At 51.4% G+C, this 234,125-nt stretch overlaps 10 protein-coding genes, 3 long non-coding RNA genes and 1 other non-coding gene across 34 annotated transcripts; 6 read left to right on the top strand and 8 right to left on the bottom strand.

Annotated features, from left to right (window-relative positions):
• Positions 1–239: 239 nt before the first annotated feature.
• Positions 240–27,632, bottom strand: LRRC8A (leucine rich repeat containing 8 VRAC subunit A). 4 transcript variants are annotated; one of them, XM_024998390.2, is made up of 4 exons: positions 27,522–27,632; positions 24,211–24,313; positions 7,006–9,170; positions 240–2,128 (listed from the first exon to the last, which is right to left on the bottom strand). In XM_024998390.2, exons 3-4 carry the CDS (start codon positions 9,160–9,162, stop codon positions 1,853–1,855), a joined length of 2,433 nt encoding a protein of 810 aa, XP_024854158.1. In that variant the 5' UTR covers positions 9,163–9,170; positions 24,211–24,313; positions 27,522–27,632; the 3' UTR covers positions 240–1,852. The 4 variants fall into 4 exon arrangements, with proteins under 4 accessions (XP_024854158.1, XP_005213260.1, XP_024854159.1 ...); XM_005213203.5 differs by lacking the exon at positions 27,522–27,632 and adding an exon at positions 26,864–27,194 and having other exon boundaries at positions 24,211–24,317; NM_001076807.1 differs by having other exon boundaries at positions 1,158–2,128; positions 24,211–24,317; positions 27,522–27,617.
• A 14,485-nt stretch (positions 27,633–42,117) lies between these two features.
• Positions 42,118–71,011, top strand: LOC104968656 (kynurenine--oxoglutarate transaminase 1). The gene is given in 17 exon segments (XM_015473681.3): positions 42,118–42,160; positions 43,192–43,237; positions 43,562–43,687; positions 56,768–56,918; positions 59,276–59,334; positions 61,466–61,616; positions 66,247–66,396; positions 66,477–66,492; positions 66,495–66,562; positions 66,801–66,929; positions 68,519–68,639; positions 68,980–69,056; positions 69,185–69,274; positions 69,410–69,596; positions 69,676–69,755; positions 70,288–70,374; positions 70,463–71,011. Coding segments are annotated over 14 exon segments (1,377 nt in total). The 5' UTR covers positions 42,118–42,160; positions 43,192–43,237; positions 43,562–43,687; positions 56,768–56,822; the 3' UTR covers positions 70,529–71,011.
• A 5,486-nt stretch (positions 71,012–76,497) lies between these two features.
• On the top strand, positions 76,498–109,044 carry KYAT1 (kynurenine aminotransferase 1). 8 transcript variants are annotated; one of them, NM_001077978.2, is made up of 15 exons: positions 76,498–76,559; positions 77,590–77,635; positions 77,960–78,085; positions 89,982–90,040; positions 92,172–92,322; positions 104,281–104,430; positions 104,511–104,597; positions 104,836–104,964; positions 106,554–106,674; positions 107,015–107,091; positions 107,220–107,309; positions 107,445–107,631; positions 107,711–107,790; positions 108,321–108,407; positions 108,496–109,044. In NM_001077978.2, the coding sequence occupies exons 4-15, from the start codon at positions 89,988–89,990 to the stop codon at positions 108,559–108,561; spliced, it is 1,278 nt and encodes a 425-aa protein (NP_001071446.2). In that variant the 5' UTR covers positions 76,498–76,559; positions 77,590–77,635; positions 77,960–78,085; positions 89,982–89,987; the 3' UTR covers positions 108,562–109,044. The 8 variants fall into 8 exon arrangements, 7 of the variants coding, with proteins under 7 accessions (NP_001071446.2, XP_024854573.1, XP_059747298.1 ...); XM_024998805.2 differs by lacking the exons at positions 77,590–77,635; positions 77,960–78,085 and having other exon boundaries at positions 76,531–76,559; XM_059891315.1 differs by lacking the exons at positions 76,498–76,559; positions 77,590–77,635; positions 89,982–90,040 and having other exon boundaries at positions 78,003–78,085.
• Positions 109,045–110,577: 1,533 nt separating this feature from the next.
• Positions 110,578–115,942, bottom strand: LOC132346505 (uncharacterized). Its single transcript, XR_009496329.1, has 2 exons — positions 110,938–115,942; positions 110,578–110,613 (listed from the first exon to the last, which is right to left on the bottom strand). It is a non-coding gene; the product is annotated as an uncharacterized lncRNA (long non-coding RNA).
• A 103-nt stretch (positions 115,943–116,045) lies between these two features.
• Positions 116,046–125,614, top strand: SPOUT1 (SPOUT domain containing methyltransferase 1). 2 transcript variants are annotated; one of them, XM_002691638.7, is made up of 12 exons: positions 116,046–116,223; positions 117,201–117,246; positions 117,571–117,696; positions 120,626–120,785; positions 121,022–121,111; positions 121,215–121,264; positions 121,490–121,620; positions 122,706–122,778; positions 122,886–122,984; positions 123,456–123,558; positions 123,705–123,852; positions 124,839–125,614. In XM_002691638.7, exons 1-12 carry the CDS (start codon positions 116,188–116,190, stop codon positions 124,905–124,907), a joined length of 1,131 nt encoding a protein of 376 aa, XP_002691684.1. In that variant the 5' UTR covers positions 116,046–116,187; the 3' UTR covers positions 124,908–125,614. The 2 variants fall into 2 exon arrangements, with proteins under 2 accessions (XP_002691684.1, XP_005213493.1); XM_005213436.5 differs by lacking the exon at positions 116,046–116,223 and adding an exon at positions 116,250–116,427.
• Positions 124,996–128,722, bottom strand: ENDOG (endonuclease G). The gene is given in 3 exon segments (NM_175823.3): positions 124,996–125,343; positions 126,735–126,844; positions 128,000–128,722. Coding segments are annotated over 3 exon segments (900 nt in total). The 5' UTR covers positions 128,507–128,722; the 3' UTR covers positions 124,996–125,060.
• An 801-nt stretch (positions 128,723–129,523) lies between these two features.
• On the bottom strand, positions 129,524–145,390 carry TBC1D13 (TBC1 domain family member 13). 3 transcript variants are annotated; one of them, XM_059891154.1, is made up of 12 exons: positions 145,279–145,390; positions 144,051–144,175; positions 142,444–142,484; positions 141,778–141,839; positions 141,550–141,649; positions 140,590–140,672; positions 138,709–138,868; positions 135,492–135,699; positions 134,432–134,595; positions 133,171–133,331; positions 132,922–132,979; positions 129,524–132,036 (listed from the first exon to the last, which is right to left on the bottom strand). In XM_059891154.1, the coding sequence occupies exons 1-12, from the start codon at positions 145,299–145,301 to the stop codon at positions 131,971–131,973; spliced, it is 1,251 nt and encodes a 416-aa protein (XP_059747137.1). In that variant the 5' UTR covers positions 145,302–145,390; the 3' UTR covers positions 129,524–131,970. The 3 variants fall into 3 exon arrangements, with proteins under 3 accessions (XP_059747137.1, XP_024854248.1, NP_001193644.1); NM_001206715.1 differs by lacking the exon at positions 144,051–144,175 and adding an exon at positions 144,201–144,274 and having other exon boundaries at positions 130,828–132,036; positions 145,279–145,310; XM_024998480.2 differs by lacking the exons at positions 142,444–142,484; positions 144,051–144,175 and adding an exon at positions 144,201–144,274.
• A 47-nt stretch (positions 145,391–145,437) lies between these two features.
• Positions 145,438–146,453, top strand: LOC104973489 (uncharacterized). The gene is made up of 2 exons (XR_810014.4): positions 145,438–145,669; positions 146,209–146,453. It is a non-coding gene; the product is annotated as an uncharacterized lncRNA (long non-coding RNA).
• A 4,359-nt stretch (positions 146,454–150,812) lies between these two features.
• On the bottom strand, positions 150,813–150,916 carry LOC112448965 (U6 spliceosomal RNA). Its single transcript, XR_003037414.1, has one exon. It is a non-coding gene; the product is annotated as a U6 spliceosomal RNA (small nuclear RNA).
• Positions 150,917–159,017: 8,101 nt separating this feature from the next.
• Positions 159,018–189,149, top strand: ZER1 (zyg-11 related cell cycle regulator). Of its 4 annotated transcripts, none has more exons than XM_005213354.5 (16): positions 159,018–159,161; positions 170,174–170,424; positions 171,707–171,857; positions 172,281–172,717; positions 172,982–173,158; positions 174,419–174,533; positions 174,679–174,825; positions 175,166–175,333; positions 178,557–178,772; positions 179,692–179,733; positions 179,893–180,012; positions 180,885–181,000; positions 181,623–181,811; positions 182,855–182,952; positions 185,572–185,674; positions 187,457–189,149. In XM_005213354.5, the coding sequence occupies exons 2-16, from the start codon at positions 170,267–170,269 to the stop codon at positions 187,512–187,514; spliced, it is 2,295 nt and encodes a 764-aa protein (XP_005213411.1). In that variant the 5' UTR covers positions 159,018–159,161; positions 170,174–170,266; the 3' UTR covers positions 187,515–189,149. The 4 variants fall into 4 exon arrangements, with proteins under 4 accessions (XP_005213411.1, NP_001192737.1, XP_059747419.1 ...); NM_001205808.1 differs by having other exon boundaries at positions 159,040–159,161; positions 175,166–175,339; positions 187,457–187,724; XM_059891436.1 differs by having other exon boundaries at positions 159,065–159,492; positions 175,166–175,339.
• Positions 189,087–193,682, bottom strand: LOC101908339 (uncharacterized). The gene is made up of 2 exons (XR_810015.4): positions 193,256–193,682; positions 189,087–189,788 (listed from the first exon to the last, which is right to left on the bottom strand). It is a non-coding gene; the product is annotated as an uncharacterized lncRNA (long non-coding RNA).
• A 69-nt stretch (positions 193,683–193,751) lies between these two features.
• Positions 193,752–197,246, top strand: ZDHHC12 (zinc finger DHHC-type palmitoyltransferase 12). Its single transcript, XM_002691635.7, has 5 exons — positions 193,752–193,886; positions 195,542–195,678; positions 196,034–196,111; positions 196,280–196,446; positions 196,587–197,246. The coding sequence occupies exons 1-5, from the start codon at positions 193,787–193,789 to the stop codon at positions 196,909–196,911; spliced, it is 807 nt and encodes a 268-aa protein (XP_002691681.1). The 5' UTR covers positions 193,752–193,786; the 3' UTR covers positions 196,912–197,246.
• Positions 197,185–210,443, bottom strand: PKN3 (protein kinase N3). Of its 5 annotated transcripts, none has more exons than XM_015473610.3 (22): positions 210,365–210,443; positions 207,816–208,056; positions 207,465–207,610; positions 206,209–206,320; positions 206,008–206,135; positions 204,804–204,987; positions 203,011–203,157; positions 202,815–202,924; positions 202,560–202,703; positions 202,058–202,133; positions 201,813–201,981; positions 201,514–201,616; positions 201,338–201,405; positions 200,956–201,019; positions 200,719–200,810; positions 200,113–200,289; positions 199,025–199,087; positions 198,806–198,882; positions 198,224–198,366; positions 198,028–198,135; positions 197,859–197,895; positions 197,185–197,709 (listed from the first exon to the last, which is right to left on the bottom strand). In XM_015473610.3, exons 1-22 carry the CDS (start codon positions 210,386–210,388, stop codon positions 197,579–197,581), a joined length of 2,544 nt encoding a protein of 847 aa, XP_015329096.1. In that variant the 5' UTR covers positions 210,389–210,443; the 3' UTR covers positions 197,185–197,578. The 5 variants fall into 5 exon arrangements, with proteins under 5 accessions (XP_015329096.1, XP_010808696.1, NP_001192495.1 ...); XM_010810394.4 differs by having other exon boundaries at positions 197,815–197,895; positions 206,020–206,135; NM_001205566.1 differs by having other exon boundaries at positions 197,815–197,895; positions 210,365–210,388.
• A 4,854-nt stretch (positions 210,444–215,297) lies between these two features.
• SET (SET nuclear proto-oncogene) lies at positions 215,298–221,025 on the bottom strand. Its single transcript, NM_001038564.1, has 8 exons — positions 220,936–221,025; positions 219,445–219,502; positions 218,669–218,811; positions 218,240–218,343; positions 218,026–218,139; positions 217,286–217,456; positions 217,044–217,190; positions 215,298–215,802 (listed from the first exon to the last, which is right to left on the bottom strand). The coding sequence occupies exons 1-8, from the start codon at positions 221,006–221,008 to the stop codon at positions 215,779–215,781; spliced, it is 834 nt and encodes a 277-aa protein (NP_001033653.1). The 5' UTR covers positions 221,009–221,025; the 3' UTR covers positions 215,298–215,778.
• Between the last annotated feature and the right edge of the window lie 13,100 nt (positions 221,026–234,125).

The following is a 234,125-nucleotide window of genomic DNA, read 5'->3' as shown; positions in this document are numbered from 1 at the left end:
CCCTCCCACCAAAGCTCACGAGGGCCGGAACCCTAGGCTCTGGCCGGCAGAGGACACCTGGCTGCAGGATCCACTCCTGACAGGCAACGGGACTGTGTCAGTGAGTGTCTGCTGGTAGCTGCCTCTGAGGGGCTTCTGGCTTCATGGGGCAGGTAGGGAAGCAGAGTTCCTTATCTTCTCAGAGACCATGGGGCTGAGGGGACCTCAGAGACCCGAGAGACATGGAGACCTCCAAAGGCCACTTTGTTATAGGTTTATTTGCTATTTGAACCGAGTCCACAAGTTCAGACCCATGTGTAACGGATTGCTTCATGGTTGTCAGAGGCTAGTGTGCATTATTTCTGAGGATTACATCTGATGACACGGCGCGGAAAACACAAATGGACAAATGGACATAATCGTGAAGACGAGAGACGCGAGAACGTGCCTTAGTGTCCAAGTGATCGATCGAAGGTGGCGGGGACCCTGGAGACTGATCTCAATGAAGTGAGCTGGCTTTCCCACCACCAGGCGCTGCGTGGGCTGGGCGCCTGGGACAGAAACCTATCCAGAACCTGGAGGGCCTGTCTACCCCGGTGGCGACCCTGCCTCCAGGTGTCCCGTGCTGAAGGACGGGGTGGCACGTCACCAGGTGGGGACAGGGCTGACGTCAGCCGCTGAGGCTAGTGGTGGCACTGGGCTAACTCATGACACACAAGGTGCGAAAGCAGAGTCCGGGTGAGGCGGCTCCTCTGGGCTCCTAACACTGCCACAAAGTCAGGGCAGGGAGGACGGAGGGTGCAGCGGGGAGGGGGCGGGGGCGGAGCACCGTTCATCTGGGGATGAGCCAACCCGAGTCCCCTCCCTTCTTGGCAGCTCCGGAACATTCCCTTTGGCCAACAGCCACAGAAACGAGAGCCTGCCAAGATACATGGAGGAGAAAGAAAACAAGACACCAAAAAAACAGAACAAAATAGTCCCCGCTCTAGGAGGGGAGAGGAACAGACAGACTCCTGGACCGAGGTCACCGCGGACTGGAGGCATCCTGCAGCCTGCTCCCCGGGGGAAGGAAGCTAATTCAGTGTCCTGCTGCTCTGCTCAGGGAGGACACTTGTCCTGCCCCGAGACTCCGACTCACTGGCCTTTAGTGTCCTTTTTTTTTTTAAGTTATTTTTTTCTTTTTGATACCCAAACCATCAATTTCAAAAAATTTCTTTCTCCTTAAAAAAATCTCAACTGTGGCAGCAAACCCCAGGCCTGGCTTCTCTGCTGGCGGCCTGCTTTCCCATGGGCCATACCCCCAGAGCCCAGCCTGGCACCTCCGGGGTGACCGTCCCACAGCTGGTTCACCCTGGACCGCTCTGCTCACGTCTGGGTGGGCGCTAGATGCTGGCGGCACCACCAAGAAAAGGAAAACGGAAACATGGCTACCCTTCCTCTAACACCCCCCCACATCTGAGCTGACCTTTCTTGGGAATGTATAAGTTATCTGGAGGGAGAGGGCGGGAGGTGGAGAAAATAAATACCAAGAACTAAGAAGGTGTCCCTGGACCTCTGGCGTCAGCTTGGCCTCTGGGGCAGCGATGGCCTCCAGGGAGCAGGCCCTGATTGTCCAAATACTGCGCTCACTGGGAGACGGACTGCAGGTCTCTGATCTCCCCCTCAGGCGCCCGCCCTGGGGGGCATGAGTCTCGAGGAGAAAAGGGGCCAGCCCCTCAGGTGCGGTCCTGTCGCCCGGCCCAGCTCCAGCGCCCCTGCTGACAGGCTGGGCTGGTGGTCCGTCGGGCTCCTGGGTTCCTGGGCCCGAGGCCTGCCTGGAGGTCCGGCTGCAGGCCGCCCACTCAGGGCCACCCGTGCTCCATGCCATGGGAGCTCAGGCCTGCTCCTTGTCAGCCCTCCAGAGCCGCTCCTTCACCTCAGGGGGCAGGGTGTTGAACAGGTCCTCCTCCACCACCAGGCCACTGCGCTTGAGCAGCGGGCACTCGCCCAGCTCCACAGGCAGGCACTCCAGTCGGTTGCCACGCAGCTCGATCTGGGTCAGGCTGGTCAGCTCGCCCACCCGCGAGGGCAGCGACTGCAGCACGTTGTTGCCCAGGTGCAGGGCCCGCAGCTTCCGGCACTGGAAGAGCTCGGGTGGCAGCGCCTCGATCTAGAGGTAAGGAGAAGAGGGCACAGTGAGGCGGGCGCAGCCGGGACCCGGGCCTCGGGGCCCCGGCTTCCCTGCCCCAGGCGTTGGCACCTTCTCTGATGCCCATTTCAGCTACCCCAGACCTCAGGGACCAGCACAAGCTGGCCTGAGTCTGGCTAACTCCCCCGTGTTCTGCAGGTCTTGGCTTTGTTGTCACTTCCTCCAGGAAGCCTTCCCTGACCTCCTGGTAACCTAAGGTGCCCATGTTCCCCCAACAGCACTGATCCCTCCGCGTGGTAAAACTGCTTGATCTCCTGTCACTGGCAGACCAGGGACTCTGAGAGGGCAGGGCTGGGTGTGCCATGCTCCCTGCTGTCTCCCAGCAGCTGTCACCCCCCACCCCCCCCCCGCCAAAGCAAATCACAGGAGCCAGCTGCTACCAGCTCCATCCCCTCCTCCACCACCCAGGACTCACCAGGAGCCAGGCCTGGGGGCCTGCCAGGTTTAAGAACAGTTTATGAAAGCACAGCAGCCTGCTGAGAAAACTCTATACCCTCAGCTGTTGCTGAGAACGAGGGAGAGCTCACCAACACGGTCAGAATCCCAGCTGTGTCACTTCCCCTTCCTGGGCCTCAGTTTCCTTATCTGTCAAGTCACAGGCTGAGGGTGGGTGTGGGGAGCCCAGTCTTGGCCATTCGGGGCCCTCTCCTGATTCTGCAAAGTTTGAATTAGAGACAACACCCACTTGCCGCTTACTACAGGACAGGTTCACTCTGAGCACTGATGCTACTAACAGGTGAACTCTCACAACTACCTCTAAGTACTGTGGAAACACTTGTTCCACTTTACAGATGGAAAAACTGAGGCCCTGAAGGATCCAGCCTCCTGAGAAGTTCACAGCTGGAAAGCGGTAGAGCCAAGACATGAATCTGGCTCAAGAGTCCGTGCTCTAACTGTCCACTCTGTTGGTGGAGCAAGGAGCAAACGGTGCAGTTGGGTGGGGACACACGGGAAGAGCCCCATAAAGGCTGGCTTCCTCCCTGCCCTCCTGTGAGCAATCAGCTACAGACATGAGCACTTCCTCAGCCTGTTCTCCTACAACCAGCTCCTTCAGATACGGCGGACAGGAGGGACCCCTCCAGCAGAGCAGGAGCCAGGGGATGGGCCCCGAGCCTACAGAAGGGTGACGGGCAGCTTGCTCTGTCACCATCCGCATGTTTCTGCCGAGGATGCTGAGGCCAGGCAGAGGCCATGCCAAGAGGGGCACTGTAGATGTTTTAAAAAGGACTCCTGACCTGGGTCTGCAAACCCGCCACTGCTGTGCCCAATGGTCAGGAATCGGGCAGGCGTGGCTTCCAGGTGGGCAGGGACTCCAGGAAGGCCAGAGGACAGAGAAGTGGGTTCCTGCAGGACCAGACCCTCCCAGAGACCCCACTGTGCCCAAAACTGGCCTCCTCTGGTGACACAGACAGTGGCCGGGGAGCAGGAAGGACTGGAACAGTGGGTGGCAGAACTGGGGTTCACGTCGGGGCTCTCCCCCGACACACCCCCTCCCTGGGGCACCCACGGCTCCGCGGCCAGCTCTCTGCAGGCCCCATGGAAGGAGGGGAAGGTGGCTCTGATGGCTCGGTCCCCCACCCTGGCCGCTCCTGTCCTTCATCCTGAGGTGTGCTGGTGCACTGAAGGCATGAAGTCGACTCCCATCATCCCAATCCCACCCTCGCCCACCTCCTCAGGGACCTCAGGCCACCCCATCAGCACTGGCTACCCCTCGAGTCCACCTGGTCCTTGGAAAAAACAAGACAACCCTCCCAGGGGCCTCTGCGACCTTCCCAACAAACCGCCTGGAAAGATGCCGTCTCTCTTGGCCTGGCAGGAGCCGGCTTCTACCCCTGCCCGCCCTGAGCCACCTGCGGCCACTCCTCATCCACTGGACCTGCCCGTGTTCTCCTGTCATCACCCGACTCCCGCACAGGCTGTGCACCCACCTGCCTGGCCCTGCTCTCCACTGCCCCTCCCAAAGGCTCGAGCCACACTCCCCTGGCCCCTACCCTCTAGCCCACCCCCCACCCCTCCCAGACTCAGGAAGGACAGATCTTCACCCAGGAGCCTGGGGGATGACTCCCTGAGCTTCAGGTTCAGGCTGACTTAACCTGGTCCCCTGGACGTCCCAACATGGGACCTACCCCCTCCTCTCTGAAAACCTGTGCCTCGTCCTGCCTCAAGGACCCTCCAGCCACCCAGGCAGCCACGTGAGAACAGGCCTCACCCACTCCTGACAGCTGCATGCAGGGTTTTTTTTAAGATATTTTTTGGATCTGGACCCTTTGTAAAGTCTTTGCTGAGTTCATTACAACATTGTTTCTGTTTTAAGTTTGGGTTCTTTTGGCTCTAGGGCATGTGGGACCTTAGCTCTCCAACCAGGGATGGAACCTGTACCCTCTGCACTGGAAGGTGAAGTCTTAGCACTGGACTGCCGGGGAAGGCCCTGCACACGGGTTTCTACAGCTCTGGACCTCTGTCCTGCCCCGCCCCCACCTCCCTGGAGCTTCAGGGAGAGCCAGCTCTCTGCATTCCAAGGCAGACCTTCCTCCCTCAATCAGTCAGCGGGAATTTGGTGGACAGTTTGCCCCAAGTCAGGCACTGGACTGAAGAGCCAAGATCCAGGTCGTCAGAGCGAAGAGGGAAGGAAAGGACGCAAGGCAGGTAATCTGCAACCAAGTGGGAAAAACAAGATGCCTTCAGCCCTGGCCTCGACGACGACGGGGGCAGGGGCGGTGGGGGGGGCGGGGAGGGGCGGGCGGGGTAGTCCAAATTCCAGAGGTTCAGTTCACAGCTCCACCCCTAGCTTTCAGTTCCCTGTGGACAAAACCTTTGAGAAGTTCCTTCATTGCCTGGCTAACTCCTCCTCATCCCTCAGGGCCAGGTGAGACATCCCCTCCTCCAGGAGACCTGCCTGCCCAGGGCTAAGCCCAGCCCCCGGCACAGTCAAGGGTGCTAACTTGAGTTACCCATCTGTCCCTGCAAGCAGTGAGGTCAGGAAGGACCGGGGTCGGGGTGGGGGGTCCTAGCTCCCCACTAGGAGTGCACAGAGAACATCTGCCAAATCCATGAATGAATATTTGAATAACCATACAAAGAATATGTCCCCTTAACAAGGTATTGGTCAGCAAGACTTGAAACCTGAGAAAACCCGCGGTGAGGGCCTGAGTTGACCCACATTCAGTTGCCCTGTCCACTTCACAGGTAGTAGCCCAGGGGTGGGGGGTGGGGGTGACTCGCGAGGAACCAAGGAACCGCAAGCCCAGAGGGAGGCAGGAAGGTGGGGGGGGCTCCCGCTGGGAAGGAGGAGGAGCCGGACCAAGTCTGGCTGGAAGAACTTGCTTTCCCTACAAAGGCCTCTGGGATTCCAGGGGGTGGGGACAGGACGTGATGAAGCATCGTGCTGAACTGGGGGCCAAAGGGTCTCCTTCCTGAGGGACTGCGTGCCTTGCCGCCAGCGCTTCCTGAAGGGTGACCTCAGTCAACGCGTGACCCCGACAGCTGTGCCTGGAGCAAAGAGCTGGAGAGGGCAGGACCGGGCACCCAGCGGGGGCCTGGCCACACCCTCCTCCACCCTCCTCCACTGGGTATCTGGCGAGGAGCCGCCTGGTCCCCCTCCACGTGCTGAAGGAAGGGTTGTGCTTGTCCCCTCCTCCCCAAATGGGGCTGCTCCCAGGAGTCCAATTTTCCTGACTGGTGGGCCGTGGGCCTGTCCTGGTTCCCCGGGGGCGGATTCTCTAGAGTGAAGCAGCCTGGGATCCGACCTTCACTCCTGTATGCTCTCATATGTGCACACGCGTATCATATGGCGGGGGAAAGGAAGGATTTGTCACAATCTCTGGTTTCCAGGGAGAGAGGCTTGGGGAAGAGCGGAGGGGTTCTAGCGGTCAGAGGTCTGGGGTGCCTGATCCTCCTACGTGAGTGATGCTGGACAGGGCGTGTCCTTCCCTGGAATGGGGTCATTTCAGGGGCTGCTGCCTCCCAACTGCTGGAGCAAGCCCCTGCTGTCCTTCCTGAAACCATCCGCCTCCCTTTGAGAGGGTTTCCACCCACAGTAGGAACTAGGAAGACTTCCTTCCAGCATCAGGTCCCCACCAGGAGAGGGCAGGGCAAAAGGAAGGCACCCCAGCAGCTGCGGCAGAGGCCAGGCCACAAAGCCACAGGACCACCTGCCCTCAACCTCTACCCGCCTGCTTCCACAGAGGGTCCCTTGGGTGGGGGGGTTTCCCCGGACAGGCAAGGGGTGGGTGCAGAGGAACCGAAAAAGGTCTCGATCGCTACCAGGGTGTGGCCTTCGGCTCTGCAGGCCCACGACAGTTTGCACAATTTCCTCTCCAGAAAGACAGGTGGTGACAAGCCAGCCCCAGCGGAGCCCAACTCTGCCCTTCGCCACCCTCGACAGGCAGAGAGGGGAGAGGGTGTGAGTGGCTCTGGGAGGTGCACCAGCCACCCACGCAGTTTCCGTCCTGGGTGGGCCCATCCTGGGCTCCAAGTCTGGTCTAGGACAAGTCCTAGGCCGAGTCCCGCGTCCCATGACCGAGCCCTGACAGAGAAGACTCCTGCCTGTGGACATCCCCATCTCCAAGGAACCCGCCCAAAGCCACCTTGGGGACCAGCACACCATCCCTCCTAGCAGAACCTGGCCGCGTCCTGCAGTCGAGACAGGCTCCCCAGCCCACAGATCCTGATTCGGCGGGTCTGGGCTAAGTTGTGGGGGGGTGCAGGGGAAGCCGCCTGGGAATCTGGGTTTTCATCCAGCTCCTCCCCCAGGGGCTTCTGGGAACCACAGCTGCAGACCCCAGACCAGGGGTGCCAGACGTCCAGAGACACCCCCCACCCTGCCTCGGGCCACTCACCCGGTTGGCCGTGACGGCCAAGTTCTGGAGGCTCTGCAGGAGGCCGATGTCAGCGGGGAGGAAGGTCAGGTTGTTGTGGCTGAGGTCCAGGTAGCGCAGCTTGCGGCAGTAGAAGAGCTGGGTGGGGATCTTCTCGATCTTGTTGCGGTTCAGGTAGAGGCGCTCGAGGTTGGTGAGGTTGCCGATCTGGATGGGGATGTAGGCGATATGGTTGTACCACAGCTTAAGGCAGGTGAGGCGGTGCAGGTGCTGGAAGCTGATGATCTCCTCAATGGTCTTGAGGTTGTTGTCCTTGAGGTCGATCTCCTGCAGGTTGTGGAGGCTGAAGATGGAGTGGGGGATGCGCTCCAGGTCGCAGCGGATGAGCTCCAGCTCTGTCAGGTTGGCCATCTTCTTGAGGCTGTTGAGCACAATGAGCTTCGTGCCCTCATTGTTGATGGACAGTTTCTGCAGGTGCACGCCCACGTCCGTGACCACCTGCGGCAGCTTGCTCAGATTGCTCTTCAGCCTCAGCACCTTGAGCCGCTTGAGCTCACGGAGCCCGTCGATGACGATGAAGCGGTTGTTCTCGGCGCTCAGGTTGCCCGTCAGGTGCAGCTCCTCCAGCGTCTTCAGGCTGTAGATCCACAGCGGGATCTCCTTGATGTCCGTGAACTTGATGTGCAGCGCCCGCAGGTTCTCGCGCAGGAAGGCCAGGGCGGGCGCCTCGATCTTGGCGGCCGTGTGGTACAGCCACAGCTCCTTGAGGCCCGTGAGCTGTGCGATGCTGGGCGGGATGGTCACGTCGGGGATCAGCTCCAGCTTCAGCACCTCCAGCTCCACCAGGTCGAACACCGTGTCAGGGATGCCGCTGAGCATGAACAGGTGCAGCTCCAGCTTGTCCTGCGCATTCTTGGTGAGCCGCTGGCGCAGCTTGTCCAACGTCCACTCGTTGTTGAGGTTTAGCTGCCGCAGCTTGTTCTCACTCACCTCCGACAGGAAGACAGCGAAGCGTTTTGAGTACAGCGGGTCGTACTGGTCGATGAGGTGCAGCATGAAGGCGAAGTCGTTCTTGACGTCGGGGATGTCGCTGTAGCTGCTCTCCTCGCGGATGGACTCGAACGAGTACTTCTTCAGGGAGCGCCGCAGCATCCACCAGAGCGTGTACATGCAGATGAGGCCGTAGAAGATGACCAGGCTGATGTAGAAGGATGCCAGGATCTTGAAGAGCGTGGCCAGCGGGTGGGCGCACCGGTATGTGCGGTAGCCCGTCAGGCTCTCGATGTCCACCGTGCAGTCCACGTCGAACTTGATGTTGTGCACGTAGTAGACGGTGTAGCAGATGATGAGGATGAACTTGATCACCTTGATGATGGTCTGCCGCATGTACAGCCGGTACACGATGTCCCCCTCCTCCACGTGGGTCCGGAACTTCTTCACCTTCTCGAACAGCGCCTTGGCCTGCTCGCCCTCCTTCTTGTCCAGCACGCCCGTCTCCGAGCGGTCCACGATGCCCTGCTCGATCCGAGACTTGGTCCGCTGCAGCATGGGCACGGTGGCCTCCACGTCCTCGCTGACCGTCGATGACTTCTTGTCCATGGAGCCGTTCATCTTGCTGAAGGCCGGCTTGGGGTCGCTCTCCTCCACCACCGTCTCCGACAGGGCCCGCGTGGTCCAGGGCGAGTCGAAGCACTTGAGCAGGATGGACACGAAGTGCTCCAGCTTGGAGCTGGTGCGCGGGAACTTGAACCAGAAGTTGCTGCAGGCCAGGAAGATGAGCGTGTGCAGAAGCACCAGGTAGGGGAAGTACTTGGCAAACCAGTGCAGGCGGTTCTCATAGCACACGGCGTCCACATAGTTGTACTGGTGCCGGTCCAGGTCGTACTTGATGCCGGTGGGGCCGGAGTCGGGGGTCGGCCCGATGGTGGAGTTGGGGTAGGGGGGCTCTGGGCCAGGGGCCGCCCAGCCCCGGAACGAGTCGTTGCAGGAGTCCTTGGTGACCCACTTACAGGGCAGGCAGATCATCTTGTCCTGGGTAACCTGCAGCGTGCCCCCGAAGACAGCAATCATCAGCATGACGATGGAGATGTAGTCGGTGAACACGTCCCACCACGGCTTCAGGATCCGGTACGCTGGCTGCGTGTCCGCAAAGTAGCGGAGCTCTGTCACCGGAATCATGGTTCAATCTGAAAGGGACCATGGGAAGGGGTTACTGAGGGGTAGCTGGGCTTTCTGAGACCGGGGTGGGGGGGGGCGGCAGGGGCAGGAGACTATGGACCCATTGTCCAAAATTCCACCTCGAGGCTAGCTGTGAGTCACAATAGCTGGGCAACACTCACAGGGCAGCCCACGGAGTGGCCTTGGTCCAGAAACCAGACGGCACTGGGTGGCTGGAGGGAAACCACCGCAGGGGAGGTGGCAGCCTCCCCATTCCACAGAAGGGAAGGCTGAGGCGTGAAGTCCGGGCCATGCTGACAGATCACTAAAGAGCCTCACAGGGACCCCCGCCTTCCAGCAGGAACAGTCCAGAAGTCCTGTCTAGACCCCATCCTGTTAATCGTAAGACCAACCAGAGGGGCCAGCTGGAAACTTACAGTTCCTTCAGAACCATGTGCCATGAAGCCACGCCAGTGATCTTAAGAGTGGTCATGCAGCTTGTGGGATCTTAATTCCCCCACCAGGGATTGAACCCAGGCCGTCTGCAGTAGAGGTCAGAGTTGTCCTAACTGCTGGACCACCAGGAGATTAATTCAAAGTCCCTGAAGAGATTTATTCAAAGTGTGAGAAAAGCCAACTGTAGAAGAGGGAGTGGACTATGAACTAGCTTCTATAGAACAAATAAGGAAGCTTAAAACATTCCACGTGTGTGTGTGTAAATATATGGCCACACAGGACTCTGGGTGTGTGGAGAGACTGGCAGGAAGGACAAACAGACAGCAGGTTGTAATGACGGGTGCCTGGAGGAGGGGCTGGGCAGCGAGGACTAGAAAGCAGGATGACAGGGTCACGCGCTTAGGGCATTTACATCAGATTGTTTCCGGCTATGTGCATCCACGTGTGTTTGTAAAGAAATTTAGAACAGCAGCAGATTCTCCCCCTGCAGAGTCCCACTTGGCAGGTCCTGGGTAGAGCCTGGGAGTCTGGTTTTTTTTAACGCTTGACTTCGAGGCCACATTCAGGAAGTGCAGCCGGGGGCGGGGAAGGTGTGCAACAAAATGAACCTGCGAAGAAACCCTGAATGCCTGGGCCAGCAGGGAGCACCCTGCCGGGACACGTCACTCTTACAATGCTGCTCGGGCCATGAGGCTGTACCAGACCAGAAAGGGACTAGGTGTTCACTGGGGAACAGTTAGGAAAATGTATAAAGCATTATGGACAGAAAAAAAAAAACAACCCTGTAAGAACACCGCCCAGAGTCGCCCACCCCTGTTAACTTTTCACTGAGTGATAACCTTCCAGTCCTTTCGCAAATAAAATTATGATTTTAGGGACTTCCCTGATGGTCCAGTGGCTAAGACTGTACTCCCAACACAGGGGGCCCGGGTTCAATCCCTGGTCAGGGAAAATAGATCCCACAGGCCACAACTGATACCTGGTGCAGCCAAATGAATAAATAAAAATTTTAAAAAAGAACATTCCCTGAAAAAAAAATTGTGATTTTTACATTTTACTGTTTTCTAATCCAGAGTCTAGATTTTTAAACCAAGATTTAAATACCCGTGTTTAGACAAATGGGTCTGTGGGGAGAGGCACAAAGGTCCCAGGTTATGGGACTGGGGCCCTTATTTTGATTACTGATAGTATTAATAGTGACAAACACTTCATAGGACAGGGCCTCCCTGCAAACACCAGATGCTCATATCATCTTGGGCATGCCAGGATGGGTAAGGATAGGAGGAAGCAAACCTAGACCCCTTGAGGGAATCGGGGTGCTCAACAGATGGACATGTGCCAGGCACCAGGCTAAGCCCTTACCGTGGGGTCCACCTCGTGGAGTCGCGTTGACACCCAGGTGCAGGGCCCTATCTTTGGCCCTATTTCACAGATGGGGACAACTGAGGCTCAGCGGCATCACCTGCCCAATGTCACTCTACAATCAGGGCAGAGCTGAGACCAAACTGAAGCCTCCCGACTCAAGTCTTCACCAGGGCTCAGGCTCGCTGTCCTGCCACTGCTCAAGGCCCCACACAGGGCAGTGCCAAGAGGTGGAGCCCAGGAGTCGAGCTTCCTGCCCCCCTCCTGCCAGGATTCCCAGAGCTCAGGTCACCGTGGGGCCAGCAGACACCACTACCCGCCCTGGGCTGGCGGCTCCAGCCCAGGGGGTCGGCCCTCCTGGTAAGTGCCCACCCTACAGGAAGGCCCTCTAATGACCAGCTGGCTCCTCGCACCACCCACACTGCTGGGCGAGTGGGCATCCAGGGAAGGGCCTGCTGAATCACGCAGCCGGGCCCCCCACCCCAGCTGAATGACACCCTGACAACTCCTTCCTCCCTTCCTGGCTCGCCAAGTCCACGTCCAGGCAGGCGCCCAAAGACTGGGAACCGGAAGGGAGGAGGGGACAGGACCGAGGGCCCGAGGGCGTGCGAGAGCCTGCCCCTGGAAAGTCCGGGGCTGGGACCGCCGAGGCAGGATGCCAGGCGCTGGGGGCGGGGGCAGTCTGTGACCAGGCAGGATGTGGTTGCAGCCTCGCAGCTTCGGGGGAGTGGGTGTGTCACGCAACGGAGAACAGCCTGCCTCTCGCACCAGGAGGACTGGGCCCTGCTGTCCTGGGGCTTGGCTTACGTTGTTTTGGGTCTGAGGTGGGAGGTCCACTCTCCATCACAGGTGAGGGACCCGGAGGCTCGGAGGGGGTGACTGTCCCGTCCACCAGTGTGTCTGGCTCCTCCTGCCCCCCCAACACTTCTGTTCTGAACTCTCTGTAAACCATCCTGCTGAGAAGGGCTTCGTGGAGGGGACAGTCCTGTGATGGTCCTGGGGGGCTCCTGGCACCTCCTCAGCCCAGGGAGAAGACACAGGGGTTGAGAGGGGTCAGGCCAGGGGCCCAGGCCACACAGCTGAGAAAAGCAGGCCTGGCCTCATTGTGGGGGGACCTGGGGAGGTGGGGGGTTGCCCTTTAGCTGCACCACGTTTCGGACTCGGCCAACTCACTGTGGGATTCTGGACAAGTCCCCGCCCCTCTCTGATGGCGTTTCAGGGGAAATCTGCAAAGTCACAGGTGCCAAAGCCCAGGCTTTTGTCCCCAGGGGGCCAGGGATGCGGCGCCTTCCCCCATGGGTCCCCAAGAAGAGACGGCCGGGTGATCAGGGCAGGTTGCTTGCAGGGCTTTGGGAAGGGCCCAGAGAATCCCAAGCTTCTAAAGCACTTTGTGCAGAGAGGGAAGCAGGCAGCCTGGGCTGGTGTCATCCATCCTCAACCTCCGCCCAGATGCTGCTGGAGGGCAAGGGTCTGCCGCACACAGCAGGCGCTCAATAAAGGTATCAAGAGAGGGCCTGAGAAGGCAAGGGGAAGAAGTGGGGTGGGGAAGGGCATGGCCTGGGGGTGATGGGCTGGCCTGGCAGAGCAGGGGAGGGGGCCAGGGAGGAAGCTAAGGCGACTGTGGGCACCCCTCCCTCCCGGTTCCTGCCCAGCCCTCCCCAGGGGAAGGAGCGGAGCCCCCTCAGGCAGGGAGGGCCAGCACAGGGACCTGCCCCAGGAGCTGGTGACTCAAGGTGAAGAGACACCCACAGCTGGAGCCACTCCCTGTTCTGAGAATGAGGGCCCAGCCCAGAACCCTCGGAGCCCAGGAGTGCGCTCTGCTGGCGCCCTCCCTTATTTTCTCAAAATTGTTTTATTGCTGTAAAATACACGTAACATATTTGAATGAAGGACATTCGTTCTGCTGCGCGGCCATCACCGACCACCCATCTCCAGGACTCTTCTCGTCTTGTAAAACTGAAACTGTCTCCACCAAGCACTGACTCCCCCCTCCCCCCACCCCAGCCAGAGCACCTCTATTCTTTCTGGCAGTATGACTCTGACTACTCCAGGGACCTCACATAAGTAGATCGTATGCTATTTGTCCTTCTGGGACTGGTTTCATCCACCTAACATAACGTCCTCCAGGTGCATCCATGTTGTAAAAGTGGAAATCACTGTCTTGTCCGACTCCTTGAGACCCCATGGACTGTAGCCTGCCAGGCTCCTCTGTCTATGGGGTTTCTCCAGGCAAGAATAATGGAGTGGGTTGCTATGCCCTCCTCTAGGGGATCTTCCTGACCCAGGGATCGAAACTGGGTCTCTCGCATTATAGGCAGATTCTTTACCATCTGAGTAGCAGGTGCCAGGAAAAGGAAGCAATTTCCTTCCTTTTCCAGGCTGACTAATATTCCACACACCCATTTTACAGATAGGGAAACTGAGACTCGGGGAGAGAGGTCATGTGCCCAGCATCACACTGCCTGTCACCTTCAACCCAGATCTGGGGTGGAGCCCCGACAAGCAGCACTTCCAGGGAGCAGCTCCCACCCAACAGCTACCCCGGGCCTACCTGGGGATGGTCAGGAAAGCACTAAAAGGTGAAGGGGGCAGATTCAAGGGAGTGGGGACCTTTTCTCCCAGTTACAGAAAACGTCCTTTTCAGGAAGTTTCCTGCAGGCAGTGCGTTCATCCCCTTCCTGCGCTGAGGCCTCTGCAGCCAGGACTGCCCCCAGCAGAGGTGTGCAACAGCTTCTCTCTGGGGCCTGTTTCCCCATCAGGAGAGGAATACGGAATCTGTCATGGGGGTGCCCACATTTTGCATAAGGCAGTCAAGGATCACGGGGCGTGTGATCCAGGCTTTGGCTCACTGCAACACCTCCCTGCCCACTGGCATCACCCAGACACTCACTCACTGTCCTGGCCACCCCTGCCTAAAGCCAACAGGGAGGGGGAGGCGCCTCCAGCAGCCCGGACTTGGTCTCTCTGTAATAAAATGCCCGTGGTAGCAGATGCTATGCCAAACTCTCAGGACTATCAGGGAGTCACAGGAGTGAGGTTTCCCAGACAACCTGTGTGCGGGGACCTCAGGCAGGTGGAGAGCAAGGAGTACAGTGATGGGGGCTTAGAGGGAGGGGCAGGTGGGCTCTGCCACTCAGCAGTGGAGTGACACTGGGCAGGCGACTTCACCCCTCTGAGCCTTGGTCCCCCCCATCTGTGGAATGAGGCTGAGACAGGCACAGACCTGGCTCCCGACGGCAATCTGACTTTAGCAGACAGCTGATGGGCGGATGAAAAGAGCACAGACCCGGAGCATGATGGAAGAAAACAGAAGGAAAAGCGCCCCCGACGCTGGCCCTGACACCTGGCACGGGGACACAGTTAGATGAGGCTGGGCACACAAGAGGCGGGCGGTGAGCAGATCCTGGTCCCTTCAAGAGGCCGCCAGAATGCAACCGGGCCTTTTCAGCAGAATAAAGGAGCTCTGTATGTAATGCCATTTTGAAAATAAAGTGAGATTCAGAACAATAAATAAATACATTGCCATGTTGATAAAGCCTGACCCAGCTGGGGAATGGCTCCCTGTTAAGAGTGGGAACAGGAGGCAGGATGAAAGGAGACTGTAATGTTTTTACCAGCAGGCATTACCTTTGTGACTGAAAAGTAGCATAGAATTTAAAATAAATAGAGCCTAGAAGAAAAGAAATAAAAACTGAGCCCTCAGGTGGAGAGTTCAGGTGTTCTTTTGTGGCTCTCAGAGAGCAATCTCGGGAGGGTGATGGGAGTCTGGCTGGGTCAGGTCTCAGCCCCAAGAGATGGAGAATTTGGAGAGGATCCTGAATAGAAGACAAAGATTAAAGGGCTGAAATCCAGGCAGCTGAGAAAGACAAAAAGGCCGTGTGCCCTGCTGTCCTCTGCTCTAACCCTTCTTCCAGAACAGAGGCATCTCTTAAAGCTACTGACCGTGCCCTCCTGGAGGTCAGCGAGCTGGGATTCACCCCAGCTGCACCACGTAAAGCTCATTGGCAAGAGATTGCCCATAGAGAGGTCAGCAAGGTAGGCTGGGAGCCCCGCAGGACACGGACCCCTCCAGATTCATCCCAGGCCCCATGCAGAGTCCGGAACACAGAAAGCGGAGTAAAGGTTTGCTCAACTGGGCTGAGCTGGGAGGGGGAGGCGACAGGAAGGAGGTGGGCAATCGTCAGGCAAGATTCTAGGACAAAGGTTTAGTTACAGGAACATTCATGGTGGTTGTCTTTATACCCCAGGAGAATTGGAAACCATCCAGATGCCTGTTACTGGGTGATCAATTAAATACCTATTTAATGACCTGATGATGGAATACTATAAAACAATGAAAACACGTGAGAGCAAAGCACTTGATGACCTGATGACATGACTAAATACCTTCAATGCAAAAAGGAGGTAACGAGACTATGACAGAGGAATAAGCAAGCCTTCTGCAATAACTTAGACGTATATTTTAAAAATACTGACAGTGACATTAGGCTGATGTTTACAATCTTTTTTTAACCCCAAACTTCCCTCTGTTTTCTGTTATAAGAATACGTTACTCAGGGAATTAAGAAAAAAAGATTTTTAAAAATCAAGATTCCCAAGGACCAAGAGTAGCTACGACACTGGGGAAGAATAATGTGGGAGGAGACCCAGTATAAAGGTCTTGGAATTCCACCAATTCGGCGGGGATGTGGGGATGGATGGCTGGACCAAGGAACTAGAAGAGCAAGCCTAAAAGAGACCCTGAAATTTCTGGAAACGTAGACGTGACAGCGTCGACTCTGCAGGCTGGGGAGAAAGAATGGGTGTCCACAAACGGAGCTGGCCTAGTTACCCACAGAAGAAAAGCACAGCCCCATCTATCGACTTGCAGGAAAATAAATTCCAATGAATTCAAGACCTAAGGCAAAACTTGCAAATATTTAAAGAAAAATCTAACTGACCACCTTAATGTCTTTAAGACAGGGAAAGATCTCTTATCCCAAATGAGCACAAATCCTCAGAGGAAGAGGCGCATCTACCGATCACATTACAGTTAAAATGGACGCACATCAAAGGACCTAGTAAGTGAAATGCACCCACAGGCCTGGAGAGACACTTGCAGTGGGTTTACCTGCCAAAGGATTAATGCCCAGAACAAAGACAGAACTCCAGATACACAGAAAAGACAAACCAATAGGGAAGAAAAACGGCAAAACGTGAATAGACAATTCACAGGGAAAAAAAACACAAATGGAAATTCACGAATGAAATAATTCTTAATCTCATTGTTAACCAAGGAATGCAAATTAAGACAATCACCAGCCATTTCACTCCCCTGCGATTGGCCAGAAATGTTGAATTCTTAGATGAGAAGATAGAGTGCATTCATCCTCCGACCCAGCAATTTCGCTCCTAAGGCTCTGAGGGTTGCTTCACACGTCTGTGTGAAGCCACAGACAAAAATGATCACTCCAGAGTTGTTCCTGATAGCAAAAGGTCAAAAACCTAGATATCCAACAACAGGAGAAAGGATGAATTACTCTGAGAATACAGTGAAATGCTGAAGCAATGAAAGTACCAACCTGTATCAACATGAAAAAAAAATTAAAGTGAAGTGCTTAGTCGAGGCCAATTCTCTGTGACTCTATGGACTGTGTAGCTCACAAGTCTCCTCCGTTCATGGGATTTTCCAGGCAAGAATACTGGAGTGGGTTGTCATTTCCTTCCCAAAATAATGCTGAACCCCAAAACAAGCTATAGAACACACACATCATCTGAGGTTTTCTGCAGTGTGTATACCCAGGTGTGGCAAAGGTATTAGAAACACGCGTGTCGTTGTTTAGTCAGTAAGTCATGCCCAATTCTTTGCAACCCCATGGACTGCAGCCCTCTAAGGCTCCTCTGGCCGTGGGATTTCCCAGGCAAGACTCCTGGAGTGAGTTGCCATTTCCTCCTCCAGAGGATCTTCCTGACCCAGGGGTCAAACCTGAAGCTCCTGCATTGCAGACAGATTCTTTCCCAAGCGCAAGGAGAGCCCCAAAATCAAGCTGATAATTTCATCTAAAGAGGGAAGAAAATGGGATTGGGGAAGAGGCTTCAACTGCACCTGAAATGATTTGAGAGAGAGAGCGTGTGTGTGTGTGTGTGTGTGTATCTCTATGTGTTTATGTGTGTGTATGTGTATCTATATCTCTATGTGTATGTGTGTGCATCTGTGTGTCTGTGTGTGTATCTGAAGCAATTACAAAACATTAAGATCTGGCAAAGCTAAGTCCTGGGTACAAAGATATCTGTTCTAGTTTCATAACTTTTGCAGGTGCTTAAACTGTCTCATACAGAATTTACCACGATAACCATCTGTTTCTCCCACTCCGGACTGGTCTGCTCTCTGGTCTTTGCACCTGCAGGGCTCAGCCGGAGGCAGCAGCTACTAGGCCATCGCCAGGGCAGCAGACTCCACTCTTTCCACCTGGCCTGCCCCTGGCTGGCGCAGCGGCAGCTGTGGCCTCTGAAGATACTGCAGAACACAGCCTCACCCCCGCCTGGTCCTCCCCGCCCCAGGGAGACGGGGAAGGATGCAGCCAGACCCTTTCCACTGGGCAGCACCCACAGGTGGACAGAAGTGAGACCGGGTTCCTGAGGTAGGGCTGGAGCACCCCTGTCCCCAGGCACTCAGAAAGGCAACCCAGAGGGCCCCTCTCCTCCCCATGGCGGCAGACAGATCCCAGGGAGTGTGAAGAGCAATAGCTCTGGAGTTGGGGAGACGCGGGTTCAAATCCAGCTGTAGCATGAAACAATTCATGACTCCAGGCGAATCAGTGAATCTCTGGAGGGTCAGTGGTAAAGAATCTGCTGCCAATACAGAAGATGTGGGTTCCATCCCCAGGTGGGGAAGAGCCCCTGGAGAAGGGACATGGCAGTCCAACATTCTTGCCTGGGAAATCCCACGGACAGAGGAGCCTGGGGGCTCCAGTCCATGGGGCTGCACAAGAGTTGGACACAGCTCAGCAACTAAACGACAACACACCAGGCAAATTATTTAGCCCAAGGCTTGGTTTTTGCAACTTTAAAATAAAAACAATGCTACCTACCTCATATCTGTGTAGAGTGACCCAAAAGATGTCCAAGAGATATTAAGTAAAATAAAAGATGCTGGGTGTTCCCTGGTGGCCTAGTGGTTAGGATTCCAAGCTTTCACTGTGGTGACCCGGGTTCAATCCCTGGTCGGGGAAACAGTCTTTAAGATATATGATGTATCATGTATTATTAAGTGATATAAAATGTCACAAAATGGACAAATACTTTATGATTTACATGTTTGGTACTCAAATCTGGTATTTTTGTGAGTAGAAAAAAAAAAATTGGGAAAAGAAACTAAAGACCTTCCTCATTGTGTGGTTTCTGAAGAGTGTAAAAGAGTTTAGGAGAAATAGTACCGGCCATCCGTCAAGTATGAAAAAGGTTTGCCTACCTGCCTGCCCTACCCAGGTGTGCCCTAACACGCGCACGTAGGGCGCAGGGAAGCCAGGCCTCAGCGTGGGTGGGCTCAGAGCCCGGGGCCAATGAGTGCTCTTCTCTGAGCCTCAGTTTCCTCAACTATAAAATGGGAATGTTATAGTACCAGTCTCAGAGACTTAGTGTGAGAATTAAAAAGAGCACAATGCACGTCTTATGGGACAACCCAAGGCTGGTACACAGGGAGGCGCACTGTGCTGATCTCATCCACCTGCCTTTGCAGAGACCCTCCCAGAATTTACTGGGGGACAGACACCCGAGAGAGGGCTGAGCCCCAAGCACAAACCCCTCCAAGCATAGACCAGGCATCCCCGAGCCCCCAGGACCTCCCAGGACTCAAGACGCCACACTCCAGGGCCTTGTACTCCCGCAGCCCCAGCTCAGAACTCCAGGACCGGACAGAGAGCTGGTGAGCCACCCGCAAGACCACCCTGAGGGGTCAAGCCCGCTCCACGTTGTTGATGTCCTCGCAGGGCCTCTCGCAGATGGGGAAGGAAGTCGAAGAAATGACATGCCGCCCCACTGTCCAGAGGGTGGCCAAGCAGGCAGGCTCCAATCACCCCCACGCTAGCCCGCAGCACTTGGCTTTTACACCTGAGCCGTGGCAGGCCGGCCAGGCTGTGGGTAAACAGGGCACAGAGAGCCCTTTGTTAAAACCCAAATTGAGAGGCTGGGAATACTTCCCAGGCGGGAGGGAGGGGAGGCCGAGGCTGGCCCCCCTCGCCCCTTCTTGTACCACGCTTGGGGAGGCTGACCCTCCAAGGTGCTCCCAGGGAAGGGGGAAGGGCCTTTCCCAAGAGTTCCGAGGAAGACACTGGGTCACTGGCCCTGCCCTGGGAGCATTCTGGGCTTATGAATCTGCTCCTCGGTCAGCACCCTGGGGCCTCCTCTGCTCCAGAGCAGGGGCTGGAGGTTGGGGGGATGGCGGGGGGTGGGGGGAGGAGAGGGCCGACCCATCATCTGGGACACCCAGCCCCCACCCACCCCAGAGCCAGCACTGCCCTTGAGGCCCCCACACCCGCCGGGGTGAGTCAGCAGCTGTGGGCTGGGGGTGCTGCCTGGCTCCATGCATCCTGCGTTGAAGGGCACACCCTCACTTTCGGGGAAAGAAGAGGGGAGGCAGTCCGGAGCAGGGAGGGAACAAGTTTCAGTTCCAAACTGCTCTCCATGTGGGCCGGGCCTCCCAAACAGGTTGGTCCTCAAGCACTCTTGCAAGGGTGCGGTGGCCTCCTGGGGGAAGGGTGATCAGTGAAGGACACCCACCTTGGTTCCCCGAGCCAAGCACACAGAGGCCACAGGCCGGGTCTGAGGCTCAGGACGGCCCCCTCGCCCCATCAGGCGGGCGTGTTACTGCCACGGGCTCCGGGTCACTGATGCGGCCCGCACGTCAGCACCAGGCCTGGCATGTCCGGAACCTCGGCTCCCAATCTCCAGGAGCCTGGTACAGCTCCCCGCCTCACCAGCGCGTGACCCTGGGAGTCACTTCCCTCCCGGGTCCCTGGTTTCCTCATCTAGGAAATGGTATTCCTGGTCAGGGCGGCGGTGAGGACTGACGAGGCGGTCCATAGAAAGCTTTTGGCTCAGAGCCTGCCTCATAGAAAGACTGTAATGTTAGCTGCTGTTTTTTTTTTACGGGAGGTTTCATCAGTCCATTTAGGGGTGTGAAGTCAGGCCCAGAAAGGTTAACTGACCTGCCCAAGGCCACACAGCTAGAAGATGGCGGAAAGACCGCCACCCATCTGGTCTGCCTTTCCCTTGCATGCCTGCCTGTCTTGAAGGCCAGCAGGTCTCCTGGACCTACCTGGGCACCCAGAACCCTGCAAATGCTTCCTGGGACAAGATCCCTGTTTCCAGAGGGGTACCTGGAATTAAGGTCTCTGCAGGGAACTCCAAAAGGCCATCCTCAGATATCTCTGGTCTCTTAGGTACAGCTTTAAGGAAACTCTGGGAGGGAGCCCAGCTCTGGGCCTGGCTCCACGCGGGGCAGAAGGGCCTTGAAGACAGGTCTTGATCTGCTTTGAACACCAGCACTGCCTTCCCAGACGGGGTACGAAAAGTGGGCAGGAGCCCCAAAGAGAGGTCACAGACCCATCTGCCGAGGTCCCAGGGGACTGCGAATGAGGGGGGGCCTGGCCAAGGGTAAGCCGCCTGTTGCCCAGCTCTCCAGACTGGAAAGGTCTGCCCCCAGGTATCCAGCCAGGAGACATGACAGCAGGACTTCTGCGCGGCCCTACCTGGGTGGCACGTCCGTCCACAGGCCAACTCTGCCAGGGGTATGAAGTTAGCGGAGGTGACTCTGGGGTGCCCAGGTGGCATGTGAGAGCCGTGGAATTTTACAGCTGCTTCTCTGGTGGAACATGGCTCCAGACCTGAGGCTGTATCTCAGTGTCCATTTAATTTGGATGTTTTAAGTCCTCAAGAGACGGTTAAACATAGAACTTCCTACGAGATGTGAAATGCAATAGAAACGCATCGGGGAAGAGAGCAGGGAGAGGTTTGTGGCTGGGAGGAAAAGTCATTCTAGAAACCTCAGCCTTCCCACCCTACACACGCTAGGAAGTCACTAAGATCCGGGACCCAAGGGAGCCCAGCCCTGATTCCACGCCAAGGGCACCTGGCAGCAGATAGAGGTTGAGACCAGGGCCGATGGAGAAGCCCTGGTCAGTGTTCACCAGCATGGTCAGCAGGTCCTCAGCCCCACAACGGCCTGGGGAGCTTCTTCAAAATGCAGATTCCTGGGCTCACCCCCTACTCAGTCGCTGCAGGCCTGTGGTGATGGGTCCAGAGGAATCAGCATTTTGAACAAGCTCCCAAACAACTCTGAAGTACCCGTAAGCCTGAGAACCTAGAGAAAAAGACAAATGAGAGGTGGGCTAGAAAGAGCACAGGCTGGACTGCCCTGGTGGTTCAGTAGCTGAGACTCTGTGCTCCCAGAGCAGGGGACCCGGGTTCGATCCCTGGTCAGGGAACTAGATCTTACATGCTGCAATTAAAGACCCCACATACTGCAACTAAGACCTGGTGCAGCCAAATAAAAAAATAATGGAAAGGAAAAGAAAAAAAACAGGTATCGATCAGAAAAAAAAAGCACAGCTGCCCAGACACACAGACCCAGGTCCACATCCTGGCTCTACCACCGGAACTGTACAACTTCCAGCAAGAACCTTCACGCCTCCAGCCCTGGTCTGCTCACCTGGAGACTGTGGCGCGTCAGATGGTAAACTTCATGGTGACCAGCCCACCACCTGGGCTCGGACCACAGCCACCGTGGACATGAAGGCTCTGCTGCTGGAAGGAAGGCGAGCAGAGCGTTGTCCACCGAGAGGCCAGGCCTGGGGCCCCCGCCAGAGGTGGCCCAAAGAGGCCCGTGCCAGAAGGAAAAAGACTCCAGGAAAGACTGGGAGGAAGAATCGGGAGAGGCAGATGGTCTGGATGGAAAGCTGAGCTCCGCCAGCGGAGGGACGCATCTCTGCACAGACCTGACTCCCAGGGTGGTCCTGCCCACCAGGCTACGCAGGGGTCCCTCCTGCCGGGGAAAAAAAAAAAAAACCCAGCCAGAGGTATCTACGCCCCAGCAGGGCATCCTGAGATCCTGACCCCAGGGCAGTGCCCGACCTTCGCTTAGCCTGTCCACTCTCAAGGCTAAAACCTAAGAGGAGTGCTCGGGGGACCGAAACCGAACCATCCACCAGGACGGCCTGGCGAACCGAGTCGGGGCCAGGCTCAGGCCAACGCCACACTGTGGCCCTGCCTCAGGCAGACAGAGGAGGGCCAAGACCTGGAGGCCAAAACCTCTCGGGCTGGCCCAGGCCATTCCTTGCTGGCACGGAGGAGGAGTTCTGATCTCAGATAAGTAGGATGTGCTGCTTCCTGCTCGTCGCTGGCCAGAGACCTCAGCTCAGGCCTCCGATACTGGGGAAGGGGGGCTGGCAGAGTTCCTCAAAACCAACAGGAAACTCCTACGGGGCAGGCCTGGGGTTTGCTGACCTTGTCCCAATAAACAGGACGGTCAACAGAATCACACGCCAGGCATTTCCCACCGCCCTCTGCTGCTGTAAATGTCCCGACAAACAGCTCAGAAACCCTGGATGGGGAGGCGGGGGAGCACTGCGGGTGGGAGGAACGGGAGTGGGTAGGGACCTTCTGACGGGACTCACCCACAGCTCGACCTCATCAAGAAAGAGGTCCAGGGAGGACTGTGAAATGAGACAAGAACAAGCGGCAAACCAGCGGCTCTATCAGGACTGACTTGATTTTAGGAAAAAAAGGCAAATGCTAACAATGCATGTGGGCAAATCCAGCCCTCCTCACTCACGTCTCTGGAGACGGGGATCACAGGAGACTCTAGCTTCCACAAGGCATTAAAATCAAAACAAAACAAACAAAAAAACACGTAACGGGCATGCAACTTGGCTGGTAGTTACAAAAACAAAACAAAGCAAAACAAACAAACAAAAAACATCGGAGATACCATTTCCTCTAAAATCCAGGCTGGGAAAGGCAAGGCCTACCTTAACAAAAGCCACGGTGGGAGGTGAAGGCACGGAGAATAAAGGACCCCAGCCTGGGATTCCAGGACCTGGCTCCAGCCCCACACCCCTGCCTTCCGACCCGATGAGTTGCTTCCTTCCTCTGAGCCCCAGTTTCCATGTCTATAAACAGCAAGGGTGGGGAGGTGGGTGGGGGTGGATCAAGGCCACTGCCTGAGCTTCCACAAATGACCAAAGAAATCATTGATTAGGTTTGTTTTACAAATTATTAAGCAGCTTATACCCACACCCACTATGCTTAGAGAACACGTTTGAGGACACCCTGAGCCACCTTCCCTGTATCGACATATTTAATCTTCAAGATACTCTCAAGGGAGGCAAGGAGCTAATATTACCCTCTTTTCACAGATGAGGAAACTGAGGCTCTGAGAGGCACAGCAACTGGCCCACAGTCACTTATCGAGCATGTGGCAGCTGGGACTCACACCCAGGTCTGACCACAACATCTGGGATCTAACCGGTGCATGCTCCTGCCTTTGAGAACTGTTCTCCAAAGCAGAGGCCAAGACACCTCCCATCTTCAAAGATGTCCATGTGATAGTGTGGGGGAAAAACAGCTCGCTGGCTCCTTCTCAGAGACTCATGTTCTCAGTCAGCTCTGAGACACCCGTCAAGGCTCCGAGAGGTCCTGCAGCCCGGACCATGACAGGTTACTGTTCCTGGAGTCACCTGACCACTGTGCCCAGAGAAACTGGTGTCCCACCGAACACACCTTGGGAAATATGGTCACGAGACAGCATGAACCACCTCCCAAGACTGACAAAAACCAGGGGTTCATCGTGCAGGTTCACACCTGCTGGGTATGGCGTGCATATATGTGCTAAGTCGTTTCAGTTGTGTCTGACTCTTTGTGACTCTGTGGACGGTAGCCTGCCAGATGCCTCTGTTCATGGGATTCTCCAGGCAAGAATACTGGAGTGGGTTGATATGCCCTCCTCCAGGGGACCTTCCTAACCCAGGGATCAAACCCACATCTCCTGCACTGGCAGGCAGGTTCTTTACCACTAGCGCCACCTGGGAAGCCCCAGTGCTACTCAGCTGACCACTGAGTTGGGAGAAGGAAGAAGAGTTTTGTCTTCTGCACCCTTGTCCTAGAAGCCCTGGCCTTACAGCAAGAAGAGCAAAGGGCTGTGGGGACAGGGACACTGCCCTCTGCCCCCTGTCTAGGGGCCGAGGGTGGCCTGGAGGGAGGGGGCCCAGTCCTTACCCTGAGGACGGCTCTGCTATCTGAGAGCTGGCTGATGGTGCTGAGGCTGGCCCACGTCTGTCTGGGCAGGGTCTTGGCATTCCTTTCGCTCCATGGAAGCCGCCTGCCTACGAGGAAGCAAGAGCTACTGTGAGCAGGGAGGTGTGTGGGAATCAGCATTACCTGCTGGGCTGCCGACAGTTTCGGAGCCCCTACTCACTGCCCGGCCTGGACCAGGGTGACGCCAGAGAATCGGACAGTCTACCGGGGAGATGCCAAGGCAAAAGTTATCACCGGCTCTTGAGTGCCTGGGGCTCTGCTGGGGGAACCCAGGCCCTCTGGGAACGGGGGAAGAAGCACTAGACCCAGACAAGTTGGGTCAGGGAAGGCTCCCTGAAGAGGGTGTTGCCTAAGCTGACTTCCTGGGAAAGAGTGGGAGTTGGAAAGAGCATTCCAGGCAGAAGAGACAGCACATGTTTGCCTGGAAGGAAGACAACATGACTTCTAGAGCACGCTGAGCGGTTCAGCCTGGCTGGATCCAGGGCTGGAGGCGGAAAGTGGCAAGAGGTGAGCTGCAGCAGGGTGAGCTGGATCCAGGCAGAGACACGCCCTCAGCCCAGACACAATTTCAAGGAGCGTTTAGTGAGCATCTACTCCATGCCAGGCACTCTGCTCAGAACTGTTCACAGGTCAGGAGGGTGGGGAGAGTAGTGTGATCAGACCACGATAGGGTTGTTGTTGCTGTTCAGTCGCTCAGTTGTGTCCGACTCTTTGCGACCCCCGTGGACTGCAGCACGCAGGGCTTCCCTGTCCTTGGCTATCTCCCAGAGTCCATTTAGATCCATGTTCATTGAGTCAGTGATGCCCTCCAACCATCTCATTCTCTGCCAGGTAGGGGGGAGTGTTTAAACCAGCCAGGCACTGGGAGTGTGGCCCAGCCATTAGTGAAGGGGGAAACGACAAGCAATCAGCAGGAAGGGGAAAGGGGTGGGGGTGGGGGGGAGATGGTTACACAGACAAAGGGATCGTGGCGCCTTTTAGCTGCTTATGCCATGGAACATTTCTCACAGCCGCTCAATGCCCAGGCGCTGTGCTGAGAGGAAAGAAGCAAGAAATGGTTTCCAGCCTCTCAGAGAACCCCACGCAGAGTGATGGAGGCTGGGCAGAGAAGCACCTGGGTCCATGAAGGCACGGAAGCCACGGAAGCCAGGCTCTACCCTCACCCCTGTCCTCCTTGGCAAGGAGAGGGATTTACTGAGGCTGGGAAAGCCAGTCACTTGCCCGTGGCAGAGGCCGGCCCAGAACTCAGGCCACAGGACTCACTGGCACTGATTGTCCTTACCCTTCCTCTTCCAGGAAACACACACAGACCACCCCCTGCACACTCAGCCACAGCTAATGCCTCTTTCCTCTGGGCTGCCTCTGAGACATTTCTAGCATTATGCTGGCCTCTGTGTCAATGTTGTCCTGTCTGCCTCTCTTCCCAGACTATTAGCCAGGGACCGTGTTCTCCTAGTACCATTCCTGGCCCAGGCCAGGCACTTACCAAAGGATGGTTGAATGAATGAATGAGTCAAGGCAGGGAGAGGAGGTGTGCTGGGCTCTAGAGCCCCACATCTAACCCACCTGACTCCCCATGAGGTCTTACACCATCATCGTGTGAAAACCCAAAATCATCTCCACTCTCAGGAGAGTAAGGAAAACAGGATGATCCCTTCCCTTCAATACTACAAGTGAGGTCCAGGCCAAGCCAGCTCCCTGAGTTCTGACCCACTGGGACAATCCTCACGAGCGCCCACTGTCCAGAAGGACCACTTGAAGTCTGCAGAGGAAACAGCTTCCTAGTGGGTGTGCCCAAGAGATGGAGGATCTGGGTGAGTTACAGGGAGAAGTCACAAGCGTTCCTCAGGCCCTTGCTGTGTGCCCCACAGCCCCTGGAAGGCCTGGGGGGCATGGGAGGTAACCCCAAAAAATCTCTAAAACTGGGAAGACAGGGCAACAGGGGCCAGTCATTCACACCACAGCACCTCTCCAAAACCCAGTCCTCCAGCACAAGTCATCTGTCCTTGCCTCCCCCTCCCCCCCAGAGCCAAACTTGACCTTCACAAAGGCATTGCCCAGTTCCTCTGAACAAACTCTCACTCCCCCATCCCCTCCACCAGAAGAGTAACCAACATCAGACCTCCTCCTCCTGCCTCTAGTCTGTCTGTCTGCCCGTCTGTCTATGCAGCCGGCAGGATACACGGTTAGTCAGGGGAATAAGGTAACTCCTAATGGAAAAGGTAGGAGAGGCCCCTGGGAGCTTTTAAGCTCCACCAAATCCTTCCTCTACAATTTAGGCCCAAATTCCCTTTCCCTCACACCTCATTCCAGAAAGGCTTCAGGGGGGTAAGGCAGAGAAAGAGCCCTTAGGGGAAGAGACGGCCCCACCCTTCCAGCCAAGTCCCCATCAGGAGGAGACTGCTGCCAGAAACACCCCCAACCATCTCTCTTCCTTCCCAAAAAAGGCAGCACTGGCACCGGCAGAGAACCAGCCCAATCCCGGTTTCACTCCAGTCCAGACCAGGGGAAAGAAGCGGTCGACGCAAGGAGCAGAATCATCAGGGAGCCTCAAGAACCCACGGCTATGCTGCTTCAGCTCGGCAGCCAACTTTGCGAGGTCTCCAGCCCGCACCTCATCAGACCTGGCTCTCAGGCCCATCTGGATGCACAAGACACCGGCAGGGTTCAGAACCTCAGACCCCTGGACTGGGCTTCCCAGGAACCCCAGCCCAGACAGGCCCCCAAGAGCCTCGCCAGGGAATCTGCCCTCCCCCCACCCAAGTCAGGGCACAGTTCCCGCCCGATCCAAAGGAGGGAGGGTTCCAAGGGAAGAGGAACGGGCAAGGAGCCCAGGAGAACCTTTGAAAAAGGGGGGAAAAAAAGGTCCCAAGGAGAGGGCCCAGAGGTGGAACCTCCAGTAAGTGGGGGAGTGTGTGTGTGTGTGTGGAGGGTGGGGATCTGGGGGAACCCACGGGATGACAAGGGGACCTCGGGGAGCCGAGGCGGAAACTCCCGGTATGTAGAGCGCAGGGAGGCACTAGGGTGCCTGGGAGGGGGCTCGCGCGCCGCGGCGCCGGGGAGAGGAGGGGAGGGACCTCTGTGACCCGGGGCGCGGGGAACCCGGAGGCAGGCAGAACCGAGCTGCCGCGGGAGGCCCCCTGTGAGCCAGCCCCGGCGGGCAGAGCCCGATCTGCCCAAGGCGCCTGGGGCCGGGCAGCTGGCCGGGGACGTCCAGGAGTTGATTTCAAGAGATGACAGCTCGCGCCCCCTTCCCCTCCCCACCCGCTCACCTGGGCCCGCCGCACCCGGCCGCCCAGCCGGCAGCCCCGAGCCCCTGCCGCTCTGTCCCACTGCCGGCCACTGCGCCCCTCCGGCGCCTCCTTTTGTTTGTCCCTCACTGCACCACTCAGCCTCCTCCGCCCCGGAAGTGACGTCACCGTCGGGCGCGAACGCGGCGCCCCGGGCGTAGCCATCTTTTTGAGGGGCGCTCTTCTCCTCGCCTTCACCCGCTCTGCTCCCGGTTGGCGCCATGTTGCTTTGGGGCGGAAGTAGCGGAGCCCGGGCTCCGCCCCCTTAAAGGGACAGGGACACCTGTAACCTTCCAGGCGTGGGGACGAAGGGTGAAGCGGCGGAGGCGGGGGTGAGTAGCCGGTGCCGGAGCGTTGTTGCCCCGAGCTCAGGTGCCGAGGCGGGAGGGCCTGACAGCCCGTTCCGAGCTTGATTGTGCCAGACTACTCGCTGCTTTTGGTGCTGCTGGTATAGCGTAGTGGCTACGCTCGAAAGGTTGACTTCAGTCCCTAGCTGTTGCGCGCGCTTCTCGCTGATCCGCACTCGGACACTGGGATCCTCCAGGCTGGTCCTCTCTACATCCCCATCCCCCGCCCCACCCCGACTCGCGCGATCGTACCGTACGGGTGGGGAAGAGGGAGCCCAGGGAGACTGGGTGAATTCTGGGCGGAGCCGGGGCTGGAACCGGGTGCTGGACTCCAACTCGACAGCTCTAAGTATCCCAAGTCCTCGGAGATCCCAGATTGATAATAGTAACGGCAACCGCGTTAAAAGAGAATCCGTACAATGGAATACTGTGCCACCGCTAAAAAAGAAAAATGTTCACCATGCACTAATAGGGGACCGCTTCCAGGATACCATAGATGGAAAACTGAAGGGACGAAAAGAACAGCGTTGATCGCTGCTACCGTTTGTGTGAAAGAACGTGAGTGGGGGAGTGGGTGTCTGCTGGTGTGTGTTCATTCAGTTCAGTTCAGTGGCTCAGTCGTGTCCGACTCTTTGCGACCCCATGGACTGCAGCACGCCAAGCTTCCCTGTCCATCACCAACTCCCGGAGCTTACTCCAAATCATGTCCATTGAGTCGGTGATGCCGTCCAACCATCTCGTCTTCTGCCGTCCCCTACTCCTCCCGCCTTCAATCTTTCCCAGCATCAGGGTCTTTTCCAGTGAGTCAACTCTTCGCATGAGGTGGCCAAAGAATTGGAGTTTCAGCTTCAGCATCAGTCCTTCCAATGAATATTCAGGACTGATTTCCTTTAGGATGGACTGGTTGGATCTCCTTGCTGTCCAAGGGACTCTCAAGAGTCTTCTCCAACACCACAGTTCAAAAGTATCAATTCTTCGGTGCTCAGTTTTCTTTATAGCCCAACTCTCACATCCATACATGACTACTGGAAAAACCATAGCTTTGACTAGATGGACCTTTGCTTTTCATATGCTGTCTAGGTTGGTCATAACTTTTTTCCAAGGAGCAAGTGTCTTTTAATATTGGCTGCAGTCACCATCTGCAGTGATTTTGGAGCCCCAAAAATAAAGTCTGTCACTGTTTCTACTGTTTCCCCATCTATTTGCCATGAAGTTATGGGATCAGATGCCATGATCTGTTTTCTGAATGTTGAGTTTTAAGCCAACTTTTTCACTATCCTCTTTCCCTTTCTTCAAGAGGCTCTTTAGTTCTTTGCTTTCTGCCATAAGGGTGGTGTCATCGGCATATCTGAGGTTATTGACATTTCCCCCGTCATCTTGATTCCAGCTTGTGCTTCATCCAGTCCAATGTTTCTCATGATGTACTCTGCATATAAGTTAAATAAGCAGGGTGACAATACACAACCTTGACATATTCCTTTCCTGATTTGGAACCAGTCTGTTGTTCCACGTCCAGTTGTATGCAGGTCAGGTGGTCTGGTATTCCCATCTCTTTAAGAATTTTCCACAGTTTGTTGTGATCCACACAGTCAAAGGCTTTGGCATAGTCAATAAAGCAGAAGTAGATGCTTTTCTGAAACTCTTTTGCATCTTCAATGATCCAACGGACGTTGGCAATTTGATTTCTGGTTCCTCTGGTGTGTGAATCAGCCGGCTAGTGAGATGCACGAGTAATTAACTGTGGTGGCCTGGGACAGAGAACCAGGTCCTGGGTGCCCGGACAAGGGGGAAGAATTAACTACGACGCGCACAGGTTGGTTAAAAATAAAATGGGATGATGAGGGTATTAATAATAACTGGCTTCCATTTATATCCAGTGCTGCCCAGTGCCAGGTTGCAGCTCTCCTGCTGGGAAGTCTTGTATTTCCCCATTATTAAAGGAAAAAACAGGCTCAGAGATCAGGGACCTTCGTAATATCTTATAGCCAGGATGTGGAAAAGCTGGAATTTGAGCCCGGGAGCATTTTACACTAATACCATTCTTGCTCATCCCACTGCCTCCTGAAAAACATCTTTTGTTGTCAGCCTTGCAGCTCTCAGCTTGGGACCTGGCACCCAGCAGGCATCCAGTAGCTGTTTATTGGCTGTCTATTGACTGAGGAAGTGAAACAGACAGGCAACAACCAGCAGTGTAGAATGAAGAGAGGCACAGATTGGAGGCCAGAACCCAGACCAGAGTCCAAGGCTTGCCTTTTCTAGCCTAGAGTCTGGACCTGGCACATACCTCCCTGAGCTTCCATGTCCACTCCTGCAGAACTATGATTGCTGACACTGAATGCTCCCTCATTTCCTACTTTATGCCTTACACACAGATCAGTAAGTGAAATACATTTTACAGATTAGTAAGTGAAATACAGAGAAGTTAAGAAAGTTGCCCATTGCAGCGTTGTAAATCAAGTATACTTAAAAAAAAAAAAAAGTTGCCCAAAGAGGGTCCTCACTTCTCGACTTCTAGAAAGGTTGTTGAGCTTCTCAGTCTCTCCTCAGCCTCCTGGGACCATCAGCACTAATTCTTTGAGACACCTCAGGTCAGTTAGTTGAGCTGCCAGAGGCTGAGGAGCTGATGGAGAACAGGACAGACACAGTTCCTGTCCTTAGAGTCTGGTGAGGGCAACAGACAACCCAGCTGTTGGCATCTATGATGACTGCTGTGGTGGGTGGGCAAGCTCAGGCCTTGGGAGCACAGAGAAGGTGGCATCTGGTTCAGCCCCAGGGGAGTCACAGAAGGCTTCTCAAAGGAGGTGACATTTAACGGGACTGAAAGATGCATAAGCGACTTCCCTGGTGGTACAGTGGTTGGGAATCCACTTTCTAATGCAGAGGACACGAGTTGCATCCCTGGCCAGAGAACTAAGATCCCATATACCTAACGGCAACTAAGCCCATGCTCCGCAACTAGAGAAAAAAAAAACCCATGCCTTGCGTCACAGACCCAGCATAGCCAAAAAAAGAGAGAGAGCGAAAGGTGCATAAGGTATCTAGGAGGAGAAATGATGAAGCTGGGGCCTGGAGCAGAGACACATTCATACGTGAAAATACTTGACATGATCAGAGACAGTGCAGGTTAGAAATGATCTGTCTGGTTTCTGCCTGAATCGGCTTTTTCCTCCCACATAGTGCCTCCTCATGGCAGCGTGAGGGCCTCCAACATGGCATCCCGCTCTCCACGCCGCACTTGACCTTCCACATCTCTAAAGCGGAGGACTCCCTAATGTCATGATACAGACAAAGGGGCAACAAAGGAATACAGGAAGGTTAGCAGTGAGATCTGGAGGAGGGCATGGCAACCCACTCCAGTATTCTTGTCTGGAGAATCCCCATAGATAGAGGAGCCTGGTGGGCTACAGTCCATGGTATCGCAAAGAGTCGGACATGACTGAGCAATTAAGCACAGCAATGAGAAAGTCCTTCATACTGATGCCCACCCCCCCCATTCATTCAGTCCCCGGGGTGGCAGCCAACTTGCTGACGTAGAAACTCTGCCCATGTGAACAAAGCTGTCAGCACAGAAATGTTCCTCCTGTCTTCCTAGCCATTAGTGCTCACCTGGGTTGTCAGGTCTCCTACATGCTGGGACATTTAGCTGGGCACACCTCGCTCCCAGCCTTCTGTAGCTAGCAAGCTAAAGTTACTCCAGCTTTAGCAAGAGATGAATCACCGTTACTCCTGCCCTAATAGACGTGGGGCCACTTCCCACTCTCAGATGGCTCTGCCCGCTCCCTGAAATATTTTCCGAACACTCATCTCACTTCCTCATTCTTGTACAGAGATACAAGCTTTGGATTCATAGCTGAGGTCCTTCTGTGCTTTCCCAGGACTTTCACTTTGGGTAAGTCATTTCCCCACTCTGACAGTTTCTCCGTCTGTACCACTGATATGACTCTCTTTAGTCTTTCTGCCAGCACTAAATATATACACATATATTGTTTTCTCCTCCATGTGTAAAACTGCCCCAAAGAGTGAGATTTCAATTTTTGGATCTGGATCCTGTGCCAGGAGGGAAAAGGAGTGGCCTTCCTACTGTGTAACTCACTCAGGCTCCCCACCCACCAGCCCCTCTGGCCTGGGAGCCTACAGTCTCCGAAACCATTTCTGTCTCTTTTGCCAATTCCAAAGCCAAGGGGCGAGCGTGCGTGCTAAGTTGCTTCAGTCATGTCCAACTCTTTGCAGCCCTATGGACTGTAGCCCACCAGGCTCCTCTGTCCATGGGATTCTCTAGGCAAAAATACTAGAGTGGGTTGCTATGCCTTCCTCCAGGGTATCTTCCCAACCCAGGAATCAATCCTGCATCTCTTATGTCTCCTACTTTGGCGGGCAGATTATTTACCACTGGCGCCACCTGGGAAACCCAAAGCTAAGGGGGAACTGTGTCTGAGTCAGTGTACTTAGAGCTCCCCAGACACATGTAACCTCCCTTGGGGCAGAACCGTTGACTCAACAAGTTTTCATCAGACAGTTGTCTTGGAGGGACTCTGTACATCCAAGACAAACAAGAAGATAAATAATTTAGTATCTGCAAGAGATTTTATTGTCCTACTTGGTTAACTAATTTTTACGGAAAGTCTTAGAGGTTTAAATGTTAACAGTTTATTGTCATTGACAGGTTAAGTGGACCAGGAACCTGTGCTAAATGCTTTCTGGGGTGATTGCATTAATATTTATTATTGTCCCCATTGCACAGATGAGGAAGCTGAGTCTGGTTGTGGTAGGACTAAGGTCCTATAGCTTGTTCAGAGTGGAGCCGGGACCATTTTATCCAAGTTCAAGTTCTAAATCCAAGCTTTCATCTTCTGTGGTAGTTGGTATAGCAGGCTGGTCTTGCCTGGGCATGGTACCCAGGCCTCTCCTCCAGAGGTGCCATGGTTTGTGTTTTCTCAGTAACTGGACAGGGGAGGGGAGGAGGGGGATCTTCTGACATATTTAGGCCAAGGATGGTAAACATCCTTCTAGCCACCGTGGGAAGATGTAGATCTTCCTGGTAAAGAACTGACTCAGCCCAAACACCAAGTGTGCCACTATTGAGAAACACTAAAACCTGACATCCTTACTACACACAGTTGCCGTAGGTGATGTACAGCCAGGCTGTAAAGCCGAAGCCACCTTGCCTGTCCTTGCAAGCTGCCATGCAGGGTGGAAGCTGGATAAGGCATGGCTCGTGTCCCCAGGGGCTGATGGTCTCCTAGATGCAGGGGAGCTGATAGAGGCGGCAGCACCTACCTCCCAAAAGGATTTTGGGGGGGGACAGGTTTTGACTTTGGAAACAGGTAAACCAGGGGTTGAATCCCACCCAGCTCAGGCTGTCTCAGCTCACTGAGCTTTGTTCATTCTCCTCTTCAGCAAAACAGGGACAATGACGCCTTTCTGAAGGCTGTTGTGAGGATGAGCATTTAGCACAGGAGTCAGGCACATCATAGGTGATCTGAGTTCTGGGGAGGGCCCAGACTGACCCAGGAGACTTCAGAGCTGGGATTCAGCCCTGCTAGGGGGTCAGATTAAAAGGCCTGTCAGACAGGATATAGCTTGAGCAAAAGTGGGCAACATCTATTCCGAAGCAAAGGATTTATGTATTTGGGAGTGGAGAGAATACAGAAGCTGCAGAGTCTGGACTTAGGCCTGCTCCAGAGGCCAAGTTAGGAGGCTTTGGACTTTATCCGGTCTCCCTCCAGGCTGCATCCAGCAGGAGGTGTAGCTGACATCAGCAGCCAGAGGATTGGTCACTGAGGCCTGTCCCGAGGGGTCATCCACCCGCTGTTCACAAGTCCTGGTGACTTCTGGCCGAGAAGGTGGCCAATAGCTGCTTAGACTGATGGAGGCGTGTATTGGGGGAGGCACTGACTGCTGGGCACCAGCCCCTTGCCTGGCAGCCAGGAAGTCTGAGATCTTAGATGCCTTGGAAGCTGCCCAGAAAGGTGCTCTGAAGGTCACCTGGCGCATTTAAGCTCCCTTCTCCAGGCAGGGTTGGCCTCCCTAGAGCTGCCTGCACTGCAGCACTTCTCAGACTAAATTTTAATAATAACAATGATACATTTTTGAAACACTGACTCCTTGCCTGACACCAGACTTATGTGGTTTTCATGTGTTAACTCATTGACTTCTCACTACCACCCATGGACCAGGAGCTATCATTATTTTCATTTCAGAAATGATACTCAGAAAGGTTTAGTAATTTGCCAGAAGTCACACAGCTAGTAAATGGCTTCAGTCCAAGGTGTGATTCCAGAATTTCATTGCCTCAAAAATAAATAAATTAATTAATTAAAAACACTGCCTAAAAAAAAAAAAACAAAACAGTTTTTTCCCCAGGTAGTGCCATGGTAAGGAGAAGGCAATGGCACCCCACTCCAGTACTCTTGCCTGGAAAATCCCATGGACGGAGGAGCCTGGTAGGCTGCAGTCCATGGGGTTGCGAAGAGTCGGACACGACTGAGCGAGTTCACTTTCCCTTTTCACTTTCCTGCATTGGAGAAGGAAATGGCAACCCACTCCGGTGTTCTTGCCTGGAGAATCCCAGGGACGGGGGAGCCTGGTGGGCTGCCGTCTATGGGGTTGCACAGAGTCCGACACGACTGAGGTGACTTAGCACTGCCATGGTAAAGAAATCTGCCTGCCAATGCAGGAGACACAGCTTCAATCCCTGGGTCAGGAAGATCCCATGCAGTTGGAAATGGCTATCCACTTCAGTATTCTACCTGGAAAATTCCATGGACAAAGGATCCTGACGGGCTACAGTCCATGGAGTCACAAACAGTTGGACTGAGGACGCCTGCCTGCACACACACGTGTACACAGGGAAGTTTATAAGACCCTCCCCAATCAATCCCAGGGAAATAATCACTGTTAATAATTTACACACAAGCCAATACAGTACATAATGCGGCAGTCCTTGCTTTCCAGTATAGTTAAATAACACCAGTCCCTCAATGAAAGTATTAGTCACTCAGTCGTGTCCAACTCTTTGCGACCCCATGGACTGTAGCCTTCTTGGCTTTCCAGGCAAGAATACTAGAGTGGGTTGCCATTTCCTTCTCCAGGGGATCTTCAGGACCTAGGGATCAAACCGAGGTCTCCCGCACTGCAGGCAGACTGTTTACCGTCTGAGCCACCAGGGAAGTCCTCAATAACACAGTTCAAATTTCATGTGCCATATTATGTTACCTATGAATAATTGCACCACACAGGAACTTTGCTACTACTTCTTCCATCCACAAATAACTGCGGAAATGACAGATGCACAACGGTGAGTGACCAATCACATCACTTCTTTCAAAGCCTGTTGTTGATTGGTCAGTTCAGTTCGGTTCAGCCCTTCAGTCGGGTACGACTCTTTACGACCCCATGGACTGCAGCACAGCCAGGCCTCCCTGTCCATCACCAGCTCCCAAAGTGTACTCAAATTCATGTCCATCGAGTCGCTGATGCCATCCAACCATCTCATCCTCTGTCGTCCCCTTCTCCTCCCGCCATCAATCTTTCCCAGCCTCAGGGTCTTTTCCAATGAGTCAGCTCTTCGCATCAGGTGGCCAAAGTACTGGAGTTTCAGCTTCAGCATCAGTCCTTGCAGTGAATATTCAGGAGTGATTTCCTTCAGGATTGGTCACCATGCGTGTTATTCAGTTCCTACACAGACAGCAAAGCATGTGGTTTGTGTTGCCTCCTGTCTCCTAGTGATAAACCCATGTGACATTTTACAAAAATGTGTGAGCAAAAGAATAGGAAGTAGCTACCCAAAAGAGGGACTTTGGCAACTCACATGAAAGCGCAGCACAGAAATGCGGAGTGGTAAGACTGAACATATATGTGAAGTCAGGTGGGCCTTAGAAAGCATCACTACGAACAAAGCTAGTGGAGGTGATAGAATTCCAGTTGAGCTATTTCAAATCCTGAAAGATGATGCTGTGAAAGTGCTGCACTCAATATGCCACCAAATTTGGAAAACTCAGCAGTGACCACAGGACTGGAAAGTTCAGTTTTCATTCCAATCCCAAAGAAAGGCAATGCCAAAGAATGTTCAAACTACCGCACAATTGCATTCATTCATCTCACATGCTAGTAAAGTAATGCTCAAAATTCTCCAAGCCAGGCTTCAGCAATATGTGAACCGTGAACTTCCTTATGTTCAAACTGGTTTTAGAAAAGGCAGAGGAACCAGAGAGCAAATTGCCAACATCCGCTGGATCACTGAAAAAGCAAGAGAGTTCCAGAAAAACATCTATTTCTGCTTTATTGACTATGCCAAAGCCTTTGAACTCACCTGTCCACGTGCTCAACTCACACACCTAGGCCACGCCCACGCGCCCTCGAGTCTCCGAATTGGCCGGCTCGAAGTAGGGGTGTTGCCGAAGGGTGAGTCGATTGGCCGGGGCGGGGCCAGTGGAACGGCGTTGGCGAAACATGGCGGAGCGCCGAGGAACGGCCCTTGGTTCGTAGGTGAGGGATATGTAGCCGAGACCATGCGCATGAGGCAGCTGTGTAAAGAATTAGCTGCTTGTAGCACGATGGCGGGCCCGAGTCGCTCTACTCACACTCCAGGCTCGTTCGCCTGCTTCCGCGGCCCCGGAGTCCCTGAGCTTGTTGCCTGCCCTTTAGTCTTAGCCACTCCAGACAACCCCCTCGTAGCCTTACCCAGGCAGCGGAGGTGGTGAAGCCGGGGCTAAGTAGGAATCGCGATGCGCGTGACGTACTCGTTGATTTCATAACTCTTCACGCGGAAGTGAAAGGGAAGTCGCTCAGTCGTGTCCGACTCTTCGCACCCCATGGACTGCAGCCTACAGGCTCCTCCGTCCATGGATTTTCCAGGCAAGAGTACTGGATTGGTTTGCCTCGTTCCTTATGGCAATGGCAACCTTGCGGCAGTCTTATAGTGGCAACTCTGCCTCGGGGTTCCGTTCGGAAGGCGGAGACGCCGACTCCTATCCCCAGGCCTCAGGCGATATCTCTTCTGATAACCAGTGTCGATGTGGCAAGTCCTGTCCCCCTGAAACCTCTTTCTCTGCTTTCTCTCCGTAGGAACTCTGACTATTAACACAATTTACTGGAAATGCTACTAAGTGCCAGCTATGGTCTCAGCGCACTGGAAGGAGTACATGTCCATGCCCCCCTGACATGCTCTCTACTTGGGCCAGTATGCGTGGTGTGTAGATTGCTGGGGGGGCGCTGCCCCTCGCTTTCCTCAACTACCCTCATTAAAGGGTTCCTAGTGGCTCAGCAGTAAGGAACTGCTGCCATGCATGGATCCCTGGTAGAAAGGCAGAATGGCAGGAATTCTTGAAGGAAGTAACAGAGAAAAGAAGAATATACTACAGGTTATCTTTGCCTGGAAGAATCCACAACAAGACGAGAGCTGGTGTGGGCTGCAGATCCATGGGGCCGCAAAACAGTGGACAAAACGACTGAAGACTAACCAACAAAGCTCATTTAAACAGAGGAGACAAGCTGAATGGAGACAGCAAGTGGACACCTCCCCCGCCCCAGCTCAGGTTGTGACCAATTATCGCCCTCCAAACTCCTGTATCTCCACACCAAACTCCGCGTTCTCCAGGTAACGTGCAAAGTAGCAGTGCGAAGGAGAAACAATTAAGAGGCGGCAGTGAGGATCAGTAAGTAAAAGATCGGGATACTTGGTGGACGCCCAGTAGCGACGGGAGTGTCCCTGGCCCACATGGTGAGCAATCTCAAATGGAGTCTGGATATCTCTTCACCCGCCCACTGTACCACACAGTGCACAAGTAATACTATGTGGGAAAACCACACAGGTTTGTTCCCCTCCAGGTCTACTAGTTATCCCAAGAATGGAGGACTGTGAGGGGCCAAGGAAGCCCTGGAAGCTTCTCTGGCTGCTCTAGCTAGGCTAGATTTGTGTCCCACAGGCTGACCTACGTAGAGAGGACACCACCTCCGTGGCTGTTCCAAGTACTTTCGCCACGTCCAAGACTCTTCCCGTCCACCAATTGTACCTCTTATCCCAGAAAAAGAGAGAGAAAAAAATGGAAGGATCTCAAGTGAACAAAGAAAACCTGACGACTGTGCACGCGAGCGCAGGAGAACAGGCAAAGCGCCAAACAGAGGAAGGGCAGGCTGGCGCCAGAGCGAGGAATCGGGCTGTGAGCGAGCGCGGGTCCCTGGACAGGCAGAAAGGGCGAAGGCCGCTTAGGGCTACTGGACCCTCAGCATCTGTCGAGAGACTGGAGTGCTTGAAAAATGGGAGGACCCAAAAGCTGTAGTCCTAACCTGCCTACTTAGCGTGATTTCCAGTCCTGTTGGGTATAGTGTCATATATACATATACTCTGTAGAACCTCATCATTGAATGGCTGAATATCTTTTTTTTGAAGCCCCTTTACCCAGACATTGCATGGTTTGCAATTCTAACTGCTATCATACAAATTTTTAACTTTCTTTACAAACACTGTATAGTTCCAATATTCTCTAGCGACTTCACTCTCCACTTTTTATGCCAGGTTTCCATGCCAATCTATTCCCATCCCACATCTGTGCGCTGTTGGTTGCTTCGTCATTTAGTTGCTGAGCTGTCGTGTCTGACTCTTGCGACCCCATGGCTGTAGCTAACCAGGGCTCCTCTGTCCATGGGATTCTCCAGCAAGAATACTGGAGTGGGTTGCCATTTCCTTCTCCGAGATCCAGTGAACCCTGGGTCTCTTGCATTACAGCAGATTCTTTACCACCTGAGCCCACCCAGAGAGAAGCCCCAGCTGTTTAACCCACCCACTCAGTCCAGGGAAAAGAAATATGATACCATCATTTACGAGAAGTAGTGCTGCTTACAACTCCTGGACCTGGTTTTCTAATCCACATTGTGTCCTTCTGCATCTGGCATCTACCTAACAATGTACTTCCCCTGGCAGCCGCAGATATTCTGCGGAGTATTCAGCTCAAGTGCTCGTCGTGTCAACTCTTTGCACCCCTGCACGCAGCACGCCAGGCTCCCTGTCATCACCAACTCCTCTTGATCACCAGTGTCCATTCAGTTGGTGTCCATCCAGCCATCTCATCCCTGTCGTCCCTTCCCTGCCGCCAATTACTTCTGGTGTGAATAGCATGTGCGGTAGTTGAGCATTCTTGGCATGCCTTTCTTGGGGATTGGAATGAATAATATAAGTCACTAATATTAAGTTCCCTCCGAAGATATACCAGTGACTTTTAGGCATCATAGTATTGACTTGGTGTATCTCAATCTTATTATTCTCTGCCTGAGACACAGAAATCGGTTTCATTGTAGTTTGCACTTTGTCAGTTATGACAAGGTTCAGCATCTCTCCAGTTTACATGCTGTTTTCTTTTTGTGTGTGAATGTATATCTTTTGCCACTTTTTTTTTCTATTGACATATTGGTCTTTTGTAATGATTGATAAGAATTCTTTGCATATAAGGCTCACATGTATTAGAATGGTCTGATTACTCATTTGTCCCCTTCATTCTGTGTCACACCTAAGGAAAGGAAGGTATCCTGTCTCTGTGTGCCTGGTGACTAGGCTAGGGCATAAGCATAATGGGGTTCAATAAATACTTCCTGAAGTAATACACTCCACTCTGTCCCTTTCCAAACAATGATTTTGCACTACTATCACTGTTCCAAAGTCAAGATTGTGAAACAATACAATTCACAGGCGCAGGCTTGGAGCCCCTTTGCCGTAGTACACATAGACTGGTGCTAAGAAGGTCCTCCAGAGCCAGAGGAGAAATTATGCTAATAGTTTTCAGTACTAAGGTGTTTTTTTTTTTTTTCATAAACTTCTCTCTCTAGTCATGATCCAGCTAATCATCATTATAGATGAATAAAGATGCACATTTAAAAGAAAGAAAGGAAGCCAGACAGGCAGGAAGAAAGAAAGACAGAAAAAAAGGATTTCTTGGATGGAACTGAGGCAGAAGGCAGATGGGTCCCAGCCTAGGTATTTGCAATAAGGCTCCTGTTTACATTTCTTGGGGCAGGAAAAAAGTGGACTTCAAGCTGGACATATACACGTATACCCCTTGTTTGCATTTTCAGAAACAGGAGACAGATGGGCTCCAGGTTAGATGCTTACAACCAGTCCTTCTGCTTGCTCTCCAAAATGGGAGTAACAACTGAACAGGGTATATAGCCAGGCTTTCTCTCCTGAGGACACCTTAAGATAACAGTCATGGCAGGAACAGAGAGCACTAAACCTTGTTTGAGTAACGAATCAAGAGGCCAGGTATTTCCCATCCTTGGGGCAAGGGAGACATTGCACACGGGCAGAAAGGCTCCCAGGGGGTCAAAAGTCAGGGGATGCCAGGCCATAATAAGTAATGCTTCTTTACTCCCAAAAGCCTCTGCATTGAAATCCATCTTGGAAAAAAGTCGTGCACACATGTTGCCTAGGGCAGGTCAGGTGTGGACAAATAAATCAGATTGCTGGCCAAAGGTAAACAAAGACCCAGAAGAGCTGTCCTATATAAGTTTTTTAACCACCTTTTTTCTGGTTCCTCCTCATTAGGGGAGATTCCCACACGCTTTCTCTCCAGGTGCCCCTGTCTTGCTTCTTTCTTAACTAAGCAAACGGTTTCTCTGTGTGTTCTCCCGCTTGTTGTGCTGTGTCTCTAATAATAAACTTTGTACCCATTTTTACAGTTTTTGCCTCCAGTGAAATATTTCAGCAATCAGACGTCCAGCTGTTTATCCAAATGAGCTGAAAAGGCAGGTCCACACAAAAACCTGCACATGAATATTTATAGCAGCTTTATTTATAATTGCCAAATACTGGAAACAACCAAATGTCCTTTGAAAGGTGAATGGATAGACATGCTGGCATATCCATACAATGACTAGTATCCAGCACTAAAAAGAAATGAGGTATCAGGCCAATGAGTAGTATCCAGCAGTAAAAAGAAATGAGATATCGAGCCACTAGAAGCTAGGGAGGAACTTTAAATATGTATTACTTAATAAAAGAAGGGAGTCTGAAAAGGCTGCATATTGTTTGATTCCAACTATATGACATTCTGGAAAAGGCTAAACTATAAGAACAGTTAGAAAAAAAAGATCAGTGGTTATCAGGGGCTTGAGGAGTGGGGAAAATAGGTGGAGCACAGATTTTTAGGGCAGTGAATCAATTTTGCATGATACTGTAATGACGGGGGCTTCCTTGGTGGCTCAGACACTAAAGAATCTGCCTGCAATGCAGGAGACCCAGGTTTGATCCCTGGGTCAAGAAGATGCCCTGGAGAAGGAAACAGCAACCCACTCCAGTATTCTTGCCTGGAGAATTCCATGGCAGGGATAGATATATGCCATTAGGTATTTTACCAAAACCCACAGTATGTACAACACAAAGAGAGAACCCTATCCTATACTATGAACAAAGCATCAATACTGGTTCATGGACTATAACAAATGTACACCTTAAGGCAACATGTTAATTCCAAAAACTGAGGGGAAAGTCTGTGGGAACTATCTGTTCAATTTTTGGTAAACCCAAGTCTTCTCTTTGGCCACCTGATGCAAAGAACTGAGTCATCTGAAAAGACCCTGATGCTGGGAAAGATTGAAGGCGGGAGGAGAAAGGGACGACAGAGGATGAGATGGCTGGATGGCATCACCGACTCGATGGACCTGAGTTTGAGTAAACTCCGGGAGTTGGTGATGGACAGGGAGGCCTGGCGTGCTGCATGCAGTCCATGGGGTTGCAAAGAGTCGGATACGACTGAGCGACTGAACTGAACTGTTCTCTAATAAAGTGTAATAATTAAAAGAGAGAGTAAATGAGCGAATCTATAACTGGATTTAATTATTGCCAGCTCTGAATCACACTCCAGCTTCGGGCCCCAAGACTCCATGTACAAAACCAAGCTGATGTTTGACTTCCGTGCTCGACCCGAGCCGGAGGGCAGCGCTCTGGTAGTCCAAAGTTTCTGCGCACTGGGACACTCAGGCCTGAGATGAGCTAAACATCACCCCCCCCCCCCCGCCCCCCGGTCCCTACACCAGCGCCAGGTCCAGCTCACCGGATGCCGACACCCCATCAGCCCCTAGGCAGCCCATCCAGCACCTCCAGCCCTCCCCTGTCCACGTGCTCTAACCTCACAGCACCTAGGCCACGCCCACGCGCGCCTCTGGGTCTCCGATTGGACGGCTCGAAGTAGGTGTTGCCGGAAGGGGTGAGTCTGATTGGCCGGGCGGGGCCTACGGCGTTCGGCGAACATGGCGGAGCGCGCGAGGAAGCGGCCCTGTGGTTCGGTAGGTGGAGGGATGTGCGAGCCCTGCGGCAGGGCACGGGGCTGGTGTTAAGAAATAGAGCCGCGTGGGGCCCCGTGGCGGGGCCGAGTCGCCTCTCCAGCTCCAGGCTCGTCGCTGCTCCGCGGCCGGAGTCCCCGAGCTTGTTGCCTGCTTGTGGCCTCAGCAACCCCTGTGCCGATGAGCAGCGGAGGTGGGAACCGGGGTTTGAATCGGAGCCGGGACAGCGTTGGTAACTCATTACCTTACCGGAGTGAAAGTGAAGTCGCTCAGTCGTGTCCGACTCTTCGCGACCCCATGGACTGTACACCACCAGGCTCCTCCGCCCATGAGATTTTCCAGGCAAGAGTACTGGATTGGGTTGCCGTTGCCTTATGGCCAATGGCAACCTTGCCGGAGTCCTTAGTGGCAACTCTGCCCGGGGTTCGGATTCGGAAGGCGGGACCCGGCTCCTTCCCGAGCCCTTTCATGGCGTATCTCTTCTGATAACCAGGGCGGCAGTGGGCAAGTCCTGTCCCCCTGAACCTCTTTCCTCTTCTCTCCAGTAGGAACTCATTTAACAATTTACTGAATGCTTACTATGTTCCAGCTATGGTCTCAGGCACTGGGGGTACATGTCCCTGCCCTCCTGACGCTCTCTCTTGGGCAGTATTGTGTGTGTGTGTGGGGGGGGGTGCCCCTCGTTTCCTCACTACCCTCATTTAAAGGGGCTTCCCTAGTGGCTCAGACAGTAAGGAATCTGCCTGCCAATGCAGGATCCCCTGGAGAAGGAAATGGCAGGAATTCTTGAAGGAAGAAAGGAAAGAAGGAAATACTCAGGTATTCTTGCCTGGAGAATCCCACAAACAGAGGAGCCTGGTGGGCTGCAGTCCATGGGGCCGCAAAACAGTTGGACACGACTGAGCACTAACCAACAAGAGCTCATTTAAACAGAGGAGACAGCTGGGGAGCAGCAAGTGGGAACACCTCCCCCGCCCCAGCTCAGGTGTGACCATTCAGCCTCACTCCTGTATCTCCCCCAACTCCTTCTCCAGGGTGAACATGGCCAAAGAGTAGAGTGGCGGAAGTGGAAGCAACAGAGTAAGTCAGGGACTAGGGGGTGGAGGTGGGCCCTGGCGGGGGTGGGCCCAATGGAGAGCTAAGTGTCTGTGCTTACCTCCCCACTGCCCATCAGTGCACAGCTGAATCTTGGGGAAAAGCCACCAGGTTTGTCCCCTCTAGGTCTTACTAGTACCCAAAATGGGGACGAGGAGGCCAGAAGCCCTGGAAGGCTTCTCTGGCTGCTCTCTAGGCAGCATTGGAGTCCCCAGGCTGACCTACTGAGAGGACACCACCTCCTGGGCTGTTCCAAGTCTTTCCCACCTCCAAGTCACTCTTCCCTCCACCAATTGTCCTCTTATCCAGAAAAAGAGGAGAAAAAGAAGTGGAAGGATCTCAAGATGACAAAGAAACTGGAGCGGCAGCGAGCGCAGGAGGAACAGGCAAAGCGCCAACAGGAGGAAGAGGCAGCTGCCCAGAGCGAGGATCGGGGTGAGCGAGCCGGGTCCTGGGCAGGGCAGAGAAGGGCGGAAGGGCCCTTAGGGGCCACTGGGCCCAGACATCTTGTCCTGATGGAGAAACTGAGGCTTGGAAAATGGGAGGGACCCAAAAAGCTGAGCCCTAACCTCCTACTTAGGTGGATTTCAGTTCTCTGGAGGGTAAGTGTCATATATCATAACTTGTAGAACCTCATCATTGTAATGGCTGATTATACTTTTTTTTAAGCTCCTTTAGCCAGACTTTATTGTTTGAATATTTGCAACTGCTATTCTATACACAAATTTTAATTTCTTACAAAACTGTATATTCCATATTGCTAGGTCACTTCACTCTCCATTTTTATGCCACGTTTCCATCCAGATCTATTTCCCCAAATCACAATCTGCCTGTTGGTGTGTTGTCTTATTTAGTTGCTGAGTTGTGTCTGACTCTTTGCGACCCCATGGCCTGTAGTCTACCAGGCTCCTCTGTCCATGGGATTCTCCAGACAAGAATACTGGAGTGGGTTGCCATTTCCTTCTCCAGGGGATCCAGGTTTTGAACCTGGGTCTCTTGCATTACAGGCAGATTCTTTACCACCTGAGCCACGAGGGAAGCCCCCAGCTGTTAACACCCACTTCTATCCAGGGAAAGAAGTATATAGATACAGTTTTACAGAAGTGAGGCTGCTTAATCCATGCACTTCTGGACCTGGTTTTTCTAATCCCACATTGTGTCCTTCTGTACATCTGCATCTACCCTAACAAATTGTATCTTTCCTCCTTGGTCAGCCCCAGAATTCTGGAGTATTCAGTTCAGTTGCTCAGTCGTGTCCAACTCTTTGCAACCCCATCAACCGCAGCACGCCAGGCCTCCCTATCCATCACCAACTCTTGGAGTCTACCCAAACCCGTGTCCATCAAGTTGGTGGTGCCATCCAGCCATCTCATCCTCTGTCGTCCCCTTCTCCTCCTGCCCTCAATCTTTCCCAGCATTGTGCGGTAGTTTGAGCATTCTTTGGCATTGCCTTTCTTTGGGATTGGAAGGAATAATATAAGTCACTAATATTAAGTTTCCCTCCAGAAGATATACCAGTGACTTTTAGGGCATCATAGTATTGACTTGGTGTATCTCAATCTTATTATTCTCTGCCTGAGACACAGAAAATTGTGTTTCATTGTAGTTTGCACTTTGTCAGTTATGACAAGGTTCAGCATCTCTTCCAGTTTACATGCTGTTTTCTTTTTGTGTGTGAATGTATATCTTTTGCACACTTTTTTTTTTCTATTGACATATTGGTCTTTTGTAACTGATTGATAAGAATTCTTTGCATATTAAGGCTCACACTGTATTAGAATGGTCTGATTACTCATTTGTCCCCTTCATTCTGTGTACACACCTTAAGGGAAAGGAAGGTATCCTGTTCTCTGTGTGCCTGGTGGCTAGGCTAGGGCATAATGCATAATGGGAGTTCAATAAATACTTGCTGAAGTAATAAATATGCCAGCAAATTTGGAAAACTCAGCAGTGGCCACAGGACTGGAAAAGGTCAGTTTTCATTCCAATCCCAAAGAAAGGCAATGCCAAAGAATGCTCAAACTACCGCACAATTGCACTCATCTCACACGCTAGTAAAGTAATGCTGAAAATTCTCCAAGCCAGGCTTCAGCAATATGTGAACCGTGAACTTCCTGATGTGCAAGCTGGTTTTAGAAAAGGCAGAGGAACCAGAGATGAAATTGCCAACATCCGCTGGATCACCGCAAAAGCAAGAGAATTCCAGAAAAACATCTATTTCTGCTTTATTGACTATGCCAAAGCCTTTGACTCTGTGGATCACAATCAACTGTGGAAAATTCTGAAAGAGATGGGAATACCAGACCACCTGACCTGCCTCTTGAGAAATTTGTATGCAGGTCAGGAAGCAACAGTTATAAATGGACATGAAACAACAGACTGGTTCCAAATAAGAAAAGGAGTACGTCAAGGCTGTATATTGTCACCCTGCTTATTTAACTTATATGCAGAGTACATCATGAGAAACGCTGGACTGGAAGAAACACAAGCTGGAATCAAGATTGCCGGGAGAAATGTCAATAACCTCAGATATGCAGATGACACCACCCTTATGGCAGAAAGTGAAGAAGAACTCAAAAGCCTCTTGATGAAGGTGAAAGTGGAGAGTGAAAAAGTTGGCTTAAAGCTCAGCAATCAGAAAATGAAGATCATGGCATCCGGTCCCATCACTTCATGGCAAATAGATGGGGAAACAGTGGAAACAGTGTCAGACTTTATTTTTCTGGGCTCCAAAATCACTGCAGATGGTGACTGCAGCCATGAAATTAAAAGATGCTTACTCCTTGGAAGGAAAGTTATGACCAACCTAGATAGCATATTCAAAAGCAGAGACATTCCTTTGCTAACAAAGGTCCATCTAGTCAAGGCTATGGTTTTTCTTCTGGTCATGTATGGATGTAAGAGTTGGACTGTGAAGAAGGCTGAGCGCCGAAGAATTGATGCTTTTGAACTGTGGTGTTGGAGAAGACTCTTGAGAGTCCCTTGGACTGCAAGGAGACCCAACCAGTCCATTCTGAAGGAGATCAGCCCTGGGATTTCTTTGGAGGGAATGATGCTAAAGCTGAAACTCCAGTACTTTGGCCACCTCATGCGAAGAGTTGACTCATTGGAAAAGACTCTAATGCTGGGAGGGATTGGGGGCAAGAGGAGAAGGGGACGACAGAGGATGAGATGGCTGGATGGCATCACTGACTCGATGGACATGAGTCTGAGTGAACTCCGGGAGTTGGTGACGGACAGGGAGGCCTGGCGTGCTGCGATTCATGGGGTGGCAAAGAGACACGACTGAGCGACTGATCTGATCTGATCTGAAGTAATAAAAGGTGTGTATCTAAGTTCCTGCACCAGTTGTTGATAGTAAAAAGATGAACAAAGAAGAGTCCTAGTTCTAACGGAGCTCACAGTCTGGTTGGAGAGATAACATTCATTCTCTCACTCAGTGAAAGTTTATTGAGCATCTTCCTCTGAGACACAGCCATAATGATGTCCCAGGCAGCTGCTAGGATGAGAAAAATGCCAGGATTATGCCCCAGGTGATCTGGTCCCCCTGGAATCTGGGCTGGTCGGTGCCCCTCCCTGCTCATCACTATCCCCATCCATAAAATGTAAGCAACTAGATCAAATTCTCTCCTTTCCCATTGAGCATCTCTCAGTCTGTGCTTCATCGATTCTTTCTGGAAATAGTGAGTCAATAGCCCAAGGGGCCGTGGTGTCACTGCTCAGCCTTCCCTTGCTCCACAGTGGCAGTGAGTACAGGCTTTGAAGTCTGTGTCCTGAGTTCAAATTCCAGCTCTGCTACCTGCTAGCTGTGGCCTTGGGTCTGTTACTTGGCCTCTTGATGGCACCTCTCTCATGGGATTCAAAGTGATGGGCCGTGGAAAGTGCTGGGCGGGCAGCCTGGCACAGAGAAAGTGTGCAGTAAATAAAAGGCTATGGTCATTACCCTTAAGCTCGTCATCAGGGCTGTAGAGGAGTTATCCAGGGAAGTTATCTTGCTTTCTGGAAGATGAGAGATGAGGCACATGGGGAGTTGGAGGTGGGTGTGGCTTGGGAAAGGCTGCCCCAGAGCCTTCCTGGTGTCTCTGAATGAGGCAATGGTGAGAGCTCCCAGGTGTCTGTGAATGAGCCCCTGTAGAGATACCTAGGTCAGCCCAGTCAGTGCAAGAACCCTGGTCTGGGAGGCCAGCAGTCACACCTCGGGGTGGGCCTGGACCAGCACACTCCCCACCGACGGTCTCGTCTATGAAGTGAGGCCACACTCCCCTCTGAGACACAAAGTTGTCCTCTGTCCTAATGTATCGTATGGCTTAATGTCTAGGGCCAGCTAGCCAGAAGTCTAGACAGGACTGGCTCTGCGTGTCCCCTTTTGGTGGCCTCAGGGACAACAAGCACCCATTTCCCCACAGGGCAGTGGCTTGCAGGGATTCCCAGGTGGCTCAGTGGTCAAGAATCCGCCTACCAGTGCAGGAGATGCAAGAGACCTGGGTTCCATCCCTGGGTCGGGAAGATCCCCTGCAGGAGGAAATGGCAACCGACTCCAGTATTCTCACCGGGAAAATTCCATGGACAGAGGAGCCTTGCAGGCTTCAGTTCAGGGGTTGCAAAGAGCTGGACATGCAACATGCAAGCAGCATGCAACGCCTTGACACCTGGCAGTGTTGCTGGTGAGGGCAGCCCAAGTGGCCACCTGTGCCCTTCCCACCCTCGGCTCAGACGCCCAGTGGCTTTCCCTCCCCTTCAAGTTCCTGGAAACTGTCCCCATGACACCCACGGGCTCAAAGGAAAGAGACATGTGCAAGTACTCAAGGGCAAACACTCTTATTTGCACAAGTAGTCACAACCGCACACAGATTTACCCACGTTCAAGGTCACATTAAAACTTTCAAGGACCCTATTCACTTCTACTTCATGGGCCCCTTTCTCCATTAAAAAAATATATATATATCAAAGGAGAATTCCCTGGTGGTCCAGTGGTTCAGACTTCATGCTCTCACTGCCAAGAGCCCTGGTTCAGTCCCTGGTCAGGGAACTAAGATCCCGCAAGCCACACAGCTTGGCCAAAAATATATATATATATACTTTATAACTATGTTGGTATAAAGAACAAATATCGTCCAGGCTAGATTCATTATTATATTACATTCCCTTGTGCATGCATGCTAAGTCGCCTCAGTCGTGTCTGACTCTTTTCCACCCCATGGACTGTAGCCCCTCGGGGCTCCTCTGTCTGTGGGATTCTCCAGGCAAGAATACTGGAGTGGGTTGCCATGCCCTCCTCCAGGGGATCTTCCGACCCAGGGATTGAATGCATGTCTCATGTCTCCTGCATTGGCAGGCAGGCTCTTTAACACTAGCCCCACTTGTGTTCTTATTTTAAAATAAATTAAAATGAAAACATTTTCATAGGCCCTTCAAACTATCGCAGGCCCTCAGCACTAAGCCTCCTGAGATCTGATGAAGTCAGTCCCGCTGAAATGGGTCATATTGTACGAATGTCATGGGTATTCATAAAGTGCCCACTCTATTGTTAACATTTGCCATTTACAGTCACCTTTTATGTGCCAGGAATTCACTTAACGGCTTTCACAGACAGGGAAACTGACATTGAGAGAGGTAAAGTGACTTGCCCTGAGTCACACAGCCAAGGTGTGCATGACCCCAAAGCCTGTGTCCTAACCTTCTCCGCTGGTGTCTGCTTGGTGCCCAATCCCAGGTGGGCATCAAAGGTTTGGCAGGACAGACCTGCTCCACAAAGGGTGCAGTATGATACTCACTCCTGTGCCCACAGACTCACCCGGACACACACACCAGTCGCTGCCCTGGCAGTCCCCTGCAGTGGAAGCCGGATCCTGGTTTCCAGCCCCAGGTAGCATGAGTGGTTAAGCGTGGCCTCATCCTGCACAGGCTCTCCCCCGCTCCACGGAGCCAGACGGCCCAGGCCACCCCCAGCCCCAAGGTACCACCTTTCCTGAGAGCTGGCAGTGAGAGTGAAGGGCCAAGACTGGCAGAGGAGAGGAAAGGGCCACACGCTGGGCTCTTAAACTGTGGGCATCCCGTGATTTGAACCCTCCCCTGACCTGCCGGAGCCCCATTTGAGTGTTTGTTGTTGTTCAGTCGCTCAGTTGTGTCCCACTCTTTGCAACCCCACGGACTGCAGCACACCAGGCTCCCCTGTCCTTCAGTATCTCCCGAGTCTGCTCAAATTCACGTCCATCGAGTCGGTGATGCCATCCAACCATCTTGTCCTCTGTTGCCCCCTTCTCCTCCTGCCTTCAGTCTTTCCCAGCATCAGGGTCTTTTCTAACGAGTCAGTTCTTCGCATCAGGTGGCCAAAGGATTGGAGCTTCAGCTTCAGCATCAGTCCTTCCAGAGAATATTCAGGGTTGATTTCCTTTAGGATGGACTGGTTTTTATTGTTATGTTATCGTTGTTGCAAACTTCCTTGCCTTTTTTCGTTTTGCTTTTAGATTTTATTTATTTTTGGCTGCACCAGGTCTTTGCTGCTGTACTCAGGCTTTCTCTAGCTGCAGCAACTGGGGGTTACTCACTGTGGTGTGAGGGCTTCTCACCGTGGTGGCGTCTCATTGCGGAGCACTGGCTTTAGGCACAGGCTTCAGTAGTTGTGGTACATGAGTTGTTTTACCCCGAGGCATGTGAAATCTTCCCAGATCAGGGATCGAACCCCTGTGCTCTGTATTGGCACCCAGATTCTTATCTGCTGGGCCACCCGGGAAGTTCCTTCCCTGCCTATTAAGGTTGGGGGGAGTTTGAGGGTAGCGCCTGCTTCCCAGGGCTGTTGAAAGGGTCTGATGACATCAGTATAGTCCTTACTGCAGCGCCTGGTGCTGAGTGAGCAAATCAGAACTGATCGCATTAGTGTTATTCCTACCTCTGTGATCCGGTGAGATGGTGGCAGGTGTGATGTGGGGCGGAGGAGGCGTAGCCACCTTAGGAGAAAGGCCAGAATTGATAGACATCAAGGGCTGTGAGCTACCACGTCAGAGAGAGGATCAGCCTACCAGGCACCCGCAGATTTTGAACCGAGTGGTCAGGAGGTGGTCGAGGAGGGGGGTTCCCCTGAGATTAAGTCCATCTGGGGAGTCAGCAGGGTTTCAGGCACAGGACGGGAGCAGGCACCCCTGCACTCGGCCCGTCTAAGGGGACCACCCATCCCCGTTCTCTCAGGATGGTGCTACTTTTAGCTCTGGAAGTCCGGTGTCCTGAGAAATCCCTCAATGCCTGTCAAGCGGGATGGTGGGTCCCCCCAGAACAGGCACGGCTGTGCCCTCCAAGGCCAGCACTGGGCTCACACCAGGCCCTGTGCCTCCCATCCTCTGCTGAGGGGACTTGAAGCAGGCGGGCACTTTCCCCCAGACACAGGGTGGAATGCCCCTCCTCAGATAATAATCGCACTGCCCTTTTTCGGTTCTTAGCCACAGGGAGTAAATCGGAGGGTGAACTCTGACTGACTGCCCAGCCCCTGGATTCTCCCAGCTCGCCCCCATGGGCCTTTGCACAGCCTGGCATCCTTTCCCTTCCTCTGGGACTGGGCTTGAAGGCCGCGCCCTCCACGGAGCCCGCCAGAACTCCTGCCCTCAGGGGCCGTGCCCCCAGCGCCCTCTAGTGTCCGGTTGGGTTAGTCTCCTGGCCGTCTGTATCGAAGTACCACACAGCGGGTGGTTCTGAAGGCTGCAAGTCCAAAATCAAGGTGTTATTGGGGCCATGCTTTCTCTTAGCTTAGAGGAGGAGAATCTGGTCCATGCTTTTCTCTTAGCTTCTGTGCTGTCAGGAGTCCTCGGTGTTCCTTGGCTCGTAGACACATTAGTCTCTGCCTCACCCACTCCAGTGTTCTTGCCTGGAGACTCCCAGGGACAGCGGAGCCCGGTGGGCTGCCGGCTGTGGGGTCACACGGAGTCGGACACGACTGAAGCGACTTAGCAGCAGCAGCAGCAGCTGTCTTCACATGAACTTTCTCCCGTGTGTCTGTGTTCTTTTCTCTTCTTACAAGGAAACAAACTGGACTGGCAATGGTCCACGCTGATCCAGTGAGACCTCGTCTTCAATTTTTCGAATATTTACTTATTTACTATTATTACTATTTTTTGGAGAAAGGAATGGCAACCCATTCCAGTATTCTTGCCTGGAGAATCCCATGGACAGAGGAGCCTGGTGGGCTACAGTCCGTGGGGTCACAAAGAGTCAGACGTGACTGAAGTGACTTAGCACGCATGCATTGCTATTTTTGTCTGGGCCAGTGTTAGTTGCAGCACGCGGGACCTTTAGTTGCCGCATGTGGGATCTAGTTCCCTCACCAGGGATCAAACCTGGGCCGCCTGCAGCCCAGAATCTTAGCCACTGGACCACCAGGGGAAGTCCATCGTCTTAAATGGGTCACACCTTCGAAGATCCTGTTTCCAAATAAGGCCACATTCACAGATTGTTGTTTAGTCGCTCAGCCACGTCCAACTCTGCGACCCCATGGACCAACCCCAAGATCCCCAGCGGATCTTCCCGACCCAGGGATTGAACTTGCATCTCCAGCGTGTCTCTTGCATTGCAGGCAGGTTCTTTACCCCCGAGCCACTGGGGAAATATTCACAGGTTATCAGAGGTTAGGACTTGGACATATGCTTTTGGAGGACACGATTCGAGCCATAACACACACCTTTGCGTTGGTCAGGAAATACACGTGCTGGATAGTAATGGAGACAGTGTTTGTGGGCATCTCTTGACAGGCCTGGTCTGCCGGGGTCCAGCCCCGGCTGATCCAGGGTATTCGAAGCGGGGACGGCGTCGGCGACCTATTTATTTAAATATTTTATCAAAGATATAAAGAGTAATAGGATGAGGATAGCTCAGTAGGAAAATTCAGTGGAGAAAAGAGGCTGAGTAGCTTGGTTTACGCGGGAGACCAATAAATCTTCAAGACAAGAAGCTTGCACCACTTACGTAGGCCGCAGGCGTCCTTCCGTTCTCCCGAAGGAGAGGAGACACTGAGGCTTCCCCGGTCGGATTTTAGAAGCCCAGGCATAATTAGTAAGCATGGTGGGTTCTGCGCTCCAGATGGAGACTCAGCCAGAGTGGGGGAGAGAGCGACATGGGGAGACCAGTATTTCGAGAAACTGATCCCAATTCTTTATTTTCCATGGTCTACTTTTATACACTGAGATGTCATGCAAAAGTCACGCGGGGTCAGCAGTCCAGACTTTTATCAAAGTCAGGTGCTTCATACAAATGTATACAGAGGTCTTAGGGGTGTTACATCATCTTCTGGCCAGGGAGGGCCTGCTGACAATTTATGACCCTCTCTCTCCTTGTGACAGGGGTCAGTCAACCAGGACACTTATTTCTCCAGGGGTGATTATTCTTAAAACAGACACCACCCAAATAAAGTTACATTCCTATAGGGTGAGGGTATAGTGGGTTTTAGTTAAGGAAAGAATTTACTTAGCCTAAGGTCTAACGTGATTAGTATCAAAGGTTAATACTTATTTCTTCTATATACTCATTAACGTGTGTAAGGGCAGGGGATGTGGAGACTTAGCAACAAACATTGGCTCAACAAATGAAAAACCCTTCACCAATACAATTTCTAATCAGCCCATTATACTTATACTAATAGTTTTCTAACTTTTCTAAGGAACCTGTTTTTAGAAGGTTTAAAGCATCTCGTGCCTCTCACGGTTGGGAGGCTGTGAGCGATCGCATGTGGCCGGACAAGCCTGTCAGGCAGGCCAGAGAACCTTCAGAGGAGTTTGTAGGTTAAAACACTCTTGTCACACCCAGGAGTTTTTATTAACTGGAGCTCTAAGTTAACTCCTTCTCCGAAAGAGGTGGTGGGGGACAGCCCCCCGTAAAGTCAGAGGTGTAGGGGAGAGCACAGAGTAGTAAAGTAGGCAGGCTCTGGTTATGGGGGTAGATGCTCGAGGAGTTCCAGGGGGAGTCCTGAGGCTCGATCCCGCCTTTGCGTATGTCGAGCCTCCTTCCTCATGACCTTTGCCACGGGCGGAGTACCTCACTCTGGATCCCAACATCGGTCCACACTGTGGTCTCAGCGCTTTGCCAGCACCTGGTCAGAGAACATGCTCCAGAGAAGCTGATGACTGAGTGAGGACCAGAGGAGGAAGTGCCCCGCCTTGGGACAGATGACTAGTTTTCTGGGCTCTGAAATGCTTTGAAAGACCTTGGAGGAACAGGCTGGGTGGGAGTGGAGTTTGGAAGGGACTAGGCTAGGGAGCGGCCTAGTTTAGGCCAGACTTATTTCTTTTCTTTCTTTCCCTCTTTCTCTTTTTCGGCTGCACTGGATCTTAGGTGTGGCACACGGGAAAAGATCTGTGTGGCTTGTGGGATCTAGGTCCCTGAGCAGGGATCAAACCCAGGCCCCCTGCATTGGGAGCGGGGAGTCTTAGCCACTGGACCACCAGGAACGTCCCACAGGACAGATTTATTTCTTATAAGCAAGGGCCAATAACTATCCACTTCCTAGATTCTCCTAGTGTGGGCAAGCCTGAGCCTTTGCATCCATGACCGGGTTATAAACTACTCTCCTTTTATTTCTCCTCTATAGTAAAGTTAGAGGGTCGCACTGATAGTTATGAAATGTTGTGAACAGGTAGATTACATTGGACTTACAGTTTCCAGTCCTGTGTGCAAGGAGCTTGAAGTCATCACACTGTCCTTGTGAATAAAAAGCTGAGCCAAGGAAAAAATTAACAGCTTTTCTTAGATTCATCAGAGAAGTGAGGCTGCATTGCAAATCGCCGCCTCGGGTACGTGTATGTGTCATCTAAGGCTGCTTTCCCAAAGCAGCAGCAGATTGAGAAGCTGCGACAAAGACTGTCTGCCCTGCAAAGCCTAAAATATTTGCTCTGACCCAAGGCAGAAAAATGTTTGCTGGTGCTGATAAAAGATGAGGAGAGTTAACAGACAGGAATGGTGAGTGTGGCTGGGAGAGAGCAAGCAAGAGAAACGGTGGTAGGAACAACCTGGGCCCTCATCTCTGAGCTAATATGGCCTCGTAGTATATGGTCATAGGATACGGTAGAAACTTTGGGTTTTATTCTTACTATGAGTATTTTTAAAAGAAAGAAAGGAAAGTGAAGCCGCTCAGTCAGGTCTGACTCTTTGTGACCCCATGGACTGTTGCCTACAAGGTTCCTCCATCCATGGGATTCTCCAGGCAAGAATACCGGAGTGGGTTGCCATTTCCTTCTCCAGAAGATCTTCTTGACCCAGGGGTTGAACCTGGGTCTTCCACATTGTAGGCAAATGCTTTACCGTCTGAGCCACCGGGGAAGTCCAGGTCTAAGGGGTCTAGTTCCCTGACCAGGGATGGAACCCTGGTCCCCTGCATCGGGAGTGTGACGTCTTAGCCACTGGACCACCAGAGAAATCCCAATGTACAAGTTTCTGTATGGACATATTTTCGTTTTCATTTCTCTTGGGTATATACCTAGGAGCGAAATTGCTAGGTCATATGATAACTCTATGTTTAACATTTTGAGAAACTTCTAGGCTGTTTGCCACATCTGCTGCAGCGTTTTACATTCCCAGAAGCAATATACAAGGCTTCCAATTTCCCACCATCCTTGAAACACTTGTAATTATCTGTCTTGTTCTAGCCATTCTAGTGCGTGGGAAGTTGTGTCTTAGTGTACCATTTACCTAATGGCTAATGATCGTGAGGATCTTTTCATGTGCTTGCTAACAATTTATACCTGTTTGGAGAGATTCAGATTTATAATTTGCAAATACTTTCTCCTATGTGGGGTTTTTCATTTTCTTGATGGTATCTTTTGAGACACAAAAGTTTTTAATTTTGGTGAAGTCTAAATCCATTTTTTCTTTCATTGCTTGTGTTGTTATATATAAAAGCTGCTATATATGGTGTTATATATATAAAAAAAAACACACTTCTTCTAATGCAAGGTCAACGGAGAAGGCAATGGCACCCCACTCCAGTACTCTTGCCTGGAAAATCCCATGGACAGAGGAGCCTGGTAGGCTGCAGTCCATGAGGTCGCTAAGAGTCGGACACGACTGAGCGACTTCACTTTGACTTTTCACTTTCATGCACTGGAGAAGGAAATGGCAACCCACTCCAGTATTCTTGCCTGGAGAATCCCAGGGATGGGGGAGCCTGGTGGGCTGCCGTCTATGGGGTCGCACAGAGTCGGACATGACTGAAGCGACTTAGCAGCAGCAGCAGCAATGCAAGGTCAAAAACTTTACTCCTGTTTTCTTCAAGGAGTATTATAGTTTTAACCCTTTTATTGAGTTAATTTTTTTTATAAAGTAGGAGTCCAGTTTCATTCTTCTGCATGGGGATATCCAGATGTTTCAGCACCAATTTGTTGAAAAGATTGTTATGTCTTCACTGAATTTTCTTTTCTTTTTTTGCTCGGGGGTCACATAACTAGTTAGCATGCCAGAGTCTCCTTCATTATCAGAATTAACCAGACAAATCACTTTACCAACTAAGAACGGCCATGCACCACCACCCACAGAATCGAGAAAGAGCTATCAGTGTGCCAGTCCTGTCCCTCATTGAATTTTCTTGGCACCCTTGTCAAACAGCAATGGATCAAATAGCAGTTTACTTTTGGGCTCTCAATTCTACTCCCTTGATTTATATGTCTATCCTTATGCCATTACCTTATTATGGCATTACCTTATGCCAATGCCTTATGCCATTACTGTTTTTTGGTTCCCTTAGCTTTTTAGTAAGTTTTGAAATTGTGCAGTGTGTCCTTCAAAGATTTTCTTCTTTTTTAAGCATTCACTTTTTAATTTATGTTTGTTGAATCTTTTTTTTTTTTCTTAGCAGCACTGCAAGGCTGTGGGTTCTTAGTTCCCTGACCAGGGATGGAACCCGGGCCCTGGCAGTGAAAGCACTGAGTCCTAACCACTGGATCGCCAGGGAATTTCGGAATCTCTTTTAAGGCCTGATCAGCTTTAGATTTGGTTTTAGCACAGAAATAATCTACAGGTGGTATGTGTGTTTCCAGAGTCAGGACGTAATGTAGGCTTGGCTCTGCCTGTGATATTAGAAGCCATCCATAATCTTCATTTTTAATTAGATCATTTTTAATTAGAGGTGATTTACATTTTGAGGGCTTCCTGCATTGCGGGAGACCTGTGTTCAATTCCTGGGCTGGGAAGATCCCCTGGAGAAGGAAATGGCAACCCAATCCAGTATTCTTGCCTGGAGAATCCCATGGACAGAGGAGCCTGGTGGGCTGCAGTTTGTGGAATCGAAAGAGTTGGACACAACTTAGCACTATCTTTTTCTTTCTTTTTCTTAACATTTTGAAAGGGTTACTGTGGTTGCTGGGGCGGGGGGTGGTCCCAGGGTTTCAAGGACTGAAGGATAGTCATGCGACAAAACACTTGTTTCCATGCCTGGTACAGAGGGACCACTTGATAAATACCAGCCCTTATTGTTCTTGTTATTAGAGCTGATGGGCGGGGGGGGCGGGCACCAAGTCCTGGGCCCAGAGCCATTTTTCTGGCCAGGGTGTTCTCCCTTCTCTGCCCTTGGAGGGGACCTCACCCCACGGCTCTGGGAGGCATGTTCAGGAACACGACGGCCATCTGTTTGCACCTGGTGGGGCCCCTCCGGGGAAAGAAGTCTGGAGCTTCACTCACCCGGTGTTTGCACCAGACTGTAAGTGCTCTCGCCCATTGAGCCCTGCTGCTCGCATGACCTGGGGTCCTGGGATCTGGCTTGGCCCTGGCTTCAAAGCTGTGCATGAGCCTCCTCTTGCAGGAAGCCTTCTCTGACTGCAGCCTGGGTGTGGGCCCCTCCCTTGCCCCTGCTTCTGATCTAGCTTGTAGCTCTGCATCCTTGGTGCTGCAGCCTCCCCATCGGCCCCTAGCCCAGCCCAGTGTTTGGTACACAGTAGGTGCTTCATAAATGTTGGCTGAATAAATACATTATGCATAAACTCAAGAACAGGCACTGGTTCCTCCCTTATCCAAGCAATGTGTGATGTACGCAAAGGTCACTCCACTGAGCACCTCAGTTTCCCCCCTTTTTCATCTCCTCCCTGAACTCATTCAGCTCGGTGCCTCTTTGTTCTCTCTCTGTGCCCCTGTACCCCTCTACTCCTTCACTCATCTCAGCCCTCCTCAAACTCCCTCACTCCAACCTCTACTCACCTCTCCACCACTGCCCCAACTCATCTTTACTGTATTTCCTTAACGTGATGCATACCCAATTCAAAAGCAAGTCCTTATATCATTGAACCCATAATGACATCAATATTAAGATACATTGTTATTTTATGGACTAGTAAGGGAGGAGGAAATTGCCTATTAAATTCATTCTATAGGTTCTAAGATACATCTGAAAATGCAGTGTGCAAAAATACACATTTCAGAATCAAATATGATATGATCTCCATACAAAAAGACTTGGAAACATAGAAAAGCACACCCATGATTCAATCACCTACAATTCCACCACTCAGAGGGAACCTTTGTTAACATGTTACTACATTTCCTTCTAAACTTTTTTTCCATTCACATATGACTATAAACAATGTATACATAGAAGCATACACAAGGGTATTTTTTTAAACATAAGCATATCATACATGCTATTTTGTCCCCTGTTTTATTGATGTCAGTACAGCACATTTATAAACATTCCGCTAAAATGTAATTTTCTCCCATATTTTTAATCATAAAAATAAAACATTTATTTTAGAAAATGTGAAAAAAAGAAAATTATTAAGGAAGAGAAGGAAAAGTATCTGTTTACTAACCAAAGATAATCACTGCCGTCTAACATTTTGGGGATCACACAATTTCCCTGGCAAAGATCATGCTATCATTTTTACTATTTCCATACATGCTGAGTGCCAGGCCTGGCGAGAGGTATTAGGGCCTGGTGAAAGCACAGGGCCGCCAATGTTAGCAAAGTACCCAGTAGGTGCCAGGCTCCACGCTGGGCTCTCTCTGAACCATTCACATCACCAGGACCCCCAGGCGATGGAAAAACCTGGCCGGTGTACAGACCGTCCCCACACCTTTCTCCAGGCCCAGGGCCAGGGGCTGGGAGCCCTGCTGTTGCTGTCGTCCTGCCCCAGAGCCCTGTGCAGCTCCTCTTCTGACCTTGGGCAAGGCCCCAAGTCTCTCTGAGCCACAATGTCCTCATCTTTAGATGAGGATTATCCTGACCCCTCTGGTAAGCATGCTGTGAGGACTCGGACTGTGAAGAACAGTGAGAGTTGACCGTGAGCTACAGCTGGTGGCTTCACCACCTGCAGCCCCTCTGAGACTCCAACCCACAGGGACCAAGAGGCTCTGAGGGACCACGAAGCCCATGCCCCTATTACACTGATGGGGAGACTGAGGCCAGGAGGAGCTAACGCACTTGTGCAATATCACCCAGCCACGACAGACTGAGGGCCTGAGCCTGATGGTCCCCAGGCCAGGCCAGTCTCTGCACACCTGTGGGTGAGGGGGAAGCTGGCCTGGAAAGAACCCAGGGAAGGGGAGGGGTGGTCCCCTGAGCCCCTGAAAGACTGAGCAAGTGGCCCCTGTGCCCGAGTCCGAACATGGCCTCATCTCAAACAGGCCTGAGTCTGTCTGTCGTGTGACCTTGAACGTAGCCGTCTCCCCCTCCTCCCTGCATTTTCGCATCTGTAAAATGGGTCAAGTCGGGGGGTTCCGGGAAGTTCATGGAAGCGTTTAGAAAGAAGCCGCTGCCGTCACTGTCACCGTACTCCGCTCTCCTGCTTCCTGCTGCTCCTCCTCCCCAGCCCCTCCAAATTTTAACCTGGGTCAAATTTTAACCTGATGGAATCCAGTCTATGTCCCAAGATGTGCGGAGTCCGGGCTGGCAGGTGGGCAACTCCAGGCTGGTGGCGCGGGGAGGAGCCCTGCTCTTCGCCTCCTCCCGGCAGGGCGGACACGGAGGCTGTGGTCACAGAGCAGTTGCCTCCCCAGAGCGAGCCCAGGCTGACTCTCCACTTGCTCTGTCTCCAGCTGACTCTCTGCTTGCTCTGTTGTCTCCAGCTCACCATGGCTAAACGGCTGCAGGCTCGAAGGCTGGACGGGATCGACCACAACCCATGGTGAGCCAGGCAGGACTGGGTAGGATGGTGGTGGGGGTCCCCTGGCTCGAGGATAGCAGGGCTGGCGGTCCCCGGGTTGGCCGGGACTCAGTGGTACCTAAGACGGCTGCATACTCGGACCGAGAGGTTTGCAGCCTCAGCCCTTGAGAGGTGAGGACCCCCAGCCACCGGCTCGGGTTTGGGTTTCAGCCTCACCCTGCTTGGCTGTGGCATTTGGGGCCGGTGACTCACCTGCCCTGAGCCTCCAGGTCCAGCTAGGAAATGGAGATGCTTCTGTCTCCCCTGAAGGGCCTTGGGAGGATGAGATGAAATACAGTGTGAGCCATGGCTACTACCCAGGCACCGGGCTGAGGGCTTTCCGGGGGCAGGGGGGTGTCTTTCATTTCACACTTAGTAGAGAACAAGATAAGCTAAAGAATATAAGAAGGTAAGACATGAGCGGCTTCTCACCGACACTTGCAGAGCTCAGCATCTTTTCTTTATTGACTCATTCTACATGTGAAAGACGTACGTGCCCGCTGTCACTAGTGATGCAACGGATGCAATTGCAGGTGTGTAAGAAAGACTGAAGGACCTTCCTTCTTCCCCCTTCTCCAACCCCTGCTCCCAGCCCAGTCCCCCTTTGGCCAAGAGCACAGAGCCACCTCTGTACAGGTGGCTGTTGTTTTTATCCAAAAGAGGACTATCTTTTTCTTTCACACTCTCCTCCTCTACTGCATTTTGTGTTTTGCAAACATCTTCCACCTCCATCTTCTCCTCTGATGCTCCCTGGTGTTTGGGATAGGGAAGCCAGGCCCAAAGACCCTGTGGTGTCCGGCTGCCCTCCAGGTTGAGCCCCCAGGGTCCTGCTTCCCAGGCTGCCCCGTCTGTCCTCTCTGTGAGGCAGGTGGACAGGCCTGTGGCCCATTTTGCAGATAAGGTAAAGTCCAGCCCAGAGGGAGGAAATGACTGGCTGGGAGAGGCAGCTAGAGTCTTTCCTGACTCACAGAGCCAGCAGACTCTTGAGCCTGTCATACCCATTCTACAGAAGGGAGGACTGAGGCCAGGAGAAGCCAAGTCTCAGGCAGAGTCAGGGCAGAGCTGGCCTGGAAGGACTGCACAGAGCAGGGAAGCGTGCTAGGAGAGATGAGGGCCATGAGAGGCCCCAGGTTCCTGCGGACCCCCGGGTGGTGGCCTGAGGATCTGGCTCCGTTGTCCCAGCCACCATGGAACACCCACCGTCTGACTTTGCATCTCAGCTCTGCTTTAGCCACCAGTGTGGCTCTGGGCAGGTCATGGGCCTCTCTGAGCCTCAGCAACTTCGTGTCTTCAGAGACCTTGTGAAGCTCTGGAGAGAAGAATGACCGATTGTAGACATATTTATTGTTAGGCAAATTCATTGCCACCACCCCTGACTCTTCTGCCCCTTGCCAACCTGGAGCCATGGTGCCAGCCTTTTTATCCAGCTTCTCAGCCTCTCTGCCAGCTTCCCTAAAGAGGTGGCCAGCAGGCAGGCCCAGAAGAAAGGTGGTAGGGGGCCAGAGGCGGCAGATGGCAGGGCTGGTGGGACTACAGTCTGTTCAGAGTAACTCTCCAGGGCCTGACTGTTGCTCCAGACAGAGGTGGACTCAAAAGCCAACTGGGAAAAGCTAATTGGGAGCCATCGGGCAAGTCCCCTGAATCCCACCTTCTCCATCCCCATTGCGACCGAGGAGTAGAGCTTGCCTCATAGACTAACAGAGGCGATATGAGCAAATGTTTCAAAGTGTGGCGTTGACAGACGCATGAATGGGTCATGAAATCCATTTAGGGGTGCTCAGCAAGTATTTATAAAGACCAGAGTAGGACAGAATGGGAAAGACTGCCGTGGATCCCACTGGAAGGAGAACGTGGAGTCCCTGTTTGTCTCTCCAGAGTCTGGGATGTAAAAGTGATTTCTTACTGTGGATGGTGATGGAAAGTTGCAGAGCCCCTGGGCTGAGACATGTGACCAGGATACGACCAGTTATGACCGTAAACAGATCAGGATGGGTGCTAACTATCCAGTTTTTCTAGAGCAAGCCCAACTGCCTTGCTCACCCTGCCCTGGAATGGAGCAGAAATCCAGGTTGGGGTGGAGGGTTCTGCTACCCACTCTCTGTTTGTTGCCCAGGGTGGAATTTGTCCAACTGGCCAGCGAGGAGGCTGATGTTGTAAATTTGGGCCAAGGCTTCCCAGACTTCTCACCCCCAGAGTTCGCCGTGGAAGCCTTTCAGCACGCCGTCAGCGGAGACTTCATGCTTAACCAGTACACGAAAGCATTTGTGAGTCTCCCAGCCCCTCTGGGGGCCTCAAGACATGGGTCTCTGCAGAGGTCCCAGGGGAGGAAGGGGCAGCTCTTTCTGGAGAGCAGGCCAATCTAGATGTTAGGGTTCACGGGGCAGAGCCCTTGAAATTCAGTCCGGCCACGGTTCAGTGTTCACTGACTGTCTCCTTTGTTACAGGCCCTGGGACAGTTCATGGCCTGGGGGAAAGACAGATTTAAAAGAAAACCAAACATGAGCTGGGAGATCAAGGTCTAGTGGGAAAAGCAGACCAAACAACAGAAGCAGAAATCAAAGGTAGTTGATATGCTGCGATGGAGGAGATTAGGGTCCTTGGGAACACGAAGAAGGCAAGGAAACCTGAGAGATCAGGGAAGGCTTCCTGAAGGAGGTGACACATAAAGCTGATGAAAGATAGTTGATTTTTTTTTTTTGACTCTAAATCCAAAGTGTGTCTCTGAAGGACCACAGAGTAAATATTTGCCAGCCCTGGAGCAGGTTCTTAAACGTTGGTGTGCATCTCACAGCCTGGGGGGAGTGTCTTCCAATCCCACCGCCCAGAGTCTAGCACTGCCAACAGTGTGCTGTGTTGCCGAGTGTTCAGACTTTTGAACTTTTAACTTTAAAAATGTTTATATAAACACACACGTGCATCCACATGTGAGATTTGTGTGGCTTTCTGTTTTGTTTTTTTATTGAAATATAAAGCTGACTCTGCATCATGTGGCCAAAGTATTGGAGCTTCAGCTTGATTTACAACATTGTCTTAATTTCTGGCGCTCAGCAAAGTGATTCAGTTATAATATTCATATATCCGCGTTTTAAAATTTTCTTTTCCATTATAGTTTATCATAGCATATTGAATATAGTTCTCTGTGCTATACAGTAGAACCTTGTTTTTTGGGGTTTTTTGGGTTTTCTGGCTGTGCTGCTCAGTAAGTGGGATCTTAGTTCACCTACAGTGAAAGCACAGTGTCCTAACCACTGGATCTTAAGGGAAGGCCAACGTTGTTTCTAGTATGAATCCATTTGTGTTAAAAAATCACAAATCTTTTTCTAGAAACATACAACCCACGAAAATTGAATCAAGAACAAACAGATAATTTGAACAGATCTATCACTACAAGTGAAATAGAGTCTGTAATTTAAAAACTCCCTACAAACGAAAGTCTGAGACCAGATGGCTTCACAGACTGATTCTGCCAAATATACAAAGAAGAACTTACATCGATCGTTCCCAAACTCTTCCAAAAAATGGAAGAGGAAACACTCCCAAAGACTTTCTATGAAGCCATCATCATCCATCAGGATGACCAAAACTAGACAGCACCGAATCAGAAAATTACAGGGAAATATTTTGATGAATACAGATGCAACAATTTTCAACAAAATATTAGCATACCAAATCCAACAACATGTAAAAAAGATTATACGCCACATCCCAAGTTCACAAGGATCAGCATAGGCAAATCAGTGTGATTCACCACATAAACAAAAGAAAAAAACAAAAACCACATGCCTATCCCAATAGATGTAAAAAAGCATTTGATGAAATTCAACATCCATTCATGATAAAAACGCTTACCCAAGTGGTAATAGAGGAAACATATCCCAACATAACAAAAGCTATCTACGACAAACCCACAGCCAATTTAATACTCAGCGCTGAAAAGCTGAAAGCCTTCCCACTAAAATCTGAAACAAGACAAGGATGCCCACTCACACCTCTTCTACTCAAGATAGTACTAGAAGTCCTAGCCACAACAATCAGATAAGAAAAAGAAACACAAGGTATCCAAATTGGAAGGAAAGAGACAAAACTGTCTCTCTATGCAGAGGATATGATACTATATATAGAAAACCCTAAAGACTCCACACAAAGCTACTAGAACTGATAAGCAAATTCAACATTATATATACAATGTTATGGAACTTGTTTATTTCACTACATACATGATAGGGGCAACTTTCCGTGTCAAAATAGCCTCATTCTTTTTGATGACTGCATAGTATTCCACTGACTAGAGGTGCCATAATTTATTTACCCAGCCCTGCACTGATGGTCTGGTTTGGCTATCTCACTATTAAGCAATGCCACATTGAATATTTTGTGTGTACACACAGGTGAGTGCCGGGGACCAGCCCCGGCTGATCCAGGGTATTCGAAGCGGGGACGGCGTCGGCGAGGATCAGGAAACAATTGCTTAATTAAACGTTAATTAAGGATATAAAGAGTAATAGAATGAGGATAGCTCAGTAGGAAAATTCAGTAGAGAAGAGAGGCTGAAATAAGGATAGCTCAGTGAGGAAATTCAGTGTAGAAAAGAGGCTGAATAATTCAGCCAGAAGGTAAGAGAAAGAACGACATGGTGAGACCAAGTTTCGGTGAACAAGGCCCGCACTTTATTTTCCAAAGTAGTTTTTATACCTTAAGTTATGCATAGAGGATAATGGGGGAAGGGGTAGAGTCCTGCAGTAAGCCAGGCTTTCTTCCTGCAAACTTATCATATGCAAAAGTTTAGGTGATTTGCATCATCTTCTGGCCCGGAGGCCTTTTTCTCTAAAGGTGATTATTCTCAAGTCAGGCGCCAGCCTCCAAAAAGCATTAGATAAAGTTGCATTCCTACAGAGCAAAGGTGTGGTGGGCTATAACAAGAAAAAGAATTAACTCAAGGGTCCCAGGTTACAAACATTAAAGCTACTATTTACACCAATTATATTAATCAATACACTGCCAGGGACACAGCAGGTAAGGGATATGGAGACTTAGCAGCAAACATTGGCCCAACAAGTGAAAATCCCTTCACCAATACAATTTCTAATCAATCTTTAGACTGCTCAAAGGAATCCGTATTTAGACAGTTTAGAACATCTCATGCCTCTCACAGTTTGGAGGCTCTGAGCAATCACATGTGGCCGGAAAAACCTATCCAGGCAGGCTAGAGGACTTCCAAGGGAGTTTGTAGGTTGAAACACTGTCACACCCAGGAATTATTAACTGGAGCTATAAGCTAACTCTTTTTTCAGAGAGGTAGTGGGGGACAGCCCCCCGTAAAGTCAGAGGTGTAGGTGAAAGCACAAAGCAGAAAGTAGGCAGACTCTGGTTTTGGGGGTAGATTGCTCGAGAATTTCCAGGGAGACTCCTGAGGCTTGATCCCGCCTTTGCGTATGCCAAGCCTCCTTCCTCATGACCTTTGCCAGAGGCGGAGCTCGCTCCCCGCAGGTGAGCATTTATCTCAAATCACAAGAAGTAAAACCAGATAATCAAAGGGTGTAAGCATTTTAGCCTATGATGCTGCTGCTAAGTCACTTCAGTCGTGTCTGACTCTGTGCGACCCCATAGACGGCAGCCCACCAGGCTCTGCCGTCCCTGGGATTCTCCAGGCAAGAACACTGGAGTGGGTTGCCATTGCCTTCTCCATTGTGTGAAAGTGAAAAGTGAAAGTGAAGTCGCTCAGTCTCGTCCGACTCGTAGCGACCCCATGGACTGCAGCCCACCAGGCTCCTCCATCCATGGGATTTTCCAGGCAAGAGTACTGGAGTGGGGTGCCATCGATGGACATCATCAAATTGCCCTCCAGTAAGACTTACATTCCCATCAATAGTCTGGTCTCAGAGCTGGCAGGAAAGTTCATTCTGTTCCTACCAATATTGAACATCAGCAATTTTTCTTTCATGACTGCCCTTATTATTTCATTGGGCTATGTGTATTTGTTTTATTGCTTCACAAGAGCTCTTTCTGTTGCAATGTTTCTCTCTTAGTTTTCTAACTTTGCTCATGGAATATTTTGATGTATAGAAATTTTTCATTTTCATGTGGTCAAATCTGGTTTGGTAAATCATTTAATTAAGTTCCAGACCTTAGGTTTCAGTCCCTTGGCTTACCCTGGAATGTGTTATAAGTGTCCTCCGCAAACAAGCATATAGATCCAATATTCCTCTCAAAGTGAGGGGTTTCCAAAGCTGCAGCATAAACTCCCAGTCCTGCACTTCAACTGCCATGACCTTGGGCAAGTCATTTCCTTTCCCGGGTCTCTTTTTCCACCTGTTAACTTATGGGAATCAAGTAATGTCTCTCTTGTAAGGCTGCCAAGAGGCTCAGATGGCACAAAAGTCCTTCTTAAAGAAAGTGAAAGTGGCCCAGTCGTATCTGATTCTTTGTGACCCCACAGACTGTACAGTGATGCGGTTCTCCAGGCCAGAATACTGGAGTGGGTAGCCTTTCCCTTCTCCAGGGGATCTTCCCAACCCAGGAATGGAAGCCAGGTCTCCCGCATTGCAGGCGGATTCTTTACCAGCTGAGCCTCAAGGGAAGTCCCTTAAACTCTCTTAAACTTAAAGAGAGGTGTTTAAAGCGTGGAGTTGTTGCTATTTAGAGGGTTCCACTGGACTGTCATTCGTGAAGGCATACACTCTGTCTGGTTCCCCATGAATCCCAGCCCTGGGTGGTGGGCCCGGCACAGAGCAGGCTTCATGGCAAGGGGTGGTGGCAGAGATGAAAGGACCCACCCCACAGAAGGTGACTTGAGCCCCAGGTTTGCTGCTGAAAGATGCTAGAATTGCAGAGAGTGTCTGAACGGGAGGGTGGGCCCAGGCCGAGCCAGGCGCCTGACCCGTGCTGTCCTGGCAGGGTTACCCACCCCTGACGAAGATTCTGGCCAATTTCTTTGGGAAGTTGCTGGGACAGGAGATAGACCCACTCAAGAACGTGTTGGTAACCGTGGGTGCCTACGGGGCCCTGTTCACAGCCTTCCAGGCCCTGGTGGATGAAGGAGATGAGGTGAATGGGCAAAGCCCGGGCTGGGTCGGGGTGAAGGGTCCGGGTGGAGCCAGCCCCAGCTCATCTGACTTTTGTACTAGGTTATCATCATCGAGCCCTTTTTGACTGTTATGAGCCCATGACATTGATGGCAGGGGGTCGCCCTGTGTTTGTGTCCCTGAAGCCGGTGAGGATGCTGGTTGGGGTGTGGGTGGGCAGAGGGGTCCAAGGAGTGTGCTGGGTTGAACCCGGGGAGGTGGAAAGAAGGAAGGAAGTGGAGGAGGCCGGTTTCTCCGGGGTGGGGGGAGGGGTGGCCAGAGCCCCAGAGGAGAGCCGGTGGAGACAGATGCCTGGGGGAGGAGCCGAATTCCTAGAGATGAAAGTCAGGGAGTGAATATTGCCACCCCCGCCCCCTCCTCTTGCAGAGCCCCACCCAGAAGGGAGAACCGGATTCCAGCAGCAACTGGCAGCTGGATCCCACGGAGCTGGCCAGCAAATTCACATCTCGCACTAAAGCCTTCATCCTCAACACACCCAACAACCCCCTGGGAAAGGTACCTGAGAGACCTCCTCCCCGGGCACCCCTCCAGATTGGCTTGCGTGCCTGTTCTGTTACTCGTGTGCTGCCATGGGGCCTCAGTTTTCTTATCCGTCAAGCGGGAGAGCTAACTGTGGAGAGCTCTGAGGATCGAGGCTCCTGGGGTCCCAGGGCCTGGGGCAGGGATCCCCAGGGCAGGTGTCAGCAGTAGGGGGCTGGGCTGGAAGCCTCTATTACTTCCCAACAGACCTGGACCCGTGACTTCACCGCTCCACTTTTCTCATCTGTAAAATGGGAACACGACAGAACCGATGTCAAGGAAGACCCAGTGTTCTACCTGTGTTTCTCCTTTACTGTCACACCACTATCACACTCACAAAGCTTCTGACACCAGATATGTGGGGTTCTTTTTTTCCCCACACTAAGCAGTTCTGTGAGACCAGCTGGGTGTCCCACAAAATCCAATTCAATTTAATTCAGTCCTGACACTGTCTACCTGGAGATGGTGTCAGCTCCCACCGGTGAAGGGCTCAGTCTGACAAGGCTGCCCCCCAACCCACTTCAGACGCCAATCACAAGTCAGTTTGTGCTTCCAACCTGTGGCTGTAAATCTGAGACGCCCACCTCCCCCCCTTCAGGTTCAATTCATCTGAGTGGCTCACAGGACTCAGGGACACACCTACTAACAGTTATCAGTTTATTAAAGGTGATGATAAAGGATACAGATAAACAACCCGATGAAGAGACAAGTATGGCAAGGTCTGGGAGGTGCCTGAGAACAGGTGCTTGCTTCTGTCCCTGTGGAGTTGGGGCCGCGTCAGCATGAGCTCACCCACCTCTGCAAGCTCCCCAAACCCCATCCTATCGGGATTTTGATGGAGGCATCAATTATCAACTCCATTTCCAACCCCTCTCCCTTCTCTGAGGAAGTGGCAGGAAGTGGGATGTGGGAGGGGGCTGAAAATTTCAGGCTCCTAATCATGGCTTGCGTGGTCTTTCTGGTGACCAGCCTCCATCCAGGAGCCCACTCAGAGTCACCTCACTAGAACAAAAATGCTCCTAGCGCTCTTATCTCTTAGGAGTGTACAGGGGGTTCCATTGCCTGTGTCAAGGTCAGGATCAAAGACCAAGCATTAGAGCAAAAGATGCTTCTAGTACTCTTGTGCATGCGTGCTCAGTCGCTTCAGTCGTGTCCAGCTCTTTGCGACCCCATGGACTGTAGACGACCAAACTCCTCTGTCCATGGGATTCTCCAGACAAGGATACTGGAGTGGGTTGCCATGCCCTCCTCCAGGGGATCTTCCTGACCCAGGGATCGAACCCGCATCTCTTATGTCTCCTGCATTGGCAGGCGGGTTCTTTACCACTAGCACCACCGGGGAAACCCTCCAGGGCTTTTACCCCTTAGTAGTTACACGGGTTTAGGAGTTCTGTGCCAGAAACCGGGGCAGTGACCAACAGAGATATTTTCTGTTATCTCACAACTGACCTCACAGGGTCACTGTTGCAGGGATAGGAGAGGGCAGAGAAGCCCTTGGCCCCGGCTCTGGCCGGGCGCTCACATCGCTCTGAGCTGGCCTCTCTGGTGGGGGACGGTCCCTGCAGGTGTTCTCCAAGGAAGAGCTGGAGCTGGTGGCCAGCCTGTGCCAGCAGCATGACGTGGTGTGCATCTCGGACGAGGTGTACCAGTGGATGGTCTTCGATGGGTTCCAGCACATCAGCATCGGTGAGCCAAGCCGGCCAGGGCGCCCCCGTAACCCCGGACCTTTGCGGCAGGGCCTTGAGCCCAGTCCGGTGGCAGCGCAGGTCTGGTGATTAGGACCGAGGGGTCTGGACCCACACAGGTCAGGTGACCTGGGGCTGTGACTTCACTTCTCTCGGGACAGGGGAACATAGTGGCACCTACCTCCCGAGGTTGTCATGAGGAGGGGCTCAAATATGTCTTGGAAATAGCTTTACACGGAGTGGAGTCCGTGGCGCTGAGAGCCTGGGTGCCTGCTGGGACCCAGCCCCCACTCCGTGCCCCCACCCCCGTCTCAGCAGCCGCTCTCTTTGATCTTGGGCAGCCAGCCTCCCTGGCATGTGGGAACGCACCCTGACTATCGGTAGCGCTGGCAAGACCTTCAGTGTCACAGGCTGGAAGGTGAGGCAACGAGAGTATGGGGGGCCCCTCCCTCTACAATCGTTGGTGGGAGAGGCTGGCCTGGGAATCCGGAAAGGGTTTGGCTGGGCCCCCAAGGGCCTCACCCTCTCCCTGTGTTCTTGGTCCAGGTGGGCTGGGTCCTGGGCCCGGACAGCCTCATGAAGCACCTGCGTACTGTGCACCAGAACTCCATCTATCACTGTGCCACGCAGGGCCAGGTGAGGGGGCGTGGCCATGTGAGGGGCGGGGCCGGATAGGGGCGGGGCAAGAGAGGGGTTTGGGTCAGCTCCAGGGTCGGGTCATACCTGACCCGTTCGCCGCCCCGCCTCCACCCGCCCCCACGCCCTCCCCAGGCCGCAGTGGCTCAGAGCTTCGAGCGGGAGCAGCTGCACTTCGGCCGACCCAGCAGCTACTTTGTGCAGCTCCCACAGTACATCCAGCGCTGCCGTGACCACATGATACAGAGCCTACAGTCCATGGGCTTCCGGCCTGTGATCCCCCAGGGCAGCTACTTCCTCATCACAGACATCTCGGACTTCAGTAAGTGGGCCCGGCCGCGCGGGGCTGAAGCTGGGGCCCTGGAGGCTGCCCAGGACTCAGCACGTCTTCTGTCCCCCAGAAAACAAGATGCCTGACTTGCCCGGAGCGGCAGGTGAGCCCTACGACAGACGCTTCGTCAAGTGGATGATCAAGAATAAGGTGGGCTGGGCCTCTGCCGGGCTGCTGTGTGTGTTTGACAGGCTGTGCACTGCTAAGGGTGCCTGACCCTCGAGCTGATGGGCCAAAATCCAGCCCGGCCTCTCAGGGTAGTATTCATTTCAAGGAAAGGAGAGCCTGTTTTTAATGTGCTCCAATAGGCCTTGTGGGCTGGCAGGAATTCCTGCCCTCTCAGGGCCTCAGTCTTCCCATCTGTACAGTGAGTTGGCCCATTAACTCTGAGGTCCATCCAGCTCAGTGCTACGATTCTAAGACATATCTCTTATGGCTCTGCCCTGACCTGCCAGGTGATCTTCCTTGCTCTCAGCCTCCCTCTCTCCTCTGTACATAAGGAGGGACTTGGCATGGTGCTTTGGGATGTTTTACCTCTGACCTTGACACAGCACTGGGAGGTGCTGCATTGAAGCTTATTCTCTTTCTCCTTCCTTATCATGGAACCCCTCTGAGCCCCTGAGGCCCCCCAGAGGCCTGCCAGGCTGTGGGATGGTTGAGACATGGGCTTCCTCCTCCCCAGGGCTTGGTGGCCATTCCAATGTCCGTCTTCTTCAGCCTGCCACACCAGAAGTTCTTTGACCACTATATCCGCTTCTGTTTTGTGAAGGTAAAGGACAGCCCTGGGGAGGGCAGAGCTCCCCAAGCCTCCTCAGACCTCCTGGGGAGAGGGGTAGGACTGATCTGTGTTGGTGCAGGATGAATCCACGCTCCGGGCCATGGACCAGAAGCTGCAGAAGTGGAAGGCTGAGCTCACGCCCTGAGGTCGTGACATCAGCGCTGGGCCCTGCCTGGTGCCTGCACACTCTGTGAGGCTCTGTCTTTGTCCAGCTCTCAGCCATCCCCAGGTGGCAGGTAGATGGTACTGGAGGAGCCCGTCTCTGTAACACAGAATGATCCCAGGAAGAGTCCTGCTTTTGGTCTTTGGGGAGTCGGGAGCACTTCTTCATGGTGCATGGCTCTGTTCCTGTCGCAGAGGTGAGGGAGGCCTGGCCGGGGCCTCTCCCTGGTGCTCCCTGTGGTGGGCTAAATGGTCTTGGGTCCCCTCGCCCCTCCCCAGGCTCAGCTGGGACTCCGAGGGCAGACTTCAATAATGTACTGGCCTTGGTCCCAGTCCTGGCCCCAGCCAAGCTTCAGACATCCTTCTTTCCTTATCTACATTTGTTCTTGGGAAGTTGTATTTAGGCTTGAGTCCTCAAGCCAGTACTTTTTGCCCACAATAAAGTTTTAAGCTATTCAGACCCTTATTGGCTGCTTCTCTCTGCTTCACACCCTGGTGCTGATTGCTGGCAGGGACTCAGTCAGAACAGAAGGCACCTTCCACCTCCCTGAACCTCAGCTCCCAGACTCTCTTTCTACAAACGTTTTGGAACCCAAAGAAGGGCAGGGACTCGGGACTTGTCTGAGGTCACCTAGTTAGTTCATGATAAAATCAGGCCTTGGGGCTCAGATGGTGTGTGTAACTATTGTTGGGTGTGTGTGTGTGTGTGTGTGTGTGTGTGTGTGTGTGTGTGTTGGGGGCCTTAGTTGTGGGTCTAACAGGAAAGATACAGACAATCAAGTCCCACAAGGATCAGAGTCCAGGCCAGGAGGGCCAGGGATTACATAATTAGAACAAAGGGGAGGGATTTCCCTGATGGTCCAGTGGTTCAGAATCTGCCTGCCAGTGCAGGACACATGGGTTCAATTCCCTGTTCTGGGAAGATCCCACATGCCACAGGGCAACTAAGCCTGCGTGCCACGAGCCCACATGCTGCAGCTACTGAAGATCTCGTGCTCTCTAGCCTGTGCTCTGCAACAAGAGAAACCACATAAAGAGAAGCCTGCAGGCCGCAGGGAAGAGTAGCCCCCTCTCACCGCAACGAGAGAAAGCCCGCAGGTAGCAGTGAAGACCTAGCGCAGCCAAAAGTAATTCATTACAAAAGGAAAGAATAGAAGGGCAAAGGAGTGTTTCCCCAAACACTTACTGTGCACCTCTGCTTGCCAGACACCTGGACGCCCATCATCTCATTAAACAGCCTCTGAGACAGGAGTTACCGTCCCATGTTACAAGTGAGGAAACCAACTGGGAGGTCGGGTGCCTTGTGTGAGGCCCTCCTGCGGGCAAAAGGTAAAGGGAGGGATTTGATCCCCGGAGTGCGCCTCCCACTGGAAAGCAAGGCAACTTCTGAAGTCCTTTTTGGAAGGTGGTGCTGTGGCACCCCACTCCAGTACTCTTGCCTGGAAAATCCCATGGACGGAGGAGCCTGGTAGGCTGCAGTCCATAGGGTCGCTAGGAGTCAGACACGACTGAGCGACTTCACTTTGACTTTTCACTTTCATGCATTGGAGAAGGAAATGGCAACCCACTCCAGTGTTCTTGCCTGGAGAATCCCAGGGACGGGGAGCCTGGTGGGCTGCCGTCTCTGGGGACGCACAGAGTCGGACACGACTGAAGCGACTTAGCAGCAGCTGGGGACTTGTCTTGAAGTTGCATTTGTGTAACAAGCTCATGGGTTTTGCTCATATCATAGATTTAATTGGGGGAGGTGATGGGAACATACAGCATAATAAAATGTATCGGGTCTTTGTCTGTGGTTCCTGGCACAGAGCTCCTAAAACCCTTCAATTTCCTGGGTGACAGTAGTGTCTTTTGTTATTCCAAATCAACCCCTTCAACCGTGTGTTTTTTTAATATAATTTTATTTACTTATTTCTTTATTTTTGGCTGTGCTGGTTCTTCCTGCTGCCCAGGCTTTTCTCTAGTTGCGGGGAGCAAGGGCTACACTCCAGTTTCGGTGCTTGGACTTCTCATCGCAGTGACTTCTCTTGCTGCAGAGGCTCTAGGGATGCAGGCTGCAGTAGTGTGGCTCCCAGGCTTAGTTGTTCCTCGGCATGAGGGATCTTCCTAGATCAGGAATCCAACCCGTGTCTCCTGCATCGGCCAACGGATTCTTTACCACTGAGCCACCAGGGACGCCCTCAACCATGTATTCAAAAGGTCAGATTTTTCAGCCCCAACCCCAGACCCCAGGGAGGGTAAATGACTGGCCATTGAATTCAGTTACATGACTAATGATTTAATCAGTTGTGCATATGTAATAAAATCCCACATAAAAACCCTGAAGTGGGACTTCCCTGGTGGTCCAGTGGCTAAGACTCCATGCTCCCAGTGGAGGGCTCAGGTTCAGCCCCTCATCAAGGAACTAGACGCCACATGCTGCAACTAAGAGCCTGAAGGCCTCAACTAAAGACCCTGCATGCGGCAACTAAGACCCGGCACAGCCAAATAATTTTTATTTTTTAATTTGTAAAAATTAAAGACAAGGGCTTCCCTGGCGGCTCAGTGGTGAAGAATCCATCTGCCAGTGCAGGAGACCCAGTTTTGATCCCTACTCTGGGAATATACCACGTACCACAGAGCAGCTAAGCTCCCATACCACAACTACTGAGCCTGTGCTCTAGAGCCTGGGAGCTGCCACTCCTGAAGCCCTTGCACCCCAGAGCATATGCTCGGCAAAAAGAAAAGCCACCACAATGAGAAACCCTTGTACCACAATTACAGAGTAGCCTCCACTCGCCACTGCCAGAGAAAGCCTGCGCACCAACAAATAGCCAGCACAACCAAAAATAAACACATAAAAATATTTCTTTAAAGATAAGAAAAAAACCCTGAATCAATGAGGCTCAAGGAGTTTCTGGGCTGGTGAAAACCTCAATGAGCTGGTAGGGTAGCCCATCCAGAGAGGGTATGGAAATTCCATGCCCACTCTTCCACCTTAGTCTATGTACCTCTTACATCGGGCTGTTCCTGAGTTGTATCTTCTAAAATAAAACTGTAAGTATAGTGCTTTCCTGAGGGCTGTGAATCGTTTCAGCAAATTATTGAATCTGGATGGGGTCAAAACCACCACTCCCATGAGGTGGTCATGGGAATGCTGGAATTTGCAGTCAGCTAGGCAGAAGTTGTGGGTGAGTGGGCACCCCACTTGCCACTGGCATCTGAAGTGGGAGGCAATCTTATGGGCTCCCTTAACTTACGAGATCTGTGCCAACTTGTCAGAATTGAATCGAAGCTTAGGACACCCACTTGGTGTCAGAGAATTGCTCTTTGGAACATATTGGTGTTGTGACATAGGACACTCCACTCTGTCCCTTTCCAAACAATGCTTTTGCACTACTATCACTGTTCCAAAGTCAAGATTGTGAAACAATACAATTCACAGGCGCAGGCTTGGAGCCCCTTTGCCATAGTACACATAGACTGGTGCTAAGAAGGTCCTCCAGAGCCAGAGGAGAAATTATGCTAATAGTTTTCAGTACTAAGGTGTTTTGTTTTTTTTCATAAACTTCTCTCTCTAGTCATGATCCAGCTAATCATCATTATAGATGAATAAAGATGCCCATTTAAAAGAAAGAAAGGAAGCCAGACAGGCAGGAAGAAAGAAAGACAGAAAAAAAGGATTTCTTGGATGGAACTGAGGCAGAAGGCAGATGGGTCCCAGCCTAGGTATTTGCAATAAGGCTCCTGTTTACATTTCTTGGGGCAGGAAAGAAGTGGACTTCAAGCTGGACATATACACGTATACCCCTTGTTTGCATTTTCAGAAACAGGAGACAGATGGGCTCCAGGTTAGATGCTTACAACCAGTCTTCTGCTTGCTCTCCAAAATGGGAGTAACAACTGAAACAGGGTATATAGCCAGGCTTTCTCTCCTGAGGACACCTTAAGATAACAGTCATGGCAGGAACAGAGAGCAACTAAACCTTGTTTGAGTAACGAATCAAGAGGCCAGGTATTTCCCATCCTTGGGGCAAGGGAGACATTGCACACGGGCAGAAAGGCTCCCAGGGGGTCAAAAGTCAGGGGATGCCAGGCCATAATAAGTAATGCTTCTTTACTCCCAAAAGCCTCTGCATTGAAATCCATCTTGGAAAAAAGTCGTGCACACATGTTGCCTAGGGCAGGTCAGGTGTGGACAAATAAATCAGATTGCTGGCCAAAGGTAAACAAAGACCCAGAAGAGCTGTCCTATATAAGTTTTTTTAACCACCTTTTTTCTGGTTCCTCCTCATTAGGGGAGATTCCCACACGCTTTCTCTCCAGGTGCCCCTGTCTTGCTTCTTTCTTAACTAAGCAAACGGTTTCTCTGTGTGTTCTCCCGCTTGTTGTGCTGTGTCTCTAATAATAAACTTTGTACCCATTTTTACAGTTTTTGCCTCCAGTGAAATATTTCAGCAATCAGACGTCCAGCTGTTTATCCAAATGAGCTGAAAAGGCAGGTCCACACAAAAACCTGCACATGAATATTTATAGCAGCTTTATTTATAATTGCCAAATACTGGAAACAACCAAATGTCCTTTGAAAGGTGAATGGATAGACATGCTGGCATATCCATACAATGACTAGTATCCAGCACTAAAAAGAAATGAGGTATCAGGCCAATGAATAGTATCCAGCAGTAAAAAGAAATGAGATATCGAGCCACTAGAAGCTAGGGAGGAACTTTAAATATGTATTACTTAATAAAAGAAGGGAGTCTGAAAAGGCTGCATATTGTTTGATTCCAACTATATGACATTCTGGAAAAGGCTAAACTATAAGAACAGTTAGAAAAAAAAGATCAGTGGTTATCAGGGGCTTGAGGAGTGGGGAAAATAGGTGGAGCACAGATTTTTAGGGCAGTGAATCAATTTTGCATGATACTGTAATGACGGGGGCTTCCTTGGTGGCTCAGACACTAAAGAATCTGCCTGCAATGCAGGAGACCCAGGTTTGATCCCTGGGTCAAGAAGATGCCCTGGAGAAGGAAACAGCAACCCACTCCAGTATTCTTGCCTGGAGAATTCCATGGCAGGGATAGATATATGCCATTAGGTATTTTACCAAAACCCACAGTATGTACAACACAAAGAGAGAACCCTATCCTATACTATGAACAAAGCATCAATACTGGTTCATGGACTATAACAAATGTACACCTTAAGGCAACATGTTAATTCCAAAAACTGAGGGGAAAGTCTGTGGGAACTATCTGTTCAATTTTTGGTAAACCCAAGTCTTCTCTTTGGCCACCTGATGCAAAGAACTGAGTCATCTGAAAAGACCCTGATGCTGGGAAAGATTGAAGGCGGGAGGAGAAAGGGACGACAGAGGATGAGATGGCTGGATGGCATCACCGACTCGATGGACCTGAGTTTGAGTAAACTCCGGGAGTTGGTGATGGACAGGGAGGCCTGGCGTGCTGCATGCAGTCCATGGGGTTGCAAAGAGTCGGATACGACTGAGCGACTGAACTGAACTGTTCTCTAATAAAGTGTAATAATTAAAAGAGAGAGTAAATGAGCGAATCTATAACTGGATTTAATTATTGCCAGCTCTGAATCACACTCCAGCTTCGGGCCCCAAGACTCCATGTACAAAACCAAGCTGATGTTTGACTTCCGTGCTCGACCCGAGCCGGAGGGCAGCGCTCTGGTAGTCCAAAGTTTCTGCGCACTGGGACACTCAGGCCTGAGATGAGCTAAACATCACCCCCCCCCCCGCCCCCCGGTCCCTACACCAGCGCCAGGTCCAGCTCACCGGATGCCGACACCCCATCAGCCCCTAGGCAGCCCATCCAGCACCTCCAGCCCTCCCCTGTCCACGTGCTCTAACCTCACAGCACCTAGGCCACGCCCACGCGCGCCTCTGGGTCTCCGATTGGACGGCTCGAAGTAGGTGTTGCCGGAAGGGGTGAGTCTGATTGGCCGGGCGGGGCCTACGGCGTTCGGCGAACATGGCGGAGCGCGCGAGGAAGCGGCCCTGTGGTTCGGTAGGTGGAGGGATGTGCGAGCCCTGCGGCAGGGCACGGGGCTGGTGTTAAGAAATAGAGCCGCGTGGGGCCCCGTGGCGGGGCCGAGTCGCCTCTCCAGCTCCAGGCTCGTCGCTGCTCCGCGGCCGGAGTCCCCGAGCTTGTTGCCTGCTTGTGGCCTCAGCAACCCCTGTGCCGATGAGCAGCGGAGGTGGGAACCGGGGTTTGAATCGGAGCCGGGACAGCGTTGGTAACTCATTACCTTACCGGAGTGAAAGTGAAGTCGCTCAGTCGTGTCCGACTCTTCGCGACCCCATGGACTGTACACCACCAGGCTCCTCCGCCCATGAGATTTTCCAGGCAAGAGTACTGGATTGGGTTGCCGTTGCCTTATGGCCAATGGCAACCTTGCCGGAGTCCTTAGTGGCAACTCTGCCCGGGGTTCGGATTCGGAAGGCGGGACCCGGCTCCTTCCCGAGCCCTTTCATGGCGTATCTCTTCTGATAACCAGGGCGGCAGTGGGCAAGTCCTGTCCCCCTGAACCTCTTTCCTCTTCTCTCCAGTAGGAACTCATTTAACAATTTACTGAATGCTTACTATGTTCCAGCTATGGTCTCAGGCACTGGGGGTACATGTCCCTGCCCTCCTGACGCTCTCTCTTGGGCAGTATTGTGTGTGTGTGTGGGGGGGGTGCCCCTCGTTTCCTCACTACCCTCATTTAAAGGGGCTTCCCTAGTGGCTCAGACAGTAAGGAATCTGCCTGCCAATGCAGGATCCCCTGGAGAAGGAAATGGCAGGAATTCTTGAAGGAAGAAAGGAAAGAAGGAAATACTCAGGTATTCTTGCCTGGAGAATCCCACAAACAGAGGAGCCTGGTGGGCTGCAGTCCATGGGGCCGCAAAACAGTTGGACACGACTGAGCACTAACCAACAAGAGCTCATTTAAACAGAGGAGACAGCTGGGGAGCAGCAAGTGGGAACACCTCCCCCGCCCCAGCTCAGGTGTGACCATTCAGCCTCACTCCTGTATCTCCCCCAACTCCTTCTCCAGGGTGAACATGGCCAAAGAGTAGAGTGGCGGAAGTGGAAGCAACAGAGTAAGTCAGGGACTAGGGGGTGGAGGTGGGCCCTGGCGGGGGTGGGCCCAATGGAGAGCTAAGTGTCTGTGCTTACCTCCCCACCGCCCATCAGTGCACAGCTGAATCTTGGGGAAAAGCCACCAGGTTTGTCCCCTCTAGGTCTTACTAGTACCCAAAATGGGGACGAGGAGGCCAGAAGCCCTGGAAGGCTTCTCTGGCTGCTCTCTAGGCAGCATTGGGGTCCCCAGGCTGACCTACTGAGAGGACACCACCTCCTGGGCTGTTCCAAGTCTTTCCCACCTCCAAGTCACTCTTCCCTCCACCAATTGTCCTCTTATCCAGAAAAAGAGGAGAAAAAGAAGTGGAAGGATCTCAAGATGACAAAGAAACTGGAGCGGCAGCGAGCGCAGGAGGAACAGGCAAAGCGCCAACAGGAGGAAGAGGCAGCTGCCCAGAGCGAGGATCGGGGTGAGCGAGCCGGGTCCTGGGCAGGGCAGAGAAGGGCGGAAGGGCCCTTAGGGGCCACTGGGCCCAGACATCTTGTCCTGATGGAGAAACTGAGGCTTGGAAACTGGGAGGGACCCAAAAAGCTGAGCCCTAACCTCCTACTTAGGTGGATTTCAGTTCTCTGGAGGGTAAGTGTCATATATCATAACTTGTAGAACCTCATCATTGTAATGGCTGATTATACTTTTTTTTAAGCTCCTTTAGCCAGACTTTATTGTTTGAATATTTGCAACTGCTATTCTATACACAAATTTTAATTTCTTACAAAACTGTATATTCCATATTGCTAGGTCACTTCACTCTCCATTTTTATGCCACGTTTCCATCCAGATCTATTTCCCCAAATCACAATCTGCCTGTTGGTGTGTTGTCTTATTTAGTTGCTGAGTTGTGTCTGACTCTTTGCGACCCCATGGCCTGTAGTCTACCAGGCTCCTCTGTCCATGGGATTCTCCAGACAAGAATACTGGAGTGGGTTGCCATTTCCTTCTCCAGGGGATCCAGGTTTTGAACCTGGGTCTCTTGCATTACAGGCAGATTCTTTACCACCTGAGCCACGAGGGAAGCCCCCAGCTGTTAACACCCACTTCTATCCAGGGAAAGAAGTATATAGATACAATTTTACAGAAGTGAGGCTGCTTAATCCATGCACTTCTGGACCTGGTTTTTCTAATCCCACATTGTGTCCTTCTGTACATCTGCATCTACCCTAACAAATTGTATCTTTCCTCCTTGGTCAGCCCCAGAATTCTGGAGTATTCAGTTCAGTTGCTCAGTCGTGTCCAACTCTTTGCAACCCCATCAACCGCAGCACGCCAGGCCTCCCTATCCATCACCAACTCTTGGAGTCTACCCAAACCCGTGTCCATCAAGTTGGTGGTGCCATCCAGCCATCTCATCCTCTGTCATCCCCTTCTCCTCCTGCCCTCAATCTTTCCCAGCATTGTGCGGTAGTTTGAGCATTCTTTGGCATTGCCTTTCTTTGGGATTGGAAGGAATAATATAAGTCACTAATATTAAGTTTCCCTCCAGAAGATATACCAGTGACTTTTAGGGCATCATAGTATTGACTTGGTGTATCTCAATCTTATTATTCTGTGCCTGAGACACAGAAAATTGTGTTTCATTGTAGTTTGCACTTTGTCAGTTATGACAAGGTTCAGCATCTCTTCCAGTTTACATGCTGTTTTCTTTTTGTGTGTGAATGTATATCTTTTGCACACTTTTTTTTTTCTATTGACATATTGGTCTTTTGTAACTGATTGATAAGAATTCTTTGCATATTAAGGCTCACACTGTATTAGAATGGTCTGATTACTCATTTGTCCCCTTCATTCTGTGTACACACCTTAAGGGAAAGGAAGGTATCCTGTTCTCTGTGTGCCTGGTGGCTAGGCTAGGGCATAATGCATAATGGGAGTTCAATAAATACTTGCTGAAGTAATAAATATGCCAGCAAATTTGGAAAACTCAGCAGTGGCCACAGGACTGGAAAAGGTCAGTTTTCATTCCAATCCCCAAGAAAGGCAATGCCAAAGAATGCTCAAACTACCGCACAATTGCACTCATCTCACACGCTAGTAAAGTAATGCTGAAAATTCTCCAAGCCAGGCTTCAGCAATATGTGAACCGTGAACTTCCTGATGTGCAAGCTGGTTTTAGAAAAGGCAGAGGAACCAGAGATGAAATTGCCAACATCCGCTGGATCACCGCAAAAGCAAGAGAATTCCAGAAAAACATCTATTTCTGCTTTATTGACTATGCCAAAGCCTTTGACTCTGTGGATCACAATCAACTGTGGAAAATTCTGAAAGAGATGGGAATACCAGACCACCTGACCTGCCTCTTGAGAAATTTGTATGCAGGTCAGGAAGCAACAGTTATAAATGGACATGAAACAACAGACTGGTTCCAAATAAGAAAAGGAGTACGTCAAGGCTGTATATTGTCACCCTGCTTATTTAACTTATATGCAGAGTACATCATGAGAAACGCTGGACTGGAAGAAACACAAGCTGGAATCAAGATTGCCGGGAGAAATGTCAATAACCTCAGATATGCAGATGACACCACCCTTATGGCAGAAAGTGAAGAAGAACTCAAAAGCCTCTTGATGAAGGTGAAAGTGGAGAGTGAAAAAGTTGGCTTAAAGCTCAGCATTCAGAAAACGAAGATCATGGCATCCGGTCCCATCACTTCATGGCAAATAGATGGGGAAACAGTGGAAACAGTGTCAGACTTTATTTTTCTGGGCTCCAAAATCACTGCAGATGGTGACTGCAGCCATGAAATTAAAAGATGCTTACTCCTTGGAAGGAAAGTTATGACCAACCTAGATAGCATATTCAAAAGCAGAGACATTCCTTTGCTAACAAAGGTCCATCTAGTCAAGGCTATGGTTTTTCTTCTGGTCATGTATGGATGTAAGAGTTGGACTGTGAAGAAGGCTGAGCGCCGAAGAATTGATGCTTTTGAACTGTGGTGTTGGAGAAGACTCTTGAGAGTCCCTTGGACTGCAAGGAGACCCAACCAGTCCATTCTGAAGGAGATCAGCCCTGGGATTTCTTTGGAGGGAATGATGCTAAAGCTGAAACTCCAGTACTTTGGCCACCTCATGCGAAGAGTTGACTCATTGGAAAAGACTCTAATGCTGGGAGGGATTGGGGGCAAGAGGAGAAGGGGACGACAGAGGATGAGATGGCTGGATGGCATCACTGACTCGATGGACATGAGTCTGAGTGAACTCCGGGAGTTGGTGATGGACAGGGAGGCCTGGCGTGCTGCGATTCATGGGGTGGCAAAGAGACACGACTGAGCGACTGATCTGATCTGATCTGAAGTAATAAAAGGTGTGTATCTAAGTTCCTGCACCAGTTGTTGATAGTAAAAAGATGAACAAAGAAGAGTCCTAGTTCTAACGGAGCTCACAGTCTGGTTGGAGAGATAACATTCATTCTCTCACTCAGTGAAAGTTTATTGAGCATCTTCCTCTGAGACACAGCCATAATGATGTACCAGGCAGCTGCTAGGATGAGAAAAATGCCAGGATTATGCCCCAGGTGATCTGGTCCCCCTGGAATCTGGGCTGGTCGGTGCCCCTCCCTGCTCATCACTATCCCCATCCATAAAATGTAAGCAACTAGATCAAATTCTCTCCTTTCCCATTGAGCATCTCTCAGTCTGTGCTTCATCGATTCTTTCTGGAAATAGTGAGTCAATAGCCCAAGGGGCCGTGGTGTCACTGCTCAGCCTTCCCTTGCTCCACAGTGGCAGTGAGTACAGGCTTTGAAGTCTGTGTCCTGAGTTCAAATTCCAGCTCTGCTACCTGCTAGCTGTGGCCTTGGGTCTGTTACTTGGCCTCTTGATGGCACCTCTCTCATGGGATTCAAAGTGATGGGCCGTGGAAAGTGCTGGGCGGGCAGCCTGGCACAGAGAAAGTGTGCAGTAAATAAAAGGCTATGGTCATTACCCTTAAGCTCGTCATCAGGGCTGTAGAGGAGTTATCCAGGGAAGTTATCTTGCTTTCTGGAAGATGAGAGATGAGGCACATGGGGAGTTGGAGGTGGGTGTGGCTTGGGAAAGGCTGCCCCAGAGCCTTCCTGGTGTCTCTGAATGAGGCAATGGTGAGAGCTCCCAGGTGTCTGTGAATGAGCCCCTGTAGAGATACCTAGGTCAGCCCAGTCAGTGCAAGAACCCTGGTCTGGGAGGCCAGCAGTCACACCTCGGGGTGGGCCTGGACCAGCACACTCCCCACCGACGGTCTCGTCTATGAAGTGAGGCCACACTCCCCTCTGAGACACAAAGTTGTCCTCTGTCCTAATGTATCGTATGGCTTAATGTCTAGGGCCAGCTAGCCAGAAGTCTAGACAGGACTGGCTCTGCGTGTCCCCTTTTGGTGGCCTCAGGGACAACAAGCACCCATTTCCCCACAGGGCAGTGGCTTGCAGGGATTCCCAGGTGGCTCAGTGGTCAAGAATCCGCCTACCAGTGCAGGAGATGCAAGAGACCTGGGTTCCATCCCTGGGTCGGGAAGATCCCCTGCAGGAGGAAATGGCAACCGACTCCAGTATTCTCACCGGGAAAATTCCATGGACAGAGGAGCCTTGCAGGCTTCAGTTCAGGGGTTGCAAAGAGCTGGACATGCAACATGCAAGCAGCATGCAACGCCTTGACACCTGGCAGTGTTGCTGGTGAGGGCAGCCCAAGTGGCCACCTGTGCCCTTCCCACCCTCGGCTCAGACGCCCAGTGGCTTTCCCTCCCCTTCAAGTTCCTGGAAACTGTCCCCATGACACCCACGGGCTCAAAGGAAAGAGACATGTGCAAGTACTCAAGGGCAAACACTCTTATTTGCACAAGTAGTCACAACCGCACACAGATTTACCCACGTTCAAGGTCACATTAAAACTTTCAAGGACCCTATTCACTTCTACTTCATGGGCCCCTTTCTCCATTAAAAAAAAATATATATATATCAAAGGAGAATTCCCTGGTGGTCCAGTGGTTCAGACTTCATGCTCTCACTGCCAAGAGCCCTGGTTCAGTCCCTGGTCAGGGAACTAAGATCCCGCAAGCCACACAGCTTGGCCAAAAATATATATATATATACTTTATAACTATGTTGGTATAAAGAACAAATATCGTCCAGGCTAGATTCATTATTATATTACATTCCCTTGTGCATGCATGCTAAGTCGCCTCAGTCGTGTCTGACTCTTTTCGACCCCATGGACTGTAGCCCCTCGGGGCTCCTCTGTCTGTGGGATTCTCCAGGCAAGAATACTGGAGTGGGTTGCCATGCCCTCCTCCAGGGGATCTTCCGACCCAGGGATTGAATGCATGTCTCATGTCTCCTGCATTGGCAGGCAGGCTCTTTAACACTAGCCCCACTTGTGTTCTTATTTTAAAATAAATTAAAATGAAAACATTTTCATAGGCCCTTCAAACTATCGCAGGCCCTCAGCACTAAGCCTCCTGAGATCTGATGAAGTCAGTCCCGCTGAAATGGGTCATATTGTACGAATGTCATGGGTATTCATAAAGTGCCCACTCTATTGTTAACATTTGCCATTTACAGTCACCTTTTATGTGCCAGGAATTCACTTAACGGCTTTCACAGACAGGGAAACTGACATTGAGAGAGGTAAAGTGACTTGCCCTGAGTCACACAGCCAAGGTGTGCATGACCCCAAAGCCTGTGTCCTAACCTTCTCCGCTGGTGTCTGCTTGGTGCCCAATCCCAGGTGGGCATCAAAGGTTTGGCAGGACAGACCTGCTCCACAAAGGGTGCAGTATGATACTCACTCCTGTGCCCACAGACTCACCCGGACACACACACCAGTCGCTGCCCTGGCAGTCCCCTGCAGTGGAAGCCGGATCCTGGTTTCCAGCCCCAGGTAGCATGAGTGGTTAAGCGTGGCCTCATCCCACACAGGCTCTCCCCCGCTCCACAGAGCCAGACGGCCCAGGCCACCCCCAGCCCCAAGGTACCACCTTTCCTGAGAGCTGGCAGTGAGAGTGAAGGGCCAAGACTGGCAGAGGAGAGGAAAGGGCCACACGCTGGGCTCTTAAACTGTGGGCATCCCGTGATTTGAACCCTCCCCTGACCTGCCGGAGCCCCATTTGAGTGTTTGTTGTTGTTCAGTCGCTCAGTTGTGTCCCACTCTTTGCAACCCCACGGACTGCAGCACACCAGGCTCCCCTGTCCTTCAGTATCTCCCGAGTCTGCTCAAATTCACGTCCATCGAGTCGGTGATGCCATCCAACCATCTTGTCCTCTGTTGCCCCCTTCTCCTCCTGCCTTCAGTCTTTCCCAGCATCAGGGTCTTTTCTAACGAGTCAGTTCTTCGCATCAGGTGGCCAAAGGATTGGAGCTTCAGCGTCAGCATCAGTCCTTCCAGAGCATATTCAGGGTTGATTTCCTTTAGGATGGACTGGTTTTTATTGTTATGTTATCGTTGTTGCAAACTTCCTTGCCTTTTTTCGTTTTGCTTTTAGATTTTATTTATTTTTGGCTGCACCAGGTCTTTGCTGCTGTACTCAGGCTTTCTCTAGCTGCAGCAGCTGGGGGTTACTCACTGTGGTGTGAGGGCTTCTCACCGTGGTGGCGTCTCATTGCGGAGCACTGGCTTTAGGCACAGGCTTCAGTAGTTGTGGTACATGAGTTGTTTTACCCCGAGGCATGTGAAATCTTCCCAGATCAGGGATCGAACCCCTGTGCTCTGTATTGGCACCCAGATTCTTATCTGCTGGGCCACCCGGGAAGTTCCTTCCCTGCCTATTAAGGTTGGGGGGAGTTTGAGGGTAGCGCCTGCTTCCCAGGGCTGTTGAAAGGGTCTGATGACATCAGTATAGTCCTTACTGCAGCGCCTGGTGCTGAGTGAGCAAATCAGAACTGATCGCATTAGTGTTATTCCTACCTCTGTGATCCGGTGAGATGGTGGCAGGTGTGATGTGGGGCGGAGGAGGCGTAGCCACCTTAGGAGAAAGGCCAGAATTGATAGACATCAAGGGCTGTGGGCTACCACGTCAGAGAGAGGATCAGCCTACCAGGCACCCGCAGATTTTGAACCGAGTGGTCAGGAGGTGGTCGAGGAGGGGGGTTCCCCTGAGATTAAGTCCATCTGGGGAGTCAGCAGGGTTTCAGGCACAGGACGGGAGCAGGCACCCCTGCACTCGGCCCGTCTAAGGGGACCACCCATCCCCGTTCTCTCAGGATGGTGCTACTTTTAGCTCTGGAAGTCTGGTGTCCTGAGAAATCCCTCAATGCCTGTCAAGGGGGATGGTGGGTCCCCCCAGAACAGGCACGGCTGTGCCCTCCAAGGCCAGCACTGGGCTCACACCAGGCCCTGTGCCTCCCATCCTCTGCTGAGGGGACTTGAAGCAGGCGGGCACTTTCCCCCAGACACAGGGTGGAATGCCCCTCCTCAGATAATAATCGCACTGCCCTTTTTCGGTTCTTAGCCACAGGGAGTAAATCGGAGGGTGAACTCTGACTGACTTCCCAGCCCCTGGATTCTCCCAGCTCGCCCCCACGGGCCTTTGCACCGCCTGGCATCCTTTCCCTTCCTCTGGGACTGGGCTTGAAGGCCACGCCCTCCAAGGAGCCCGCCAGAACTCCTGCCCTCAGGGGCCGTGCCCCCAGCGCCCTCTAGTGTCCGGTTGGGTTAGTCTCCTTGCCGTCTGTACTGAAGTACCACACAGCGGGTGGTTCTGAAGGCTGAAAGTCCAAAATCAAGGTGTTATTGGGGCCATGCTTTCTCTTAGCTTAGAGGAGGAGAATCTGGTCCATGCTTTTCTCTTAGCTTCTGTGCTGTCAGGAGTCCTCGGTGTTCCTTGGCTCGTAGACACATTAGTCTCTGCCTCACCCACTCCAGTGTTCTTGCCTGGAGACTCCCAGGGACAGCGGAGCCCGGTGGGCTGCCGGCTGTGGGGTCACACGGAGTCGGACACGACTGAAGCGACTTAGCAGCAGCAGCAGCAGCTGTCTTCACATGAACTTTCTCCCGTGTGTCTGTGTTCTTTTCTCTTCTTACAAGGAAACAAACTGTACTGGCAATGGTCCACGCTGATCCAGTGAGACCTCGTCTTCAATTTTTCGAATATTTACTTATTTACTATTATTACTATTTTTTGGAGAAAGGAATGGCAGCCCATTCCAGTATTCTTGCCTGGAGAATCCCATGGACAGAGGAGCCTGGTGGGCTACAGTCCGTGGGGTCACAAAGAGTCAGACGTGACTGAAGTGACTTAGCACGCATGCATTGCTATTTTTGTCTGGGCCAGTGTTAGTTGCAGCACGCGGGACCTTTAGTTGCCGCATGTGGGATCTAGTTGCCTCACCAGGGATCAAACCTGGGCCGCCTGCAGCCCAGAATCTTAGCCACTGGACCACCAGGGGAAGTCCATCGTCTTGAATGGGTCACACCTTCGAAGATCCTGTTTCCAAATAAGGCCACATTCACAGAGTGTTGTTTAGTCGCTCAGCCACGTCGAACTCTGCGACCCCATGGACCAACCCCAAGATCCCCAGCGGATCTTCCCGACCCAGGGATTGAACTTGCATCTCCAGCATGTCTTTTGCATTGCAGGCAGGTTCTTTACCCCCGAGCCACTGGGGAAATATTCACAGGTTATCAGAGGTTAGGACTTGGACATATGCTTTTGGAGGACACGATTCGAGCCATAACACACACCTTCGCGTTGGTCAGGAAATATGTGCTGGATAGTAATGGAGACAGTGTTTGTGGGCATCTCTTGACAGGCCTGGTCTGCCGGGGTCCAGCCCCGGCTGATCCAGGGTATTCGAAGCGGGGACGGCGTCGGCGACCTATTTATTTAAATATTTTATCAAAGATATAAAGAGTAATAGGATGAGGATAGCTCAGTAGGAAAATTCAGTGGAGAAAAGAGGCTGAGTAGCTTGGTTTACGCGAGAGACCAATAAATCTTCAAGACAAGAAGCTTGCACCACTTACGTAGGCCGCAGGCGTCCTTCCGTTCTCCCGAAGGAGAGGAGACACTGAGGCCTCCCCGGTCGGATCTTAGAAGCCCAGGCATAATTAGTAAGCATGGTGGGTTCTGCGCTCCAGATGGAGACTCAGCCAGAGTGGGGGAGAGAGCAACCTGGGGAGACCAGTATTTCGAGAAACTGATCCCAATTCTTTATTTTCCATGGTCTACTTTTATACACTGAGATGTCATGCAAAAGTCACGCGGGGTCAGCAGTCCAGACTTTTATCAAAGTCAGGTGCTTCATACAAATGTATACAGAGGTCTTAGGGGTGTTACATCATCTTCTGGCCAGGGGGGCCTGCTGACAATTTATGACCCTCTCTCTCCTTGTGACAGAGGTCAGTCAACCAGGACACTTATTTCTCCAGGGCTGATTATTCTTAAAACAGACACCACCCAAATAAAGTTACATTCCTATAGGGTGAGGGTATAGTGGGTTTTAGTTAAGGAAAGAATTTACTTAGCCTAAGGTCTAACGTGATTAATATCAAAGGTTAATACTTATTTCTTCTATATACTCATTAACGTGTGTAAGGGCAGGGGATGTGGAGACTTAGCAACAAACATTGGCTCAACAAATGAAAAACCCTTCACCAATACAGTTTCTAATCAGCCCATTATACTTATGCTAATAGTTTTCTAACTTTTCTAAGGAACCTGTTTTTAGAAGGTTTAAAGCATCTTGTACCTCTCACGGTTGGGAGGCTGTGAGCGATCACATGTGGCCGGACAAGCCTGTCAGGCAGGCCAGAGAACCTTCAGAGGAGTTTGTAGGTTAAAACACTCTTGTCACACCCAGGAGTTTTTATTAACTGGAGCTCTAAGTTAACTCCTTCTCCGAAAGAGGTGGTGGGGGACAGCCCCCCGTAAAGTCAGAGGTGTAGGGGAGAGCACAGAGTAGTAAAGTAGGCAGGCTCTGGTTATGGGGGTAGATGCTCGAGGAGTTCCAGGGGGAGTCCTGAGGCTCGATCCCGCCTTTGCGTATGTCGAGCCTCCTTCCTCATGACCTTTGCCACGGGCGGAGTACCTCACTCTGGACCCCAACATCGGTCCACACTGTGGTCTCAGCACTTTGCCAGGACCTGGTCAGAGAACATGCTCCAGAGAAGCTGATGACTGAGTGAGGACCAGAGGAGGAAGTGCCCCGCCTTGGGACAGATGACTAGTTTTCTGGGCTCTGAAATGCTTTGAAAGACCTTGGAGGAACAGGCTGGGTGGGAGCGGAGTTTAGAAGGGACTAGGCTAGGGAGCGGCCTAGTTTAGGCCAGACTTATTTCTTTTCTTTCTTTCCCTCTTTCTCTTTTTCGGCTGCACTGGATCTTAGGTGTGGCACACGGGAAAAGATCTGTGTGGCTTGTGGGATCTAGGTCCCTGAGCAGGGATCAAACCCAGGCCCCCTGCATTGGGAGCGGGGAGTCTTAGCCACTGGACCACCAGGAACGTCCCACAGGACAGATTTATTTCTTCTAAGCAAGGGCCAATAACTCTCCACTTCCTAGAATCTCCTAGTGTGGGCAAGCCTGAGCCTTTGCATCCATGACCGGGTTATAAACTACTCTCCTTTTATTTCTCCTCTATAGCAAAGTTAGAGGGTCGCACTGATAGTTATGAAATGTTGTGAACAGGTAGATTACATTGGACTTACAGTTTCCAGTCCTGTGTGCAAGGAGCTTGAAGTCATCACACTGTCCTTGTGAATAAAAAGCTGAGCCAAGGAAAAAATTAACAGCTTTTCTTAGATTCATCAGAGAAGTGAGGCTGCGATGCAAATCGCCGGCCTTCAAGCCCAGTCCCAGAGGAAGGGAAAGGATGCCAGGCTGTGCAAAGGCCCGTGGGGGCGAGCTGGGAGAATCCAGGGGCTGGGCAGTCAGTCAGAGTTCACCCTCCGATTTACTCCCTGCGGCTAAGAACCGAAAAAGGGCAGTGCGATTATTACCTGAGGAGGGGCATTCCACCCTGTGTCTGGGGGAACGTGCCCACCTGCTTCAAGTCCCCTCAGCAGAGGATGGGAGGCACAGGGCCTGGTGTGAGCCCAGCGCTGGCCTTGGAGGGCACAGCCGTGCCTGTTCTGGGGGGACCCACCATCCCGCTTGACAGGGATTGAGGGGTTTCCCTGGCAAAGATCATGCTATCGTTTTTACTATTTCCATACATGCTGAGTGCCAGGCCTGGCGAGAGGTATTAGGGCCTGGTGAAAGCACAGGGCCGCCAATGTTAGCAAAGTACCCAGTAGGTGCCAGGCTCCACGCTGGGCTCTCTCTGAACCATTCACATCACCAGGACCCCCAGGCGATGGAAAAACCTGGCCGGTGTACAGACCGTCCCCACACCCTTCTCCGGGCCCAGGGCCAGGGGCTGGGAGCCCTGCTGTTGCTGTCGTCCTGCCCCAGAGCCCTGTGCAGCTCCTCTTCTGACCTTGGGCAAGGCCCCAAATCTCTCTGAGCCCCAATGTCCTCATCTTTAGATGAGGATTATCCTGACCCCTCTGGTAAGCATGCTGTGAGGACTCGGACTGTGAAGAACAGTGAAGGTTGACCGTGAGCTACAGCTGGTGGCTTCACCACCTGCAGCCCCTCTGAGACTCCAACCCACAGGGACCAGGAGGCTCCGAGGGACCACGAAGCCCATGCCCCTATTACACTGATGGGGAGACTGAGGCCAGGAGGAGCTAACGCACTTGTGCAATATCACCCAGCCACGACAGACTGAGGGCCTGAGCCTGATGGTCCCCAGGCCAGGCCAGTCCCTGCACACCTGTGGGTGAGGGGGAAGCTGGCCTGGAAAGAACCCAGGGAAGGGGAGGGGTGGTCCCCTGAGCCCCTGAAAGACTGAGCAAGTGGCCCCTGTGCCCGAGTCCGAACATGGCCTCATCTCAAACAGGCCTGAGTCTATGTGTCGTGTGACCTTGACCGCAGCTGTCTCCCCCTCCTCCCTGCATTTTCGCATCTGTAAAATGGGTCAAGTCGGGGGGTTCCGGGAAGTTCATGGAAGCGTTTAGAAAGAAGCCGCTGCCGTCACTGTCACCGTACTCTGCTCTCCTGCTTCCTGCTGCTCCTCCTCCCCAGCCCCTCCAAATTTTAACCTGGGTCAGATTTTAACCTGATGAAATCCAGTCCATGTCCCAAGATGTGCGGAGTCCGGGCTGGCAGGTGGGCAAGTCCAGGCTGGTGGCGTGGGGAGGAGCCAGGCACGGGGAGGCTGGAGGAGCCCTGCTCTTCGCCTCCTCCCGGAGGGGCGGACACGGAGGCTGTAGTCACAGAGCAGTTGCCTCCCCAGAGCGAGCCCAGGCTGACTCTCCACTTGCTCTGTCTCCAGCTGACTCTCTGCTTGCTCTGTTGTCTCCAGCTCACCATGGCTAAACGGCTGCAGGCTCAAAGGCTGGACGGGATCGACTACAGCCCACGGTGAGCCAGGCAGGACTGGGTAGGATGGTGGTGGGGGTCCCCTGGCTCGAGGATAGCAGGGCTGGCGGTCCCCGGGTTGGCCGGGACTCAGTGGTACCTAAGACGGCTGCATACTCGGACCGAGAGGTTTGCAGCCTCAGCCCTTGAGAGGTGAGGACCCCCAGCCACCGGCTCGGGTTTGGGTTTCAGCCTCACCCTGCTTGGCTGTGGCATTTGGGGCCGGTGACTCACCTGCCCTGAGCCTCCAGGTCCAGCTAGGAAATGGAGATGCTTCTGTCTCCCCTGAAGGGCCTTGGGAGGATGAGATGAAATACAGTGTGAGCCATGGCTACTACCCAGGCACCGGGCTGAGGGCTTTCCGGGGGCAGGGGGGTGTCTTTCATTTCACACTTAGTAGAGAACAAGGTAAGCTAAAGAATATAAGAAGGTAAGACATGGGCGGCTTCTCACCGACACTTGCAGAGCTCAGCATCTTTTCTTTATTGACTCATTCTACATGTGAAAGACGTACGTGCCCGCTGTCACTAGTGATGCGACAGATGCAATTGAAGGTGTGTAAGAAAGACTGAAGGACCTTCCTTCTTCCCCCTTCTCCAACCCCTGCTCCCAGCCCAGTCCCCCTTTGGCCAAGAGCACAGAGCCACCTCTGTACAGGTGGCTGTTGTTTTTATCCAAAAGAGGACTATCTTTTTCTTTCACACTCTCCTCCTCTACTGCATTTTGTGTTTTGCAAACATCTTCCACCTCCATCTTCTCCTCTGATGCTCCCTGGTGTTTGGGATAGGGAAGCCAGGCCCAAAGACCCTGTGGTGTCCGGCTGCCCTCCAGGTTGAGCCCCCAGGGTCCTGCTTCCCAGGCTGCCCCGTCTGTCCTCTCTGTGAGGCAGGTGGACAGGCCTGTGGCCCATTTTGCAGATAAGGTAAAGTCCAGCCCAGAGGGAGGAAATGACTGGCTGGGAGAGGCAGCTAGAGTCTTTCCTGACTCACAGAGCCAGCAGACTCTTGAGCCTGTCATACCCATTCTACAGAAGGGAGGACTGAGGCCAGGAGAAGCCAAGTCTCAGGCAGAGTCAGGGCAGAGCTGGCCTGGAAGGACTGCACAGAGCAGGGAAGCGTGCTAGGAGAGATGAGGGCCATGAGAGGCCCCAGGTTCCTGCGGACCCCCGGGTGGTGGCCTGAGGATCTGGCTCCGTTGTCCCAGCCACCATGGAACACCCACCGTCTGACTTTGCATCTCAGCTCTGCTTTAGCCACCAGTGTGGCTCTGGGCAGGTCATGGGCCTCTCTGAGCCTCAGCAACTTCGTGTCTTCAGAGACCTTGTGAAGCTCTGGAGAGAAGAATGACCGATTGTAGACATATTTATTGTTAGGCAAATTCATTGCCACCACCCCTGACTCTTCTGCCCCTTGCCAACCTGGAGCCATGGTGCCAGCCTTTTTATCCAGCTTCTCAGCCTCTCTGCCAGCTTCCCTAAAGAGGTGGCCAGCAGGCAGGCCCAGAAGAAAGGTGGTAGGGGGCCAGAGGCGGCAGATGGCAGGGCTGGTGGGACTACAGTCTGTTCAGAGTAACTCTCCAGGGCCTGACTGTTGCTCCAGACAGAGGTGGACTCAAAAGCCAACTGGGAAAAGCTAATTGGGAGCCATCGGGCAAGTCCCCTGAATCCCACCTTCTCCATCCCCATTGCGACCGAGGAGTAGAGCTTGCCTCATAGACTAACAGAGGCGATATGAGCAAATGTTTCAAAGTGTGGCGTTGACAGATGCATGAATGGGTCATGAAATCCATTTAGGGGTGCTCAGCAAGTATTTATAAAGACCAGAGTAGGACAGAATGGGAAAGACTGCCGTGGATCCCACTGGAAGGAGAACGTGGAGTCCCTGTTTGTCTCTCCAGAGTCTGGGATGTAAAAGTGATTTCTTACTGTGGATGGTGATGGAAAGTTGCAGAGCCCCTGGGCTGAGACATGTGACCAGGATACGACCAGTTATGACCGTAAACAGATCAGGATGGGTGCTAACTATCCAGTTTTTCTAGAGCAAGCCCAACTGCCTTGCTCACCCTGCCCTGGAATGGAGCAGAAATCCAGGTTGGGGTGGAGGGTTCTGCTACCCACTCTCTGTTTGTTGCCCAGGGTGGAATTTGTCCAACTGGCCAGCGAGGAGGCTGATGTTGTAAATTTGGGCCAAGGCTTCCCAGACTTCTCACCCCCAGAGTTCGCCGTGGAAGCCTTTCAGCACGCCGTCAGCGGAGACTTCATGCTTAACCAGTACACGAAAGCATTTGTGAGTCTCCCAGCCCCTCTGGGGGCCTCAAGACATGGGTCTCTGCAGAGGTCCCAGGGGAGGAAGGGGCAGCTCTTTCTGGAGAGCAGGCCAATCTAGATGTTAGGGTTCACGGGGCAGAGCCCTTGAAATTCAGTCTGGCCACGGTTCAGTGTTCACTGACTGTCTCCTTTGTTACAGGCCCTGGGACAGTTCATGGCCTGGGGGAAAGACAGATTTAAAAAAAAACAAAACATGAGCTGGGAGATCAAGGTCTAGTGGGAAAAGCAGACCAAACAACAGAAGCAGAAATCAAAGGTAGTTGATATGCTGCGATGGAGGAGATTAGGGTCCTTGGGAACACGAAGAAGGCAAGGAAACCTGAGAGATCAGGGAAGGCTTCCTGAAGGAGGTGACACATAAAGCTGATGAAAGATAGTTGATTTTTTTTTTTGACTCTAAATCCAAAGTGTGTCTCTGAAGGACCACAGAGTAAATATTTGCCAGCCCTGGAGCAGGTTCTTAAACGTTGGTGTGCATCTCACAGCCTGGGGGGAGTGTCTTCCAATCCCACCGCCCAGAGTCTAGCACTGCCAACAGTGTGCTGTGTTGCCGAGTGTTCAGACTTTTGAACTTTTAACTTTAAAAATGTTTATATAAACACACACGTGCATCCACATGTGAGATTTGTGTGGCTTTCTGTTTTGTTTTTTTATTGAAATATAAAGCTGACTCTGCATCATGTGGCCAAAGTATTGGAGCTTCAACTTGATTTACAACATTGTCTTAATTTCTGGCGCTCAGCAAAGTGATTCAGTTATAATATTCATATATCCCCGTTTTAAAATTTTCTTTTCCATTATAGTTTATCATAGCATATTGAATATAGTTCTCTGTGCTATACAGTAGAACCTTGTTTTTTGGGGTTTTTTGGGTTTTCTGGCTGTGCTGCTCAGTAAGTGGGATCTTAGTTCACCTACAGTGAAAGCACAGTGTCCTAACCACTGGATCTTAAGGGAAGGCCAACGTTGTTTCTAGTATGAATCCATTTGTGTTAAAAAATCACAAATCTTTTTCTAGAAACATACAACCCACGAAAATTGAATCAAGAACAAACAGATAATTTGAACAGATCTATCACTACAAGTGAAATAGAGTCTGTAATTTAAAAACTCCCTACAAACGAAAGTCTGAGACCAGATGGCTTCACAGACTGATTCTGCCAAATATACAAAGAAGAACTTACATCGATCGTTCCCAAACTCTTCCAAAAAATGGAAGAGGAAACACTCCCAAAGACTTTCTATGAAGCCATCATCATCCATCAGGATGACCAAAACTAGACAGCACCGAATCAGAAAATTACAGGGAAATATTTTGATGAATACAGATGCAACAATTTTCAACAAAATATTAGCATACCAAATCCAACAACATGTAAAAAAGATTATACGCCACATCCCAAGTTCACAAGGATCAGCATAGGCAAATCAGTGTGATTCACCACATAAACAAAAGAAAAAAACAAAAACCACATGGCTATCCCAATAGATGTAAAAAAGCATTTGATGAAATTCAACATCCATTCATGATAAAAACGCTTACCCAAGTGGTAATAGAGGAAACATATCCCAACATAACAAAAGCTATCTACGACAAACCCACAGCCAATTTAATACTCAGCGCTGAAAAGCTGAAAGCCTTCCCACTAAAATCTGAAACAAGACAAGGATGCCCACTCACACCTCTTCTACTCAAGATAGTACTAGAAGTCCTAGCCACAACAATCAGATAAGAAAAAGAAACACAAGGTATCCAAATTGGAAGGAAAGAGACAAAACTGTCTCTCTATGCAGAGGATATGATACTATATATAGAAAACCCTAAAGACTCCACACAAAGCTACTAGAACTGATAAGCAAATTCAACATTATATATACAATGTTATGGAACTTGTTTATTTCACTACATACATGATAGGGGCAACTTTCCGTGTCAAAATAGCCTCATTCTTTTTGATGACTGCATAGTATTCCACTGACTAGAGGTGCCATAATTTATTTACCCAGCCCTGCACTGATGGTCTGGTTTGGCTATCTCACTATTAAGCAATGCCACATTGAATATTTTGTGTGTACACACAGGTGAGTGCCGGGGACCAGCCCCGGCTGATCCAGGGTATTCGAAGCGGGGACGGCGTCGGCGAGGATCAGGAAACAATTGCTTAATTAAACGTTAATTAAGGATATAAAGAGTAATAGAATGAGGATAGCTCAGTAGGAAAATTCAGTAGAGAAGAGAGGCTGAAATAAGGATAGCTCAGTGAGGAAATTCAGTGTAGAAAAGAGGCTGAATAATTCAGCCAGAAGGTAAGAGAAAGAACGACATGGTGAGACCAAGTTTCGGTGAACAAGGCCCGCACTTTATTTTCCAAAGTAGTTTTTATACCTTAAGTTATGCATAGAGGATAATGGGGGAAGGGGTAGAGTCCTGCAGTAAGCCAGGCTTTCTTCCTGCAAACTTATCATATGCAAAAGTTTAGGTGATTTGCATCATCTTCTGGCCCGGAGGCCTTTTTCTCTAAAGGTGATTATTCTCAAGTCAGGCGCCAGCCTCCAAAAAGCATTAGATAAAGTTGCATTCCTACAGAGCAAAGGTGTGGTGGGCTATAACAAGAAAAAGAATTAACTCAAGGGTCCCAGGTTACAAACATTAAAGCTACTATTTACACCAATTATATTAATCAATACACTGCCAGGGACACAGCAGGTAAGGGATATGGAGACTTAGCAGCAAACATTGGCCCAACAAGTGAAAATCCCTTCACCAATACAATTTCTAATCAATCTTTAGACTGCTCAAAGGAATCCGTATTTAGACAGTTTAGAACATCTCATGCCTCTCACAGTTTGGAGGCTCTGAGCAATCACATGTGGCCGGAAAAACCTATCCAGGCAGGCTAGAGGACTTCCAAGGGAGTTTGTAGGTTGAAACACTGTCACACCCAGGAATTATTAACTGGAGCTATAAGCTAACTCTTTTTTCAGAGAGGTAGTGGGGGACAGCCCCCCGTAAAGTCAGAGGTGTAGGTGAAAGCACAAAGCAGAAAGTAGGCAGACTCTGGTTTTGGGGGTAGATTGCTCGAGAATTTCCAGGGAGACTCCTGAGGCTTGATCCCGCCTTTGCGTATGCCAAGCCTCCTTCCTCATGACCTTTGCCAGAGGCGGAGCTCGCTCCCCGCATCTCCCCCTTTTTTATTTCTTAAAACAGCCAGAGGCAGCTCAGTCGCGAGCTTTTGAATGCTCTGCCGAAGAATCCTGACAATACAAGGAAGAATGATTATGAGAAGCAAAATTAGAACTAAAGATATTAGACAGAATGCTTTTTCCAGAAGTAAAGTTAGAGAAGGTGTGAAATAAGTCATTAGCTGCTCCAGCGGTGGTAAAATCCAGTTGACAGTGTTCCAGGGTCTGTATTTGATTATGAAATTTCCCTAAGTCCAGGCCAATGTCAGAGCTGTTGCAAACACCTGAGATATGTTTTTTGATTTTTTCCCATTCATAATCTGTCTCGTTTACCTTTAAAGATGTCACGCATATCCACCGGTAATCAGCGTGGCAAGCCAGAGCCATTTTCACTTTTAAAGCCTGTAACTCAGTCCCAATATGCATTATTGCCTCTTTTAAGGTGTCTACTCTCATCTCTAATTTCTTATCTATAGCTTCCTGTGTTGCTAGAGTTAAAGAAACACTTTTAGACGTGGTATCAACATATTGGGCAGTATGCACTTGTTGAGTCAATGATATTGCTGCCGCAGTAACAGAACTAATTGCTGCTATTAAAGCTGATATTCCTAAAATAAGTAAAGCCCACAAATCATCCTGATCACATTAAATCTTGTAGTTGTTGTAACATAGCAAGACTATAGTTATATCAATAAGTGGTTACATCATAAGATAAGGTGGACATTGTAACACTACCAAAGAGCAAACATTATATTGAGGGTTTAAACAAAATGAGAGCATGCATTGTTCACAAGTCACTACATTGGGTCCACCAGTGAAAGTCACATGTACATTAAGTTTTCCAGAACCATTGGTAAAGAGAAAAACATAAGGAGAGGGTAGACAAGCCAAAACAGAATAAGTAGAATTATTTTCTGGTTGGAGTTTGCACTGCAGCAGCCCCGTTGGTCCCGCCGGGATCTCGATGTTTATCTTGCCTCCCCTTCTGGCGGGCTCCTCTTTTGTGATCGAAGCTATGGGGGAACTGGATGTCTGGGGGTCTGCAACATGGCGAATCAACCTGTCCTGGATCTAAATTGGAGAATCTGCATCCTGTGGAAAAATACAAGCACATCCTCCACCGCTAGTTAATAATGGGTCAGGACCCTTCCATTGTCCTGAGAGGAGGTCCTTCCATTTGACTAATGGTTTTGCATTTAATTGCTCCAGGCATCAATGATGAAGCATTGCAGTAGTTCCAGCCAGATCAGTATTTAGAATATTTATTACGAAAAGAGCAAATATTTATTACGAAAAGAGCAAATATTTATTATGAAAAGAGCATGTTGCAAGATTTGATGGGGAGAACTATACTTAAACTCCCCTTCTTTTAGTTTTTGAATTTGGATTTTTAATGTTTAATGTGCTCTTTCAACAATGGCCTATCCCTGGGGATTATAAGGGATGCCTGTATTATGTTTAATTTGAAACTTTATACAAAATTCCTGAAAAGACTTAGACGCAGGAGCATTGTCAGTTTTCAGAGCTTTTAGCAGGCTCAAATGTGAAAAACAAGTAAAGAGATGTTGTATTACATCTTTAATTGCTTCCCCTGTATGAGCAGTTGCAATAATAACATGAGAAAAGGTGTCTACAGTTAAAGAACAAAGGACAGTTTTCCAAATGAAGAGACATGAGTTACATCCATTTGCCAGAGTACGTTAGGTTTGAGACCGCGAGTATTAACTCCCATAGGTAGACTATTATAAACAGTGGGGCAATATAAGCAAGAACACACAATCTCTTGAGCAGCCTCTCTGGGAATTTGGAATTGATATCTTAAGGCAGTAGCATATTGACGATAAAGTAAGTGAGAGGCTCTGGCCTCCTCAATCACAGTAGCCACTGTATTTCAGGTTAACAAGTCAGCCAAATCATTAAAGGCATTTTAAGGGCCGGGCAATCTGGAATGAGCCCAAATGTGTCCAATGAAAAATATTTTCTTTCTTTTCCAAATTTGTTGCTGTAATTTAGTTAACAAATGAAATATGGTAGTTTTATTTTCAGGCAAAACCGCAGTTTCAATGTGTGGAAACAACCTGACAATATACTGAGAATCAGAATAAAGGTTAAATTCCTCATCTGCAAACATAGCAAAAGCCTCTATGACTGCTGTTATTTCAGCTCTTTGAGCTGAAGTTTCCTGTGTTTTTAAAACCTTTTGGTGATTTTTAGTAACTATGGAGGCTTTACCGTTTGCTGACCCATCAGTAAAAACTATTTGAGCATTTGGAATAGGAGATTGTTTACATCTGACAGAAAAAATAACTGGATGTCTGGATATAAAATTCAGCAAAACATGTGAGGGTAAATGATGCAAAATTTTGACCAAAATGGTTTCTTATAGCAATCTGCCAATTTTCAAACATTAGAAGAGCATCAAGTTGTTCCTTATTATATGGAATTACAATTTCTGATGGCTCTTTACCAAATAATTCAATGTTCTGCTTTTTTCATTTAATATCAAAGTAGCTATCAATCCTGGATAAGAAGCCACTACTTTTTTAGTTTGAGCGGAAAGATGGACCCACTCTAGGGGCCGTTTTGCTATAAAACCAATTTTTTGTCTGGCCACCCCAATTACACCTATGGGGGTTTTATGGCAAAGGAATTATCAAGCAGTTGTCAATTTAATTTTTAAAATTTACATTTTAACTATAAATTTAGAGATATGTTAATTTAGGTCTAATGTTTAGTTTAGGTCTCTATAAATTTAAATAATAAATGTATAACCCCCTTATCTCATTTTAGTATACAGATATACCTAAATGCAAAATGTATTTATATATGGCAACAAGTATAAACTTATTGACATACAATATATATAAATCAATATACTTGAATTAATCTTATAATTAATATATTAATTCATATATATTACAGCAATACAACACGCACACAGCCAATACCAACCAACACAAACCAATGTACTGTAATAATACATGTCACACATATATAATTATACAGCATACAGAACATATATCACAGCACATCAATCCATACCAATTAATATCAGCCACACACATTATATTACTGCAATATACATTTAATTATACAGTATATATATAATACATATATTGATTTATATACAAATTAAGTAAGTATAGATCTATAAATAGAATTAGGTATACCTTTATTATGTTTTATTTATACCCATACGTATTTATAACAATATATAAAGTATTGTTAATTGTACCACCTGTTGATAACTAAGAAATTGAGAAAACCCTTCTCTGAGTATCTCCTATTTGAGACAGCACGTCCCTCCCCCATAGGGTAAAGGGGAGCGTAGGAACTACATACAGTTGGAAAGTTCCACAGGTATCCTCAAACTGCCAATCTAACATTTTTGAACTTTTAACTACTGTGGGGGCTTGAGGGCAAATGAAACAAAATTTGACCCCTGAAATCTATCAGGGCAACTTGACAATCATCACTATTTTGTAAAAGACTTGCAGTTGATCCTTATTGAGTGAAATTATTATATTTGCTACTTCTTTTCTAAAAAGTTCCACACTTCTTTTTTCCTCCTTTTATAATTAATTGTGCCACCAAGCTGGGATAAGATAAAACTATTTTTCTTGGGATCACTGGTAGATGGAACCAATGGGCCTTTTTGTCACAAGCACCCTGTAGGTGTATGTTTTGTTGGAAGAATAATTTAATCTCATCTTTTGGTAATATTAATCCTAATTAACTGATCATTTAAAGTCTCATACACTTCAACAAGAGCTAACTCTGTCTCATTAGTCAACTTTCTCTTAGAACTGGAATTAGGATCAATTTTTAAGCAATCAAATAAAGGCTTTAAATCTGCAGTAGTCAGTTTTAAATGAGGGTGTATCCAATTAATGTCCCCTAATAATTTTTGGAAATCATTTAAAGTTAGTAAACAATCTCTCCGCAGCTTCAAAGGGGCATTATCAGTTTTTAAAACTTTTGGCAGACCTAAATATGAGAAGCAAGTAAAGAGGTATTGCACAACATGTTTATAAGCTTTTCCAGTTATCGTTTTGTAACCTAGATCTGGTCTACAGCTTTTTAGATGACAAGCAACCATCTAATCTTTGCTTGAATACTTCCAGCAACGGGGAACTCACTATTCTTCAAGGTTTTAAACTCTCCCTCACCTTTTTCTCTACAGCATTCCCACCCCGCATACCAGTTTCTCTAATCTCAACTCATTTTCAGTAGTATGTGTTGGCCAGGAGCTGGGTCAGTCTTTCCCAGCAATGTTAAGAGACGTCTGTTCCTGTGTCTAATAGCCCTGACATTTTATTTTCTTGAATTAAAAGATTTTTTAAAGGCCTTGGAGCTGTACTTTCCTGCACCCAAAAGGCTAGATCACTAGATCTAAATACTCTGTGGCTCTTAGCTTGAGAAGTCAAGTTTTTCTTGTCTGATACTAAGGTAAAAGCAAAAACTGTGTTATTCTTTGACCTTTATTAATTTGCACAGTTTTGGTAGGCAGCGAGATCAAAACTTTAATTTCTCCAATATAATCAGAATCTACTACACCATACACCACCCAAATTCCTTGAAAAGAAAGCGAGCTACACCCTAGCACAAGTCCTACAATGCCCTCAGGCAGGGGGCCAGCCACTCCCATTGGAATCGTATCAGGGGTTAATATTGTTGCTAAATCCCTTTACTGTCCGCTTTTTTCTTAGCCTGGGTGAGACCCCCCTGAGGTAGGGTTTTCTCCAAGGAGCACGCTCTGCATATTGTGCACGCAGTCTGTTTTAAAATGTCCACTGTTCAAAAAACTTATCTTCCTCAGGCTTAGGCAACACTTTGAGAGGCTTTGGGGGCAAAGTGGGGAACTCTTGGGCCCTGAAAGGCGCAAACGGAGGCGGCAGCAATGGCCTTAAATCAGAAAGTGGTCGTTAAGTTTTTTTTTTTTTTTTTAAGGTTTGCGCAGGGAGGGTGGGGGGGAGGGGGAGCTTGCCAGGGCACCTGGTCACAGCGTCTCTTACAGTCTCTCTCTTCCTCTCTTCCTGCTTTTCTCACTTTTTTCTCCCCCTTCATTTTTCGCTACCCTTCTCTTTCCTTCGTTTCTTTCCCTTTACCCTCTTTCTCTCTTTTTCTTCCCTCCTCCCTCTCTTTCTCTCTGTATCTCTTTTTCTAACTTCCTCTCTTCCTTTCTCAATCTTGCTGCATTCCCTGATTCCTTCCTTCTCTGTTCCTCTCTCCTTTTCACTCTTTAGCTTTTTCTCTATCTTTAGATCTTTCTCTATTTTTTCTTTTTTTTTTTTTTTTACTTTTTTTCTTTTCTCTCTTTTTATTTATTTATTTTTTTTGCTTGGGTGAGGCCCCCCTGAGGGGGTTTTCTTCAAGGAGCAGGCTCTGTATATTGTGTATTTTTTAAAAGCTCCTTTGTTTAAAAGAACTCTTTTTTATCTTTTTCAGCTTTAGGCAATGCTCTGGAAGACTTTGGATGTAAACTGGGGAATTCTTAGGCCCTGGGAGGTGCAAGCGGAGGTGGAGTAGTCACCTTAAATCAGAAATTGTTGGATAAATTTTTAAAGGTTTGTGTAGAGGGGGAGGGGGCTCGTCAGGGCGCCCGGCCGCAGCGTCCTGTAAGCCCTCTCCTTCCTCCGGAGGTAGAGCACAGTCTCCCTCCTTTCATTCGTCAATGGCAGAAAATATCTGCGCAGAAGGTGGAGACCCACTACCATCCACCGCTATAGCCTCTCCCATAGGCTATCCCACAGCCTCATGATGAGGGTCCAGAACATTTTTAATCATATTTATAGGATAAGTTTTTAGTTGTTTTTTACCTTCACCCAAGTATCTAAATTAACAGTAGCCTCTTTAACAGTTTCAAGATTACTTGTATAAAGAGTTGCCATTCTTAGTTTCAGTGTTACCCATGTCAGAAAATTAAGTATAATAGAAGATAAAGCTTTTAGCTTTTAAAAGATCAGGCTTTTCTTTGGCCTTTTAACTCTAGAAACCGGGTTTTCTCTCAAACCCCTTTGACACTTTTAATAAAAACCGGGTTTTCTCTCAAACCCTTTAACACTTCCCACCACTACTCGCCCTGTCTGTCCTACAGGGGGGTCCGCGGCACCCTGGGTGGGGGCCTATCCATCCCGTAAATTGAACACTTTCTCAACACTTTTTCAATTCAACACTTTCTCAACACTTTTTCTGAGGTACCTACCTTCGAATCAGCCTGTTCGGGCGCCACTTGCCGGGGACCAGCCCCGGCTGATCCAGGGTATTCGAAGCGGGGACGGCGTCGGCGAGGATCAGGAAACAATTGCTTAATTAAACGTTAATTAAGGATATAAAGAGTAATAGAATGAGGATAGCTCAGTAGGAAAATTCAGTAGAGAAGAGAGGCTGAAATAAGGATAGCTCAGTGAGGAAATTCAGTGTAGAAAAGAGGCTGAATAATTCAGCCAGAAGGTAAGAGAAAGAACGACATGGTGAGACCAAGTTTCGGTGAACAAGGCCCGCACTTTATTTTCCAAAGTAGTTTTTATACCTTAAGTTATGCATAGAGGATAATGGGGGAAGGGGTAGAGTCCTGCAGTAAGCCAGGCTTTCTTCCTGCAAACTTATCATATGCAAAAGTTTAGGTGATTTGCATCATCTTCTGGCCCGGAGGCCTTTTTCTCTAAAGGTGATTATTCTCAAGTCAGGCGCCAGCCTCCAAAAAGCATTAGATAAAGTTGCATTCCTACAGAGCAAAGGTGTGGTGAGCTATAACAAGAAAAAGAATTAACTCAAGGGTCCCAGGTTACAAACATTAAAGCTACTATTTACACCAATTATATTAATCAATACACTGCCAGGGACACAGCAGGTAAGGGATATGGAGACTTAGCAGCAAACATTGGCCCAACAAGTGAAAATCCCTTCACCAATACAATTTCTAATCAATCTTTAGACTGCTCAAAGGAATCCGTATTTAGACAGTTTAGAACATCTCATGCCTCTCACAGTTTGGAGGCTCTGAGCAATCACATGTGGCCGGAAAAACCTATCCAGGCAGGCTAGAGGACTTCCAAGGGAGTTTGTAGGTTGAAACACTGTCACACCCAGGAATTATTAACTGGAGCTATAAGCTAACTCTTTTTTCAGAGAGGTAGTGGGGGACAGCCCCCCGTAAAGTCAGAGGTGTAGGTGAAAGCACAAAGCAGAAAGTAGGCAGACTCTGGTTTTGGGGGTAGATTGCTCGAGAATTTCCAGGGAGACTCCTGAGGCTTGATCCCGCCTTTGCGTATGCCAAGCCTCCTTCCTCATGACCTTTGCCAGAGGCGGAGCTCGCTCCCCGCAGGTGAGCATTTATCTCAAATCACAAGAAGTAAAACCAGATAATCAAAGGGTGTAAGCATTTTAGCCTATGATGCTGCTGCTAAGTCACTTCAGTCGTGTCTGACTCTGTGCGACCCCATAGACGGCAGCCCACCAGGCTCTGCCGTCCCTGGGATTCTCCAGGCAAGAACACTGGAGTGGGTTGCCATTGCCTTCTCCATTGTGTGAAAGTGAAAAGTGAAAGTGAAGTCGCTCAGTCTCGTCCGACTCGTAGCGACCCCATGGACTGCAGCCCACCAGGCTCCTCCATCCATGGGATTTTCCAGGCAAGAGTACTGGAGTGGGGTGCCATCGATGGACATCATCAAATTGCCCTCCAGTAAGACTTACATTCCCATCAATAGTCTGGTCTCAGAGCTGGCAGGAAAGTTCATTCTGTTCCTACCAATATTGAACATCAGCAATTTTTCTTTCATGACTGCCCTTATTATTTCATTGGGCTATGTGTATTTGTTTTATTGCTTCACAAGAGCTCTTTCTGTTGCAATGTTTCTCTCTTAGTTTTCTAACTTTGCTCATGGAATATTTTGATGTATAGAAATTTTTCATTTTCATGTGGTCAAATCTGGTTTGGTAAATCATTTAATTAAGTTCCAGACCTTAGGTTTCAGTCCCTTGGCTTACCCTGGAATGTGTTATAAGTGTCCTCCGCAAACAAGCATATAGATCCAATATTCCTCTCAAAGTGAGGGGTTTCCAAAGCTGCAGCATAAACTCCCAGTCCTGCACTTCAACTGCCATGACCTTGGGCAAGTCATTTCCTTTCCCGGGTCTCTTTTTCCACCTGTTAACTTATGGGAATCAAGTAATGTCTCTCTTGTAAGGCTGCCAAGAGGCTCAGATGGCACAAAAGTCCTTCTTAAAGAAAGTGAAAGTGGCCCAGTCGTATCTGATTCTTTGTGACCCCACAGACTGTACAGTGATGCGGTTCTCCAGGCCAGAATACTGGAGTGGGTAGCCTTTCCCTTCTCCAGGGGATCTTCCCAACCCAGGAATGGAAGCCAGGTCTCCCGCATTGCAGGCGGATTCTTTACCAGCTGAGCCTCAAGGGAAGTCCCTTAAACTCTCTTAAACTTAAAGAGAGGTGTTTAAAGCGTGGAGTTGTTGCTATTTAGAGGGTTCCACTGGACTGTCATTCGTGAAGGCATACACTCTGTCTGGTTCCCCATGAATCCCAGCCCTGGGTGGTGGGCCCGGCACAGAGCAGGCTTCATGGCAAGGGGTGGTGGCAGAGATGAAAGGACTCACCCCACAGAAGGTGACTTGAGCCCCAGGTTTGCTGCTGAAAGATGCTAGAATTGCAGAGAGTGTCTGAACGGGAGGGTGGGCCCAGGCCGAGCCAGGCGCCTGACCCGTGCTGTCCTGGCAGGGTTACCCACCCCTGACGAAGATTCTGGCCAATTTCTTTGGGAAGTTGCTGGGACAGGAGATAGACCCACTCAAGAACGTGTTGGTAACCGTGGGTGCCTACGGGGCCCTGTTCACAGCCTTCCAGGCCCTGGTGGATGAAGGAGATGAGGTGAATGGGCAAAGCCCGGGCTGGGTCGGGGTGAAGGGTCCGGGTGGAGCCAGCCCCAGCTCATCTGACTTTTGTACTAGGTTATCATCATCGAGCCCTTTTTTGACTGTTATGAGCCCATGACATTGATGGCAGGGGGTCGCCCTGTGTTTGTGTCCCTGAAGCCGGTGAGGATGCTGGTTGGGGTGTGGGTGGGCAGAGGGGTCCAAGGAGTGTGCTGGGTTGAACCCGGGGAGGTGGAAAGAAGGAAGGAAGTGGAGGAGGCCGGTTTCTCCGGGGTGGGGGGAGGGGTGGCCAGAGCCCCAGAGGAGAGCCGGTGGAGACAGATGCCTGGGGGAGGAGCCGAATTCCTAGAGATGAAAGTCAGGGAGTGAGTATTGCCACCCCCGCCCCCTCCTCTTGCAGAGCCCCACCCAGAAGGGAGAACCGGATTCCAGCAGCAACTGGCAGCTGGATCCCACGGAGCTGGCCAGCAAATTCACATCTCGCACTAAAGCCTTCATCCTCAACACACCCAACAACCCCCTGGGAAAGGTACCTGAGAGACCTCCTCCCCGGGCACCCCTCCAGATTGGCTTGCGTGCCTGTTCTGTTACTAGTGTGCTGCCATGGGGCCTCAGTTTTGTTATCCGTCAAGCGGGAGAGCTAACTGCGGAGAGCTCTGAGGATCGAGGCTCCTGGGGTCCCAGGGCCTGGGGCAGGGATCCCCAGGGCAGGTGTCAGCAGTAGGGGGCTGGGCTGGAAGCCTCTATTACTTCCCAACAGACCTGGACCCGTGACTTCACCGCTCCACTTTTCTCATCTGTAAAATGGGAACACGACAGAACCGATGTCAAGGAAGACCCAGTGTTCTACCTGTGTTTCTCCTTTACTGTCACACCACTATCACACTCACAAAGCTTCTGACACCAGATATGTGGGGTTCTTTTTTTCCCCACACTAAGCAGTTCTGTGAGACCAGCTGGGTGTCCCACAAAATCCAATTCAATTTAATTCAGTCCTGACACTGTCTACCTGGAGATGGTGTCAGCTCCCACCGGTGAAGGGCTCAGTCTGACAAGGCTGCCCCCCGACCCCACTTCAGACGCCAATCACAAGTCAGTTTGTGCTTCCAACCTGTGGCTGTAAATCTGAGACGCCCACCTCCCCCCCTTCAGGTTCAATTCATCTGAGTGGCTCACAGGACTCAGGGACACACCTACTAACAGTTATCAGTTTATTAAAGGTGATGATAAAGGATACAGATAAACAACCCGATGAAGAGACAAGTATGGCAAGGTCTGGGAGGTGCCTGAGAACAGGTGCTTGCTTCTGTCCCTGTGGAGTTGGGGGTGTGTCAGCATGAGCTCACCCACCTCTGCAAGCTCCCCAAACCCCATCCTATCGGGATTTTGATGGAGGCATCAATTATCAACTCCATTTCCAACCCCTCTCCCTTCTCTGAGGAAGTGGCAGGAAGTGGGATGTGGGAGGGGGCTGAAAATTTCAGGCTCCTAATCATGGCTTGCGTGGTCTTTCTGGTGACCAGCCTCCATCCAGGAGCCCACTCAGAGTCACCTCACTAGAACAAAAATGCTCCTAGCGCTCTTATCTCTTAGGAGTGTACAGGGGGTACCATGCCTGTGTCAAGATCAGGATCAAAGACCAAGCATTAGAGCAAAAGATGCTTCTAGTACTCTTGTGCATGCGTGCTCAGTCGCTTCAGTCGTGTCCAGCTCTTTGCGACCCCATGGACTGTAGACGACCAAACTCCTCTGTCCATGGGATTCTCCAGACAAGGATACTGGAGTGGGTTGCCATGCCCTCCTCCAGGGGATCTTCCTGACCCAGGGATCGAACCCGCATCTCTTATGTCTCCTGCATTGGCAGGCGGGTTCTTTACCACTAGCACCACCGGGGAAACCCTCCAGGGCTTTTACCCCTTAGTAGTTACACGGGTTTAGGAGTTCTGTGCCAGAAACCGGGGCAGTGACCAACAGAGATATTTTCTGTTATCTCACAACTGACCTCACAGGGTCACTGTTGCAGGGATAGGAGAGGGCAGAGAAGCCCTTGGCCCCGGCTCTGGCCGGGCGCTCACATCGCTCTGAGCTGGCCTCTCTGGTGGGGGACGGTCCCTGCAGGTGTTCTCCAAGGAAGAGCTGGAGCTGGTGGCCAGCCTGTGCCAGCAGCATGACGTGGTGTGCATCTCGGACGAGGTGTACCAGTGGATGGTCTTCGATGGGTTCCAGCACATCAGCATCGGTGAGCCAAGCCGGCCAGGGCGCCCCCGTAACCCCGGACCTTTGCGGCAGGGCCTTGAGCCCAGTCCGGTGGCAGCGCAGGTCTGGTGATTAGGACCGAGGGGTCTGGACCCACACAGGTCAGGTGACCTGGGGCTGTGACTTCACTTCTCTCGGGACAGGGGAACATAGTGGCACCTACCTCCCGAGGTTGTCATGAGGAGGGGCTCAAATATGTCTTGGAAATAGCTTTACACGGAGTGGAGTCCGTGGCGCTGAGAGCCTGGGTGCCTGCTGGGACCCAGCCCCCACTCCGTGCCCCCACCCCCGTCTCAGCAGCCGCTCTCTTTGATCTTGGGCAGCCAGCCTCCCTGGCATGTGGGAACGCACCCTGACTATCGGTAGCGCTGGCAAGACCTTCAGTGTCACAGGCTGGAAGGTGAGGCAACGAGAGTATGGGGGGCCCCTCCCTCTACAATCGTTGGTGGGAGAGGCTGGCCTGGGAATCCGGAAAGGGTTTGGCTGGGCCCCCAAGGGCCTCACCCTCTCCCTGTGTTCTTGGTCCAGGTGGGCTGGGTCCTGGGCCCGGACAGCCTCATGAAGCACCTGCGTACTGTGCACCAGAACTCCATCTATCACTGTGCCACGCAGGGCCAGGTGAGGGGGCGTGGCCATGTGAGGGGCGGGGCCGGATAGGGGCGGGGCAAGAGAGGGGTTTGGGTCAGCTCCAGGGTCGGGTCATACCTGACCCGTTCGCCGCCCCGCCTCCACCCGCCCCCACGCCCTCCCCAGGCCGCAGTGGCTCAGAGCTTCGAGCGGGAGCAGCTGCACTTCGGCCGACCCAGCAGCTACTTTGTGCAGCTCCCACAGTACATCCAGCGCTGCCGCGACCACATGATACAGAGCCTACAGTCCATGGGCTTCCGGCCTGTGATCCCCCAGGGCAGCTACTTCCTCATCACAGACATCTCGGACTTCAGTAAGTGGGCCCGGCCGTGCGGGGCTGAAGCTGGGGCCCTGGAGGCTGCCCAGGACTCAGCACGTCTTCTGTCCCCCAGAAAACAAGATGCCTGACTTGCCCGGAGCGGCAGGTGAGCCCTACGACAGACGCTTCGTCAAGTGGATGATCAAGAATAAGGTGGGCTGGGCCTCTGCCGGGCGCTGTGTGTGTTTGACAGGCTGTGCACTGCTAAGGGTGCCTGACCCTCGAGCTGATGGGCCAAAATCCAGCCCGGCCTCTCAGGGCAGTATTCATTTCAAGGAAAGGAGAGCCTGTTTTTAATGTGCTCCAATAGGCCTTGTGGGCTGGCAGGAATTCCTGCCCTCTCAGGGCCTCAGTCTTCCCATCTGTACAGTGAGTTGGCCCATTAACTCTGAGGTCCATCCAGCTCAGTGCTACGATTCTAAGACATTTCTCCTATGGCTCTGCCCTGACCTGCCAGGTGATCTTCCTTGCTCTGAGCTCCCTCTCTCCTCTGTACATAAGGAGGGACTTGGCATGGTGCTTTGGGATGTTTTACCTCTGACCTTGACACAGCACTGGGAGGTGCTGCATTGAAGCTTATTCTCTTTCTCCTTCCTTATCATGGAACCCCTCTGACCCCCTGAGGCCCCCCAGAGGCCTGCCAGGCTGTGGGATGGTTGAGACATGGGCTTCCTCCTCCCCAGGGCTTGGTGGCCGTTCCAGTGTCCATCTTCTTCAGCCTGCCACACCAGAAGTTCTTTGACCACTATATCCGCTTCTGTTTTGTGAAGGTAAAGGACAGCCCTGGGGAGGGCAGAGCTCCCCAAGCCTCCTCAGACCTCCTGGGGAGAGGGGTAGGACTGATCTGTGTTGGTGCAGGATGAATCCACGCTCCGGGCCATGGACCAGAAGCTGCAGAAGTGGAAGGCTGAGCTCACGCCCTGAGGTCGTGACATCAGCGCTGGGCCCTGCCTGGTGCCTGCACACTCTGTGAGGCTCTGTCTTTGTCCAGCTCTCAGCCATCCCCAGGTGGCAGGTAGATGGTACTGGAGGAGCCCGTCTCTGTAACACAGAATGATCCCAGGAAGAGTCCTGCTTTTGGTCTTTGGGGAGTCGGGAGCACTTCTTCATGGTGCATGGCTCTGTTCCTGTCGCAGAGGTGAGGGAGGCCCGGCCGGGGCCTCTCCCTGGTGCTCCCGGTGGTGGGCTAAATGGTCTTGGGTCCCCTCGCCCCTCCCCAGGCTCAGCTGGGACTCCGAGGGCAGACTTCAATAATGTACTGGCCTTGGTCCCAGTCCTGGCCCCAGCCAGGCTTCAGACATCCTTCTTTCCTTATCTACATTTGTTCTTGGGAAGTTGTATTTAGGCTTGAGTCCTCAAGCCAGTACTTTTTGCCCACAATAAAGTTTTAAGCTATTCAGACCCTTATTGGCTGCTTCTCTCTGCTTCACACCCTGGTGCTGATTGCTGGCAGGGACTCAGTCAGAACAGAAGGCACCTTCCACCTCCCTGAACCTCAGCTCCCAGACTCTCTTTCTACAAACGTTTTGGAACCCAAAGAAGGGCAGGGACTTGGGACTTGTCGGAGGTCACCTAGTTAGTTCATGATAAAATCAGGCCTTGGGGCTCAGATGGTGTGTGTAACTATTGTTGGGTGTGTGTGTGTGTGTGTTGGGGGCCTTAGTTGAGGGTCTAACAGGAAAGATACAGACAATCAAGTCCCACAAGGATCAGAGTCCAGGCCAGGAGGGCCAGGGATTACATAATTAGAACAAAGGGGAGGGATTTCCCCGATGGTCCAGTGGTTAAGAATCTGCCTGCCAGTGCAGGGCACATGGGTTCAATCCCTGGTCTGGGAAGATCCCACATGCCACAGGGCAACTAAGCCCGCGTGCCACGAACCCACATGCTGCAGCTACTGAAGATCTCGTGCTCTCTAGCCTGTGCTCTGCAACAAGAGAAACCACGTAAAGAGAAGCTTGCAGGCCGCAGGGAAGAGTAGCCCCTCTCACCGCAACGAGAGAAAGCCCGCAGGTAGCAGTGAAGACCTAGCGCAGCCAAAAGTAATTCATTACAAAAGGAAAGAATAGAAGGGCAAAGGAGTGTTTCCCCAAACACTTACTGTGCACCTCTGCTTGCCAGACACCTGGACGCCCATCATCTCATTAAACAGCCTCTGAGACAGGAGTTACCGTCCCATGTTACAAGTGAGGAAACCAACTGGGAGGTCGGGTGACTTGTGTGAGGCCCTCCTGCGGGCAAAAGGTAAAGGGAGGGATTTGATCCCCGGAGTGCGCCTCCCACTGGAAAGCAAGGCAACTTCTGAAGTCCTTTTTGGAAGGTGGTGCTGTGGCACCCCACTCCAGTACTCTTGCCTGGACAATCCCATGGACAGAGGAGCCTGGTAGACTACAGGCCATGGGGTCGCAAAGAGTCAGACACAACTCAGCAACTAAATAAGACAACACACCAACAGGCAGATTGTGATTTGGGGAAATAGATCTGGATGGAAATGTGGCATAAAAATGGAGAGTGAAGTGACCTAGCAATATGGAATATACAGTTTTGTAAGAAATTAAAATTTGTGTATAGAATAGCAGTTGCAAATATTCAAACAATAAAGTCTGGCTAAAGGAGCTTAAAAAAAAGTATAATCAGCCATTACAATGATGAGGTTCTACAAGTTATGATATATGACACTTACCCTCCAGAGAACTGAAATCCACCTAAGTAGGAGGTTAGGGCTCAGCTTTTTGGGTCCCTCCCATTTTCCAAGCCTCAGTTTCTCCATCAGGACAAGATGTCTGGGCCCAGTGGCCCCTAAGGGCCCTTCCGCCCTTCTCTGCCCTGCCCAGGACCCGGCTCGCTCACCCCGATCCTCGCTCTGGGCAGCTGCCTCTTCCTCCTGTTGGCGCTTTGCCTGTTCCTCCTGCGCTCGCTGCCGCTCCAGTTTCTTTGTCATCTTGAGATCCTTCCACTTCTTTTTCTCCTCTTTTTCTGGATAAGAGGACAATTGGTGGAGGGAAGAGTGACTTGGAGGTGGGAAAGACTTGGAACAGCCCAGGAGGTGGTGTCCTCTCAGTAGGTCAGCCTGGGGACTCCAATGCTGCCTAGAGAGCAGCCAGAGAAGCCTTCCAGGGCTTCTGGCCTCCTCGTCCCCATTTTGGGTACTAGTAAGACCTAGAGGGGACAAACCTGGTGGCTTTTCCCCAAGATTCAGCTGTGCACTGATGGGCGGTGGGGAGGTAAGCACAGACACTTAGCTCTCCATTGGGCCCACCCCCGCCAGGGCCCACCTCCACCCCCTAGTCCCTGACTTACTCTGTTGCTTCCACTTCCGCCACTCTACTCTTTGGCCATGTTCACCCTGGAGAAGGAGTTGGGGGAGATACAGGAGTGAGGCTGAATGGTCACACCTGAGCTGGGGCGGGGGAGGTGTTCCCACTTGCTGCTCCCCAGCTGTCTCCTCTGTTTAAATGAGCTCTTGTTGGTTAGTGCTCAGTCGTGTCCAACTGTTTTGCGGCCCCATGGACTGCAGCCCACCAGGCTCCTCTGTTTGTGGGATTCTCCAGGCAAGAATACCTGAGTGGGTTGCCATTTCCTTCTCCAGGGGATCCTGCATTGGCAGGCAGATTCCTTACTGTCTGAGCCACTAGGGAAGCCCCTTTAAATGAGGGTAGTGAGGAAACGAGGGGCACCCCCCCACACACACACACACAATACTGGCCAAGAGAGAGCGTCAGGAGGGCAGGGACATGTACCCCCAGTGCCTGAGACCATAGCTGGAACATAGTAAGCATTCAGTAAATTGTTAAATGAGTTCCTACTGGAGAGAAGAGGAAAGAGGTTCAGGGGGACAGGACTTGCCCACTGCCGCCCTGGTTATCAGAAGAGATACGCCATGAAAGGGCTCGGGAAGGAGCCGGGTCCCGCCTTCCGAATCCGAACCCCGGGCAGAGTTGCCACTAAGGACTCCGGCAAGGTTGCCATTGGCCATAAGGCAACGGCAACCCAATCCAGTACTCTTGCCTGGAAAATCTCATGGGCGGAGGAGCCTGGTGGTCTACAGTCCATGGGGTCGCGAAGAGTCAGACACGACTGAGCGACTTCACTTTGACTTTTCACTTTCATGCATTGGAGAAGGAAATGGCAACCCACTCCAGTGTTCTTGCCTGGAGAATCCCAGGGACGGGGAGCCTGGTGGGCTGCCGTCTCTGGGGACGCACAGAGTCGGACACGACTGAAGCGACTTAGCAGCAGCTGGGGACTTGTCTTGAAGTTGCATTTGTGTAACAAGCTCATGGGTTTTGCTCATATCATAGATTTAATTGGGGGAGGTGATGGGAACATACAGCATAATAAAATGTATCGGGTCTTTGTCTGTGGTTCCTGGCACAGAGCTCCTAAAACCCTTCAATTTCCTGGGTGACAGTAGTGTCTTTTGTTATTCCAAATCAACCCCTTCAACCGTGTGTTTTTTAATATAATTTTATTTACTTATTTCTTTATTTTTGGCTGTGCTGGTTCTTCCTGCTGCCCAGGCTTTTCTCTAGTTGCGGGGAGCAAGGGCTACACTCCAGTTTCGGTGCTTGGACTTCTCATCGCAGTGACTTCTCTTGCTGCAGAGGCTCTAGGGATGCAGGCTGCAGTAGTGTGGCTCCCAGGCTTAGTTGTTCCTCGGCATGAGGGATCTTCCTAGATCAGGAATCCAACCCGTGTCTCCTGCATCGGCCAACGGATTCTTTACCACTGAGCCACCAGGGACGCCCTCAACCATGTATTCAAAAGGTCAGAATTTTCAGCCCCAACCCCAGACCCCAGGGAGGGTAAAGGAGTGGCCATTGAATTCAGTTACATGACTAATGATTTAATCAGTTGTGCATATGTAATAAAATCCCACATAAAAACCCTGAAGTGGGACTTCCCTGGTGGTCCAGTGGCTAAGACTCCATGCTCCCAGTGGAGGGCTCAGGTTCAGCCCCTCATCAAGGAACTAGACGCCACATGCTGCAACTAAGAGCCTGAAGGCCTCAACTAAAGACCCTGCATGCGGCAACTAAGACCCGGCACAGCCAAATAATTTTTTTTTTTAATTTGTAAAAATTAAAGAAAAGGGCTTCCCTGGTGGCTCAGTGGTGAAGAATCCATCTGCCAGTGCAGGAGACCCAGTTTTGATCCCTACTCTGGGAATATACCACGTACCACAGAGCAGCTAAGCTCCCATACCACAACTACTGAGCCTGTGCTCTAGAGCCTGGGAGCTGCAACTCCTGAAGCCCTTGCACCCCAGAGCATAATGCTCGGCAAAAAGAAAAGCCACCACAATGAGAAACCCGTGTACCACAATTACAGAGTAGCCTCCACTCGCCACTGCCAGAGAAAGCCTGCGCACCAACAAACAGTCAGCACAACCAAAAATAAACACATAAAAAAATTTCTTTAAAGATAAGAAAAAAACCCTGAATCAATGAGGCTCAAGGAGTTTCTGGGCTGGTGAAAACCTCAATGAGCTGGTAGGGTAGCCCATCCAGAGAGGGTATGGAAATTCCATGCCCACTTTTCCACCTTAGTCTATGTACCTCTTACATTGGGCTGTTCCTGAGTTGTATCTTCTAAAATAAAACTGTAAGTATAGTGCTTTCCTGAGGGCTGTGAATCGTTTCAGCAAATTATTGAATCTGGATGGGGTCAAAACCACCACTCCCATGAGGTGGTCATGGGAATGCTGGAATTTGCAGTCAGCTAGGCAGAAGTTGTGGGTGAGTGGGCACCCCACTTGCCACTGGCATCTGAAGTGGGAGGCAATCTTATGGGCTCCCTTAACTTACGAGATCTGTGCCAACTTGTCAGAATTGAATCGAAGCTTAGGACACCCACTTGGTCTCAGAGAATTGCTCTTTGGAACATATTGGTGTTGTGACATAGGACACTCCACTCTGTCCCTTTCCAAACAATGATTTTGCACTACTATCACTGTTCCAAAGTCAAGATTGTGAAACAATACAATTCACAGGCGCAGGCTTGGAGCCCCTTTGCCGTAGTACACATAGACTGGTGCTAAGAAGGTCCTCCAGAGCCAGAGGAGAAATTATGCTAATAGTTTTCAGTACTAAGGTGTTTTTTTTTTTTTTTCATAAACTTCTCTCTCTAGTCATGATCCAGCTAATCATCATTATAGATGAATAAAGATGCCCATTTAAAAGAAAGAAAGGAAGCCAGACAGGCAGGAAGAAAGAAAGACAGAAAAAAAGGATTTCTTGGATGGAACTGAGGCAGAAGGCAGATGGGTCCCAGCCTAGGTATTTGCAATAAGGCTCCTGTTTACATTTCTTGGGGCAGGAAAGAAGTGGACTTCAAGCTGGACATATACACGTATACCCCTTGTTTGCATTTTCAGAAACAGGAGACAGATGGGCTCCAGGTTAGATGCTTACAACCAGTCTCCTGCTTGCTCTCCAAAATGGGAGTAACAACTGAAACAGGATATATAGCCAGGCTTTCTCTCCTGAGGACACCTTAAGATAACAGTCATGGCAGGAACAGAGAGCAACTAAACCTTGTTTGAGTAACGAATCAAGAGGCCAGGTATTTCCCATCCTTGGGGCAAGGGAGAGACTGCACATGGGCAGAAAGGCTCCCAGGGGGTCAAAAGTCAGGGGATGCCAGGCCATAATAAGTAGTGCTTCTTTACTCCCAAAAGCCTCTGCATTGAAATCCATCTTGGAAAAAAGTCGTGCACACATGTTGCCTAGGGCAGGTCAGGTGTGGACAAATAAATCAGATTGCTGGCCAAAGGTAAACAAAGACCCAGAAGAGCTGTCCTATATAAGTTTTTTAACCACCTTTTTTCTGGTTCCTCCTCATTAGGGGAGATTCCCACACGCTTTCTCTCCAGGTGCCCCTGTCTTGCTTCTTTCTTAACTAAGCAAACGGTTTCTCTGTGTGTTCTCCCGCTTGTTGTGCTGTGTCTCTAATAATAAACTTTGTACCCATTTTTACAGTTTTTGCCTCCAGTGAAATATTTCAGCAATCAGACGTCCAGCTGTTTATCCAAATGAGCTGAAAAGGCAGGTCCACACAAAAACCTGCACATGAATATTTATAGCAGCTTTATTTATAATTGCCAAATACTGGAAACAACCAAATGTCCTTTGAAAGGTGAATGGATAGACATGCTGGCATATCCATACAATGACTAGTATCCAGCAGTAAAAAGAAATGAGGTATCAGGCCAATGAATAGTATCCAGCAGTAAAAAGAAATGAGATATCGAGCCACTAGAAGCTAGGGAAGAACTTTAAATATGTATTACTTAATAAAAGAAGGGAGTCTGAAAAGGCTGCATATTGTTTGATTCCAACTATATGACATTCTGGAAAAGGCTAAACTATAAGAACAGTTAGAAAAAAAGATCAGTGGTTATCAGGGGCTTGAGGAGTGGGGAAAATAGGTGGAGCACAGATTTTTAGGGCAGTGAATCAATTTTGTATGATACTGTAATGACGGGGGCTTCCTTGGTGGCTCAGACACTAAAGAATCTGCCTGCAATGCAGGAGACCCAGGTTTGATCCCTGGGTCAAGAAGATGCCCTGGAGAAGGAAACAGCAACCCACTCCAGTATTCTTGCCTGGAGAATTCCATGGCAGTGATAGATATATGCCATTAGGTATTTTACCAAAACCCACAGTATGTACAACACAAAGAGAGAACCCTATCCTATACTATGAACAAAGCATCAATATTGGTTCATGGACTGTAACAAATGTACACCTTAAGGCAACATGTTAATTACAAAAACTGAGGGGAAAGTCTGTGGGAACTATCTGTTCAATTTTTGGTAAACCCAAGTCTTCTCTTTGGCCACCTGATGCAAAGAACAGTCATTTGAAAAGACCCTGATGCTGGGAAAGATTGAAGGCGGGAGGAGAAGGGGACGACAGAGGATGAGATGGCTGGATGGCATCACCGACTCGATGGACCTGAGTTTGAGTAAACTCCGGGAGTTGGTGATGGACAGGGAGGCCTGGCGTGCTGCATGCAGTCCATGGGGTTGCAAAGAGTCGGATACGACTGAGCGACTGAACTGAACTGTTCTCTAATAAAGTGTAATAATTAAAAGAGAGTAAATGAGCGAATCTATAACTGGATTTAATTATTGCCAGCTCTGAATCACACTCCAGCTTCGGGCCCCAAGACTCCATGTACAAAACCAAGCTGATGTTTGACTTCCGTGCTCGACCCGAGCCGGGGGGCAGCGCTCTGGTAGTCCAAAGTTTCTGCGCACTGGGACACTCAGGCCTGAGATGAGCTAAACATCAACCCCCCCCCCCCCCCCCCGCCCCCCGGTCCCTACACCAGCGCCAGGTCCAGCTCACCGGATGCCGTCCCCCCATCAGCCCCTAGGCAGCCCATCCAGCACCTCCAGCCCTCCCCTGTCCACGTGCTCTAACCTCACAGCACCTAGGCCACGCCCATGCTCGCCACTGGGTCTCCGATTGGACGGCTCGAAGTAGGTGTTGCCGGAAGGGGTGAGTCTGATTGGCCGGGCGGGGCCTACGGCGTTCGGCGAACATGGCGGAGCCTGCGAGGAAGCGGCCCTGTGGTCCGGTAGGTGGAGGGATGTGCGAGCCCTGCGGCAGGGCACCGGGCTGGGGTTAAGAAATAGAGCCGCGTGGGGCCCCGTGGCGGGGCCGAGTCGCCCCTCCAGCTCCAGGCTCGTCGCTGCTCCGCGGCCGGAGTCCCCGAGCTTGTTGCCTGCTTGTGGCCTCAGTCACCCCTGTGCCGATGAGCAGCGGAGCCGGGACAGCGTTGGTAACTCATTACCTTACCGGAGTGAAAGTGAAGTCGCTCAGTCGTGTCCGACTCTTCGCGACCCCATGGACTGTAGACCACCAGGCTCCTCCGCCCATGAGATTTTCCAGGCAAGAGTACTGGATTGGGTTGCCGTTGCCTTATGGCCAATGGCAACCTTGCCGAAGTCCTTAGTGGCAACTCTGCCCGGGGTTCGGATTCGGAAGGCGGGACCCGGCTCCTTCCCGAGCCCTTTCATGGCGTATCTCTTCTGATAACCAGGGCGGCAGTGGGCAAGTCCTGTCCCCCTGAACCTCTTTCCTCTTCTCTCCAGTAGGAACTCATTTAACAATTTACTGAATGCTTACTATGTTCCAGCTATGGTCTCAGGCACTGGGGGTACATGTCCCTGCCCTCCTGACGCTCTCTCTTGGCCAGTATTGTGTGTGTGTGTGTGGGGGGGGTGCCCCTCGTTTCCTCACTACCCTCATTTAAAGGGGCTTCCCTAGTGGCTCAGACAGTAAGGAATCTGCCTGCCAATGCAGGATCCCCTGGAGAAGGAAATGGCAACCCACTCAGGTATTCTTGCCTGGAGAATCCCACAAACAGAGGAGCCTGGTGGGCTGCAGTCCATGGGGCCGCAAAACAGTTGGACACGACTGAGCACTAACCAACAAGAGCTCATTTAAACAGAGGAGACAGCTGGGGAGCAGCAAGTGGGAACACCTCCCCCGCCCCAGCTCAGGTGTGACCATTCAGCCTCACTCCTGTATCTCCCCCAACTCCTTCTCCAGGGTGAACATGGCCAAAGAGTAGAGTGGCGGAAGTGGAAGCAACAGAGTAAGTCAGGGACTAGGGGGTGGAGGTGGGCCCTGGCGGGGGTGGGCCCAATGGAGAGCTAAGTGTCTGTGCTTACCTCCCCACCGCCCATCAGTGCACAGCTGAATCTTGGGGAAAAGCCACCAGGTTTGTCCCCTCTAGGTCTTACTAGTACCCAAAATGGGGACGAGGAGGCCAGAAGCCCTGGAAGGCTTCTCTGGCTGCTCTCTAGGCAGCATTGGGGTCCCCAGGCTGACCTACTGAGAGGACACCACCTCCTGGGCTGTTCCAAGTCTTTCCCACCTCCAAGTCACTCTTCCCTCCACCAATTGTCCTCTTATCCAGAAAAAGAGGAGAAAAAGAAGTGGAAGGATCTCAAGATGACAAAGAAACTGGAGCGGCAGCGAGCGCAGGAGGAACAGGCAAAGCGCCAACAGGAGGAAGAGGCAGCTGCCCAGAGCGAGGATCGGGGTGAGCGAGCCGGGTCCTGGGCAGGGCAGAGAAGGGCGGAAGGGCCCTTAGGGGCCACTGGGCCCAGACATCTTGTCCTGATGGAGAAACTGAGGCTTGGAAAATGGGAGGGACCCAAAAAGCTGAGCCCTAACCTCCTACTTAGGTGGATTTCAGTTCTCTGGAGGGTAAGTGTCATATATCATAACTTGTAGAACCTCATCATTGTAATGGCTGATTATACTTTTTTTTAAGCTCCTTTAGCCAGACTTTATTGTTTGAATATTTGCAACTGCTATTCTATACACAAATTTTAATTTCTTACAAAACTGTATATTCCATATTGCTAGGTCACTTCACTCTCCATTTTTATGCCACATTTCCATCCAGATCTATTTCCCCAAATCACAATCTGCCTGTTGGTGTGTTGTCTTATTTAGTTGCTGAGTTGTGTCTGACTCTTTGCGACCCCATGGCCTGTAGTCTACCAGGCTCCTCTGTCCATGGGATTCTCCAGACAAGGATACTGGAGTGGGTTGCCATTTCCTTCTCCAGGGGATCCAGGTTTTGAACCTGGGTCTCTTGCATTACAGGCAGATTCTTTACCACCTGAGCCACGAGGGAAGCCCCCAGCTGTTAACACCCACTTCTATCCAGGGAAAGAAGTATATAGATACAGTTTTACAGAAGTGAGGCTGCTTAATCCATGCACTTCTGGACCTGGTTTTTCTAATCCCACATTGTGTCCTTCTGTACATCTGCATCTACCCTAACAAATTGTATCTTTCCTGCTTGGTCAGCCCCAGAATTCTGGAGTATTCAGTTCAGTTGCTCAGTCGTGTCCGACTCTTTGCAACCCCATGAACTGCAGCACTCCAGGCCTCCCTGTCCATCACCAACTCCTGGAGTCTACCCAAACCCATGTCCATCGAGTTGGTGGTGCCATCCAGCCATCTCATCCTCTGTCGTCCCCTTCTCCTCCTGCCCTCAATCTTTCCCAGCATCAGGGTCTTTTCCAATGAGTCAGCTCTTCGCATCAGGTGACTAAAGTATTGGAGTTTCAGCTTCAGCATCAGTCCTTCCAATGAACACCCAAGACTAATCTCCTTTAGGATAGACTGGTTGGATCTCCTTGCAGTCCAAGGGACTCTCAAGAGTCTTCTCAAACACCACAGTTCAAAAGAATCAATTCTTTGGCGTTCAGCTTTCTTTATAGTTCAACTCTCACATCCGTACATGACCACTGGAAAGACCATAGCCTTGACTAGAGGAACCTTTGTTGGCAAAGTAATATGTCTGCTTTTTAATATGCTGTCTAGGTTGGTCATAACTTTCCTTCAAAGGAGTAAGCGTCTTTTAATTTGATGGCTGCAATCACCATGTGCAGTGATTTTGGAGCCCAGAAAAATAAAGTCAGCCATTGTTTCCACTGTTTCCCATCTATTTGCCATGAAGTGATGGGACCAGATAGTTTTCTGAATGTTGAGCTTTAAGCCAACTTTTTCACTCTCCTCTTTCACTTTCATCAAGAGGCTCTTTAGTTCTTCTTCACTTTCTCCCTCAAGGGTGGTGTCATCTGCATATCTGAGGTTATTGATATTTCTCCGGGCAATCTTGATTCCAGCTTGTGCTTCCTCCAGCCCAGTGTTTCTCATGATGTACTCTGCATATAAGTTAAATAAGCAGGGTGACAATATACAGCCTTGACATACTCCTTTTCCTATTTGGAACCAGTCTGTTGTTCCATGTCCAGTTCTAACTGTTGCTTCCTGACCTGCATACAGGTTTCTCAAGAGGCAGGTCAGGTAGTCTGGTATTCCCATCTCTTTCAGAATTTTCCACAGTTGATTGTGATCCACACAGTCAAAGGCTTTGGCATAGTCAATAAAGCAGAAATAGATGTTTTTCTGGAACTCTCTTGCTTTTTCGATGATCTAGCGGATGTTGGCAAATTCTCTCTGGTTCGTCTGCCTTTTCTAAAACCATCCTGAACATCTGGAAGTTCACGTTCACGTATTGCTGAAGCCTGGCTTGGAGAATTTTAACCATTACTTTGCTAGTGTGTGAGATGAGTGCAATTGTGTGGGAGTTTGAGCTGTTTGGCATTGCCTTTCTTTGGGATTGGAATGAAAACTGGCCTTTTCCAGTCCTTTGGCCCCCGCCGATTTCACGGGTGTTTTTAGTCGGGAGTATTAGGGGCCTTATTTTACTCTGTAAGCCCAGTGGTTGTTAGTGGTGGTGGTGACAGCAGGGACAGAAGCTGAGCACGTCTGCTTTCTCAGACACCAGGAAAGCCCTTTATCTCATGTGGCTCCCTTTGGACGGTTCTGGGAGCACAAGTGTGGTACTTTCTCTGAAGTCAGCTGTTCTGCCTTTTTTGTGACCTTGGGTCATGATTTGACTTCTTTAGGCTAAAGGTTCCCTGACTGTCTGTGGGGATCATGGTAGTACCTACTTCCTAGGGTTATTGGTTAAGTTTATACCCATAAAAGGCACTAAGAATTATTATTATTATTTTTTAATTTTGGGGAGGCTGCTCTGCAACATGTAGGATCTTAATTCCCCAACCAGGGATTGAACCCATGCCCCTTGCATTAGCAGCACAGAATTTTAACCACTGGACCACTGGGGATGTCCAGTAAGAATAAATACTCTCATTATTATCCGATTTTGATGCCTGGAGAACTGAGGCAGTAGGGGGCAGAGGATGTGAATATAGGTCAATGCCTCTAACCACTCCCTGTCATAGCTAGTGGTACATCCTGTTTATGGGAGCTCTGGAGACCCCCAAGTTCATTTTCTTCCTGGGGAGATTGAGATCTATGCTACTTATTTCAAAAATCCTCCCAGTAAGAAAACTTTCTAACTCTAGGCCCTAGGATTAGAGGAAGGGAGGGGAGAGATGGCCCTGGCTGCTCCAGCTGACCATGAACACCCTTGTCCTCCCCAGGGCGGCACTACACCCTGAGCGTGGCTCTGCCAGGCTCTATCCTGGACAATGCCCAGTCACCGGAGCTTCGCACCTACCTGGCCGGCCAGATCGCCAGAGCCTGCGCCATCTTCTGTGTGGATGAGATCGTGGTGTTCGATGAAGAAGGCCAAGATGCCAAGTGAGGGGCCTCCAGCAGGGTCCCGGCAGGTGCAGGGAGAAGGGAAGGGCTGCCAGGATTGGCTGGGCTGCACTTCTTTCCCCGCCTTCTTGCCTGGCCGAGAATCCTGTCTGAATGCCCCCACTGTCACCCTGGTGGGTCGAGTTGCAAAGCAGGGGCACTGCTGAGGTCATACTTGGGGTGGGAGAGCTCTCTAAGAGAACCCGGTGGGCTGGACCCCTGTCTTTCTCTCCTAGGACCGTGGAGGGGGAATTCAGGGGAGTTGGCAAGAAGGGGCAGGCGTGCGTGCAGCTGGCCCGGATACTGCAATACCTGGAATGTCCACAGTAAGGACACACCCCCCAGACCGGAGCGGAGGGGCGGTCACGGTGCAGGTTGCGCGGGACATGGCCTCCCTGGGAACTTCCTGAGCTCTGCGTTCTTTCCTAGGTACCTAAGAAAGGCCTTCTTCCCCAAGCATCAGGATCTGCAGTTTGCAGGTAAGGCTGGGGGAGGGGACCTGACCCCCATTTCGCATGGATCCTCCTCCAGGCCCTGAGAACTCATGGTCCAGTTGGGAGAGCAAGACCTGTGCCTCATGGCACACTGAGCTGGATCCTGGACCAGCGTTCCCAACCTCATCACCCACCCACCTGCCCCACCCCCCGCCACCCCCGTGCGCCTCTGCACCTCCCAGATTCTTCCTGGCCCCTCTACAACCGCAGGGCTCCTGAACCCCTTGGACAGCCCTCACCACATGCGTCAAGATGAGGAATCTGAGTTCCGAGAGGGTGTTGTGGTGGACCGGCCCACCCGGCCTGGCCAGGGCTCCTTTGTCAACTGTGGCATGAAGAAGGTAGGAACTGGAGTGGGTATTGAGACATGCTTCCCAGACACTCCCTGGGTTTGGAGGGCACGTAAGGGGATCCCTGGCCCCGGGCCTCTCTGCCTGCCAGGCCCCCACTGATGTAGATTTGAGCCAGAGAAGTGCCTAAAATAGGGCTCAACAGATAGAGCCAGGAGCAAAATTTACTGGTTTGTTTTTTTTTTTTGAAAAGCATATCAACAGAAGCGAGCCTTTGTGCTAAAAACAAACCAAAACAAAACCCTGCAAAATCAAGTTCAGAGTCTCTCTGGGGCTGTTCCAGTGTGATGCCAAGCTCTGGATTGGAGCATTCATTTCCCATCTATTAAATCTCATGTCTCCTAGAGTCAGAGGCAGAAACATTTAAATGTATGGGGATCCCCTCCCCTCAAAAAGAACAGACCTGAGAGAACCGGCCGAAAGCAGACCAGGATACCCAGACTCAGATGAACGGAGAAACACATGTGAAACCCTCCAAGGAGAAAGCCATTCTAAATTCAAAATTGGGACAAGGGACTTCCCTGGTGGTCCCGTGTTAGGACTGAGCTTTCACTGCCAAGGGCACTGGTTCAGTCCCTGGTCAGGGAACTAAGATCCCAGAATCCCGCAAGCTGTGCATCGAGGCCAAAATAAATACATAAATTGGGACACAACACAGACATCAGGGGTCCTTCATCCAGCTCGCACGTGGTCAGCATTCACTTCATGCCAGCCCCGTGCAGTGTGACACTAGCTGCTGTTTATGGAAAGTCTTCTATTGACAGATGAGGAAACCAAGGCTCAGAGGAGTTAAGTGACCACATAAGCACCCCAAAATGTAGGAAACTGGGATTTTATCCCAGAAATACTTCCTGCTTTGTGCCAGGCCTGGACTGATCCTTTTCACCCATATCATGGGGTAGTCATTTTGCAAGAGTGGTCTTTTGTGAGCAGGTCTGGCCCCAGGCTCTGGGGAGTAGGGCACAAAGGGTGACCTGGACCCCTGAGATGCCCCCGTGTCTGGGAGAGGAGTGACCCCTGCTGTCCTGCACTGGGGGTGGGGGTGGAGCAGCAGGTTTTTTCTGGCTTTCTCCCAGGAGGTGAAGATTGACAAGAACTTGGAGCCTGGACTTCGGGTGACAGTGCGGCTCAACCAGAACCAGCTCCCAGGTATCCTAGAGCGTCCCCAGCCCAGCCAGCCTGCGGGCTCAGGGCCACTTCCTGCCACTTCCTTGTCCCCTCACCCCATCTTTACAGCATGTCTGCTTCCTCTCCAGAAAGTAAGACCTACCGGGGGAAGGTCGTGTCGTCGCAGGACCCTCGGACCAAAGCTGGTCTCTACTGGGGCTACACAGTCCGCCTGGCCTCTTGCCTCAGTAAGCACAGAGCCTCCTCCTATGAACATCTGTCTTCTCTCTGTCTGGGGGACCTCAGAGAGCCCTGCTTGACCCAGAAGTCAGACTGGGATACTAATCCTGCTAACATGCTGTGTGTCCTTGGGCAAGTGCCTTTGCCTCTCTGGGCCTCGAGTGCACTGCCTGGGATGCTTTTAAGGACTCCTGAGGCAAAGCATCTTTAATGATGTCTGCCGTGGGGCTGGGAATGGGGGCAAAAGGGCCAGAGGAGTCAAAGGTATGCCATTTATTTTTGGAGTTCCTTCCTCCCCAGCCTCTGCTGTTCTCCAAGCTAGCTCAGGCACAGTCTCTGCCCGCTCCATCCCTGACTTTCCAGCAGGAATGCAGGCTGTGGCTCCCTGGTTGCCACCACCACCCCCCCACACACACACGCACCCAAGTGACAGTGGCTTGGGGGGAACAGGGTCCCCAGTGAGCTGGCCTCCCCGGCAGGTGCTGTGTTTGCTGAGGCCCCCTTCCAGGACGGCTATGATCTGACCATCGGGACATCAGAGCGAGGCTCAGATGTGGCCTCTGCCCAGCTTCCCAACTTCAGGTGGGTCCAGCCAGGGGGCAGGGCACGGAGCAGGGGACCGGACTGGCGGGGACACAGCAGAACGGGCTGGGGGGCGCTGAGAGCCCTGTGGGTGGCATTCAGAGGGCCGTGATGGGCAGCCAGTGATCCCCTCCTGTGGGCAGCAGGCACGCTCTCGTGGTGTTTGGGGGCCTCCAGGGGCTGGAAGCTGGAGTGGATGCCGACCCCAACCTGGAGGTGGCTGAGCCCAGCGTTCTCTTCGACCTGTACGTCAACACCTGCCCCAACCAGGGCAGCCGCACCATCCGCACAGAGGTGAGCCACCCACCTCCCTGACCTCCCGGCCCTGCCTCTTCACCACCAGCAGGGCCCAGAGCCCCTCCCTCTGGCCAAGGGGGTTGCAGCTCTCTCCCTGTCCCTCATCCCGTCCGGGGCTGCCCTGAGCCAGCCTTCTGGGGCAGTCCCCTCACCCCCTCAGCCTCTCCCTACAGCAGAACTACAGCAGGGATGAGCTAAGAGTGAGCTGGAAGCCAGGAATGCTGGTTTTGGTGCCCGTCCAGCTGCTCCCAGGCTGGCTGACCCAGGACACCCACCACCCCTGCTCTGGGCCTGTTTCCTTAGCTGTATGCTCCGTGTCCCACTCCCTGCGTCTGACCGTGGTGGGCAAGGCAGCCCTCCTCGCCGGCACCTGTCTCCAGGGGGACAGGATGCAACCTTCTCTCAGAGCCTTCCACCTGGGCAGCATGGAACGCTGTGCCTGTAGGCACCTGCTGGGGTGCCTACAGTGGTGACCAAACACGTGGACAGCCTCAGTCTCCCTGACCCCAGGAGCCCGGCCAGGGCCGGGTACTGTGCACTTCCAGTCTCAGGCAGGAACCCTTGCTCCCACACTTCCGAGGGCCCTCCTGCCCATCACCTCCCCCTCCCCGGCTGACCCTGGGAGGTGGGTATTATGATCAGCCCCATTTTATAGACGAGGAGACTGAGGAGCAGAGAGGTGAGGCCCTTTCCTGGCAGGGCCTGCAGGTGGCCAGTGACAGTAGGCGAAGCTGAACCTGTCTCCCCCCTCCCCACCCGCCTGCCCTGGACCCTGCTGATGGCAGCATACCCCATGGGCCGGGGTCCTGGGCGGTACCTCCCCACCCTCCTGCACCGGACCCTGCTGATGGCAGCATACCCCATGGGCCAGGGTCCTGGGGAGTGCCTCCCCACACCCGCCAGACCCTGCTGATGGCAGCATATGCCAAGGGCCGGGGTGCTGGGCGATGGGGCCACAGCCTGTTGCTCTGCTTGTCTTCCAGGAGGCCATCCTCATTTCCCTGGCTGCCCTGCAGCCTGGCCTTACCCAGGCAGGTGCCCGGCCCAGCTGAAGGTTCTGTGGGGCCCAGGATGGCAGAAAAGCAGCAGTGAAGCCAGAGGTTCCCACGGGTTACCTGGACAAACATACTCGAGACTTGCTTCCAAAAATAAGGACTTTTCAGTTCACTCAGCCCCTCAAGCCCACAGTCCAGCTGGGGCTGCCCTTACTTGCTGCCAGCAGTGATGGCCTTCAGGCTGCCCGCCCGTGCCAGGATGTTTGGCACAAAGAGCAGCCCGGAGGCCCGCTCAATGCTCTCAATGGGCACCAGGAAGTGCTCCAGCGGGATTGCCTCATCCACCGGCGCATTGGGCATCACATAGGAGCGGAGTTCTATCTGCCCACCTGCCGCCTCCAGGATCAGCACCTTGAAGAAGTGGGTGGGCACCGCCACGTGGTTCTTGCCAATGACTTGGTACTTCACGTAGGACTTCCCATCAGCCTCCGTCCTGTAAGCAGACCCAGGCACATGGCCTTTCAGGACTCCCAGGGGCTTGTTCAGACCCAAGGCCACCACCTCCAGGAAGCCTTCCCTGATTGGACCTCCAGTTTGTGTCACCTGCAGGACCACCCTCTCCGCATGAGGCTTCTCTGCCTTGCTTGGCTCACCCAGGAGACTGGGAGCTCCGGCAGGGTAGAGACTCATTCCTCCCCTGTTTCCTCATGTCCGACACTGTGTTCAAGGAGAGTGGGTGGTGGCAATAAACACTGCAGAAAGAATCGGGCCTTCATTCACATCCTCCTTGTGGGCACTTGACTAATGTCTGTCTCTCCCTGTGGAGGTGGAGGATGTGACAGCAGAATGCCCAGCACCAGCACATGGCCTGGGGCAGAGCAGGTGCCCAGAACACTGGACAGGTGACTCTGGCTAAGTTTCCGAGGAGTCCACTCCATTTCAGCAGCCCAATTAAAGTGTATCAGTGCCTCCGCAAGCCTGTGCTGAGTCCTTACTAGGGTGACATCCACCATCCCACTGTCCCTTAAACAACCATCTGGTAGATAACAGGTATTATCCCCATTTTACAGGAGAGGATGTTGAGGTTGTTTGCCCAGGGCACCCAGAGACTGAGGCTTTGCTGGTGACTCAGTGGTAAAGAACTCGCCTACCAATGCAAGACAATGTGGGTTTGATCCCTTGGTCAGGAAGATCCTCTAAAGAAGGGAATGGCAATTTTCCAGTATTCTTGCTCGGGAAATCCCATGGACAGAGGAGTCTGGCAGGCTTCAGTAGCCCACCAGGCTCCTCTGTCCATGAGATCACAAGAGTCAGACACAACTGAGCGACTAAACAAAATCAAGCCCAGAGACTAGGTGACAGGGCCTGGGTTCCGACCCCAGCAGAGCCAGCTGCTTGGCCACAGTCCCTTGCCTCACTCATCCCAGTCCTCAGCAGAAAAATCATCCAGCAAGCCCAGGGAGCTCAGTCCTTCCATCTGGGAGGCCAGGCAAGCTGCACAGGGACAAGAGTGAAGGCTCAGCGTCAGGAAGACAGAGTTCAAAGCTGGCTTCAGGAAGGGATGCCCCCAGCAGAGGAGACGGAAGGTGAGAACCCCATGCAAGGGTTGCTATCTGGGCAGAACATGAGTTAGGTGGCTGTGACAAGCGATGATATAGGAGAGGAACAAGGGCAGATTCAGGGCTTGGTACACACAGGCAGAGATGTGGGTACCCCAAGGTTCTCTGTAGAGTAGAATCGGGGGCTCAAGGTAAGGAATGGACAGACTTGCCCAGAAACCAGATGAATGGGGACCTAGCGGTCTTGACACAGAGCCTGGGGGGAGCCTGGGTGGGGTGACCGGGAGGTGCCACTGTCCCCAGGCCACCCCAGCTCTAGCCTTACCTGGGCAGGAAGAGTGGCCCGGTGCAGACATAGACATTTTGGTAGGTGCGGGTCAGACTGCGGCTGTACTTTTCCAGGTTGTTCCAGGCATTTTGGTTGAGGTGTGGCACCTGGCAGGAGAGAGGGGCTTCTGTGAGACTAGCTGGGACACTTGTAGTCAGAGGGCTGCCCCAGGCCTAGGGGCAGGCACTAGCACAGAGCCAGAAGGTTCCAGCAGGGGGGTAGGGGTGGGGAAAAGCATGCAGAGGAAAGGAAGGTTCGTGGAAAGAGAGTCACTTGGCGCAGACAGCTCACAGCGGTGCTAGCTGCCCCCAACCCAGATTGGGAGAACTAGCATCCCAGGTCTCCAAGCTGTTTCTCAGCCCCAAAGAGCCGTATGAAAGGTCAAATCTCCCAGAGAGAAACAGGCTTGTTCCTGCCCCAGGAGCTCATGGGAAGACCAGCTCTTTCAACCATCTCTCCCTTCCTTCTCCCAAAGTCTGAACTGCAGAGCCCAGCAGGGAAAGTCAGAAATCTGACTCCACCACCTGAGCTCTCAGGTCCTCAGCACAGTGTCCAGTCAAATGGGTGGGGGTCTCTGCTCCTGGGTGAGCACCAGTCAGCTCAGAAGCTGGGACCTCACAAGTCTCACTCAGAGCCCCACCATCCATCTCCAGGCGGGTGTCAGGCCCTGGTGGGAACAGGGCTAGAGGAAGGACGGCTAGTTCAGGGTGCACAGTGACTGCTCCTAACGGCCACTGCGGGCACCTATCTATCCTTTTACTCCCGGAAGGCAGGCAGGGTAGGGCGATGGAGTAAAAAAAGCTCAGGGTCCCCTAGACAGACTGCCTAGGTCTCCTCCCACGGTGTGACCCTGGGTCGGTCACTTTGTCTTGCTGAGACTTTCCTCATTATAGCTCTTCTTTACTAAATGCTTGCCAAGAGCCAGGAAGCGTGCCCTGTACTTTCATGTATGTAGACAGTTATCTTCAGTTCCTCGGCGCTACTGCAAGAGGCAGGTGAGTAACAGTTTCATCCTGATTTCAGGGAGGCACCCAGGGCCCTCGGATTAAGATCAGAGAGCCCTGGGTGCTCAGTGCCCCACCGCTCCATCCCTCCCGCCGGCGGCGCGCGGTGCTTGTGGCCAGGCGCCTGACCTAGAGGGCGCACAACTCGGCAACTCTCCCATTCTGCAAAGGGGAAAATCGAGGCTTAGAGGCGAGCGTTGGCATCGATTTCCGCCGCCGGGGTGGGGGGTGGTGGCGGGGGGGCGGCGCAGGCGTTACCTGGGGCGCGACGTTGCTCAGGTAGAAGGTGTCGTCCATTGCCTTCTGGCTCCAGCGGTGGTTGGCCGCGGCAGCGAGGTGGCCGCGGTCGAAGCCGCTGCCGCGGTAATCGGCGTTGGTGGCGCGGTGGTACGCATGCACCGAGTCGTCCTCGTGGAAGTCGCAGGAGCTGCGGTTGCCGTCGCCGCGGAGCCCCTCGGGCCGCAGCTGCTCGACCACCCAGAGCGCGCCGCGGGTGCGCGGGTCGTAACACAGCACGTACGACGCGCGGCTCTTGAGTTGCGCCACCCCGGGCAGCCCATACTTGGCTAACTCGCCCGGGCCGCCACCCGCGGGAGCCCCTGGCACCGCGGGAAGCCCCGCCGCCGCCGCCACTGGCAGCACCGGCAGCCGGCTCAGCAGCCCCGGCGTCGCCCGCGCGTCCGCTCGCTGTCGCCACCAGCTCTCGGCAGCTGCACCCAGCCCTGCGCCCAGGGCCAGAGTCAAGCCGGCCCGAAGCAACTGCATGGCCGCGGATGGTGGCCGAGCGCGGAAGGAGGGCCGGCCCGCGGCGCTGAAGGGACGCCGCGACCTCGGGCGTCCGACCCGGAGGCTCTTAAAGGAGCCGCACAGGCCTGCGGGGGCCCACCACGGGGATGGAGCGGAGCGGAGGCGTGAGGCGGCGGAACGTGGGTCCCTTCCACTCACGAACGCTCCGAGGTACTGTATAGTCCAACAGTTGGGGGTCTGTGCCCACCTAACTGGACGACCGGACGCCCTTTCTTTGCCCCTTTAGGACGCGGAGCAGAGGGGAGGGGGCGTGGCATCACCACCACGGCTCATGATTGGCCGTCTCGGAACCGGCTCCGCCCCGTTCCGGCCCCCTCGGTCTCCACGGAGGTTCCCTCCCACTCCGCAATGAAGAGCCCTAAAAAAAAAAAAAGTTCTTACCTCCTCATTTACACGAATGAACTGGGAAAACAAATCAGGAATCCAAGGATTCCCTACCGTATTCCTTATGATAGAGGCCGGGGAATAAGTAAGATACTCAGAAACAGGGACTGGTTTTGGACATTTTTAGCACATCAGATAGAATATAGGTCATAAAAATATTTTTAAATCATACAGAAGCTTGCTCACCACCTAAGGTAATGGGGCGGGGGGGTGGGGGGGTAAAGACAATACACAAAACTCTGCATCAATAAAATTATCTATGTATCAATTATCTAAAATTACATCTGCAAAGAAAAGACAAACACGTTACAAGTCATTTTCTGCAGATGGTGGACTGTAAATGACTTGGTGAAGTTCAACTTTTTTTCAAAGAACTTACTATGAAATCACAATGTAATACCTCTGCCTCATTGCATACTCTCCTCCCATCAGCTGCAAACTGCAATTGCTTAAGAAGAGTTGAACAGGCACTTTGGACAAATTCCTAGCCTTTTCCTTTAACCACTCTAAGAACCTCCTGACTTTCTGCTCGTTTTTTTCCCCTGCTCTGAGGTCTCAAAGGTTTCAGCCCATCACAGATACAAGGCCTACTGCAAAGAACACAATTTATTAAAGACAGCTTGTCATCAACAGCATTGATTCAAAGAACAAAACATGAAAAAACAAAAGCAGACTAACATTCTGACCCTCGAAGTGAGACCTGAATTCATTCAGCTCATTCTGTACATGTCCAAAGTCCTGGGGGAGCTTCCAAGTAGGAAGCCTGGGAGTCTCTGGCTCTTGGGGCCTCCCTTGAGAGTCTGGGGTGGGGCAGGGGGGAATTGCCAACGGCAGGTCCTCCCACTGGGGGAGCTCGGTCTAACCTGGGTATGGTCCCTGTGCTCTTTTGACCTTTCTTACAAGGCCAAGGAGAGGGCACTGGACCCAGGCCTGCCAATGAGGCGAATCAGATGCAGTGATTCAAGTAGTATGGTCCAGGAGGGAGGGCAGAGGGACAGGCGAGAGAGAATGCATCAGGGTCCTGGGCAGTGTCTGCTGGGTCCCAGACTGTGGCCCAAGACTCAGGCTCTGAAGGGATCCAGCTGGGAGTGAACTACCAGCCAACAAGTTCTGGGAAGAGGATGACCAGGCTGCTGGCAAGCAGTGTGTTTCTGCCCCATGCCAGGGTCTTTACACACCAGTTCCCCTTAGACCCAGCTCTATTACAGAGCTCAGAGCCCTTCCAGCCAGGATCTCCTGGAAAACCAGGAAGGTCCCAGAGGCAGGGAGAAGAGGATGCTGAAGGACCTGAAAGGTCAGGAAGACCATATTTCCACTTTCTGAGCCCTACCCTTCATCCCCCAAACAAGCACTTGCCAATCTGCAATAAATAACCAGGAGTCTGAATAAGTAGTAAAATCTCCCAAATACTGTTCTGGGAGAGGAGGAAAAAGGCAAGTGAAGCATCCACGGGACAGCCTGGCAGGAGCTGCCTGGGGGAAGCTGTTCCCGGCCCTCAGCCCCACGTCCTGGCTGTCAGACTCAGGGAGGCTTTGGGGGTTCCTGCTGGCCGGTCTGGGGAGATGAAGAGGAGCTAATCATCCAGACTTCCAGATGTAAACCCCCTGCCTCCTCGCAGAAGGAGGGAGGGTCCTGGTCAGAACAGGCCCAGGGTGGGAGGAGCCAGCTGTTCTACTCCAGATGCACCTGCCTCAGATCCGTCAGAGCACAAGACCAGAGAAGGGCCAGCACCGCCTTCAGCTCTCCTGAGAGTGGGGAGACGCGGCACTCCAGGCCTGGACAGGACCCAAGCCTTTGAGCTCAGCCCCGCCCACCCCCGAGAGGCTCCCTTTGGCCCCACTTGCCCTTACAGAGACCCGCCTGTCCTGGGCCGGCACCTGGAAGCCAGGGGAATGACTACACCTCCGGAGCACCTGGATCCCAACCTTAATGCTTTTTTTCCTTTGGGAGAGGACCTTTGAGGAAACCTCTGGAAGACTCAGCTCTCCCTCTCCTCCCTCCCTGGGCAGGAGGGAGCTGGCTCTTCACGGGCCAACTGCTCTCAGCAGCTTGGGGTTTCCAAGAATTCCATGGTGGGGCACAGGTTCAGGTCCCTCGAGTGAGGCACTGTGGGCTGGGGGCCCTGGGTGCCCAGTGCTGGGGGATGGGAACAGGCTGCAAAGGCCAAGGCTGAGAGAGCTCTGCTGAGCCAAACTCTTCATTCTGTCTCCAGGGTTCCGAGCCAACGTTGAGGAGAGGGGAGGCGAGGGGCTGGAGATAAGGCAACCTAAGAGAAAAGGGCAAACGGACAGCAATGGAGATAGCGGCAGAAAGATGAGAGCCACACACCCTCCGTGAAAGAGCCTGAGGGAGAGAAAGGGAGACGGAGGCAGAGAGGTGACAAGACAAAGAAACAGAGACTAGAGGGAGATCACCTTCCTCCGTACACACGGATACACACGGACACACACACACACACACAGACTGGAGGAGCAGCTCACGCCAGGGGGAATAAGACACACACAGCAACCCACAAGTACACACATACACACGCGCGCACACACACTCAGTGGGAAAGGGACAGAAGGTGTGACCTGGGCCTGGCAGCCTCTTAGCTCCTTCACAGTGTCACCTTCCCCATGGAGAAGCCCAGGAAGCACCAACCTCCAGAAGAAGCGGTTTCTGGCCCATTTGCCGAGCACCTCCCTGACCAGAGCTCAGAAGACGGAGCAGGAGGGCAGGGAGGGAGGGGCAGAGCAGAGGCAGGGAGGGGCCCCCAGTCTGCCCCAGCCCTGGGAAACCACCTCAAGAGCCCCTGCCTTGCTCGTGGCCTGGGCAGAAGGTCCAGGGCTGAAGGGTGGGGAGGAGCCCGGGCTCAGTGGTCAGGAAAAAGCAGGGCACAGCAGGCCCCTGACGGGAGGCCAGGGCGAGGCCTGGAGCACGCCAGTCTGGCATCAGCCCCTCTGGATGGGACCCCACAGGCTTCTGCATGTTCCAGAAGCCAGGGCACCGGGGTCAGCAGGGGTTTCTCTTCCAAACGTGGGTCTTTTGCCGCCAGGCTACTGTGAGTCTTGGAGTTCCTTGGCTTTCTGAAGGACCTGGCAGACGTCTGTGATAGGGTAATCCTGTGTGGGGGAAAGGCCAACAGTAATATGCCTCTGAAGTCAGCCTGTCCTGCACCACCGCAGTGGACCTGGCACCCTGCTGGACCCTGGGCTAAAGGCTGGGGACCACAGGATACCAGACACCCCCCGTCTGTCCAGTCCCTGCAGGGAGCTATTGCTACACGCACTGCAGCATTGACTTAACCAACCCAACCAGTCACCCCAAAAGGTCTCAGCCCCTTCCCTAGGACCAGGACTACCTGCCTCACCTCCCGCCATCTCCTGCCATCGAGCCCTGAGCTCCATGCATGAGCCTGGACCAGGGCCGGACACTGTCCATGCATTAGCTCACTGAGTCACCTCAACAGCCCCATGAGGGGTTATGCAAATTTGCCTGTTTTACAGATCGAGTCAGTGAAGTTATTGAATACCAACCCCAGGCCAGGCGTTGGCAAAGCAGTTAAGGCTCAGAGAGGCTGCCACTGGGCTTAGGTGACATGACTAGCGCAGGAGAATAAAGATGTGAGGCCAAAATGGACTCCTGAGCCCATGTTCTTAACCACTAAGGCCCCCATGTTTCTTCCCCAGGCCGAGAGCCATTACCAATCGGCATTACTACCACATACTGGGTAATAAGGCTGTGTCTCAGCTATGACTTACTTATGCATAGTGCATGGTTCAGAGAAGCCAAGTCACTGGCCACACCACAAGGCCACACTCAAGGTCAGTGGCAAAGCCGGATTCAACCCAGATCCAAACCTAGATCTGCTCCTCGGGGGTCTGGACTCTCAAGCCCTGCCACCGCTTCCTGGTCCCAAGGCGGCCTGTCACAGCGGCTAGCATGGGTGGCCGCCAAGTGTCTGCCTCGTGGCTGAAGACTGGGCACGTCCCCTCAAACTCCATTACCTGCAGGAGCCTCATGTTTACGGTAAAGTCCCCTTCCAGCAACTGCTCCCGAATCAGTCTAGGAAAAACAAGCAACAAAAAGCGCTGGGCCCCTCAACTACTCTGAGAGCAGGCCCACTGGGCCTCGTCCTGCTCCTGCCGCACCACCTGCAGCGAGTTTGGACTGATGCTCCCCTGAGAATCCCAGAGGCTCAGTCTAGCTCTTGACAGCAGCCCCCCGCCCCCAACCCCTCCTACGGCCACACTCACATGAGCATGGCACAGCAGACCAGGAGGAGGAAGTCAAAGCGGTTGCTGTCGGCGAAGAGGGAGTCCCAGATCCGGATGACGTCAGGCAGCACGAACTCCTGGGACAGCAGCAGGGTCAGCCAGCGGAAGGCAAAGAACTGGGGCTTGATGTTCTGCTCTTGCTGGGGAGACAAAGGGGTGCGGTAGGTGCGAGAACGTGTGTTGGCTAGTGGCCACGGACCACCATGCAGCTCAGGAGGCGTGAATTCAGATTAAGCAGCAGGCTCGGTATGAGCTCCAGGCACACCGAGGCGGGGATGGCACCAGAGAGCCTCGCTCCGTGAAACGGCCGACTGCTGCTTGCTGCCAGCCGACGCTGTCAGGTCGTATGATTTTTTTTGAGGGAAGCCAAAAACCCAGACTTTTATATATAAGCACTTTAGATTTATAAATGATGGCTCAAATTCTTTTAATACACTACACAGACTGTCACTGTGGATTTATGGACAGAGAAACCATTATTGGGCACTTACTACAAGCCAGGCCTTGTGCTTAATACGTTAAATATCTCACTTATTTACTCCATACAACAACTGCACAAGGCAATTATTCCCAATGGGGACAAGCCCTCTGGTCGGCCACAGTGGATACTACTGACTGAAAAGCCTGTTATAAAACAACAAGCTGTAATTCCACACTTGGTTAAAAAGATATGGTTATGTATATTTTCTTGTTCACAAAACTGTTCCTGTTTATAAATAAATATTCTTTTTACTGAAGAATTCCCTGAAATAAACATGAAATGCCACTCCCAATAGTATTTTTTTGGGGAGGCCACCTGGGTCTTAGGTGCAGTATGTGAGATCTAGTTCCTTGACCAGGGATTGAACCTGTGTCCCCTGCACTGGGAGCACAGTCTTAGCCACTGGAGTACCAGGGAAGTCGCTCCAATAATTTTTAAAAATGAAGTTCATGCTTCCCTTCTGGGAGGACTCTTAACAGGCTGAACTCAAAGCATACGGTAAATGCCCTGCATCATGCCTGGCACACAGGGCACCATACCTACCTCCCTCATCCTCAGCCTGCCAGGCTCCACCCACCAGCTTCCCCACCTCCCCGCCGCCCCTCAGCACCTGCGTCATGACCCCCTGGCAACAGCAGTCACTTCTAATCCTCAGACTCAGGCCAGTCCCCACCCTGGGGCTGGCTGGGGCGCTCAGGGGCCTGCTGTCCTCTCCCGCTTCCTGTCTGCCCTAACCTGTGTGGCCCTGGGGGTCCTCACCAGTTTCAGGTAGAGTTCCATGTCCTTATCCTTCAGGGTGGAGTACACCTTTTCCATCTTGTAGGTGATGCCACACTGGGAGTCATCAAGGCTCTTGATGAAGTTGTCCCGGATCTCAGCCATGAGGTTGGTGAAGCAGAAAAAGGTATCTGCCTCAGCATGCTCTGGGAGAGACAGGCAGGGTCAGGGCAGCTGTGAGAGGACCAGCTGGCTCGCAACACACCCCACCTCTCAATTATGTGAGAGCTCACCCTCAGCTCTGAGCCTCCACCAAGTCAGCCCGCCCTGGTCAGGCTGCGTCCCTCTGTACCTCCTCTGTTTGTGACCACTCTCCACACCCCACTCTCCAGCCCCAGACCAGACATAATTTTTATTTTGGCCATGCCAAACAGCTTGCGGAATCTTAGCCAGCGCCCTCCGCAGTGAAAGCAAGGCGCCCTAGCCATTGGACCAACAGGGAATCCCGCCTCTTTCTTCTCACAACTCTGACGGCACTGCACACTGACTGTGTAGTTGATTCCATGTTCTGCTGACATTTTAAAAATCATTATTTAAATCCTTCCTTTCAGCTTCCTGTCTATACAGGAGACAGAAATCTCTAGTCATCTCCTCTAACAGAAATTCAGTTACAAATATGAATAGATCAGTAACCCGACGGGGGGCAGCTTCCCTGGTGGTCCGGTGGCTAAGACTCCAGGCTCCCAATGCAGCGGGCCCAGGTTCGATTCCTGTTCAGGGAACTAGATCCCACGTGCCACAACTAAGAGATCCACGTGCTGCAACTAAGACCTGGTACAGCCAAATAAATATATATATATATATATAAATATATATTTTAAAGAGATCAGTAAACATCTAACATTCTAGAAAGTTCAAGCCAGAAAAGATCTCAGACATGATTTAGGCCAACCCCCTTATCTGACAGAGAGAATGGAGACCCCAGAACAGGGAAGTGAGTGGCACAAGAGCTTGATAAAGCCCATCAGTCCAGCTTTCCTTGGTCCGTTTCTCCAGGAGGCAGCAACAACGAGCGTGAGCGGCCAGGAGCCCACCTGTTTACCTCTCCACTCGCTGTTGGGGTCGGTGGCAAAGGTGTAGTAGAGGGGCCCCACGATCTCATTCATGCCCTGCACGTAAGCGATGCCGGGGTTGAGCTTGGCGTAGATGAACAGGATCCGCTCCACCACCTCCCAGTGGGCTTCACAGCCGTTGGGCAGCACCACGTACTCGTTCATGGAGGGTGCCGAGTTCTTTTGTGGGGAGCTCATCTAGGGGACAAGGGCAGGGGCTCAGTAAGAAGGCTGGAGGCATGACGGACAGCGAGCCGAAACTTAACCTCCATTCTTGGGCAACCCAGGGTGGAGAGGGATGTGTCCAGCGCCACCGGGAACGAGCAGATAAATCCACAATGGGCAACATTCCACAAGCCAGAGGGACTGAAATCTAATAATTTAGTGATAAAAGTCAGAACAGTGCTTACCTCTGAGAGAAGGGGTACCGACTGGAGAGGGGCATGGAAGAACTTTCTGGATGATGGAAGTGTTCCATGTCCTGATCTGGCTGACAGTTAATGTAGGTTTATACATGAGAAAATGTTCATCTAGTTGTATACCTAAGGTTTGTGCTTTTCTTGTATGTAAGTTATAGTTCAATTAAAAAAAAAATTCAAAATATGTCAAAAATAGACAACAGGTAAAGATTCTTGAAGTCAAATGCTGTCGGGGGTGGGGGGAGTGGAGGCCTGCTCCAGCTGCAGTGACTAAAGAAACTCAACATACCAGTGCAACGCATAAACCCTAACTTGGTGCTGGTTAGGATTCAAAATGACAAAAACGGTCTTGGTACAGGGAGTTCCCCGGCGGGCCACTGGACAAGACTCCTTACTTTCACTGTGTGGGCTCAGGTTCAATTCCTGGTCAAGGAACTAAGATCCCACAGACCATACAGGGTGGCCAAAAAAAAAAAATCTTGATACAACTAGAGGACACCCGAACCAAGATTGGATGTGAGCTGTTATTAAGGATTATGGGTAACACTGGCAGATGTGACAGTGGTGAGGAGGAGGATGTCCTGATTCTCAGGGGATGCCTGCTGAACGACTGAGGGGTAAGGGGTCAGGACATCTGCAAGTTTCCTCTCTATGTAACACACACACAAACACGGCAAAAGCTTAACACCTGGTGCATTTAGGTGGAAAGTGTAAGGGTGTGTGCTGTACTCTTCTTTCAACTTTTCTGAATATTTCAAAATCTTCCTAAGAAAAAGCTGGGAGATGAATGAAGAGATGATCTCGGTAAAAACTCACACAATAGAGCAGAGGACCCCAAAGTCAGGATCCCTTGGGAGCTTTGTAAAAGTTCAAGTGCCTGGGGTTACCTGTATGAAGGTCACAGGCACATCCCCACAGGGACAGAGTATAATGCTGTCGTGGAAGCCTAGGGTTTTGAGAACATTAAGCGTCCTTTTCCAGTATATATACACATCTATACACGTACACATGTGTGCACATGTGCACACACTAAGACGCATATATCACTAACATTTACCAAGAGGGTTTTATGGGCAAGACAAAGCCCTACAAGCCTTCCTGTTTAATGCCCAAAACAGCCTAGAAGATTCTTTCCACATTAGTTTCCAGATGAGGACACAGGTTCAGAGACGCTGGGCCACCCATCAGACGTCTCGCATTGAGTGGTGCCACTGGACTTGGACCCAGGCTGGCTCTAGAACCCGAGGCCCAGGCCTCAGAGAGTGCCCACTGCTTTCCCACAATCTGCACAGCCATGACCTTAGTTCACCCTCCTGGCAATTTAAAAGCCAGACAGGGCGGAAATGATTACGCCCAGTAAACAGAAGAAGAAACAAAGGCCCAGGAAGGCAAGTCTGGTGTTACTTGCGCAGCGTCAGACGGTCAGCCAGCTTTAACTCAAACCGCCCAGCCCCTGGACCCAGAGGCCTAGGGATGGAGCGTGTGGTCTGGTTCTCCCACCAGGACTAGGTCCAAACCCTAGTCCTCAGTTCTCAGCCATCAATTATTGTACTGAAAGCAATGACAGAAGCCAGGTCCTTATCTTTCCAGGCAGACAGAACATCAGTAGCCAAGCAGGACGACCACCAACTCAGGCAGCTACGCGGTCATTAAGCCAAGCGCTTGGCGCCTCCTGACGCACCCAGCTCTGTTGTGGGCAGGTGGAACCAGTGGATCAACCAGAACTTCCCAGTCACTCCTGGGAGGAAAGACGGCTGGTCTCCAGGAAACAAAGCCCTGATTGGTCATTCCACCCGGGTGGTGGTGGGGGGCGGGCAAGTGGAGCTGCTACAGTACCTGTCTCTAGCTTGCTGGGAGTTACAGAAGATTTTTCCATTGCTGGAGGACAGTGAAAAATTTTGAGGAATAAGTCAAAGCTCCAGGCACGATAAGCAGTAGGCGTTAAGGAATAAGACAATATACCTTTTAGCAATAAGCAGCTTCTCAGAATTACCTAAGTCTGCTCGAAGCCTGAGGTTCCAACACGCAGCATAACTTAGCCAGCACAAGACCCACCCTTCCTTTCTCTGACGTCTCACATCGCTCCCTCTCTACCCCAGGCCCCGCCCTACCAACCACAGCACCAGGAGGCCTCTCCACCTCCATTCCCGCCTCTCCCATCAACATCCTCACAGTGTCCACGGCAATCTTCGACAAAGGCAGTCTTATATCCCTGCTCCAGGAATGCTGCAGGGGTCCCCAGCCCTCGGGACAAAGGCCCGTGTGGCCTCACCATCACTCACTTCTCCAGCATACTCGGGCCACCCTTCCCTCGCCCTCTCCCCTACCCAGCTCAGGCTGGACTCCTCTTTCCCTTGAACACACCCTGCTCTCTCCACACATGCCCTCCTCTCCCCCTGGAAGGCCCTTTCCTTTTCATCCTTTGAGCCTCAGCTTAAATGTCACTTCATCAGCAAAGTCCACCCTGATGCCCAGACCAGGTCAGGTCCCTGCCCATCACTGTTCCCACTGCACTTCATCACACTTGAAGTTCCTTTTCCAAGCGCCGCCTCCACCACAGACCAGCACTGCACAGCAGGGCACCCCCCACCCCCGGGCACCGTGACACCAGCCTTCGAATCTGATTTTCAGCAAGAGCCTGGAAAGGGATGGGGCAGGACCAAAGCTGCTCTGGGTAACAGCCAGGGCGGATGGTCGGGGCCCAATGGCCCGTGGCCACTAGTCCCGAGGAAGCAGGAAGGAAAAGGCTGTCACGGGGAGCCCCCGAGGCCCTCAGGTTGCCTCTCACATTTGTGACGCCGCTCCGGTTCCGAGCCACCGTCTGGGATTTCAGGGTCGTCTGCTCCACCCGCTTACGAAGGGTCTCGAATTCATTCTGAGGATCCAGGATGAGGAGGCAGGGGTACTCGGTGGCCCTCTGGAAGAAGGATATGTCTGGACACAACCTCCTGCAAGGGGAAACAGGAGAGGACCGTTCCTCAGCTAGAGGGTTTGAGGTGTCTCCTCGGCCCTCTGCTGCCAGGTGTCCCAGCCTCCCCAAAGCCTTTTGTGTGTGTGTAAGTTAGTAGCATTGTACTTCAAAAGCAATGCAGTCATCGTATATGTGTACACACCCATACATCGTATGGATGCTTACAAATAGACACACACACATATATTTTTAAGTGTCCTTAGAAACTTACAGTCTAACTCTTCTCTTAAACCACGAACAACTTTCCATGTCGAAAAGATAATACGTACAAGAGTATGAACTGTTTGTACTGTGGCTAAAAATGGTAATAGAGGTTTCATTAAGTTATAAATTGTACAATGGAATACCACACAGCTGGGGAGACAGAGAAACAATCACATGGGGAGACGGTCTCTAGAATGTGAAAGTTTTTAAAGTGTATGTATGGCGGCGCACACACAGACTTCTCAGCTGAAGCTCTCTGCAAACCCGCCCTCCAGGAACACTGAACAACGCACTACAGTCATTGCCAGGCTAAGAACCTGTCTGCCCAGATCTGGGTTCAAGATGTGGTTCCTTCTTAAAACGGGGCGATGAAACACCTCGTGGGTAGAGGCTCCCCAACGCCAGCCTGAGAAGGAAGGAGGCAAGAGACCCACTGTCCCCCCTGGCTGAGCACCCCGGGCTGGGGTCCCACGGGGGCTGTCTGGCGGGGGCAGGGAGGCAGGCCTGGGCACAGTGAGCACAGGGGAGGAGCAGCCCCGGGTAGCGAAGGGCTGGTAACACCGCTGACAAGCAGCGGGGGCAGAAAGGGAGGAGGACGGACAGACTCTAGAACCCAAGCTCTGACCACTGGGCCACTGCAGACAGGCCCCCGGTTCCTCACCCAGCCACGTGGGAGTCACCTGCTGCCATGCCCACCCCGGTGGCCACACGTCCCTACCAAGAGGAACAGCGCGCGCACGGTATAGCTCGCAATCACTTTCTGACCCTGTCACTCCTCTGCTTAAAGCCTTTGGGAGACCGCCCCGTGTCCCTGGGATTAAGTCCAAGGTCTGACCCCCGCCTGCCTCCAGTTGGGCCTCAGGCACACTGGCCTTCGCACCGCTCCTTGGACGGCCCAGCTCTGAAGGCTCTCAGGGCCTCCCCTGGGAGGTACCACAGCCCTCCCTTCCCCCACTCCCCCAGGCTCCTCAGAATCTCAGCTGCTTCCTCAGGCGAGACGTCCCAACTGCCCTGAAGCACCCTGAACTCTGCCTTCAGAGCAGTCACCACAAGTGTTAGTGACACGGAAGATCCATTTTGTTGAACGTCTTGTCTTCACATCTTCCCCCTCAGCTTCTAAGCTCCTTAAGGAGAGAGACCCTGTCTGTCTATTCCATGCTCAACGCCCCAGCCTGGCACTGAGCCTGTCACATAGGAGGGCCTCAGAAGTTGGTGAAGGAAGGAGCAGATGAATCCACAGGTGCCTGGGCTACAAGTGACACTAAGGCAGGGCGAGGAGAGCTGGGCACTCAGGCCACCACCAGCGCCCCACACTGCTGCACCTCGCCAGGCTTGCTGTGCCTATGGCCTGGACTCAGCTACAGGGACAACTCCCCAGCAGTTTCTCAGACACCTCCCTGTGGGGCTGGGCTGGGCTGGGCTGGGAAAGGGCAGAAGCGGCGGAAAACCCCCAGAAGCCACAGGGCTGGCTCCCCGCCCCAGCGCCCTGCTCACCGGACATCTTTGTCGATCTGCAGCAGCACCTCGTTGTCCCTGAAGTACGTGTTCCACCGGCTGTCAGGGTTGGGGTTCAGAGGCTGTGGGGGAAAATGAGCCGCGCTATCCTCGGCCAGCTAGGACCCCAGGGGCAGACCCCAGTCTTGGGGGCCTGAGCAGTAGCCCCGAACCAGCATTCCCAGCAGAGACGCCGCTACGGCTGAGACGGCCTGCGAGATAGTTGAGCGGCAGCATAGGCCCTTCTGTGGCCTCCCAAACCTCCACCCTCATCCACATCCCGCAGGCAAGCCCCGAGGTCGGCTCTGAGCACTTCCCTGCTGGGCAGGGACTCTGCCCTTCCCTGTCCATGGCTCCAGAATGCTGCATATAACAGGTGCTCACTAAACGCTTGCTGAATAAATGAATATTGCATCGTTAGGTCTCTCTGAATCTAATTCATCAATATTCTGAGTTGCCAATTCCAGACCTTGGACGATCAGGCTGGGTCCAATCCATCTCCACTTCCCTACTGTGAAGCACCAGGGAGGAGTTGGGTATTTGCAGACAGAACAAGGCTTCCTCTGGGCTGCAGAAACGCAGTTTATCCTCACCCCGGCCCTGCTCTAACTCCCTTCAACTACAGTATCACAGAAGCTTCCTGGAGGAAGGGGGCTGAGGGGCCAACGTGCGGAGGACGAGGCTCAGTGCTGCACACACAGCACTCCTGGATCCCAGTTATCGACTGTGGTCCTGACTGGGCCTGGAGCCTGGGGAGAGCACGGAGACTCAACAGCCTTTGGCAGCTGAGATGCCAAATGCAGAAACGAGGTGCTGAGGTCGGGGGCCGGGGGGGCGGTAAACGGGAGTAGGATCAGCAGCACCTGGCCTCTGGGCTGAGGGACCTCGCCCACCCCAAAGCCCACACCTCTCCCCGGCCCCACTCTGTAGCCTTGGTCCTCACTGCAGCCCCCTACTCACATGGTCCTCAAAGGTCACATCCTCCCTGGACACACCCATGTTGGCCTTGGCGATGCCAGGCTGGATGATCATTTCCCTCAGGAACTGAGAATACAGCTCCCTGGAGGAGAGGAGGGGAGAGAGGGATGAGTCCAGAGCAGTGCAGCAACAGGAAGTGGGTTGGACTCACACCACCTGCTCTGCCCAATACAAAGGCCCTCCTGCCATCTCCCTGTGTCAGGGTCTCACCTCTGCTTGGCCAGGATGGAGGTCCATGAGGCTCTCTCCAAGGGGAGGTAGTTCAAGAGAATCTGCACACAGAGAGAGAAAAGCAAAGCTCTGGCAACTCCCCCAGCCCAACCCCGGAAGGAGACGGAGGCTGATAGGCCTCAAGGAAAATGTCTGATAAAGCCCCAAGAAGGCAGGATGGGCTGGGTAAAACCCAGGAACGCAGGCATGGGCTGGGGGTAGCCTCCCCTCTTCTCCCCACTGGCTTCCTCATCCTGTATCCTGAAGCAGCCCTTTCTAGTGCATTCCCTCCCAAAGACTCTCCCAAACGATGATAAAACCTTGTGCTCAAAGGGGTTGGAAAGCAGGACACTGGGCTTCTGCTCCCACCTCAGTGAAAAGCTTTAGGCAAAGCATAGCCTTTTACTGTCCCAATCAGCATCGCTTCCACTGAGCTGTCTGGACCAGGAAGCAGAGGGCTTTGCGGGCATTACAAAGCATTCCATCCCCAGGGGGATCCCGGAGGGGATGCCAAGAGAAACAGAAATTCCAGAACTCCCCAGAAAAGTTTCTTGGGATGAGCAAGGAAAGGCAGAAAATAGGAAGAAGGAGCCAGGGGTGGGGACAGCCCATGCAGGAACCCAGGGACTCTCAGCAGAGCAGAAGCCCCACCCCAGGCACACCCACCTTCCAGCAGAGGCATCGCAGTCCGCCCTCACAGGGGATGCCTGTGGACACAGCAGGCAAAGGTCATGCCCCCGCAGAGTCCCAGAACCCCCCAGCCCTCCACCGTGGAGCTAGTCGGCAGGGAGTGGAATGGGCAAGAAGTGCTTCTTCAAGAATTGTTCGCTGCCAGAAAGACTGCTAGACGACGCTAATCCTATGTCCTCTCTCTCTGTGACTCCCGTCCGGAATATTCTTTTGAGGATGACAGCTTCTGATCTTTGATATTTCTTCCTCAGAGCAGCCTTGACCAACCACACCACTTCTCCCCAAATAAAGTCAGAGCCCTTGACATAAACAATCCACATCTCCTTCATGGCATCCCTCGTAAATGGGAATGTATGATATAATTTATATATTTATTTAACATCTGTAATTCCTAATACTGGGGAAAGCCCTAGAAAGATGAAGACCAAATCTTACTGTTCCAGTACCTAGCCCAGGGCAGGTATTCTGTAAGTATCTGTGGAATATAAACTAAGCTCTGAACGCTCAGGGTTTTGTGTTTTACAGACTTAAAACTTCACTTAATCCCTAGTAAGTAACGAAGATCAGCATCATTGTCCCCATCTTACAGATAAAGAAATTCATCTATAAAGACAGAGAAATCAAGGACTCCAACACAGGTCTGACTCTAGAACCCAGCTTGTAACCACTGCCGCAGACTGCCTCCCCTGGGGCCTGGCAGATTCTTTAGCTCAGCACAGATCCCAGAACCCCCTCAAGATCTTCAGGGCCTAAATATCACTCCTGAATGGAAAGACGAACTTCTGAAATACTGTCAGGACGCTCACTAAAGCAGCTGTTGCTACAGTCTCCCTAGTACTGTGAACAGCAGCTAGTGTCCTCACCTCAGAATCTGCATGGGGATGCAGAGGGCAACTCAAGCATCCTTGCTGACAAAGTTACAAAGGCAGAGCAGTCACAAGAAGCTACCAGAACACCCTGGGGTATTTTTAAAGACGTGCCAGAGTCTCTGTGCTGAAGTTAGCCAGTCTGGGGAGGGGAAAGTCAAAAACTGCTGGGGTTCAGCTCCTTAAAGTGAGTGACTCAAGGCTGGAATTTTACCAGGAACCAAAGTTCACTGTTGCCTGAGTTGGCTTTGATTCTAAGCCATGGAGAGAACCAGGAACCGCTCTGTAGCTAACCAAATTCTACAACACAGGAAGCCTGCTGAGGAATGAGAAAAGACGTTTCCTCTGTTCAAGAAGTCTCCCCTGCCCTCCAGTTACTCCCAGGAAGCAATCAGCATCACTTACAGGCCAATGAGCACCTGGTCTAAGGTCTGTGTGCGCGGTCAGTGCGCACTTAGTCACTAAAGTCCTGTCCAACTCTTTGCAACTCAATAGACTGCAGCCCACCAGGCTCTTCTATCCATGTGATTCTCCAGGCATGAATACTGGGTTGCCATTTCCTCCTCCAGGGCATCTTTACAACCCAGGGATCAAACTCGTGTCTCCTGCACTGCAGGCGAATTCTTTACCACTGAGCCACTAGGGAAGCCCAGTCTAAGGCCTACAGGCATGCTAACTGAGGGCGCCATTGCTCTGAGAACCAAGCCTGGGGCATACCTGGTTGTTCAGCTCCACAGAATCTGGAGAAGTTCCCAAAAGGCAGCCCGGTCCCCAGAACTGGCCAGGTGTGGCCTTGGCTAGCTGCCCCTCCATCTTTGTCACAAGGCTGCTCCAAGAAAACCCTGAAAATGGAGAGTTGCCTCTTACCACTAAAACTGAGTTCCCGAAGCTTTTCCAAGGCAATTGTGGGCTCCTTCAGGACATCCTGGAAATCTGCAATCCTAGAAGGAGGGAGACAGAGGGAAATGACCCACAAACCCCAAGATGACAGGCTTAGCGACCCCTCCTAAAGCCCACAGCTCCCTTACACCCCCAGTCTCCAACCTGTTCCTCCCTACCCCTCAGGACACAAAGATGCCAAACACAGGCAAAACCCTGGCTAAAGGGCAGCTTTGAAGAACTACAGATCACTTTTTCCTCTTAAGTCCAGAAATCTATAGGATACTCCTGTCTGAAGATTCTCAAATGAGCACCATGAAATCAGACACATTCTAACATTTACTGAGCCTGCATTTACTGGCCACTTCCTGCTGGCCAGGTCCAAACCACACTGTCTCTATCTGAACTCCAAAAACCCTTAGAATCAGGAGTAATCTGATCTGTGGACAAGGACATGTGCACTCTGCACCCAGCATCCCAAGCTCAAAAATAAAACCATTAGAAGACCTCTGAGCCTGCGGGGCAGGCAAGGACAAAAGGTTTAAAAACTGGAGGAAAACTGAAGAATGAGCAAAATTAGCCAAAGCTGCAGGATTTGGCCCCGGGGATGGGGGTGGGGGGAAGAGACTGGAGAATCTACGTTTTCTAGCATTTCTAGTAAGAAAAGGGTACGTGGAAGGGGAAGCATTTGGATAGAGGAGGTTACTGGGGCAAAGGATTAACAAGGTAGAGAAAAAGGGTGGGGGGTGCATTGGGATCGGGCATCAAGGCCCTAGAAGAGGAAGACACCAGGGGAAAGGATCCAGGGTGCGGGGGAGACAGAGAGAGAAGCGGCAGCACCGAGGGGCAGGAGAGATGTCCCCGTTCCGTGCCCCCGCTCAGGCCCACAGCAAAGAGGCTGGAAAGTGGGCGCCCAAAACCTTCAGCCCGCGGAGGGGTGGGGGGGCGGCGAGGGGGGAAGTCCCGATTCCTAGCCACATTCGCTCGCCCCACCTCCACCCCTGCAGGTCAAAAGGGACAGCATGGCCAGCAGTGGCCTGGCTGGTCGGCCCTGGTGGCTCCTCACCGGCTCTTGTGCAGACTCGACATGGTGTTGACTTCCGGATCTCCCCCCCGCTGCCGCCCCCTCCTCCTCCTCCGCAGCCGCCACCGCCCCTCAGGGACGCGGGGCTCTGGGCAAAGGCCTCCGACCGGAAACTCAGCCGCAGGCGCGCGCGTTCCGCACTGTCCCGCCCCGCCCCGTTCACGTGCCACTCCTGCTCCCTGCCACCAGCAGACGGCCCGGCGGGGTGGGCGGCGCGAGAGGACGCCGGGAAGGAGGCCCCGCCCCCGCTCCGCCCCACCGCACCTCCCTCTACCTAGTGCGTCGTTTGAGGACGCGCAGGTGACCGGCGCGTCAGACAGAAGACCGTGCGCGCCCAGGCTTCTGTCTTGCCATTGCCTGGAGGTTAGGAGGGGTAAGCTTCCGTACGCAAACACGCCTTTCACCTGGTCCTCTTCCTTACGGGTTCCACACCTGCAGTGAGCTGCTGAGCTGTCCTTTCAAGGATGTCCTGGTGATGGTGTAGTCGCGAAGTCGCGTCCGACTCTTGTGATCCCATGAACTGTAGGTAGCCCACCCGGCCTCCTCTGTCTGTGGGATTTCCCAGGCAAGAATACTGGTGTGGGTTGCCATCTCCTTCTCCATCAGGGATGTAGACCCCAACCCCCTCGCTAAGCTATACAGGCCTCCCTGGCTGGTCTTTTCACTGCTGAGCCCCGGACGCCTATAGGAGTGATCCCACTGAACAGATGGTTCAGTAAATACTGAACGGAAGAGCAGGACCACAATTCAGTGATTCCTTGATTTTTGGATTTCATGAATATGATATTTACCATAATATCAGAACAGAAAAGGAAAAACAAAATTTCAGGATCCTTCCCAAGAAAAAAAGTTGGCAGCCATACATATGTGTACTTATGCGCTAATTGTCCTTATTTTTTAATGTCTCCACAGATCGGTGAAAACTTTGCCACTGGACTGTATAATCTTGAAATCTCCAGCTCTCAGCTGCTGCCCACCAAGACTTCACTGCCCCGTGGCCCAGGCACACAGACATCTGTTCCTTTATTCACTCACCACACAGTTTCTGCTCCCACTGTGTGCTAGGTACTGTGCTAAAGGGCTCCGCACAGTACAAAGGTTACGTTCCTTTACATGAAATATAAGAAATGAATAAATGTTGACTTAATTGCTGGTGGCTCAGATGGTAAAAAAAAAGATCTACCCGAGAGACCCAGGTTCAATCCCTAGGTTGGGAAGATCCCCTGGAGAAGGGAATGGTTACCAACTCCAGTATTCTTGCCTGGAGAATTCCACAGAGGAGCCTGATGGGCTACAGTCCATGGGATCGAAAAGAATCAGACACAACTGAGAAACTAACATTTTCACTTTTTAAAAAATGACTTAGTTGCACAACAGGAAAGAAATTTTTTTCCCAAATAAAAAGAATACCAGACAGCCCTTTGAAAGTTTGATTAGGAAGACAGGGAAAAACACAAGCCATGTGTTAAGAAAAATAGACCCTTGGCTATCATTTGGAAGAAAAGAAAAAAGATCTATTCCTATCTATTATCTGACTGAAAATTTAATTCTAAATGAATTGAAGCTCTATAAGGGCAAAAACCTATGGGATTGAAAGAAAAATATATAGAAAAAATATTTATAATCTTGGAGAAGGAAGACAGAAGGCCCAGAAGCTATGAAAGATAAGACAGATGTATAACTACATAAAAATTTTCAGTCTCTAACATCCTTGGTGATCCAGTGGTTGGGAATCTGCCTGCCAATGCAGGGGACATGGGTTCAGTCCCTGGTCTGGAAGGATTCCATATTCCTCGCGGCAACTAAGCCCATGTGGGGCAACTACTGAAGCCTGAGTGTTTAGAGTCTGTTCTCTTCAACAAGATAAGCCACCACAATGAGAAGCCTGTGAACTGCAATTAGAGAGTAGCCCCCTACATGCTCCATGGGGTCGCCAAGAATTGGACAGGACTGAGTGACTTTCACTTTCACTTTCCCCTACTTGCTGCAACTAGAGAAAGTCCATGCACAGCAAAGAAAACCCAGCATAGCCAAAAATAAATGAATTAATTTCAGTCTCTTAATGATAAAGTAAAAGACAAGCATCAATATGGAAAAATACGCGCAGCTTTTATGATAAAGGGTTAATCTTCATAACATATAAAGAGTTCTTAAATCAACAAGAAAAAGAAACACCCCAAAAGGGGAAAGCAATCATTCATTCAAGAAATGTACTCAGTGCCTCTGATGTGCCAGGTATATCCTAGGCATTAGGGATTTAGTAATGAATAAAAGACAAAATCCCTTCCTTTGAAGCATTGAGGTTTTAGTGAGGGGAGTTAGATTTTAAACAGGGTAAATAAGTAAACTGAATGGTACGTCAGATGGTGATAAATTCCTACAGGGAAGATAAAGCAGGAGTAGGCAGTGGGATGGACATGAATTTGAGTAGGCTCCAGGAGTTGGTGATGGACAGAGGAACCTGGCGAGCTGCAGTCCATGGGGTCACAAAGAGTCAGACATGCCTGAGCGACTGAACTGAACTGAGGTAGTGGAAGGGGGCCGCGATTTTACACAGTGGGATCAGGAAAACAGCTCTGAGGTGACGTCCAAACAAACATCTGAAGGAGGTAAGGCAGCAGAGCAGGCACTTCAAAGAAGAAAGAAAAATCCGATCCCTGAAACGACACTGACTTGGACTCATACTCAGGAATGCCAGTCAAACAACCATATCGTGCCTCTTAGACTCGAAAGAGTCATCAGTATTTATTACACCCACCATCACCAGGGTGTGGAGAAACAGACCTCTCAAACAGCTTTCAAAAGACTTGATGTGGTACAGCTTTTTCACAGTCATTCGACAAGAACTAATGCCATTTAAAAACATTTTTATTTTATTGACTGTGCTGGATCTTCACTGCTGCGCGGGGGCTTTCTCCAGTTGTGCAGAGCAGGGGCTGCTCTCCAGTTGCAGAGTGCAGGCTTCTTGTTGCAGTGGCCTCTCTTGTCACAGACCACACTACTGCACGTGGGCTGGGTCGCTGTGGCTCCTAGGCTCTAGAACACAGGCTCAGAAGTTGTGGCACACGGGCTTAGTTCCTCCACAGCGTATGGAATCGTCTTGGAGCAAGGAGCAAACCAGTGTCCCTTGCATTGGAAGGCAGACTCTTCACCATTGGATCACCAGAGAAGCCCCAATTTTTTTTAACTTTTTATATTGAAGTATTATAAGCTTTCCCTCAGTGGTTTCTTTTTTCTTTTTTTCTCGGCCACACCACAAGGCTTGCAGAATTTCAGTTCCCTGAGCAGGGACAGAACCTGAGCCTCTTCACCGAAAGTGTGGGAGTCTTAACCCCTGGACCGCCAGGGAATTAATACAATTTTACCAGCTTCTGGATATAATCATCTGTAAACGACTCATATTTAAAGTGTACACTTCTATAGGCTTAGACATATGTGAAACCACAATTAAAATAATAAATATACCCATCACCCCCAAAGGATTTCTCCTGCTCTTTTCTCCTTCCTCCCCACCTCCATGCCCAGGCAACCACTGATCTGCTTGCTGTCACTACAGATTAGTTTGAGTTTTCTAGACTTAATTTTTTTATCTGGCTCTTTTCACTAAGCATAATTACTTCAAGATTCGTGCATGTTGTAGCATGTACCAGCACTTTTCATTGCCATAGATTCCATTACTAGATGAATCAACCACAGTTGATGCATTCATCTTGGTTGAACACTTGGGTTGTTTCCATTTTTTGTCTGTTACACTGAAAGCTACTATGAACATTGATGCAAAAGTCTTTTTGTGTGCCCATACTTTCTCTTCCCTTAGACTGGAATGCTGGATGAATTTAAAATTTTTTTAATCTGCTAAAGCATTTTCCAAAATGGCTGTATCATTTTACAGCCACTGCAGAAGTGTGTGACAGTTTCTCTTGTACCATCTCCTCACCACTGGTGGCTTAGATGGTAAAGAGTTCGCCTGCAATGCAGGAGACCTGGGTTCAATCCCTGGGTTGGGAAAATCCTCTGGAGGAGGGCATGGCAACCCACTCCAGTATTCTTGCCTGGAGAATCCCCATGGACAGAGGAGCCTGGTGGGCTACAGTTGCAAAGAGTCAGACACAACTAAGTGACTAAGCGTGCGTGCGCGCACACACACACACACACACACCTCCTCACCAGCACTTAGTGTAGTCGGTCTTTTTTATCTTAGACATTCTAGTAGGTGCATAAAAAGTGAAGTGAAAGTGTTACTGACTCAGTCATGTCCAACTCTTTTCTACCCCATAGACTGTAGACTATCCCCAACCCCCCAGGCTCCTCTGTCCATGGAATCCTCCAGGCAGGAATACTGGAGTGGGTAGCCATTCCCTTCTCCAGGGGATCTTCCCCACCCAAGGATGGAATCCCGGTCTCCCATATTGCAGGCAGATTCTTTATCTTCTGAGGCAGCAGGGAAGCCCTGTGGTATCTTCCTGATGTTCTAATATGCATTTCAATAAAGATTAATCTTGTTGAACATATTTTCATGTGTTTGCCATCTATGTATCTTCTTTGGGGAAGTTACCTGTTCAAATCTATTAAAATTTTCCCATTGTTTCCTACTGAATTGCTTGTTTCCTTGTTGAAACTGAGTTTTGGGAACTCTTTAGATATTCTGGATGAATGTATTTTCTTTTTAAGTGTGGCAAAATGAACATAACATAAAATTTACCATCTTAATTATTTTTAAGTACAATTCAGTAGTGTTAAGTACACTCAACATTGTTGTGGATCTAATCTCCAGAATTCTTTTCACCTTGCAAAACTGAAACTCCCACTAAACAACTCCCCATTCTTCCTTCCCCAGCCTCTAGCAACTTCCATTCTATTTTCTGTCTATGAATTTGACTACTCAGGTACCTCACGTAAATGAGATAGAGTATTTATTTATCCTTTTTGTGACTGGCTTATTTTGTTTAGACTCATCCGTGTTTCAGCATGAGTCAGAATTTCCTTCCTTCTAAAGGCTGAAGAATATTTCATGTTTTGTTGATCCACTCATCCATCAGTGGACACTTGGGTTGCTTCCACTTTGGGGCTACTGAAAATAATGCTGCTGTGAACCTGAGCGCACAAACATTTCTTCAAGACCCTGTTTTCAATGCTTTGGGGTATATACCCGAAAGGTAAATTGCTGGGTCATATGGCAATCCTCTTCTTAATTTTTTGAGAAACTACCATACTGTTTTCCATAATGGCGACACCCATTTACATTTTTACCAAAAGTGCACATTTCAATCTCTCCACATCTTCACCAACACATTCTTTTCTATTTTTATGATCATAGTCATCTTAATGGGTATGACATGGTACATCTTTTTTTTTTTACTTTACAATATTGTATTGGTTTTGCCATACATCAACATGCATCCGCCACGAGTGTACACGTGTTCCCCATCCTGAACCCCCCTTCCACCACCCTCCCCATACCATCCCTCTGGGTCATCCCAGTGTACCAGCCCCAAGCTTAATGTATCCTGCATCGAAAAAATATGGAACACTTCACGAATTTGCGTGTCATCCTTGCACAGGGGCCATGCTAATCTCTGTATCGTTCCAATTTTAGTGTATGTGCTGCTGAAGCGAGCACCGTCTTTTAATTTTTTCATTAAATTTTTTCCTATTTTTTGGTTGTGCTGGGAGACATTTGAGATCTTAGTTCCCCCACCAGAAATCAAATCCATGTCCCCTGTAGAGAAATTGTGGTGTCTTAACCACTGAACCACCAGGGAAGTCTCCATCTGTCTTTTGTAAATGTGTGACTTGTAGATATTTTCTTGTGGTTTGTGGCTTGCCTTTATAGGCTTTTTTTTTTTTTAAAGAGCATTAGTTCCTAATTTTGATAAAGTCTGAACAATCCTTGATGTCATATCCCTCAATCTTTTACCTACTCTGATATCACAAATATTTTTCTCCTACAGTTTATAGTTTTAGGTTCTATTGTTGGGGCCAATGTGAAGAAAGCAATGAGGACTCCATCTTGAAGTCTGTCATCCATCTTAAAAACAAGCTGTGAACTGGGCCCTGAACCCTGCCCAAGAGTGAGGAAACCATTGCTAGTGAAAACCAAGTCTCCTGGAGACCTCCCTCCTTACAGATGACAAAGGGAGACTGTAGCTGAGGTCAGGCTGCCCCTGTTAGATTAACCATGGAGACATCCCCCCTTGATGTGTAATCATTATTCCCCCACTTTAACCTTAATTGTTTGTTCTCCTAGCACTTACTTGTTGTAAAGCTCAATCATATACAACAAAAAGGTTGCTAACATGTAACCTGTCACATAGTCCGGGCTATAAAACTGTGCTTCTCAGAAACATCAGGGTCCTTGTTGGGAACTGATTCCCCCTGGACCCGCTGGCCTAATAAACTGTACTCCATGGTCCTGAGTGTCCTTTGGGGTGTGTTTTGTGATTCTGGATTCCAAGACACTATATTTAGATCTGTGATTCATTTTAAAACATTTGCGACCCACTTTGAATTAACTTTTGTAAATAGTGTTTTGGGTATGTATCAAAGTTCATTTATTTTCATGTGAATATCTAATTGTCGAAGCACCATTTGTTGAAAAAGTTATCTTTTTTCCAACTGAATCAAAATCAACCATGTACTTGCAGGACTTATTTCTGGACTTTCTGTTGCATTACACTGATCGCCTTGTCTATCCTTTTAGCCTCACAACACTACTTAAGTATCTCTGTAAGCCTTAGAGCTCTACACTGTAGCCCTATAATTCTGTAGCTTTATAAATTCTTAAAGTTAAGTAGTGTTAAGTCCATCAACTCTGTTTCCTTTTTAAAGGTTATTCTGGTTTTTGACCTTGATAATTTGTGTTGTATAGGAATTTCAGAGTCTGCTTGTCAATTTCTCAAAAACAAAATCTGCTGGGATTTTGGTTGGGACTTTTGAAACTACAGATCAATTTGGAAAGAGGTGATATCCTAACATTATTGAATCATCTGATCCATGAACAAAATACATGGCTCCTGGGATTTTGGTTGGGACTTTTGAAACTACAGATCAATTTGGAAAGAAGTGATATCCTCACATTACTGAATCATCTGATCCATGAACATAATACATGGCTCAATTTATTTGGATTTCCCTGGTGGCTCAGTGGTAAAGAACCCATCTGCCAGTACAGGAGACCTGGGTTCCATCCCTGGGTCGGGAAGATCCCCTGCAGAAGGAAATGACAACCCACTCTAGTATTCTTGCCTGGAGAATTCCATGGACAGGGGAGTCTGGTGGGCTACAGTCCATGGGGTTGCAAGAGTGGGACACGCCTTAGTGACTAAACGACAATAGCCATTTATTCGGGTCTTTAGTTTCTCTTGGGATTTTCCTAGTGGCTCAGACAGTAAAGCGTCTGCCTACAATGTGGGAGACCTGGATTCGATCCGTGGGTTGGGAAGATCCCTTGGAGAAGGAAATGGCAACCCACTCCAGTACTCTTGCTTGGAAAATCCCATGGATGGAGGAGCCTGGTAGGCTACAGTCCATGGGGCCGAGAAGAGTCGGACACGACTGAGCGACTTCACTTCACTTCACTTCACTTCACTTAGTTTCTCTCAGCTGTGTTTTGTAGTTTTCAGTGTACGGGTCTTACACATAACTGAGGCTTTAAAAAGCATCACTACGAACAAAGCTAGTGGAGGTGATGGAATTCCAGTGGAGCTATTCCAAATTCTGAAAGATGATGCTGTGAAAGTGCTGCACTTAATATGCCAGCAAATTTGGAAAACTCAGCAGTGGCCACAGGACTGGAAAAGGTCAGCTTTCATTCCAATCCCAAAGAAAGGCAATGCCAAAGAATGCTCAAACTACTGCACAATTGCACTCATCTCACATGCTAGTAAAGTAATGCTTAAAATTCTCCAAGCCAGGCTTCAGCAATACGTGAACCATGAACTTCCAGATGTTCAAGCTGGTTTTAGAAAAGGCAGATGAACCAGAGATCAAATTGCCAACATCCGCTGGATCATTGAAAGAGCAAGAGCATTCCAGAAAAACATCTATTTCTGCTTTATTGACTATGCCAAAGCCGCTGACTGTGTGGATTACAATCAACTGTGGAAAATTCTGAAAGAGATGGGAATACCAGACCACCTGACCTGCCTCTTGAGAAACCTTTATGCAGGTCAGGAAGCAACAGTTAGAACTGGACATGGAACAAGAGACTGGTTCCAAATAGGAAAAGGAGTATGTCAAGGCTGTATATTGTCACCCTGCTTATTTAACTTATATGCAGAGTACATCATGAGAAACGCTGGGCTGGAAGAAGCACAAGCTGGAATCAAGACTGCTAGGAGAAATATCAATAACCTCAGATATGCAGATGACACCACCCTTATGGCAGAAAGTGAAGAAGAACTAAAGAGCCTCTTGATGAAAGAGGAGAGTGAAAAAGTTGGCTTAAGGCTCAACATTCAGAAAACTAAGATCATGGCAGCCGGTCCCATCACTTCATGGCAAATAGATGGGGAAACAGTGGAAACAGTGTCAGACTTTATTTTGGGGGGCTTCAAAATCACTGCAGATGGTGATTGTAGCCATGAAATTAAAAGACGCTTACTCCTTGGAAGGAAAGTTATGACCAACCTAGACAGCACATTAAAAATCAGAGACTAGTCAAGGCTATGGTTTTTCCAGTAGTCATGTATGGATGTGAAAGTTGGACTATAAAGAAAGCTGAGCACCGAAGAATTGATGCTTTTGAACTATGGTATTGGAGAAGACTCTTGAGAGTCCCTTTGACTGCAAGGAGATCCAAACAGTCCATCCTAAAGGAGATTAGTCCTGGGTGTTCATTGGAAGGACTGATGCTGAAGCTGAAACTCCACTACTTCGACTACCTCATGCGAAGAGTTGACTCATTGGAAAAGACCCTGATGCTGGGAGGCATTGGGGGCAGCAGGAGAAGGGGACAACAGAGGATGAGATGGCTGGATGGCATCACCAACTCGATGGACATGAGTCTGGGTAAACTCCGGGAGTTGGTGATAGACACGGAGGCCTGGTGTGCTGCGATTCATGGGGTCACAAAGAGTCGGACACGACTGAGCGACTGAACTGAACTGATTCCTGCAGGTGTGGTAAGTCGCCTCAGTCATGTCTGACTCTTGTGACCCCATGGACATAGCCTACCAGGCTCCTCTCCCCATGGGATTCTCCAGGCAAAAATCCTGGAGTGTGTTGCCATGCCTTCCTCCAGGGGATTTTCCTGATCCAAGGATTGAACCTGCCTCTTAGTTATGTCTCCTGCATTGGCAGGCAGGTTATTTACCACTAGCGCCACCTGGGAAGCTCAGATTTATTCCTGAAAGTGAAAGTCACTCAGTCGTGTCCAACTCTTTGCAACCCCATGGACTATGCAGTCCATGACATTCTCCAGGCCAGAACACTGAAGTGAGTAGCCTTTGCCTTCTCCAGAGGATCTTCCCAACCCAGGGATCAAACCCAGGTCTCCCTAATTGCAGGAGGATTCTTTACCAGCTGAGCCACCAGGGAAGCCTAAGAATACTAGACTGGGTAGCCTATCCCTTCTCCAGCAGATCTTCCCCACCCAGGAATTGAACCGGGGTCTCCTGAATTGCAGGTGGATTCTTCACCAACTGAGCTATCAGGGAAGTCCTAGGTAATTCTAGGTATTTTTTGATGCTATTGTAAATGGTAGTTTTTTAAATTTCAAACTATGTGTTACTGGAATACAGAAATCAAATTGCTTTTTGTTTGCATTATTATTTATAATGATAAAATTAATTTCAAATAATACATTATTATTTATTGCTTTTCTTGACTCATATCCTGAAATCTTGCTGAACCCAATCATTAGTTTGAGAAGCTTTTTTGTAGGTCCCACAGACTTTTCTATACAAACAGATGATTATATTAGGTTCCTAGGATTTATGTAACAAATTGCCACAAACTCTATAGCAGTTTATTCCGCTAAGAATTCAATTTATTCTGTATTTATTCTGCTGAAAATTCTGTTAAAATATTTGCATCTATACTCACAAAGGATATTGGGCTGTAGTTTTATATTCATCATGTCTTTATCTTTGGTATCAGAGTAATGATGGACTCATGAAATGAGCAGGAATGTTTTCCCTTGTCTTCAGTTTTATGGAAGTTGTATAGAGTTGGAATCATGTGCTATTATTTACTGCTTAAAAGTATGGTAGAATTTATGAGAGATTTTTTTGTCAACCAAATTCCACCGATAAGAAAACTGTGCTGGAATTACTGGAATACAATGCAACTATTCAAAAGAACTAAACAGGACTATATGATCTGACATAAAAAGTGATTAAAAATATGTCACAGAAGAATTTGCATAACATGATCATTTCATAATATGATCATGAAATCCATCCTGCATTATGAGTTAACATATACACGTTTATTAATGCATTTTAACACCTTTATCGGGATATAATTCACATTTAGAGCATACATTTGAAGTGAATAGTTTGGGACTTCCCTGGTGGCCAGGTGGCTAAGACTCTGTGCTTCCAATGCAGGGGGCCCAGATAGGGAACTAGATCCCACATGTCCCAACCAAGAGTTCGCATGCCGCGACTAAAGATCCCACACGAGGCAACTAAAGATTCCGCATGCCACAACTAAGACCCGGCACAGTCAAATAAATGTTAAAAAAAAAAAATAAAGTGAATAATTCACTGTTTTTCACTCTATTCATTGTTTTTCTTTCTAACCACAGAGCTGTACATGTACAACTATCATCTATCAACCACACAATGATTATCACCATCTAATTTTAGACCATTTCCATCACCCCAGAAAGAAACCCTGTACCCATTAGCATTAATTCCTATTTCCCCCACCCCTCAGTCCTAAGGCAACCACTAATCTACTTTCTCCAGTAGCATATTGGGCATCTACCAACCTGGGGAGTTTATATTTCAGTGTCCTATCTTTTTGCCTTTTCATACTGTTCATGAGCCAAAGAATGCCCTAACTACTGCACAATTGCACTCACCTCACACGCTAGTAAAGTAATGCTTAAAATTCTCCAAGCCAGGCTTCAGCAATATGTGAACCATGAACTTCCAGATGTTCAAGCTGGTTTTAGAAAAGGCAGATGAACCAGAGATCAAATTGCCAACATCCGCTGGATCATTGAAAGAGCAAGAGCATTCCAGAAAAACATCTATTTCTGCTTTATTGACTATGCCAAAGCCGCTGACTGTATGGATCACAATAAACAGCGGAAAACTCTGAAAGAGACGGGAATACCAGACCACCTGATCTGCCTCTTGAGAAACCTATATGCAGGTCAGGAAGCAACAGTTAGAACTGGACATGGAACAACAGACTGGTTCCAAATAGGAAAAGGAGTATGTCAAGGCTGTATATTATCACCCTGCTTATTTAACTTATATGCAGAGTATATCATGAGAAACGCTGGGCTGGAAGAAGCACAAGCTGGAATCAAGACTGCTGGGAGAAACATCAATAACCTCAGATATGCAGACGACACACCCTTATAGCAGAAAGAAGAACTAGAGCCTCTTGATGAAAGTGAAAGACGAGAGTGAAAAAGTTGGCTTAAAGCTCAACATTCAGAAAACGAAGATCATGGCATCCAGTCCCATCACTTCATGGCAAAAAGATGGGGAAACAGTGTCAGACTTCATTTTGGGGGGCTTCAAAATCACTGCAGATGGTGACTGCAGCAATGAAATTAAAAGACTCTTACTCCTTGGAGGGAAAGTTATGACCAACCTAGACAGCATATTAAAAAGCAGAGACATTACTTTGCCAACAAAGGTCCATCTAGTCAAGGCTATGGTTTTTCCAGTAGTCATGTATGGATGTGAGAGTTGAATAACTGATGCTTTTGTGGTATTGGAGAAGACTCCTGAGAGTCCCTTGGACTGCAAGGAGATCCAACCAGTCCATCCTAAAGGAGATCAGTCCTGGGTGTTCGTTGGAAGGACTGATGTTGAAGCTGAAACTCAATATTTTAGCCACCTGATGCCAAGAGCTGACTCACTTGGAAAAGACCCTGATGCTAGGAGGCATTGAGGGCAGGAAGAGAAGGGGACGACAGAGGACGAGATTGTTGGATGGCATCACTGACTCAATGGACATGGGTTTGGGTGGACTCCAGGAGTTGGTGATGGACAGGGAGGCCTGGTGTGCTGCAGTTCATGGGGTCGCAAAGATGCAGACACGACTGAGCGACTGAACTGAAACAGTATATGGGAACTTAGTTCCCCAACCAGGGATCAAACCCATGCCCACTGCACTGTGAGCTTGGAGTCTTAACACACGGACTGCCAAGGAAGTCCTAAGCATATCTTGTTTGATAATTCAAAATCAAAACACTTTTTAAAGGATTCAAAATTGCACAAACATACTGATACATGGTCAAAGACTAAAAGATGCTGTGCAGAAGAAAAACATCCACAAAATTAGTCATCAAAATTGCGGGGGGCATCATGTCGGAAAGGATTCCTCAAGAAAGTAGCATCAAAGCTGAGACAAGAAGGACAAGAGGTGTGTGCTGGATATAGATGGGAGCAAGAAAAGTGATTAGTAGGGAACAAATGGCTCAGACGGTCAAGAATCCGCCTGCAATGCAGGAGACCTGAGTTGGATCCCTGGGTTGGGAAAATCCCCTGGAGAAGAGAATGGCAATCCACTCCAGTATTCTTGCTTGGAAAATCCCATGAATAGAGGAGCCTGGAGGGCTTCAGTCCATGAGGACGCAGAGTCGGACATGACTGAGCAACTAACATACACACACACAGACACACACACGGGATAGAAGATCATTAAAAGAACCAAAAGTGTTTTAAGGTGTCTGGATTGGAGAAATGAAAGGATGGGGGCGGAGGTGGCAAGAAAGGGGAAAGAGTGGAGATAGAGACAGGGGTGCCGATCACCCTTGTCTATGTTAAGGGTTATTAAGCAAGGAAGTGCCCTGATCAGATTTATTAGTTTTGGAAACATTCACTATGGAACTATGGAGAGCCTGAGGGGAAGGAGCAGGGGGTTCCATCAGGAGGCTGTTGCAGAAATCCAGAGGCGAAACGATGGTGGACAGAGACTGGCCCTACTGGAGGAGGAGAGGGGCTGGTTTGAGAGATTCTTATAGGATCTGACAACTTGGGCAAGGAACTGAGGAAAACGGCAGGGGCCAAAGCCCACTCCCCATTGCCCAAGGTGATAGCCGAGGCGCCTGGAGGGCTTAATTAACTAACTGGAGAAGTAGCACCGCGTTCGGGAAGAAGACAGTGAGTGCTTTTGGACGCGTGGGAGTGAGCTACCTGCGGAGAAGCCAGGGAGAGACGTCCAATAGGGCGCTGGACCGAGGGGCGGGCGCTGGAGGCGCCTCGTCTGTGCTGACGAGGAAGGTGGAGTCAGTCCCCCCCTAACCATTCCTGGGCTCCGGGGAACCTCAGGTCAGAGCGCCGCCGGAAGCCGGTGTCACCGAGCCGGTTCCCCCCATCAGCGACCCAGTCCCGCGAGCGCCAGTGAGGAGCGCCCGGAGGACGGACTGGAGCAGGCACCAACCACCGCTCCCCCACTCTACTACCCACTTACCCGGCCCGTGTCCAGGAGAGGAGGCGACACGGGGCCCCGGAACCTTCGGCCGCCGCCGCCCGCGTTCGCCGCGGGAATCGGTCCGGGGAACCCGTTCGCTGTTGCTAAGGGGCGGCCCCGGAAGTGACGCGCCTGGGGTTTGTTGACAGCGGAGGCGGCGGCGGCTGCAGGCTCCGAGCCGTAGGAGCCGGATCGGGGGTGGGGCCGGGCCCCGGAGTCAGCGCCCGGCGGCCCTCCGCCCCGCCCGCAGCCCTAAGGGCAAGGTAACGGCCACGGGGTCCCCCCCTCCCCGCGCCACGGCGCGACCCCCATCCCGCCCGGGGATCCGGTCCCTGGGATTCCCAAGCTCCGCCCCGCCGACCCCCGGTCTTCCCCAGACCCCGGCCCTAGCGTGGCGAGATCCCCTGCCTCCGCAGAAGCTCTGGCTCGGAGTTCTCCCCGGGCCGCATCCTCTGCGCCTCCTCGCCGAGGAAAGCACACCCCGTTCGTTCCCGGGGCCAATGGATGGATCTGCGTCCTACCCCTTTCTCCTCCTGCCTCCGGTGCCTCACCATCGCCGCTGCAATCATTTGCAAAGGTCCATCTGAGCCGGAGGTGTGGGAGAACTCCCTGGTCTACCCCTGCTGCCAGGTCTGAGAAACGTGCCTTTAAAAACCTGAGCACCCTTCGTCCAGAAAGAAAATGACGCCCTGTCCATGGCCCCTACAAAATGGGGGATAGATGCAGGGCTGGAAGAACCAGCCTCTGCCCCTCCTACCTGTTGGATGAGCTTGAGTTCCCCCAAAGCAGTGCCTGAAAACTCAGGGATGACACGAATGGGGTCGTTGGAATCCAACAGGGTGGGAAAGGGATGGTGTAGTATTGTAAGCCTAAGGGCCAAGGGAGCCTGATAGGTGAGTTGAAAGTGAAACTGACTGCTGGCTTACAGCTCTGTGGGTGGAACTTGATTTGGCTGCGTTGGGGCCCAAGGTGTCCAAGATTGCCAGTGTTTGTGCCAGTAAGCACGGTGTTTGATTTTTTAAATCAGAGAGGGAATGTCTGATGCCCCCATGGAAAAATTCCCCCCATATGGTCTTCCTCAGAAACAGTGTTTCTCTTCAGGATTCAAGCTGGTTAGAATGAGTATTGAGGACAGCTTTGAAAAGGGTCATACACTTGAGTGCAGGAGGTGGTTGCCAGTTGGTAAAGAAGTCTCTCTGTTTCAGTTCACTCGTTCATTCAGCAAATCAGAAAGTTATGGGAGATGGAGAAAAATATACGTAGGGTGGAGGAAAATAGAGCAGGAAGGGCCATGGAAAGGGTCGGATACTGGGTTTGCCCTTTTTATAGAGGGTGATCCAGAGAAGGGCTCTAATAAGGTGATGTCTGAGCAGAGATCTAAAGGGAGGGAGGGAGCAAGTGCAAAAGTCCTGAGGTAGAAAATCTGATGGTTTAATGACATAGCAGGAGGACAGTAGGGCTGGAGCAGAATGAAGGAGGGGAAGAGTGATTGACAAGGAAATCAGAGAAGAGTATGGACGAGACATTGGTGGGGAGGGTGTCAGGGGCTGTTCATGTGATGTACGGTCATAAAGGTGTCTAATGGGACACCTTTCAGAACTGCACTGATTTGAAGTGTCTGGTGGTCAGAGAAAATACAGATTTGTTCTAGGTGACAAATGGCCGTTGTCCTCTGCCTGGCATTGTAAGTATTCTTTCTCTATCTTGGCAATGACCATTGATGGAATAAATTTTAAAAAGGGTGGAAATAGAGTACTGTATTTAAATCTGGTCATAGCACTTGCTTGCTGGTTATGAGAACTGGACGAAGGACCTTTTCCCACCTCTCTGTCCTCATCTATAGCATAGGATTGTTGGGCTAAATGAGAGGTCATGTACTAAAGTGCTTGGTGCACTATTTGGTGCATATTAAGCCCTCAGTAAGTCTTGCAGGTATGCTGAGGGCAATGACGATGGTGAGGAAATGTTTGCATGTGTCTGTCTCAAAGCCTTTCTTTTTAGCACCAGCTAATGATGTCACTAGCTCTCGGCTGCCTCTCTGAACTTGTAGAATTCTGGAGAACAGTGGGGGAGACAAAGTGGGAACTTGTTGTCACCCCTCAGTGGGAACAGTGGTTGCACATCACGGTCATAGAAGCTGGATCCTGGCTTTTCTGATACCAGTGGGAGGTTATGGGAGCTCTTTTTTTATTAAGGGCCTAGCAAATCCCCATTTTTCCATGTAATGTAGGCCAAACGATGGTGTTGAAAAGATATGACATGGAGATGGGTCTCGGGGAGCAGTGTATTTTGGCATGTGGTTGGGGTGTGTGTGGCTGATGTGCCAGCAGAGGCTGAGATGTTTGCAGCCTGCCTGATAAGGCGGTGGAACAGTAGTGGTTGCTCTCTCTCCTCAACCCCCAAGCCCGGTTCAGAAGCTTGGGTTCATAAGCTGGGCAGGGCAGCTGGGCCAGAGGATTTGAAAATGAAAAGTCATAGCACACTGACTCTGAGAGCTGGGCTGCTGGAGCCAGTTGCTGTGGGTAGAACCTTGGACCAGTCATCTAGGGAGCTGGGGTCAAGGCCAGCTCTGCAGCTGGTTCACTGCGTGAACTTGGACAAGTCCTATCCCCTGCCTGGGCCTCCATTTTCCTGTGTCTATTCTAGCTCTATGCTTTTGGGAGAATGAAATGAGACACAGGTTTTAAAAGAATTCAGCACACTCCAACCGGCTTCCCTTGTGGCTTGGCTGGTAAAGAATCCGCCTGCAATGCGGGAGACCTGGGTTCAATCCCTGAGTTGGGAAGATCCCCTAGAGAAGGGAATGGCTACCCACTCCAGTATTCAGGCCTGGAGAATCCCATGGACTGTGTAGTTAATGGGGTCTAAAAGTATCAGACACGATTGAGTGACCTTCACTTAGTGCACTCTAATGTTCCTACGAGGTAAGAACAGCTCTTGTCATTAGCACCACCACGATTCTGCAGGCTTCACTTTGGGGCATAGGACTTCAGTACCTCAGCTGCTCTTGACTCTTGAAATGCAAGTTCAGAGACCCCTGTTGGAGCATTTACTTTGAGACCAATATCCTGTGACTGGTTCAATCACTGACGCTAATTTTTCCAGCTTCAGAAATGGGCATAAGGATGTCTCCAAGCATTAGTCTTGGGAAATCCCTCCATAATTATTTGTTACCACCTTCTTGCCATTATTTCATCATGTCTCCTCAGCAAACCCATGTGGTAGGTGCTGTTGACAACTCGTGGACAGATAAGGACCCTGATGAATATTGAGGCTGGTGAACATTGCTTGGGGACCTCATGGAGCTGAGGCTCCTTCACCCACAACCAACCAGTCACGTGGTTACTGTGTCATGGAGACCCCATGAGTTACACTGGGTCCCTTCTTCAGGACGCTTCTAGTCCTGTGGTCAAAAAATAATATATGCCCGTAGGATAGTTAGCAGTGATGCCTGATCATCTATGCTCAGTGCCCAAGGACAGTCCAGGTTGTAAGGAGGTGAAGGCTCATGCTACAGGAGGGGGAGCTGAGGCTTGAAGAAATGGTTCCTGCCCACAGCATAATGATGGAGAGAGCCGAGCTCCTCCTGGGAGGGCACATCATCACACATCTTTGAACCATAGTTTCTTCATCTGGAAAACAAAATCATAGGTCCTTGTAGGTTATCTGTGGCTTCAATGAACACATGCATGGAAAGCACAAAATTCTGGGTCTCAGAGTAATGAATACATGTATACATACTGATATGTACACACGGACCTGGGTATGTATACATAGTCTGTGGCCAGTTCACCACTGAGTCTCAGCTGCCTCATCTGTAAGTGGTCAATTATAACTCCTGCCTCATGTGGTTGTTGGGAGAATTAAATGAGTTAACATGTGCGGAGTACTTAGCAGGGTCCTCGGAATACGGTGCTCAGTATGACTGTGATCACCGTTTGATTGCAAGCATGGAACCCACGTGTCCCCGAGGCCCCTCTGCCTCTTTGTACACCGGTGAGGGGTGATGCGCTTTCCATTTCCACATCTTCCTAATGTCACCCACCCTGCAAATTAGTCTCTGCAGGTCAGAGACCCGCTGGTATGCCCTCAGATCCTCGCCTGCACCCCTGCCCCCAGCATCTGCCCTGACCCCCTCCACAGCAGCCTCCCACCCCCTCTATCTGGCCTGTGATCCGCTCCCTCCTGGAAAGCTTCCAGCCTCTGTAAATAGGATATTTGTTTGGGTTTTCCCTGTAGCTCCTGGATTAATATTTCACAGGGTGGGCACCGCTTAGAGCTTCTGGCTCCCCCAGCCTCTGTCGGCTGGGTGTCAGGACACTGGCGGGGTCCCATGCGCCCTCCTCTGGATCCCAGATTCCCTTCTCCTTCCACTGGATGGACAGGAGACTGGATGGCTTGGTGAGAAGCATGGGTTTGGTTTAGGTTTGGATTGCACTGCACTCTCGTCAGTTGTGTGACTTTAGACAAGCCTCAGTGTCTTCATCGGAATACAGAGTAACAATCTCTACCTCAGGGTGTTTTAATGTGGCAACTGGGGCAGAAGCAAACCTTTATTCGGTTATGTGCCAGGCACAGGCCAGGCCCCAAGGACCCAGGAGGGTGGAAGCGGAGAAGATTCCTCTCCTCCTGAATCCTCGCAGCCCAGCCCGGGCTGGGGGAGGAGTTGTTAGACAAATTATTATACAAGCGATCAATTAGCCACAAGCACAGGATCCTAGAGAATGTCATTTGTTGGTTAAGTTAGCAACTACATGAAATAAAGCCGTAAGGAGCTTAGACTGGAAGCAGCCAACTTGGAGGCGAGTGTTACTGTTCGCTCCCCACTGCCCCCCACCGCCCTGGATGTCATAGCTCCTGTCAGATGCAGGCAAGAGATAGGATGAAGACGCAGGTTCTTCTGCTGTGTGCTTGTTCTGTTATAATCAGAGCTCTCTCCATCTCCAGTTGCCAGAATCCCAAATGGCCAGTGCCCACCATGAGAATGCAGAGCCCTAGGGACTAGTCGTGGGGTGGGTAGAGATGCCCACCTCTGGCCTGAAGGGGTACAAGTAGGGGGGGCCCCCAGGTGTCTCAGCCTCTGTGCTGAAATGGACGGCCCATTCTTCCTCCAGCTCATCCCCGCCCCCAGCAGCAGGGCTGGCACTGCCAAAAGCTGGTTGCCAGATCCGTACCATCTGGCCGGTTATCTTTTGAAGGCACTTGGTTCATCTTGGCAGCTGAAAAACTGGTGTTTCTTCCAGCTGAGGAGCAAGGTTAGGGCCGAGCAGCTACCTGGGTGACTGGGCTTGTCCTGCAGAAAGGGCAAACCCCCTGCAGCTCTCCCATTCAGAGTGGGGAGGGTTCTGCTCTACCCCCTGGGTGCTGGCACTGTCCCGGGCACAGCAGGCAGGGAGCATCCGAGAGTATGCCTTGCCCCCCAGGTTCCCTGCTTGTGCTGAAACCCTGCAACACACGTGTCGTGCCCACATGGGGCATGCGGCCTTTGTTCGGCCCGGAGTCGTGGAATTGAGCCTGTGGTGCCAGGGCCCCACACCCTCTGCCCTTTCAGTCTGGGAGCATCTTATCCTTTTTCCTGGAATGCCTTTCCCTTCTCTCCCTGCCACCAGAGTGAACTATGACTCATCTTTTGGGTCGCTGCTGAAATGTCACTTCCAAGGACGCCTGCACTGACTCCCCAGCCCAGGGCAGGTCCCCTGGGGCTCGGGCACCCAGAGCCCCAGGTACCACCCTCTCCTTCAGAGCACGGGGCCCAGTGGCATGGGTTTGTGTGCTTCTTAGGTGGGGGTGTCTGTCTCCCTCTAGAACCAATGTGCTGCACGAAGACCAAGACGTGCTTGATAGGCAGTAACCCTGGGCCAAGTACAGGGATAGGGGAAGAGGCAGCCTGGTTCCTGCCCTCAAGCAGCTGGCTGGCTGGCAGGGAAGCTGGATTGTTAAACCAGCATCGGTTCAAAATGTTAATTGTGGTAGGGCCTGTGGGGCAGCCAGCTTGAGAACCCTGGGCAGGTCAGGGAAGGCTTCCCAGAGGAAGCAACACTAAGGCCTGAGGGTTTGGAGACATCAGCTGAGTAGAGTTCAAAGGTAGTGTGGGCTGGAGCGGTTGGGAGATGCTTCCTGGAGGAGGGGCAGGAATGTGTTTTGGGGGTTGGGAACGGGGTTTAGGGGAGAAAGTGGATGACTGAAGGTCTGAAGGTGACCCTGTGCCTCTGGCCCATTGCCAGGAGGCCACTGAAGGCCAGTGTGGCTGGAGTAGGGAGTTGGAGGCGGCGAGCAGGCTGCAGAGCTGGTTCCACTTCTGGAGGCCTTGAGTGACTGAAGAGATGAACTCGGCAGTTTCCAGCAGGATCCATGGCCCTGCCAGCGGTGCGCACGCTGGGCCCAGCTTCCCGGGCAAGAGGCTGCTGCCCTCTTGAAGATCTGAGAGTGAGCGCAAGCAAGGGAAGGCAGGGCCCAGGCTGCCTGTTTATTGTGCTTTTCCTCAAGGGTGTCACGGCACCAGTAGAACAGCTGGCACGGTGAGCCTGGTGGCAGGAGACCCAGGCCCGAGGAGCAGGGGCCTGGAGCTGGGGGGAGCAGACCCTGCACTGGGAACCAGGGCAGGTGAGGCAGGAGAAAGGGGTGATACGGTGATGGTGATGGTGATGCAAAAGCTTTTAGTGAGCAGTTACTGTGTGCGAGGCACCATGCTGAGCCCTCGCTGTATTGCTTTGTTATCTGCACATGGTGTTCTCTGTTGTAGAGAAGAAACCGAGGCACAGAGAAGTGAAGACGCTTGCCCAAGTTCACCAGCCCTCAATCAGTGGGGCTGAGACTGGAAGCTGGGTTGGCCTGTCTCCAGAGCTCTTAGAGCACAGTCACCAGTGGTGCCAGAACTTAGAACTGGCCATTCCAAAGGGCTCAGTGTTCTGTGGCCACCCACTCGGTTTCCCGAGCAGACCAGAAGCCTCAAATGTGGATGCAGAGGCTCCAAGAAGCCAGGGGTGCTGCGGGGGCCTCACCTCCTGCAGAGCTGTCCAAAAGATGAGGTTCCTGTCCCTGTCTGGACAGTCCCTGTCTCTGAGCCTGAGTTTCCTCTTCTGTAAGGTGGGGTCATAACCACTTGTGCACTGAATTGTGTCACGCCTGAGATGAGGTGTTTTTCCCAACAATCTTGTGCAGTGGGGATTGTTGTCCCCATTTTCCAGATGAGGAAACTGAGGACCAGAGAGGTTAAATAATTTACAAGTGAACTGTGGAACTGAATTGAAACATGGCTCTGTCTAACCACAGAGCCTTCACTTGGAAAAAATAAAGCAAAAACTATTGAAGGATACTATAGACTAGGACAGGCGCACAGAGCCTGAGCAGACAGTTTGAATTTCCGCAAGTGTACATACCTATCCCAGCCCACCCAGAGACCCCTGCCACTTTCTGATTACTGCCTCCTGCAAAGGTAATCACCACCCTGACGTCTAACACCATAGATTCATTTTGCTTATTTCCCTGCTCCTGCTTCTTTTTGATCTTTGTTTATTTGGCTGCTCTGAGTCTTAGTTGCGACACATAAAATCTTCCATCTTCCTTGCAGCATGTAGGATTTTTAGTTGTGTCGTATGGGATCTAGTTCCTTGGCCAGGGATTAAACCAGGGCCCCCTGCATTGGGATCTCAGTGTCCTAGGCATTGGACCACCAGGGAAGTTCCTTTCTCCCCCTTTCTGACGTAGACTGTCATAGGAAAATGGTTGGGACTAATTCTTGACTGTCCTTGGGTCTATAAATGGTTGATTGTTTCCTGTCTTGTTCACTCCACTTGGAGTTGAAGGTTCCGTTTTCATTCTCTCTTAGCCACTTATGGTAGCTGAAGATGCATAGTCAGTTGGAATATCACTTACCCGGATCCCAAATCCCTTTTAAATGTGGACCTCTTTGGTGTCCAGGCCATTTTCTTTTTTGTTGAATTGCAATATACATCTTTAGAAGTGCACACGTCGTAATAGACAGCTCTCTGAATATCAACAAAGTGCACACACCTGTATGCCCAGCACTCAGATAAGGGACTAGAAGCTTCTCAGCACCCAGCCAGACCCCCAGAACAACCACAGTCCTGACTTCGGCTACCACAGATTAGATTTTCCTTCTTTAAAAAAAAATTTTTTTTCTTTTGGCCGTGTCACATGGCATTCAGGACCTTAGTTCCCCAACCAGGGATGGAACCCGTGCCCCCTGCAGTGGAAGTATGGACCACCAGGGAGTTAATTCCCAGATTATCTTGTTTTTTAACATAAGGAAGTTAAAGACAAGTGGCTTCACTCAGTGTATGCGTATACATCTTCTGCGTCTGGCTCCTTTCGCTCAGCACCGCGAGGCCCATCCCGGCTGTGGAGAGGCGGTGCGTTCTCGTTGCTGTGCAGTGTGCCGTTGGTGAGTCGACCGTAATCTTCATTCTCCTGTTTGGACGTTCGGCTTCTGTCCTGTTAGGAGTAGAGCTGCTGTAGACATTCTGTCTGTCTCTCCATGAACATTTTCCTGCCTTGCTGGTGGCTGTATACCTGGAGTGGAGCTGCTGAACACTGAACGTGTGTGTGTGTTCAGCCGTAATAGTGTCTCGCTAGTTACACTCGCAGTTCACAGCAGTTCACACGCCCACCAGCAGTGTGGGTGGCCTCCTCTTGTTCCATAGCTTCACTCAGGCTCGGTGTTGCCTGTGTTGTTCCCAGTGGAGCTGTTCTGATGGCTGCAAAATGGTATCTCATTGTGGTTTTCCTTTTCCTTATGTTTACTCTTTGTTTCTTTATCCTTTATGAAATGCCTGTCCAAGTCCTTTGCCTGTTTTTTTTAATTGGATTCTGTGTCCTGATCTGTAGAAGTTTTTATACATTCTGAATACAAGTCTTTTGTTGGATATAGTATTGGAAACATCTTCTGGTTTGTGAGTTGTCTTTCCTCTCTCTTAATGGCGCCTTTGGATGAAAAGAGTCTTAGTTTTGAGGCAGTCCAATTTGTCAGTTTCTCTTTATGGGTTTTTTTTTGTGTGTGACCTACTTAAGAAATTATTGCCTACTCTAAAATCATAAAGATATACTTCTGTGTTTTCTTCTAGAAGTCTGTTTGTTTTACCTTTCACATACAGATACAGGTCTGTGGTCCATCTCAAATTAATTTTTGTGTATGTATGAATGAAGGTTCTTCACTTCAGTGCATATCAGTTTATCATTTTTATCTTATGAGTCCTTCTAAGAAAACTTTACCTACCTCAAGATCATGAAGATTCTCGGAGACTTCATTCCATTTTTTTTTATTACGCTTTTTATTTTATTTTGGACTGTAGCCAATTAACAATGTTGTGATAATTTCAGGTGGATAGCAAAGGGACTCAGCCGTACATATACACGTATCCATTGTCTCCCAAACTCCCCTCCCATCCAGGCTGCCACATAACATTGAGCAGAGGTCCCTGTGCTATGCAGTAGGTCCTTGTCGATTATCCATCTTAAATATAACAGTGTGTACATGTCCATCCCAAACTCCCTAACTGTACCTCATTTTTTTTTTATTTTATTTATTTTTTTGCCACACTACACAGCTTGTGGGATCTTAGTTCCCTGACCAGGGATTAAACCCTGGGGCCTTAGCAGTGAAGGCATGGAGTCCTAACCACTGGACCTCCAGGAAAGTCCCCACTTTTTTTTTAATTGAGGTATAGTTAATGTACACTGTTGTATGTTCGGGTGTATAACATACTCATTCACAACTGTTAAAGGTTACACTACATTTAGAGTTACTGTGAAATATTGGCTGTCTTCCCTGCGTTGGAACAATGTATCCTTATACACTGTTTTACCCCTGACAGTTTCTACCTCTTACCCGCCTAACCCCGTCTTGTCCCTGCCCTTCCCTCTCCCCACTGGTAACCACTAGTTTGCTCTCTATGTCTGTGAGTCTGTTTCTCTTTTGTTATATTCACTAGTTCATTCTATTTTTTAAATTCCACATGTAAGTGAAATCATATAGCCTTTGTGTTTCTCTGACGCGACCTTGCTTTTTTAATAACAGTTTTATTGAGCTGTAATTCCCATGCCATCCAGTTCATCCGTTTAAAGTAAATCATTCAGTGGGTTTTGGGTCTATTCACAGAGTTGTGCAACTGTCACGAGGGTCAATTTTAGAACATTTTTCTTCACCCCTAAAAAGAAATCCACAGCCCTTAGCAGTCACTCCCCGTTTCCCTGCACCAGCCCCCAGCCTTCCAGCCTCAGGCAATCGCTGATCTACCCGTGTCTCTGTGGGTTTGCCGGTTTGGCCGAACATTTCATGCAAATGCAATCATACCTTAGGTGGCCTTTTGTGATTGGTTTCTTTGATTTAGCGGAACGTTTTCGGGGTGCAGTGTTATGCGTGCATCAGCACCTTGCTCCCGCTGAGTAATTCCGTGGCATGGTTATACCGTGTTTGTGTATCCATTCGTCAGTTGATGGGCATTTGAGTTGTTTCCATTTTTGACGCTTCGGGATCATACCACGCTGAACATTAATGTACAGCTTCTCTGTGGTCATGTATCTGCATTTCCCCCCCGGGAGGAGCCCTCATTCCAAATCGTATCCGGTGAGATGCAGTGATGCCCTGTCTGTTAAACCCTGGCACACACTTAGTGTCCCCACCATGACAGCTCTAGACAGGGTAGGTGACACAGTAGCGGACACCCCAGTGTAGCAGTTAGCAAAAGCCCTTGTTAGCTCCACCCAAGTGCTGGATCCCCAACACGGACTTCAGCCCACAGACTTTGGGAAGTCACAGAGATGCTCCGACAAGGCCCCCTGCTCTTTGCACAGGTCAAATCATGGGTAGATGGTAGCGCATCAGAGCGGGGCGGGGCAGGGGGGCAGGGGAGGGAGGAGGCAGGAGTCCCGGGCCCCGACCCTGCTAAGCAGCTAAATTTGTGTTTTTTTGTTTTTAATTTTTGCTTATTTATTTGGCTGCATTGGGTCTTCATGTTGGCGTGCGGGCCTCTCTCTTGTTGTGACCTCTAGAGCGTAGGCTCAGTTGTGTGACACACGGGCTCAGTTGCTCCACAGCTTGTGGGATCTTAGTTCCCTGACCAGGGATCAAACCCGTGTCTCCTGCATTGGAGGACAAATTCTCAGTCATTGAACCACCAGGGAAGTCCCTAAACTGCTCAATTTATATGTGCCTTCCAGGCACCTCAGCTTTACTACTCAGAGAGTGGACGGACCCAGGGCAGCTGGGGTCCTGGCCCTTGCCCGTGGCTCGCTTAGCTTCTTTCCCTTTCCCCAGGCCGCAGCTCTGCCAATGATCCTGTGATTATCAGAGCGTCACCGTTGCCCCTGGGGGCCCCGTCCCTGTGTGGCCCACCTGCCGGCCCCCAGCATGGCGTCCGACACCCCCGAGTCCCTGATGGCCCTCTGCACCGACTTCTGCCTGCGCAACCTGGACGGCACGTTGGGCTGCCTGCTGGACAAGGAGACCCTGCGGCTGCATCCAGACATCTTCCTGCCCAGCGAGATCTGTGACCGGCTCGTCAACGAGTGAGCAGGCGCAGGGCTGGGGGGGGCCCAAGCCTGGCATGGGTATGTGCGGAGAGGTTGGGAGTCCCGCGTGTGTCTCTGGGGGTGTGCGCACACGTGGCTATCCGTGGGTGCAGGAGAGCACTGGATACCTGTCCGTATCCATCAAGTTGTAATTGCACATGTTGGTATGTGTGTGGCGGGGTGTGCGTGTAAAAGAATGTGTGTGCCCACACGTGGGTTTCTGGTGTACAGGGCAGGTTTGAGTGTGAAACTGCCGGTTTGGATTAAGAGGATGTAGAAACTTCTTATGTAAGTGGAGGAGTTGCTTGCTGTCCTGTGTGTGTGTGTGCACGTGTCCATGCATGTGTGTGTGTATGTGTGCCTGTGCACACATGTCTCTTTGTGAACCTGAACACGTATTACATGTTTACGCACCAGTGCCTGACTGCTTGACCCCTGAACAGGGATGAGATCATTCGGAAACGCTCTCTGTGGCTTCTCCCAAGGAACTCCACACTAGTAGAGACTCCTAGAAGAGTAATATCCATGCTTGACTGCTCGGGGTTCGGTCCAGGTTCCCCAGAGGGAAACACTTAGCCCAGAAAGTTGCCTATAAAAGTGGGAACCTGTGTGTGACCCAAGAGCCCAGCTCATTAAAAATGTTCTAAGTATCTAATGTAGATTGGGCACTAGATTAGACACTGTGCAGACCAGAGGTGCATCCATTTTACAGGTAAAGGCACTGAGGTCTGGAGAAGTTCAGCTACTTGTGTGAAGTTGCCCAGGTAGTGAACATCCAACCCAGGATTTAGATTCTAGAGTGTTTGACTCCACAGCTTTTCCCACCAGGCCAGGATTCTTGCCTCCACTGGTATCTCAGCAGAACTATTACTGAGTGCTTGCCCTATACCCAGCTCAGAGCTCCAGACCCCTCGGCTCAGTCTTGCTGTTGGATGGGGTCCTGAGAGGGGCTGTTCAAGGAATCAGAAGCTGGCTTAAAGAAGACAGGGAGTGCAGACGTGTGTGTTTGTTACAGAAGTGTCTACAGTTTAGGGGGGAAGAGCTTGGGATTGCCAGTGATAAGAGGCCCTTCATCCCCAGTTACTTTTGGACTCCTGGGTCCTGGGGCCACCCTTAAACTCACTGGTCAGGTGCTCAGGATCCAACCAGGTACCATGAGGAGGAGGAGATGGAGGTTGTTGCTAGGATGATCAGGGAAGTCTTGGCAGGGGAGGCTTGTGCTGGGCCTTGAAGGGAGGGCGAGGGGCCCTCCCCTGAACCAGGCTTCCTTCCGTCCCAGGTACGTGGAGCTGGTCAACGCCGCCTGCAACTTTGAACCACACGAGAGCTTCTTCAGCCTCTTCTCCGATCCCCGCAGCACCCGCCTCACCCGCATCCACCTCCGCGAGGACCTGGTGCAAGACCAGGACCTGGAGGCCATTCGCAAGCAGGTGAGACCCGGTCATTCAGGCCCCGGGCACGGCCACGGGAGGCCGCCCCGAGACAGGCAGGCAGGGAGTTGGAGCAGGAATCCCAAGGCCCCACCAGCGCCCTTCCTATTGTGCAGTGCATGCGTGTGTACTCACTAAGTCATGTCCAGCTCTTTGTGACCCCATGGACTGTAGCCTGCCAGACTTCTCTGTCCATGGGATTCTCCAGGCAAGAATACTGGAGTGGGTAGTCATGCCCTCCTCCAGGGGATCTTCCTGACCTAGGGATCGAACCCTCATCTCCTGCAGCTCCTGCTCTGCAGGCATCTTACCACTGAGCCGCCAGGGTCTTCCTACTGTGCAGACCCCTCCCCAATCCTACCTGTGGCCCAGGGCCAGGGTAGGCATGGGCGGAGGTGATGACGGGGCTGTACCCGCCGCCAGGACCTGGTGGAGCTGTACCTGACCAACTGTGAGAAGCTATCTGCCAAGAGCCTGCAGACTCTAAGGAGCTTCAGCCACACCCTGGTATCCCTGAGCCTCTTCGGCTGCGCCAACATCTTCTACGAGGAGGAGAACCCCGGGGGCTGTGAAGACGAGTGCCTTGTCAACCCCACCTGCCAGGTGCTGGTCAAGGACTTCACCTTCGAGGGCTTCAGCCGCCTGCGCTTCCTCAACCTGGGCCGCATGATCGACGGGGTCCCCGTTGAATCCCTGCTGCGGCCCCTCAACTCGCTGGCTGCCTTGGACCTCTCGGGCATCCAGACGAGCGATGCGGCCTTCCTCACCCAGTGGAAAGACAGCCTGGTGTCCCTCGTGCTCTACAACATGGACCTGTCGGACGACCACATCCGCGTCATCGTCCAGCTGCACAAGCTGCGGTGAGCTCTGAGGTTGCGGGGTTGCTGCGGGGAGGTGGGGGTCGGCAGTCCCAGAAGGTTCCTGAGCCCCCGGCCAGGGAGCACATGGGGCTAGAAGAGACAGTCCCATGCTTTATGCCCCTTGTTCCGGCTGGATCAGGGCTGTTCAGAGCGCCTGGGTCGGCCGTAGCAGGGACCTCGGACTGAAGCATCAGGAGTTTACGAGGCAGCCCCAGTCTGCGTCCAGCTCCTGACCCGTGACCCCCACCCCGCCCCAACCTCCAGACACCTGGACATCTCCCGAGACCGCCTTTCCAGCTACTACAAGTTCAAGCTGACTCGCAAGGTGCTGAGCCTCTTCGTGCAGAAGCTGGGGAACCTGATGTCCTTGGACATCTCCGGCCACATGATCCTGGAGAACTGCAGCATCTCCAAGATGGACGAGGAAGCAGGACAGACCAGGTGGGGCCCCACCTGCCCTGTTTGCGAGTGGGTGCCATCCAACAAGCATTGACCAGGCACCCCTCTGCCAAGTGCCGTGCTGACGAGGAAGAAATAAATCAGGCCCTCTCGAGTGGGTATGAGCTAGTGGGGACAGGCAGGTTATCACTGGGGCTGCGGTAGGGGCAACGCGGGGCTCCGGAGTGGCCTCAAGGATCAGAAGGAAGGAGGAGGAGGCAAGGCATCCAGGCTGTGCCGAAAGCTCACTCTTGAGTTTGCCAGAAGACGTTTACCACGGCGCTCTGGCAGAGGGAACAGCATGTGCAAAGGCTGGAGGTACGAGCACGGGGAGTGACTGGGAGGTTGCAGCACTCAAATGGGCTGAGCCGTGTGGTGGTGTTCACGGGAGGCTGCCGTTCCCACCACTCGTTGGGTGTTAACTGCTGACAGGCTGGACCCCGGGTTGGTCGGATGAGAGAGCTGATTCAGAACCCCCTCTAGCTGTCTTTGTTTTTTTTTTTTTTTTTTTTTTAATATTTATTTACTTATCTGGCTGTGTTGGGTCTTAGTTGCAGCATCTGGGCATGTGGGATCTTAGTTCCCCAACCAGGGATCAAACCAATCTCCCCTGCACTGCAAGGCAGAGTCTTAACCACTGGATCACTAGGGAAGTCCCTGGTGTGTTTTTTTTTTAAATTGTAGTATAATTGCTTTAAAATGTTGGGTTAGTTTCTGCTATACAACAAAGTGAATCGCTGTATGTATACATATGTCCCCCGTTACTGTCGTTGGTCTTAAGCCCTCCCCCCAACCTAGACTGGAATGGAGTTTGGTTGATGGGCATGTCCATTCATGGCTGTTGCGGGAACCTAAAGGTGACACGCCCTCCCTGGAATGGCAAGCAGGATTGGCTGCAACAGTTATCTCCCATCCCACGTGTTCTCTACAATGTGACCTTGTCACCCTCCCATCAAGAGGTGGGGTCTATGTCTGTCTCCTGCCTTTTTTTTTTTTTGACCACACCACGAGACATGGGGGATCTTAGTTCCCTGACCAGGGATCAAACCCGTGCCCCCTGCAGTGGAAGCGCAGAATCTTAACCAGTAGACCACCAGGGAAGTCCCCTATGCCTTTAAAATGAAAAATAGACAAGGCTAGAGGGCCTAGCAGAGGGTCCCAAGGAAATGTGCTTCACCACCCCCAGGGAGAGGCTCTCCTTTGTGCTGAATCCAGGGCAGCCACAGGCCCCACACCACTGATGCCAGCACCCTCTCCCCTCAGCATCGAGCCTTCCAAGAGCAGCATCATGCCTTTCCGGGCCCTGAAGAGGCCACTGCAGTTCCTTGGGCTCTTCGAGACCTCCCTGTGCCGCCTGACGCACATTCCGGCGTACAAAGTGAGAGGGGGGCACAGGGAGGGGAGGACCAGGGCGCCCCAGGACAAGGGAGGGGGTGTCTGTCCTGGGATTAGAGATAGAATTAGGATCAGAAATCCTGCCCCTCAGCCACTTCCGGGATGTTTTGAGCATCCTCCATCTCCAGGTGAGTGGTGACAAAAACGAGGAGCAGGTGCTGAACGCCATCGAGGCCTACACGGAGCACCGGCCGGAGATCACCTCACGGGCCATCAACCTGCTTTTCGACATCGCACGCATCGAACGCTGCAACCAACTTCTGCGGGCCCTGAAGGTCAGCACCAACCCTGGAGGGCCTTCCAAGGGTCTCCAGTTCATTCTCCCCCATCTCCTCAACCATCCCCCTCCTCCTTCCCAGGATACTGGCCATCCTACCCCCCGAAGCCCAACCCCATCTCTCAGCACCTCCCTTGGCCCAGCCTTGACCCTGTCCCAGGACCATGGCCGACCCCAGTTTCTGTCCCCCAACCCCAACTCCTGCCCTCAGGGAGCAGGATCGGGCTGAGCCCTGCCCCAGAGGACCTGTCCAAGCCCCCGCACCCCACCCCAGGCCTGTCCTTGCATACATGCGGCAGGCCTGGCCAACCCCCGGCCCGTGCCCTGTCTTGGTACAGCTGGTCATCACGGCCCTCAAGTGCCACAAGTATGACAAGAACATCCAGGTGACCGGCAGCGCCGCCCTTTTCTACCTGACCAATTCCGAGTACCGCTCAGAGCAGAGCGTCAGGCTGCGCCGGCAGGTCATCCAGGTGGTGCTGAACGGCATGGAGTCCTACCAGGAGGTGACGGTGAGCCCCTGCCCGCTGCCCGCTCTGGCCCCTCGCCCTGTGTCCCGGCCTTGCCAACAGGCTCGCCGATCCCTGGGATGCCATGCTTGCTCTCCCCCTTTCTCTCCTGGCTCTGTCCCGCCCCCCTCCCAACCCCCCTTTCCCGGGGCATCACTCCCAGACTCTGGGACCGGGCATTCAGGGCCCCCTGAGCTGGCCCCACCCGAGTCTGTCTCCCACCCCGCCCTCCCCCAGGGCCCCAGGCCTTTGCTCCTGCTTGTTCCTCCGCCCTTCTTCCCAGTAATGCTCTGCTGGGTGGGTGTTTTTTTTTTTTTTTTTTCAATAGCTGCTTTTGTTTTAAAAGTAATCAAGTTTTTACTGGAGAAAAATTACAATTATGGGTATAAAGGAGGGGGGAAAAAGCCATAATTTCAGCACACAGAGATAGCCACCGTTAACATCCTTCTGGCTTTTAGTCTATGCGTAATTATTGAGTAAACAGGACCACCCTGTTTGTCTTATAACATGGGTTTTCATTTCAGCAGCATCTTGTGAATATGAATATCTCCCATATCAACAAACACTTTACAACAAAATTTGAAAAGTCATGTTTCTTTTCTTGATGACAAAAAGTGAGCTCCCTGATGCTTGGAAAACAAATTTAAGTAACAGAAAATGTCTCAGACTAACTAGAAAGTGAAAGTGCCAATCCTAGCGCTCCTCCCCCAGGGCAGCTGGTTTTAATAGTTCAGCTTCCCAACTGTTGATGTCAGCACCTGTGCAGCGCCTCCCCCAGGGAGAGGCTGCCCTGGTGCTGACTCTGCTGGGGACTTGGAGGCCGTGGCCAAGCTCCATCCCCATGGAGTAGTGGGAGAGGCTCCCCTGACTTCGTGGGCTGCACTGACTGAGTCAGCCCCACGGTTGAACATTTTAGGTTGCTGTTAACGTTTTGTTATTTCTTTTTTTTTAAATTCGAACATGCCAGCTCTTAGTTGTGATTAAGTGGGATCTCATTTGCTGTATGTGGGATTCAGTTCCCTGACCAGGGATTGAACCCAGGTCCCCTGCATTGGGAACTCAGAATCTTACCCACTGGACCACCAGGGAAGTCCCCATGTTTTGCACTTTCAAATTAGGCTTTGCTGAATACATGTAAGCCATGCTTGTTATGAGACTTGTCTAAAAGGAGAATGGCTGGAGCAGTGGGCCTGTGTATTTTTAAAGCATTTGGTATATACTCTTGCATCGTCCTCCAGAAAGGCTCTGGTGGGGATGCAGCCTCTGCAGGAATGAGGAGGCCCCCTTTCCCACTGACTCCCAACTCCAGACTTTTTCCTTTGTTGAGATAGAATTTATCATCAGGTAAAAGGGTTGTTTCTTTCCCCCTTGGCCGTGCTATGCAGCATGTGGAATCTCAGTTCCTCAACCAGGGACTGAGCCTGTGTCCTCTGCCTTGGAAGCACAGATTAACCACTGGGTCACCGGGGAGGTCCCGGGGTGCTAGTTGAAGATTTTCAAATTAATAAACTCATTCAAAGAAATAGAAATTAACAAAAACCACTATTGGCTGGGGAGATTGATGATACCCATTGACGAAGGCCAGGGGAAGAACACATTCCCGATTTCCACAGGTGAGGTATGAATCGGACAGCCTCTTCATGGGGCAGCTGGCAGAACCTGGCAAAACTGTAAGCGCACTTACCTTTTGGCCTAGGTATTCCACAGTTCAGAGATATTCATAAAGGAAAGATATATACACAGTCACCCTTTTTGATACATAGAAGTCAGAGGAAACCAAAAGCTTTCAACGATAGGGGCCTGGCCCTGCAAAGTAGTGTTAGATCCACTCACATTATGGGATGTGATGGTCAATCTGTACATCCTAACATGGAAACAGGGATGACCCTGTGGGTGGACAAGTGAAGAGACCTTCTGGACCAACGTGGATAAAACCCCTTTCACCCTTCCCCTCCCCATATTTCTATTTCCATGGGAGAGGAATCTTGATGGTTGTGCACCAAACTTTTGGTGCACAAAGGGATTACTTCTGAAGAATAAAGTGAGGGACTTTCACTTTCTGCTTGGATAATGTTATTTGAATGTTTCACATTGAGTAAGTATTGCTTCTATAATTTAAAATAATTTTTTCCCCAAAAATGTGTGTATATCATGGGGGGAAGGACAGAGTTAACAAGGGTTCGGCAGTGTTAGTCGATCAGTCATGTCCGACTCTTTGCAACGCAGTGGACTATAGCCCACCAGGCTCCTCTGTCCATGGAATTCTCCAGGCAAGAATACTGGAGTGGATCGCCATTCCCTTCTCCAGGGGGTCTTCCCGACCCAGGGATCAAACCCGGGTTGGTAATATTCTCTAATTTACATAAGTAATGAAGTGTGGTGAACTTCCAGTATTTAATGAGAAAGGATGGTGGGAAGTTAAATTATGAGAAAAATGTGCTGAGAATACTATGAAAATAAAAAAAATAACCCACAGATAACACAAAAAGAAATCAAGGAGGTGAAGCAACCGGAACTTTCCTGTGCTGCTGGTGGGAGTGTAAACTGGTACAGCCACTGTGAGAACATTCTGGAGTTAACCTGGTGAAGCTGAAGACATGCACACCTTGTTGCCCAGAAGCTCCACCCCACTTGTGGGTGGCCCTGGAGGAGCCCATACACGTGGCTGCCATGAAGTAGCCAAACACCGAAGTCTACCCAAATGTCCACCAGCAGTGGGCTGGATGAATCAATTGGGATTCTACACTGCAAATGAAAAAAAGAGAAATGCATTTCACCTACTAACGACAACGTGGTTGATCTCAGAAAGCTGCAGTGGGACAAGAAGCTACAAGTTGCTAGAGAATCTTTCGTATGCAACGGCCGGGATAGGGCCATCTCGCAGGGAGGGCTTATGATTAGGAAGGGACATACGGGGACTTCTGGCTGCTGGCAGTGTCCTTTTTCCTGACCCAGATGGTGGTTCCATGGTTGCTGAAAATTTCACTTGCTTAATTATTTGCAAAACTATTCCTTGGTATTTTACACCCACCACTCTGTATATTATAGTTCACTTTTTTCTTTAATGTTAAATAAATGGCCTCTTAGTCTCTCTCCTCTTCCAGAAAGCCTTCCTGGACTGCCACAGCTCTGGACGATCCCACACTTCTAGAGAGACTCTCGGGTCCAGCTTCCAGGGCCACCCCTGACTGTGCTCCACTTGTCTCCTGGCCTCACCCAGGTCCAGCGGAACTGCTGCCTGACGCTCTGCAACTTCAGCATCCCGGAGGAGCTGGAGTTCCAGTACCGTCGCGTCAACGAGCTCCTGCTCAGCATCCTCAACCCCACGCGGCAGGACGAGTCGATCCAGCGCATCGCCGTGCACCTGTGCAACGCCCTGGTCTGCCAGGTGGACAACGACCACAAGGAGGCCGTGGGCAAGATGGGCTTTGTTGTGGTGCGTGTAGCGGGGGAACTACCCTTCCCTCCTCCCCTCCCTCTCTCTTCCAGAGCCCCGCTGCTGAAAGGGTGGATTTGGGATTCACATCCTAGCAGTGAACATTGCTTCTGACCCTAGATTTCCTCCACCTAGAACTCTCTGTCATTCTCTCCCAGCCTCTCCACTGTCCCGGGAGGTCCCACTGTACTCCTGCCTGCTCAGACCAGGTGCCCCTGTTAAGTCTTCCCAGATGAGATTAAAGAAGTATCTGAGGGACTAGCTGTTTAACATCAGCCTCCTCCCTGGGTGTGAGCTCCATGGGGAAAGACACCATGCAACATCCTTCCATCATCCTGACCCAGCACTTCCTAGCACAGGGCCCAGCACGCAATGGGGGAGATAATCAATATTTGCTGGAGAAGGGAAGGGAAGAATGAGGGAGGCACCTCCAGTCTCCTTTCAATCATCACTGGGGAAGCTGAAGTCCACAGGGTGGGAGGTGCCCGAAGCGGGGCGGGTCAAGATGGAGCCAGGCCTCCTAATGCTAAGCACCAGGTCTGTGGGTTGCACTTCTTCGAACAGCCTCCCAAATAGAGAGGCAGGTTTTTTGTTTTTTTTTAATATTTATGTATTTGGCTGTGTTGGTTCCTAGCTGCGGCAGGCTCAGTAGTTGTGGTGCTCGGGCTTAGTTGCCCTGCAGCATATGGGATCTTAGTTCCTCAACCAGGGATCGAACCCACGTCTCCTGCTTTGGAAGGCGGATTCCCAACCACTGGGCCACCAGGGTAGTGCCTAGAGAGGCAGATGTGGTCTCGTCAGGAGGTACTAACAGGAATGGAGTAACTGACTCTTTCCTCCATCTTGGCTCTGGGAGGACACAGTAGCTCTTGAAGCCCTGGTCCCCCCGCCCCCCTCAAGTTCTGTTCTCTGCCCACAGACCATGCTGAAGCTGATTCAGAAGAAGCTGCTGGACAAGATAGTAAGTCGAATCTTCGTGGAGCCACCCGCCCCCTCCCCTCGGCTGAGAGGGGACTGGTTTGCCCTGGGGGTGTGTGCCTGTGTCCAGGGAACACTCCCCTCACCGGGTGCCTGTGGGCCCGTCCCGGCACACCTGTGCTGAGCCCTCTCCCCGCTTCAGTGCGATCAGGTGATGGAGTTCTCCTGGAGCGCCCTGTGGAACATCACAGACGAGACGCCCGACAACTGCGAGATGTTCCTCAACTTCAACGGCATGAAGCTGTTCCTGGACTGCCTGAAGGTAACGCCTCTCCAGCAGCAGCCGGACCCCACTCGGCCTCTCCTCTGTCCCCAGGTCCCCCAGCTACCCTCTCCCCGTGGTTCCAATGGAAGGGCAGTGGGGGCCCACTCAGACCCACCAGCCCAGGATGTGCTGTGGAGGTCTTCCCTGACCCAGACGGCCTGGCTGGGCCTCTCTTAGAGCCCTCCCTCCAAGGGAATTCCCAGGTGGCGCTGGTGGTAAAGAACCTGCCTGCCAACGTAGGAGACATAAATGAGTTCGATCCCTGGGTTGGGAAGATCCACTAGAGGAGGAAATGGCAACCCATTCCAGTATGGCCTGGAGAATTCCACGGACAGAGGAGCCTGGTGGGCTACAGTCCATGGGGTTGCAGAGTCGGACACAACTGAAGTGACTTAACAGACAACACACACTCCAAGGAAAAACCCAAACCGCTCTCTCAGTGTGGTCACTCCAACTGCCCAGGTCTGACCGGAGTCCACTGGGGTGTCAGCTGGACAGAATTCTGTCCAGTAGGATGACTTCTTCATCCTAAAACTCATTATTTTCTTGCTCTAGTTTCCAAAAGGATTCCCTGAAGCTTAATATTTTGAGTTTTGATAAATAGAATCATGTTTGTCCCATTCATAATTTTATAGGTCAGCTCTGCACTCAGGCTTTGAGTCTGTGGCATGGAGCCCCACCATGTCAATCCCTTGTAGTATACACGTAGCACTGTCCTAGGTGTACTACGAGGTAGGAGGGCAGCATATTGCACCCTCTCTTTGTCCAGCAGAAATGGCTGGATGGGTGCTCATAAAGCTTCCAGGTCACCAGCATCAGACACAAATCAGGTACTCACTGCTCTGACCCAATGGCTCTTATCTTGCCAGGAGTTCCCGGAGAAGCAGGAGCTGCATCGGAATATGCTGGGACTCTTGGGGAATGTGGCAGAGGTGAAGGAGCTACGGCCCCAGCTAATGACTTCCCAGTTCATCAGCGTCTTCAGGTTGGTACTTTGCTCCTTTCCCTTTTCGCCTTGGCTGCCAGGATGCTCAGAGCTCTAATCAGTGCTCAATTGTAGCAACTGCTATCAGTTTAGGTTTCTGTTAAGAATGTCACCTTCACTGTATGGTGTGGTTTCTTATCCCTTGAACCCGCCATAAATGGTCCCCTTGTAGCGATATCTTAAATGACCTCAGATTCCCTTTAGAAGTCATTTGGGGGAGGCTTCCCTAGGGGTCCAGTGGTTAGAACTCTACACTTCCAGCGCAGGGTGTGTGGGTTTGATCCCTGTTTCAGGGAATTAAGATACTGCATGCCACACAGCATGGCCAAAAAAAAATTTTTTTTAATGAAAAAGAAGTCATGGGAAATTCCCTGGCAGTTGAGTGGTTAAGACTCAGCACTTTCACTGTCAAGGGCCTGGGTTCAAGCCCTGGAAGGGAATCTAAGATCCCACAAGGTGTGCAGCACAGCCAAAAAAAAAAAAAAATGCTATCTTGGTGTGGATAATAAGTGATAAAGAAACCAATAGTCTCTCTGGCATCTAATCTATGAGTTGGAGTCAGCAGCCTGTATCTGAAGTGGGCCTTGGGGATCAGGACTCCATTTTTCTCCATTCTTGGTAGCAACCTGCTGGAGAGCAAGGCAGATGGAATTGAGGTTTCCTACAACGCCTGCGGCGTCCTCTCCCACATCATGTTTGATGGGCCCGAAGCCTGGGGCATCTGTGAACCCCAGCGGGAGGAGGTGGAGGAGCGCATGTGGGCAGCCATCCAGAGCTGGGACATCAACTCACGGAGAAACATCAATTACAGGTGCGGGGGCTGTGGACGTGGGGTCAGTGCTGGGACAGGCCGCTCCTTCCTAAGGAGGCGTGGTCGGCACCACTTGCCCTTCTAGTCCTGAGTTGGGTCTTTATAACTGAGGTGTGGTCCATGGAAAGCCCACATGTGGTCCATGAGGTGTGTGCGTAAAGGCGCATACCTCACCTCTTCAGCTTGGTGCCTTTTCCCTCACATCAGCACCTGTGTACGCTAAGCCTGCCATTCACAGGTGTTCAATCCATGTTCAGTTGTGAGAGAGGAAAAAAAAAAGGAGAAAATACATAAACAACAGGAAACAAACAGAAACCATTCATTCCTGAAAAGAGCATCCCCCTAACATTCTGGCGTCTCTCCTTCCAGCAGTTTTCTGTGTACAGATTTAACTACCTCCGTCCAGCTGGCATCAAGTCTTATTATCACGTGACTGAATTTCCAGTCGCAGCTATGGGTCTCCTTCCCTACTGTATAACTGAGTCACTTCTATATGCGCCCGGACCATGGCATAGTGATTAACACTGAAGCTGAAAACCCATATCGGGAGGAACAGGCTCGTGCTCTGGCTTTGCCCACGCTCCAATTACTGTCTGTTCAGAGGAGAGAGGAAGTAGAATCACTTCCCCTTCCCCCTGGGGAGGGGGTTGATGGAGGTCGAACGTACATCTTGCAAGCTTTTGAACCATGATTGCAGATGGCGTGTAGAAGGCCATGATGGGAAGTGCAGTCACAATCTCTTCTCTTCCCAGTGTCCTCCACCCCGACGGCCCAGGTTGGGGCTCTCCTCCCTGCCCCTGCCGCCATCTCTGCACCACCTGATCTGTGTTCCTCCTCCCTCCCTCATGCTCATGACCTCTGTCACAAGGGAGCTCTCCTTATGGAGCCTGAAGTGGGCTGAAGGACCATATGCCTGTCTCCAACTGTGTCCCCTCCATCCTGCTGGCCTGCTCATTATGAGACCCTCCTCCAGCAAGGAGGAGCCCCCAGTGCACCCTGCCAATGCCCAGCATCAAAAGTGACCTTGATTTTTCTTCCTGCAGGTCATTTGAGCCAATTCTCCGCCTTCTTCCCCAGGGCATCTCGCCTGTCAGCCAGCACTGGGCCACCTGGGCCCTCTACAACCTGGTGTCTGTCTACCGTGAGTACCCGCCCGGCCCTTGGCTCCCTCATCCACGATGATCCGGGTGGGAGCGCTGTGAGAGCCGGCGTCAGTGTCTGCGCACCCCCGTCACCTCTTTCTGGCATCAGTGGGACACCCAGCAGCATGGCTCGCTCTTGCCTCATCGGCAGAAGCAGGCCTGGCAGGCCCATCCAGAGACCCCACACACGCAGCTTTCTTACTATTTCCTGCTTCAGATGAGTGAATAGTCAGAAATCTCCATGCTGCAACTTCCCTGGTGGTCCAGTGGTTAAGACTCCATGCCTCCACTGCAGGGGGCACAGGTTCAATCCCTGGTCAGGAAACAGATCTTGCCTGCTGCACCACGCAACCAAAAAAATAGAAAATAAAAATCTCTGTGCCTTCTGTAAGGCAGGGTAAGACCAACCCAAACCAGAACTAACCCCTGAGGAAACAGACATCCGAGAGGACAGGAGAGAACTTGAGAACAACTCTCACTTGTTTTCTCCAAGAGTGCCCCGCCCTCCCTGAGAAGAGCCTGGACCGAGTCCTGTGCTCAGTGCCTTTCAGGGAGAGGAGAAGGAGAGAATGGCACTAAGAGACTCTGATGGCAGGCCAGGCTTCCCCTAGTGCTCTGCTTTGCTAGCTCTGTGATCTTGGGCAGGTAGTTTAATCTCTCTGGGCCTTGATTTTCTCCTCTGTAAAATGGAGATGATAATGCCTATTTCATAAGGTTGATGGGAAAAGAGAACCAGTGGAAAGTGTTGAGCCCTGGTGCCTGGATACCACTCAGTCCTGTTAACTGGCAGGCAGAGGGGATGAGAGTGCAGGCCCTCCGCAGAATTAGGTAGAAATTGAAGGGGGTAGACTTGAAACTTTGATGTGTTCAGACCAACTTGTTTTGTTCCTGCATATATGTGTTTATCCATGGATAGCTTGTTTGGAGTGAACATTTGGGAGACCTTTTATATAAAGGTGTAAAGAGAAGGGTTAAGCAGAGACATTACTTTGCCAACAAAGGTCCGTCTAGTCAAGGCTATGGTTTTTCCTGTGGTCACGTATGGATGTGAGAGTTGGACTGTGAAGAAGGCTGAATGCCGAAGAATGGATGCTTTTGAAGTGTGGTGTTGGAGAAGACTCTTGAGAGTCCCTTGGACTGCAAGGAGATCCAACCAGTCCATTCTGAAGGAGATCAGCCCTGGGATTTCTTTGGAAGGAATGATGCTAAAGCTGAAACTCCAGTATTTTGGCCACCTCATGGGAAGAGTTGACTCACTGGAAAAGACTCTGATGCTGGGAGGGATTGGGGGCAGGAGGAGAAGGGGACGACAGAGGATGAGATGGCTGGATGGCATCACTGACTCGATGGACGTGAGTCTGGGTGAACTCTGGGAGTTGGTGATGGACAGAGAGGCCTGGTGTGCTGTGATTCATGGGGTCACAAAGAGTCAGACACGACTGAGCAACTGAACTGAACTGAACTGAAAGAGAAGAGTTGGCTTGCAAGGCATGGAACAAGGACTTTTTTAAAGCAAAAGCAGATACGTTGTTATTCTGAAGATTCCAAAAGCATTTATGACAGCAGCAGTCACATACCTTACCAGGTGACAGGCAGCTGGATGGATGCTCATGGGAGAGATGAGCAAACAGCTTTCCATTTTAATAAACATTTATAAACAAACCAGAAAAAAAAAAGGCAGGCCCTGGGGGAAGACTGCCTGTGCTACTTTGAGCAGGTTTCTCAACCTCTCTGGGCCTCATTTTCCCCATATTTAAAATGGGCTAATAATAGTATTTACCTCATAGGATTGCTGTGAAATAAGACATGTAAAATGCCGAGAAGAGCACTTGGCACATACCAGCTCAGCCAATTTTTTTTATTATTCCTTGAGGTTAGTCTTACTAAAAAGTAGCACCTTACCTCAAAAAGGCAGCGTGGCAGGTGGGAAGAGCTCTGAGCCAGGACTCTCTCAGACAGGCCTCTAGAGTGACTTCAAGTGGGCTACTTCATTTCCCTGCACCTCAGCTCTTTCATCATTAAATGGAGATGATAAAAAATAGTTCCAGTATATCATAGTATACTGTACAGCTGCTAGAAGCCACTGAAATGCCCATGTTCTCCCTGAAGTGTCTATACAGCCCTGGATCCCGAGCCCTAGAATGTTCTTTGTGGGAGTGAACCATGAAGCTCTGTGGTGGGCAGGCCTGGTAGTTTCCGCCCCGGGTCCCAGAATCCCCTGGAGATATTTTGTTAAAAGTGCACATAAATACAGGTTCCTGAATCTGTTGAATCAAGACACCCCGGGGGCAGTGCTTAGGAAGTCCCTGTTTTTACAAACACTTCTCAGAGAATAGAAGGGGCTGGAGTGGGTGACATTTGGGGGGAAATGCCACCACTAAGCGAAGGGAAGAGCCTTTCCCAAGGGATTCACCCCTCACTTCCCCCAGGTGGCCTCAGGAACTTGGCCTTGGGGCCGGGCCAACATGGCTCCTGCAGCCGCGCCCTCACTCAGGCCCACATCTTCATCTCCCGTCCTAGGGGGGCCGTCCTCAGAGCAGGGGAGGGTTTCGGGGCCACAGGCTAATAGAAGTCCCACCCTGATCACGTGCTGTCTGCCCTCACCGCCCCCCCCACAGCGGACAAGTACTGCCCTCTGCTGATCAAAGAAGGTGGGATGCCCCTCCTGAGGGACATGATCAAGATGGCGACCGCGCGACAGGAGACCAAGGAAATGGCCCGGTGAGAGACTGGCAGTGTTTCTGCCTGGAGCCTAGACTTGGGGGAGCCAAGGGCACACAGCTGGGCCCTCTCGTGGTTGGGAATGGCTAACATTCCCAGGGGCGACTCAGAGCTGAGAGTGGAGGCAGACAGCATACTGATGTCCAGCTGGGGCCTCCCTGAGTGTCGTAATGGCCACCACGTGGCCAGAAACTAGATGATCATGCTCTGAACAGCATCGTTGCCCGCATTTGTAAGTTTTGTTTTCCTTTATTCCCAACAAATCCCATCCTCTCATCCCTGGGCATTAGCAAGTCAGGTCAGAATTTGTCCTTATTTTTGGCCAAAGACATTCCAACTAAAGAAAGGACACAGTGTGGTAAAACGTGTTCTAAGGCTGGGCAGAATGCACAAGTCTCTGAACGTGCAGGTCCTGGACACAGGCCTTCCACTGCACCGTGGCTTTCACTTCCGGGTCTAAGCTATCATCTACTGGAGTCTCACAGCCATCAGTGCACGAGAAAGACCCTTAGGGGCGCTGCGTATCGCGATCATCAGTGACAACCGTGCTTCCTCCAGGATCCCTTCTAGAAGGGGACGTAGTTAAGTTTACCCTGGTTCTAAAGACAGTGTAGAATAGAAAGTGTCATGGTGGGGTGGGGGGGCGGCGCCTGGAGTTCAGAGTCTCCCCAGAGAAGGACTCACTGGCTGTTTCTGCAGTTATTTTTGGCAAAAGGCACTGCTTAAACATTTAATTGACAGATTTGTCTGAGTTTGTGAATGGTAAAAATGAGTGGTTCTCCAACTTAATCTCCCCAAAGGATCACCTAAAAAGATTGTTAAAAATGTACAGGGCCTACCCCAGATTTTCTTTTCCAGCGTGTCTGGGCAGTGGGCCTGGGAATATGCATTGTCAACAGAGCTTCTAGGAGATTTGAGAAGCACTGGCTAAGACTGACCCGTAACCTACCCCACCCACTTTGAAATCTTTGTAGGACCTGAGCTGTGTACCTGAGCTGACCAGCCTGAGGGCAGGGTGCTTAGGAGAAGTCCACAAGTCCTGTCCCACCCCAGGCGTCCCTTAACTCCTAAAAGGCAGTGTGGCGCCTCTTTGGCACAAAGAGGCTGCAGTGAACACCACTCCCCCCACCAAGCCAGAGGCTTAGTGTGAGTGGGAAGGCTGTCCAGGGTTCAGGATGACACCTGACAGCAGTTCCCAAGGGCCAGATAGAGTGGGAGAGACACTGGAGGTCTGAGGATGAGGGGTGGTTCCCAGCACTGCACTGGGACCTGCCCCTGCAGGGTGTGGAGCCCCTGTACTTGGGCAAGGACAGCTGCCCTCGCCCTACCCAGACCTGCCCAGATCCTGCTGGGTCAGGATCTCTGGGTGAACCTCACGTGCAGCCAGTTTGGGGACCACCAGTAGACTCGGGGGAAGAAAAAGGCCTGGGTGGGCAGGGAAAAAGTGAAGGACGATGTTGCTGAAAAAGATCAGAAGGTTTTGGGGGTCAGGCCTGAGCTGATTCAGGGAAGCCCCTGACCACAGATGCCCTGGTGCTGAGACATGGGAAGGTATGAGGGGGAGGACAGGGGGCTGAAAGTATTCGTGGCCCCAAGTACCATTTCCTGGGTACCCCAAACACGCCGGCCACTCTGCCAGCCACTCGGCACACATCATCTCATTCAGTGTCAGCATGATGGTTAACACTTGCCAACAAATCCAGCAGCCTGATCAGCTGGGAGGGGCTGAGCCCACCCCAGTGCAAGCCCACCCTCCAATCCTCTTTCTCCCATTGTCTCCAGCAAGGTTATTGAGCACTGCAGTAACTTTAAAGAGGAGAACATGGACACGTCCAGATAAGGCCTCCGCCACCATGGCCCGCCACTGCTCTGGACCACGAGGTCGAGAGGAAGCGCGCTCAAGCCTCCCAGCTGGCAGATCCCCACGCCCCGGGGAGCCTCCCACTGGACGAAGGGACACAGGGGAACTTTTGCACAACCGACGCTTTTCCTTAACATTAGTGAGATATATATATTATATATATATATATATATTATTTTTTTTTTGGTTAGGAAGTGTGAAGTTTTGTGTGTATGATTTCTGTACAAAAACAAAAGAAATAACCCCCTGAGTCCTTGCAGCTTCCCTGGCCATCCTCAAGCCCCTACTTTCAAAGCCTTCATCGCTGCCACACTCACTCCCACCCCTGCCAGACTAAATGCCTCTAACATTGTGAGTGTCCAGCCCGTGCCCTGTAATCTCCGACCCTGGCCTCGCTTCCCATTCAGAGAGGCAGTGGGGCCCCCAAGAGCCCACTCCAGCCTCCTAACCCACCCACCGAAGCCCGAGAACGCCGTCTAGGTTCCTCGGTGCAGCTGATGGGGTTTGGGGATTAAAAACTAACCCCACTGGGTCTCCCCAATGCCTTGGTGCTCCCGGCTGTGGGCCTCTGGGGTGAGGAAGTGAGCCGTACCTGCCTCGGTCCAGGCAGTCCCAGCCCCAGAGGGCCTTCAAGGCGCCCAGTGGCTCTGCTGCCCTCTGGCCAGGCCTGCCTGAGGCCACGCTGCTATGGAGGCTGCGTCCTAGTCTCCCACCAGGCCCCAGGCTGTGGAAGGCCCCAGCCCAGGGCTGGTCAGAATCCGGGCAGACTCCACTGCCCCTTCCGCCAAACATACCCGGAACCTACGCACCCCACCACCCGCCTCCCGCCCTGGAAGCCAACAGCTCCGGGGGCCAGGGGCTTGCTCTCTCACTCCCCACCCCTCATCAGCCTGCAGCCCCCACGGTGCCCAGGCACCCCACCAGCAGAACTGAGCCTGCCTCACTCGCCCCTGCCTGCCCCGTGGCCCAGAGGAGCCCACACCTCTCCCGCGGGCAGGGGGGTCCACACGCCAGCCTTCCCTGGCGGCCACAGGCAGACACCTCCAGACCAGCATCCACCCTCTCCCGCCTTGCCCCCAGGCTTCCCCTTGGAAACCTCTGCACTGGGTTTCAGAGAAGTGTGTGAGACACACAAATGTATCTCAAAAACAACTTGTGGTCCTCCCTTGACATCACTTTGATGCTTCTCCGGTGCTTCTCATGGCACCGACAGCAGGGAGGAGGCCCTGTCTGGAACAAGGGGCCGGGGAGCAGAGCTGACTATAGGCGGCCCTTAAGGGGTGGCTTTTCGTCCCTCCTTCCCTGGGCCTGTGCCCCCGATTCTCCTGGCATTCCTGCCTCCAGACAGAACAGGCGGGATGAGCAGCCCAGGGAGAGGCACCCGGTTTTCTTCCCCTGGGGTCTTCCCCCCACACCCCAGCCCTGGGAAAGGCCAGCTGCCCTGTGGCCCCTCCGCTCAGCACACGGGCCCCATCTGCCCTCCCTTCCATGCTCACATGGCCTGTGCCAGACCCCAGGCAGAGCTCACATCGCATCGCTTTACCAGCCGGGGCCTGGGTAAATGTCTGTACTTTGGGATGTCACAGAAATACATTTTTGTGCAAAGTGGAGAAAGCGGAGTGTCTTTTTTTTGTGGAAGGGATGGGGCCATGGAGAGGGGGCCTGGGCTGGCTTGGGCACTGGGCCTAGAGGGCGAGAGCAGTGACGGGAGGGTGCATCGGGTCAGTTTGTGGGCCCGGCCCAAGGGGACAGGTGGCAGTTTGGTCAGTTCAGTCGCTCAGTCGTGTCCGACTCTTCGTGACCCCTTGGACCGCAGCATGCCAGGCCTCCATGTCCATCACCAACTCCCGGCGTTTACTCAAACTCATGTCCATTGAGTTGGTGATGCCATCCAACCATGTCATCCTCTGTCGTCCCCGTCTCCTCCTGCCTTCAGTCTTTCCCAGCATCAGGGTCTTTTCAAATGAGTCGCATCAGGTGGCCAAAGTATTGGCGCTTCAGCTTCAGCATCAGTCCTTCCAATGAATATTCAGTACTGATTTCCTTTAGGATGGACTGGTTGGATCTCCTTGCAGTCCAAAGGGCTCTCAAGAGTCTTCTCCAGCACCACAGTTCAAAAGCATTCGTTCTTCGGCAGTAGCAGATGGGGCTGGAACACCTGCTTTTCCTCTGCGGTCTCTCCACACCCCTGTGCCCAGACACTGAGGGTCCAGCTGGCCACAGACCAACAGGGTCCCTGCTTCCAACGGCTGTCTGATGGTAGAGACAAATGTTAAATACGAGATGATGATGGTGTGTGAGAAGCAGGGAGAAGGGAACACAGAGCAGGCCCCTCGGGCGGGCCAGCAGGACTGCTGTCCCGGTGCGGGCAGGGGAGGCTTCTCACAAGGGGAGACCTTCGAGCTGAATCCAGCAGGAAGACAGGGCTGCCAGGCCTGGCTGTAGAGGGCCAGGAAAAGGGGGGGTCCTAGACAGAGGGCCTCTGCCAGGAGAAGGGCCTTTCAGGGAGAACCATGAAGCAGCCCCTGTGGCTACAGCAGAGGGAAGGATCAGGGGTGCCAACAGGAGGGGATGAAGGAGCCGGGGCCAAATCGTGAGGTGACTGGGCTTTGCCCAGCAGAGTCCGCGTTTACACCGGCTATTTGTCCCAGAGTAACTCTCAGCAGTGCTCTCCATGCCCCCGAGGTAGTACTGAGGCCACACCCAACGGTGGAGAGCTCTTCCCCAAGAACAGTCCAGGCGCTGGTCCCAGATCAGGTGGACCTGTTTCCACACGTGCCAAGTGGGTGTGTCCCCAGCGCCCAGTGAGAGATTCTCTGCTAGACCAGACTGGAGCCAGCTCCATGCCCTCTTCTCCACCAGGCCTCAACCTCGGCCTATGAAAACTACAAACTCTTCAGCTCCAGGGATTTCATCCACTCCCTCCTCTGACTTCACACCTAGAGTTTCTAACAGCCCTGAATCACACCTGGAAGATGACCCTACCTGACCGACCCCCCTCCCTGCCCCTGTTAAAGCGCCTGCCCAAGAAACCTCCAGGCTGCCAAGAGAATTTACTGTTTGGGGCTTCTCTTGTGATTCAGTGGTAAAGAATCCGCCCGCCAATGGAGGAGACACAGGATGGATCCCCAATCCAGGAAGATCCCACGTGCCACGGAAACTAAGCCCACACAACTACTGAGCCTGTGCTCTAGGGCCTAGGAGCCGCAGCTACGGGGCCCACGTGCCACAATTACTGAAGTCCATGCTCCAGAGCCTGTGCTCTGCAAAAAGAGAAGCCACGGCAATGAGAAGCCTGCACACCACAACTAGAGAGAACAGCCTCTGCTTACCACAACTAGAGAAAAGTCCATGCAGCAACCAAGACTCAGCATAGCAAAAAATTTAAAAAATTAAATTATATTAAAAAAAAACCCGAATTTTCTGTTTAACATCTGAATAGCCTTTCTTAGAGCATTTACTAAAAACAGCTTAAAGTTGTGAATGCTTCCTCTGTCCCTCTGAGGTGTATCTGTACCTCCTATAACTCAGCAGCATCTTTCTCAAGGACCTGAAAGCCATCCCTTTAAAATGTAATCATCAGGAAGGATCAGGCCTTTGTCTCCCAGTCTCCAAGGGAGGACAGAAGCCTAACTTCAGTTGCTGCCAGCTAGCAGACACAGTTGGCTTAATGAGCATTTACCCTGACCCGCTCTTTGTAAGTCTTCAATTCCCTGAGTCTCATCAAGCCCCTGCCCTCCCCCATCTCTACTCCCTCATTCTCCCTTTAAAATACCCAATCACCTCTGTACAAATCAAAGTTACATTCAGTTCTTGTTGGATCCTCTTCCCTACCGCAATAGTATTGTAAAATACTATTGCGGTATTTTAGTATTTTACTGAGTAAAATCTGTCCTTACAAATTTAACTAATGAGCAACCTTATTTTAATCTTTGACACCAGCATAGGGGCTGACTCATGGAATCCTCAGGATTGTTTCTTTTTTAAAATTTATTTATTTTTGTTTGTGCTGGGTCTTCATTGCTGTGTGTGGGCTTCCTCTTTCTCACTGCAGTGAGTGGGGGCTACTCTTTGTTGCCACGTTTGGGCTTTCCACTGCAGAGCACGGCTCTGTGGCATGCAGGCTTCAGGAGTTGCAACATGTGGGCTCAGTAGTTGTGGGTCTCGGGCTCTAGAGCACAGGCTTAGTAGTTATGTCTCACGGGCTCAGCTGCCTCAAGGCATGTGGGATCTTCTTGGACCAAGGATCAAACCAGTGTCCCCTGCACTGGCAGGCAGATTCTTTAGCACTGAGCCACCAGGGAAGTCCCATAATTAGTAGATGTCCCCACTCGGCACACTAAGCCATGCAACCATTGCAGTGATTAAGACAAATCCGCAAGTGACAGACACTCAAACACTTACCTAAGTTAGTCAAAGGTAAGAGGAATTTCATTCATTAATGCAACTGGGAATCTAGTATTAAGATCAGCTTTAGTAACAGTCAGATCTAGGGGCTCAGACCATGTTTTTAAGACTATCTCTCCAGACTTCCCTGGTGGTCGAGTGGCTAAGACTCTGCACGACCAGTGAAGGGGGCCTGAGCTCAATCCCCTGCCAATGTGGGGAACATTGGTTTGATCCCTGGTCCGAGAAGATCCCACATGGGGTCAGGGAACTAGACCCCACATGCTGCAACTAAAAATGCCTCACGCTGCAACTAAAGATCCTCCATGCCACAGCTAAGACCCAGCACACCCAAATAAATAAATATCTTAAAAAAAAAAAAGACTGTTTCTCACTCCCTACTTCAGTGCTGGTTATCTCTACATCTCTTTATAGTTGGCCTCCTCTTCTCCCAGAATCTCTCACCACATAGCATAAAACTGGCTGCCAATTGCCATTATATCCTATTTCTCATGCTTGAGATCCAAAAGAATGCCCCTTTCTCTCTCCGCATCTATAGCATACTCTCATGGAATGATTCTGATTGACCCTGCCAAGTCACATGCCCACCACTTAGGTCCAATCACTGGGGATAATGAGATGAGGACCCTGTTTGCCTTCTAGTCACAGGCCCACGGTCTCTCTCCCACCACCCTATAAGTGAGGGACATAGTTCTTCCAGATCCACACAGGAGTCAGTTCTCCAACAGAAAAAGGGATGTTGAGCTGACAGAAACAACAAATGTCATAAGAGTATATTGCGGAGCCAGGAGGGCACTAATCTGATGGAGGAAGGTGGATGTTGGTATCAGTGGGAGGAAAAGAAGGAAAGGCAGGGCTGGAAGGGGAAGGCCCTGGGAACACAGTAAAGGAATGTAAGTAGTGAATGACATAGGCTTTATGGTACCACTCCAGTATTCTTGCCTGGAGAATTCCATGGATGGAGAAGCCTGGTAGGCTACAGTCCATGTGGCTGCAAAGAGTGGAACACGACTGAGCGACTTTACTTTCACTTTCACTTTACATAGATCAGCCTGAAACCCTAGGTTGGGCAATGTAGGTGCTGGTTTACAGCTGAGGCGACAAGTCAGTCCTGTACTAGACACTATTTCCAATATTTAGTCCTCCAACCACCTGAGGAGGGGTACAATTATCATCTCCATCATATAGACAGAAACAGAACTCCGCGTGGTTTTGTAACTTGCCCAAGAGCACACAGGTAGGAAGGGGCAGTGCTGGGATTTAGGGCTGTGACCCAGTCGGGCCCCTCATAGCCAGAATCTGCTACCACGTACCTCCACTCTGCTCTCATCCTGTCTGCAAAATCTGAAAATGAACAGACGGAGGTAAAGTTATCACCTCGGAGTCACTTTGGGCTAGTCCTGCCTCTCTTGAGGCTTCGAGCATCTCATCTCCGAAGCGGGCGCAATTCTGCCACCTGGAGTCACAACACTTGGATCTTCCGGGACGCATGCGTGAGGCTGTGGCCTGGGGGCGGGTGGTGGAACTCCAACGGGACTGGGTCGGGACTCGCAACGGGAGCTCGGTTTTTGAAAGTTACCTGAATGCTCAGGTCGGGGGGGTGGAGGATGGAGCTGGGGGAGTTACCGGCTGCGCGCGCGCCGGCCCCGCCCTCAGCTTCTTCAGGCACCTGTTGGCTCGAGGGCCTACTAAACCGCAGCTGTCGCCCAATAGGCGGCCTCCCTGGCCCGATCCGGCCACGCCCACAGCCCGTATCCGCCAATCCCCGGGTGGCCACGGGCCTTGTTCCTCGGAGGGCCCGCCCCTCTGAGCGCTTCTTCCGGGTGGGGCCCGGGGCCGAGGCGATGGCGCCCTGGGCGCTCCTCACCCCTGGGGTCCTGGTGCGGACCGGGCATACTGTGCTGACCTGGGGGATCACGTTGGTACTCTTCCTGCATGATACCGGTGAGCCGGAACCCTCGCGACCCCGGACCCACCCGATCCCGCGTGATTCCTCAGATGTTTGGGTCTCACTGAGTCCCTTGTCGAACCCCTCGGAGATCCTGGGATTCCCCCGACTCCTCCAGCGCCAGAGGCCCTCTCCCACCTCTCATTCCAAGAGCCACCTGCTTTCCGCCTAATACCCAGTTGATCTCTAATTAATCCCAGAATCTTCCTGATCCCTGCCAGATACCCTTGCCTGTCCCAGGACCCACCCGGTGCCCACCTGATCCGACGACCTATTCGAGACCCCATCTTCCCTGATCCTGGGACCCGCCCGACCCTTCCCAGGAATTGACTCCAAGATTCCGAGGATCAGCTAAATGAAGGGCTGGCATCCCGCCCACCCCATCCCTGCGTGGCCCTAGCTGCCCCAAGTCTGGGCTCCCCACCTTCAGGCAAGAGGACACGGCATAGGGGAACAGCCTGTCCCTCTTGTTCTCATCCCTGTGAGCGCTCATTCATTCCACCCACCCGCTTCCATCCTTCCCCCTCTTTACCTGCCACAGGGCACCTCCAGCACAGGCTTTCGCCCTTCCTCACTACCACCACCACAAGCCCCACCCCTTCCTCCTCGCTGCAGCCTAACCTCCTGGACCAGGGGCATTCTCACTTTCCTCCCAAGACCTGAGTCTCCTCCACTGGCTTCACCCCTTAGCCTAAAAACCTGCTCAGTCTCCCCACCAGAGAGAAACCCCCCACTGCAACCTCCTTTTCTTCTCCACTCCCTTTTACAGTCAAGGGGCACCTGAGTTGTCCATACTCTGATGTCTGGCTGGCTGACTCCTGCCTCTCCCTGCTCAGCCCTCCACCCCTTTCCCCCAAACCTTCAGTCACCTCCATGGGCTGGACCCTGAAGGTGGCCTGGACTCCCCTACAGCATTCCAACCTGCCAGCCACACCCTTCTCTCTCTCTGTTTCTTGTGTATCTCTGACCTGGCCAGCCTCTTCCCATCTCAGAGCCAGAGTCCTCCTCCCTGTACCCCATATCCAGCCAAGTCTGGTCCCCTCACCCCTTACCTCCAATCTGGCCAACCCCCCTGCCGTTACCCTTGCCCAGACACGCTCCTCTCTGTGTCCTGGATAGGCCTCCCCTCTGATCCATCTTTACTTTAGCACTAAGAAGGCTTTCAGAAACATGCATGCTAAGTCGCTTCAGTCATGTCTGACTGTGCAAACCTACGGGCTGTAACCCACCAGGCTCCTCTGTCCATGGGATTCTCCAGGCAAGAATACTGGAGTGGATTGCCATTCCCTCCTCCAGGGGATCTTCCCAACCCAGGGATGGAACTCGAGTCTCTTATGTCTCCTGCATTGGCAGGAGCTTCTTTATTGTTAGTGCCACCTGGGAAGCAGTTCAGAAAAATATCTGACCCTGTAAGCTTGCATGGTTCCCTACTGCCCTCCAGAGATAGTGTAGATTAACTGCTTTTTTTCTCTTCTCCCAAACCTGAACTTCTCCCTCCTGCACCCTATGTAGTGGCCACACCCGACCATTCATCAAACCCCATTTCCAGGACTTTGTTCAGCCAGGGACACACTTCCCCCCTCCAGTTGCACCCTCCCCCGCCACGCCGGTCCATGGTCCTGGCCTCACTCTCCCCCTCTGGCCTCTCCAGCACTTCGGCAGTGGGAAGAGCAGGGGGAGCTGCTCCTGCCCCTCACCTTCCTGCTGCTCGTGCTGGCCTCCCTGCTGCTTTACCTGACCGTGTCACTCATGGATCCGGGCTACGTGAATGTCCTGCCTCAGCCCCAGGTAACGAGGAGGCCCAAAGCCCTCCTCCCTCCACCAGGGAACTCAAGACTCCAGGGAGTCTCATGCTAGACCTAGCTGAGAGCTTTCCTAGGGAATCCCAGGGAATTGTCTTGCCAGACCTAGGGCCCCGTCCTACAATGAGAAAATTGCCAAGGTCCAGAGGGGAAGTAACTGGCAAAAGTCACACAACCTCGCAGTCCAGGGCACCCTGCCCCACTCTACCACCTCGATGACACATGGGATGGGCCCCCAAATGTGCACACCCAGAGCTAAGCTGGCCCCCAAGGGAGACACCCACAAGTCTCATCTGCCTCCCAAGGGACCCCCATCTCATCCTCTGTCCCCCGTTTTTCAGGAGGAGGCCAAGGAAGAGCAGACAGCCATGGTTCCTCAGGCCATCCCCCTTCGGCGCTGCAGATACTGCATGGTGCTGGTGGGTGATGCGGGGACCTCGGTGGGAGGACTCAGGCAAGGCCGAGACTCCTTGGCCTCACCCCCCTCCTCCAGGAAGCCCTCCCAGATGCCAGCCCTGACCTCCCGTCCTCATTGCTGGGCCTAGAGGGGAGCCGGTGTTGAGGCCCAACTCCCTCTGTGCCCACAGCAACCCCTGCGGGCTCGGCACTGCCGTGAGTGCCGCCGCTGTGTCCGCCGCTATGACCACCACTGCCCCTGGATGGAGAACTGTGTGGGCGAGCGCAACCACCCGCTCTTCGTGGCCTACCTGGCGCTGCAACTGGTGGTGCTTCTGTGGGCCCTGTACCTGGCATGGTGGGTTTCCCTGGTGCCCTGGGTGTGGGGGAGGACCAGCACCCCCAGGCTCCCTCTTCAGGGGCCTCGGACCCTCCCCCAAATGGCCATCGCCTCGGGCGACCCAGCTCTGGATCCTTGTTGCTCTCCTTCCGTTGCAGGTCTGGCCTCCGCTTCTTCCAGCCCTGGGGGCTCTGGCTGCGGTCCAGCGGGCTCCTGTTCGCCACCTTCCTGCTGTTGTCGCTCTTCTCCCTGGTGGCCGGCCTGCTCCTAGCCTCGCACCTCTACCTGGTGGCCAGCAACACCACCACCTGGGAGTTCATCTCCTCCCACCGCATCGCCTACCTCCGCCAGCGCCCTGGCAACCCCTTCGACCGTGGCCTGACCCGCAACCTGGCCCACTTCTTCTGTGGATGGCCCTCGGGGTCCTGGGAGGCCCTCTGGGCCGAGGACGAGGAGGAGGAAGGCAGTAGCCAAGCTGTTTAGGGTCGCTGGAAGCCGGGGCTACCATCTGGTGCCTGAAAACCAGAGAGGCTGAACCCAGAGGGGTCGACCCTCCAAGGGCCTGGGGCTCCTCACTCCTGCCCACTCCTTCCAGGCCTCAGAGTAGAGCCGAGGGACTATACCCAGCCTCGGTGGGCAGCTCTGACCTCCCCAGGCAGAAGAAAAGGAAGAGGACCCATGGTGGAGGCTCAGGCACAAAGAGACACCTGGGCTTCGGACATCTCCATCCCACCCCCCAAGCCAGACTGCGTCCACTGCACAAATTTATAAATTTAATGAACCATAAAGCAAGTCAAGTATTAAAAAAAAAAAAACCATTCCTCACTGTGCCACTCTTTCTGGTCTAGGTCTCGCAGCAGGCAGGGGAGAGGAGGTTGGGAGAAGGGGGCGGGCAGCCCTCGCCCGGTGACTGAGCAGTGCCCACAACAGCAGCCCCATGTCCACCACCTCGAGCCCCAAGGGCCCATCAATCCCAGGGTGCCCAGGTGGGCAGACAGGTGGGCAAAGCAGAGGCTCAAACCGTCCGGGGTGGGGGAGCGGGCAGGGGGTAGAGAGGCCGGGAGGCCCTCAGGGCTCCAGGAATCTCTCAGACACGAAGTCGAAGTCCCGGAAGGCAGCCTGCTGGCGGGCGGTGAGGGGACTGCGGGGGTCAGGTGGGGTCAGGGCAGGCGGCAGCCCCGTGAACTCGCCCTCGAAGTAGCGCAGGTCTGTGGGGCCGCAGAGGGTGGGCACAAAGGGGGGCTGGACGGCGCGGGCGAGCAGAGCCTGCCAGTCGGTGGTCTGGGGGCAAAGGCGTACCTCAGATGATGGGAACAGCAGCCCCCGTGGGCCCTCGACCCCTCCCTCTGCGCCAGGCACCGGGACCACCGTGGCACGACCGCTCACCCTGAAGAAAGGCTGGGTCTTGATTTCCTCAGCATCTCGCTCGCCTGCCCCCAGGCGCTTCTCGGGGCACTTCTGGAGGAGCTGGGGGCGAGGACAGGGTTCATTCAGGGCGCTCAGCCCCAGACACTGCCGCCTGCCCCCAGCCTCTTGGGTAGGGAGCCCGGAGAGCCACGAGTAGCTCTCTGGCCCAGCCCGGGACCCTGCAGCAATTACCTTCTGAATAAGCTCGAGGCCTTGCACCGACAGAAAGCGGGGGTACGGGGCTTCCGCATTGACGATGCAATCAAACACCTCCTCCTCGGTGTCCCCTGGAAACGGGCACTGCAGGGAGGGGGCTCAGCAGGGAGCGCCACCCCCCCACCTCCACCCAAACTGGGGGCCCCAGAAGCTCTCCCCATCCAACACTCACCTCGCCCACCAGCATCTCATAGAGCAGCACGCCCAGTCCCCACCAGTCCACAGCCCGCGTGTAGGCCTCCTGAGTCAGCACCTCGGGGGCCAGAAACTCCGGGGTGCCGCAGAAGGTGCTCGTCCGGTCCCCGAAGCCGATCCCTGCCAACCAACACCCATACTGATGCCAGCGTGCTGTGGCAGCCACAAGAACCTCTGGTTGTAAGAATCAACCACCAACCCTTAGGACCCCATGCAAGGAACCTCGTGCCAAGCCCTGCCCCGCATCCTTGGAGGTGGGAACGGTTTTTATGCCACCTGATAGATGAGGAACATGAGTCTCAGCAAAGCCTGTGTGCCAGGGCCATGCAGAAAGCAGAACCCAGTGCCCTCTCCTAGCCCAGGCTCTCCCTCCGGCCGAGGCCAAGGGGGTCTTTCCAAGTTTTTAGGGCGGGGAAGGACAAGCCAATGCGTCTAGCTGGTCCCTGGAAGGAGGGCTGGGAGGCACATTTTCTGGAAGATGCCACTCGTTGCCACCCTGCTGGCCTCAGTGGAGCGAGCAAGGCGGGAGGACACAGGCTCTTAAATGGGAGGCACCCACCTTCCTTACAAAGCCCAAAGTCCGCGATCTTCAGGAAACCCTGGGCGTCCAGGAGAAGATTATCCAACTTAAGGTCTCTGAGGGCAAGGCAGGGCAGACCCCGAAGGAGCTGAGAAGTGCTGAGGCCCAGGGAACAGCGGCCCCGCCTCATAGCAGCCCAGGAGGAGGGCAGCCCCTGACCCCCTTGCCTACGCCCCCAGGATCCTGGGGGCAAGTTACCTGTAAATGATCTTCTGCTCGTGTAAGAACTGCAGCCCCAGGACCACACAGGCCAGATAGAACCTGGAGGGTTGGTGCAGGAGGGAGTTCAGGCCCAGGACTGTGGGAGACAGGGCAGGGAGGCACCAGGGTGGCCATGGCCTGGGGACCCCCGATATCCCTGCCAGCGTCAGATGTGGGCGAGAGGCTGGGAGGAGCCTCATGGGGCAGGGGTGGTGCTCCTTCTGATAACAGCCTACCCTTCCCAGGCCCTTAGATTGTGCCAGGAATGACACCAAATGTCCACATGCCCATCCTGGCATCCTCCTGGCAGCCTCCGTTGGTCCCCTCATGCCTATTTTTTTTTTTTAATTTTTAAAAAATGTTACGCATTTTTTTTTTAACTGTGCTGGGTCTTCGTTGCTGTGCACAGGCTTCCTCTAGTTGCGGTGAGCAGGGGCTGCTCTTCACTGTGGTGCCTGGGTTTCTCATTGCGGTGAATTGCGGGGAATGATAACTGTTTCATAGGTTCAGCTACAGAGCATGGGCTCGAGGTGTGCGGGCTTCAGTAGTTGCAGCCCTTGGGCTCGGTAGTTGCTCCGAGACATGTGAGATCTTCCTGGACCAGGAATCGAACCTGTGTCCCCTGCACTCGCAGGCGGGTTCTTAAGCATTAGACCACCCAGGGAAGCCTCATCATGACTATTTTTTGAAAAGGATCTGAGACTCCTGGTAAACAACCCACCCTGGGTCACAGGGCTGACACGTGAATCTGGGCTCCAGAGTCCATACTCTGGTGGGCAAGACATAACAACGCCATCTGTCAGTCCCTTACTGCTCACCAGTCCCTAGGCGCCACAGTTTTAAATGTTATGTCCGATGCACCAAGCCTATAAAGCAGTTATCATTATTCCCAGTTCACCGCCATATACACTGAGATCTGAGGTCACAAAGGCTGTGAGGGCTTGATAACCAAGATGTGAACCAAGACCTCCCTGACTGCACGCGCTCTTCGGCTGATGGGCACCCTAGAGGAAGCAGGATGAAGGTGCTGCCAGGGACAGAGGGCCCAGGGAAAGCTGGCGGGAAGAGGCGAGAGGGGGACCCACCGGGCCTGGGGCTCAGGGAAGACGTCCTCATGGATCTGCATCATGAGGTCACCGCCAGGCGCGAACTCGGTCACAAAGCAGGCGTGGCTGGAGGTCTGGAAGCAGGCGAGGAGGGGAAGCAGGAACGGATGCCCTGTGCAGCCCACAGCCTCGAGGATTCGCTTCTCACAGTACAGGCTGCAAGAGTAGGGCGTGGGTTTTACAGGCAAGGAGGGAACCCAAAAGGGAACTAAGACCTCCCCTGGCTGTGCCCTGTCACCCACACAACTCCCCTGGGTCACTGGCTCTTAAAACTGCCAGGCAGGTAGAGTGACGGTTCATATGTACCCAGGGCTGGCACAGGGCTCGAACTTGTACCCCCACCCTGTTCCCATTTCACAGATGAGGAACCTGAGGTGCACAGAGAGGAGACCTGCCCAAGGTACACAGTTCACAACTGCAGTTGCTAATAAAAGAGCCCAGGCCTGGCTGGCCCCACAGGGTCACTTCTTCAAAGCCCCAGCAGCATTCAGCTGCCTTCTGGAGCCACCAGTGCAGCCCAGGCCTGCAGTCCTGAGTTCTCTCCAGACACCGGGGTACTGGGAGACCCCCAACCTCAACACACACCTCTCAATCTCGTCCCGGCTCAGCACCTCCTGCTTCTTCAGTGCTTTGATGGCATAGTATTGCCCCGTCCCCTTGAACTGGACCAAGAGGACCTGGGGGCCAGAGAGAGGTTTGGGCTCCAGGTGGGAAGTACAGGAGCCTGCTTCCCCTGCCCACTGCCCCCCAGAGCCCAGAGCCCTCTAGCAAATGTGCTGAGGGCTGCCCACCCCCTTCTGCTGCACCTCCTCAGCCCCTTACCTTCCCAAAGTGGCCCCGGCCCAGCACGGCCAAGCAGCGGAAGTCCTGAAGCCGGGGGGGTTTCCTGCAAGAGAGAGGATACAGGAAGCCCCCAGAACAAGAAAGGGCTGGGCCTCCACCAGGAGTCGCTCCAAACCCCCTGTGTTCAATCCTGGGTGGTCCCCCTCTAGTGGGGAGCTGCAGAGCCCGGGGTGGGGCAGGGTTCCCGGGACTGCAGTTTCCTGGGGTCTGGCAGGCAGGCTGAGCTCAATAATGTGGGTTCAGCGAGTGAGAACCTGAGAGCAAGCCAAGGAGCCCAGGGTGAGATGTGAACATCTGACATGCAAATACCCAGATGAGTGGATAAAATGTCTCAAACACTGAGGTGAGCCCGCCGGGGTACCTGGTAGCCGGGGCTGGCAGAGGCGGCTCGAGTCGAATCCTGGGCTCCATGTGGGGGCGTTTGGTGCGCTGCGAGGGGAGAGGGTCTCAAGGCAGAGCAGGGCTTCCTCCCCTCCAGCCCTGCCACCCGACCTGGGCAGCACCCAGGGTGACCAACCCTGCCCTGCTGCCCCTCACCGGCATCTCTTCGGGGGTTGGCTCCTGGGCCAGGTAGAGGCGAGGGGGCTTGGGTGGGGGTTGGATCTCTTCTCGCAAGGGGGTCTTCTTGGGTGGGAAGTTACTGTGGGATAGAAGCAGACATATACTGGACACAGACAGCTGGAACAGTGGCGGGCAGGGAGGGCGGGGGTGGACGCACAGCCACGCGAGACAGACAGACAGGTCAGAGGGTGAGCCACGGGGCAGGCTCCATCTGCGTCTGGAGAGAGGTGACACCGCAGAGAAGCAGGCAGCCTGGGGTGAGTGAGGTTCCTCACCTGGGCGAGTCGGGGTCGGTGGCCCGCTGGGGTGTGGCTGGGGTCTGGGAGCACGTTTTGGGGGGGCTGATGGTGCTTGGGGAGCTGCAGGGCGGCAGCAGGCTCATGACCAAGCGCCCCCAGGCTGCCATGCTGAGGTTCATCTGGGAAGCCCTCAGGAAGTCCTGACCTGGGACAGAAGCGGCCTCAGTCTCGAGGTCTCTGGAGGGGCCCAGCCCTGCTCCCTGTTCGCCAGCCTTCCATACCTCTGCGTTTTGAGAAAATGCGTTTCTGCCTCTGCAGTCGGGGCCTCCTCTCAATGACAGGGTCACAGAAGGTCACCTGTGGGGGCAGGGGGCAGGGCTGAAGACCAGTCCCCTCCCACCTGCCAACCTGCCCTGGGCACCTCCTCAGCCTCCAGGATCCCAGCCTGAGCCCGTTGTCAACAGATGCAAGAGCTACAGGGATTCACAGAGAATGGATTCAGCATCCTCACTGGTACCAGGAGGGGAACTGAGGCCTGGAGAAGAAAGGGACTTGTCCAGGGTCGTGCATGCGGCGGGGCGGTCAGGACAAGGAGAGGCCGTTCCTCTCCTGTGAAGTCCTCAGAGAGCGGCTGGGAATCTTTCATCCCTGGAGAGCTCCTCCCTCAGGGCCTCAATTTCCACTCCTAGCTGTGGGTTGGTGGGGGAGCACAGTCTCCAAGGCCCCTCTCGCGCTAACAGAGCCAGGGGCCCGTGAGGTCAGAGGGCAGGGGCCGGGAGGCACCTGGGCGAAGAGCTGTCCCTGTGGCACCAGGCTGAGGGACAGCTGGTGACAGGCATTGTCCAGGAAGTCCTCCAGCCGCAGGAAGGCCACGCCGCACAGCTGCCTCCAGTCCCGCCAGTGGACCCCGATCTCCAGCTCCCGGGCCTACACAGGGAGGCCAAATTGAGTCAGGGGGAGCCTGGCACCAGCCACTACCCATCCAGCTTTCCACCCTGCTACCCACGATCACCCCCGTCCACACAAGGGCAGCCTCACCCGCTCCAGGGCGATAACAAAGTTCTGGTCCCAGGACTGCTTGGCCACAGGCCCCCAGCCTGTCTGGCCCACAACGCGATTGTCCACCTTCAACACAGCCAGCACCTCACCTGCAAGGCCAGAGGTGGGGCTCAGGGCAGGCCAGCAGTGGTGGGGGGACCTTCGCGTTCCCCAGCTCCCCGGGCCCCCTACTCACTGGCCAGCTCGCCTCCCCCACGCTGCTGCTTGGCTCTGCTCCGAAGCCAGCCTTGGGAGGGGCTCCCGGCCAGCGCGGCCGCGGGGGAACGTCCAGGCACCGCTATCAGCAGCTGCTCACAGCCCAGGAGGCGGACCTGCAGCGTCCCTGTCGGGGAGCGTAGTGAGGGGCCATCATCGGACACCATCCTCCAAGGGGTCGCTGGGACCCTAGGAATGCTGCCTTCTCACGGAGGTAGCAAACCAACAGCCTGCTTGCCTTAGGCCTCGGCTGCCACCTGGGGGCCACCCTGGGGGCCGACCAACTGGTCCTCCCCTCCTGCCAGCCCTCTATGTGTGGGAAGAAGCAGGGACACAGAGGCAGAGGAGTCAGACTCAGACCTCAGTCCGCATGCTGCCCAGGGCTCTGGGCCTAGGGAGCACCATGCCAGGTTCGAGAGCCCCAGAGGAGCAGGGTGCCTGGCCAGCCACCTCTTCCCAAGGCCTGTTTCCCCATCCATTCAGTGGAAAGGAGTGCCAACTCAGCCCCACTTCCTGCCGTGGGTACCAGTGTGTTTTGCCAACCAAGTGGGTTCATTCTGAGGACCAGTAGAGATTTGTCCCTCCAAGGGTAGAGGAAGCAGTAGGACTCTAGCAGCTCTTGAGGCCACACATGGGGCCGAAGAGCACCATTTAGGGAGTCGGGGCCTGCAGGGTTATACTCCGATAGACCTTGTAAACCGAGGCAGTGCTCAGGATGGGAAGGTCATCCTAGAAAGAATGACTGGAGGAATGTGGGTGTTTAGCTGGAAGACAGCTTATGGGGTAGCTTCAAGTACCTGAATTTTAGGCCTTTTAACAAGCCCTAGAGATGGTTGGATAGCATCACCGATTCAACAGACACACACTTGGAAAGACTCTGGGAAATAGTGAGGGACAGGGAGGCCTGGCGTGCTGTAGTCCATGCGGTTACAGACTCGGGCAGGACGTAGCAAGCGAACAACAAATAAGACCTTGCCCTCACCTTTCCCAGCTTGTCGACTTGGTCAACTCCCATAAGCCCTTCAAGGACATGCCTCCCCCTCCAGGAAGCATTCCTTGGTTCCCCAAGGCCAGATGAGGGGGCCCGTGCAGTCCCTGTACTTTTCCCCTTCAGCTCTGCTCACAATGGAACAAGGCCTATCTATTCTGTACCAGCTCTGTGCAGGCAGGGGCTGGGCCCTCTAGTTGGCACTGGGTCCCAGGTGGGAAGCTCAGGGCTTCCATCGTGTCAGATCCACTTGGGATAAGGAAGAACTTTCTAATAGTGAAAACTGCCCAGAACTGGGTACCAAGGTCTCCAGGGCTGTGAGCTCCCTAACACTGTCAAATCCAGCCTAACACTCTCATGGTTCCTCATTGAAACACACTGGGGAAGAATTTTGGAGAAGATTTTCAATCCTGGCTTCACCATCCCTTAGCTGTGTGACCTTGGGCAACTGACACCCCTTCTCCAGACCTCAGTTTATCACTCTGTCAAATGGGGGTGATAACATCACCTACTTCATAGGGTTGGTGTGAAAATTCGAGCACTTCACATGCAACAACTCACTTAATTGTCACACCAGAGTCCTATGAAGTAGGAGCTGTTACCACCCCCATTTGACAGAGTGATAAACTGAGGTCTGGAGAGGGGGTGTCAGTCGCCCAAGGGCACACAGCTAAGGGATGGTGAAGCCGGGATTAGAAATCTTCTCCAAAATTCTTCCCCACTGAGTTCCAGGCTCCTCCCTGGAAGGGAAGGAGAGCTTTGAAGTAGGATGGGCTCCCAGGTACCTGTCATGGCGGTGGGCTTCACGAGCGTCCCTGAAGGCTGTGGGTTCCCAGACGCAGCAGTCCGCAGCTCCCGGGCCACTCTGCCGCGCAGAGGGTGGGCAGGAGGCAGTCTCTCCAGCAGCTGCTCCAAGGCCAGCCGCAGGAGGTCCAGTTTCTGGCAGGACTCCTGGAGCTGGGCCTGAGCCTGCAGGAGGCATACGGGCAGGGGATACAGGGCCCTGGGGTAATGGCAGGGGCAGTGGTTCAGGCCACCCAGAGGCACTCTGGATGAGGTCTAGACTAGTGGTCCCCAACTTTTTTTGATAGCTGGGACTGGTTTTGTGGAAGACAATTTTTCCACGGACTGGAGGCGGGAGGGATGGTTTTAGGACAATTCAAGCGCATTACATTTTTGTGAAGCTGAAGCTCCAATACTTTGGCCACCTGATGCGAAGAGCCGAATCATTAGAAAAGACCCTGATGCTGGGAAAGATTGAGGGCAGGAGGAGAAGAGGACAACAGAGGACGAGATGGTTGGATGGCATCTGTGACTAGATGGACATGAGTTTGAGCAAGCTCCAAGAGATGGTGAAGGACAGGGAGGCCTGACGTGCTGCAGTCCATGTGGTCGCAGAGTCAGACACGACTGAGCGGCTAAACAACATTTTTGTGCACTTTACTTCTAATCTAATGCTGCCGCTGATCTGACAGGAGGTACCGGTCCGCGGCCTGGAAGTTGGAGACCCCTGATCTAGACAAGAATGTGTCTTCTGGGCTTCCCTGGTGGCTGAGTGGTAAAGAATTTGCCTGCCAGTGCAGGAGACATGGGTTCGATCCCTGGTCTGGGAAGATTCCACATGCCTTGGGGCAACTAAGCCACGCACCACAGTTATAGAGCCTGTGCTCTAGAGCCTGAGAGCCACAACTACTGAGCCCTGAATCCCTGTGCCCTGCAGCCTGTGCTCTGCAACAAGAGAAGCCACCACAGTGAGAAGCCTACGAACCGCAACTAGAGAGTAGCCCCCGCTCACCACTCCAGAAAAGCCCAAGCAGCAACAAAGACTCAGCAGAGCCAAAAAGAAAGAAAGAAAGAAAATTATATATATAAAAAGAATGTGCCTCCTGTTTCCTCATGGCCATTGCTCATGTGGTCCATGATACCCGTCGAGCGGTATCATGGCCACTACAAAGGGTGGTACCAGTCAGACAGGAAGCACGGTCTGACCTCGGCCAGCACCTTGCGGTCCTGCGTTCGCCGGCTACCGAGCAGCTTCACCACGTTCTTGGCACCCTCGGCCACAGCAGCCTCGATGCGTAGACGGTGCCGTAGCTCCTCTACCATCAGCTCAGGACCTGGGAGGAGGAGGGGTCAGCCTCAGGCCCCTGCCCTGCTCCGCCCTGCCCAGCCCCCTTGGCCAGGCCTCACCTGGCTCGGGGGACCCGCTGGCCTCCAGGCTACTGATCTTCATTCGCAGCAGGGCCACCTTCAGCTGGCTGTCCTGGAGCATCTGCTGGGCGGCCGCCAGCAGCTTCCTCTCCTATAGGGTTGCAACACATACCCCATCAGGCCAGGACTAGGCCAGAGCCTTCCTGGTCAGACTGGGGACTGGGCCAAGCCTCCTCCATCAGTCTGAGTTGAAGCTAAGCCTCCCTCAGTAGACCAGATAACTACAGCCTGTTCAGCTCAGTTCAGTTGCTCAGTCGTGTCCAACTCTTTGCGACCCCATGGACTGCAGCACTCCAGGCCTCCCTGTCCATCGCCAACTCCCAGAGTTTACCCAAACTCCCATCCATTGAGTCAGTGATGCCATCCAGCCATCTCTTCTTCTGTTGTCCCCTTCTCCTCCCACCTTCAATCTTTCCCAGCATCAAGGTCTTTTCCAATGAGTCAATTCTTCACATCAGCTGGCCAAAATATTGGAGTTTCAGCTTCAGCATCAGTCCTTCCAATGAATATTCAGGCCTGGTTTCCTTTAAGATGGACTGGTTGGAACTCCTTGCAGTTCGAGAGACTCTCAAGAGTCTTCTCCAACACCACAGTTCAAAAGCATCATTTCTTCGGAGTTCAGCTTTCTTTATAGTCCAACTCTCACATCCATACATGACTACTGGAAAAACCATAGCCTTGACTAGACGGACCTTTGCTGGCAAAGTAAGGTCTCTGCTTTTTAATATTTTTTATATTTTATTTTTAAAAATTATTTATTTATTATTATTTTTGGGGGCCCAGGCCACATGGCATGTGAGCATCTCAGTTCCCTGACTAGGGATCGAACCCGCACCCCTTGCATTAGAAGTGCAGTTTTAACCAGGAAGCTTCCAAGCCTCCCTTTTTAGACTAGCTCTGCAACAGAGCCTTCCCCATCAGACTAGACAAGGAAGGGCTCAGGTCAAGCCTCCATTTCCACATCATGCTGGGAGTTGGGACAGGAGCTGGGACTTCCCTACTAGACTTGGGGTTGGGCTGGGATTTCCCATCACCCTGCTGTTTTGCCTTCTTTGTTAGACAAAGGATTGGAGTCAAGATGAGATTTGGGGCCTGCCTCCCCCATCAGACTAAGGGTAGAGTGTCTCCCTTACAGGATCAATGGCTAGGCTGCATTTCCCTATCAGATTAGGGGCTGGATCACTACCTTCTGGAATAATCTGAGAACACAATCTCTTCCCCCCAGGGGGCCTTACCTTGGGAGTGCCGCTGGCGTAGGTGTGGGTCATGTTCTCAGCCCCCTGCTTGACCTTCAGCTCCACCTGCAGCTGCCTCTGTAGAGCTTCCAGGTGCCGAGCCCTTGCCTGCTCGGCCAGCGGCCGAGGTCCTGAGGCCGCGGGCTCTGTGTGCAGAGTGTGGGGCACATGAATGCCTGCCCCAGAGCCGAGAGCCCTCCCCACCCCCCAATGCCTCGCTTGCTCCTCTCCAACTCTCTTGGGCAGGGCTCTCTCAAGAGAAGCTCTGAGAGTAGATCAGAGCCAAGATCAAGGAGCTGGGTCAACTTGGCACTTCCCGTCCCGAGGGGCCTCCTCGTGCTCCTCACTCACCAGCCGGGCCCAGCCCAGGCCCGGGCAGCAGGATACGGGCGTGAAGCTCCCGCAGCTCCCCATGCAGCTGCTCCAGGCGGCGGTTGGACGACCGCAGCAGCTGCTGCACGTGGCCCAGGTGGCGGCGGTCTGTGGCCACCCGCCGCAGGTTTTCCACACCCTCCTTGATCTTCAGCTCCTTCTGGATGGCCCGGCGGATCACCTCTTTCTCATCCTCCAGGGGCTGATGGCCTGCCCCAGGCTGTCAGAAGGCAGAGGGATCAGGCCTCTGGGACCCCACCTCCAAAGCCTCCGCTCATCACAGAAAGAGGGAGGAGAGAAGCAGGTGTGGATGGCAGCCAGGACTGACTGACCCACAGGGTGCCACTCTGACCTCAGAGCGAGTATCCCTAAGCCAGACGGATGCCCCAAGGCTATTTATCCAGCCCACACTCCTGTCGTCTGCCATCGGAGAGAAGGGGAAGAGGAAAAAAAAAACTGTTAACATTTATAGGGTGTTCTGTTCTAAGACCTGTGCAGATATGAACCTGTCGAACCTGAGAGCAAGCCTGTGAGGTAGGTGCAGTTATCAGCCCCATTTTACAGATGAGGAAACTGAGACACAGAGAGGTGACATAATTGCTCAAGGCCGAAACACAGAGACGGAGAGGCACTGTCTCTTGGGCCCCAGTCTTTCCCTGCCAGCCACACGTAATCAGGCTGCTCTCAAGTCTAGGATCCACACTAAGGTCTGACGGCCAGAAAAGAGACCCAGGGGACTTCCCTGGTAGTCCAGTGGTTAAGAATCCGCCTTCCAATGCAGGTGACTCAGGTTTGATCCCTGGTCACAGAATTGAGATCCCGTATGCCGCAGGGCAACTAAGCCCGCACTCCACGACTAAAGAGCCCGCAACAAGAGAAAAACCTGTGTGCCACAACAAAGACCCAGAACAACCAAAATTTTTTTTAATAACTTAAAAAAAAAAGAGGCTCGGCACTGAGAAGGGACCCCCCCGAGGTCAGACAGACAGAATACCCTACCGTGGCCTGAGTAGAAGAAGCCAGGGCTGCTCCCTTGAGGGTCTGACCCCTCAGGTGGCAAAGCAGAGGCCCAGTGGGGCTGAGGAGGTCTCCAGGGGCCCACTCCCAATGCAGCTCAGCTCTTGGGAGGAAGTGGAAGGCTCTCTCACCACTTCACCCAAAGTGGGAGCAAGAAGAGGAAAATCTCTTTCCCAGAGGCCGTTTCAAACCAACCAGTGCCAAAGCTGACTTCAGCCCAGGGTAACTCATGACACCCCCACCCCAAGGACTCTCTGAGATCTTCCTTACCTCTCCATGCTCCATCTCCCGCGCCCAGTGGAAGGGGTGGCCACCCTAGTCTCAAGGACCCCCACCCCAGGCCTCCTCTTGCCCGCTGGCCCGGCTGTCAGAGGGCAGGGGCGGGCCTCAGGAAATCCTTTGAGGGCCTTAGGCCAGAGGGCCAGAGCCAAAGGCCTGAGCAAACAAAGATCTCATGGAGCTGGGGGCCCGGCACCGGGGTCCTGAGTCACCCAGCTGCCGCTGCTGGGCGGAGATTGACAGGAAATCGGAAAATGTGTACAAGCCACGGCGGGAACAGGCCGAGGGACCTCCGGAGGAAGGGGGGAGGGAAGGAGGGGGCAGACACAGTCCTGAGAGTTGCCCAAGGGGTGGGGGCACTCAAGGAGTCTTCTGAAGTACACTTCACCCGTGAGCCGAGCGGAGCCCGCGGTTCTGCCGGCTCCCGGCTGGAATCCCGCCAAGTGCGCACACACCTCTCCTTTTCCGCTGGGCGTCTGGGGCCCGATCTTGTTGTACAGACGTCCCCATCCCCCTTTGCTGAGGGCTAGCACTTCTCCTCAACACCTCCCCCACCCCCACCCCGCCGGCCCCCAATAACGAAACACACAGCCTTAGTCCCAGGGCCCAGGGAACCTACTGCTGGAACCCCGCCCTCTCGCCATTTGGGCTGGAAGCCTCAGTGAACCCGGAGGTTCCCGCCCGGGGCGCTGGACTATGCCCCTCCCCCGGGGGTCCCCCAGCCCCGCCTGTGTGCTCCGGGAGGAACCCCACAAACTACGCGGGGTCGGCGTCCTCCGCCTGCTGATCACATGCTTCTCTTCCCCCCCGCCCCGAGAAGTGGTCCCCGTGTGCCTGCACCCGCCCCCTTTGCGGTCCCAGCGGGTGCTCATCGACCTTAGAGTCCTACCTGGTAGAATAGATTTTAAGGAAACTCTCGGGCCCACCCTTGGTGGCCCTGACTGCGGATTCAGATGTGCTCATGGGCTGGCCCGACGGAGGCTCTGAGTCACTGGGAGGTGATTTGGGGACATTTCCAGGGGGGGGCAGAAACCACTTACACCCCCCCATCCCCCCCAGGGCTCAGATCTGCTCTGCGGAGATGTAGGGGGCCCAGGGCAGGGGACTGGGAAGGGACACGGGAAGGGGTCTGGGGGGCCCGGCCGGAGCCCGGGGCAGTGAACGAGTACCCCCTCGAATCCCCCCCCACCCTGGCCCACGCCCACAGCCCGTCCTTTCCGGGCGCCGTTCACCTGCCGCTGCGCCCCCTCCTCCATGTCGCCGCTCCCGCTGCTCTGCCCCTCCTCTCGACCACTCCGGTTCCGGAAGCCCCGGCCCCCGCCGCCAAGGCTTTCCAACTTGAAACTTCCCGGGAAGTCGCGCCGGAGACGCGGAATCCGGCGCCCCCTCCCGAGCTCCGCTGGCCCTGGCAGGAGCCGGGGATCAGCGCCGCCCCTCGGCAGCGCGGGATCGAGCCCCACTGCAGACCCCGAGGCCCCGGATCCGACGTCCCGGCGGAATTTGGAACCCAGGGCGCCTCATCTGAGGCCGAGGTTCCCGCTCCCGTGCGACACTGGGCCCCGCCCCGGGATACAAGGCCAGAAAGGGACATTTCCCGGGCCGGGGGTTCTCCAGTCGCCGCCGGGTCGCTGCAGCCAGAGGGGCAGGCCCAGGTGCGGACAGCGCCGCCTGCTGGCCTCGGGGTAAGGCCTGTGTGGCCGGTCCAACTCCGGGCCGGGTCAGCCTCCTCTTCCTCGGAACCCCGCTACGACCTGGCTCCCGCCCGAAGAAATCTCTCCTTCTCTCCCATGTCATTGGTGTAAAATGGGCTAATATCATACCTGTCGCCCCCTAAGAAGTCTTGGCCCTGTCGGTAGACACTGTAAAAATGTATATGTGGGAAAATAAAGCCTTACCCAAACGATACCAAATTAGGAATGAATCCAAAATCTCTCAGGACCTCCCCCCCACCCCCTCCATCATTTGACTAGACTGGAACTCTGGTTCAGCCAGTGCTGTTCATTCAGCCTTTGCTCCAAAGCATTCATCTAGACAGAATACACATTTAAACCCTGAGGAGAAAAAAAAAACACCATCTCAGGAAAATAGGCTGAGCTAGGTATTCTGGCAATGGCTTTCTAGGGGACCCTGGTTCTTTATTGCCCACTAGTCTAGGATTGTCTGGAGAAGGGAATGGCAACCCACTCCAGTATTCTTGCCTGGAAAAAACCCATGGACAGAGGAGCCTGACAGGCTACAGTCTGGAGGAGGTGGAGGTTTAATCGCTAAGCCAAGCTACAGTCTATGGGGTCACAAAGAGCCAGCCAGCCAGACTGAGCAACACTAGGGTTGTAGCTTCAATACTTTGGCCACCTGACAGGAAGAGCTGACTCAATGGTAAAGACCCTGATGCTGGGAAAGATTGAAGGCAAAAGGAAAGGAGGGCAGCAGAGGATGAAATGGTTAGACAGCATTACTGACTCAGTTTAAGCAAACTCCAGGAGACAGTGAAGGACAGGGAAGCGTGGAGTGCTGCAGTCCATGGGGTCACAGGGAGTTGGACATGACTGAGGGACTGAATAACATAGGGTTGTTCAGCCAATCCCTGTCATCCTTTGCTCACCAGCACCTTACGGGGCCAGAAGTGAATAAGGGTCTAATACTGAAGGTGGCTTATTTGCTGACTTTGAAGAGGTACCCTCCAATGACAGGAGAAACCATGTCAGTTCCTCTTTGACCTATTCCTTCACAGTGAATGAAAAGTGAAATGTGGCATAATGTGGGCAATCCCGAGATAGTCCTGCAATGGGAAATCAACCAAATTACACCAACATATGCAAAGGCAACATGGTTCAGAGGGGGAAATGACGACTTCATAATCAGAGACAAGTGACACTTTTACATAAATACAAACCAGAGTTGTTGAAGGCTAGACAAATATTTAACACCTAGTAAGCTAGGAGGCACATGGTACTCTTTCAGGTGGGGTTTATTGAGGTGCCCTTAGCTGAATGTTGATGCTAAATAACTGAGAGGTTACGACAGCACCTGAATTATGTAGAAGAGCTCAATGATTTTTCAAGTTTGCGTTCAAGTGTTTCATTGCTTTGTGGCCACTAAGGGGAAAAGGGGTTCCGAAGTAGAATACATCCACCTTTCCAAAGAACCCCAGGCTGGACAAACCTACAGCCCTCAGCTGATTGTTTCACAAAATCGTTAATTCTTAGAAAAACTGAAGTTCACATTTAACATCCAGAGGATAGTGAACAGCCCAAACCAACTCTGGCTAATGAACCATTAAAGTTGTGTAACATCAACTTGAAAGGAACTGTCCCAGCAGGCTGCGTAAGTGAACATCTCCATCTACCCCCTTCATACCTCTTTTTCCTTCTGGGTATGGCAGACATCACTCCACCTACATTTAGACTTGCCTCCCTTAGATTTGCATCTGAGTATGCAATGTCACTAACTAATCAAGTTGGCACACACCCTCCACTTCTTATACTTCTCATCACAGACTCATTATAAACAGAACTTGTAAATCTCCATTAAATACAGCCATGCATACAAAATACAAAAGAGAATAGACTTTTGCTATGGTGAGGGATAGACTTTTCAAATAAGCTGTTGTTCTTTTAAACAACTGAAATAATTTGCTATTTGTCTCCTAAAGAGTTTGTCTCAATCTTCAGGAAATCCTGAACATCTTCATCCCCCCCCCCCCCCGCAAAGAATTCCATTCTTGCAATAACTAGAAAGTTTATAGCAAAATCTAACAAAAAAGGCAGAAAAACCACATCTGTTTATGAGCTCAAGTCAAACCATGAAACCAGATGTTATCAAACAGTAATGATAAAGATTACTAAACTAATTCACAAACACAATTATACATTCATCCAAAGTCTGCAAACAGCTAACACAGTTGTGAAGCAGGACAGATGTTAAAGCAAATTTGTCAGCCCAAGACATTTAGGTTAGGGTTACAAACTGCGTTTCAGAGTCACTTGCTTGAAATCCTAAGTACCTGTCATGGCGGTCAGACCACCTCGACTGCAGTCCTTGAAATTTTTAAATGTAAAACACATAAACTCTATGTCCCAATTCATGTAGCTATTAAGCTCTCCTCATAAGCAGAGTTATGGCACAGCTTGGCAAGTAGATGCCCCAGAGAAACTACCGAAACAGGCACTATTCCCTTTTTGTTTAGATGTCCTGGTACCAAAGGAGCTTTAAGCCACTCACCTGGTAGTTTTCGAAACATACCTAAGGGCCTGCCCCAAAACTCTTTCTTGCAGTTGGGAACAACGCAGACTCCTCCTTTGTGGCCGTTTGTCCAGTAAACTGTTTGTCCTTCTGCCTTCTCACAGCCTAGCACTCCCTCACCGGGAATAAGGGAATCTAAAGGGTAGTCTCAGTCTAATCGGGACGAAATTCCCTGTAAGGGGTCCTACCGTGTGAGCACACCCCCCAGAACACAGTAGTTTCATTAAATAACCTAACAGCACCAGCATACAAAAACAAGTTTTGGTTAAGATGTCACTTTGTGAAACATAAATCAGTTATTACTTTATGAATATTGTTTCAAGTGACTATTGTTTTTTCTGTAGCGAAAAGCCCTTCAAATGTTGAGACCTCAAAATCAAAGACTGAATCCCCTCAGGAATTGACTACATTTCAAGTAAGTTAATTTGCCCACGACTTCCAAACATACCTTTCCATGTAGTTGTATGGACCTATGCTATACTTTCTGAACTACTTGAAGGGGCAGTTCTCCCCATTTCCCAGTCACAATGAACACAAATAAAAACAAAGCAGAAAAACTAGCTTATCATCTAAATCCAAAAGTAAGTAGTAACATTTCTCTATGAAACAAGGAGAATGACCCCAGTCAAAAAAAATCTTTATGTTCCTTTATTGGAGCAAGATTCCTGACCGGTATACAGTGATGTATTTGCTACAGACCTGTGCAGAAATTACACACTATCCATCTAGACAGGCTTTTGTTACACTTTGCCTACTGATGGAGTAGTTCCATTTATAAAGTTTTATACATCAAAAAGCTTTGAATTTGACCCGGCTGTCCATTAATTCATCTCTGAAAAAGCTAAGTGGCATTTAATTTTAGCTACTATATTTTACAGCATTAAAAAGCTTATGCATTAGGTAGCTTCTCAAAATGTGATTTATGCACAATGGCATTTAGCAGATAGAGCAGTCCATCATCTCCTTCGGATTCACACAGACAGGTCTCATTGGAGAGCTATATGCTAAAAAGCTGGTACTTTGAGATAAAAGTACTCCTAACCTGAGTTTCTTACCACCAACACGGACTTCTTACTCTGAAAGCCTGTCTTCTCGGCCACATATTACAGTGCCAGTGAAGACATGCGAACAATTGCCCTGTGTTAACTCAGCAGAGGAGCACCAGGTCTGTCTGATGGTGGTGGCAGGCACTATTAATATCTAAGTAAATAAAAGCCCGTATTTTGAAATGATTTGAGATACAAATCAAAAGTACAACACATTCAGAACCGAGTTTTCAGCAATCTGGTATCCTCAATGATGTGAAAGATTTCAGAAACTAATGGCAAATTATACCCATGATGGGTTCCCAGCTATGGAGACATTAATACATTGATTCAAATCCCTTTACTCAATCAATATAGCCCTGAGGTCATCCTGCAAAGTGCGTATCAAAAAATACGAAGATAGGGTGACAAAAAGTTTGACAATAACATTACACAAGTCAAACTTGGAAAGTCATATTAAGTTTATCTGAGAGAAAAGCATCAAATCCTTTGTGTACACATTTAGTTTTATTGTAACAAAGCAACTTGTACACTTTTAACGTTTAAAACTGAGCATCATCTTTCCTTTCCAGTGAAACAAAAAGAAAAATTTAAAAATAAACAGGAACAAAATTACAATAGAGAATGTCAATTGCAAATAAGATCCTACAGGTTCTGCTGATTCTCCCATCGAGTGGCAGGGCTCAAGTCATCATTAGGAGAGAATTTTATTTTAAAAGTGTCATCTTAAACTGCAAGGATGTCCGTTAAACATCACAATTAAACATGCCAAAGAAGAAGCCATGTTGTCAAAATGCCCACTTAACCCACCCAAACATCTCAAACCCACCCTTTGCTGACCTTCTATAACCCCATTTTTTTAAGTTTTTTTTTTTTCTTTTTTTAAACAAGAGAAAGTAGACAGGTACATGTTGGTAAATGCTAACTGTCCATATTCACATAGAGACACAGTGTAATCTCTGAGCCCAATATACAGAGAAAGGAGGAAAAAAGCTAGAATTCTATGCACTACTACACAGGGGCCTAGCACCCTCCAGCTTCCAGCAGAGCTAAGGGAGCAGAAGGTTTTTCTTTTTTTCCCACAGAGCATGGTGGTGTTGATTCCATAGTTTTTGTTGAGACAGGAAGGGATAAAAATGAATTTGGAACAGAAAGGGGTAGAGATTCTTGTCCCACTGAATTCTGCTCAAGGTATTTCCCCCCCAAATAAGTTGTGAACCATGGTATAAAGGAGAAAAGAGACCTCAAAAACAGGGCGACTGAGCACAAGAGGAGGAGAAATTAAAAAAAAAAAAGACTGCAACTTGCTCCCAGGGACTGGAGAAAATTAAAAAAGGTTGGAATCCATCAGTGTTCCATTAGTCATCTTCTCCTTCATCTTCCTGTAAGAAAAAAAAGCAGGCAGTTAATCTTTAGGATTAATTCTAAGGTCAGTCCCCAATATTCATGTGGACCATGATGGATCCCACAGAACATAATGATATCCCAGCAGAAATGAATTTTATGAACCTCCACAGTGCTCCCTTGGTATGTGTGAGGGATGGTTCAGAACCTCCTCCACAGAGAAAAATCCTCAGGGGTACTTCCCTGGTAGTTCACTGGTTAAGACTCCATGCTTCCATTGCAAGAAGCACAGGTTCAATCCCTGGTTGGGGAGCTCAGATCCCACATACAGCTCAGCACAGCCAATACAAATTTTCAAAACAAAACAGAACACAACCCTCTGAATGCTCAAGTCCCTTAAATAAAAGGGCACAGTACTTTCATGCAAGCTACTCACATTCTCCCATGTACTTTAAATTATCCCAGATTAATTGTAATAGTACACTGTAAATAGTTATGAATACAATGTAAATAGTTGCCAACACTCAGCAAATTCAAGTTCTGTTTTTTGGAACTTTCGAGAATTAAAAGAAAAAAGTCAGCTGTTGGTTGAATCTGAAGAAGGGGAACGGACAGATACAACTGATATGAAGGGCCAACTATACACCAGTCTGCATCAACTACTTTTTCCCCCTCAGGCCACGAAGCTCACAGGATCTGTTTTTTTCTTTCCTTTTTTTTTTAGGATCTGTTTCTTGACCAGGGATCAAACCTACACCCTAGCAGTGAGAGGGCTGAATCCTACCCACTGGACCAGAGAATTTCCCAATCTGCATCCCAATCTGATGCTTCTAAGACCTAGTGATGTTTCAGATGTATTAACTTCCAGCACTAATCAAATCAGACATCTTTCAGACCAAGTAATCCAACCAAAACCTAATCTATCTCAATTTGACTCAAAGAATTTAATAGCAGCTTGTCCAAAACATGCCTATTTTTGTTATTTGGGAGATTTTTCAGAGTTTGGGCAGCTGCAATGTCCACAGTGCTTACACTGAGTACTGGCTAGGGAATGACATAACTGACTAGTCATAAAAACTAACCACAAAAGTAGAACCAATTAAATCAATGACATAATAAACTTACCAAAATTTCCTTCAATCCTGGACAAAACAGCCTATCCTTTCTACAAATCTTCCCACAACTAGTTGAATCAGTTTCACTACACAATATATGTAATCTCCAAAGTAACACGGTGAATTTTTTGATTATCTGTTTGGATTTAACCAAATCTTTTTACCTCTCCTTCCTCCCCCTCATCATCATCTTCATCTTCTTCACCTTCATCCTCATCCCCTTCTTCATCAATGTCTTCCAATCCTTCTTCCTCTTCGTCGTCGTCGTCATCCTCTTCTCCTTCCCCTTCCTCATCATCCATGTCAGGAACCTAGGGAAAAACCAAGATCGAAGGTTACCTTTCAAACTCACTTTCAAACAAATGGAACAAGTAAAACCTTGAATAAAAGAACATTCTCAACTCACCAAGTAGTACTGTAATGGATTTGGCCAAATATCATCTTTGATGACCTCTCCTAACTCATCTGCACCTGCATCAGAATGATCAGTAAACCAGGTGAAGAAGCTTTCTGGTTCCTCATGCTGTCTCTTCCTGCTGGCTTTATTCTGTGTTTGACTTGATCGTTTCGTCAAATCCTAAATGAAGACAGAAGAACTTATGATACATAGGCTCTCTATACCTCATCTCTACAACTTAAATAAAGTTTTAACCCAAAAGCAGAGCAAAATCTGGACATTATATGATCCACACTATTATTCTTATCTGAAATTATAAAAAGTACAGTTAATAAAGAGAAGAAACCTTAGGATTTTAAGTCTGCAAAGAATGCTGTCAAATTTGTATGCCACCTTTTCTTGAAAGTTACTGTCTAGATTTGGTTTTTTAATACATATAAAATTAGTTCTACTTCAACAACCAGTATCTTGAGACAGTATAATTTAAAATATTTATGTTTACTACTTAAATGCAGACAGAAATAGGTCTTCAGAAACAAAGCCACCGATGTAAAATTCAAAATGATTTAAGTCCATGTCTACAAAAACTTGCTCCATTATCTTATAAGACCATAAGCTATTGTATTTGGCCTTAACACAAATCTTTTTTAAGGATCTGCATTTAACACATCACCAAAATACCAAGTATTAGTAAAATGGTTCAACTAAATCAAACCATACAAAATATTAATGCCCAAGTCCTCAAATACCTTTCCAGATTTCCATTTGATTTCAGTGGACTTTGAAGATGGATCACCACTCTCATTCAGATGAAATTCTTTGGAGAGAATTTTATTTTCGAAGTAAGGGTTTTCATCAAAATACTACAATAAACAATAAGAGAATCAGAAGTCAGTACAAATAGCCCTTCTAAGCAAAGCTCAAGTTAATTTCCATAGTGACAAATGAGTTACAGATACTTACAAAATCTATTCTGTAACCTGATTTAATGTCTTCAAATTCTGTCACTTCAACTCTTGTCAAATAATGCAGCGCCTCTTCATCCTCCTCCCCAAGCAGTGCAGACACTAGACCCGCAAGGAGACCAAGTGATTATACAAACGTACAACTCAGCGATCCCTTTTAAGACTGCCCAAATTTGGTTTCATAAATCCACTATTAACTGAATAACCAAATGGCTCAGAGTCAGAGCTACCATCATCTTCAAGTAATTAAACACAACCGTACATTAGCATATGAGCTCTTCTAAACACAAGGCATTAATTGCAAGCCTCTCCCTGTTTCAACCTCTGCAGGTAACCAACATGTGGGATCAAGTCCTCAACCAAGATCCCTCCCCTTTACAACAAGTGGACATCCCATATCCTTCAATAATGCCCTGCCATCACATACCTTGTGGATGGTTAACAAATGTTGTTACCCAAAAATTTGGGATTTTGGCGATCAATTCTGACCTCTTCTGAAAAAATGGTTGGCGGAGTTTGTTATATTTCTGTTCTACTTTCAAAATCTCCTCACTGGCTTGTTCATTAAGTCTGAAGCAAATGAAAAGACACACTGACCAACGATGGTACTTAACAAATACAAAAACGGCTGAGATTAAAATTATTGACTCTTGTTAGCCTTAGAACAATGCAAAGTACCTATATGTAATAACCAAATCACCTAAATTTTTGCAGTCAGAGACTCAACTCAAAATTGAGATGGCAATCTAATAAGCTTTGCCAACAGGCACTCAGTAACTGACAGTTCTTAAAGTGCCAAAACAGCATTTTGGTAACATTTAATACTTTATCTAACTCCATTACTAGGCTAACCTCAACTGTTTCTCTCAAGAAGAAAAAGCTGCCAATCAAGTAACAGTTATTAGGCAAGTCAGAGCAACACTAATGCTAAAATACTACACTATCAGAAGTCCACACACTGCAACAATTCCTCACCCTATGAAAGCAATCCCAATCTTTATACAAGGTCAATGTACTTTCATTACCAACTTTTTGGTGACCTACAAATATATCACAGAAAAAAATAACACTGAATCCTAATATTTCCCAGTTATAGTCATCTCCACTTAGCCAAAAGATACAGATTTACTTGGCCATAGTTTCAATGATTACCAAAACATAATCAGGTCAGAAAACTTCAAAGTAAACTGAGAAAAACTTTACCTGTCTATTTCATTTTGTACTTCATCAATATGTTCAATTGCTTCTTGCTGTTCTTTTTCTGCAAGAAAAAGGTGCATGAAGAAGACTCAATACTAAATTTGAAGATAAATTTAACTAGTTTTCCTTCCTGATGTTAACAGTCTGTGACGTGAGTTATATCAATAAAGCTCCTTTAAAAAAAAACCTGCCTACTACTACAAGGCATGCTCTCCACGTGTTCATGCGTGCAGTTGACAAACTACTTTTCAATTAGAAGAGTGCTCACAAATCATACTGTTAAGACTACGAAAGACTAGCTAGAATACGGAAACCAACAATATCAAAAATTAGGACACCACCTATCTCCATGTTGGAAGTACCTTTTATAATATTGAAAATATTGCTCAGTATCGATTACTGTTAAGACATCAGACATGCCTGCAAGACGGGGAAGGCCTTCAAACTACCCCAACACTGTAAACACTCCAGTTTATCTTCCAACCCCATTTTCAGGCGGGCTGATCTCAGAGGCAGCCCCACACGACTTTGGAGCACTTACAACGAGCAAGCATGCAGTCAGAAACTGAGCCAAAGAACCGAGAGAAGCAAAGTGGGGGGTGGGGGGTGTGCTAAGGAAAAGGTGCCCTTTTGTCGGGTGAAGACCGCAAAACCTACAAAGCTAAGTGGGCGTGAAGGGGCCGGATCGCGCGGTTCATTTCCGGCAACCAGCCCGGGTTGGTGTAGCCCCCCTGCCGAGAAAAGCCTTCACGGACAAGGCCAGGAGATTCTGCCAACGAGCCATTGTAAAGACCCTCCTCCGACACGCCGGGGCCGCCGAGCCGGGTTTCTCAGCGAGCTGCCGCCACGGGGTTGACCACCCCACGTGGGGGACGGTCCGAGGCCGGCCTGAGCATCCTCCGAGCGGCCCCGGGGCCGCGGCGCCACCGGCCGCGTGCTTCCCCGCGCCCCCACCCCGCCCCAACTCGAGGCCAAGGGCCGCGCCGGGGCCGGCCTCCGGGATGGGGGTGCGGGGGGCGCCGCCCGCAGGGCCGGGCGCGGAGGGGCCGGCGGGGTGGCGGGGGATAGCCGCGCGAAGGCCCGGGCGCGGGGCCGCGTCCGGCCGCACCATGTGGCGGCGGCGGCGGCGGCTGATGGGAGCGAGGCATCATGGCGGAGCACAATAAAGAGAGGCTTCTCGGGAGGGAGGGAGGGGGAGGAGAGCGAGGTGGGGGGGGAGAGGAAGGGGGGGTCTCCTCCGCCCGCGCCGAGCAGGCCGCAGCGCCCCCGCCTCGCAGCGCTGTTCGCCGCCGCGGCGCCACCCGGCCCCGGGCCTCGCGCGCACAAAATAAAAAAAAAAAAAAAAAAGGGCGCCGAGGCGCGCGCCGGCCCGTCCGCCCGGCTGGGCCCCCCCCACCCCCCGCCCCGCGCGCCCCGGGCCCCGCCGGCGGCCTGCGGCCGGGCGGACGGCGAAGATGGCGGCGCGGGCCGGCCCCCGCCTCGCCTGCTCCTCACCTGAGGTCTCGTCGGCCCCGTCGTGGTTGGAGTTGAGCTCCTTTTTACTGACTTTGGCCGCCGGCGCCGACATGGTGCTGCTCCGCGGTCGGGGGGGGAGCGGGGAGGGGGAAAGAAGGGAAGGCGAAGGGGGGGCGGGCAGCGGCTTCCCCTCACGCCACACGCGCGGGCGCTCGCTCGGTCCGGCCGCCTCCTCCCAGCGCTCTTTCGCTCGCTCGCTGTCCCTCCCCCTGGGCTCGCGCGCGCTGCCCTCGCGGCCTGACGACGAGGGAGGGGCTGTGGTGGGGGGCGGGCGGCGTGCCGGGCCCCGGCCCGGGCTCCTGCTTACGGAGGAGAGGCGGCGGCGGCGGCGGCGGCGGCGGCGGCGGCGGCGGCGGGCGGGCGGCTAGGCTCCCTCACTCACGCTCCGCGCTCCAGCTCGCTGCTCGATCTCTCCGAGCCGCCTCCTCCTCCACCTCCTCCTCCTCACGGCGAGGGGCGGGCGGTAGGGCGCAGGCGCGCCAGGCCTCGCGCGCACGCCCCGCCCCCGGCCGAAGAGGCTCGCGCCGCCTCGTCATTGGCTGAGGGCGCCGGGACCCAGGGGGGCGGAGCGGCGGCGAGGAGACACAGGGCTTGGCGAAGAGGCGGGAGGAAGGAACGCCGCGACGTACGGGGCCCGGCCCCCCTGCGCCGCGCTCCCCTCCCCCGCTTTCCCCTTCTCCAGCCCGACCCGGGACATTTGCGCGCTACGGGCGCGCGGCGGCCCGAGGGGCGGGGCCTCGCCGGGCTGCGCGCAGGCTCCCGGGCGGGTGCCGTCGCGTGGTGGCTGAAGCGGCTTCCCTCCTCCGCCGGGGGTACGCGGGGAGGGAGTGTCCGCAGACACCCCCACCAAAAAAGGGCAGGCCTCGGAGTACCCTTGCTTCAGAATATCTGGCCTAGAAATATATCAACCCCGGGTTCACTGGGGCGCCCCTCTTCGCGGGTGAAGCAAGGCGGCACCTCCATCCTATTTACGAGACGGGGAAGCTGCCTTCGGACTCAGGCTTGCCATTGGCAAAGCCCGAAGCTGCCTAGTCCACAGGGCACAGGGCCTTTTCCTGGTTCTTAGTCTCAGCTCTGCCCAGCAGGCTGTGTACACCTGGGCAAGTCGTTTGCACTCTATGAATAACCTATTTCTGCTAGGAAACTATAAACTTCACAGAAGACTAACAAAGTGGAAGTCCTCCGAAGGCATGGAGTGGCCACATTCGTCTCTGGGTCCTTTTGGCCCAATTCAGTATGCAATTCACAGAGCTTAAGAGAAACCGGACAGCGCTAAGCGCAAATCCCAGCTAATTGCGCCTGCGTCTCATTGAGGCCGAACAACTGAAAGATGGGGTCGAAAGTCTTCATTTTAAATTTAATTTCACACACACAAAAAATATATATAATTTCACTGTGTCAGAGAGGATCAACAAGGCCTGCTTTAGAGATCAAGCCCTGAAACACGAAGGCCAGGGCACTTCTATTTCAACTATGTGCTTTCCAAGTAATATACATGAACTACTCAAGGCTCTACTCTGTCCAGCAGGGCCCCAAGACATGGACCACAGAAGGCCTGAAATCTCTTTGGGTATTTGTAACCAAAACCAGGGGTTGGATTATTTGCCTCCCAGGAGTCACATTTTACTATCAGCTCTTAAAGCTCAAGCAGTGTCTTTAATGTTCAAGCTCATCCATTGGTGGGTGACTGATAAATGTTAAATGGCGTTGGGTAGAGAAAACAGACGTCTTCTTGGGACTTTCCCGAAAACCCAGAAATTAGGAGAAATCTTTCTCCTCCAAACCCTATTATTCTCAATTAGCTCAATCCAAACCTGTCCCAGTTGGACGCTTTTTAAGGGAAGAATTATTAGCAACAATAAGAAGCTGGGAAACTTTGACAGACAGCTCCCAGAAGAGAAAAAAAACACACCAAAAAACTCTGATTGTAGCATTGGCTGACGTCAGCAGTGTATAAATACTCTCACCAAGGCAAATTTCCTGCTACCACTTTGATGCCACTGAATAGAGCTGGAAAGAAATACCAGGCTCCAGTGCACTGCTCAAGCATGTAGCATGGGCCACAGACTGTAATAAGTATATGCATTTCCTTCTTTTTTAATCTTCACAAAATACAAGATAGGTATTAATAGCCTCATTTCACGGGTGAACTCAGCTTTTTTGATACATGTAGCAGAACGGAGGCTAATGAAGAACAAAACCCCTGCCCTAAGGACAGAGTTTTTGACACAAACTACAGTAAGAGGTGGGCTTTCCCAGGTGGCTCATTGGTAAAGAATCCACCTGTCAAGCAGGAGACGTGGGTTCAATCCCTGGGTCAGGAAGATTCCCTGAAGAAGGAAATGGCAACCCACTCCAGTATTCTTGCCTGGGAAATGCAATGAACTGAGGAGCCTGGCGGGCTACAGTCTAAGGGGCTGCGAAGATTTGGACACAACTGAGCATGCATGTGTGCACACGCACACGCACACACACGCACACAAACACACCTACAGACAAAACAATGCTTACCCTCACTGAGTGTGATGACTCTTTTAATCTACTTTATTTTCTTTAAATGCAGGTCACTATCAACTAAAATGATTTCATAACCCACAAGTGGGATGAAAAGATCTGAAAAACACCGTGCTAAAGGGTACTGTTTCCATACACTAAGCCTGCTCTCACTGCTTGGTACCGGTGACCCAGAGCATCTCCTGAATACCAGATCTACTGGTGTTTCTCCTGTGTGGGCAGTGGCTCCAGGGAGCCTTCCAAAGCTTTCTGATTAGGCAGTGGGCTTTCAAGGTTTCCATCCCAGCCCTCAGGACCATCCCGTTCTTCCTGACCTTTCCCACAGCACTCCTCAAGATGAATTCAAAGAGCACACACTAGGAAGTAGAAGAGAAAGAGAAAGCAAAAAAGGGCAAGAGTTTCAGTAAACAAGGGAGTGGCATGGACACACCAAGAGATAATTCACCCACTGTGAATTATTCTCCGTGGTCTCGCCCCCTCCACCATTAGGAGCTCTGCCTTCCCTCCTTGGCCTCTCACCTCACTCTCAGAATTCTTCTCGCCTCTCCTTCCCAGCTTTCTTTGAAGGAGAGCCCCACAACTTAAAGATTAGAACAGGGCGATGCTGGCATGCCCCACAAGACAGCGGTGTCCCAGGATGAACCACCCTGGGGGACTGTGCTTACACCTTGCCATCCCTTCTGGTCCTGTTAATTCTCCCAAGAAGCCAAACAGAAGGCGACCAGAAGGACTCATGCACATTTTGCTGCTCACAAGTGGGAAGGAATTTGCTATCCGTCTCAAGAGCACTGATCATGAGCCAATTGCTGTTTTCACTTCCACTTCGGCCTCACAGCAAGCCTCACATACTGTTGAGTCCATTTTACAGAAGAGGAAAGAAGCACGCTTATGTCGCTTGCCCAACAAGGTCACACAGCTGGACACAGCCAGGCCACAAACCCTGGCTGTCCAGCTTGACCACGTCGGGGTATAATCAGCTGGGCAGGAGGTCTTTGCATCTCATTTGGAAGGGGATTGACAGAGACTCCTTAAATTTAAACTTGCCACATCACCCAACAAACCCACAGGAGTTCTGCAATGAGGACTCATTATCCAGTGCTCCTTCCACAAGCAAAGCTGGACCTCAGTCAGGTCAGCAAATTAGGAAGATTCACCGGCTCCGAGTCCCTCCCCTCTGCACTGAGCCAGCCTGCTGTCACTTCCTGGGGCAGTGCTTTCCTGCCCTCTAGGACCTATCCAAACCCACCCCCGACTCCCCTCCAACCCCGCCCCCAGAACGCTCCACCACACCCCTAACCTATCAGGGAGGCCTCATCACCAGAACAATGCACTTTGCGCTCTACTCCAAGCGGTGTGTCTGCAAAACACAGCCCTCCCCTCCAAGTTAAGGGTTAATGCGGGGGTGGGGCAGACCATGAAACCAACAATTAGAATGTCAAGGCCAGACTGGGGTGACTCTGGGTGCTGCAGGGTCAGATGGGGGCTCCTGCTAGGGGCCACCTAGCAGCTGTGGCTCAAAGGAGAAGAGCCCCAAAGGTGACTTTTCAGTAGGAAACTGCAGAAGCAGAAGGAATGCACAGGTAGGGAGAGGGGAGTGACCCAGGCAGAGGACTGTGGGTTTTCCAGGCCCCAAGGTGAGAGGAGCCCCAGGAGGTGAAAAGAGGATAAAGGTGCTGAGAGCCTGAACCAGGAGAGGTCCTCAGAGACCAGGTGGGCAGCGCCCCGGAAGGCTTAGTCCATACCTCCAGGGCAATAGGAAGGCCTGGGAGTCACGTGATTGGCTTCGCAGTGGCTGGAAGGGAGGAGGAGGAAGCCGGAAGCAAGATGAGGAAGAGGTAGCAGTAATCCCGGCCAGAGTTTTAGGCTGGCGGCCACAGCAGGAAAGAGAGGTGGATGGATCTGATAGCCGTGAAGGAGAGGAGAGGGGTCACCTACATTTCCACTCAGCCTCAGGCTGGCTGCTGGTGCCTTTTAACTAAGAAACCAAAGGGAAGAGTTTGCGGGCTGGAGCACTGGTGTAGGGTTAGTGCCAGGACTGAACTCACACGTGCTCCAGGCCTCCCACTTTTCACCCCTTCTGGTTCTTTCTAAATGTAAACCTAACCCATGTGCCCCATGCTGAAAACCCTTCAGGGGAGTTCGCAGTCACAACTCCAAAGGTTTGAGGGGTGGGGGAAAATCACCTAGAAGTCAATCCTTGCAAATCCCTTAAACCAGTAAAACATGGCGCTGGGACGTACCTTCCTTCGGCAAGTTTGAAGAAGCAGATGCCTCGTTTGGCCTGGAGGCAGGAGTCGGCCTGGCCTTCTTCAGTTTCTTCGCTTGGGGTGGAAGAGAAGACTGGTGTTTGGGGGCCATGCTGGGGGAAAAAAAGCCAAGAATCCTCCCAGGGGAAGAGGGAGGAACTGCGAGCTCAGAGAACTGAAGCTGTCCCAGGTGACAGAGGTTTAAATATGCTGGGAATGTGCCTGGAGGGGATATTTACAAGACAGTGGGACACACCCCACTCCCCCGCCTCTACTACCCACCCTCCAATCAAAATCAACTTCTTTTCCTTGCTCTGTTCTCTCCCAGGGCTTTCTAGGCCTTGGGTGGGTGGGGAAGGTGTTTTCCTCCAGCAGGGAGCAGTTCTCTTCTTTCTAGGACCCTCTTGGTCTCGACTTGAAACCCCAATGACCGATCCTCCAGTCCTTTCTCAGATCTTCTCTGGAGGCAGCACTGCCCTCAATGAGAACTTGGACCTGTCCTCTTTTTTTCCTCTGGCCTCTGGAGGATTTCAGCGTGCTCTTGCCTTACCTCAGCCTGTAACATTCTTCAGTCTCTCCACTCCCACCCCCATGTCTGGCTAACTACTTCCCTGGTAGTTAGATCTCAGCTTGGAGAAATAAATGAATGTTGAAGGAATCCAGTCAAAAATTACAAAGGAAGAGCAAAAGCAGTTATCCTTGAGACAACTGGGCGCAGCCATCCATCCTTTCAGATACGATTAGAAGATTAAGAGTTTGAAGAACCTGTTGGGACTTCCCTGGTGGTCCAGTGGCTACCACTCCATGCTCCCAATGCAAGGAGGCCCAGGTTCGATCCCTGTTCAGGGAACTAGCTCCCACAGGCCTCAAGTAAGGGTTGGCATGTCACAATTAATGATCCTGAGTGCCACAACTAAGACCCAGCACAGTCAAATCAATAGATTAACTAGGGGGGGTGGGGGGAGGAGTTAAAAGAACCTGTAGAAGGCAGCTTGTCTGGGAGTCCCCAAACCCAGTGCCTTTCAGAGCTTGTCAGGTAATAACTGAGTAAGGAAGCACCTGGAATTCATAGCAGTTGAAGAAAGATAGGTTGATACAACCACTCTGGAAAACCATGTGCAGCTCTACCAGTGCAGAGCAATTGTACAGCTGGCTTCATGCCCAACAGAAGTGCATACCTGTGTGCACCAATATGCATGATAAATGTGTACAAGAATGTGCACAAGCAGCGAGATTCATAACAGTCAAGATCTGGAAAGGATACAGGTGTCTACCAACAGCCGAATAAATATGTTGTGAGATAAGTGCAATGGAATGTGTTAAAACTATGAAAGCAAATGAACTACAGCTACATCCATAATGAGAATGCAGCCTGCAGACAGAATGTTGAGTAAAGGCACAAGGCACGAAATAGGACAGGCTGTGTAATTCCACTTACGTAAAGCAGAAAAATGGGCGAAACAGATCTGTGCTATTAGAAGTTTGAATGTGGTTACCTTCGTCCTGGGGAGGGATATCGTCCAAAGTGGGCATTGAGGGCCTTATAGAGTCCTTCCTGGAGATCCAGTTTTGGATCCGGGGTTTGCTACACCAATGTGCTTGGTTTGTGAACCCCAAGCTGCCATATCTCTGATTCTTCTCAAGATCAGGCAGAGATACACATTTTTATATGAAATCTCTATTCTTTTTGTTTTGTTTGTTCAATCTCTAAGTCATGTCTAACTCTTCTTGACTCCATGGACTGCAGCACAGCAGGCTTCCCTGTCTTTCATTATCTCCTGGAGTTTAGTCAAACTCATGTCCCTTGAGTTGGTGATACCATCCAACCATCTCATCCTCTAATTAAACTTTTTTTTTTAGTTAAACTTTTTAAAACATACTTTGTGGCACTCCCTGGTGGTCTAGTGGCTAAGACTCTGCCTTCCCAATGCAGGGGGCCCAGGTTCAATCCTTAATCAGGGAGCTAGATCCCACATGCCTCAACCAAGACTAAGCACAGCCAAATAAATAAATATATATTAAAAAAAACTTTGTGGACCAAATAAAGCCTGTTATCAGGCCACTTGCAGCCTATGAGCCATGAGTTTCCAACCTCTGAGACAGTGCAAATTTTTTTCCTTTTTTTCACCAATTAATTACCCTTTTTAACAAATCAACATAAATCAGTGATGTCAATACTGATAAAAAGCTGAGCTGTTTTCTGGTGAAAGACTGCACACCACCATCACCATCCCTTGCTTGCCTTCTCTGACGGCTTCTGGGGAACTTTGGGCTTCTAAGACATTTTGGAAGTCTCAAGTGTGTTGGTTTCACAGGTTCGCAAACTGAGACCTGACAGAAGGGATTCACTTAAGGTCATGGGTGGAATAACTGAATGATTGTGGGAACCACAGTTCTGCGGTCACTTTCTCAGAGAGATGCACTTTCTAATCAGCCTAAGTGTCAGTGTCCACACCTGTAAAATGGGTGATAATAATACTAGCATTTTTGGTTTAGGATTTTCAATATAAGGACAGTCAGTCATTTTTTTCCCTGTTTTTACCAAAGAAATTGTCCTAAAAAAAAAAACTGTGGGAAACAAAAACTCTCTTTTGATGAAACTGGGAGTCAGCTAACCCCCAAGCCACAGAACAGGTGGCTGGATGGTCAGAGCAGTGGAGAAGGAGCAGGATGTGTGCAAGAAGAGAGGACAGACACCCTAGCTGCAGATTACTGGAAGTATCAGCAAAGGACAGTTCTGAAAGTTGAGAAGCAAACCCTAAATCCCTTGCTTGTAGCAGCCAGAGGATGTGTACTAACAGGATTCTGCACTGGCTCAGTTTTTAGAAACAAAAAACAAAGGGGTCAACTAGGAATAGCAAAAGGAGCTTCTTGAGACCCATATGCTGCTGCTGCTGCTGCTGCTGCTGCTGCTGCTGCTAAGTCGCTTCAGTCGTGTCCAACTCTGCGTGACCCCATAGATGGCAGCCCATCAGGCTCCACCGTCCCTGGGATTCTCCAGGCAAGAACACTGGAGTGGGTTGCCATTGCCTTCTGCGTGAGACCCATATAGATGCCAGCTATCTTGAGGTTCCTTTTTTCTTTTAACCCTCCAATCTGAGATCCAAAAGTTTAAACACACCTTACCTGGAAGATGGCCCCTTAAATAGATACAGTCCCTTTGGAGGGCAATCTAACCATCAGAGTAACTATCAAAAGTGCAGACGTACATACCCTTGACCCAGAAATTCTCCTCCTAGGTATTTATCTTATAGGTAAATGAGATTGCACCTGTGCCAGGCAATTCATTGTAACATCATAAAAGTGAAAGATTGGAAACAACCTGATAACTTCTTTTGGCTTCAGGGAACCAAAAGGGGTAACCCATACAGTGGAGTGAGCTGCAACTGTGGAACCAAATGGGGAATCAGAGCCAGGTGGTGAAGTGAAATAACAAAGTCCTACCAAGTAGGTAGTATGTTACCATTTGCGTAAAAGGGAGGGTAGGAAAAAAATACACATTCACTTATTTGCCTGTATACCTGTAATAGCTCTTAAAGGACTCTTGTGACCATGATAACTTGGTCATCCCTGGGGAGGGAACTGGGTGGTAAGAAATGAAAGGACAGGGATGCAGGGAGATGTTTCACTCTTCACCCTGTTGTACATTTTGAACCTTCTGTATCTATGTTGTTTAGTCACTAAGTCGTGTCTGACTCTTTTGCCACCCCATAAACTATAGCCTGCCAGGCTCCTCCTGGGATTTCCCAGGCAAGTATACTGGAGTGGGTTGCCATTTCCTTCTCCAGGAGAATCTTCCCAACCCAGGATGGAACCTGCATCTCATGAATTGGCAGGTGGATTCTTTACCACTGAGCCACCAGGGAAACCCCTATGTATGTATCACATTAAAGCAAAACAAAAGATTACCTGAGCTCTGGTACTTGGAGGCACTTAAATCATCTAAGTACAGCACCTACTTGGTACTTGTGAGTTTAAATTCAAACATGCAAGACCCCACCTTTCCTTTCCTCTGCAGCTTCCAAAACTTGAACTTCCTGGATTCCCAGAGGTGTTACTAGGCAACGTGTAACTCTGCTCCAGAACTGGCTGCAGAAAAGGTGGCAAGGCAAAGGCCTCCCTCCGCCCCACCCAAAAGTTGACAGGATCATGATGTTCCATAACCCTGAGGCCAGGCTGCCTCTGGGAACCAGAATTTTCCAAAACACCCCTAATACCCATAGCTGTATGAGAGGATTTCAATAGTATTATTCTTTTAAACCCTCCCTGTCAACTTTTCTACTGCTACTGCTAAGTCATTTCAGTCGTGTGACCCCATAGACGTCAGCCCACCAGGCTCTCCTGCCCCTGGGATTCTCCAGGCAAGAACACTGGAGTGGGGTGCCATTTCCTTCTCCAATGCATGAAAGTGAAAAAGTGAAAGTGAAGTCGCTCAGTCGTGTCCGACTCTTAGCGACCCCATGGACTGCAGCCTACCTGGCTCCTCCATCCATGGGATTTTCCAGGCAAGAGTACTGGAGTGGGGTGCCATTGCCTTCTCCAATTAACCTTTCTAGGACAGTATTATGTCCTTGTTTTACAGATGGGAGAGTCAAACCAAATGAAAACTTGACACTCAAAGAATCTTGTCCAAAAATCAAAGGAACAGGGTTAGTAGAGTCAGGATTCAAACAAGTATCTTTCTGGATTTCCTTGGTGGTCCAGTGGTTAAGACTCTGTGCTTGCAATGCAGGGTGCACAGGCTGGTCAGAAAACTAAGATCATGCCTTGTGGCATGGGAATAATAATAATAAACAAACAAATCAGTGTCTTGGGCTTCCCTGGTGGCTCAGTGGTAAAGAATCCACCAGCCAATGAGGGAGATGAAGGTTTGATCCCTGGGTCAGGAAGATCCCCTGGAGAAGGAAATGGTAACCCATTCTAGTATTCTTGCCTGGGAAATCCCATAGACAGAGGAACCTGGCAGGCTACAGTTCAGGGGGTCGAAAGGAGTTAGACGTGACTTAGCAAGTCAACAACAACATTCTTACACCATTGAATGGTCTTGCCATCACTGTGGGAAAAAAAAAAAAAAACAACAACAACCAAAAAAAACCAGTGTCTTTCTGACTCCTCTGCACCAATGCTGGCCTTAATATGATGCAAATGGGTTACCACCCAGAGCACGATTGCCAGGTGAGCCCAGAACACACCACGGGTTGTCTATGAGATGGTAGATGGTCGTTTCCTGCTAAATTCCCTGTCATACTACACAAAGGAGACAGGGATTAAGGCAGTATTTTGTCTTAAATGAGTGCCAGGGCCTGAAGGTCATTTGATACCTCTTTCATTGCCTTCTCACTGTGCTCTGGCTCCTGAGCACTTATTAAAAAGTTCATAGTAGGGAACTCCCTGGTGGTCCAATGGTTAGGGCTCAGGGCTTTCGCTCCCAGGGGCCAGGTGGGAGGCGGGGGTGGGGCTGGCTTTGATCCTGGCTTGGAACTAAGGTCTCATGTGGTGTGGCCAAAACACAAAAAGTTAACAGTAGTATTTGTATTAAAACTTAGAAAATTAAGAGGCCTTCCCTGGTGGTCTGTGAGTCTGTTTTGTTAATAAGTTCATTTGTGTCGTATTTTATTTTATTTATATTTAATTAATTAACTGACCTCACTGCGTGACTTACAGGCTTTTAGTTTCCCAACCAGGGAGTTTGTGCCACCCTCTCTGGGGCCCCCAGCAGTGGAATTGCTGAGTTCTAACCACTGGGACCTCCAGGGAGTTCCCTGTGTCATATTTTAGATTCCACGTATAAGTGATTTCATATGCTATTTGTCTTTCTCTTTCTAACTCACTTCACTTTAGTATGGTAATTTCTAGGTCCATCCAGCTTGCTGCAAATGGCACTATTTCATCCTTTTGTTAATGGCTGGGTAGTATTTCATTGTATATATATACCACATCTTCTTTATTCATCTAGTGATGGACATTTAGGTTGCTTCCATGCCTTGGCTACCATAATAGTGCTGCACTGAACATAGGTGTGCATATATCTTTTCAAATTACAATTTTAGTCAATATACACTGATTTAGTCTTTTTATGAGAAAGCTCCAGTTAAGAGTGATGGCAAATGTAAGAATGGATGGGACATAAGCCATCTCTCACTGAGTAACTGAGGTTCATAAGGTTGAATTTTACCCAAATAACTGTTTACATATCACTTTTGTTTTCAATAGAACTGGTGCTACAATTCATAATGTTGACAAAAGAAATACTGGAATTTACATATTTAAAAGAAATTTTGCTTACATGGAACCGTATTCATTCGTTCAATCAGTCAGTATTTATTGAATGTCTAATATATGCCAGGCAGCAATGATTATGAAAAGTTCTATGGACAAATACAGATAATAAGGTAAGGCCTTTCTAATGAGCTGGCATTTGGGGAAAGACCTCAAAGAAGTGAACAGCAGCAGCCTTTGTGACCTTCAGGGAAAGAGCATTCTAGACAGAGAAATGAAAAAGACTAAGTCCTAAGGCAGGAACATGTTCCAGGAGAAGCAAGGAGGTCAGGTCACTGAAATGGGGTACATGATGGCTGCTGAGCTCAGATAGTATTAGAGGCTCTGGTCTTGTAGGACTTGTGGGTAGTAACAGGATCTCTATTTTCTATATTGAGCATACAAAACTCACAGCTGATTAAGACATGCCTGTGTCCTGAATGAGATCTAGTTCATATCAAAAACTATAACAGATATGAACATAGTTCTATAGGACTAGAGAAAACAAAGCAAACAAATCTACTGGCAGAAATCAGAGAAGGTGAGATGTAACTGGATCAGCAATAATTGAGGGGGTGGTATGGGATTTCTTTTCAGGATGATGAAATGTCTTAAAATTAGTTGTGTTGATTGCACAATTCTGTGAATATACTAAAAATCATTGAACCATACATTTTAAACAACTGACATATGGTATGTGAAGGAAAGAAAGAAAAGTCGCTCAGTCGTGTCCAGCTCTTTGTAACCCCATGGACTGTAGCCTACCAGGCTCCTCCGTCCATGGAATTTTCCAGGCAAGAGTACTGGAGTGGGTTGCCATTTCCTTCTCTAGGGAATCTTGCCGACCCAGGGATCGAACCCAGGTCTCCCACGTTGCAGACAGACGCTTTACTGTCTAAGCCAACCAGGGAAGCCTATGGTATGTGAAGTATATCTCAATAAAATTGTTGGAGTTTAAAAACAAGAAGAAGAATGAGTTCCAAGTAGAACGGATGTAGTTTCAGGTCTCCATTGCCGCGCACAGGCTTCTCTAGTTGTGAGCGGGGGCTCCTCTCTAGCAACGGTGCACCGGCTTCTTTTCGGTGGCTTCTCTTGTGGCAGGGCGTAAGCTTCAGTGATTGCGGCTCGTCGGCTTTAGAGCATGGGCTCAGTAGTTGTGGCCCATGGGCTTTCTTGCGCCATGGCTTGTGGGATCATCCCAACCCAGGGATCAAACTCATATCCCTTACATTGGCAGGAAGATTCTTAACTGCTGGACCACCAAGGAAGTCTGGATATACATTTTAGATAGAGAGAAGCTTTGGTTTGGGGACAGTATTTGCAAGGATTCTTTTCTTTAGAAGATGAGAATTCCCTTGCCTAAGACTTTGAAAACTGCAAGGAATTTACAGCTCAGCCTTTTGAGGAATGGATATTATATGTGGTCGGGCACTAAGCTAGGCCTTATAGTTGCACGAATGAAAACGATACAGTTCCATCATTCAAATCTCATAGACGAGGGACTTCCCCTGTGATCAAGTGGCTAAGACTCTCCCCTCCCAATGCAGGGGGCCCGGGTTTGATCCTTGGTCGGGGAGCTAGAGCCCACATGTTGCAACTAAAGATTTCACATGCCGCAACTAAGACCTGGTGAAGGTAAAAGTGGCTCAGTCGTGTCCAGCTCTTTGCGACCCCATGGACTATTCAGTCCATGGAATTTTCCAGGCCAGAATACTGGAGTGGGTAGCAGTTCCCTCCTCCAGGGGACCTTCTCAACCCAGGGATCGAACGCAGGTCTCCCGCATTGCAGGCGGATTCTTTACCAGCTGAGCCACCAGGGAAGCCCAAGCATACTAGAGTGGGTAGCCTATCCCTTCTCCAGTGGCTCTTCCTGACCCAGGAATCAAACTGGGGTCTCTTGCATGCAACCAAGTAAATAAATATTTTGAAAAAACAAAACTCATAGACTAGTGGAGTGCATGTGTTCAAGCACACTGTTTACTGAGCAATTTAAGTCGTCGACTCCGTTCTGAAATATCGTTTTTGACATACATTAAACGTATACTTAAGTCTGTTTCTGCACTTGCTGTTCAGTTAAACTGATACCTCTCATTATGCCAGGGCTTTCCAGGTGGCACTAGTGGTAAAGAATCCACCTGCCAATGCAGGAGA

The sequence above is a fragment of the Bos taurus genome, chromosome 11 (assembly GCF_002263795.3).
Source record: "Bos taurus isolate L1 Dominette 01449 registration number 42190680 breed Hereford chromosome 11, ARS-UCD2.0, whole genome shotgun sequence".
NCBI classification, from domain to species: Eukaryota; Metazoa; Chordata; class Mammalia; order Artiodactyla; family Bovidae; genus Bos; species Bos taurus.
Note: the sequence above shows the minus strand (reverse complement) of the source record. Positions and strands in the feature narration are given on the sequence as shown.

Coding starts and splice junctions, on each gene's coding strand:
- PKN3 (NM_001205566.1), bottom strand. CDS start 210,388: ATGGAGGAGGGGGCGCAGCGGCAG. Junction 207,611..207,815: donor GCCTGGGCTGGGCCCGGCTG/GTGAGTGAGGAG, acceptor CTCTGCACACAG/AGCCCGCGGCCTCAGGACCT. Junction 202,134..202,559: donor AGGGACAGCTCTTCGCCCAG/GTGCCTCCCGGC, acceptor CTGCCCCCACAG/GTGACCTTCTGTGACCCTGT.
- SPOUT1 (XM_002691638.7), top strand. CDS start 116,188: ATGGCGGAGCCTGCGAGGAAGCGGCCCTGTGGTCCG. Junction 116,224..117,200: donor GGAAGCGGCCCTGTGGTCCG/GTAGGTGGAGGG, acceptor CTCCTTCTCCAG/GGTGAACATGGCCAAAGAGT. Junction 121,112..121,214: donor CAATACCTGGAATGTCCACA/GTAAGGACACAC, acceptor GTTCTTTCCTAG/GTACCTAAGAAAGGCCTTCT.
- SET (NM_001038564.1), bottom strand. CDS start 221,008: ATGTCGGCGCCGGCGGCCAAAGTCAGTAAAAAGGAGCTCAACTCCAAC. Junction 217,457..218,025: donor TCAAATGGAAATCTGGAAAG/GTATTTGAGGAC, acceptor GTCTTCATTTAG/GATTTGACGAAACGATCAAG. Junction 215,803..217,043: donor ATGAGGGGGAGGAAGGAGAG/GTAAAAAGATTT, acceptor TTTTTCTTACAG/GAAGATGAAGGAGAAGATGA.
- TBC1D13 (XM_059891154.1), bottom strand. CDS start 145,301: ATGTCGAGTCTGCACAAGAGCCG. Junction 141,650..141,777: donor TCCATCCTGGCCAAGCAGAG/GTGAGACCCTGA, acceptor CCTCTCCTCCAG/GGAGCTGTATTCTCAGTTCC. Junction 140,673..141,549: donor ATGTGACCTTTGAGGACCAT/GTGAGTAGGGGG, acceptor TTTCCCCCACAG/CCTCTGAACCCCAACCCTGA.
- KYAT1 (XM_024998804.2), top strand. CDS start 92,047: ATGGGTGCTAACTATCCAGTTTTTCTAGAGCAAGCCCAACTGCCTTGC. Junction 104,598..104,835: donor TGTTTGTGTCCCTGAAGCCG/GTGAGGATGCTG, acceptor CTCCTCTTGCAG/AGCCCCACCCAGAAGGGAGA. Junction 107,092..107,219: donor TCAGTGTCACAGGCTGGAAG/GTGAGGCAACGA, acceptor TTCTTGGTCCAG/GTGGGCTGGGTCCTGGGCCC.
- ZDHHC12 (XM_002691635.7), top strand. CDS start 193,787: ATGGCGCCCTGGGCGCTCCTCACCCCTGGGGTCCTGGTGCGGACCGGG. Junction 195,679..196,033: donor ATGTCCTGCCTCAGCCCCAG/GTAACGAGGAGG, acceptor CCCGTTTTTCAG/GAGGAGGCCAAGGAAGAGCA. Junction 196,447..196,586: donor TGGGCCCTGTACCTGGCATG/GTGGGTTTCCCT, acceptor CTTCCGTTGCAG/GTCTGGCCTCCGCTTCTTCC.
- LRRC8A (XM_024998390.2), bottom strand. CDS start 9,162: ATGATTCCGGTGACAGAGCTCCGCTACTTTGCGGACACGCAGCCAGCG. Junction 2,129..7,005: donor TGGCCGTCACGGCCAACCGG/GTGAGTGGCCCG, acceptor CCTTACCTCTAG/ATCGAGGCGCTGCCACCCGA.
- ZER1 (XM_059891436.1), top strand. CDS start 170,267: ATGGCGTCCGACACCCCCGAGTCCCTGATGGCCCTCTGCACCGACTTC. Junction 174,826..175,165: donor AACTTCTGCGGGCCCTGAAG/GTCAGCACCAAC, acceptor GTCTTGGTACAG/CTGGTCATCACGGCCCTCAA. Junction 185,675..187,456: donor GAGACCAAGGAAATGGCCCG/GTGAGAGACTGG, acceptor CATTGTCTCCAG/CAAGGTTATTGAGCACTGCA.